General features: G+C 42.3%; 5 protein-coding genes and 2 pseudogenes across 10 annotated transcripts; 5 read left to right on the plus strand and 2 right to left on the minus strand.

Annotated features, from left to right (window-relative positions):
- The first annotated feature begins 511 nt into the window (after positions 1–511).
- On the plus strand, positions 512–64,245 carry Ints4 (integrator complex subunit 4). Its single transcript, NM_001191629.1, is given in 23 exon segments — positions 512–632; positions 4,674–4,868; positions 6,999–7,116; positions 11,537–11,643; positions 16,145–16,330; positions 17,738–17,788; positions 19,004–19,092; positions 19,754–19,874; positions 26,074–26,145; positions 27,855–28,029; positions 29,557–29,762; positions 33,677–33,819; positions 38,610–38,725; positions 39,985–40,118; positions 41,414–41,571; positions 49,337–49,430; positions 51,819–51,899; positions 52,996–53,126; positions 53,445–53,504; positions 55,656–55,815; positions 56,040–56,183; positions 60,385–60,505; positions 63,875–64,245. Coding segments are annotated over 23 exon segments (2,895 nt in total). The 5' UTR covers positions 512–578; the 3' UTR covers positions 64,054–64,245.
- Positions 64,246–72,279: 8,034 nt separating this feature from the next.
- Positions 72,280–102,508, minus strand: Aamdc (adipogenesis associated, Mth938 domain containing). 4 transcript variants are annotated; one of them, NM_001438162.1, is given in 5 exon segments: positions 72,280–72,677; positions 80,281–80,376; positions 86,643–86,792; positions 101,030–101,078; positions 102,432–102,508. In NM_001438162.1, coding segments are annotated over 3 exon segments (375 nt in total). In that variant the 5' UTR covers positions 86,781–86,792; positions 101,030–101,078; positions 102,432–102,508; the 3' UTR covers positions 72,280–72,536.
- A 466-nt stretch (positions 102,509–102,974) lies between these two features.
- Rsf1 (remodeling and spacing factor 1) lies at positions 102,975–218,243 on the plus strand. 2 transcript variants are annotated; one of them, NM_001427468.1, is given in 16 exon segments: positions 102,976–103,181; positions 143,525–143,616; positions 164,771–164,863; positions 167,815–168,020; positions 181,938–182,092; positions 192,227–193,998; positions 195,908–196,114; positions 200,868–200,972; positions 202,145–202,224; positions 206,170–206,224; positions 207,283–207,392; positions 208,402–208,469; positions 211,007–211,214; positions 212,690–212,913; positions 213,972–214,160; positions 217,051–218,243. In NM_001427468.1, coding segments are annotated over 16 exon segments (4,332 nt in total). In that variant the 5' UTR covers positions 102,976–102,982; the 3' UTR covers positions 217,620–218,243.
- Positions 218,244–228,621: 10,378 nt separating this feature from the next.
- On the plus strand, positions 228,622–248,890 carry Clns1a (chloride nucleotide-sensitive channel 1A). Of its 2 annotated transcripts, none has more exon segments than NM_001444211.1 (7): positions 228,622–228,820; positions 236,401–236,537; positions 241,129–241,227; positions 242,009–242,116; positions 243,421–243,594; positions 245,393–245,485; positions 248,264–248,890. In NM_001444211.1, coding segments are annotated over 6 exon segments (726 nt in total). In that variant the 5' UTR covers positions 228,622–228,680; the 3' UTR covers positions 245,461–245,485; positions 248,264–248,890.
- On the plus strand, positions 239,546–240,454 carry LOC147996889 (large ribosomal subunit protein uL29 pseudogene; annotated as a pseudogene).
- A 6,861-nt stretch (positions 248,891–255,751) lies between the features above and the next one.
- On the minus strand, positions 255,752–265,895 carry Aqp11 (aquaporin 11). Its single transcript, NM_173105.1, is given in 3 exon segments — positions 255,752–256,076; positions 258,248–258,364; positions 265,048–265,895. Coding segments are annotated over 3 exon segments (816 nt in total). The 5' UTR covers positions 265,667–265,895; the 3' UTR covers positions 255,752–255,996.
- Positions 265,896–266,943: 1,048 nt separating this feature from the next.
- Positions 266,944–267,363, plus strand: LOC148007758 (small nuclear ribonucleoprotein E pseudogene; annotated as a pseudogene).
- Positions 267,364–288,358: the final 20,995 nt, after the last annotated feature.

A 288,358-nucleotide genomic window follows, 5' to 3' on the forward strand; every position in this document is an offset into this window, starting at 1 on the left:
GGCATGAGTGTCTACACCAGAGATGCACGGAGCACACTGACAGTTCTGACAGAGACCTGGCTTCCGGGTGGACCACAAGCATTCTTAAATCTTCAGACTTGCAGAGTAGTACCATTCAGAAAAATGATCTTAAACCTTTCATTGATTCAACACGAAGATTTTTGGCTTTCTTTTTCTTTCTTTCTTTTCTTTTTTTTTTTCTGCTTCTTTTTTATCGATGGGTAACTTTTAAATTACTAGAAAGAAGAAAAACGAACTTCGGGGAGGAGCTGGAACTAAGGCAACACTCACCCTAAGATTCTAGCAGGGAACCTCCAAGGTAGCCCCTAGGACAAAGCTCCGGGTTTTGCCTCCAGCTACTAACAGCTTTTACTCCACCCATCTCTCAGGACGCGATCTAATTCCGTCTCCCAGCAGAAGCGGCAGCCAATCGACTCACTGGGCAGTCGAGCTTCAGGAAGCGGCCTCTCTATCCAGCTACCCTAGTGCATTGTGGGATTGCGGCGGAGTCGGTGCTGTAGAAAGGTTTACCTCCGCACTCTTGGCAAGTACAGTAGCCGAGAAGGTCCGGCGCGGCCATGGCGGCCCACCTGAAAAAGCGGGTGTATGAAGAGTTCACTAAAGTGGTTCAGGTAAGCTCTGGAAGAAAAAGTCATAGACCGGTCAGCGCGGGAAGGTTGTCCGCACCCCTGCCTGTTCCACAGATAGGCGCCTAAACTTGTGTGTAGCCGATTTAGGGTTAGGTTCTCAGGCTGCTTGTCAGGCAGGGGGCGTGTTAGGTCGAGGCCGCTGTTCTCAGGTGTACTCTGACTTTGGTTTTTGTTGTTTGTTGTTTGTTTTGTTTTGTTTTGAAAGTTCTGGGGATAGAATTCAGGGTCTTAGGCATGCTAAGTTATTATTCTACCCTAAGTCACACTCCCAGCCCACTTGAAATCAAAACGAAACAAAATCATTAGGACAAACAAAGTGATGTACAGTTTTAAAAACTGTCAGGTGTCTCAAACTCGGTTGTGCCACATCGGGTTACACATGCGCCCTCCTGTCCTCAGTTAGGGGCATAACTCCTCACTCTGGTACTCCTAACTTTCAGAGACAAGTTGGGCAGTATGCAAAGCCCCAAGGCTGACTAAAGGTCTGTAGAATTCAAGGCCCAGAAAAAGCAGGCAAGAGTCGCAGGACCTCAATTCCATCAACCTCTCTCAGAGTCTTTTAAAGGTGGACCAAGCCCCTGTCAGAACTGACAGTGTGCTCCATGGTATCTCTGTAGAAGAGTCATATTCTGCTTCTTAAATTTTCTTATCTTGAGAAATATTTATTTATTTATTTATTTATTTATTTATTTATTTATTGTAGTAAGGGAGATTGAACCTAGGGCCTCGTGCATGTTGAGACATGTGCTCTACCACTGACCTGCTACAGACCCAGGTCACATTTTGTTAAATGCAGATTAAATTCAAAAGGTTGGTGAGGTGAGGCAAGATCTGCATTTTGACCAGGCCCCAGTTTATGCCAGTGAGTCGCCAGCATTCTTAGATATTTAGGTAGAGTGGTACCATTTAGGGAAAAAAATTCTTTTTTGAGATGGGATCTCGCTATGTAGAACAGGCTGTTCTTGAACATGAAGAAATCAGCCTGCCTTTTCTTCCCAAGTGCAGGGATTAAAGGTGTACATCACCATTCCTGGTGGAAAATGATTCTTAAACTTTTCATTTGCTCATTAAGTCAACAGGAAAGTTTTAAATTTTTTAAAATACTTTCAAACACTTGAGTGATTTCTCTGTACCATTTGTGTGGTAGGAAGTCTTTGGCTATCAGAACTCTGCCTTTTGGGAGCACATAGTCTAACTGGAGAGCCAGAGCAGTGTATCTGTGATTGTCATAGAGAGAACTACATTGGCAAGACAGTATTCTTTCATTCTCTTTAGCATTTTCTCCTTTTCCTAAAACCAAGCTCTAACTTTCAGTGATCTAGTATTTTTTTTTCCCCCAGTCTATCCTTTCTGCTATCTTGGCACATTTGTTTATTAACTTTCTCTTTATTCTAACTTTTTCTTTAAAAAACTTAAAATTGTTGTACTTTATGTTATGTGTATGGCTGTTCTGTCTGCATGTATGCCAGTGTACCACATGTGCAGTGCCCACAGAGGACAGGACAGAAGGGGGCATCAGATACCCTGGAATTGGTTGTGAGTTACCATGTGGGTGCTGGTTATTGACCTGGGTCTTCTGCAAGAGCAAGAATTGCTCTTAATCCATGAGTTATCTCAGCAGGTCCAACTTTTTAAAACACAAACAAACAAGATCTCAGCTGGGGTGCCTGGGGTAGAGGGATGGTGAGGTAGGGGTGAGGTGGCACACACTTTTAATCCCATCACTCATGAGGCAGAGGCAGGTGAATCTTTGTGAGTTTGAGGCAAGCCTGGTCTCAGAGCAAGCTCCAGGACAGCCAGGGACTACACAGAGCAACACTGTCTGGGTGGGTGGGTGGGGCACAAAACAAAACAAATAAGACAAGGTCTCATATGGTCCGGGTACTGAAAACTTGCCATGTAGCTGAGGTTGAATTTTAAACCTCTTGCCGTCACTTCCCAGTTTATGCAGGGGATTGAACCTGGGACCTGAGCATGTTAGGCAAATTCTCTACAAACTGAGCTATGCTCCCAGCAGCTCTCAGGTAATAACTTTGACTGAACATTGGCTTTAATATTTTATTCTTACTTTTTTCCCATATAGTCAGTTCTGAACCTTTTGAATGAGTCAAGGGTCTGAAAGCTTTTCTAGCTTTTCAGAACTCCTGCCTCTGTGGTTTCCTTTCTGGGATTTTCTGGCTCTGCCTTCCTTTCCTTCCTCCCTCTTCCCTTCCTTCCCTTCATTAAAGATAGATTTTTATCTCTGTATATGTCTGTGTGAATGTTTTTCATGTGTTGACCAGAAGAAGGTCACTGGAGCTGGAGTTAAACACGTTTGCGAGCATCTGACCTGAGTCCTGGGGACTGAGTGTGGGGCTCTGAGTGAGCAGCAAGTGCTGCACCATGGAGCCATCTCCCCTCCCCTTTCTCTCTTGGCGGTAGAGTAAGCTTGCCGGCTTTCCACGATTGCTTTGCTTTGCTTTTTAAGTTAGAGGCGTTCAGAACATTCATGTTTTTATATAATGCTGCTTCTTTCTCTCCTACATCCCTTTTCTAGCACGCCATGTTTCATAGTCTCTGAACTTTCATAGTTGTCTGTTTTATACAAAACTCGTGTGCTTTAAGACCTGACTGAAAGTTCAGCAGGCGGTTAGCTTCTCGTGCTGCTTCCATCCACTGTGTGTGCTCAACTACTTGATCCCATCGCCCAGTGCTGCAGTCCCTGCCAGTGTCCGTATGTCTCTACCAGTGTGTGTTCTTCAGCGGCAGAAATATTAGGGCCTGGCTCCATAAAATGTTACTGACAGTGGCCGAGATTATTTCCTTCTTTACATATTCCCTCCAGGGAAAAATCATTCTTCACTCTTGAGCTAGCTGCAGTCCAAGTAAATTTGTGTGTTAGAGCTTCCTGCTTCTACCTCCCGAGTGCTGGGGTTACAGGTGTGTACCCCCAGTCATTGGAAAAACTGATTTTTAAATTTTTTATTTTAAATTTTATATCCATACTTATCATAGGGTGATAAAATGAAATCTCTGTACTCCTGGTATTTTTTCTTTGTTATAAAGATGAGGAGGGGGCAGGGACTGGCATGTGTTTAGGGCCTATCACGTGTACAGTAAAGACAGGGTACTTTATGTTCCTCACATATCCCCTGGGAACGGTATTGGAATGCCCTTTCATAGATGAGAAGGCCTCGCCTAGCTAGCAGTGTGCAATTCTTCTGACTTCAAAGCCACTTTTTTCATGTTATATAATGTTCCTGACTATAATTATCCTGATAGAGAAATTAGATGGAAATGATTGTTACCTACACTAAAATATTATAGTAGAGGGTAAAGAAAGTGATTCAGTGTGACATTTATCTTAGTTACAGTTTTTTTTCTGTCTGCCCGTTGTGTCAGGACTTAAGGAACCTATAGGGATAGGTTCCCTTCTATACAAATTTAAACATTTTTAAAACATTTATTTTGTGCAAGTGTGTATGTGTGTGTTTGTGTGTGTTTAAGAGTTGGTTCTTGGGGCTCGAGAGATGGCTCAGTGGTTAAGAACACTGACTGCTCTTCCAGAGGTCCTGAGTTCAATTCCTAGCAACCACATGGTGGCTCACAACCATCTGTAATGGGATCTGATGCCCTCTTCTGGTGTGTCTGAAGACAGCAACAGTGTACTCATACATAAAATAAATCTTTGAAAGAAAAGAGTTGGTTCTTTTTCTATTATGTGGGTCCTGGACCTGGAACTCAGGTCAGTCATCACTTTACCTACTGAGCCACCTCACTGACCTCAGGATACTGTTTTTTTGTTTTTTTTTTTTGTTTTTTTTTTTTGATTCTTTTTTTTTCGGAGCTGGGGACCGAACCCAGGGCCTTGCGCTTCCTAGGTAAGCGCTCTACCACTGAGCTAAATCCCCAGCCCCGGATACTGTATTTCTTAAGTTCTGTTAGCTAAACATATGTGTTAGAAGGGAAAATTATTCCCATCCTATGAATGCAGGTTAAATTTACAGACTGTTCTCACCTCTTACCGTCTTTACTGTCTTGCAGCAACAGCAGGAGGAAATCACTACTAAGAAGCTCCGATTAACAAAACCGAGTAAATCTGCTGCTCTCCACATAGATCTATGTAAAGCCACCTCCCCAGCAGATGCTTTGCAGTACCTACTCCAGTTTGCCAGGAAGCCAGTAGAGGCAGAAAGTGTGGAGGGGGTAGTCAGGATCCTCTTGGAACATTATTACAAGGTGAGAAGGCTGTGAGGACCGGGTGGGGTTGATTGTCAGAGCTGTGCTGTGTCTGCAGACTGAGTTAACGTTGCAGAGGAGCAGGAAGGTGTTGACTCATACGCCAGGTCCTGTGGGTACCCAGATGAAAATGAGGTATGTGCTGTCCTTGGGAGTTTGCTGGGTAGTCAGAGGAGACAGGCATGTAAAGGACTTGCTTAAGGTACTGGGAGCTCTGCGTGTAGAGTGAAGTGAGAACACAGAAGAAGACTTAGGGTCAGCCATGTCATTGCTTTGTTCAACACTGGAGTGTACTTTGCTCATCATCCTGCTGTTCCAGGTTTAATGTGAGGTCCTCGTGCCTCCTGTGATAGCCCTCTTAGTTTTTAAAGCAAAGTGGCATTTTTCTCCTTTATAGAGTGCCTCGCTGTGTAGCCCAGGATGGCATCATATCCTCTAGAGCTGGAGTTACAAATGGTTGTAGCTGCAGTCTAGGTATTGGTAATCAAGCCCAGGTCTTCTGAAAGAGCAACAACTATTCTGAACTGCCTAGCCATCTCTCTAGCTATTGATATTCATTTTCGTAATGAGTTTGTCTTTATACTAGCTCAGGTTTCCACCACTTCCTCTTTCTCTGTACTTATACATTAAGATTAATTTTTGCAGAAAACAATGTTCCCAAAGTAATGTATAGGCTAAATGACCTGGTCGCATCTGGTGCTTCTTTAGAAATTAAATGAGCTGGTAGTAGTGCATGCCTGTCCTCCCAGAGCTGGGAAAGCTGAGTCAGGGGATTGAGAGATTGTAGCTAGCCTGAGCTGCACAGGAAGCTTCAGGCCATCTGGACTGTAGAAGCAGACCTGTCTCAGGAGACAGTCCCAGGCCAGTCTGGTAAAGGTGCTTGCTGTGTAAAGCTTGACAACCTGAATTTAATTCCCAGAACCCACATAAAGAAGCAGATGCTGGCCAGGCTGTGGTGGTGCATGCTTTTAATCCCAGCATTTAAGAGGCAGAGGCAGGCAGATCACTGAGTTTGAGAGTTTGAGACCAGTCCAGGATAGCTATGCAGAGAAACCCTGTCTTGGAAAACAGAGACAGACAGAGACAGAGACAGAGACAGAGAGAGAGAGAGAGAGAGGGAGAGGAGATACTGTGGCATATTGGTAATTCCTAGCATTCCTATGGAGAGAAAGGAGGCAGAAGCAGAAGAATCTCCTGGAATTTTGTGTGGCATGTGTATACACACACACAGATACACAAATAATAAATGGAAAATAAAAAAATAAAACCACAACCAAAAATACATAGGTGAGGTGTGTGTGCAGAGAGGGTGGTCACATTTGCATGGCAGTTGATTTTTTCCAACCCAAATTTAAATACTTTTGTCATTGGTATGGAAAGGTTACTTAATGTCAACACTGACAAGACCCTCCTCACCCCATTCAATTTCATTTATATTCATTAAACGTCTTTTCAGTCTTAGGTATTGTGCCAAGTACTTAACTATACAGTATGATAAAGAAAGAGACTTACTTTTTGTCTTGGGGGGACATTGCTTATCACAGCAATCTTAGAGATTAACCTCCTACTCTACACTGAAATGGCCGACATTTCATTTCCCTTTCTCTCTGAAGCTAGAGCCCAGGCACATGATCGCCCTCAGCCACTTGCACTTGCTTGTCCCAGCCTTTTTCTCAGGACCTGATGGTCCACAGGAGTCAGTGATGAAGGGTTTTTTTCTAGTGGTAAGAGTGGCCGCCCTAGTTCCCACTCTCCATCCATTCCAAGAGCAGTGGTCCCAGCAGTGGTGCTGGGTGTCCAGTACCAGCCATGTTGGTGGTGAAAATGGCTATGACCTCCAACGTTTACTGAGTAGTGGAGGTAAGATACTTTTAGTGTTAAGTGCACATTTTTCAGTTTTAGAAGTTAACTACATCAAGAAGACTTAAACATTTCCATTTGCAGTATTGAGTATGTCATTAATGGGGCAAGGCTGCCTTTTAAGATACATGAAGTGAATTTCTCAGAAACAAAGCTCCGGACTAGTTGGCTCTTTGAATATACTTGGGATGTCAATCCTGTACTGTGTGTGGTTGATGGCTGAGAGTAAGTTTTGAATGACAGATGTGTGTTGTTTCTTGTTTTTTCTAGGAAAATGATCCATCTGTGAGACTGAAAATCGCATCGCTGTTGGGATTATTATCAAAGACTGCAGGATTCTCTCCAGATTGCATAATGGATGATGCCATTAACATACTACAGAATGAAAGTAAGTTGCAGCTGACAGCTATGGGGTCAGAGTGCAAATCTTCAGTTCTACGTACAGAATTTACAACGGTGTTTGGTGTTGATAGTCATTAAAAAGATTTTTTTTTTTTTTAACAAGGTAGGGTCTTACTCTAGCCTAGGCTGTCCTGCAACTTATTAGGTACCCAGGATGACCTAAAATCTGAAACAGTCATCTGTCTGAGTCTCCTGAGAGACTCCGTAAGTCACACACCTTCTCCTTAAGAAGGAGTTTGAAGATGGTTTAATGGAGGCGTGTACATGTATCCATATTAGGGCTGAAGTATAGTTTTATGGTCCAGGGATGTAGCTCAGTTGGTAGAATACCTATCTGGCCTAGCATTCACGAAGCTGTGAGCTTAGACTCCATCACTGCATAAACAGGGCAGGTCATAGCTCAGTTGAAGAGGGCTTACCTAGAATGAAGTCCTAGGTTCCATACCTCCCCTTACCCAGCACCACATAAAATGCACATGGTGGTTCACAATGTAATCCTAGCACTTGGAGGTAGACTCAAAAGTTTAGGGTTATCCTTGCCTGCACAGGGAGTTAAAGACTTTAAGGTTTTGCCTCTGTCTATAGCTTCATTTAACAACTATCATTGTGACCTTACAAAGTGCTGTATATTTATTACTGCTTATTTAATATAGAGGTTGGATATTAATTTCCCTTTAAAAAATAATTCCAAGTACTTTTTTCTTTTGGGTTGACTTTTTGGTATTTTTGAGACATAGTCTGGTTGGCCTTGAACTCACATTATAGGTCATGTGGGCCTCACAACTCACAGAGATCTGCCTGCTTCTGTCTTGAAGTATTGAGATTAAAGGTATACATTTCCAAGTATATTTTAAAAATGTTATTTTATAGCTGGGCAGTGGTGGTACACAGTTTTCATCCTAGCATTTGGGAGGCAGAGGCAGGCTGCTCTCTGTGAGTTCAAAGCCAGCCTGGGTAGCCAGGACTACACAGAGAAATGGTGCCTTGAAAAATGAAAAAAATTGGGGTTGGGATTTAGCTCAGTGGTAGAGTGCTTGCCTAGCAAGCGCAAGGCCCTGGGTTCGGTCCTCAGCTCCGAAAGAAAAAAAAAAAAGAAAAAAAGAAAAATGAAAAAAATTACAAAAAGTTTTTTTTCTGTGTATGCATGAATGTGTATGTGTGTGCGGGCGTGTGCACGTGTATATGTGTGTGCGTGTGTGCGCGTGCACATGTGTATACCCGTGGAGGCCGGAAGATAAAGTCAGATTCCCTGAAGCTGAAGATACAGATGGTTGTGAGCCCTGATGGGATGCTGGGAACTGAAGGCAGGATCTCCAAGGTGAGTAAGCACTCTTAACTACTGCACAATCTCTACAGCTCCTGATGTCCCAATTTTATAACTAAGTAAAGAAAGACTCAGTGAAGTTATTTGTTCAAGCCACATGCCATGTGGCAAAGTTCACTGTACCTGTCGTACATCCAGTAGTGTGAAGGAGAGGGAACGTGTCAGTAAAAGACAGAGAGCTGGAAACCAGGAGGTATTTAAGGAACTTGAGTGGGTTTTGTTTTTGACATAGCACCAGGGAGTGGTGATATGCTTTGAAGATAAATGTTAAGTCTTGAGTGCTAAGGAACATGGATCCCACGTTGGGCACCATCTGTCATTGTAACATTAATTTTGGGGCTGTCTTTTACGTCCTCATAGGTCCAGCACCGTAGTGCCCCACATATCTGGTAGATATCTTGCCAGAAGCACACATCCCAATTCTGTGGTGGCTCAGTTTCTCCAGCCGCCACACACTTTCTTATACTTAAATCGCTACATGAAAGAACACACAACCCAATAACCTCTGATCCAATGATAAGATATAATGGTCCACCTAAACATACAAAGCCCAGTACACATCCATCCCTTAAGAACATTCATAACAACCTGTAAAGGTACAGTGTGGAATCTTAATGTCAGCTTTCATGTTGTTTCTGCCGCTTCTCTCCATCCCTCCTCTCTTCCCCTTTCCGTTCCAGTCACCTCCCCTTCCCTCAGACTTTTCTCCCGCCCATCCTTCCTTCTCAGCTCTTTCTATCCTGTACCAGCCCTTACCTGTATGACATTATCCTACAGTGCAGGACTGTGAAGTTTTATGATTGAGGACATACAATGATCAAGTCAAATTTTAGAAAGACTATGGTACCTCTGGGGAATTTTGTTTGATATTGGGGCATCATTTACTGTCTATGTAGAAATATCCAGTCTGATTGCTCAGAAACTCAGGAGAGAAACTAGGATCAGGATTTAAAGTGTGTGTGTGTGTGGGGGGGGGGGGGGTTGGGGATTTAGCTCAGCGGTAGAGCGCTTGCCTAGCGAGCACAAGGCCCTGGGTTCGGTCCCCAGCTCCGAAAAAAAAAAGAAAAAAAAATAATAAAGTGTGTGTGTGTGTGTGTGTGTGTGTGTGTGTGAGAGACAGCCTTGTGTGTAGGTTTCCTTGAAGGCTAGAAAAGGGTGTTGAATCCATTGGAGCTGGAATTCCAGGCAGTTGTAAGCTGCTTGGCCTGGGTGTGGGAAATAAAATTCAGTCCTGAATTAGGAGCAAGCTCTCTTAAAAACTGAGCCAGCTCTAGCCCAGGATTCCAGATTTAGATTGGATTTTTGATTTATCAGATGTAAGCTTTGTAAGTTTTAGTTAGCTTTTTGTGGATGTTTCCTTTTTAAGGAAATAAATCAATATGGTAGCATTGAGGGTGTCTTTGCCTCTTAGGTTTCCTGTGATTACCTTTTCATATTTGTGGCTTATTTTATATGTGAGTCCCTTCTGCAGTTTGATCTGAAAGCCTTACACATGGTGGGCAAATGTTACCAGAGAAGTAAACTTCTTACTATGGCCAAGATCACTTGAATTACCTAAAATCCTCTTGTGTTCCACCAACATTATAAGGACTGTATTTTGAAAGACAGAAGCGTGTGTGTGTGTGTGTGTGTGTGTGTGTGTGTGTGTGTGTGTGTGTGTGTGTGTGTGGTTTGCTGAAGTTTATTTTTGCTTTTTGTGTTTTCTTATGAGATAATTCCTCTGGTCATGCTAGCCAGTAATTTCGGCTGGTCGCAGATTTGTTTAATAGTCACTTGTCAAGCACCTATTTGATCATTGTGATGGGAAAATACATCCAAAGCATGCATACAATCAGAAGTTCCAGAAGAGCCTTTATATATATAAGGATGATCTAGTTGAGAAGATTGATGTAAGCCTTTTGTTTTGTTTTTTGATTTGATTCTTTGCCATTTATTAGGTATTGATTGAGCACATAATACGTTATTCTAGATTTTGAGACAATGGAGGTGAAGAAAGTATGGTCTTTGTCTTCAAGCATCTTTCTGTTTCTGGTTTAGTGTGATGGGCAAGTAAGTAAAGTTTCACGCCTGTGTGGAACCAAGAGGAGATGGACGATTAATTCTCTTGGGGATTAGGATAAACTCCAAGGATTATTAGGTGAACTCGAAGGCCGAGAGGACAGTTTCTAGGTAGTCAGATTAGAAGTGAAGGAGGTTGGGAAAAGTTCTAGAAAAGAGTTAAGAGTAACCAGGTGTGTGGCGCCCCTATAGCCCAGCACTGGGAGATGGAGGCAGCAGGTTCAGAGTCCTGCATCAGCTTTGGCTACACTGAGAGTTCAGGGCTACATGAGACCTGTCTCAAAACAAACACGGGAAAAATCGAACACTTGAAGATATGAGTTACAAAGGGCAGGTTAGAGGCCGAGGGGGACGGTATGTGTGTGGGAAGTGGTACGTGTGCATGTTTGGACTTTGCTTGGAAGGCTTCATCTTCATGTACCATTTTCTCATTTTCTTTTTGTTTTTTTTTAAGGTTTATTTATTTATATAAGTACACTGTAGCTGCCCTCAGACACACCAAAAGAAGGCATCAGATCCCATTACAGATGGTTGTGAGCCACCATGTGGTTGCTGGGATTTGAACTCAGGACCTCTGGAAGAGCAGTCAGTGTTCTAAACCACTGAGCCATCTCTCCAGCCCCTGTTTTTGTTTTTCAAGAAAGGGTTCTCAGTAGAACTGCCTCTGCCTCCCCAGTCCTGGGATAAAGGTGTAACCAGCACACTCAGCTCAGTGTACTGTTTGTTTGTTTGACACAGACAATGCTTTCCTGCTTTAGTGGACTTCTGATTCACTAGTGCTGATACTAAATGTTTCCGAAGGACCTGCTTGGTGCATAGGACTATGCCTAATCCTGTGAAAGTCTCATATTTCCAAGACTAAGTTCCTTTGGAAATTTAGTTTTTAGTTGAGGGGATAAAGGATTAGACAAATAATTAAGAAGGAAATAAATAAGTAAATAAGAATCTACATTCCTTCCCAAAGTAAATTAGTATTGACACTGGTCTGTTGAAATGTTGTAATTCAACCTTTCCTCTTTTCTAGAGTCTCATCAAGTTCTAGCTCAGCTATTAGACACTTTGCTTGCAATTGGCAGTAAACTCCCAGAAAATCAAGCTACCCAAGTGCGATTAGTGGATGTGGCCTGCAAGGTAAGAGGATAAGTAGTTTTCATTCTGGGACAGAGAAGCTGTTGGATCTTTGTGAATTCTCTGCCCTGTTGTTTTTAAACAAAATCTCAAACGTTCAATTTTACTAATAAAGGCTGGGGAGCCAGATGCAGGGTGAAAGCCAGTTAGCTCAGCGAGGCAGAGAAAGAACCCCGCAGATCTTCTGCCTTAGCTGACACCCAAGAAGGAAAAGGAAGCTCTCCTCCATACCTGCTCAAACAACACTCGGTGTCCTCCCTTCTACCTCCTGTGTCTCTATCCCTCCTCCTGACTTCCTTTTACTCTCTCTTCCTGTTAACTGGTTGCTTGCTCTGCCTCTTGACCTGTTGTTGACTGTATGTAATTCTGTTTGCAAAAACAGAAAGTTCTTGGATTAAAGGTGTTTGCTAGGTCTGAGCCACACTACAACAAGACACGGTTTTTCCAGTAAACAACACAATCTTGGGTTGTTCTTTTACAGTGTGATCAAACACTCTCCAGCACTGCCCAGTGTAGTCCTCAGAGTGAGAACTCTAAGAACTCTTGGTGACTGTAAAAGCTGCTCTTTTTAGTCCTTGGTGTTTGGAAATTAAGCTAAGTGCTGTAGTAATTCTTTAAAACAAATACATTTATTTGTTGGGTGTAGGGGATAGCGAGTCCTAGCACATATTGGAAGTCAGAGGACACCTTGCAGGAGTTGTCTTTCTCCTTCCACCATGTGTTTTTGAGATTGGTATTGAACCTGGCTGCAGAGCCTTTACCCACCGAGCTGACCTGCCAACCCCTCGGTGATGATTCTTGGGAGGAAGAGTAGCTTGGATTAAAGTAGTGGACAGATGGGAGATGTGAGATGCTAGATTTTGATAATTGCTTAGGGGGTAGTATGACATTGACTTTACTTATTTGTTTGTTTTCATTTTTTCTGGTCCAGGCTTGCCTCACACTTGCTATGTAGACCAGGCTGGCCTCGCACTTGCTATGTAGACTAGGCTTGCCTCAAACTCACTGAGTTCCACTTGCCTCTGCCTCCTAAGGCATGTACCACCATACCAAACCTGTTTTTATTTTTCAACAGACTACTATGGTTACTCACTCTATTAGTGTAAAAATGGTGGCACTTTGTGGCACAACAGATGGTTGGCAGCTAGCTCTCTTTTAGAAAATTTGTATGTGGTTTGTAGGCAGTGGGGAGGGTATGTTTGCCTTTGTTTGCATGTGTGTGCGAGTATGTGTGTACGTATACACGTGTGTACCTGTGTGCATCTGCATGTATGCACGCATAAGCCAGAGGTCAATGTCAGGCATCCTTCTTTACTCCTCTCTATTTTTGAGACAAGGTCTTTTACTGACTTGGAATTCTCTCTTCTGCCCTGTGAGTCCCTAGGACTCACTGTTCTCCACCCTACTACCTTGGGAATACAGGTGTACTGGGCCACCATGACGGGATGGAGGTGGTGTGGAGGTGCTAAAGCGAGCTGGAATCAGGTTTCCATGCCTGAGTGACAGTCACTACTCACTGAGCCATGGCCCCAGCCCCACTTGGCAGTTCTTAATGATGATAGCTATAATGTGACCTGTGGGGGAAGGACATCATAAAATTACATTTGTTGCCTGGAGGGTATGACTCAGTGTGCTAAGATGAGTAGTATGTAGGTTATGCGTCATTGTTGCCTGGTTACCTTCATAGAGGCTAGAAGGTTTTAGTTCAGTTGAAAATCAAATAAAGCACATATAACAAATGTGACATGTCTTCCAGGGGTTGTTTCAGGCAGTAGTTTGGTTATGAAAAAGGATGTTTCCATACTAAATATAAGTCACTTTAAAAGCTAGTAACTGATGGTCGTTGTCTGCCTCATAACTGGGTTTTACTTTTCTGTTCAGTGCCATATTTTTGTGAATATTTTGAGTACTTATTTATGAGGCTTTGTGGAGACAGAAGAGTAGGCTTTAACATTTTAAAAAATATTATTACCCTATGCGAGCATGCGTGTGTGTATGTGTGTTAGGGCACGATTAGAGGTCAAGATGACAAATTCGTGGAGTTGATTCTCTCTTTCCACTTTTATATGGGTTCCAAGGATTGAACTCAAGTTTCCTAGTCTTTCAAGGCAAGGACCCTTAACCTGCTAAGCCATCTCGTCAGCCTTCACAGTTTTCTTTTCTTAGATATGTGCAGGCAAAGAATTAACTGAGGTAAAATGCTTGATGGTACATTTTTGGAATTTTTTTTCTGTGTTGAGATTAGAATTTAAGGCTTTAGGCATGGTAGGCAAAACCTCTACTAGTGAGTCACACACTTAGCCCCTGAGTGGGCCATTTTTATAATGGGGATTCCCATGCCGAGAGCCCAGCTTCTTGAAAAGGAGCTTTCTCCTGTACTTTCTTGTGTCTCATGCCCATGTAAACCTGTGGTATTGAGACAAAAGTTAAGAGCCTGTACAAAGCTAGGCAGGTGGTTCTGCCACTGAGCTGCAGCCCCAGCTGACCCGATTATTCTTTCCTTATGAATTGGGGATTGCTGAATTAGAGCAGGAGAGGATTGCATGATTTCCAAGATGCTAGAAAAGATTGTGCTCCCACATCAGAGACATCAGAGACAGAGTGACAAACTGACAGAGACATGGGACAGGGCAGGGGACAAGAAGGAGGGCAAAGGGAAGCTAATACTGCATATTTAAATCAGTGATTTTATGCATAGAAAAAAAGCTAGGTATTTGGACTGAAAGGAAATAGGTAACTTGTTTTGGCAGTTGTGTCTGTGGCTGTTAGGTCCTGAAACTGTGTGTGTAACTTTTTACTGTCCTTACTGTTTTAAATGATGGTAGCAATAGTTGATATTAATATTATGGCTTATAGTAAAAAGTTATTTTAAATATATTTTTATTTCTAAGCTTAGCTTTTTTGATAGCTCATAAGGAAGACAGATGAGGAGTGTGCAGTTCTGAGAGTCAGAACCTGACCAGACTACATGGCCAATTGTCACAGCTGCAGTCTGACATGAGCTTAATTCTTTCATGTAGCTTACTATGCATGCATGCATGCATGCTTTCTTTCTTTCTTTCTTTCTTTCTTTTTTTCTTTCTTTCTTTCTTTCAAGACAGTTTTGCCATGTGTCCCTGGCAACCCTGGTACGCACGTTGTCTAGGCTGACCTCATTTATGCAATCCTCCTGTCTCAGCCTCTGAGTGCCAGGAGTACAAGCATGTGCCAACACCCCCAGTTTTTTTTGCAGTCTTGACTATATTCCATAATTTTGTAATTTTTTTCACCTCTTCAGTTTTTGTCGTGCTGTAGTATTTTAACATGAATCTCTTGGCATCATGTTGTCCTTCACAAGGACTTCAGAATATCTCTAAATGATGGATGTGTTAAAGAGTATTGAGGGCACAGCTCTTAGCAGGAACTCCTTAATAACATACGTGCTTGTGTTGATTGCATTAATTGCACTGAATATACCCTTGGCTTTGTTTTTGTTTTAGATTAGGATCTAAAAGACCCACATACTCGTGTGGATAGTCTCAAGTTTCTTTCAATCTCTTAAGACTATTTTTACCTTTTGTGTTTTGTCTTTAAATGCCATTGGCTCATTACCTTGTGAAGTAGTCCATGTCTGTCCGTTTTGATTGCTTCCGTTAGTGTCATGTAAATATTAACAGTATCTTTAGATCAGAAAGGTGGCTCACTGGGTAAAAGTGTTTGTCTTGCAAGCCTGGTGGCCTGAGTTCACTCCTCAGAACCCCTACTGGGGAGAAAAAAGTGACTCCTGAAAGTTGTCCTTTGACTTCGACATCCATACTTTGACATACATGTAACCAAACTCACACATGCACATCATACACAAACATATAATAGTAATAAAATTAAAGAAAGGCTGTATTGTCTTTACTTTCTGACACACAATATCCCAAATTCTTCCACAGAGTCTTACTTTGTAGCCCTGCTGACCTAAAAGTCTATATGTAGATCAGGCTGGCCTCAAATTTGCAGAGATCTGCCGGACTCTGCCTCCTGAGTGCTAGATTTGAAGGTGTGTGCTACCATGCCATTTCTTTATCTGGTTCTTAGTTTATGTATGTATTTAGTTTGTGAGAATTCACTGAATTGGAAACTCGTTTTTTCATGTTTCTGTATGGCTATTAAAAGTTTCTAAAATTGTCTTTGAAGAAATGACTCAGCAATTAAGAGTGCACACTACTCTTGCAGAGAGCAGGAGTCTGATCAGCCCTAACACCCATGTCGGGTACTTTATACCACCTGCCCTCCACCCCCAGAGGATCTGACACTTCCTTTTGGACTCTTTGTGGGCACCATCACTCATATGTGCCCAGGTGTGCATATATAATAAGTGAGTTAATTACTTAAAATTAATTTAATTAAAAAAAGCAATGTTTGGGGAGGCAGATGAGTCCTTTGGCAATGTTATGCTACACATTTTCCCCAGGTTTTTGTTAGTGTTTTAAGCTGTCTTAATTGTGTTCTTTGGCTTTCTCTTTTCTTTTTATAGCACCTGACAGATACGTCCCATGGTGTCAGAAATAAATGTCTGCAATTACTTGGCAATCTTGGCTCTTTGGAGAAAAGTGTCACAAAAGATACTGAAGGCTTAACTGCCAGAGATGTCCAGAAGATTATCGGGGATTACTTCAGTGACCAAGACCCACGTGTCAGAACAGCAGCGATAAAAGCCATGGTGAACATATAAAAAGTGAAAGGGGATACTTAAATTCTTTTTGTTTTCTTCTCTTTCTTTCCCTTCTCTTCCAAGATAGGGTCTGACCGTGTGTAGACCTTCCCTTCTCTTCCGAGATAGGATCTGACCGTGTGTAGACCTTCCCTTCTCTTCCGATATAGGGTCTGACTGTGTGTAGACCTTCCCTTCTCTTCCAATATAGGGTCTGACTGTGTGTAGACCTTCCCTTCTCTTCCAAGATAGGGTCTGACTGTGTGGACTTGAATTTGGGGCAGTCCTTCTGCTTCGGCCCACACTTGGCTCATCTCTAAGATTATGGGGTGTGCTACTCTTGATGTGTTCTGAAACCCCCCCAGTACACATCTTATTGGTGGTGGCCTTATAAAACTGAAGATACAGATTTCTGTATGACAGGTGTTGGGGTCCAGGAACTGCCCCACAAACCACATGACACAGATCTCAAACAGAGATAGTTTACTGGACACACACCTCGGACTGATAAATCAGTGGTGCAGGTCAGACTTGGAAGCTGAGATGGTGATCCCAAGCCAGAATGCAACAGAGCTTTTAAACCTTAAATCCATAAACATCTGTACCAAGTTGCCCTACCAGTCAGGATTTAGGGATAAGGGACTTTCTTAGGACCACGTCTTTGTGGTGCATTTGTTTTGTTCCCATTGGTTGTGTTATTCAAGTGGTGGGGCAACCTGTCTTATGTCAAGCAGGATGCCAGTTACCCAGGGGGGTCTTGGGAACTTAAACTTTATTAAACCACTTATTAAAAGTTGGAGTTTTATTAAAAATGGCTGTGGTAATGCCAGAAAGGCAGTTGTTATCTAGGCCTTAATGTGCTTTTCTTTGGGCTCTGTTGGGAGCCTTTATCTCTGTCTCTGAAGCAAGGATGATATACTCTGTACTTGTTACAATGCCGAATTTGAGCTCTGCTTTAGGTATCTGGTTCTACGGAGAAAGAGTGTGACTTGGTATTATGTTAACAATAGGCATGTAGTAGGTGGTCCCTTTAGAAATGTAGGTGAGAGGAGAAGTGTTTTTAAGGGGAAGTCTTGGTAATCAATTGTTCTTTGAGATTTTTTTCTTCTGGTGCTCAGAACTGAACCCAGAGCTTTGTTAATGACAGGCAAATATTTTACCATTGAGCTGTATATCCAGCCGCCTTCTTTTTCTTTCTTACTATTATTTCATATTTTTTTAAAACTTTGAAATAGTGCTTGGGTTAGAGTTACTGAATACCCTAAATGTTTATAGAGAATAGTCTTTGACCATGTGTTGTATTGAGACTGATGGTACCTGTCTTAGTCTGATGTGATGTGATAAACGTGGGATGATGTGGAGATGTTAGAAACACTGACCTTCCTCACAGAGGCTTACACTGTATTTTTTATCTAGTTGCAGCTCCATGAAAGAGGACTGAAGTTACACCAAACGATTTATAATCAGGTACCTTAAAATGTGGAAGGGGAGGAGCTTCGTGAAGCTGGGAGGGTATCCCACTCCTCAGAGTTTGAAATCATGAAGGCTTTAGCTGACTACTAGTGGCCATATTTGTTGGGCCATATCTGAAGCATATTTTTGAGAATGATGTGGGATGTGTATGTAATTCAGTGGTACTAATGCATGTAAAATTATTTGTAGTGAGATTTGTGCAACTCAGAATGTGTGAATGCTAACTACACAAAGAAAGTATGATTAGAAGTAAGGAAAGTGGGCTGGGGATGTGACTGGGTGGCAGAAAGCTTGCCTAGTATGCACAAGGTCCTTGTTCAATTCCTAGTACTGAAAAGCAGTAATAATTAGGACAGATCAGAGTCTTGCTATTTACTCTTTGATTGGGCCGTACTTGAAGTCAGTTCTGGCACCACACATGGTGAACTAGAATGTTTCTGGAGTGTGGCTAAGACTATGGATCATATGAGGAGACGGCGTATGAATTTAGTATTTTAAAAAAAGGCATAATGGAGCTGTGGAAAGGCTGTTTGACAGCTGAATCAAATGCCTTTCAAGGTGGCATTTCAATATTTGTTTGGTTGTTTGGTTATTTGAGACAGGATTTCTTTGTGTAGCCCTGGAAGTCCTGGAACTAGTTCTGTAGACCAGTCTGGCCTCAAACTCACAGAGATCCCCCAGCATCTGCCTCCCCAGTTCTGGACTAAAGGTGTGCGCCATCATGTTTGGTAGTCTACATCTACCCTCACCTCAGATTTTGATATCTTACCATGAATGGTTTTACCTCTTGGTGGGAATTAAGATCGGCCACATCTCTGGGACTAAGGTGTAAATACCTTTTTGGTACTCTAGGCTTTGAGTGCTCTGAGGAGCTTTGTTAGGTTTGATGCTATTGTAAATAGCTGTTCCACTGTGTGTTCCACTGTGTGTGTGTGTCACTGTGTGTGTGTCACTGTGTGTGTGTTCCACTGTGTGTGTGTTCCACTATGTGTTACAGCTTCTACTTTCCACATGGGCTATCATGTTGCATAGTTAGAATACAGCCTGAAAAGCTTACACACGCTAATGTTTCTTTGTTGGGCAACAGTCAAAAGCATTTCGAAGTGTTTTGACTGACATCCTTATCCAGCCATCCTATCTTCATTTTGAAAGTATTTGAAAATCATTTGTGAGAACCCAGACTGACAGACGTGTGATCCTTCTTTGCAGGCCTGTAAACTGCTCTCTGACGACTATGAGCAGGTGCGCAGTGCTGCGGTCCAGCTAATCTGGGTCGTCAGCCAGCTCTATCCTGAGAGGTCAGTAGGTGCAAGTCAGCCGTACTGCTGAGCCATTCCTCTCTCCTTCCACCATACAGAAAGCCACCTAGCGGAAAGAACATTGTTTGGATATTTGGAAGGCAGTGTGAAGTAGAGGGGGAGGATATAAGCTCTGTGATAATCAGACTGAAAATGAGCTCCACTTATAGTTACTTAACACACACAGACACACACACACACAGACACACACACACAGACACACACACACACACAGATACACACACACAGACACACACACACACACACACACACACACACACACACACACACACACACACGTCTGTCTAGAGCTTACTTTTGTCAGATTCAGACTTCCAGGTCTATTTTGCATAGGTTCTAGGGACTTGATTGGGGGCTAGCACTCACTCTACCACTGAACTATGTATACATCCATCCCCCAGTTCTTGGTTTCTTCATAAATCCTTGAACCTCTGGTGGGTTGCACACTCTTATTCAAGACATTGAAAGTTTGCGGTGCCGCTAACTGCACCCTTTGCTCTGGGCGGTAGGCCTGCTGAAGAGTGTCTTTCAGCCTTAGATTTCCTACACACAGTTTTCGTTACTTGTCCTCAGAGTGCTGAACTTGCAGCTCAGGCACTCGTTTTATCATATGTGCTTACTCCCTTTTCTTTTTATTTAGTATCGTTCCAATACCTTCTTCTAATGAAGAAATCCGTCTAGTTGATGATGCATTTGGAAAAATTTGCCACATGGTCAGTGATGGCTCCTGGGTAGTTCGTGTTCAAGCTGCAAAGCTATTGGTAAGTTACATGTTTTTAATGAACAGAGTGCTTTTAAGTTGTTACAAACATTTTTGAGAGACCATAGACATGGTCAGATATGTCTCATTTTTAGAAACCCCATAATTTCTTCAATGGCTTGACCTCTGCACCCTCCCCCTTTTACGTTATATGCTTCATTATTGTGTTTGTCTACAAAAGGAGTGCCGTGAATATGTCATTAGCAAAGACAAGCAGCAGTCCCTGAGCTGTGACATCATATAGATGTCCCTGCACAGAGGCTGGGGGTGGAGTGTCAGGGAGAAGCACACAAGTGAATAGAAAAGGGTTAAACCCTCACCACTCAAGTTCAAGAACACTCGGTCTTCATCCATGTGGGAGCCAGGGACTAAACTCAGGGCTCCAGGCTTGTAGCAATGCCCTTATTCGGTGAGCTATCTCATTTGCCCATAGTTTGTAGTTTTCTTGTCTATAAAATGAAGACTGTAATATAAAACAGAGAGTTTAAAAGATTAAAGATTGCCTACAAAAAGTGCACATGAATAAGTATATGTAAGTATTCATATAAGTATATTTCTATATAAGAAATTTGGCATAAACTATATGTAAATATGTGCATATATATGACTAAAAAGCCTAGATGGTTAGAAATGTTATAAGTAGTAACAACTATAATTACTAATGTTATTAGCAAGATTGGATTATTAATCACTCTTGAATACAGACATAATTACATAATTTGGAGCTGTGTAGATTTGAAGTGGCTAAAGCAGGGCTGTAGAGATGGCTCACTGAGGAGGCGGGCCTTGCTGAGGCTGAGGAACCGGTTAAGTTGGCTCGTTGCAGTAGTAGGGAAGTAGTACAGTGTTGTTCAGGCTAACAGGCAGACATGAAAGCTCCCAGTAGTGGGTAAGGGATGTGTAACAGACCAAGCTCAAGGGGAGAGGAGAAACCGAGGAAGGTGCTTAGGTGAAATGATAAGGTGTTAGATGTCTGTGCTGCACAAAAAGTGAGAATTTCCACTCTTTGTTATAGCAGGACAAAAAACTCCACATGTGGGTTTATTGGAAAACTTAAGACCATTCAAAAGAAACTGGATTAATAATATTAATAACAATAGCAACACTTCTCAAGAGGTTAAAAAGAGGTACCCCGAACTGTGACTTCTAAGTAAGCGGATCCATGCTGCCATTAAGAATACAGTCACTACTTTGAATTTAGGTCTATCTGGGATGTGGATTTTCATTGTGGGAGCGTCTTCAGAGTATATTGAATTCCTCTTATCCTTTAAGGATTAAACTACATTTAAGTCTTTGTTCTTAGAAATTGCAGCTTTTTAAGACTCTTTGTGGTAGTGCTTCCAAGTATGTCAGGCACTGGTGTTCCCTGGGGCAAATGCTGACGCATTGAGTTAGTTAGTGGGGACTTTACATCGGATACACTGTCCATTTCTGTTGGTGTTTTGCTGTCTTTCAATCTCCTAATAGATGGAAGCTAGAAGCCTTAGGCTAGAAAAAAAAGACTTAAGAACATGGGCCAGAGATGGCTCAGCTGGTAAAAATGCTTGCCACACAAGCCTTGTGACCTAAGTTTAATTCCTGGAAGCCATGTGTAGATGGAAAGGGAAAAGACTTCCAAGAGTCTGACTGACCCCTGGGCGTATATGCACACACATAGTATGTATATGCACACAGTAATAATACAATTTTTGAAAGCGGTTTTTGCTCTGGAAGCATGGTTGACACTGTTAACAATCTTGTTTCAGAGATTGTTTGTTTTATGTATGAGTACACTGTAGCTGTCCTCAGACACACCAGAAGAGGACATTACAGATGGTTGTGAGCTACTATGTGGTTGCTGGGAATTGAACTCAGGACCTCTGGAAGAGCAGTCAGTGCTCTTAACTGCTCAGCCATCTCTCCAGCCCATCAGAAACAGTTTATGGAGCTCCGGAGGTTACAGTTTAAGTTGATGGTGGTAGTATGCAGTTGGGGAGGTTTACTGGGACTAGCTCTGCTCTGTAGGTCACGCTAGCCTCCAGCTTACAGAGCTCTGCCTGCCTCTGACTCCAAAGATGTGTGCCACCACCGCCCAGCCTTAACATATCTTATCCATCGATTCATCATCTTGTATCAGTTCTGTCCCTGTGATATTACCTAAATCCACCCTTTCTCTTCTCCCTTTCTGCTGGGCCCATACTAATGTAAGCATCATCATTTCTTGGTTGCATTACTGTGCTCTTGACATTTGTGAATTTAAAATGGAAAGTTTAGCTATTATTAGATGACACTGGAAATGTATCACAAGTGACATTAAGTGAGGCTCGACATGAATAATACCTCTTCTGCGCTGGTGTAAGAGAGCGCAGCTGAGAGCACTGAAGGAGGAGGAGGGTGGACAAACAAACTTACTAAGAAGTCAGTAGAAGGTTCCTTTGTCAGGGAAAATGTTCTTCAAATCCAAGTAATGCTGGTGATAAACTTGAGAGAAAGTCAGAGATCTCACCAGTGTGTGGTGCATGCTCGTAATCCCAGCTCTGGGGAGGCAGGCAGGAGGACCCCTGCAGTTAGAAGCCAGTCTACTTTTATGTAGTAAGTTCCAGGCCAGGCAGAGAAGAAAGATCCAAGCCTGTGTGAGCATTTCCATGTGTTAACATAGGAATCACAGAAGTACTTAGATACAAGCTGTATGGATGTCGCAGGCCTACTTTTGTAGACTCCTATGCTGGCATTTTTGCTTTCATTTGACTGTGTCTGGTCTGTTCACCACATTGCTTCAGGGTGACCTCTATGAGATATAAACCTACTTTCTCCTTTATTTGAAACAGGTAAACTAGCTAATTTCACCTTCAGTTTCTCACATTAAAAATAGATATTACTGGTGCTTGAGAAATGGCTCAGTGGTTAACAACACTTACTGCTGTTTCAGAGAATCCAAGTTTGATTCCCGGTATCTACATAGCACACATCCGTCTGCAGCTCTAATCCAGAGGACACCCTCTTCTGACCTCCAGAGGCAAAAATCTATGCACATAAAAGAAATTAAGATTTAAAAATAAGAAGACATGGTTAAGTCACGGTTTAGTCAGGTGTAACGATTCAGGCCTGCGATCTAGCACTTGAGAGGATGAAGAGGGATTGCCAGGCTGAGTTAGTTCAAGGCCAGCCTGGCCCACATTAGTGAGTTCCAGGTTAGCTTTAGCTAAATGAAAACAAATAAAAACAAGAAATAAAGTTACATCGGCGGCGGTGGCACATACCTTAGTCTCAGCACTGGGGAGGCAGAGACAGGCAGATCGCTGAGTTCAAGACCAGGCTGGTCTTTGGAGCGAGTTCTAGGATAGTCAGGGCTACACAGAGAAACCCTATCTTGAAAAACCATAAAAGAAAAAGAAAAAAACCAAAAAGGCAAGAAAAAAAAAGCAAGAAAGACATTTACATTCTTCATGGAATTAGTAGGAGAGTTAACTTAACAGGAAGTAAACATTTTGTACACTGTTGATCTTATTTAATGGTGGGTCTTATTGTTTTTGTAGTTTTGTTGTGTTTCCTTATTTAATTGTTTATTGATTTCATTTATTATTTATTTATTTTGAGACATAATATGTAACTCCGATTTGTCTGGAACTTGCTATGTAGACCGGGCTGGCCTTGAACTCACAGAGATCTGCTTACTTTTACCTCCTTAGTGCTGTAACTAATGGTGTACACCACCATACCCAACTGTTTTAAGTGTTTATTTTTTATTTTTTATGTTTTGTTTTTGTTTGTTTTGAGACAGGGTTTCTCTATGTAGCCTTGGCTCTCCTACAACTCGTTCAATAGACCTTGCCTTGGAACTCATAGAGAGCTGCCTGTGTCTGCCTCCTGAGTGCTGGGATTAAAGGTGTGCATCACCAACCCCTGACTGTATTTTAGATTTAAACAGACAAAAAACAAAAAAAGTAAGCAAAAAACAAGACAGTTTTATGTGTGCAAGTATTTTGCCTACACATATGTATGTGCCCATGTATGTGAGGTCAGGAGAGGACTCTAGTTTGTTGACTCTAGTTATGTAATTATATAAATAATTACATAATGAGATTATGTCTCAAAGTAAATAATAAACAAATGAGTCCATCAACAAATAAACAAGTAAATTTCATAAACGACAAACTAGATCTCCTGAATCTAGTTACCAGTGGCTGTGAGATACCATATTGGTGCTGGGGACCAGACCCTGGTCCTCTATAAGGGTAGCTGGTGCTCTTAGCTGCTAAGCCATCTCTCCAGCCTCTCCTGTGCCCCTTGCCTTAAATTAAATGCTGTAGCGATTATCTAATACGTTTTTATCAGGCAGACTCCTTACTCCTGATGACAGGATTTTTTATTTAGAGTCCGATCCCGGTCTTTCATACCTCACTTTTGGTCCCCTTGGCCTATGTTCTGTTCATAAAGCCACTTATTAGTCCTTTCCACATGGCATTTCCTCTTACTTCACGTGTTTGTGCTGTGAGTTCCCATTCCCCAGCCAGAGGTGTCTTAACCTGTACTCATGCTGCTGATTCTCTTCATTTCTGTAGCAACCTTTATACTTTACAGATGCATATTTAACCTTTCGTACGATAACGAAGTTGTCTTGGTCTTTTTATTTTGTTTTCTGCTCCTGATAATTGTAAGCATATAATTTAATCACTATTATGTAAATACTTATTTTAATATATGAGAATATATATAAATAAATGGTTGGAAAGAGTAGAATAAGAAGGAATGGCCTGATGGGAGGTGGAAACATAAATATTAGGAGTTCAAGACCAGATTCGGGGGATAGTGAGGTCTATCCTGGGCTACATGAGACCTTGACAGCCACCCCCCCAAGATCTCTCAGACACTGGACCACCAACCAGGCAGCATACACCAGTTGATATGAGGCCCCCAACACATATACAGCAGAGGACTGCTGGGTCTGGGTTCAGTCAGAGAGGATGCACCTAATCCCAAGAGAATGGAGGCCCAGGGAATGGAGGCTCTGTTGGTGTGGGTGGTGGTGGGGTGTAGACATCCTCTTGGAGACGGGTTTGGGAAGAGGTATAGGATGTGGAACAGTCAGAAGGGTGGACCAGGAGGGGATAAATCTGGAGTATAAAAAATAAATAAATAAAATTTTAAAAAAGGAAGAAAGGAATGGGAAAAGATGATGAGAGGTGGCTAAAAGGAAGTTTCTGGAGTCTCAGTTTTTGTTTCAACTCTGGATTTTGTGACTGTGTTACTTAATATTTTTATATTCCCCCTTGCATAAAATAGGACTAATGATGGTATTAACTTCATAGTGTTCTACTGAGAGTTAAGTGGGTTGAAATATATATACAGAATAGTATATATATGGAACAGAGTAAGTTCTGTGAGAGGTATTTCTTCTATGCTATCGTTGGTATTTTAGTTCACTAATATATCCCTGATGATTTAGAATTTACAGATATCTTAGCTATCAAGAATATTGAAGAGAGTCCTTAAAAGTTGTGATAAAAATTATGAAGCTGATGGTGTGGGGTGGGACTTCTTAAGTGGGGTGGGGAAAGACTCAGTCACCTTTAAGGGGCTCAGCATTGGGAGTTTGACTATGCTCCAATGACTTTATAGGCAATACAAATTGGACTTGGTGTGTTGGGGTGTTTTTTTTTTTTTTTTTTTTTTGGTGGGGGAGTGGGGGGGGTAGAGGGGCACAAGGGTGGGAAGGTGGACCTATGAAGACTGGGAAGCAAGTGTGATCAAAGTGTATTGTATGAGATTCCTAAATAATTAATAAAAATATTATGTTGGAGGGGAAGAGAGAGGACATAATATGCCTCAAAACAGCTTCAGGAACGTCCTGAAACTGACAGGATTTAGTCTGCTTAACTTCCATGAAGAAATTCAAGTCACTCATGCTGCTTAAAAGAGGTTTCACAAATTGAGCCACTGAGATCAGATGGTTTTTCATCTATAGATGTATCTACATGTGTGTAGTGTGTGGTTTTCATAAGCTATTTCTCATGCTGGTTTGGAGTTAAATAATGGCAACTGTCTTTGAATACCTTTGGCTCCAGTAAGCATATTTCTCTAACCCAATAAAGTTTATTACTTTAACAGCAACAACTAAAAGAAAAATGTTACCTTTGCATTTACTTTTAAACTTTGAGTGTTACTGTGATGTTTGAATCACAGGAGTTGTTCAATATGCTCTGGATTCTCTCTTTTTACAGGGCTCTATGGAGCAAGTCAGTTCTCATTTCTTGGAACAGACTCTTGATAAGAAGCTGATGTCAGATCTGAGGGTAACTTGACTTCTTTGTTTAAACTGGGTTTCTATAATCAACATCAGTATAGCTATGCGTTGGGCCGTGTTGATTTAATTTAACAGTCCACATTTGTTACATTAGTGTAGGTTATTAGATTACATTTTAATTCAAAATTATAGTAACTTGAACCAAATTACAAGCTACATCATGAATTTCATTTTGTAATAAAATACTTTGCAAAGGTTGTGTCAAACGAGGTAGGATTTACTTTCTGTTCCTTATAAACTATGGCATTCTGGTATTTCGTTGGACATGTGACATGGTGGAAGCCCTTTTTAGTACAGCTCCCATGGACGAGTGAGTAGAAAAGTGACCCCCCCTTGTCTGGACAGTATCCAGCTGCTTCTGGGGAGCGCCTTAGACATTGACTGTGATGCTCTCGAATGTGTTTGGTACTCATTGTCGGTAACTTATTTTTGAAATATAAGTTTATAACAGTTGCTGAATTTTTTATAAATATATGAGAAAATAGCTTACTTATAGTCCCAGTAGCTTTAGCAATTTTGATATCTTCTGTAGCTTTTTAAATGTGTGTTTTAAACACCGAGCCATAAGCATATTCTTCATGTCTTTAGTGACTGTGTACATTGTTAGGTACGTGTGCTCTCACCCTCTAGCCTTTCACTGTGCTAGGCTTGTAGATTCTCTTGACTTTTCACCACTGTAAATCATGGAAAGGATGCTATTGTGGTGTCCTTTGTGACCTTTATTTTATTTTGTTTTTTTGAGTTATTCCATAACTCAATGGAATGGTTCTGGAGTTGATATTGGCTCCGGTTGGTATTTAGGTATGTTTTTGGTAGGCTAGGGGAGAGTAAGGAAGGACATGTGCTGAATGAGAGGAGATGAGAAATTTTGGTTTCCAAAACACATTGCAAGGTACAGGCTGTGATGTGGGACATTACCCACATCCTTATAGACTCTGACACTTTGATCCATTGATGCTTCTGAAGTGACCGTCCATGAATCATCAGCCATTTCTAAGATGTTTAAGAATTACTGTGTGAAGCAGGGTGGCAGTTACTTATTTGGGATGTCACCACCCCTGGCAAAGCAGTGTTCCTAACGAGACTGAAAGGCTATTGTTCTTACAGTGGCTATAGTTTCTGTTGAGGCCGTCTTCGAAGAGGCACTGCTCGCTTGCCTCTCAGGCTCTCCTTTCCCCGTGTTTAATGACGGCATAGCCACCTGACCAATCACCACTGTCTAGGTCACTTGGACGTTATTACAGACTTGTGAGACTTGTCTCATTTTAAGTTGGATTTGCATGCCTCTGCTCTGAACTGGCAAGTTGTCTTCAAGAGTAGTTTTGCCGGGCTGGAGAGATGGCTCAGCGGTTAAGAGCACCAACTGCTCTTCCAGAGGTCCTGAGTTCAAATCCCAGCAACCACACAGTGACTCACAACCCTCGATGCCCTCCTCTGGTGTGTCTGAAGACAGAGACAGTGTACTCATATACATTAAATAAATAAATTTAAAAAATTTTTTAAAAAAAGAGTAGTTTTGGGGTTGGGGATTTAGCTCAGTGGTAGAGCGCTTGCCTAGCAAGCGCAAGGCCCTGGGTTTGGTCCCCAGCTCCGAAAAAAAGAAAAAAAAAAAAAAGAGTAGTTTTGTTGCTTACTTGCTCTGTTTAAAGTACACCTTAGGGTTCTCTTGCAAGTAGTAATTGTTGTCATCTTCAACAGAGGAAACGCACCGCACATGAGCGTGCCAAGGAACTTTACAGTTCAGGGGAGTTTTCCAGTGGCAGGAAATGGGGAGATGATGCTCCCAAGGAAGAAATAGATACAGGGGCCGTGAACTTGATAGAGTCAGGAGCCTGTGGAGCCTTCGTTCATGGGCTGGAAGATGAGATGTATGGTGAGTATGGCTTGTGACGTCAGAGCACCTAGTACTTTGCTTTGTGTGCATCACCTGCCCCTGCCAGGCTCAGCAGGCAAAGGCACTTCCTGCACAGGTCTGGAGACCTGAGCTCTGAGAACCCACAGAAAGGGTAGGCGGAGAGTGCTGACTCTGCACACTCCTTTACCTCTGCACATGTGCCATGGCCCTCGTACCTCTCTGACACTCATATCACACATGCAGATAACATTTACAAAGTGCATCTTTTTGTTTAGCCTTGCGATGACTGTGTAAAGTACCTATTATGAAGGAGAGGCATAGGTCCACAAAGTATAATGCAGTGGTTAAATTCACATTTCAGCATTTCTGTAAAGTGGGGGTGATAATAATAAGCTTTTTTCTGACCTATAAAAATTAAATGAGATTCTGTACACATAAAGTACTTGGCGTGAGATACGCAATCTATTTATAGTAAGTACTTCGTAGTAAAAAGTCATACTAATAATACTATTTTAGTTACTCAGATAGCAAGATTTAAAGTCAAGTGTTTGTGATCAGAAAGTCTTTCTTTTATCTTCCTTTGGCCTTTGTGTAAAATGTTGTGTCATATTATCTATCTGTCTGTCTGTCTACCTTCCTACCTACCTGTCTCTGTCTGTCTGTCTGCCTGCCTGCCTGCCTAATGGAGTCTTACTGTATATCCCTGGCTGACCTAGAACTTGCTATATAGACTAGGTCAGTCTTGAACTCCGAGATCTCCCTTCCTCTGCCTCCTCAGTGCTGGGATTGAAGGTGTGCATTGGCAAACCTGTCCTGTTATTCCTTGAAAGCTTTTCTGGTTGCTTTACGCTTTATGATCCTGGAGGTTTCTACGGTGTCCCTCTGCATCCCCCCCATTGCATTTCGCTGTGAGAAGTATCTCCCCATTTGGCTTTTTCTTCCTCCTTTCCCCTTTCCTTTCCCTTCTCTTTGTGTTGTTTTCAACCTAGAAAAGTTCAGTAGAGAGCTGAGGTTGTAGCTCAGCTGGCTTGTTACTTCCTAGCAGGCATGAATTGGTGAAGAGGTCGCTGTAGTCTGCTCTCTTCATAGGAGCAGCATGTCCCTTAAACACACTTAGCATGACACTAGCCTGGGATTACAGGTGTGGGGGCTAGCGTTTTCCCTTACTGACTTTGAGGCAAGTGAACAAACCTTTATTCAATCTTGAAAGTGGTAAGTCACTTAACATCTGACATTTAAATATATTTTCATGTAGTTGGATACTGAAATAAGGCAACACCATTTTCAAGGAATTCAGGAAATTTAGGAAGCTGTGTTACTTTATTACACTCATGTGGATAAAATGAGGGCCTTCACCCTTGGAACAAAAGGCCCACGTTAGGAATCAGTGTAATGGGAACAGGAAGGATGTGCTCCAGGGAGTATCTGTAGACTGAGAGAAGAGTAGAGAATAAAAATGGTCTGAGTGAGAAGGAATCCACGTTTTTATGGCTCTTAAGTAGTGTTTAGTTTAATTTGTGTTTTTATTTGTTTTTCGTATTTCAGAAGTTCGCATTGCTGCTGTGGAGGCTCTGTGTATGCTAGCCCAGTCTTCGCCCTCTTTTGCTGAAAAGTGCCTTGACTTCCTCGTTGACATGTTCAATGATGAAATCGAGGAAGTGCGTCTGCAGTCCATACATACCATGAGAAAAATCTCTAACAATATCACCCTCCGAGAAGATCAGCTCGATACTGTCCTGGCTGTGTTAGAGGTGAGAGTTTCTAGCTGGTCATTCATTTCTTCATCAGAAAGCTTTAGGCTGGCCCCCTTTGAAACCACGTATTGTTTTGAGCACTGGTCAGTACATCAGACAGCACAATTCTGCCATCTCACTATAGTCCTCCCCAGAGTGGAGCTGGATATTATGGGAAATATGAATTAGCTTGCTATGGTACGACCAGGGAAGGGAATAAAAAGAATGTCTAACGTGAGCTGGCTGAGTCAAGGAGATAGAAAACATGCTGTGAGGACACTTTGGGGAACAAGGAGACATAATGAGGCATTTGTCTTTAGGAAGGAAGTGGTACCATTGACTAGGTAGATGGGAAACAGTTTGCATGGTTTCTGAAGAACCACAGGTTAGCAAGCACAAGACACCCTGGAGTTCACAGGTGCTCATTGCGGTGGTAGCCTACGGTTGAAGATCTGAGAGAGGGTGGGAAGTACCTGTCGATGAAGTAGCAGATACACAGTGAAGAGTTCTTTTCCATTTTCCTTTTTATTCCATTTAGGTGCTGTAGCAGGAGAGGGTCTTAAATTTCAGTTCTTTCCACCATATGGTTTTATAGAGAAATAATTTGTCTGCGGTCACGGTCAGTTAACTGGTTGCTTTGTGTCACACACAGTCTCACTTCCTAGACTGTAGAACTCGTGTTCTTGGGTTATTTTTCTGAAGTGTCTGGATCCACTAGCTGACATTGGCTTCTCACTGTTCATACATGGGATCTGGCCCCTTGCCTACACCCATCAAAGGAAGAACAAATTCGATACCTCACTATTGCATAATTATTTCAGATTTCTGCTGCATTCTTTTTTCTTAAGATGAACAGGTTTTTTTAAATTACTTATCTTTTATGTGCATCGGTGTTTAGCCCGTATGTAGGTTTGTGTGAGGATATTGGGTCCCAGGTACTGAAGTCACAGTTGTAAGCTACCATGTGGTGCTGGCAATTGAAGGGTCCTCTGAAAGAGCAGCCGGAGCCACCTCTGCAGCCCCTCCCGTTGCATTCTCTATAAAACACAGTGTTTCTAAAAGGTCCCTATCACTTTTCCTGAGCACGGAGGTCCATAGCATTTATTTATGCTGTGTGTCTTGTTTGTCATAGGTAGTCTCTCTCCTTTTTAGTTTCTTTTTTCTTTTGTTTTCTAGACAGTGCCTCACACTGGTTAGAACACACTGTATCCTAGGCTGGCCTTGAACCCAAGATCGTCCTCCTCCTTCAGCCTCAGTGATGGGATTACAGACCTGAGCCATCTGCCTGTCATTTTAGTTTTCTGTATCATGGTTCCTGACTCTGAGTTTCATCCTATAATCACTTCTGTGTCTGCATGCCTTGACCTACGACTTTGCCTTCTGTGTAGTTTTCCCCTCTGCTTAGGAAACTGCCACTGTTCACTCAGTGGATTCTGTTTCTCTCCACAGTGTATACATTCTTCCACTCAGATATTCCAAGAATTCAGACATATAAACTATTTTCCATTCTGCTGGTCACAGCTCCCTTACATTTCCTGTGTTACTGCCTTTGCTTTGAACCTTAGCTAGCCAAATCTTTCAGCTGGAATTTCTGTTTTGGACTATGCTGGGATACTGTCCTACCTAGAGAATTTGTTTACTCGTCAAGTACTGTCAGTGGATTGGAAATACTGTGTCAAAAACAGATACCCATTCTCGTTGAGCATAATTATAGTCTCAAGAAAGGTAACAGTTTCAGATGGTGACAGATCTTGTACATAAGCTAAACTGTCTAGACATGTGGGAGACGTTATGATATGTCATCCAGTTAGTCCTGCTGCTTAAAGGACAGAGCAGCCATGCCTGTGAAGACAGGTAAAGAACCGTTCCTGGAAAGGCTAAGGGTCAACACAGTTAAGAATTTCAGTTCAAGTACAGCTTAGTGAGTAAATGGAGGTCTCAGAAGTAGTGAGAGGACAAGTGACTTGTAGGACACCGAATCTTCTTTTAAGCTTTATGGAACATTGTTGAATGATTTTTTGGAGAGAAGTTGATACGGATTTACCTGTCTTTCAGCATTTCTCATTCTTGAAACCTTTTTTAAGTTTACATCAGATTGTTCTATTCTGTCAATCATTTGATGCATGTTAAATACCAGTCTTATGTGTCTCCCCTTTATTTTTCTTTTATCATGTCTATCGGGTTTGTTTTATCCCCCAATGAGATCATTAACTCTGTAAGTAGTCACTGTGTGATGACTTTCATTATGTTCTTTTCAATCGAGTGGCTTAGTTATAGTGAATGTGTAGCCAATATTTCCTAAAACAAATCTGCACAAGTTAACTATATAACTGGCAACTGCATAGTACTTAAGAAACACAAATTTAAATTGTTTCTTGCTAGTTTGAACTTTATTGTTTTCAGGACATCACTGTACCTTCCACGGTCAGCAATGGAGATTTATGGTTAAGTTGGCAGGGTTTGGAGTCAGACAGATCTGAGTTGTCCTTTCTTTGGTTCTTTCCTTTTACCTGTTGTCTTTAGTATATCTGATGCCTTGTGCCAGGCACTGCTGTGGGAGAGGTAATAGTGACTGAAAGCCAGGATCCTGCTGTCTAATGGGAGTCAGAAGTAGTTATTAGAAAGGCAGAGTAGTGAGATAAGCACACAGTATGAGTGAGACACTGTAAGATCCGTCAGGGGAACTCAGTTCTTTAGGGTTAGGAAGTACAGTAGTCAGGGTCTAGAGGATCTAAAGTTGAACTCAAACAAGAAGGAACTAGGGACTAGTGTGGCAGGAATTGTTGACACTAGAGCAGAGATGTAGATCTGTTGTGAGTGGGAATGTGGCACATTTGTAATTTGTGTTCTAAGACTAAAGAGGGCTGTGCATCAGGAAGACAAATGACTGAAGTGTGCTGTGACATTGTGCGGGAGGGGGTGGGGAGCTCATGCAGTGCACATCTCATTTGTCGGTTTGTCTGGCCACACAGACTTCCATGCTGGGTGTTTTTGTTTTTGTTTTTGTTTTGTTTTGTTTTGTTTTTGTTTTTTTCTTCTTTTTCTTTTTTCTTTATTTTGGAGCTGGGGACCGAACCCAGGGCCTTGTGCTTGCTAGGCAAGCGCTCTACCACTGAGCTAAATCCCCAACCCCTTCCATGCTGTTTTTAAGCATTCTACTCTAAGGCCTTTATGGTTTTTGATCCTTTTGATTATAAAATACTCAACTCACCCTAGTGGTCTTTTATTTTTTTTTTAAGCTACCTGCCTTGTGTATGTGTGGGGCTTGTTATGTATTTAGACTGCCCTCAAGTTGTCATCCTTCTGCTTCTGCTTCCCAAGTGCTGGGGCTGCACGTGTGAGAGCACAGCAGCACAGCCTGCTCTTTCCATGGTTGTAGGAGCCTCTGATAATGTAGACATTGAGGGAAAAGTTTCAGACACTGGGAAAAGAAAGAGTAAAGAGCAAAAGGGGCTGGGCATGATGGGACAGAGCAGTAATCCCAGTGCTTGGGAAGTGGAGGCAGGAGGATCGGGAGTTCAGGGCCATCCTCATGTCCTCAGCTATATAGTTCAAGTTGAACTTGGACTGCTTGAGACCCAGACTCAAAAGAAGCCAGGTGAGGTGGTGATTTCCTTTAATTCAGAGCTAGCTTGGTCTACATAACAAACTCTAGACCAACTAAGGCTACATAGTGAATGAAACCTTGACTCAAAAAATAAATAAACAAAATAAATAAAAACAGGAAGAGGGAGAGAAAGAATAGAAGGAGGTAAGGCCCCTTCTTAGGTCACTGAAATGAGGTCTTTCCCAGGAATTTTAGCTAGCAGATTTCTAAATATTTTTTCATATGCATACGCTAAATTGAAAAGCAGTCATGGAGAAGGGGGTGGTGTACGGAACACAAGCCACTATTGCTAATTATAACCTTTCTTTTTTCTCTTCTGAAAAAGGATTCATCCAGGGATATTAGAGAGGCTCTTCATGAACTCTTGTGCTGCACTAATGTCTCAACAAAAGAAGGGATTCATCTTGCACTGGTGGAGCTACTGAAAAACCTAACCAAGTACCCTACTGACAGGGACTCCATATGGAAGTAAGGGCACTTACCTCATTACTAAGTCTCGTCTAAAGAAACGTGCAATGCAATTACTTGGTGGATCATCTTAGACCTAGGTATAGCCCTTAGTTTCACCTTTACTTTAGAACCTGGGTCACCTTTTCCAAACTCAGATTCCAAGAATCAGATTCCTAAAATGAATATCGATTATTAGATTAGATGTTCCCACCTATCTATCTCATAAATACCATGTACCTGTCGTGTATGGACTGTCAAGTCTTAGGGTTTTAGAGAGGAGTCCTAGGTTTCCCTTTTCTCATACAGTGCCTTGCTCTTTCCCACATTGTACAGCATTGTAACCATCATCATTGAGTTTAAAGGTAGAGCTAGCATTTGGTTTACACATAGGAAATCTCATTCAGTTATCCATCCAGTTACCATCAGCCTTACTGACTTCAGCCAAACTTTTTTTTTCTTCCATTTTTATTAAATTGGATATTTCTTATTTACATTTCAGATGTTATTCCCTCTCTCGGTTTCCAGACCATCATCCCCCTAGCTCCTCCCTATCCCCTTCTATATGGGTGTTCCCCTCCCTACCGACCCCCCATTACTGCCCCCCCATTACTGCCCCCCCCAACAATCCCGTACACTGGGGGTCCAGCCTTGGCAGGACCAAGGGCTTCCCCTTCCACTGGTGCCCCTACTAGGCTATTCATTGCTACCTATGAATTTGGAGCCCAGGGTCAGTCCATGTATAGTCTGTGGGTAGTGGCTTAGTCCCTAGAAGCTCTGGTTGGTTTCAGACAAACCTTTTTTTTTTTTATTCTTTTCTTTTTTTCAGAGCTGGGGGCTGAACCCAGGGCCTTGTGCTTGCTAGGCAAGCGCTCTAGCGCTCTACCACTGAGCTAAATCCCCAACCCTTCAGACAAACTTGTAATACTGTTTATGAGCCTCTATTTGAAGAACTACCTGTATACATGTAATATAAAATATATGTTTTAATATCTTATATATTTCAATGACTTTATCTGCTGAAGTCATTCCAAAAGTTAAAAAAATTATGTTAAAAGAAAAACTGTTAAGCTGGGGGTGGTAGCACACACCCTTAATCCCAGCATAGACAGCCAATGTATCTGTGAGCTCAAGGCTGCCCTGGTTTACAGAGCAAGTTTCAGCACTACACTGAGAAACCATGTCTTCAAAAGAACAAAAAAGAAAAGCTATTAGTAAAATACCTGTGGGTTAAATCAGGTGCTGGGAGATGTACACACACGTACACACACACACACACACACACACACACACACACACACATGTCAGTGCTGAGATAAATGATATGGATCTTTTGCTTTGCCATGTGGTGGGCAGTCTACCACACAGCCATATTCCCAGCTTCCTGGCAGATACAAACTAAGAAATGCCTGTGGAGTCTTGTTCTAGATCACATTTTTAAAATTATGTTTATTTGTTTGTGTGTGGAGGCCAAAGGACAGCTTGTAGGAGTCAGTTTTCTTGTTCTACACTGTAGGTCCTGGGGTTTGAACTTGGGTTTTTACTCTTGGCAGTGAGTTCCTTAACTCACTGAGCTATTTTACTGGTCATAGGTCACATTTTTTTAAAAAAGATTTATTTACTATATATAAGTACACTGTAGCTGTCTTCAGACACACCAGAAAAGGGCATCGGATTCCCATTACAGATGGTTGTGAGCCACCATGTGTTTGCTGGGATTTGAACTCAGGACCTCTGGAAGGGTAGTCAGTGCTCTTAACTGCTGAGCCACCTCTCTAGCCCATAGATCACACTTTTGATAACCTATTTTTGCTATTTCTCCATGTTGTAAATCTATTTCAGCTCAATTCAACATATATTTGTTGATTGTCTTTAAGGAACATTGTTGGTCATTTGGGGGGTAGATACATAATGGTGGCTCACAGCTCTATCAGTAAGTGTAGAGACACGAAGGACTAATTCTTTCATCAAAGGTGAGATTGTGAAAATTTGTAGGTGCTGGAGATCTAGCTCAGCAATTAAGAGCACTTGCTGTTCTTCCATGGGGCCTGGCTTCTATTCCCAGTACTCACATGGTGGCTCTCCAGTCCTAGAGTATCTGAGGTCCTCTTGTGGCCTCCAAGGTCCCTGCCTACATGTGACGCACAGCCTTACATGTAGACAAAACACCCATACACATGAAAACAATTAAATTTTGAAAGTAAAATATAAAAATGAAAAATATTAATGGTTGTTTGATCTTCTGTGGTTTGTGTGTACACATACATGCATACATAACACATACAGTTGTGTGTGCACACATACATGCATACATAACACATACACTTGTGTGTGTACACATACATGCATACATAACACATACACACAGTTGTGTGTGCACACATACATGCATACATAACACATACACACAGTTGTCTTGGTTGGGCATAAAAGGAAATAGGAGAAAAATCTTATCTCAGAGTGCTTCACAATCTTGTGAAGTTACTTATTTTAATAGTCACTTAAGCCTTTTCATTCTCTAGAAATGTTAAAGGAGACAAAAGGAATAAAGGGACAGTCAGAGGTGTGTTCTTAAATTGTTAAAAATAAGTGCAGAGATGTAGAAGTGGTTGTTTGTTTTTGTTTTTTTGAGACAGGGTTTCTCTATGTAGCCTTGGCTGGCATGGAATTTGCTGTGTAGACTAGGCTGTCCTCAAACTCATATCGTTACATCTGCTTCTGCCTTCCAAGTGGTGGGATTAGAGGGTGTTCTGTTTCTGTGTCTAGTTCATTCCTGAATGTTTACTGAACACTTGTATAACACTTGTTATAATGCCATCCCTGTGTTAGGTCCTGTGTTGGAAGGTTTAGAAATGGCTTAGCTTGGGCTGGAGAGATGGCTCAGCGGTTAAGAGCACTGGTTGATCTAAGAGGTCCTTAGTTCAGTTCTTAGCAACCACATGGTGGCTCACAACCATCTGTAATGGGATCTGATGCCCTCTTCTGGTGTGTCTAAAGACAGCTACAGTGTACTCATATAAAAAAAATAAATAAATCTTGAAAGAAAGAAAGAGAGAAAGAAAGATGAGAGAGAGAGAGAGAGAGAGAGAGAGAGAGAGAGAGAGAGAGAGAGAGAGAGTGTCAGTCCATGTTGGGTAGCTTCCTTCATGTTGCTTTCCACTTTATTTAATTTTTAAAAATTGTTTTATGTAGGGGTTGGGGATTTAGCTCAGTGGTAGAGCGCTTGCCTAGCAAGCGCAAGGCCCTGGGTTCGGTCCCCAGCTCCGAAAAAAAAAATTATGTGTATGGGTGTTTTGCCTGAATGTGTATCTGTGTACCACATGCATGGCTGATGCCCTGGGAGACCAGAAGAGAGCCTTAAAACCCTTGGAACTGAAATCACAGATGATTGTAAGGCCCCATGTGGGTACTGGAATTAACATCATCTGGGAGAGCAGCCAATGTTCTTAACTAGTGAACCATTTATTCAGGCCATTTATGTTTTGAGACCAGGTATCTTAAGAATCCAGAGTTTGTTGCCTGGACTATCTGGCCAACAGGTTCCTCAGAATCAGCCCATTTCAGTCTGCTAAGTGCTGGCATTGCAGGCACAAGCTGTCTAGTTTTGTGTTTTGATGATTGCATGCGTGCTTGGGGTTTCTGTCCACAGGCTTCAAGCTTTTTACCACCCTTCAGCCCCTCTTTGTAATTCAGTGGAGCCAAGCTATTTACATTTCTAAACCAGAACTTAAGAAACAAAATTGCCTCTCCTGTGTAGTTTTGTAAAGCTTGGTAAAGCCCTTCACTTTCACTGTAATAGCTCGTTATTACTGGGCCCTAACTAATAACACTCTTAAGTACTTTGCCTTTTTTTTTTTCTCATTTAAACCCTATTTTATAAACAACCTGCTCAAGTTAGGTAGTTTCAGGACGTCCCCTAGGATATCAGTTGTGTTATTTTGACTACAAGTTAAAAAAAAAAATCTGGCTCAAATCATCTTAAATAATAAATCTAATGTTTACATAACAATCCATGATAAATTTGTTTCAGGATTGACCAGCTTGTCAGAGTGAGAGTCCTGGTTGATGACTTCACTCGGCTTTCACTTCATAGCTACAAGATGGTTCCTTCATAAGACAGCATCTAAAGACCAAAGGAAGGGATGTTCCCCTTCATGCGTTTCTTTCTATGTGCTTAGAAAGTCATTACTGAGCAGCTCCCCAGCATACTTCTCTTGCTCCATTTACCACAATTGAGTTACTTGACTCTCGAAAACCAGCCGCATGAAATGATGTGAATGCTGGGGTGGGTTGAACCGATGCAGTGCAGCCCTTGGGCTGACTATCCTTTCTGAGCGCTTTACTGCCTTCCTGGTACCCGAGGAATCAGTTTTCTTGGCAAGGAAGATGGAGGAACTGGTTGTTAAGCAACCAGTAATCTGGGGCCTGGAGAGATGGCTTAGCAGTTAAGAGCACTGACTGCCCTTCCAGAGGTCCTGAGTTCAATTCCCAGCAACCACATGGTGGCCCACAACCATCTGTAATGGGATCTGATACCCTCTTCTGGTGTGTCTGAGGACAGCGACAGTGAACTTAGGTAAAACAAACAAAAAACCAACCAGTAATCTGCATTTGAGCTCTTTTAACTTCATGATGGCCCTTTCTACAAGAACTAACTGAGTCCCTGAGTAATTGGATGACTTACCTGAAGTTGTAGTGTTGTGGAAAGTGGATAATTACAGTTTCCATAGCAAATAGGCTTTCTGATATAGTCCCTGCACTTGTTGAAGCACTTGCTAATTACTAACATGGTTCCTGTTTGTTTGTTTCAGGTGCTTGAAGTTTCTGGGAAGCCGGCATCCGACCCTGGTGCTTCCGTTGGTGCCAGAGCTCTTGAGCACTCACCCATTTTTTGACACTGCGGAACCAGACATGGATGATCCAGCTTGTATCCTCTCTGCTTAGCTCACATGGGCCCTGCTGTCTTAGCAGAGAGCAGCGGATTCTTCTGACTTTTACTTAAAATGTTTTCATTTGGCGCTGTAGTATGTCAGAGGGACTCTGGTGGCTATCCCCGGCTTACATGGTTTTTATAGTAATTTCATCTTTGCTGTTTAATAGTAACAGATATTACTACCTTTTATTTACCACTTCAGACATTGTACATATTCATCATATATTTTGTATAGTTTATTATGACTTACCACACAACCTTGGAAGCGGAAGGAGGGGGAAGGGGATTTTTATCTTTTTTTTTTTTTTTTAAGACATAATTAGGTTTTAAGTAACTCAAAAAAATCAGATTTGCAGCCAGATGTTATGCCGTACACCTGTGGGATGCTGTTGTGTCAAACCTGGCATACATCTAAGATATATTGTGAAACTGGTTTTTTTGTTTGTTTGTTTATTTAGTTTTTAAGATTGGGGTAGGATGCAAATGTAGCTTAGTGGTAGAGAGAATGGATGGGCTTGAATAATATAGGCAAGGCGCTCTTCCTCTTCCTACACCACAAGAAAGAAAGAAACAATAGATCTGCCTCTAAAGCTTGAATGTCTGATTTAAAGCTTACATACTTTTCTGTGTCTTGAACCCTGCTCACCCTGACCTGTAGCCTGAGAGAATCTATCATGCTCACTGCTTCTAGTTAAACTTCAGTGGCTTTGGTTTTCTCGTGGAGCTTGACAAGGGACTGGATTGTTTTCCAGCAGTGGGACTATGCTCACACCAGTGCATCCTCACACTCCCTAGGTTCCTTTGCTCCACATGCAGATCCAGATGCAGCCTGAGTTTTAGGATCATTATTCAAACATAATCATCCAAACATGTGAAAAAAGGAGACCGTTGCACTCTCCCTTAGTCCTGTTTACCCTCACAGTGTGCTGGGTTTGTTTATCAGTTTAGACAGGGTATTATGCCCTCTTTGGCCTTGAGCCTGATTTCCTGGATGAGTGCTATTACCTGAAGTTACAGGCCTGCCCCAGTGTGTGATGTGGGATGCCCCAATTCTGAGGATTGCACCCAGGGCTGCTGACATGTCAGACAGGCGCTCAACAACTGGGCTGCAGCCCTGATTTTGCAGTGTTGTGATTATTGGCAAATTGTGCTTCTTTAATGGGAACTTTGGAAACGGGAAGTGAGATGACAGGTTATATAGGCAAACCTTAATCTTTCATATTCCAAGTTCACTTAACCCACTTACGTACCAGACATTGCAGTTTTAGTTCTTATCTTCAACGCTGCTAAAACCTGTCCTACAATGCCAGCACTGTTCTCAGATCACACCCTCCGGCACTATGCCTACCTCCGAGACAGCCTTTCTCACCTTGTTCCTGCCTTGAGGGTATGTTGAAAGCAGGTTGGTTGGCTATCTGTAGTGCCCTGTGGTTTATCAAATAGCACTCTAAGCAGACTGTATAGTCTGTGGAAATCCATCTATCCACTCATTCTTTTTTATCTTGAGCTTTGTTATTCTATACTTCTAAGATTTTTATTTTGAGACAAGATCTTACCGTGTAGTCTAGGCTGACCTTGAACTTGCAGTTCTTTTGCCTCAGTCTCTGCAGTACTCGTTGTGCTGTTGTGCTTGACTTCCTGTGCTCCAGCTTCTGTGGTCATGTCCCCCCCAACCATGCTCCTCCTTCCCACCCTCTCTCCCACCCCCCCTCCCTCTCTCCCTTCTTCTCTTCTTTACCTCTCTCTCTTGTCTTTAGACTGAATATATAACCAAGGACACCTGCCTATCAATTTGTATGAGTGTGTCTGATTCTTAATTATATAATGTTAGATAAGAAAAAAATCTTTAGCACTAGATTACTAAGGGTAAACTTGTGATATTATCTTTACAGTTATTAGTTTGTGTATGTGTGTAGAGGAGCACGCATGTGCTGTGACATACATACAGATGGAGGTCAGCTAATGGGAGTCAGTCCTCTACTATGTGATTGTGTCTGAGTATGTGGGATTGTGATGCCAAGCTATGTACATATCACAGGTCAGAAGACATGTTTTGGGAGTTGCCTCTCTCCCACCATTTAGGTCTCAGGGACAAATTCAAGTCCTCAGGCTTGGTGAGTTTCTTTACTCGCTGAGTCATCTCACTGACCCTCCATCTCTTTCTTAAATAGTAACTTCTTCCAACTATTAAAATAGAAATTACATTACCCTCATATAAAACATTTTATAGCATGCTTCCTAAAATTATTTGGGAATAAATTTATCAATCTCTCATTAAATAAAACAGAAGTCTTAAAAATAAAATATAACACTCAGATTAACTCTTGGTTCTATTTCTATGCTTAGCAACTGAGATACAATATATTCTCTTTTTTTCCTACCATATTTTTGGGTGGGTCATGTTAGCATTCTCATTTATATTTGTGCCTGCCTTCCTAGCCTTTTTCCCCTCCCCCGACCATCCATGTCTCTGCTCTCTTGCTCTCTCTCTCTCGCTCTCTCTCTCTCTCTCTCTGTGTGTGTGTGTGTGTGTGTGTGTGTGTGTGTGTGTGTGTGTGTGTGTGTCTATGTGAGAGAGGAGAGAGAGACGGACAGAGAGAGAGAGAGAGAGAGAGAGAGAGAGAGAGAGCCCATAAATTGAGCCACAGAATTTGCTGATACCGATGTTCACTCTTTTCTTAGTTACCAGGGAGAAAATTGGTGTCCTCCGCTGTCCCCTCTAACATCACCCCCCATGAAGATCCTTCCCAGCAGTTCCTGCAGCAGAGCCTTGAACGGGTGTACAGTGTTCAGCACCTGGACCCTCAGGGAGCCCAGGAGCTGCTGGAATTCACCATCAGGTAAGCAGTGTGGCTACTTCCTCTGAGAGCTAGCACTCTCATGCTCAGCCTGATTGCTTTGAATTCCTCTAGTTTCTGATTGTTAGCCTTTACTCTTGGGATTGTAGTGGGTTATTGTTTTCTAATGCTGTTTGCATTCATGAGTCAAAGAGTAGTGCAAATAGCAATAGTTACAACAGCACAGGCCTTTAGTCCCAGCACTTGGGAGGCAGAGGCAGGTGGATCTCTGAGTTCAAGGCCAGCCTGGTTTACAGAGCAAGTTCAAGGATACACAGAGAACCCTGGGGGTGGGAACAGAAAGAAAGAATTACAAAGACACTTTAATTCCCTTTCTTATGTATTAGTTAGCTGAGTGACAGAAGTGCAGAGGAAGGACGGTTTAGGAAGACAGCCTAGGAAGACAGCAGGTTCACCTCCCTAGTCTCACAGGGCTGAGCCAGCATGGGCCCATGCTCATTTTCCCTGCGTCTGTCTTCCGCTGCCTGTGCTCTCTCTGCCCTGCAGTCCCATGATCCCTATTTCTGGTCTACTTTTCCCTGTGTGGAGAAGAAAAGGCCCTCATTCTGCATCTCATACTTTGAAAGACAGGTTTCAAAAGGTGTATCTTCCAGGTTTTTATAATATTGACAGGATAGCCACATGATTCTCTGTCTAACCAGGGAGCCAGGGTCGGTGATCTGTATTGTGGGTGACTAGTGTCTGGGCAATTATGGCTCTATGAGGAAGATGCTCTGCTGAACAGCATGGAATGGACCATGCTGTCCAGCCAACCTTTTACAGCTAGTGGACTGCCACTTTTGTATGCTATGGGCCAGCCATGGCTCTGGGAGCCAGGGCTCCACTGCTCTTGGTAGCTATGTGAAGTGGGCTTCTGCTCTGTTTCTCTTTTCTTCTTCTCTGTGATAGTGTGTAGTTTTGGAGGCCACTAAAAGCCTTCTGGCCCCAAGCCCAGGAAAATAAGCTTTGATTCCTGATTCATTCCCATCTAATTAAGCATTTAGGGCTTGTCCTTGACAGTTTATTCTGTTGGCACTAAAGCAAATGCAGAATGCATAAAACAGGCCAGCTTGTTTAGCTTCTTTAGCTGTGGTACTGTTGGTAGGTCTCGGTAAACACCTGCTGGGTTGTGTTGGTCCTCATGAGCTAGTGTTTTATCTTTTTCTTTTACATTTTATTTAGTATGTTTCTCTGTGCACACACATGCATGCTACCTACATCCCCCCTGTAGAAATAAAAGCACAATATGCAGGAATTGGTTCTTTCTTTCCACTCTGTGGGTCCTGGGGATTGAACTCAAGTCATCTGGCAATTGTCCTTTTAGGCTTTGAGCTGGCAAGACCTTTGTTCTAGTGCCCTGGGCATTATGTTTCTGGCTTGAGTGCATTTGAAGGCGCATAATCAAAACAGTGGGGATACATGGGAAAGGAAGCAGTGGAGCAGCAGCTACTGAGCGAGGCTCACTCTGCTTTATAGACATTGCTGGATGTGTCAGGACCAGACTGTGAATGGAGCTCTGTCTGACTTCCAAGTTCCTGTTGTGGGATATGCAGTGGTGTCATGTAGAGATTAGAGCAGATGATCCTGTGGTTTGGCCTGATGGAGATGTCACGGTTGGCAAGGGGCTTGCAATAGGACCTGAACTCAAAGCCCAGAACCACATAGCAATGCTGGGTGTTGCCTGTAAGCCCAGTGTTGATGAGGTGAACGGATCAGATCCCTAGGTCTTGTTGGTCAGCCAGTTGAACCTTACTGGTGAGCTCCAGACCAAAGACAGGCTGTCAACAGAGCTGGATGGTGCCGAGGATAACTGACTCCCAAGGTGGTCCTCTGGCCAGTGTGCATGTGCATATACACAAACGTGTGTGTGTATACATGAAAAAATGATGATCCCTAAAATTCCTCAAAAATTACTTTTTTTGAGACAGAGTGTCTCTACATTGTCCTGACTGTCCTACAACTTACTTTGTAGATCAGGTTGGCCTTGAACTCACAGAGATCTACCAGTCTGCATCCCAAGTTCTAGAATTAAAGGCGTACGCCACCACACTCAGCTTCAAAAATGACCATTTTTATAGTTGTTAAAAAGTGTTGGTTGGAGCTTTATGTACAGAATATTCTCTGAATACACCCACGGCCACACATTCATTGCTAACTCCCCATTGTCATATCGTACCAGCAACATTTAGACTTTACCAGGCTCTCATCTGTGGGAATTCTGACAGTTCAGTAAGAGCTCAGGGAAGTTTTATTTTTGTTTTATTTTTATTTTATTTTATATGAGCTTTACATAGATACTTTGCCTTCATCGCTGTGTCCCTTATAGGGATTCAGAAATGCTTGTTACAAAGAATAATTGTGACAACTTAAGCAAGAATGATGGTCTGACTAAGTGGTTCTCAGGCTGTAGGTCATGACCCCTTTAGGGTCAAATGACCCTTTCACAGGGGTTACCTAAGACTGTGGAAACCACAGGAATTTACATTGTGGTTCATAACAGTAGCAAAACTACAGATATGAAGTAGCAATAGCAGTGAAAATTATTTTATGGTTGGGGCCACCAGAGCTGTATTGAAGGGCAGCTTTAGGGGGGTCAAGAACCACTGCTCTAAGTGGTGAAGGAAGAATGAGGAGTTAGCTAAGTGAAGGAGGAAAGGAGCTTATCACAGACTAGGGATAGCAGAGAAGGACTACAGCTTGGTCCCTCTCGCCTCCTGTTGAACTAACATTTGTCCAAAGTTAAAGCTTCTAGCATAATTAGATGTGAAGGACTGGCTCACATTCAACCTACGATCCATACCTAGAACCTACAAGGGAAGAGAGCATAGACTCCAAAACGTGCTCTCATCTCTACACGTGTGTTCTGTTTCGACATATGTGTTGACCCATGCCAACAGAGACAAAAAATAATAAAAATAATAAATAAATGTAAACCAATTAAAAATTAACAAATTTGGGCTATTTTGTTAAAGATTTCTTTTTTGTTTTTTCTTTTTTTTTTTTTTTTTTCCCGGAGCTGAGGGCCTTGTGCTAGCTAGGCAAGCACTCTACCACTGAGCTAAATCCCCAACCCCTTGGGCTATTTTGTAAATCATGCTTTTTACCTTTTTAAAATTACAATATATTTGTACTTTCTTTTGTTTGTTTGTTTCATTTTTCAGTTTGAGACAAGGTTTCATGTGGCTGAGAATGGTCTCACACTTTCTGTGGGAGGAGGCTGCACCCAAATTCCAATCTTCCTGCCTCTGTCTTCCAAGTGTACACCCCACACTAGCTTGCTTGCTTTATTTGTTTGTTTGTTTGTTTGAGACAGGGTTTCTCTGTGTAATCCTGGCTCTTCTGAAAATAGCTTTGTAGACCAGGCTAACCTCAAACTCAGAGATCCACCTGCCTCTAACTCCTGAGTTCTGTGATTAAAGGCATGTGCCACCCTGCCTGGCTTAGCTTTAATATTTCAAAAATGCTGTTTGTTGGCTTTATGGACCAAGGATCATTGATATGTGTTTCTGAGGGGGGCATTTTTGTCCTGCCAAATCACATTGTAGAAGTAGAGTTCAATATATCTGGTTTTTGGTTTGGTTTGTTTCATTAATATTTTATATATTTCTCAAATAAAAAAAGCAAATAAACAAATTGGGAATTATATGATAATGGTTAAAGAAAAGGGTTTTAGAATCAGACAGGCCTGGCTTTGTGTCCTGGTTTTGCCATTTTTAATTCTGTGACCTTGTGCAAACCAGGTAATGTTGGTCTTTGGTTTCATGCTTTCTGAGACAGATTAACTGCAATTCATGTTGTGAGGATTAATGGACTCAAGTAAGGAAATACCTAGCAACAGTACAGCTGCACACAGGAGGTGCTCTTTGTACCTTTCACTGTAAAGAGCTCACAGTCTGACAGTAGTGTCTAGACTAAGGCTCCCTGACAAAAAGAGGACAGGAGGACACACACTGGAACATAGACGACTTCACCATGGCTAGCAGTTTCCATTTGTGCCTGTCAGTAGTTGAGGTCTCTCACAGCTAATTGGGCAGGGCTGTGACTTGTTCTGAGAAACTGAGAACCATTGCTACACTCCAGGGGTAGTGGACTAACATGAGACCTGCAAGCACACAGTGCATGGTCAGCTTGGCAGTGTTCTTTTAATAGTAACAGAGGGCAGAATCTTGCCGACAGTAATTGCTTAGCAGTAGACGGAGTCTGCCCTTCTCTTGAAAGAGATGTATTGGAGAAGTGAACTGCAGAGACTCGCTGGCCAGCAGAATTGTAGTTCATAGACGTGGATAAGCCAGGGTCTCTCCTTTTGTGTGGTTGGGCTCCTCAGGACAGAGCAGGCCACTCAAACACATGACATGATATTATCCATAGATGTCCATGTCTTCAGTCACTGGCTGTCTTTGTTCTGGGCTTGCATGTGGGCACCTCCTTCCTACGTTAATCATCGTGCTGCGCATGCTGAGCATGAGATTAAAGTGAGGCACTCCTTCAATGGACAACTTTGTCCGGGCTACAAGTAATCTGGTATGCCTGAAATGACTTCTCAAGTGATCCAAGCTTTCTGCTTTTCTATGAAATTTTATGTATAGACTTTTTATGTTGCCATTGAAAAATAATGAGGCAGGGGCTCAGTAGGTGAACTGCTTTCTGAGCAGGACCAGAGTTCGGGTCATCAGTGCCCACATTTAAGAAAAGATGGGAGTGCAGGGCATGTGCCTGTAGTCCTGCTCTTGTCAGTAGGTGAGCTCCAGGCACTGTGAGGGCCACGACAGAGGAAGACATCTTGGCCTCTGGCCTCCTTAGGATGACATGTACTAGTTAACTTAATTGGATCCAACTCATTACCTAGAGATGGGTTTGAGTGTGTGTTCTCTGAAACAGAGTCAGAGCTCAGCTAGTAATAAAGTGGAAAATGGCTAAGGTTTTGTGTGTGTGTGTGTGTGTGTGTGTGTGTGTGTGTGTGTGTGTCTGTCTGTCTGTCTGTCTGTGTGTGTTTGTGTATGTGTGTGTGTGTCTGTCTGTCTGTGTCTGTCTATGTGTGTGTATGTGTGTGTATCATATTTTATCTTACATATGTGTGTTTGCCTGCGTGTGTATCTTGTGTTTGGTGCCTTGTGGAGGTGACAAGATGTTGGGTTCTGGGTCTGCAGTTAAGGATAGTTGTGAGCTGCCGCCATGTGGGTGCTGAGGATCAAACTGGATCCTCTGCAAGAGCAGCAAATGCTTTTCCCCACGGAACCAGCTCTCCAATATTTTTTACTCATAGAACTTTGAAAATACTTATACGCTTTTAAGAGGTTCTCTCTCTATAGCCTTGGCTGTTCTAGATTTCACTACGTAGACCAGGCAGAGATCCACCTGCCTCTTTCTCCCAAGTGCTGGGATTAAAGGTGTGCACCACTACAAGTAGCATTATCAATTTTCTTTTACAATCTTTATTGACTTTTTTTTCCTCCAGAAGTCATGTTTGGTTGAATCCTAGGTCTCTGGGCTGTCCTGCTTCTGGCTCCTGGCAGTCTAGGCAGTGTCATTTGTGGGTTCCCTCTCGTGGCCTGGGCCTCAAGTTGGGCCAGAAAATGATTGTGCACTCCCACAGGTTCTGTGCCACCATTGCTCAGCACATCTTGAAGACAGGAGAGGTTGTAGGTTGAAGGTTTTATGGCTGGGTTACGTCCTACTCCAGTGCTGGGAGCCTTGGCTGGTTGAAGAAGACAGTCAGTCCAGGCTCCATACCCTCCAGTCCTAGGAGCCTTCGCTCAGGTCACTCTTACAGAGTCCAGGGAGCTTCCAGTGCACGGTGTTTCTATGTTGCCCCTAAATACCCCCAATTCCAGTCTTCCCTCCCAGTACTCTCTTCCTCTGTCCTTCTCACCCCACACCCTCCCTCACCTGATCCTCCTGTTCCCATCCCCACCAGCCCTCAGTCTTCCCATAAAATCTATTCTATTTCTTCTTACCAGAGAGACCCATATGTTCCCCCGGGATCCCTCCTAGTTACTTAGCCTCTCTGGGTCTGTGGATTGTAGCATTGTTATCCTTACTTAACAGCTAATGTCTCCTTACAAGTGAGTACGTCTGGGATATCTCACTCAGGATGGTCTTTAGTAGTTGAATCCAGTTGCCTCTAAATTTCATGATGTCATTGTTTTTAACAGCTGAGTAATGCTTCATTGTGTAAATGTACCACATTTTCTTTATTCATTCTTTGGTTGAGGAACATCTGGGTTCTTTATACATTCTGGCTACTATGAATAAAGCCACAATAAGCATGGCTAGGCAAGTGTCCTTGTGGTAGGATGAAGCGTACTTTGGGCATATCCCAAAGAGTAATATAGCTGAGTCTTGAGGTAAATTGATTCCTAATTTTCTTTTTTTCTTTTTCTTTTTTTCTATTCTTTTCTTTTTTTCGGAGCTGGGGACCAAACCCAGGGCCTTGCACTTGCTATGCAAGTGCTCTACCACTGAGCTAAATCCCCAACCCGATTCCTAATTTTCTAAGGAACCGCCATATTGATTTCCATAATAGCTCTACAAGTTTGCACTCCCACCAACACTGGAGGTGTTTTCCTTGCTCTGCATCTGCCAGCATGAGCTGTCACTGTGGTTTTGGTCTTAGCCATTCTGATGGGTCTAAGATGGGATCTCAGGGTCATTCTGACTTGCATTTCCCTGGTGGATAAGGATGTTAAACATTTCTTTAAGTGTTCTCAGCCATTTGAGATTCCATTTTGTTTTTTAATAGATATAAAGTATTTTATTGGCTGCACCATAATTCACTTAGCAATATTTATCTTATGGATCTTTAGTTAGTCACTGTGTTTTTACATAATAGTCTTCATAGCAATGAATGTTATAGGGCATAAATCATTTCTGTTGATTGTTTCCTGAAGGATTGTTTCCCAGCATAAAACTTTTGATGAAAAAAAATATGACTTTATAACAATAGTTGTAGGCACACATTTTTTGCAACCTACTTTTAATAAGTGTTTAACCTCTCTAGCCCACCACCTAGCAGAGTGAAAGAAAAGTTATTACGATAATGGGGAAGTAGACTCATCCAGCAATAGCTCTTTGGGGGCAAGCTCTGTCCTCTTTGGCAGCAGCTGCAGAGCAGTACTCTAAGCAGGCAGATACCACACACAAACCAGCAGTCGTAAGTCAATCCTGAAAAACCACAAGGCAACCTGCCTAAGGTGAGGCCTTGGAGCAGCGAGCTGCACCACAGGAACCTCACAGGCAGTTCTTGGGCGAGTTTCTGTCTGGCATCTCCTCTAGTGGACATCAGTGGTGCTAAGAGGAACCAATGCGTGAGTGTTGTTAGGGTAGAATATCAAGGCGGAGCAATCCAAACCAATGCTCAGAGCTTCTCTCCAACTGCCTGGGGCTATGTTTATGCTCCTTCCTCACGGGTCCTTTCAATGGACCCGTTATATCAAAACCCGTTATATCAAAGCATCATTTGACATAACTGACTTTCCAAAGAAACCACAAGTTCCACTTCAAGTAGTTGTGTTTTACAAGTGAGTGTGTAAGAGTAAACTGCTTTTTAAAAATTTACAGGAGGGTCTGGGAGAGATATGTGGCCTAGTTTCAGTATAGCCACTCCAGTATTGGTATTATCACCTGTTACTTGGGCCCGTTACAGCTATAAAATGGTTAAACAGTTGTGACTTGACCTTTACATAATTTGTGACTTTATCTTCCTGCTTTCTCTCACCTGAGTTGGTTTGCTTTTGTGTGTGTTTGTTTTCTGGTTTTGTTTTTATTGTAGAGATCTGCAAAGACTTGGAGAACTTCAGTCTGAATTGGCGGGGGTAGCTGACTTCTCCGCCACCTATCTTCAGTGTCAACTGCTCCTCATTAAGGTTTGTTTGGATCAGTGTGTGTATGATTTTTGATGCTAAGAATGAACTTAAATTGATCCAGCAGTGTTTGAGACCCTAAGTAGAAAAACTTATTCTGTGAAACCATCAACAATGGGAAAATCACACATCTACAGGACGTTGTATTCTATTTAAATAAATGTTAACTCATATAGTATGTTAGGCTTTCTCTTGCTGTGATGAAACACCCAACCAAAACCAACTTGAGGAGGAAAGGGTTTGTTTAGCTTACTCTTCCATATCTCTACTCATCACTGCAGGAAGTCAGGGCAGGAACTTTGAGACAGGAGCAGATACCGAGGCATGGAGGTATTTTCTCAAGGTTCCTTCCTCTCAGATGACTTTAGCTTGTGTCAAGTTAACATAAAACTATCCAGCATATATATGAATTTTTTATTTTAGAATTCTTTCATCATTATCAAATTAGAATGTGGTAGTACACACCTTTAATCCCAGCACTTGGGAGGCAGAGGCAAATGGATCTCTGAATTCAAGACCCATCTGGTTTACAGAGTGAGTTTCAGGACAGCCAGAGCTACACAGAGAAGCCCTGTCTTGAGAAATCAAAGCCAAACAAAAAACCAAATTAGAGTAGGTTTTAATTTTAGAATCCTAAGGTTGAAGCAAGGGATCTTTACTTCATTGGTAGAATGCCTGCTTAGTCTTCCGAGGCCACTGTGGAACGGAAACAGCAGGGCTATACGTTTATGGCCAGGCTAGACACCTTAGTGAGACTGCCTTCAGACTGAAGACAACTGCTGATGCAGCTGAGTGGGAGACCATTTGCCTAGCTTGTGTGAGGGCAGGGTTGCTGGCATGAGACCCTGGCTCACTGAAAAAGAAAAACGAAGTCTGCACAATATGAGAGGGGAATAAGAAGACATTGCTCAACTATGCTGATTCCTTACTCAGTCTGGAAGCTGGGCTATGAGTGTGTTTATAATAGGGAGGAACTGAATAAATTGTGGCATCTACTCAACCCTTAGGCCTATGGTGGTAATGGTCTGTGTGGAGAATCACACCACCATGTAACAAAACCAGTGTACTATTATGTACTCCAAAAAAGATACAAAAGCATTCTACTCCAACAACAATCTGTGTGAAGGCTTTATGTTGGAAGTGATAGGAAGTATGCATTCACCTGTCGTGACGTAGAGTAAGGTGGAAAGGCCCGGTTAGTAGGTATGGGTTTAACTTACTTAAAGCACTGCTTGTACTGCCTGTTTGCCAAGCATGACTTCACTTGCAACCTGGAACAGAATGACCTGGAGAAATATCTAAAACAACTGGTTGTTGCCCTTAACAACCTGGTGATTGCCACTTATGCCTTCTGTAAAATCTTGCTTACCTGCCCAGCTTGGAGTTTTTAGAAAATAAAATGAAAATACCCAGTGGGCTTGGCATCGAGGCCTCTCAGGACCTATCTGGCTTCAGCCCACTGATAACATCTCCCTCCTGCTCTCACGGGTGACGGGGTGCTTATTCACGAGATTCCTGCAAGAGTCACACTAGTAATTTAAAACATACTGGCCCAGCACTTGTTCTTCCAGAGAAGCCAAGTTCAATTCCCAGCACCCACAGGTGGCTCTCACCCATCTGTAGCTCCAGTTCCAGGAGCTCGATTGCTCTCTTCTGCCCTCTGAGGCATTCATGTGGTTCACAGTCAAGCAAAACTCATCACATTTGTCAAACTGCACTATGCTGGAGTCAATCGAGTAGGATAGGACAGGATAGATCATCAGGCATGATTATGCTTACTTGTAATCCTGGCTCTAGAGGGGCTGGGACACGAGAATCCTAAGTTTGAGGCCAGTTTGGGCTACATACTACATAAGGCTACCCTTTCTGAAGAAGAAAGCAAGGAAACAAAAGAGGAAAAAGAAGCTTCCCAAGAATAATCTTCCCCAGCAGAAGTGAATGAAGCTGGGTCACAGACAGAGGGGTCGGTAATAAAATCTGTAGCTGTTGGTGATAGTTTTGACTGTTGAGAAATTGAGAAAAAGGAGACCGTAGGAGAGCTGCCTGACCTGTAGTTGGGTAAGTGAGAGGGTGCATCACAGGACACTGCGCACAGGTGCAAAGAGAATGGGTCTCTGCTGCAAATGTGACAGGTCAGGGTTGCTTGGGTTGGTGCAGTGGCCCTGTGAACAGCCCCAGGGCTGACCTGCCTGCTGATTTTGGTGAGAGTTTTTAAGCACCAGCTGCCATTCTATGTCTGCTTAGGTAGCTTTATTATAACAGTAATCGTTATGGAGAGGAAACCCTAAGCGTAGTCCATTTTCACACACAGCAGGAGCACAAATCTCAGTGTGAATCGTTTTCCCAGTTTCTGACCGCTGCATCTGTCTCTTCTTTCATTTGGCTGAGTAGGCCTTGCAGGAGAAGCTGTGGAATGTGGCTGCCCCCTTGTATCTAAAGCAGAGTGATTTGGCCTCAGCAGCAGCAAAACAGGTGAGAGACTCCTCAGACAGGTCTCTGTCAGAGAATTACCCAGTCCAGAGGCTCCTATGGCCTGTCTCCAGGCTTCTGAGTTTTCAGGCTCTCGGAGAGCTAGTCAGAACTAGGCCTTGTGACTGTGCAAACACTGGGCTTTGGAGTCAGGGGACTTGGGTTCTAGTCTCAGGTCTTCTCCACCTCACGAGGTGATAAATTGAGTAAGCTATTTGAGTCTCCTGGAGTTTCTTCCTCTATAAAATGTGGCAGTTGAATTGCATGATTTCTGAGATGACTTTATTTATGTTCTAACATATTACCAGTTTGTGGGCCAGTGTGGTGGCTGGTCACAGTGCTTATTGTGTAGGACTGATAATCTGAATTCAGTTCCTGAAACTTAAAGCACCCACACTCTCACATATCACATACATAAACACACGTTTTTATTATACCATTTATATTAGTCTTTGTTTCAGATAGATTAAAACCCAATAAAGTTGTGAATCTTTCATCTAAAAATACATGTAAATTGATTTTGAGGTTGTTTAATATTTTTATTCTTTGATAATTTCATACAATGGAAGTTTTTGGTCTTTTTCTTTTTTTCTTTTTTTTTTTTTTTTTTTAATGAGACAGGGCTTTTCTATGTAGCTGTGCATGGCTGTCCTGGAACTCCCTCTGTAGACCAGGTTAGCCCCAAACTCCAAACTCACATCCATCTGCCTGCCTTAGCCTTCTGAGTGCTGGGGGTTAAAGGCATGTGCCACCACGGACAACTCATACAATGTATTTTTATATTCACTTTTCCTAAATCTACCCGTACCTCCCAATTTTGTGTGTATGTATGTGTTTTGTTTTGTTTTCGTTTTTCTTTTTTTCGGAGCTGGGGTATGTATGTGTTTTAAAAATGATCTGTTGAGTCTCGTTCGTGCTGCCTACATGGCTGTAAGCCCACCCACTGGAGTGTGGTTAGCCCACTAGGAGTCAGTCATACTCTTAAAGAAAACTGATCTTTGCTCAGAAGCCATCAGCTGTCCATAGCTCCTTAGTTAAGGATAGAAAGCCCTTTCCTGGCAGGATATTTTACTGATTGTTAATTGTCTTTTCCTTATAGATCATGGAAGAAACCTACAAAATGGAGTTTATGTATAGTGGTGTGGAAAATAAGCAGGTTGTGATCATACACCACATGAGGCTTCAGGCCAGAGCTCTGCAGCTTCTGGTAACTGCACGGACTACCCGAGGGTAAGACGTCCTGAGCTGGGCGGGTATGTGCCAGCTGTGTCCTGAGGATACGGACAGACACGCTCACAGCTCTCTAAGGCTATCGAGGAGCAAGATTTAGGGAGGTCACCTAAGAGATGCATCTGCTTGTCCGTGCTTGGGGCAGGGTAGAGCCTCAGAGACAGCACTGCCTTTGCTTCCGGCTGTTGTCTAAGAGCTCAGTTTTACGGTGTACCACGGTCACTCTCCTTGCACAGAAGCTCAGGTCTCTGCGACTTTTTGTCCTCACTCCGTAGTTCAGAGTCATAAGTTTTTTACACTTTGCTTTTTTTCCTACAGAGTTGACCCCTTATTTGGAATGTGTGAAAAATTTTTACAGGAAGTAGATTTCTTTCAGAGGTGAGTATTTTGTATCTCTTGGGATTTTTTTTTTTAATCTTGTTTATGCAAAAAATAACTGGCACCAAGCAAGGTCACATAGCTTGTGCTGCTGAGCTATTTTCCACCTGTTATCAGTGTGTCCTAATGTGGTATTCTCTTTACGATACATAAACTGTTCTGAGTCTATAAGCGTACACCTCAATAATAAAAACATCAGGAACCATTTGGATTCTGCACTTAGCTGCGCTACAGAAAAAAAAAGTTTTCAGTATTCTTGAGAAAAGATCTTGCTGTGTTGCCCAGACTGGACTTGAATTATTGATCCTCCTGCCTCAGCCTTCTGAATGGTAGGATTACAGGTATCCTAGGATGCCTGGCTTTGTTCTTTGCCCTTTTGAGGCAGGGTCTCAAGTAGTCTAGGCAAGCCTTGAACTTTCTGTATTGCTAAAGCCAGCCATGAACTACAGACCCTCCTGCCTGTACTTCCTGGGTGCTAAGACTCTTGGTGTGTATTACCATACCCAGATACTCTGTAATTTTGTAGGTGAAGAATAACAAGCCAGGGTTGGTGAAACATATTTTTAATATCAGCACTTTGGAGACAGAGGCAGGGGATCTCTGTCAACTACCAGGCTAGCCATTGCTACATAGTGGAACTCTGAGAGAGAGAGAGAGAGAGAGAGAGAGAGAGAGAGAGAGAGAGAGAGAGAGAGAGAGAGAAATGGAGAGTAGAAAGACGATTGAGCAGTTAAGAGCAGTTGCTTTTCTTTTAGTAAAACTGAGCGGTTCCCAGCACCCATATTGGGTGTTTCAGTCACCTGTAATTCCAGTTCAGGGGACTTGTTGCCCTCCTCTGGATGCTGCCAGCACTTGGACTAATGTGCATATATGTACACACAGAAACATGTGCACACATAATCAAAATATTCATAACTCTTTTTAAGTAACAATAAATACATAAATAAACGTGTCTCAAGCCAGGCACCAAAGAGCGCGCCTGTAATCCCAGCTGGATCTGGTGCTGAGGCAGAAGGTTCACTTGAGCCTATGACTTTAAGACCAGCTTGAGCAAAGCAGTGAAACTGTGTGTGTGTGTGTGTGTGTGTGTGTGTGTGTGTGTGTGTGTGTGTGTGTGTGTGTGTGTGTGTGGTGCGCGCGCGCATACAGAAGCCAGAGATGGATGGCAGATGACTTCCTCAATCACTGTCCATGTTTTTCCTGAGACAGTACCACACTGAACCTGGAAGTGATTGACTTGTCTAGGCCGTCTTGTCAGTAAGCTCCAGGGATCCTCCTGTCTTAACTCACCCAGTGTATAGATGTGAGCTGCTGCTCCCAACTTTTTAGGGTAGAACTCAGGTTCTTGTACAGTTGAAATGTTTCCTCAGCTCTGCGTGTGGTAGCCCACATCTTTAATCCCAGCATTCGGGAGGCAGAGGCTCTCAGAATTCAAGGCCATCCTGATCTACAGAGCAAGTTCCAGGGAGCCAAGGACACAGAGAAACTCTGTCTCTAACACCCTCCCCCTCAAAAAGAAAATAAAAAAGTTTCCTTAGAGTATTGATGAAATAAATTGTTTAAAATGGATACAATAGAAGAGCAGAGGGGTTGGGGAAGTAGTGGGGGTGAAGGTAGTGAGACCAAACTTGTTTTGTGCTGACGATTCTTTTTTATGGCAAGGAGCATAGTGGCAGGCAGGCAGGCAGGCAGGCAGGCAGGCAGGCAGGCAGGCAGGCAGGCAGGCAGGCAGGCAGGCAGGCAGACATCATTCGTTGGTACTGAAGCAGTACCTGAGGTCTTCACATCTTGAGACAGCCCCACAGAAAGAGCCCTGCCCCAGGGTAATGCCTCCTCCAAACAAGGCCACACCTAATTCTGGGACCAAGTATTCAGACACAGCCTAGGGGAGCATTCTTGTTTAGACTACCACAGCCGTATGACTTTAACCATCATGTTCATAGCTGCCATCATTGCCCCTGCCTTCACGAAGTTGACAAACCAGACTTTAAAAGATTCATTTACTTTATGTGATGTGTCTCTGTGTGGGTGTGTGTACCATCTGGGTCCCCAAGGAGGCCAGAAGAGGGTGGTGGAGGCCCTGGAACAGGAGACACTGGTGTTGGCAGAGTGTGGGCTCAGCCCATGGTAAGGGAGTTGCTGTGTTTGCAGGTGCTTCATTGCGGATTTGCCCCATCTTCAAGATAGCTTTGTGGACAAACTGCTTGATCTCATGCCCCGACTCATGGCTTCTAAGCCAGGAGAAGTGATCAAGATTCTGCAGACAATGCTGCGGCAAAGCACCTTCCTTCATCTTCCGCTTCCAGAGCAGGTCAGAGTCCTGCGGCCCCTCTGCAAAAGGGGAGCAGATGAGCTAGGGTCTTTCCTCTGAGTGTTTATAATTGCATGTATTAATGGGGGGGGGGGGGGTACCGCACATGTGAGGTTCCCTGGTCCCTAGGGATCAAACTGGTTATCAGCCTTGGTAGCAGGGAGCCTTTCCCACTGAGCTCTCTCACTGGCCTAAGAATCAGCATGTTTTCTTGTTGCTTGCAGATCCACAAAGCCTCGGCCACCATTATTGAGCCAGCAGGAGAGTCAGACAACCCTTTGCGGTTTACATCTGGGTTGGTGGTAGCCTTGGATGTGGATGCAACCCTGGAACATGTGCAAGACCCCCAGAACAGTGTCAAGGTCCAGGTGTGTGGGGTTTTACACTGACATTGTATATAATTTATATAATTCCCTAAGTACCAGTAAGTCTTTACTAGTGACAGGTCCCTCTGTGTTTGTATAGTATAGACTTTAGATCTAATCCTTTTACACACACACACACACACACATTGAATTCATCAAAGTGTTATAAGTTCCATTGCTTCATCAGGTGGTAGACAAACTCATAGATGGAGAGAATGGTTATTAGGATGCCTTTTTTCCAAAGTTAGATAAATAAGCTATAATCACAGGAGAAATTTGGTGAGCCCCGCACTTCCAGCCACCCCTCTTTCCTTCCCTCCCTTCATGCATGTGTGCTTTCTTCAGTGTGCATGCTAAGGGCTGGAGCTGTGGGGCAGCTGTGAGTGAAGGTCATTGCTTCGGCACACAGTCGGCACGCAGTGCAAGGTCCAAGAGAGGCAGGCTCTGTAGAGGTGCCGGCATGTGGTGCAGCCTGAAAGGATATATCAGAGCAAAACGGAATAGGAGGAGGAGGTAGGGATGAGAAACTGTGAGCACTGGCAGGACAAGTAATCAGATGGGAGATGATGGCCTGCAGTGGGCACGGCACAGCAGGCTTCCGAGACAAGGGGATGTAAGAGCGACTTTATTCACCTGATGTAATTGTCTGGGAGCTTCTAGCCTCCAAACAGTCTTAGCTAGACCTAGAATGTTTTTACCCTCTGAGACTTACTGCTGAATAAACTCACCTTTCCTTGTTCTTTCTGAACTCTGGCTGGCTGGTTCAGCTCAGCTGTAATGGCTCAAAACTCTCCACACTCCATTTCTCTCTTGGCCTCTGACTGAACTGTTCCGCTTGGCCTCAGACTCTAGCAGTCCATTCAAATCTTATGGCTGCTCCTCATTCTCTTGCTTGGTCTGTCTTCACCCGTGTCTAGCTTGTTCTCTCTCCAACCTACCCTGTAAAACTCTTCTGGTAAATCTGCTTCCTTCCTGTCTCTCTCTGCACTGCTCTCTCTTATGTTGCCTCTGTTTTCTTTCTGTTCTCATGAGAGTTGGGCAGATCCTAGTCTGTCAAATCTTTCTCTGATTCATCACTTTGTCTGCCACTAAATTATATATCAGTTTCAAACATGGGTGCTTCCTTGTACAAACTAACTTTACTTTCATTGTTTGGGATTCAATGTGTGTACTAAGGGCATGTCTCTATTCCAGCCAGAGGGATTAAAGGTGTGTGCTAAAGGCTGAGCTATACCACAGCTAGAAACAAGTAATTTTAATAATCACACAATCTCAGGGTTCACAGTGTGATCAAACATCTTGTAACAGATCATACCTATGAGAACTTCTGAGGAGTAGAAAGCTGTAACTGCTGGACTTTTTTATGTTTTAAGGTTATCCACCCTGGCTGTACTTGTTGGTTGCTTAAAAACTGATAAACAGTCCTCATTGATCCTATACCAGTTAAATCAGAATCCTGAGACTAAGCTCAGAGTTCTTTCTAAGAGCTCACAGGTAAACTTAGTGCACTGTGTAGTCTAATGCAGACTTGTTTTGTTGTGTCTCTGAAAAGTTCTCTGGGCGATTAGGCATAGACAGTTGCGGGTGGATTCTTGACAGGTCATCTGCTAAGTATCCCGAAAAGAACCCACTCTCAAGGCATCTGTGCTGCCTTCCAGGCATATACACGTCTGCATGGGATCTAGCGGGGATGCTTTCTGCCCTGTCATGAGACACATCTGTAGCAGTTTCAAAGTCCAGCTACCGTACTCAGAATACCAGAACAGAGGTGCTCAACATGCAGCTGTCACTGTGCCTCAGAGACTTCATGGAGTCTATATTCTCTGTTAAAATTATGGTGTCTTGGGGTTTTTTGTTTTGTTTCTGTTTTTGGGTTTTGTTGTTATTGTTGCTGTTTTTTTTGCATTTTTTAGTTTGTTTTGGTTTTTTGGTGGTTTAAGACAGAGGCTTTCTCTATAACCCTGATTGCCCTATGTAGACCAGCTTGGCCCAACTTCAAACTCACCTGCCTGCTCCTGCCTCCCCAGTGATGGAATTAAAGACATTTGCCACCATGCCCAACCATGTTGTCTACTTTTAAAGCAGCTTCACTGAGAAAGCTTAAGGGTTCTGCTGCTTTGTCCCTTTCTTCCTTTTTACCCTTCCTCTCCTTATATACCCTCACCCTACCTTTTAAAACAGGGTCTCATAGATCAGGCTGGCCTCCACCTTTCTCTTTGAACTTCTGATCTTACCACTTCACTCCCAGGTGCTAGCATTTCAAGCAGGGACTGCTCGGTGGGTCTAGAACCTGTGTCTCACACAGGCGAGGCAAGCACTCCACCAGCTCAGCTCTATCTGCCCTGGATATATCTCCCTATTCAGCTCCTCCTGGACACCCACACCATGATCACCGCCCAACTTCTCCTCCACCTCTTTAAAATAAGCTCTTAAAGATGACAAAGTTCTAGAAGCTACAGCTTCAGATGGGGCCAAAGCACCTAGGAGCAAAGTAAGAGAGAAGCAGCAGTAACTACTGTTTTTGCTGTTGTAACCAAATGCGCGAGGAGAACAACTTGAGAAGGAAAGGCTTGATTGAGCTCGTAGTTTCTAAGGTCTCAGCCTGCAGTTGGCTGATTTCATTGCTGTACTCCTCGGGTGAGCTGTAAGGGTGTGGCGAGGAGTGCATGGTAAGACGGAGCTGCACACCTCAGGACGTATAGCAAACTGGGAAGGAGGAAGGACTGGAGACACGGCAGGCCCTTGTTGACCTGCTTTCTCTGCCTCCCCACAAAGTACATGAAATTATGAATTTACTTTGTCTCTTGATTAATCAAAGCCCTAATGATCCAGTTACTTTCCTTAAGCCCTTACTTCTAAACATTACTTTAGGGACTAAGCTTTCAACATACAAGTGTCCATCTAGCAAGGCTGGACTTAGTGAGCAAGATTAGAATTTCTAGAACATAGAAATCTAGGTATGGCCACACATTCCTGTAACAGTCTGGGTGAGAAGGAGTGTAGGTGGGGTATTCCTGGGAAGCCACTGCCTAGTCAGGTCAGTCCTCAGGTCCAGTACCTCCTCCTGGGGTCTACTTCCTCCCCTCATACACACCCTCCCCCAGAAAGAGAGACAGAGACAGAGACAGACTGAGAGATTGAGATTTGTCAGCCCTTGGGAAGGCCTAAGGTATGTGGAGAGACCTGAATTTCAGAGGCGAAAGGACAATCTGATTTCTAGGTTTACACAGAGCTTGTCCAGTCTGGTCCTTCTGTTAGCTTTGTTTCTCTTTTGCTTGTTCCCTGTGCCCCATAGTAGACTCCACAGAGGTGACGGCTGGGAGGCCCTCACGTTGTTGTCCCATTGGTGAGAGGTGAAGACCTGGCTATTGATTTGAACAGAGTCTTCTTTGAGTACTCTGTAGAAATAGGCAGATAAATTCTTTCCTATCTGATTGAAATCCGGTTGGAGACTAGTTACAGAACATGCTTTCTCACCAGATCCTAGATGAGTACTGAGTGCTGGGCCCTGAGATGCTGCAGGGCAAAGGAGGGGAAGGGGTTTTCCAGTTAGACTCATTGTCTGCTGTCTGTTAATAGATGCACTGTTCCCATCATTTACTTACCAGACACTGCTTCTGCTAGTGTCGTGCCACCCCCACCCCGCTTTATGTTCAGATTTTTGAGAAGGTTTTTCTGTGTAGCTCTGGCTGTCCTGGAACTCTCTCTGTAAGTCATGCTGACCTTGAACTCAGAGATCTCCTGCCTCTGCCTCTCAGATACTGCCCTTTAAGAAGCAGTTTTTAGGGGTTGGGGATTTAGCTCAGTGGTAGAGCGCTTGCCTAGCAAGCGCAAGGCCCTGGGTTCGGTCCCCAGCTCCGAAAAAAAGAAAAGAAAAGAAAAAAAAAAAAAAAGAAGCAGTTTTTAGGGCTGGAGAGATGGCTCAGTGGTTAAGAGCACTGACCACTCTTTCAGAGGTCCTGAGTTCAAATCCCAGGAACCACATGGTGGCTCAAAACCATCTGTAATGGGATCTGATGCCCTCTTCTGGTGTGTCTGAAGACAGTGTACTTATATACAATAAATAAATAAATTTTTAAAAAAGAAGCAGTTTTTATATAATGGCTCCGGTCATCTTCCTGTTACTCATGTCTGGGTCACAGTAGGTGTTATCAGTTTTCTGAGCCTACCTATCTTCTGTCACCCCGTTCCTGTCATGTTGTAGGTCTTGTATCCAGATGGCCAGGCTCAGATGATCCACCCCAAGCCAGCAGACTTCCGGAATCCTGGCCCAGGGCGGCACCGTCTCCTCACGCAGGTGTATCTCTCCCACACTGCCTGGACAGGTAAGAGCCTGTGGGGCTGGGCAGGCAGGGAATATGTCCCCTCTGATCTCGGTACCTTCCCATTATGATTTGTTCTTTTGTTTGTTTGGTTGAGATAATGTGTCACTCACTATTTAGCCTCAGCTGGCCCAGGACTCTGTATGTAGACTAGGCTGACCCCTAACTCTGCCTGCCTCTGCCTCCCCAGTGCTGAGATTAAAGGCATGTGTCACCATACCCAGATTGACTTGATCTCATAAGTGAGGAATTCATAAGCTTAAACATTAGTATATTTGGACTGACTAATTTGCTGTTTGCATAAGGAGGGACCAAGCTGAGGGAAGACACTCAGGAGACTGTAATAGTGTGGAGACTCAAGGAAAGAGGTTTACCGCACACCAGGAGACTAACTGCCTATGATACAGCCTTGTTCTCGGAAATCCCTCGAATCTTCCTCTTCATATCCAAAATGAAGATAATAATTCTCAACCCATAAATTACTGAGGATTATTCTGGAAATTAAAGTTTCGTGTTTCTTAAGAAGCATTATAAATCATTTTCTCTTTGTATATGGACAGTCCAGCTTACTTCCCTGAAACAAATAAGTAACTGTCCTCATCTATGAACTGTATGGGGCTAATACGGGTGTTTATTTTTACAGACTTAGAACCAAACCTGGATAGTTAACGTCTGTGTATACACAGACAGACAGACAGACAGACAGACAGACACACACACACACACACACACACACACACATTATATATCATGTATAAGATACAATGGAGGATACAAATGCATAAGACTTTTATATTGCAAGATACAGGCCACGTTTGGTTACAGTGGTGTTCTCGAAGTCACTGGGCTAACTCAGGAAAATGACTTTTACTAGGAAAGGTAACAATGCCACCAATTTGATTTAATAAGTAGGGGAATACCTTCTAGAATTTTATACTTTCTTTTTATTTTGTGTTTTAATTTTTTTTTTCCTTCAAAACAAGGTTTCTCTGGCTGTCCTAGAATTCACTTTGTAGCTCATGCTGGCCTTGAAATCAGAGACCCACCTGCCTTTGTCTCCCGAGTGGTGGGATTTACGGCATGTGTCACCACATCCAGCTTAAGGGTATTTTGTTTGTTTATTTTAATTCTGAAAAAAAAAAACAAAAACAAAAAGGTAAAAAGCAATTGAAGGAGACACTGCTCTTGACCTCTGGCCTCTGACTCCCACCTGTGGCTATACATGCTATACATACACACGGAGTAAAGAACGCACACGGCAAACTTCAGTGTCATCAAGGTCTCCTTCTGTCAGACATGCTGGGTGCATGATGATGAAGTTTTTATGAAGAGGCGGTTAGGGAGCCCCTTCTTACTGTGATCTAGGACCTGGCTTCAGGGTACCCAGGATCTGCTTCCGAGTGTCCTTTGTTCTGTATCCTTGTAGTATCTGTTTGTACTATTTGTGTGTCTAACTTTTGCTGTCTCTCCTCTCCCTTCTTCCTGAGGCATTGGCTTCCATTGCCATCTGTTATCAGATGCTGGTATGGGGGGTGGGGCAGAGACTTTATAGGTCAGCACTATATGGAAACTTTGTAGGTCAGTACTATATGGCCTCCTCTCACTTGCCCAGGGTTTGGCTCCTTGAAAGTACTGTGACTGCCACAGGCACTTGTGATGTGCTGTCTGGGGTGGACTAGGAGTGTAAGGAAAAAGCTAATGCTGGTCTTGTCCAGGGTCCAGCCTGAGTGGGAGACCGTTCTGGTATTAGAGCAGCACTTGTGTCATTACTACATGCATGGCTGCATCAGGCCTGGTTGTGGGTGTGTATGCTACATGGTTAACGATATGAGGCTCGCTTGGTCCTCATGCTGGACTCAGTTGGCCCAGGTACTCTGGCCTTAGCTTCTTGGAGGATAGCAATCTAATCTTTGCTCTGACCCTGAGAGACCAGAAATAGAATAGGAGTCCTGGAGCCTTTGTCCTGTTTCATGTGAACCATTCAGCTCATTCTTGTTCTTTGCGGTTTTTAGCCAGACACTTTTCTTTTAGCTCTTACACCAAAGTAGGGAGCATACCCAAGCTCGTTTTGTTCTCTGCCTTGCACTTGCTGTTGGTCCTTCTGAAATCTTCCCCTCTCCTTTCTGTGGAAGCCACATGATTACCAGAAAAGACTGTGAACAGAACTCAGTTTCTTAAGGGTGGATTTGGGCAGCCACTTAGAACTGTCTGAGCTCCTGGACTTTTGTCAAGATCGTGACAGTCTTTTTTCATGGTGTGGCAGGAAAAGAATTCCTAGGGTTTTGTGCTCGGCACAGAGTGGGTATTCTATCCAGAGCCTTCCTGCACTCTCTCCTCAGTACGTTTAGACTCACTTAGAGCATGTCCACTGCAACTCAGCTGCAGCATCCAAGAACTCATAAGGGTGTTTGTTTATTCTCATTAAGCCTGCCACAGACAAACACAAAATCTGTAGTGCAACCTAATGAACGAAGCAAAAGGATTCTGATAGTTGAGGTCTATGAAGCATGTTCCTTTCCAGTGTGACTAAATTTTGCCAGTTTTTTTTTTTTTTCCGGAGCTGGGGACCGAACCCAGGGCCTTGCGCTTGCTAGGCAAGTGCTCTACCGCTGAGCTAAATCCCCAACCCCCAGAATGTTCTTTTAAAGATAGACTTGTCTGTCTGTCTGTTTGTTTGTTTATTATGAGTACACTGTAGCTGTCGTGAGACATGCAAGAAGAGGGTATCAGATCCCATTTACAGATGGTTGTGAGCCACCATGTGGTTGCTGGGATTTGAACTCAGGACCTCTGGGAGAGGAATCGGTGCTCTTAACCACTGAGCCATCTCTCCAACCCCAGAACTGTTTTCTAACTTGAAGCTTTCCTCTCCACTAAATAAGTCAGTTCCAAGATGCACACAGCCTAGAGTCTTAACATTGAACTCCCTATCTTCTAGGCTTACAGCCCCTCAAGTTCCTCTCAGGTGGTCTCACTAGCTATAGCTCGGAGCTGCAGGAAACACATAGTCAGGAGGCAGTGCAGAGAAGCATCTGCAGATGCAGGTCAGCCTCACAGGGTTCAGGCTATAAAAGTGTTTTGTGTTTGAGGGCCAAGGAAGGATGCAGACATAGGAAAAGTCCATCTTTTATATTTTGAGACAGCATCTCACTATGCAGCTCTGGCTGTCCTAGAGCTCACTGTGTAGACCAGGCTGGCCTCGAACTTACAGAGATTGTCTGCCTCTGCCTCCCTAGTGCTAGGATTAAAACTGTGTGTAACATTACCTGGCTATGTAGCCCATCCTTGATGGGACTTTATTTGCAGGTTCATTGGAATCCCTAAAAGTTACCTAGTGATAGACTATTTCTTGGTTTGTTTTTGTTTCTCCAGAACCATGCCAAGTGGAAGTGAGGCTGTTGCTGGCCTACAACTCTGGTGCACGAATTCCAAAATCTCCATGGCTGGAGGGTAGTGAGATGTCACCACAGGTGGAAACCAGCATCGAGGGCACCATCCCCTTCAGTAAGCCTGTGAAAGTCTACATAATGCCCAAGCCTGCAAGACGTTGACCCACAAGCAGCCATGGACTAGAAACCCTTTTTAGGCACCAGGGAGTCTCACCTGGAAGTGTTGTGTATGTTTAGGCTTGAAGAACATGTAACCCTTGCATACCATACACAGGACCAATCATTTCTGCATTAAAACCAGAAATCTGCTGGTTTATTTCCTCTATCCCCATAATAAAGTTGAGAAAACACCTAGCTCTTCTAGTTTCTTGTCCTTAAAAATAACCTGTAGCAGTAATAACACATGCTTAATCCTGAGATGTAAAACATATGGTCTGATTTTCCAGGCATTTCCAAAGTCCTGGTTATTCAAGCCATAGTCTTGTTTCTTGAAGTAACAAGTTTGTTTACCAGAGTCAACTCCAAAAACACTTTAGCAGCTGCATATTTATTACCAAGAGATTCTGAAGGACCTGGCCACCTGTTGCCTTCCTGAGAGACCTAATCTCAGACAATGGATGGCCCGAGAAGTGATGAGATAGCAGGACAATGAGTCATTTCATTGTGAAATAAATGCTTGCTCTTTGCCTGCCATTATTCTCAGAATCTCGTTGCCTTTAATAAAGGCATAAGAACCATATTTTGGAAAAGAAGTGTTATGGAAGATGGTTCCCAGTAGAACAAAGGAAGTCCTGTCTGGCAGCGTCTCCGCTGTACTGGAGCTGTGTAAGAGGTCCAGGTGAGACGGAAGGCTGTGCTACAGAGAGGTTAGCAGGATAGCGGGACCTGTAATGTGTACCCTACCTTGTCATTTCATGTGAACAGCATCCACATACAGCTTAGAAATTATGCCACAGCTTGGAGGCTGTAGTTAATACTCAAGCCTGTAGTGGTTTCAAAGGCTCAGGCTGTTCCACTAGAGGGGAAGTATGTGGGTTCTGGCTTGAGTGTCTCCCACATGCACATCGAAACATTGATGGAAGGTAGGCCTCACAAGGCTTGGTACAATTGTGAGAGCCTGCGTTAATTTCATTATGATAGGAATGGGTTACTTAGCAAGAACAACATTTCGGGGCTAGCCATGGTGATGCACACCTCTAATCTTAGCACTTAGGAGGCAGAGGCTGGTGGATCTCTGCGGGTCTACATAGTGAGTTCTAGGACAGCCAGAGCTATCTATTGAGACTCTAAACAACAACAACAACAACAAAACAACAACAGCAACAAAAAATCCCCCAAACCCAGCAAGGTGGTTTTGTGTGTGTGGCGGTAGCAGGGTGGCTAGGAAGAGCTGTGCATGAGGACCTGAGTTTGAATTCCTAGCACCCACATAAAGCTGGACTTGGTGTCAAATGTAACTGTAGAATGGCATTGGAGGAAGCAGGAAGATCCTGAAGCTCACTGGCCAGCCACCATAGTCGAACTGATGCCTCTAGATTCAATGAGAAGACTGTCTCAGGAGCAAGGTGGGTGGGGGTGGGGTGGTAAACCTTTAATCCCAACACTTGGTTGGGACAGCCTGGTGTACATACTGAGTTCTAGGACAATGAGGGCTACACAGTAAGAGGAAGAACCCACTGCAGTGCAGGACAGGAGGATTCGGTATATTTAAGTGCCCAAGAGCCTGCCCGCTCAGTTTGAAGGGCAGTCCTGGATTAGGTGGTCCATGTGCTCCGAGTCCCAGCCTTCCTCCTTCAAGATAGGAGGAAGGGACAGGTTCTCTTTTCTTTGTGAAGGGCAGGGCGCCCTGCAATGGGTTCGCCCAGAGAGAGGGAAGCAGGGACAGACTCACCCAGAAGCTCACGGGCAAGCTACCGTGCAACATGCAGCACAGGAGAAACGAGACCTTGCCTCAAAACAGTGAGAGAGAGAGCCAACTCCAGAAGGGTTTTGTCTGCTCTGTACACACATTGGCAAACATGTAGGCATATTCAAACCATACACTCTTATATACAATGATAAATAAATACACTTAAAATACATTTAATTTGTATGGTTGTTCTACTTGCGTGCCTGGTGCCCTCTGATCCCATGGGACTGGAGTGACAATGTGAGTCTCCATGGGGGTTAAGGTAGAGAGCAGTTGAGGACACCTGAAGTCACCGCTGGCCTCCACATACGTGCACACACTTGCACCTCCATCCACACACAAAACAGTGTGAAAATCCGTAATAGACACCAGGCAGGACTCATGAACCAAACAAATTTCATAAATCGCCTCTTCAGGTATTCTGCCACCTGACTTAAGTATTTGAAATGTAAACAAAAAAAATCCAATAAAATAAAAAAAAAATAATGACTTAAGACCTTCAAATGTCTGGCTCTCAGATGTCTTGTAAAGTAGGAATAAGTATACATTGTGCTGGCTAGTTTTATGTTAACTTGGCACAAATCTGAGAGGAGGGCACCTCAGTTGAGAAGATGGGGCTGTAAGAAAAACTAGGGTATTTTCTTAATTAGTGATTGAGGGAGGGGTTGGTGATCCTGGGATCTATAAGAGAACAGCTCAGCAAGCCATGAGGAGCAAACCAGTAAGCGGCATTCCTCTATGGCCTCTGCAGTGGCTCCTGCTTCCGGGTTCCCACTCAATTTGAGTTCCTGCCCTTAACTCCCTCAATGGACTGTGACTTGGGATATATATAATCCAAATAAACCGTACCCCTTACCCGCACCGGGCTTTTGATACTGTGTTTCATTTCAGCAATAGTAACCCAAACAAACACATGTCAAGGATTACGGATGAAATGAATCAGGTGGTATTTTATAGTATCTGCATCTATAGTCGATCTTGATTGTACTTGTAAGTTAGAGAACTTAGAAAAATAATAGTAAGAGACCGTCTTTGATGGTGCATGCTTTTAGTCCCGCCACTTGGGAAGTGGATATTTGTAAGTTCAAGGCCAGCCTGGTCAACAGAGCTAGTTCCTGTACAGCTAGGGCTACACACAGAGAAACCCTGTCTCGAAAAGCAAAACAATTAAAATTTAGAAAAACTGAGCCAGTAATGTGACTCAGAGAGCAAAAACACTTTCTACCGAGTCCGATCTTGAGTTCCATCTTTGGGACTCAAATGGCCAAGGAGAGAACCACCTCCTAGAAGTCTGACGTCCATGTTCCACGTCATGTGTGCTCCTGCTCCTCCACCCACTTAAATAAATGTAATCTAATTCTTTAAAACCCTTTACAAATTTAGAGAACTCACATAACCTGCCCTTATATAACTGGCATACACTAGCAACTGGCATACCTAGGACTTTTAAGCCTTGCCTGCCTGGTATTCTGGCTTAAATAGGCTGTAAGTGGGGCTGGAGAGATGGCTCAGCACTTAAGAGCACTGACTGCTCTTCCAGAGGTCCTGAGTTCAATTCCCAGCAACCACATGGTGGCTCACAACCATCTGTAATGGGATCTGATACCCTCTTCTGATATGTCTGAAGACAGCTACAGTGTATTCATATAAATAAAATAATACTACTACTAATAATAATAATAAAAAGGCTGTTGAGCTGGCAGCAGAAGAGTGGAGGGAGTGGATTTTCAAGGGTTTTTCTTTTTCATAGCTCAAAGATGTCAAAACAGTACAAGACACAGAAAAGATGCCTACCATGGAAAATGAAGGTTAAAGGCACCTGGCCCTGAGCTGCCAAAAAACTGACTGATAGACAAAAACATTAAGATCCATGGCTGATAACTGAACTAAAAGTTACATTAATGAGTAGCTTTTGAGAACCTAATGGAAGAATGTGCTGGACACTCTTCAGATATCCCCTCTTTAAAAATCCCTGGAGAGGGCTCAGTGGCTACGTGGCGACTACAGATACACATCAGATCTACACCTCCAGCTTCGGATTGAGGACTCGAACCTCTCCCGTCCTTCACAGGCATGGACAGATACTTACAACAGCAGGTGCACACACGTAAGACTTAAAATGTCTTAAATGTCCCTTCAGCCTCTCTCCGTTGCAAGTGGGCCAGGCTTCGAGGGAATGTCTGTTTCCTCAGAGCCCAGGCTTGCACCGTTCTCAAAGCTCCAGATGTCCTTTTCCTGTACAAGGTGGATGCACATTATGGGGCAGATTTTGGCTTAGGTAGCAGGAAACCTTTTTCAAAGTTGTGTGAGAATTGGACAGGCTAGGGGATGTGGAATGTACCATGCTGGTGGGGTGGAGTTGGACAGAGCTTCAACAAATCCTGACAGACCTCTTACTGAGGAATTTGATTATCTGAGGAGGTAGGCTCAAACTTTTAAATTTCTTGTGCTCAGAAATGTCTGGTTCTATAAAATATGAGTTTTTCCTTTTCTACATCTGGCTCCATGTTGTTTCCACCGATGAGAAATGCTGGTGGCGGTGTGTCTGCAGCCTAGCTCCTGGCATGTACCAGGCAAGGCCAGAGCCATGACACACTCATCAAAGCAGGCCCGAGTCCAAGCTGCTGAAAAGGCATCTGGAGTTTACAGGACCGAACTGAGGCACTGCTATGTAGCACACGGCTGATTCTTGTCCTAGGAACCACTCGGGCTGGAATAAGCGGAGGCTGTGCTTCCTGAATCAAAGGCCTTAAAGGATTAGTACACAGAGGTAAGTATAACTGCGCAGGCGAACAGCTTCTCTCCAGGTTCCCTGCATATCGCTGGCCACATAAACCAGATTGGAAGCGAGTACTTTTTATTAGCAGCTTTTGTATGAATGTTACGGCGATCCTTCTCAGCGAGGTTTTACTGCTTCCCCCTTCGTTTCTTTTTAGTTCTGTAGGGACAATGCAGCTTGTAATGCAATAACAACCACGCCTGACTCAGTACCCACTGGAGCCACCTTAATTTAGAGTTGGGGGGTGGGGGCAGGGGACAGGAATCACACTACCAAAGATCCTCATAGCTACACAGGATTGGCTTACCTGAGTCTGCTAACTTCTGCACACCCGCTGCCTCCCAGTCACCCCGCCTCCAGCTCCCCTCCTCCTCACGCTGCTGCTGTGCTCCTGCTAGGCCCCTGCAGAGGAGCAGGGATGGCCAGTCCTCCCAGAGTGGGCATGGCCTTGGGTTAGGTGACTGGTACCAGAGCCAGCAGCAGCCTCCTGCCTCTCTTCCTTCCAACCACCTGTCCATCTCTATCTTCTGTTCTGAATTTAACTCGCTGCTTCTCTGGCAATGACCAATGGGAGGCAAGGGGCAGGGCCCAGGCGTCTTGAAGCCAGAGCACAGTTACCTGGGCATGTGTAGATACTGAAGGTGTTGACTACTCGCCTTAACAGCCCCTAGGAAGTGCTGATATAGGCCCCCATTTTGATTCACTTGTAACTTAATGATTTTAAGTATTAAAATGTTTGTTTGTAAAATAAAAAAATAAATAAAAATATGCCTTACTGGGCCACCCATGTAGCTCAGAGGAAAAAAAAAAAAAATCAGCCTTTAAGGCTGTTGCTGTAACATCAGCCCAGGCAGAGTGATTTTTACTTAGTTATTATCTTAGTTAGGGTTTTACTGCTGTGAACCGAGATCATGACCAAGTCAAGTCTCATAAAGGACACATTTAATTGGGGCTGGCTTACAGGCTCAGAGGTTCAGTCCTTCATCATCACGGTGGGAGCATGGCAGCCTCCAGACAGGCATGGTACAGGAGAAGCTGAGAGTTCTACATCTTCATCTGAAGGCTGCTAGTGGAAGACTGACTTCCAGGCAGCTAGGGTGAGGGTTTTATAGCCCACCCCCACAGTGACACACCTCCAACAAGGCCACACCTCCTAGTAGTGCCACTCCCTGGACTGAGCACACACAAACCATAGATGTGATAAACACAACAGCTAGGAAATGTCTAGTTCAGGCAGCTGCCAAGTAAATCTGGTGAGCCAATGGACATTTAAGTCTTTTTTTCCATTTATTTACTATGTGTATGAGTGTTTTGCACATGTATGCGTGTGTCACAGGGGCCAGAAGAGGGTGTCAGATTCCCTGGGACTGGATTTATAGACTGCTGTGAGGCAGGTGCTGGAACTCAACTCTGGGCCCTCTGGAAGAGGCCAGTGCTCTTACCTGCTGAGCCATCTCCAGAGACTCAGCTGAAGTGTCATCTCCTTGGTGGGGTCCCTCCTAGTTTTCTTCCCATCCTGATGGCGCTCAGTCCATCTTTTCTTTGCACAGGCACCAGATCTTGGAACTAGGATCTTACTATATAACCCTTGGTGACCTGTAACCTGCTGTGTAGACCAGGCTGGCTGGGAATTAGTAGTGATTCCCCTGCCTCACCTCCTCGGTGCTGGACTACAATTGTGATTGTCCTGCCTGCCTTTCCTCATGCCATTAAGGTTAAGAACAGTAAGCTGCACCTCTGCAGACCCCTAAGACCCAGCCACAGCTGGTCCTAGAAATGGAGTAGCTTTGTCTTCAGGAAGTGAGCGTGGGGGATGATTGCTGAGTAGGTGGGACTGCATCTGGGTTCCCACATGCAGTACATCCGTGAACTATAGAGGAGGTGTGATGGCCATAAAACAAAACCTGTTGGTTTACAGTCGCTCTACAAATGGAACGATGATGGCAGGATGTTTTCGGTTTATTGAGTCCTCACCACATGCCAGGCAATGAGCAGGGAGTTACCGCAAGTTGTCTCGTGTCATACCTACAGTGGCGCAGGTACTGCCAGTCGAGAACAATGGAGCTCGGGAGATTAAATAAATAAAGGCCCTCCCCATGACCAGCAGAGAATGGTTCTCAAAACCAAGGCTGTTTGACAACAAAGCCTGCATTCACAACCCTCTCCTGCACCCCCGCCCCCAGACTCCTCATGCTGTCATTTTCAAACTGACTCTTTCTCTGTAGCCCAGATGGCCTGGAAGTCACCAAGTAGCCCAACTTGGCCTCAAGCTCCAACCTTTTGCCTCTGCCTCTGCCTCCGCCTCCGCCTCCGCCTCCGCCTCCGCCTCCACCTCTGCCTCCACCTCTGCCTCTGGAATGCTGGGGTTACAGCTACGTGCCACGAAAGGGAAAAATAAGGGGAACAAAGATGGCTTGGAGGTTAAGGGCACTAACTACTCTTCCAGACCTGAGTTCAATTCCAGCACTTAGACGGTGACTCACAGCATCTGTAAGTCCAGTTCCACAGGGTCCTACATCTTCATCTGGCCTCTCACACATATGCTACACAAGCATACATGCAGACAAACATCCATACATATAGAATTTTTAAAAATAAAAATAATAAAAACAAGGATGATGATAGTTTAAAGTTCTCTCAAAACAGGCTGAAGTTTCACAGAGGCTACCCTGTTATACTAAATAATAGGGGGAAACTATCTGAGCCTGTAGGAACTTTTAAAAGGCATTTTGAAGCAGTGTTTCTCTGTGTAGCCCAGGCTGGCCTCAAACTCATGAAGATCTGCCTACCTCTGCCTCCCAAGTTCTGGGATTAAAGGCATACACCCACCATGCCCAGAAGGAAGAAGTTACTTTAATGGAGAAAATCTCTCCATAGTATTGACCCATTAGCAAGTCTATAGGCCATTTTCTTGACTGATGATTGGTGTAGCAGGGCTGTGGCTGGGGCCATCCCTGGGCACTGGTCCTGGATGCCGTAAAAGCAGGCTGAGCAAGCCATGGTGAGTAAACTAGTAAGCAGCTCTCCTCCATAGCCTCTGCATCAGCTCCTGCCTTGGACTCCTGCCCTGACCTCCCTGGATGATGGGCCCTAAGCTGTAACCTGAAACAAACTCTTTCCCCAAGTAGCTTTGATTATGGTATCTCATCAAAGCAATAGAAACCCTAAAACAGACTTCTAGTCCAGCCTCAACATTTTATATTTAGGGGTCTGAGACCTGTTGGGCTACGGCCCACAGGCAGTTATGAGGACAGTCAGCCTAGCTGCTGTAAGTGCTCCTGGACTTCACTCAATGCTTGTCCATGCCAACTGCACAAGATCCTCCTTGACCACATATCTGAAGCCTCCTTCACTCATCTTACCATTCTTTTTCATATCTGAGTTCAGTACAGCCTATATTTCTTTACTAGCATCATGAAAACAAGTCATTTTGCTATTTCTCTGGAGCTCATATCAGTGTCTAGTGTATAAAGTGCTTTAAAAAATAGCTGGGTTGGGCAAGGTGGTGCACACCTTTGACCCCAGCTCTCAGGTGGCGGAGGCAGGCAGATCTCTGAGTTTGAGACTAGCCTGTTCTACATAGCAAGTTCCAGGGAGATGTGGTCTTAAACCCTCCTATCTCCTGCCACCAAAAATAGTTTGGATTAATGTTCCAAAGCATCAACTATGGTGAGATCTTTAATGCTCTCAACCTTTCTCGTTGGCTTCTAAGCTTCAACCTTTATTTTTGTATGAACTTTCTCATACTTTGAACCGAACACATAGTACAATACTAAAATCAGCAAATCTCTCTTCTGATTTAAGCAACCTGGAGGGCAAGAACTTTGCCTTAGCCTCCCATCAATCTGTTCCAAGAACATGAACATGTGTCCAAAGTACACAGAGGAGGCTGATGTGGAGATGGTAAGGCAGTCAAGGCATTGCTGCCCAGAGGTTTATTCTCCTCTGTAGGCTCCATCAGCAGGTGGAATGGAAGACACCTCCTACCCTTATCCCCCGGGCAGCCAAGGCATTGTACTCCTTCACTGCCTGCTCTGTCTGGAGGACTCGCACATCAATGCCTTGTTTCTCGAGGTACTCCACAGTCGATGGAGGCACCTGGAAAGAAGGAAGAGAGATGAATGAGAAGGGGAAAGGAGCCCAGAATTCTTTTCCCAGTACAAGGCAAATGCACTTTACAGAATTAGACAGAACACCTGTCACTTCTCAGTCATCTGATGTGTCACCATTCCAAAATTAGGCAGGAGCCCCAGTGAGTTTCAGAGGAGTCTCTGAGGAGCTGGGGTTGCACTACAGTGGCTCAGAGTGTATGAGCATGCACGAGGCCCTGTGTTCACTCCCAGTACCACCAGGGGAAGAGCAGTATTTGTGGGTCTGCCCTGGTTAAAGCCTTTCTAGCACTGTAGTTCTGAGTAAGGAGCCAAACTTAGGACTTGTTCCTGTGATTATAAATCAGATCTAATCATAACAGGTCCACAAGGCATTATGAGAACTGAGTTAAGGTATAGAAAATGTCTAACTTGGTGCATATCCCATGCTGTGCAAATTTTTAATCAGTAGTAGTTTAAGTCTAAAGTCAAAGTTTCCCATGTGCTAAACCAAAAGACCTTCCATCAGCTTTTTTTTTTTAAAGATTTATTTTATTTATATGAATACACTGTAGCTGTCTTCAGACACACGGGAAGAAGGATGGTTGTGAGCCACCATGTGGTTGCTGGGAATTGAACTCAGGACCTATGGAAGAGCAGTCAGTGCTCTTAACCTCTGAGCCACCTCTCCAGCCCTCCATCAGCTTTTAAAAGTGTCCAACCCTCCAGTTTGCAATATTTGTATCACAGAATTTGAATGTGGATGTCACTGATACGCATTTACTCTGCAACTCAAATATCTTCTCAGGGCAGCCTTTCGAGACCAATCATACGCAACCTCTCCCAAGGCATCATTTTGTTTAGAATATTTGTTATCTGAACTTATCTAGTTTGCTTTCTTTTCATTTTTAAATAATTTTTAAAGATTTTATTGTTTTCTGTGTATGGTGCTTTGCTGGGGGCATGGAATGTAACTGGTACACAGACATACATGCAGGCCAGATGTTCTCTGCTTATGAGGTCAGCAGTAAACACAATGAATGAGTTCCAGAAGAGCTGAGGCTACAAAGTGTGACCGTGTCTCAAAACAAGCAACCAACAACATATCTGTAGCTAAATTTATGACTATTTTAAATATTTTCTATAACTTAGCCATTGTTTTTGATCTTAGCCATTTTGATTGGTACAAGGTAAAGTAGCAGGGTTGATTTGCATTTCCCTGATGACTAAGGATGTTGAACATTTCTTTAGGTGCTGCTCAGCCATTAGAGATTCCTCACTGAGAATTCATTGTTTAGCTCTGTACCCCCCTTTTTTAATTAGGTTATTTGTTTTTGGAGGTTAGTTTCTTGAGTTCTTTATATATTTTGTCTATTGGAGGTTGGGTTGGTTAAGATTTTTTCCCCAATCTGTTGGTTGCCAGTTTGTCCTATTGACAGTGTCTTTTGCCTCACAGAAGCTTTTCAGTTTCATGAGATCTCATTTATCAATTGTTGATCTTAGAGCCTGAGCCATAGGGGTTCTGTTTAGGAAATTTCTCCCTGTGGTAGGATTAACATAGTAAAAATGGCCATTCAACCAAAAGCAATCTACAGGTTCAATGCAATCTTCATCAAGATTTCAACACAGTTCTTCATAGACATGGAAAGAAAACTCTCAATTTCATATTGAAAAAAAAAAAACCCAGGATAGTGAAAACAGTTCTTAACAATAAAAGAACTTCTTGGGGAATCACCATCCCTGACTACAGAGCAATAGTGATAAAAACTGCATGGTATCAGTACAGAGACAGACAGGTTTCTCAATAGAAGAGACTCGAAGACTTACATACTTATACAAGTATAAGCCCACATACTTATAGACACTTGCTCTTCAACAAAGAAGCCAAAAACATACAATAGAAAAAAGAAAGCATCTTCAATAAATGGTGCTAGTCTGACTGGCAGTCTGTATGTGGAAAAATGAAAATAGATCCATATTTATCAGTTTGTATAAAGCTCAAGTCCAAGTGGATCAAGGACCTCAACATAAAACCAGATACTCTGAATCAAATAGAAGAGAAAGTGGGAAAGAGCCTTGAACTCACAGGCACTGGTCTTTCCATAATTACTGCTAATTTCTTAGTTCCAGCTAACTAACCAGCATCAATTGTCAAAGGAATCACTTCTTTTCTTGACTCTAAAGCCAGTGCCACATGGCTGAAGCTGCTGAGTTCTGTTGCTTGGTAGGGCTGGAACATGCTCTTCTCTATATTCTATTGCCAGCTTTCTGTTTTCCAATTCTTTCACTGTCTAAGCTTGACCGACCTAGAACTTGTTCTGTAGATTAATCTTGAACTCAGAGATCTGCTTGACTTTGTCTCCTGGGATGAAAGGTGTGCACCACCTTGCCTGGGTCTAAGCTTTCTATGGCCACTGTTCCTCAAGATCTGGATCAAAAGCCCATGTCTTTCAACCGCAAGATCTGGATCACAAGGTGTGCCCTCCATTTCTGCCTTGTAGTTCATTCCAGATTAAAAGTCCAAACAATTCCTTGTTTAACTGCAACCATGTAGGATGATGTCATTATGCAGCAAGGCGGGTCCAGGATAAGGCGTAGCCTATCATTGGATGAGAGGGAAAGGTAGGCAGGGAAAAGTCTAGGAAGGAGGGAGGAAGAAGAGGAGCTGGAAAATCAAGATGAAGACAACAGAGCAGGATGATCCAGATCCAGGTGGATTGGATCGATGCTGTCTTGTCTAGGTGGGCAGTTTAAAAGTTTATTTATTGTGTGGATGAATTATAGATTGAAAATTTAACATGTAAATCTAATTGCTAAATTACAAGTTTCTGGAACTTTGATTTTACTGGGCTAAAGAAGACAGTGTGTGAAAGAAATGGCTGAGAGGCAGTTAGAGCACTCGGATCTGGTTCTGTTGCCTGCGTGGAGTGAGAATGTGCAAGGGCCGGCAGAACAAGATGTGTGTGTGTGTGTGTGTGTGTGTGTGTGTGTGTGTGTGTGTGTGTGTGTGTGTTTGTGTGTGTTTGTGTGTGTGTGTGTGTGTGTGTGTGTGTGTGTGTGTGTGTGTGTGTGTGCCAGGAGCGGTATCTACCGCCTAGGGGACCTCACAGAGAGGGCTGCCTGGGGACCTTGTGGTAGAGTAGCAGCTGGAGTGAGCGGATCAGGCTCTCGGAAACCGAGAGCAACAATCTCTTTAAATTTTTACTGCAACAGGTGGCAAACCAACATGTTGGGCAAGAACTCACTAGAAAGTTAAGAGTATCAGCCTAAGACTTAGAGAGAAAGTTTTCTTTTCTTTTTAAAGATTTATTTATTTCATGTATATGAGTACACTGTCACTGTCTTCAGACACACCAGAAAAGAGCATTACAGATGGTTGTGGAATTGAACTCAGGACCTCTGGAAGAGCAATCAGTGCTCTTAACCACTGAGCCATCTCTCCAGCCCCCAAGAGTTTTATTTTCTAAGTAAGAGGGGACCAGCGCCATGTTGAATCATGTGATGTCTCAAGCATGGGAACCTTAAACCTAGGCTTACAGGCTGTAGGCCTTCTGCTGTGATAAGAAGTGGCAGCTCAGAGAGTTAGAGATTAGAAGCTGTTTGCTTCTTTAACAAAAGTTGTTTGGAAAATAATTTAATTTAGGTTTGGTTTAATTGCTTTAAAGATAGTAGAAAGAACTAATGCTCTACTAAATCTTACGGGATTCTCATATTCTTTCTTACGTGGTCTCCATGGGAATTTTGGGTTAAAATCCTGGTTTGACAAGTTGCCTGCTTCTTACTGACAGGTATTAATGGAAATGTGATTAAATTTGTTTTTATAGTTAGAAGGAGAGAGTACAGAGTTTATCAGAATCACATGGGTATCTTCACCCACAGTTTGGAACTAAGATAGGGAAAATTAGTCATTGACTCCAAGTAGAGAGTGGTGATATCTACAAGTTAATAAAGTTATTAAAAATAGAAGTCTGTACGCCAGGCAGAGAAATATAGACATATGTTATGGAAGTTATTAATAAATAAAAATCTGAGGCTCCGGGTTTGACAGGTTGATGTATTTTGGGCTAAGGTTCTGGTTTGATAAGTTGCTTAGTTCTTATTGGTATTGGAATTGATAGAAGGTGTTTAATTTGTTTTATGAATTACCCTGCTAAAGGCCACATGGCTCAATGATGCTAGCTAGTGAGGGTTGTGGTTATTTTGATATTTACCACAACAGGAAGCTCAGGTTCTCTTAACGTGGGTTCCATGGGAATTTTGGGTTAATTTCCTGATATGACAGATTAGAAAAGCCTAAACAGGATCATACACTATTGTTTAGCATTCTTCTTTTTTTAGAAAATTGTTTCAAATTTCATAATGGGTGTGATTTTGAGTCTTGTTATATTGTTCCTCTGGGAGAGTGCAAGATACAAGCTTTTCTGGTTACAGACTAAATAAAGAACATGGTATTTGGGAGAAAGGTTTTGTCTTTGTGTTTTTAAAAAGGGTGATTAGGCTGGACACCTTCCAGAGTTATGTGGATCAGATTTGATAGAGGGAGACCACCTGAAAAACTAAATTAAAGAGAATCAAACAAAAAGTTATCTTGATGATGCTAAAACCTTTGTCTTGAGAATTATGTATTGCAGAATGTACCTGCTTGGATTCCTGATCTCAAGGTCTTTCAGCTGGGTCCAGCCAAGACAGACACATCAGGCTACAACATTCTTCCATTTTCTCTACCCTCTGCCCTCAAGGATATCTCAATGCCCACACACAGCTTGAAGAAGTTATTGAAGAGTTGTCGCCCTGATTCCCTGGACTTTGGGGGGCTGAAGGTGGTTATTCTAAGGTTGTTTTTAAAAGGAATTTAGAGATGGTCATAATTTAACAGGGAGGAATTAACTAGATTGATTTGTACAGCCATATTCTCATTTGGTAACCAAGCTAAAGTCATATCTTTACTTTGGTATAGAACTGATAGAAAACGTCCTTTCTAATTTTTTTTTTGAAATTATATGACAACTTTTTTATTGAATTTTTTAAATTTACATTTCAAATGTTATTCCCTTTCCCAGTTTCCTAGACATAAGCCCCCTATTCCATTCCCCCTCCCCTTCTTCCATAAAGGTGTTTCCCTCCCCACTGGTCCCCCACCCCCCTCATTCTCCTACACTGGGGGTCCAACCTTGGCAGGACCAAGGGTTTCTCCTTCCTTTCTAATTTTTACTTCAACACAACCACACACAGTAAGCTTAGCTGGGTGGGATCTTGCCCTGAGACCTCAACTCCTTTAATCTCTTTACCTCCTTGAACACAGGATTCAGCTCCATTTAATTTCCTGGTGCCCCTTTATTATTACTCGAACCATATATTTTTATAGTTTTTCTTGCTACACTTGTTCAAAACTATCTTCATGAGACTTAATCAGAGAACAATGCAATTAATATAAATTTCTTTACCTTGGCCTCAGGTAGACTCTTCAGACAAGGGCAAAAAGCAGCCACATTCTTCCCCAAAATACCACAAAAAACAGTCTATAGGCCACATACTGAAATTCTCCACTGAAGCCACTTGGACTAGGTCTGCATAGTTCAAATCACTTTTAGTGACAAAGTCTTCCATACTCCTTCTAGGACAGCCTATTACACCTCACTTAAAGCATTTCATTGCCTTCCAAATCCAAACTCCAAAATCCACATTCTTCAAAACAAGAACATAGTCAGGCCTATCACAGCAATACCTCAGTTCCTGGTACCAACTTCTGTCATAAGAGTTGAATTGCTATGAACAGACACGACACCATGTCCATGACCAAGGTAACTCGTCTAAGGACAACATTTAATTGGGGCTGGCTTACAGGTTCAGAGATTCAGCCCATTATCATCACGGTGGCAGCACCCAGGCAGGCACGGTGCAAAAGGAACTGAGAGGTCTACATCTTCATCTGAAGGCTGCTAAGATTGGTTCCCAAGTGGTCAGGAGGAGGGTCTAAAAGTCCACCCCTACAGTGGGACACTTCCTCCAACAAGACCACGCCTTCTCCAACAAGGCCACACCTCCTAATAGTGCCACTCCCTGGGTCAACCATATTTAAACCACCACAACATGACAGGGCTGAGTCTGCACAAGTGCATCCGTGTCAGTATAAACATATCTGCAGATGCATACAAAGAACCGGAGCAGTATGAATTCTATGTACAGGCTGCAGGGACGCGCTCTTTCATCTCTACTTCTAGTTAGTCACTGACTCTTGGATGCTTTACCATAAGTATATCCTATTTTACAAATCAAATGAAATATACATTTATTTTCTGAACATGGCAAAAAAGCATAACTTGAAAGAAAACAAAATTGAATACTATAAAATATCCTATCAAAGGGGGCTGGGGATTTAGCTCAGTGGTAGAGCGCTTACCTAGGAAGCGCAAGGCCCTGGGTTCGGTCCCCAGCTCCGAAAAAAAAAAGAACCAAAAGAAAAAAAAAAAAAAAAAGATGTGTCTTCCACTAAATGGAGTTTCTCATGCAAAAACTAGAAAATGGTGGGGGAAAGGTTATATTTCCTTAATCCCTAAGTAAGCTGCATCCCTATTCTAACATTCTTTCCTGTGTGTAACAAAACAACCTTACAGCACTTATTGTTACATGATAGTAACATAAGGACCACCACAACAATATGAATACATGTTTCAAACTGTGTTCCCATCAGAAGACACTTTAAAACATTGTATGCCTTCTCAAAGTCTCCTGTCTTTAGAGCAAAGTAATATCTCCTTTTAGCATGATCCAGCCCAGCTGTTTGTTTTATAAAGAATCTTGTCTGCATCATCTAATATGAGGTTCATGTACTCATCAACACCAAAAAAAAAGAACCAAAAAAAAAATCCTATCAAAACATAAAGTAGTGAGCTGAACACAGCAGCTAATGCTTCTACCTCCAGCACATGGAAGGAAAGGCAGGAGGACTACACCAGTCTCCAGGCTAGTTGGGGATACAAGGAAGACCCTGTTGAAACTAAACTAAACCGATGGACCGGAGGGAGAGCTCAGTTGGTCGAGTACTTCTGAGCATGTGTGAAACCCTGAGTTAATCCCCAGAATGGCATGAACTGTGTGTGACAGTGTATACTTGTAACCTTAGCAGTCAGGACGTAGAAGCAAAAGGCCCAAAAGTTCAAAGACCAACTATAGTTATGTACTCCTTAATGGCTTTTTCATCCAAAATTGGACCCCATGTTTAAGTATGGTTCTGTAAGAGTACAAAGCCAACTGGCACCACTGTTCTCTCTGTGTGTGCGCATATGTGATGTTCACATAGTGATAATTTACATAACAATGCACTGCCCAGAGTGATCCCTTTTGTTGACCCACATGACTGACTGACCTGATAACCACAGAAGGTGAGCAATTCCCTAAGAGAGGTATTGGTGAGGAATAGTTGAACAATCAGGGATGGGCACAGAGACTTGGAAAGGCCAGGACTGACAGTGGAGTGGACACACTGTTATACATCCTAGGCCTCGTATTGCTCAGCAAATGAGAGGCCGTGATATTTAGAGCTGAACTCTAATGAAGGAAGGTCTGAGAGATAAGTGCCCATCCTCAGGAACGTTATAGATATTAGAACCTACCTTCAAGGCCTCGCTCATTCCTCTGCCAATCACAAGAGTCTGTACACCCTTCTCAGCAACTTCCTTTACGTCTGCTGGCTGCACTCCAGGAGAATGCTGGATATGGAGGAGAGAGCAGAAAGGTACCAATCTTTCTTCACAACCCAATTCTTTAAAAAAAATTATGTTAAGTGTATGCCTAAAATACATAAAAATTCCTTAAGTGTTTTGCCTTCATGTATGTGTGTGCAGCACGTGTATGCCTGGTGGCCACCAAGGCCAGCAGAGGGCATCCGATCCATTGGAGCAGGAACTGGAGAGGACAGTTGTGAGCTGTCATGTGGTGGATGGAAACTGAACCAGATCTTCTGTAAGAGCAGCAAATGCTTACCTACCGAGCCCTCCCAACAGCCCCCACAATAGACATCTTTATGGGGTTCATTCTAGAACTGTTTACTGAGGCTTACTTTCTGCCAAGCAGAGTCCCATCCTCTAGGCTCTGCAAAAAGATACAGAGCTGCATTCAAGGAGTTCCAGTGCAGTGAGGAATACACGGGATGGCTTTCTCCTCTCTATTGGGCAGAGCTCATGTAGCCCAGACTGGCATTGAGCTCAGTCTCAGGCCTGTCTTTGAACTCCTGGTTCTCCCGTCTCTAGTGGTGGTGTGCTGGGGTTTAGGGATATGTTACCATGTCCAGCAGGCAGCTTCAGTGGGATGAGGGGCAGTACTAGTGAGGTGTCTCAGGGGTTACGAGTGTGTCCTTGTGGACAGGACCTGCTTCAGCTGCGACTTCTACACTGGACAGCTCACGACTGCCTTTAACTCCAGCTCTGGGCGATTTGATACCTTCTTATGACCTCTGCACTCACGTGGACACACTTACACACAGATACACACATAATTAAAAGTATTCAGTATGACTCAGGAAGAATGACAGGTGTGGTCAGAGATTTCTAAGATTTCTACTTAGAAAACAATTAAGAATCCTGCACATGGGGATGTAGGGAAACATAAAGAAACCCTGTCTCAAAAACAAAACAAAAAACAATAAAGACAATATAAGAAAAGAAAAGGGGAAAGGTAAGCACAAAAGCCTCCACTGTCATACCATAGGTAAGGAAGCTGACGCGCGGGAAAATACACAACTGGGTTAAGATGACATGGCTGTTAAGTGGTAGAGCTGGAATTTGAACTCAGACACTCATTATTATTATTATTATTATTATTATTATTATTATTATTATCTGCTATAATGAGCTCTTTATTTCTGCTATAATGAGCTCTATAAAGAGTGGAGCACTTTGCTGGGCTCTGATACCAAGGAACAGCCTCCTTGAAGCTTAAAAGAGAAAACATAAAACTGGGTGGTTTAATCCCAGCACTTGGGAGGCAGAGGCAGGTGGATCTCTGAGTTTCAGGCCAGCTTGGTCTACGGAGTGAGCTACAGGACAGTCAAAGCTACACAGAGAAACCCTGTCCCAAAAACCCAACCAACAAACCATAATGACTAGCATAGTTGTGCTAAGCCCAGTAAGTGGCCTGAATAGTCCCACTTTCACAGGAGAATCTCTCTCCATGCCTCTCTTCCCCTCCACTGGACGATAAAGGGCTGAGAGAGAGAGAGAGAGAGAGAGAGAGAGAGAGAGAGAGAGAGAGAGAGAGAGAGAAGGCAGAATAAAACTTCATTAAAATTGAAGAAAATCAGCCTGGGAGCTGTAGAGACAAGCCAGTGGTTAAAAGTACAATCACAACTCCTAGGTGTTCATCTTAGAATCTTGAAACTCATGTTTACACAAAAACCTTCTTTTTCTTTTCAAGACAGGGTCTCACTGTGTAGCTCTGGGTGTCCTAGATCTCACTCTGTAGACCAGGCTGGCTTGGGACTCACTGAGCTCCTCCTTCCTCTGCCTCCCAAGGGCTGGGAATAAAGGTGTGTGTTACCATGCCTAGCATCACATAATACTTCCAGATGAGAGTTCTGGGTACTTGTATTCATAGTGCCTATGGTTGAAAACAATGTAACTGATGATCGCCAACCCTGAGTAAACAGATTTGTTACAAGTGTCTGGTGGACTCTTACTCATCAATAAAAAGGAACAATTTAATGATATATATGTCAACACTCTTGGACAGCTAAACTTAAAATGAGCCTGTATGTTAGATAACGGTATTTGCTGCGTTCCTGACTTTAACCATTGCCTTGTAACTACAGACAAGAACATCAGGCACAAAAGTACATCTTCATCCTGGGACGGAACACAGAGCTGAGAGACTCTGCAGGGTATCTCCAGTTTCTCTGTTCTCTACCAGGAGCAGAAGATACTGAGAGAACCAGACTGTTTTCTTAAAACATATTTACGTTTATGGTCTAGAGAGATAGCGCAGTTGTTCAGAGCACTGTCGCACCTGTAGCGCACACATATTTAATCCCAGAACCCAGCAGAGGCAATCGGATCTCTCTAGTTTGACACCAGACTGGTCTACAGAGTGAGTTCCAGGATAGCCAGGGCTACACAGTGAGACCTTGTCTCAAAACAGACAAACAAGAGTACTTGTTTCTCTTTTGGAGGACCTGGTTTGGGTCCCAGTATCCACATGGTGGCTACAACTGTCTGCAACTCTGAGTCTCAGGAGATCCTAGGCTCTCTTCAGATCTCTGTGAATACTGAATGCAAGTGGTACACAGACATACATGCAGGCAAAACACCTTTGCACACAAACAAAATAAAAATGAAATTTAAAGGGGCTTGGGATTTAGCTCAGTGGTAGAGCGCTTACCTAGGAAGCGCAAGGCCCTGGGTTCGGTCCCCAGCTCCGAAAAAAAAAGAACCAAAAAAAAAAAAAATGAAATTTAAAAGTATTTGTGGCTGAAAATGTTTTTGAATTCTTGTGTGTAGGTGCTTTGTCTACATGAATATTTGTGCACCATGTGTGTTTCTAGTGTCTGTAGAGGCTAGAAAGAGGTGTTAGATCCCTTAGAAATAGAGTTAGACAGTCCTCTGGAAGAGAAACAACTGCTCTGAACCTCTGAGACATCTGTCCAGTCCCAGCCTGTAATGTCTTAAAATTACTTAAAAAATTTAAAAGGAAAAATCAAACAGGGACATATCTATATGATTGTTTTATAAATTTTAAATGACTATTTTTATTTTATGTGTATTAGTGTTTTGTCTGCATGTATGTCTGTGTGAGGGAGTCAGATCCCCTGGCATGGAGTTACAGACAGTTGTGAGCTGCCATGTGGGTGCTGGGAATCGAACCTGGGACCTGGAAAAGAGAAGTCAGTGCTCTTAATCACTGAGCCAATTCCCAGTTCCATGATTACAACTATTTATTAAAGACTATACAAGACTTGGACCAGATGTTCTTTTTAGTCCCATAATCTGTGATCAACCCTAGATCCACCCTGAACTTAATAAATATGATTTAAATAACATTTTTTTCTGAAGCTATGACCACAGTGAACGTTTAAGAGAATTACAGATCATGGTTAGAGAGCTTTACCTTCCTTAAATGCATTTCAAATAAATGTTTTGAATAGAACCTTGATTCCCAAAGTCTTAGGGTTCACGTTGTTTCACTGTTGTAACTGTCAGGAAACAAGACCATTCTGACTGCTAGAAATGCTATGCAAGGGCTCTAAGGAGCGCAAGACTGTAATCTGGAGATTCAGACTAGAGTGAGCGATAGCTGACCACAGCCGCTCAGAGCTGCTAGAACACATGTGATGAATTCAGCTGCTGCGGCTGCTGTCCTGCAGGCCCGTGGTACCCCATACTGAGCAATACAACCTAACAGGAGGAGCCTGTGGATCAGGCTCTGGCAGTAATTACTCTCAGCTTTGTGTGGAAACCTGGAGTTGGAACATCAGTTAGCACGCATCTCCACACTGCCCTCAGCTCCTCTGTGCTTCCAATTCCTCAAGACAACTACCAGGACTCTCGTGGAGGCTTTTATGACACAGCTCAGGGTTGTAAAGCTCACTGTCTTTCTTGGGGGAAAGCTATTAATTGTAGAACACTGACTTGTCTACTACCCATTGTAGCAGCCAAAAAGAGGATTTCATCCTTTGTGACTCAGAGATTTTACAATCAAATTGAAAATGAAATATGCCTACATTAAGTTTTCAAAAAATCATTCCTGTCTGCCAAAATCGACGGCTTGTAAATGGGCAGGAGTAGCATTAGCTGGCCACATTGTGTTAAAAGTAGACTCTGAGTGAAGGGCAAAGGATTGCTGGGCTCTATGCCCTGTAGACACTGAGTTATGTTCTCATTGTTCTCACCTGAATGAACAGCCTCTTGACTGATCTCTTACTCTACCAAGGCACTGGCTGCTTTCTGCCACAGTCTTGTGAAACTTCGGGTAACAGTTTTCCAGTGATTTCAGCCTCCCACATTGCAGCCATGGGCCACAGAGCCCTGAGTTTCACGTTGAACAATCTTGCAGTGGTTCTACTAATAAGGGGAGGTTGAAAATGGCCTGCTGCTGCATGCTTGCCCACGACCAGCACTCTCAGGAATGGGAGGTCCTCTGGGGTAGCGCATAAGAATCAGAACCAAATCACACCAGCTCTAAATCCTGCATCTGTGAGCCAGGGTTGATAAGGCCCACACACCAGGAACTTGAAATGTCCACCCCTTACCTCAAGGTGCATGGCTGATCTGGGCTAGAATTCTGTTCCTTAGGAACTAAATTCCCAACAACAAAACATGAGGTAAGCTCAGGGAGTCATGCGGAGGAGGGAGGAACTAGAGGGGTCAGGGACATATCATGAGAACAAGGCCCACAGAATCAGCTGACCAGGAGCCTGTAAGGGTCTGACCTTGGTCCTCTGCATATGTTAAGGCTGAGTAGCTTGGTATTCTCATGAGAATCCAAAGAGTGGGGTCAGGGGCTGTCTTGACTCTCTCACTCACTTGTGGGACCCTTTCCTTCTAAAGAGCTGCCTTGTCCAGCCTTGATGTGGTGGTCTGTGCCTGATCTTACTGTAGTCTGTTATGTAGTGTTTGGTTCATGTCCCTGGGAGGTGTGCTCTAATCTGAGGGGAGGCTGACAGGGGTGGATCTGGAGAAGGGGGGAGGTAGCATGGAGAGAGGCTAGGGGTAGGGGAGGGAGGCAAAACTGCACTCAGGATATAATATATAAGAGAAGAAAAATAAGAAAAAAGACAAAACCCCAAAACTTGCTAAATTCTGTGATTTTCCCCCCAAAACATGACATTTATTTAAAACTGAGGAAATCTGGTGTTGGTGATGTATGCCTTTAATCCCAGTACTTGGGAGGCAGAGGCAGGTAAACTCTGTTGCGTTAGAGACCAGCCTGGTCTATAGAGTGAGTTCCAGGACAGATGGGGCTATGCAGAGAAACCCTGTCTTGAGAAAACAAAAACCAAAAAACAAACAAACAAAAAAAGAGAAAAGAAATAATAAAACTATGGGAATTAATAAAGCATCAGTTTTGCCAGGAGCTGGAGGTATGAGACGGAGGAAATGGCACTGGACACTCATGGTCGTGGGGGTGCTTTTTGGGGGGGTGATAAATATATCTTGGGATTAATATACTAGTAACTGTATAAACCTATAAATGTGAATTGAATTTAGGCGTCCATCATATACATATATATATATTGTTTTTTAAAGATTTATTTATTTTTTTATGAGTACACTGTTGTTGTCTTCAGACACACCAGAAGAGGGCATCAGATCCCATTATAGATGGTTGTGAGCCACCATGTGGTTGCTGGGAACAGAACTCAGGACCTCTGGAAGAGCAGTCGGTACACTGAGCCAGCCCCATCATATATATTTTTAAATGACTTATTTTTGTTTTATGTACATTGATGTTCTGCCTGCTTGTATGTGTGTGAGAGGGTGTCAGAGCCCTCAGAACTAGAGTAACAGACAGTCGTGAACTGCCATGTAGGTGCTGGGAATTGAACCTGGGTATTTTTGGAAGAACAGCCAGTGCTCTTCACTGCTGAGTCAACTTTCCAGCCCCACGGTTCCATTATATTACATGTGCAGTTTATGTTGTGTGTAGAGGTGCCTTGCCTACATGTGTGTCTGTTGCACCATGTACATGCCTGATGCTGGAGGAGGCCAGAAGAGTATCTGACACTCTGAAAGTGAAGTCACAGATGATAGTGAGCTGCCGTGTGGGTGCTGGGGACCAAATCCGGGTCCTCCTGGAGAGCAGCCAGTGCTCTCACCTGTTGAGCCATCTCTTCAGCATTACAGCGTGCACTTCAAAGGGGCAAGTTTAATGGTGATATGCACACTTGGCAAGGAAGAGACGAGATAGTGACTTGGTAGTTCAGGAGGTGGGAAGTTACTTGGTCAGCTGCCTGCAGTGTCACCCAATCTAGTCACTAGAATCTTACCTCAGTTCCTGTTTCTCTCCAATCCCAAGCCCGACTGCCTCCTGGCCATACTTTGCAATCCTTATAGGTTAAGGTAGAGCCTTGAACTTTCATTTGTCCCCAAGAGAGGGAAGCAATTTTAGGGGAAGCCATAAGCATGTGAACTGAAATCTGAAATTAAAAGAAAAAGGTGCCAAGTCAGCCACCAAGGCAAGTTGAAATTGCTCCAAAATCAAGGATAGGAAGTCCCAACTCTCCATAACATGAGAGGTCCCCTTCTCAACAGGAGTATTACCCTACTCGGTATACAGGCCTTTACTGATGACTTCCCTAAAACATACTGTTCTTGGGAGGTGAGTCATGTAATCACAGAAAGCAGATAAAACAATTATTTCCAAGACTCCAGAGGCAATCCTCAGGATATTTTATTAGAGATAAAGTTTGGAAGTGAAGCTTCACTTCAGTATGATGGAATGAAGAGGTGGCGTGGCCTACCTCGATATAAACACAGCGAACAAATCCTATCAAGATGATTATTTGGCCAGCAAGAGGCTACCTGGCACCAAGCACAACCACTCTAATTCAATCCCTGAAGCCTCATGGTAGGAGAAGAGAACTGACAATCTCTCTCTCTCTCTCTCTCTCTCTCTCTCTCCACACACACACACACACACACACACACACACACACACACACACACACACACACACAGGCTGGAGATACAGGACACAGGAATACTTGCTGCTCTTTTATGTGACTTAATCTGGTTCGTAGTACCCATGTTGAGTAGCTCATAATTGCTGATAACTCCAGTTCTGGGGATCCAGTGTCCTCATCAGCCTCCAGAGGCACCCACACACAGGTGACATACACTCATTCATATGAGAAAATTTACACACTCATATGAGTAAATTTAAAAAACAAACAAAAGAAAAGCATAACACTTTGCTTTTAAAACAATTATTTGACATTCTAGAAATAAAAGGATAGACCTACCATAAACTGCTTATTTATGCAAAGCAATGAATCTCATATTAGTTCAGCTCCTGGGAATTCTCTATGCAGATTCTATAGGCACCTAAGTTCTGCTACATAGGAGTATGAAAGCAAATAGTCTTCCTGCTACTACAGAGTAGGCAACTGACTGGTGAACTAGGACTGAAATACTCCAAGTGGGAGACATGGTTGGATGGCTGAGTTAGTAAAGTGCTTGATGAGTTGGTGATTCAAATAGGTTTGCCCCCATAGACCATGCAGTTTGAATGCTTGACCCATGGGAATTGGCACTATTAGGAAGGGTGACCTTGTTGGAATAGGTGTGGCCTTGTTGGAGGAAGCGTGTCACTGTGAAGGTGTGCTTTGAGGTTTCTTACTGCGTGAGCTCCACCCAGTGTGGAAAGAGACCTTCCTCCTGGCTGCCTACAGAAGAGTCTCCTTCTGTCTACCTTGGGATCGAGGTGTAGAACTCTTGGCTCCTCCAACACCATGTCTGCCTGCCCAGATGCTGCCATGCTTCTGTCATGATCCTGGACTGAACCTCTGAAATTGTAAAGCAGCCCCAATTACATGCTGTCTTTTCTAAGAGTTGCTTTGGTCATGGTGTCTCTTCACAGCAATGAAACCCTAAGACAATGTACAAACTTGAGGTCCAGAGTTAGATCATTAGCACGCATGTAAAAAACAAAAAACAAAAACTGGCCATGGCTGCACACTTGTAATCCCCATGCTGTGAAAGCAGACAGGATCCCAGGAACTTGCTGGCCAGCTAATCTAGCTGAATCCTCAAGTTCTAGATTCAGTGAAAGACCCTTTCTCAAAAAATAAGGTAGAGGGCAATTGGTGAGGTCAACATTCACATGTCTACATGTATGCACACACACACACACACTCCCTGATATGTACTAATATGTATACCACACACAAAAGATAAAAAAGAGTTCTCAAGAGTGACACAGTTGCAGAGGCCTTTACAAACTCTCTATGTATCCCAATTAGACCAGAAGCCATGAGTTCATGCTGCAAAGACCTGGGTAGGTTAATTCACTTGAACATTACATGCTGCTAACCCCTAATCACAGGAACAAAGAGAAGAGGCAGAAGAGGGCTCAGCAGATACAAAAACCAGTACAGACAAGTGGGATTTTCAGTTCACTCTTCAGTGCACACATGGATCCATTAGTAGAACACAGAATTCTTGCTGGCTCAAAGTGTATGGCTATTGACTTAATTTGTGGCTGGATACTAATCTGCATAGACATAGAGGAAAACACTCAGAAAAACAGGCTGCAGAACAAAACCAAGATGAAACAAAGCAAAGGGCTGAACAGGTATTTCAGTGGCCACATACCATGTGGGAACCAGAAAGAATAGCATTAGTATTGTCGTTTGAATGCCCTCCCAATTGTGTGGCTATTTAATTGTACAGTTTTTTTTTTCTTTTTTTCGGAGCTGGGGACCAAACCCAGGGCCTTGCGCTTGCTAGGCAAGCGCTCTACCACTGAGCTAAACCCCCACCCTTTATTGTACAGTTTTAAGACAGTTTTTATGTTTTTTCTTTTTGAGACAGGGTTTCTCTATTATGTAGCTCTGGCTGTCTTGGAACTCTTATGTGGGCCAGGCTGGCCATGAACTCACAGAAATCCACTTGCCTTTGTCTCCCAAGTGGTGGGATTCACAGCACACACTACACCAGGCTGGTTTGAGCTAGGGTCTAATGACTCTCAAGCTGGGTTTGAAATCATTATGTATGATGATCATCATTTTTGGTCCTCCTGCCTCACCTTTGTCAATTTCCTACCCCTCTCTCCCTAAAGTACATCACCTTCCGTAAAGACAATTACAAATCATACTTTTACCCAATACTATTAACTAATAATGCAACTTTACCACGTCAACTTCTAAATGATCATTGCAGAGTTCAGAACAGAGAAAATAAGCATACTGTTTAGAGCACGGTGAGAGGAAGATTTGCATGATTTCTGTTTTTAAGGCAATGACACTATACTATAGGAGAGAAAACACATACAGTTTTCCGGGCATCATGGTGCACTCTTTTAATCCCATCATTGGAAGGCAAAGGTAGCATTACTCTGTGTGTGTGTGTGTGTGGTGTGTGTGGTGTGTGTGTGTGGTGTGTGTGTGTGTGGTGTGTGTGTGGTGTGTGTGTGTGTGGTGTGTGTGTGTGGTGTGTGTGTGTGTGGTGTGTGTGTGTGGTGTGTGTGTGGTGTGTGTGGTGTGTGTGGTGTGTGTGTTGTGTGTGTGTGTGTTGTGTGTGTGTGTGTGGTGTGTGTATGATGTGTGTGTGTGGTGTGTGTGGTGTGTGTGTTGTGTGTGTTGTGTGTGTGTGTGTTGTGTGTGTGTGTGTGGTGTGTGTGTGATGTGTGTGTGTGGTGTGTGTGTGTGTGTGTGTGTGGTGTGTGTGTGTGTGTGTGTAAGTGCACAGACCATGCCTATGTAGAGGATAGAACATCACTTAGGAACTGCTTCTCTCCTGCCACCTTGTGGGATCCTAGGGTGGAACTGAATTCAGGTAGTCTCCCTTACCTGCTGAGCCTCTACCTGTCACAGGAAAACTTTAGAGACGCAATATAATGACTTCTAGGAAATAGGAAGCTGGAATGAGCAGAGGATGTCTGGATCTGTATCTTGAGGAATGTGTTATAGTTTATAAAACAAAATACCACAGATGGCTTAAAGGACAGATTCCTTTTCTCAGTTTGGAAAAATAGAATACAAGATTATGATGCCAGCAAGGTTGGTCCCCAGTGAGGCCTCTTTAAAGTTTGCAAACAGATACCTTGCTGCATTTTCACGCAACTCTTTCTATATTTGTGGTGCTGCTTCCTGTTCTTTCCAAAACAGATTCATGTTTACATATATGTGTATGTGCAAATGCCTGCAGGAGCAGAAGTGTAGTGCATGCATGCAGAGAGACCAGCAGAGGGCACTGGACCTTTCGGAACTAAAGCATAGGTTCACTGTGACCTGTGGGTCACAACCCTTTTGGGAGTTGGTCACATATCAGATATCCTACATATCAGATACTTACATTACAATTCACAACAGTAGAAAAGTTACAATTCTAAAGTAGCAATAAGATAATTCTATGGTTGGTGTCACTAGAACACGAGGAACTGTAATAAATGGTCACAGTATTAGGAAGGTTGAGAACCACTGGACTAGAGTTTTCAGATGGTTTTGAGACACCTTGTAGGTGCTGGGAACCAGACTTGGGTCTCCTTGCAAGAGCTGTGAGCATTTGTATCTGATGCGCCATCTCCATAGCTCCTCTCTGTAGGGAGTGGAAGATTCCGAGTGAGTGAGTGCACAGCCACTCTAAGGACCAAGGCCTCAGACTCATAGAAGTTAGCAGCCTTCTTCCTTGTCCAAGTGTAAGTATTTGCAGATGATTAATCAGTGTGCACAGAACCTAGAAACCTAGTTGTCTTCTCCCTTCTTCCTGTTTTCCTACAGAGAGTAGCTGTCCCTCGTTCCCCAGCCCATGCACACTGAGGTGTCAAGGCAGTTGGTGCAGAGTCATCAGAGTGAGCACGGACCTGAGCCCACTCTTCCCTGTTTTTGTGTAATTACTTCTTTAGTAATTTACTGCTCTTTTTTCATTCCTTGGCTATCCCAGTCAGGTGTCTAGACTCAAGGCACATGCTACTCGGTGCTCGCGCTCTCTCTCTCTCTCTCTCTCTCTCTCTCTCTCTCTCTCTCTCTCTCTCTCTCTCTCCTGGGTTTTACCATATAGTCATGGCTGGAAAAGAACTCACAGAGACCTACCTGTATCAACCTCCCCCTTTCTGGGATTAAAGATCTGTACCGCCACACCCATTACTATTCGTTTTTAACTTTTATGTGTATGGGTGTTTTGCCTGCACACATTTCTGTGCATCATACAAATGCCTGGTGCCTATAGAGGGCAAATAAAGGGTCAGAACTCCTGGACATGGAATTATAGGCAATTGTGAGTTACCACGTGAGTGCTGGACATCAAAACCAGATCCTCTGAAAAAGCAGCCCTTGCTCTTAGCTGCTGAGTCATATCTTCAGCCCCCACTTTACATTGACATCACACCAAACATTACAAAGGTATTTGAAATTAATATTGAAAATCTATCTTTAAAGCAGGAGGTGATGGCACATGCCTTTAATCCCAGCGCTTGGGAGTCAGAGCAGGCTGATCTGTGAGTTCTTAGTTCAAGGCCGGCCTGGTCTACAGAACAAGTTCCAGGACAACTAAGACTATACAGAGAAACCCTTTCTCAACCTTCCCCCCAAAATCTATCCTCATAGCTTAAAAGCCAATGTGTAAATTCTCCTAATAGTAACAATACCAATATCAACAATGAACAAAATTTAGAATAATATTGCAAAGGACACACACACACTACAATTTCCATGTCTGGATATGGAAGGTAACACTGTAAGGTTAAATAGCTTTAAGAGAGTTGTAATTAAAACCTACGTCCGTCAGACTCCCATCTTGCCACACTGTATGGATACTAGAAACGTTCTTCTGCAAGGAGATAAACTGCCCCTAAGATCCATCTCCTCTGTACCACAGAAGGGCCGGTAGTTTCCTCGTTCCATTCAGTTTGACTTCTGGGCTTTTCCTTGCCTGTTACTCTTGTAGGAATTCCACATCCTTTATTTCTTCAAACATTCCAGCTACGTAGTTTCTTGTCAGGAATGAAACTATTGCTTCCTGAATTTCTTATTCAGTAATTTTTCTTGGAGCATATGTACTGCAAGCATGATCACATGCTGCAGTTGTGAATTTGATGTTTCAAAAATTACTTATATATCTACTGTTTATCTTCGTGCATTTATTCATCCAGTTCCTGCCTCTTGGTGAAGAGCTGTGACGGCTCAGTGAGTTGCTGCACAAACCTAATGGTTTGAGTTCAATTCCCAGAACCCATGTGAAGATGGAAAGAGATAACTGACTCCCTCTGCAAAGTTGTCCTCTGGAGGACTGCAAGTGATAGATGATAGAGGTGCTTGCCACTAGGCCAGGCCGGCACCCAAGTTCAACTGCCAGAATCCATATGGTAGAGAAAACAAACTCTAACAAGTTGTCATCTCATCTCTACAAGCGCTCGCACACACACACACATCCATGCACACACACGTACATGTACACACACACACACACACACACACACACACACACACACAAATGTAAAAGAAATTTTAAAAAATTATCCTCAGATCTCCAGACATATTCATGTGCATACACCCACCCTGAATTAAAAAAATACAATCAATCAGTGGGTTCTACACACATTACTTAGACGTAGACTTTTCCTTTTGCCAGGCAGTGGTGGCACATGTTTTAACCCCAGCATGCAGGAAGCAGAGCAGGCTCCCAGTTCAACCTGGTCACAGAGCGAGTTGTGGGACAGCCAGAGAGATACGCAAAGAGAACCTGTCTCAAAAACCAAGCCAAACCAAACCAAAGGTTCCCCTTCTACTCCATTGATAAGGTGGCCGTTTATTGGTCAGCTTGGGCTACTATAACAAAGTGTTAATTGCATCAACAGAAAATCATTTCTCACAGTTCTGGAGCCAGGGAATTCTCTCTAGTCCTCTTATAAAGCTACCTATCCTATCGTATTATGGCCCACCCTCATGACCTCACCTAACCTTAGTTACCTTCTGAAGGTACACTCTTCAAATATCCTTAGTTTGAAAGCTGGGGTTTTAACTTGGAAGTTTGGGGAATGCAGCTATCCCACAGGAAGTATCCTCTGGTGGTCCTCTGCAGTCTTGGTCACAGTAGCCTGAAGTTCGATTTCTTCAACTTTTCCTTATTATTTAAAATTATGTAATATTCTAGGGGTTTTACATTTCCATATTAATGTTGTGATCAACAACAATTTCTGCAGACTCCCGTTAGAACTTTGACGGACAGTATGCTGAAGGGAACCTGTAATTCGATTCAATACAGAGTTCTGTCATTTTATCAGCATTGAATCCTCTGTGGGTGTAAGTCAGGGGCAGAGTAAGTTTACCCTCCATGCAGACTCTGGGTTTGATCCTAGAATCAGAGAAAAGTCTTCCATCTATGAATATGGGTTGTGTTTCCATATCAAAGTAAATTTCTTTCCAGTGTTTATTTTCTGTAGTCTTGTTTTTATTTGTTTGTGTCTTTGGTTTTTGCTGTTGTTTTTGTTACCTTTGCTGGCTCCGGACTCTTCATTTTCCTGGTTAGCTTTGTAAGTGATTAGAGGTAGAGCCATCATTCGTGCCTCTTCAGATTTTTAGTTTTAGATTATTTTATTGTTTTAGATGCTATTGTAAAGACTTTCCCTTTGGGGATGGTTCCTGGCTGTGTTGCCTATGTCTCCTGAGTTGCTACCTCCCCTGATAGAATTCCTTCTTAATTTCACATTTGGATTTTTTTCTTATATGCTGAACTATACTTGATTTCTGAGATTTTATTTAGAATCTTACAAACTTACTTGTTGGTTAAAATTTTATTTAAAATTCTGTTTAGTAAGACTTCTTTTTTTTTTTTCTTTTTTTTCCGGAGCTGGGGACCAAACCCAGGGCCTTGAGGTTGCTAGGCAAGCGCTCTACCACTGAGCTAAATCCCCAACCCCTCGTAAGACTTCTTATGTATAAGACCATGTCACTTAAGATAGAGCATAAATCCATACATGCCTCTCCCCATCCTAATTTGGATACATTCTCTTTCCTTTCTGGTTGCCCTGGCTAGAACCTCACTCTGGTGTTAAATACATGCCTTGCTCCTGATTTTGGGTGAAAGCATCAGTCTTCATCATTAATATGTTAAATGTTGGGCTTCCGTAGATATTGCTAAATCAATAAGGTTGAAAATGGTCCCCAGAAGTTCCTAGTTTACTGAACATTTTTACCACAAAAAAAAAAAATTGAATCTTCTCAAAGATTTTTTTCCCTGCATTTTTTGGGTTGCATCTTTTTGCCCTGCACCTGACTGGGCTTGTTTCTTTATTCTGTTAACATGATGTAATACTGAGTTTGATTTTGTATGTTAAAACAAACTGTATACTTGTGATAACTCCACTTAGTTACTGTACATATAATTATTGTGAAATTGTTAATCTCAAACACGGGAGGAGAAACACTACCAACCCTAATCATCTCCAAATTAATTAAAGCAAGCTTTTTAAATCTGTGTACGCAGACTGCCTCCCCCTAAAGCAGGGTTGAGAGGTCAACAAGAGGAAGACATGGTTTTTATAGACCAGGGGTAAGGGGTCTCCAAATGTGGAGTGTTACCTCCCTGGAGTAGAACATAAGCACAACATGTTAATCATAACGACCCCCTGAGACAAGGACATGATGGTAAGGTGGTCCTAACAAGGGCGTCATAACAAGTGTCACATAACCTCATAAGACAAAGGTAAGATTGTAAGATGGCTACAAGCATCTTTTTGAAACAAAGAGAGTTGCCCTTTTCTGGAACCATCTGTAGTGAGGTTAGAGGTGGGACACAGCCCAGTGCTTGAGGAACAGGTTTAATCATACACAGGAATGAGCCTACTTAGTTTTTACTATCAAATGACTTTCAAGCCTAAGAAGGAGGCAGGCTATTCATCAAAATAATTCTTATCCTTGGTATTTGTGGGATCTTGCTGAAGAATTAGGAGTTAGACAGACTCCCGGGTAAGAAGACAGACAGGGAGAGGGCCATGGCTAGGTAAGAAAGGTAGTGAATCTCCAAGATGGCCAGCTTCTTCCTCCTCTTCTCTGGACTTGAGACAAAAGCCTAGCAGCTTAAAACAAAGAGCCTGTCAGTGGCTCAGCTCAGGACACTTCACACACAGCCTTGGGCCAATCAACTACACTAACTTCCTTCAAACTGACTAACTGTAAAAGCAGGGGAGGAAGACTCTTCAGAGGCTTTAGCCTCCCCCCACCCACTCCACACCCACTCCACACCCACACACAAAGACTGCATTTTTCAGCTTCCTCAGTTCCTTCACTGCTATACAGGGGGCCTTTTCTCTCTGTTCCTTTGCCCTGTGTATTTCCTCAACCTCAATAAACACCTTTCTTTTTTCAATTGTTGACTCTGTTTTGTGTATAGATTACTCTGCTGCTTGTTACCTGTTGAATTTAAGCTTTTTCTTGCCTTTTAATCTTTTTCTTTTTTAAAGATTTATTTATTTTATACATGTGAACACACTATCACTGTCTTCAGACGTACCCATCAGATCCCACTACAGAGTGTCCTTAGCTGCCATGTAGTTGCTGGGAATTGAACTCAGGACCTCTAGAAGAGCCATCAGTGCTCTTAACTTCTGAGCCATTTCTCCAGTCCTGCCTTTCAATTCTTTAATTGGCAAAAAAATAAATTAGACCAATGTCCCTAGACTGACTGTGATGTTTTCCATTTTTTTGTCCTCTTTCATTTTTTAGTATAATTTTTTATCCTGATGCACTAAATTGATTGTAAAAATACACCAATGAATCATGAGTCACAGTTTGAAACTGCTACTATCAGCTGGGGGTATATTAAAAGTATTTAAGAATGAGGCAGTGCAAACATCGACCACATTAAAAATGGAAATGCTGTGTTGGGATAAGGTCCTTTTGTGTCTGTATTAAATATCCTGTTGCTAGAACTTGTTGGAGAGGCACTTGCTCAACAGTATGGCAGAGGTATGCTTGGGAGGCTCCAGGCAAGGGCTCCATGCAACTAAAATGTAAGCAGTGTGTGTATAATTCTGTGGTCCACACCCCCAGTGAGTATCAGGTTTTGCTATGTAGCGTACCAAACTGCATAACAAGATCTGTGTGCTTAAGTATCTAATAGAAATGTTAAAAATTAAGATATAAAAGGTTTGGGATATGGCTGTGGGTAGAGTGATTCCCAGGCCTCGTAGAAAGTGCTAAGCATGGTGGCATATGCCTTTTTTTTTTTTTTTTTTTTTTTTTTGGTTTTTTTTTTTCGGAGCTGGGGACCGAACCCAGGGCCTTGCGCTTCCTAGGTAAGCGCTCTACCACTGAGCTAAATCCCCAGCCCCGGCATATGCCTTTAAACACCCCCACCTCCCCACCCCCCAGCGCTCTGGAGGATGGAGCAGGCAGAGCTCTCTACATTCCAGGCAAGCCATAATTAGATAATGGTGTCAAAAAGGCAAGGGAGGGGGTGGGGGTAGGGATGAGGATTGGGAGGGGGAGTGGGGGCTGGGAGGGGAGGGTGGGGTAGGGGCGGGGGTGGGTTGATGACTCAGTTGCTTTTAACTGGGTGGCTTTTAACTGTTAACTTTAGTTCCATCGGAGATCTGTTCCCTCGTGGCTCTGTAGGCACTGCCACATGTGTTCACACCCATGCAGACATACATGTACACATAAAAATCAAGATAAATCTTTAAAAGGGCACAAGGCCCGATGGCAAACACCTATGATCTCAGCACTTCCGAGGTGAGAAGGTCACCCTCAGCTACACAGTGAATTGGAGGCTAGTCTGGGCTGCAAGATTCAGAGGCAGTGGATTTTTGTCTCTGTCTTCTTTCATTCAATGTATTTTTGAGGTTCATCCATATTATAGTGTTGTTGGCAGTATATTTCAGTATTTGAGTATTGATAATTTACTTCAGAAATATATCACAATTTACAAATTCTTTTGGATAGTTTGCTGTTTTTAATAAACAATAATACAAACATTAAGCAAAACTCAACCGAGTACAAGTAAGTGTGTAGCAATAAATTTACTGCAGGTTTAATAAACAGCTGCCAGTTTTCTTTTCCAACATTTATTTATATAATGTATATGAGTGCTCTACATACACTTGCACGCCAGAAAAGGGCATCGGATCCCATTACAGATGGTTGTGAGCCACCATGCAGTTGCTGGGAATTGAACTCAGGACCTCTGGAAGAACAGTCAGTGCTCTTAACCACTGAGCCATCTCTCCAGTCCCAAATAGCTGCAATTTTTTTTTTAAAGATTTATTTTATTTATTATATATAAGTACACTGTAGCTGTCTTCAGATACACCAGAAGAGGGCATCAGATCTCTTTACAGATGGTTGTGAGCCACCATGTGGTTGCTGGGAATTGAACTCATGACCTCTGGAAGAGCAGTCGGGTGGTCTTAACTGCTGAGCCATCTCTCCAGCCCCAAATAGCTGCAATTTATCTTACATTCCAATCTGGGACGTGTGTGTGTGTGTGTGTGTGTGTGTGTGTGTGTGTGTGTGTGTGTATCTCAGGTATTTAAATTCACAAAATGGGATTAAACTTGCTTGTACATGTATGTTTTCATGGTTTTGAAATAGGACAGGGGCGTATCATGTTGCTCAGGATGGTCTGGAACTCAAGGTATACTTAGCGTGGTCTCAAACTCAAGATCCTTCTGCCTCCATCTCTCTAGCACTGGGCTGACTACGTGCCAATAACCTGCAACTGGCATTAAAGTCTTTTAACCCGCACTTTGTGTTAGCCTAGAAAAGCCAGAGATGGTAACAGTAGTGTGGGGGTATGTTCCTCCCCAACAACGGACTTTGTGAAGGCATGACCTTAACCTTGCTTTGTGGTAAAACGCCTCTCATCTTTTGGGTGGATGTAACTTTCAGATGCCTAAGGACTTTGCTCTCACTCCAGTCTGGAATGCTGAATCCAATCTAGAAGGGCAGAAACTCTAGCATTAGTTATCAGTCCCCTCTGGAAGAGGTTGCGAATTGAAGTCCAATAAAAGAAAACTACAGCATGAAAGCCTTTTCTTTCTTAGGATGTTATCTCACAACCTCATGGGAAAGTGGGAGGCAAGGTGCAGGAAAGCTTAGTAGCAGGTAGGGTGGGTAACTCCTTTAATCCCAGCACATGGGAGGTAGCAACTAGAGGGTCACTGCAAGTTTGAGTCAGGCCTGTCTAGTGAGATCCTCTCTAAAAAACTGACAGGAAAAAACAAACAAACAAACAAACAAACAAACAAACAAAGCACAAAACAGAAAACAAGAGAGGGGCATGGTGGAGCAGGCCTGCAATCCCAGCCCGTGTAAGGTGGGGAGGAGTTCAAGGAACCTCACATACACAGGCAGTTAGAGATAAAGCAGGGCTCATGGTATCCTGCCTGAAAAGAAACAAAACAGCTGAAAATCAAGATGGAAACCTGATAGGCTTTATATAACATGTAATAAAACCTTCCACTCCCTTCAGTGTTTCTTTTCATAGAAATTCTTTCGCAAAGGTATAATTCAAAATATTGTGTGCCTGGCTTGTTGTTACAAAACGGTTGATAGAGATGCATTCTGGGTCAGATTTTCTTTCTTTCTTTAAACATTTTTTTTTCCGTTTAAATTTTCCATGCGCGTGTGTGGATGCCTGCACGCCTGCATGCTTGTGGAGGTAGGAGAAAAACTGGCAAGAGTCAGTTTTCCTCTACCACCTCAGGTCATGGAAGCTTTAATCACTGCACCATCTCACCAGCTTCTGGGTCAGATTTCCTTCAGTCGGGTCTCTAGGTTCTTGTTTTTAACTCCCCCAACCCCACATTTTACATTTTGAGACTTCTATCAGAATTCTTAGTTGGATATTCCCAATTTCAATGGTTGTCTAAAATACATAGTTTCACACTTATTAAAACTTTGCGATAATAATTCAGTCATATTTCCCCTTAATAACCAATGTATTAATTTATGAGTGTGTGTGTGTCTGAGCATATGTATACATCACTTCCTGTGAGCAGATGACCTCAAAAACCATAAGAGGGCACCAGATGCTTAAAAATTGGAATTGCAGGACACGGGGTGGGAACCAAACCTGGGTCCTGGAATCTAACCTAGGTCCTCTGGAAAGAGTTTTCTTAACTGTAAGCCATCTTCTACTGTACCATCTTTCTCCCTTTTGAGACAGTCTCACTGTGCAGTCCCAGCCAACCTGAAACCCTGAGACTGCCTGCTTCTGCTTTTAGGTCCTAGAATGAAAAGCCTATGTCATCATATCCTGCTACAACCATATTTTCTTAGAAACCTAAACAAACAACCCCCCCAAAACCTTATTGTAGTAAAATATATATAACATAAAGAGAACCATTTAAATCATTTTCAGTAGTATTAAGCATCTTGGGGTTTATAATTTCTTATCTCTCCTCTCTCTTGAAGAGAGAAAGTCTCTCTACATAGCCTTGGCTGTCCTAGGACTCACAATGCATACCTGGCTGGCCTTGCACTCAAAGAGATCTACCAACCTCTGCCTCCCAAGTGCTGGGATTAATGGTGGTTTTGATTTGAGGACTTGTTTATCAGATGGAGAATCATTATTCCGGTGGCTGACTAATAGATGGCTAAGTGGATAGGCAGGCTTGGTCTCCCTCCAGAGAACCCATGGTTCCTAGCACCCAAATCCAGCAGATACAGCCACCTGTGGCTCCTGCTTCAGGAGATCTGATGCTCTCTCTTCTAGATTACACATGAGTGTGCACATGGACACAAGATCATTTAAAATACAAACAGACAAACTAGTTATGGTAACACACATCAATAATTTGAATACTCGTGAGGTTTAGCCAGGAGGACCAGAAGTTCAAGGCCATCCTTGGCTACATGGGAAGTTGGGAGGCCAGAATGGAATGCATGGGACCCTGTGTGAAAATAATAAAATGAAAAGATTATTCTAGGACCTAGAGAGATGGCTCAGTAGTCACTGCTCATTGCTTCGTAGATGACCCAGGATTCAGTTCCAAGTACCCACATTTGTAACTCCAATTCTATGGGATCGATGCCTTTTTGCCTCCAAGGGCACCTGTATACATCAGTGCACAAAGTAAACACAGGCAGGCACACAGGCATATACATTAAGAAAAACAATCTGAACATAAGGTTCATTTTAAAGACCAGTAAGACAGTCAGTGAGTAAAGGTGCCTACGGAAGAAGCCTGGACACTTGAGTCCACTCCCTGGAGCCCACATAAAAAGTAAAAGAAGAGAAGTGATTCAACAAAGTTGTCTTCTGACATGCAGGCAAACAGCACAAATGTCTGCACACACAAATAATATCTCAAAAGAATCATAATTCTAGGTAATAACTTTCTGAGAATTCCTTTTCTCTTGAGAAATGAGTTTCTTTGATAATGACAATGATATAGAACATTATGGTTTTTCCCTCTTTTTACCTGGAAACACATAACATACTCTAATGTTTATCTGTGTAGCCAATGTTTCCATGTTCCTGTCATAATTATTTGCCCATTAAAAAAATTCTTTAGTTACACATTTTCCTATTTTATCAGATTTAGAGTATGTGTTGCCTTCGATTAGTTTAAGGAAGTACATATTATGTAAGTTTTAAATATATTCTTAATATTTTGGCATAACATAATAAATCGTAGGCTGAACATAGCTGGATTTGATCTAAATGATATATTTTTTGATAACAAGAAACATTTGATTCTTTGAAACAGTCTTACTTTATAGCCCTAGCTGGCCTGAACTCGGTGTTCTTCCTGCCTTTGCCACCTGCAAGGACAAAAAGGAATATTTCAAAGTATATACAATGTGGCAGAAAATTTATACTAACCACTTTACTGTGAACTCTCCATGCTGCACATTTATCTCACTGTACTAAAGGTCAAAGTAATCGAGAAACTTCAGAAGGTTATAAAGTAATTAGGGATAGGACTCAAGTCTGGCTCAACTCAAACTTCTGGCTCCTAAACCTACAGTATACTGTTTCCTAGGTGTGTTCTATTTTACATTGTTGATGACTTCCCCCTTTCTGAGATTCTTTCTGAGAGAAGGCCACATCCAACTCTTGAATGGAGTCGAACTCTGCTTCTTAACAAGTTTACTGCTGTGCAGTCATCTCCCAGCTCTCTAAGTAGACTCCTGCCTCACCCTCTAGACCCTGGCCACCTCAGAGCCTGAGCTAAGTCCAGTCTTCGAATCTTAGTTTCCCAGTAGAGAGTGGTTTCTCAGATTCTGTCACCCAGCAGGGGCAATTCCTCACTAGTGATCTACAGAGTACCTCAGGCCCTAGTCCACTGGCAGAGCTCTGGGACCTGAGACTCTTGTCTCAGGACAAGTGTAACAGTGTCCATCTGTCAAGGAAGCTCTTAAAACAGGGCAGCAAAACAACTCAAAACAGCTCCAGGAAGTCCCTGAAACTAACCAGATTCATTAGGTCCTTCTCTGTCAGAGTAAACAATAAAAGGTGAGAGTCTCTCTCAGACTAAAGGAAGCTGAGCTGCCAATAAAGCACCTCAGACAAGCTGTACTGCAAAGACGACTCTGCCATCAGACTAACTAACTGCCTGGAAGAAGCAGAAGCCAGCTGAGCAAGAGTTTCAGACCAGAGTTACTTGGAAAGGACACGCCAACCCATTGAGCTGCCTGCAGGTTGTGCAGGGTGCTGGAGGTTCCCAGTTTTTATAATCTGTCACCCATGCTGGTGTGGGCCCTGGGGATGTAGCTGTCCTTGAGTCATTCTTGCTTCTCTAAGTAACCCCTCATCCATATTGCTGTAAAAATAAAACGTATTGGTTCGCCAAACTGGACTTTGGTGTTATCTGTACTTTGGTCTGTTGGTGGGAGCCCTATCTGAGGTGAAATGTGTTTACCGTCTCCCCAGGAAAAGTTTTGTCACACAACACTCAGTAGAGGGCAACACCCCTCAGCAAACTTTCTGAGAGACTTCTCTTCACGGTCCTGCGCCAAGCCACAGCTGCACCTTTCCTTTTCCTAACCTCTCCCCACAGTGGTGTTCCCCTCTTTCCCTTTGCCATTCTCCTTTTTTCTGCGTCTTAGTGTCTCTCTTCAACTTCCCCTCTCTCTCCTGGTCGTCTCCGTTCCCGGATCCCGCAGAAAACTCACGCAGCGCTTCTGTTCTTCGGTTGCTCCTCCAGTCGGCTCCGCGCTCTACTTCTCCCTGCAGCTAGCTGAGAGATTCTGAGCCACGGCCGTTCAGCTACCAGGCCTGGAACTAGCCTTCTGCCAGCTGACACCCGAAGCTCCGCCCCCTCCCCCCATTGGCTATCGTTCTCAGAAAGTCCCGCCCCCAGACTCGCAGCCCGCCTCTCCGCCCGGCTTCCCTTGTTTTCATTCCCCCTGTCACACGAGGCAGTAGCAACCCTGAAGTGGGAGGGGAGGAGTCGGAGCCGAGTAGTCGTAGAGGGAAGGGGACGGGAAGAGGGCGGAAAGTGAAGGGCCCAGAGTGCCTCTCTGTCCCCGATCTAACTCAGTTCTCGACTGCTCCGAGCCGGCGTGGTATTGTGGGATCGCGGCGCCTGGCCGGAGACGCTCGCATCCGCAGGGGCGTCCACTCGAGAGCGCCTCCTGTCGTCCATAAGGCTACCCTGCCACTCCTCGGCCCCCCCAACTCCTCCCGCTCCCCCATCCCCTCCTCCTCCATCCTCCAGTTCAAAATGGCGACGGTGGCGGCGGCGGCAGCGGCGGCGGTAGCGGCGATGGCTCCTCCGGGCTGCCCGGGTTCGTGCCCCAACTTCGCCGTAGTCTGCTCCTTCTTGGAACGCTACGGGCCGCTGCTGGACCTGCCCGAGTTGCCGTTCCCAGAGCTGGAGCGGGTGCTGCAGGCGCCGCCGCCAGACATCGGCCACGGAGAAGGTAAGCGATCGGCCCGTACGCCCGGCGGGAAGCGGCCCTGGCGCGCTTTAGCTCTCCACAGATACCTTGGGGCTCTGCGGCCGGCCCTCTCCAGGGATTGGGCTCCGCGGAGTCCCTACTCCGCGTAGCCCGGGGGGTTCCTGGGTGCTGGGGAGGCGGGGCGGAGGCCCCCTAGGGCCACCGTGCCCCGCGGGGACGGAGGTGGGGGCGTCGCGGGCCCGGTGTGGGCTAGGGCCCAGGAGGGGGTATTGTGCGGGGCTGACGCTTGGGGCTGGGTCCCCCGCGCCGGTGTTGCTTCCAGTTCTTATCCCTTTAGGTGGCGGGGGAAGGGGAGCACAGGTTCCGGCCAGCTTTGCGCTTTTCTCTTCCCCTCCTCCCACCAATCCTTTCCACCGTCTCCCGGGAGGCTGGGCCCATCTTCTCCCGGCGCCCCCTCCGCTCACTCCACCTGAGTGGGCGGGGGCCCGCGGACACTCCACTCTCCCGGTGGTGGGAACTCCCCCGAGGGAGTCGGTTCCTGTCTCTTCCCGTCCCCCTGGAGGCTGGCCTAATCCCCCCAAACTCCTTCCTTGGGAGATCTGCTCCGCTGACCAGGGAGGGGGCTTCCCCCCGTTCTCGCGTAGGAAGGAGAAATGAAGTCGGCCCAGCTTCTCCACTCTGGGGAGGAGAGGGTTAATATCTCCTCCTCCATAGTTTTTCTCCTCGCCACCTCCCCCAAAATAATAGAAAAGCATCTCTCCACTTTTCTCTATCCCTTCCCCCTATCTCGGCTATAGGGCTTAAGGGAAGAAGAAGTCACTCTTCCATTTGCTGGCTGGTGTGGGGTGGTTAGTCTGTAGGCTGGAGGAGGGGCTCAGACGGCTGGGGAAACAGTTGAAGAAGGTGCTTGTTGCTCATGTTTCTCTCTGGTGCCGCTGGTCTATTATTGGTGTTCGCAAGTGGTGCTCCTTCCACATAAGGCCACCGCGCGGGTGCAGGGCGCATGCTCTGCCCGGCCCCATTGAAACTTCCTGCTGCTGCTGCTGCTGGTGGTGGTGGTTCTTTTGCTAGAGCATCTCAACGCGGTGTTTGCTGCTTGCAGCCCTCACACGTTGAGTGCTAACCCTCTTCCCTATTAATCTCGATCCATGCCGCTCCTTTTCTGGTACTTTATTCCCTTAGAGAAGGCTTATTTGTGTACTCCGAACATTGCCTTTGTCTAGCTACAGCCCTTGGCAGAAGAAGAAACGTTTTCCAAATAGGTCTTCTTTTCTTCTTTTTCTTTTGATCTGTGCGTAGATGACCAGGGTGGACTGGGTATTGTACAGGCATGATAGCTGTGACCTTTATAAGAAAGCTGAGTTGCTTTTTTGTTCTCTATAGAAATTATGTTTCCGATATGATATGTATTTACATAGCTAAGGAAAGACCCGAGTGTGAACTCATTCAAGGTATTACCCTGTAGAGAAAAATGTGTGATATACAATGTTATTAAGTATTAATCCTACAGCAGTTATTAGTACAGCGGTCGTATACTTTCTTTCCCCTTTCTCTTTTGAAACTGTCCTGGAACTCTGTAGACCATGCTGTCTTGGAACTCTTAGAAATCCTCCTGCCTCTGCCTACTGCGTGCTAGGATTAAAGGCATTTGTCACTACACCAGGCTCTACACCTCTTTGCTAGTTCACATTTTTTAGACTCTCTGGCTACAAAAGGCTAGTTTTTTTAAACTATGAAATCGGAATTAAATTACTTTATGTTAAGACTTTTACAGAATTTCTTTAAACATTAAGCTTCTAGTGTATTTCATTATCAAATTATATTTATATTCTTTTTGAAGCAAGTAGTCACTGTGAAGTATAATTTTAATTTACTCACTTAATTTTAGGATGCTTTAAAAATATTAGTAATTTATTTGTCAGAAAATGTGAGAACTTGAGGGGAAATGTTTTTAGAATTTATTTGGGCCAAGTTAAGAGGCAGGCATGAATTTTTGGGGGTGCCATTGCATTTTGAATAGCAGATAAGCTTGCATTTCCTTAATTTTTAATCATTGTGCTTTCTTGGTATTAGTATTGAAAGAGAAGTTATTAGAATAGGTTTGGTATTTCTAGCATTGAACTTTGGGCTATTAACTAAGCAGAAATGGGAAAGAAGCTGGGCTAAGAGGAATCCTTTAGCTCAGCCACACACAGCATTGCCATCAATATAGTTACTAAGAGGACTGATAATAATATATCTGTCGTGGGGAAATCTAAGAATAATTGTTAATTAATGTCACATGGTTCAAGACATGTGGCAAATGAAAAGTCTGAAGGTGAAAGTTTTTACTGCACAGGAAAAAGATTTTCAAACTTGGATTATGGCATAATTTAACAGTCGTTCAGCTAATAAGATTTGACTCAGTCTTTTGGGGAAAGATTTGGAGATACTAGAAAGGGTTAAAAGACTAGGGTTTGTGTTGAGCAATGTAATATATAGGTTATAGAACAAGTTGATTGATTTATATGGACCTCACTTTCTTCAGTAGACAAAGATAGTGGCTAAGAGTCAAATGAAATGTTACAATTTTTTTTATAAACAAACTACTTATAAATACTTTTGTACTAATTAAAGATTTTTCAGATAAAAGATACTGTGTCTTTTATATGTTTTTTAAAATATATATTTTTTATGAGTACACTATAGCTGTCAGACACACCAGAAGAGGACATCAAATCCCAGCTGGCTGTGAGCCACCATGTGGTTGCTGGGAATTGAACTCAGGACATCTGGAAGAGCAGTCAGTGCTCTTAACCACTGAGCCATCTCTCCAGCCCTATCTTTTATATGTATTATTTGTAACTAGGAATGTATGGGGGTGTCTGTCATAATCAAGTGAGTTCTACTTTGTATAAGTTTTATTAAGAAACAGCTCTGTGCCATTTAAAAAGTTTTAATTAATCTGAGCAAGGTGGCACTTGCCTTTAATTCTAGTAGATCTTTGAGGCCAAGGCAAGCCTGGGCTACAGAATGAGTTCCAGGACAGCCAGGGCTACACAGAGAAACCCTATCTCAAAAAACAAACAAGCAAAAAAAAAAAAAAAACAAACAAAAAAAAAAACAAAGTGTTAATTTTGCTGGCAGGATAGCTCAGTGGGTAAAGATGCGTGTTGCCATGCCTAGTTCTTGTTGCCAAGCCAAGATCTGAGTTTAATTCCCTGAACCTACAGAGTGGAAGGAAAGAAAGAACCACTTGCAAGCGGCCCTCTAACCACTACTGGAGCTTTTTGGCATGTGTGTAGAAAGAGTGCGCATGTGCACGCAGACACACACACACACACACACACACACACACACACACACACAGAGAGAGAGAGAGAGAGAGACAGAGACAGAGACAGAGACAGAGAGAGAGAGAGAGAGAGAGAGTGTTTAAAAATACTTTATGGGACTGGCCCTTAGAATACGCTTTTATTTGTCCTTTTCAGTTCTCTGCTCTACCAACTGGGGGTATGGGAAGGGGTTAAATACTTGAATACAGCATTTATTGAGGTAGACTTAGCAATAGCATAGCATTCTTAGGTAGAAACTAGTTTACTAATTTGTCCTTGTTTAAATACTTTGTGATCTTTTTCTTAGTTGTCTGTAAGCTTTAATTTGATATTGTAGCTTCAGTTTAGAGTGCCTTGTTCCTTAGTTAAGAAAGGCCTCATGGAACAGAAAATAGAACCAGTGTCTGTTCTAATTCCAAAACTTGATAAGTTGTTATGTACTCCATAGTAATTCTCAATAGGTAATTCTGGTTGTTTAAAGATAAAATAAAACCGTTGAAAATTCAATTTATTTTTTTTTTAAAAGAATGATTAATTGTATGAGTGTTTTGCCTGTTTGTTTTCACATGTATTCATGTGTGCCTGGGGCCCTTGGAGTCAGGAGAAGGCATCAGATCCCCTGGAACTTGAGCCACCATGTGGGTGCTGGGAATCAAACCTATGTCCTCTGCAAGAGCAAGGTTCTGAACCACTGAGCCATTTCTCCAGGCCCTAGATTTAATTTTCAATGGTTTCCAAGTACCTAATAAGTGGAACTGATCTTATTTTTTGGCATAGAGCTGCTCTAAGAAAATTACTGAGACACTGAGACTATCATGAATCTGTGATGCTTGGGAATTGCCGCTTTAGAGACCATTACTAAGTTTTGGGACTGGAAAGAAAGAACAACTGTTTCATTTAAATTACAAGGGAGAGAAATTAAGACAAAGAGATAGATTTCAAGCACATACACCTGGCCATTGGTGTTATTTATACTGTGGTTTGAAAAGTTGGCCTAAACTATCCCCCATGAACAGATTCATAATTGATGCTGGGATAGGAAAAGGGCATTCTAAGTGAAGGCATTACGCATTCTGCTTCACTGCCCGGCTCTGTATTCAGTCTGGAACTGAAGTGCTTCCTGCTAACAGGAAGTAGGTGACTGTGGGATACAGGTAAAATAAGGGTTGATATTTTTTTGTCAGATTGTAAAGTGTCATGTGTGTGTGTGTATGTGTGTGTGTGTGTGTGTGTGTGTGTGTGTGTGTGTGTGTGTGTACAATGTAGGTGCACATGCATATGAGTTACATGGTATGGAAATTGGAGGACAACTTTCAAGAGCTAATTCTTGCTTTTTAAATTCCATCCACTTTGTCAAAACAGGTTCTCTCATGTTTATGACACTGTGTAGCCTACTGAAGCTTTAGGCCAATTCTCATCTATTGTACTTAGTAACTCTGTAGTCTAGATGTCAAGCATAAAAGGATATGTCTTTCATATTTCAGTGAACTATGATTCTAACTTCACATTCTCTCTTCCAATAAATTCTCTGATAGTACTTTTTATGTTTTGAATGAATTTGATGAAGTAAAAAGATGAGCATTGAAACCAGTAACACAGTCTTTTAATTTAAGCATATCTCAGAAGTGTACACACACATGGGTTTATAATGGCAGGTCATTGGTCAATGTCCTTACTGAGGCAAGAGCCTAGCCTGGTTGAAAACTTCCAGTTTTGGCACTTCTGACTTTGAAGAAGTAAGATTCTTTATTTGTCTTTGAGTTCCACGCTGTTGAGCCAGGGTCTCACTTGTGTCTGACACTATGCAGTGTGTTTTTGGTACATCACAGGATCGAGGAAGCCTGCAGTTATAAAGGTGGAAAGGAAGGCTGTTTGCATTGTCCTAGGACAGGAGCTAATTAATTGGAACAGAAAAGGTTGGGTTAATGTGAAACTCTTAATGCAAAGAGGCCTGCTTTTTTAGTCTTCTGGTTATTTAGGGACTGTCTTTAGGGGCTGACCAGGGGCTGAGTCAGCAATTAAGAACCCTGGCTGCTCTTCCAGAGGACCCAGGTTCAGTCTTGGCACCCACATTATCTGTAACTACAGTTCCAGGGGATCTGATACCTTTTAGTCTTTGTAGGCACCAGACATACATGTAGGCAAAAAAAAAAAAAAACTCATACACATTAACAAAATAAAGTAAAAAAGGGTCTTAGAGGTTGGCTCATTGCATGAGGATCTTAGTTTATATCCTGAGCACCCACATAAAAGCCAGGAATGGTGGTTCATGTCTGTAGCTCTTATGCTGTCAGGGAGGTAAAGGGGTAAGGAATGAAGTTAGCTGTGCCCCTGGGATTTGTTGGACAGCCAACCCAGTGAGTTCATGGTTCAGTGAGAGACCTTGTCACAAAGTATAGTGGAGGGCTGTAGAGGAAGACACCTGAAGTTGATCTCTGGCCAACTCATTTAGGTCTGCATGTGAGCACATATCACATAGGCACACATACCACCAGGAACAAATACCACACTGCTTGCTTACTTCATTAATATAACATGTATACTGACTATCTGCTGCATGGTAATTCTAGCAATTATTTTAAGGGTTTAAAAGAAAACAAAAATGTTAGAAATGGGTCTACTTTTAAAGATTTTCTAGTTTAGTAAGAAACTAAAGTGAGTTTGTATGTTACCCTTCAAGGACATATTGACCCTGGGATTTTATTAAATGGAGTAGTAGTATATGCATTCTAGACTATAGGTTATAAGCTAAAATTATCTCTACAGGCTTTTGGTGAGGTGGATGACCACATGTGTTGTGGAAGAATAAGAGTAACTAAGCTTAAAGAACATTTAACCTGCACTGTGCCTTAAAGGAGGGTACTTAATATATATGCTAGATTTAAAAATGGACTTTTACTCTGGGCTTGATGACTATGGTCTCAATATATTATGTTTTTCATCTTTGATTTTACTATAATACAGATGCCATAACAGAAGTCACCAGGATGCTTCCTGTTTTCCATTCATGTTAGAACTTGTATAATATCAAATATTGCTTGAGAAAATAACTTCATTTAAGAAGTCATTTCTTGTTAGGCCAGCAGTCAGGAGGCAGAGCAGGCAGTTCGCTCTGAGTTTGAGGCCAGCCTGGACTACATTGTGTATTTTAGGCCAGACAGAACTATGTAGAGAAACACTGTCTCACAACAAAACAAGTTATTTCTTTCAGTAAGTGGTACTTGCTTTGCCTGCCTGTTATGTGCTAGATGTACATAAACCATTGGAATGTATTGCAGTTATTTTTTTAAAAGATTTATTTATTTAACTATGTAAGTGTTCTGTCTGCTTGTACACCTGCATGGCAGAAATTGGCACCAGATCCCACTACAGATAATTGTGAGTCATCATATGGTTGCTAGGAATTGGACTCAGGACCCCTGGAAGAGCACTTGGTGCTCTTAGCTGCTGAGCCATCTCTCCAGCCAAATCCAGTGAATAGAGCCACTTGTGGCTCTTGCATCAGGAGATCTGATGCTCCCTCTTCTGGATTACACACGTGTGTGCACATGGGCACAAGATCATTTAAAATACAAACAAACAAACTGGTATGGTAGCACACATCAGTAATACAAATACTTGGAAGGTTTAGGCAGGAGGATCAGAAGTTCAAGGCCACGGGACCCTGTGTGAAAATAATCAAGTGAAAAGATCATTATTCTAGGATCTGGAGAGGTGGCTCAGCAGTCGCTGCTTCAGGAGATCTGATGCTCCTGGAGATGACCCAGGGTTCAGTTCAGTCTGTGTGCTTGCAAGTACTACCACACTCATGGAGGTCAGAGGACAATATGAAGGAGCTAGTGCTCTCCTGTCTTGTCAGGCCTGGGAATTGAACTCAGGTTGTCAGGCTTGCTAGCAGGTGCCCTTACTTGCTGAGCTATCTTACTGACTTTCCAACTTTGAAACGAAAACTTACTTTTGGACTAGTGGGCAGGACCAAGTTCTATGCTTCATCATTGAGATACATCCAGTACCTGTTTGTTTAATAAAAGGCATACTTTTCTGAAGAGGCAGAGGGAAGGAGACAGACATGGAGAGAAAAGCATGTTAGCTTCTTTTCATGACTTTGACAAAAACACCTGAATAAACAACTTGAAAGGTAGAAAGATGATGTTGGCTCCTGGTTTGTAAGGTCTTGGTGATAAGGTCAGAGGACAGTATCGAAGAGTTATAGGAGAGGGTATAGTAGCTGCTCATTTCCTGGCAGCTAGAAACGGATGGGGAATGAGACAGAAAGAAAGAAAAGAGGGAGGGAGAGGGACAGGGAGAGGGAGAGATACCTGTAGCACAAATCCAATAAGAAACACCCTTCAAAGGCATACCCCAAGTGACCTACTTCTTTCAGCTATGCCCCAATTCCTATTTGTCCATTCAGCTGTGAATTCATTGATGAGTTAATCCATTAGTGAAGTTAGTGCCTTCATGATCCACTCATCTCTCAATAGTATCACAGCTGAGGAGCAACCCTTTAACATATAGCTGTTTTTGAGGGTGGTACTTCATATCCAGACTTTGCACTAGGCAAATTAACAAAAAGTAAAAACTGTGGGTAGGACTGCATTTGTCCTAAGTCAGGGGACCTTTCCTATGTAGGAACACAGAGTGTGAGGATGTGCCAATAGAATCAGCACTAAACTAATGGTGAGAAAGAGAAGGATGGGGACGCACTTGGCACATGCCTCCAGTATGCAGGCTAGGTTTCAACCTTGTATACTGCACAAAGTTTGCTTGAGTTATAAAATTCAAGTACGTGAGTCATATACTGTGTTTAAGAAAACAGTCAGAAGCTAAGGTGTGATGGCATACACTGGGGCAGAGGCAGGGGTTTGGGGCCAGCCTTGGTGCATAGCAAGTTTGAGTTCAGCCTGGGCTATGTAAGAACTTGCCTGGAAAAACTAGAAATAGAAAACAGACATTCAGAGTGAGGTTGAGTCTGTACTCATTCTAGATCCCAAGCCTTTCACTTGCTATTTTTCCAAAGTAGAATTATAATTCTTCCACCTGCTTTTTCTTATATTTTTTTGCAGTTTATTTTTATAATGATCGTTTATTTCTTTTCGTATACTTTGTATACTTAGGAACAGTAGTTTCCTGAAGAGGCGTTCCAAAAGGGAACTTGAGTTGTACTTTTGCTTTTATCAAAACAAATTTCCTGTTGCAGTAAATGATACTTTACCATCTATTCAAGCTACCAAGACCAGAAACCAAGGACCAACCCCAGATACTGACAGATTGGTGTGCTTTGTTTGCTATCAGTGCTTGACCAGCCCATTTCCCTTATCCTCCTTTATACTCAGCCCTGTTCTGGTTATCTGTTAGCACTGTCACTTCACTCATGCTGAACTGCTCATAAGTCCCCGAAGGTATGAAAAGCTCTTCTATGGCTTATGCTGTCCTCCACCCCCCACCTCCTCTAGAGTGACACAGAAGTCCCTCTTCTGTGGGGTAGTGCATCATGTCAGGAAACTTGGTAAGGTTGAGTTGGTTAGAGTAACGGGAACCCAAAGAAGATAGTAGAAGCTTTATGATGAGGCCCCTGTCATGTGACCACACTGTCTACATACATCGGAATGTGACCTGTGGTCATGTAGACCAGAATAGAATTTTCTATGTTAATGAAGTATCTAGAGAACCTGTGAGTTTAGCCAATACATTTTCCTTTTTGGACATTGTTTTTTGTGAAAGGTATATATTTAATCTCTGGTCCTCCCTAGGGAGGTGGGATGTACCCATATTTATGATGAACAATCAAACAGTTTGGAACCAAGGACTGTCTCTTTGATCAAGAACCACTAAAGGGAGCTTGGAGAAAGCCTGTCTACAGAGCCGCTTCCCCACAGAAGGCCTTTCTGCTCTCAGATAATCTCAGCTAAGCTCAGGACAATCTCCAATGAGCTAAGCCAGAGTTCTTCATCCTTCTAGCCGGACCCAACTCGGTCCAGATGTCTAGGAGTTTGGGAGCCTCTAGCCCTGGGCTCCTCATAGAAGGCCTGTGGATGCCCAACCCTCCATTCCCAACTTTTCTGTGTTGTTTCTAGCAGCAACTGGACACCCTGGAGACAGGGAGCCCCAGTTTAGCCTCTCACATCTTAGGTTGTATTTTCCCACCCCCTGAGCAGTGTATCGGCACTTCCTGAGAGCTCATCACCAGGCAGTAGGCATAGGGTAAATGTAATTAATTTTTTGTGTTTTGTCTGCCCAGAGAAGTTCCAATACCCCAGCAGAGAGGCATGCAAAACCACATCTGGCGCCCAACATGGGACATACCCAGCTGACAAATACCTCAACTGGGGACCCACATAGACCCACATCAAAACTTCAAATTAAGCAAAGACTGCGAGTAACCCCTAACATTAAAAAGACCTAGGCCGGGGTTGGGGATTAGAGCGCTTGCCTAGCAAGCGCAAGGCCCTCAGTTCGGTCCTCAGCTCAGGGCAGGGGACAGGGGATGGGGGGCGGGGGGAGGAGAAGAGACCTAGGCCTTCCCACTCTGAAGACAGGCACTGTCTTCTTCCCACTTTTGTTTTCAAGAAGAGCTACTACATTGACCCCTGTCCAAACAGTCCAATGGACCATTAACAAAAACTCTGCTCCCTGCTCCACAACACCCTCCAGCCCTGCCGGTACAGTGCCACCAAGTCCCTATGCTTCTTCTTTTTTCTCTCTACTTTTAGGGTGTACAAAAAACGACCTACCCCCAACCTTCTACCAATACTAGCCAAGGAAAAACACACAGGGAGGATGGAGAGATGGCTCAGCAGTTAAGAGCACTGACTGCTCTTCCAGAGGACCTGAGTTCAATTCCCAGCAACCACATGGTGGCTCACAATCATCTGTAATGAGATCTGATGCCCTCTTCTGGTGTGTCTGAGGACAGCTACAGTGTATTCATAAGTAAAATAAATCTTAAACACACACACACACACACACACACACACACACACACACACACACACACACACACACGGAGAAAAGGGACCTGCTAGAGTAGACAACCACAGCTGTGACGTGGTAGAGCAGGCCCCTTCCCCTACACCTAGGCAAAAAAAAAAAAGCTGGCCAAGCATAGACAATAGATCAGATCTTGCTGATGAGAATTCACAGAAACACACCTAAAATCCTTAACCCAAAAATTTCATGCTCCTTTGTTTAAATGCTTGTTCTTTTCCTAGCAGGAACACCTAAAACAATGTTTGAGTCTTTTAACCAAAATTTTCGTACTTCTTTATTTAAATGTTTATTTTTCTCCTTAACAGGAACACCTGAAACAATGTTTGTGCCTTCTACCCTAAAATTGCCCTAAAATTTCTTTTAAACTTTAAAAATCATATTTAATCTACTCCCACAGGTCAAACTGACTATGTTAATAACCATTATTTAATCCTTAGTTAACAACTAGTTCCCTTTACAGATAAGCAGTTACTGCCTATGCCAGATACATAATTAACACGGTATTTTCTTCCTCAGCCATCTAAGCAGATGCGTTGTCAACTCTTTCCTCTGCTTTTCTTAATACAACACAGATAACTCCCCACTTAAAGGATGCCTTCCAGGACTAAATTCCTCAAACACCCTGCCTTTTTTCTAGGACCAGAACGACATCTCCCAAGCAAACTGGCTTAACATATACATTACCTGCCCTGTGCAGACATCCCCCTGCTGGGGTTCTGCCCTCCCCTGTTGTGATCACTCTACGGGCTTATCTATTCAAAAGGGCCAGATGAAGACTAACCCTCCATCTCCTTGGACCTGCCTGGGGCAATAAAGCTGCCTTTGTCCAGACACACCTTCTGACTACCCACTTCCAAGACAAGCTGATGCTGACAGCCTCAGGACCTTCCAGAGACAGATAAACTCTGCTTGGGGAAGCTTACATGATGTCTAGGTAGATAAAATCAAATGTTATTTAAAACCAGTATTAATACCCTCACAAACTCTGTACAAACTCACTCTCAATTTCAATCCACTAAACAATTGATTAGTGTATTAACCTCTGGCTTATATTGTGTTAGCCCTCTGGCTTATGTTGTGTTTTATCTTGATGCTTGCACCATACCCCACTCAAAATTTTCACAAATAACGTAAGAGACAGTCAGTCCAATGACACCTCTTTTTTTTTTTTTTTTTTTTTTTTAAAAGGTGTGGAACAGTGGACTGTGCCAGGAGACTTGGTAAGGTTGACCAGGTTGGAAGCCCTGGAACTCAGAGAGGATGGTAGGAGCTTCACCTGCTTCCAATTAGGCCACTGTCATGTGACCCCACACTACACTCTACATAGCAAAGTGACCATCACCTAGATCAGAACAAAGTTCTCCATGCTAATGAGGTATCTAGAGGCTCCAAGGGTTTAGCCAATGAGTTTTTCTTCACAAACTTTACTTTCTGCAAAAAGTATTTAATCTCTGGTCCACACTGATGAGTTGGTACATACCCATTTTCTACAATGAACAATCGATAAACAGTTTGCAACCAAGGACTCTCTCTTTCATCATGTACCACTGAGGGGAGCATGGAAAAAGCCTTTCTCTACAGAGCTGTGCCATCTAAGTCTCCTGCAGAAGGCCCCTGGGCAAAACAATTTCCTTAATGCTGGTATAATTTTCTACTCAGTTATTGTCATCCCTGTTTTGAAGGGTCTAAAGCTTTTCTGTTAGGGGGGTAAGATCTTTTGCTCAGGGGTAGCTTTGGGTTCTTCTGCATAGGTTGTCATAAAGCAGTGCCAGATGGGAGCCAAGTGGCCTGGTAGTTGGCAGTAAGCGGGAGCTGTGTAGCCTTGCCATTAAAATGGCCTCTAGGTCTCATCTAAGATTGGAGAGCTGGTGGGCAGCATGGTTTCCATGTCTTGGTGAGGTTTATGTTGGTTTATGTTGGTTTATGTTGGTTTCAGATGGGACATAGAGAGTAAAACTTAAAACTGCTGTGTTGAAAAAGAAAAAGAGTTAGGTAGAATGCGCTTTGTTTGATATTTTGATCTTGTCAATATGAGGATACCATTTAGAACTTGTTGGTGATTTTGTCCTGATGCCACACTGAAGTTTGCTTCTCAGGTGTGCATAATGGTGCAGTCCTGAAATCTCAGCACTTGGGAGGCAGCGATGGGAGAATTGCTACAAATTCTAGCCTGGTCTACAGGCCACCCAGACACCATCTTGAAAAACATGAAAACAGAGTTCATTTAATGGTTCTTACAAAAGAGAGAGAGAGAGAGAGAGAGAGAGAGAGAGAGAGAGAGAGAGAGAGAGACCTAGAGACCTAGAGACCTAGAGACCTAGAGACCTAGAGACCTAGAGACCTAGAGACCTAAACAGCTTTTTGTTTTTGTTTGCTTCATTTTTAAAGGCAGTCTTACTGTGTAGACTTGCCTGGCCTAGAACTCAGTGTATAGACTAACTGGCCTCAAACTTACAGACATCCAATCCGCTGCCTTCCAAGTGCTGGGATTAAAGGGCCTCCGCTTTCAAACATTTGAACAATACTAATTTATACTTATGTGCTGAGGAATGACCGTAGGAAAAATTTAAGACGTGTGGTGCTTTGAATGGGTATGACTCCTATAGATTTATGTGTTTGAATGCTTGGCCCATGGTGAATGGCACTATTAGGAGGTGTGGCCTTGTTAGAATAAGTGTGTCATTGTGGAGGCAGAGCTTTGAGGTTTTTTTTTTTTAAAGATTTATTCATTTATTATATATAAGTACACTGTAGCTGTCTTCAGATACACCAGAAGAGGGCATCGGATCTCTTTACAGATGGTTGTGAGCCACCATGTGGTTGCTGGGAATTGAACTCAGGACCTCTGGAAGAGTAGTCAGGTGCTCTTAACCGCTGACCCATCTCTCCAGCCCTGAGCTTTGAGGTCTTAAGTGCTCAAGCTACATTCAATGAGATGCACACCCAGTCTCCTGATGCCATTGGATCAAGATGTAGCAGTCTTGGCTCTTCTAGCACCATGTCTGCCTGCGCGCTGCATGTTTCTGTAAGGCTTAAAGTGAGTCTTAACTACCGGGCGACCCCCCAAGTGAGACACGAGAGTGGAGTTTGATGCAAGCACAAGAGGTTTATTTTCCAGCGCATTGCGGTCGACCATCAATCAGCCTCTTGTGAGTATCTGGAAGGTGACCCCGAATGGCTATAACAAGCAGTTTTTATACTTTGTAGGGGTACAGGTTGCATCAGCAAGGTTACAGTTTAAACTTATTGGCTAAGCATATTGACCTTTGAATCTATTGGCTAGCAAGCATATGACATGCATTCGAACTCTATCTGGGACCAGAGTGACTATGTTAGTATATAGTATATATATAGTGTGTATATATATATATATATATATATATATATATATATATATATAGTCAGGTGACTATGTTAGTATATTCTTAGGATTTTCTAGAGTGTTCCTGCTCCTCCTGAGAACTGTGGGTGGAGAGTGGAACTTGGCCTAGCATTGACCCAAGGCGGGAAGCTGATACTTGGCCTAATCTTGATCTGAGGTGGTGGATTTAAACTGGTGAAAGCCCCCAGGGTCCCCATAACCTACCTACTTTCTATCAGGCCAAGCCTCTTAATAGCTCTTACACTTTAGTAAGAACTAGGGTCCTTCATTTTCCTCCACAATGATAATGGACTAAATCTCTGTAACTGTAAGTCAGCCCCAAGTTAAATGTTTTCTTTTGTAAGAGTTGCCATGGTCAGGGTGTGTCTTCACAGCAATGGAATCCCTGAGACAAGAGGCTTTATTTTCTATAATCTATTTCTATTTCTATTTTCTAAAAACTGACTAGTTAACTAATAGAGGCTGCTTGTTCATTGTGGAGCTCAAGATGAACTCGGGGCTTTGTAATGTGAGTTGAGGACATCACCAGTGAGCCACATTCCCACCCTTGGAGCTTCCTTTTTATTCCCATTACAGACTTGCTGAGCCTCAAGGATCTCTCTAATGTATGTATTGCTGCTCCCACTTGGTCTGGAGTCTGGACTCATTCTATAATTCCTAGTTTTAAGAAAAAAATTATCAGGGTCAGATATCTTTTTTGTCTGGTTTTTGTTTTAGTTTATCTGGTTCGGTTTGCCATAACTGTGTCTTACCCCTTTCCTGTTTTTTCATATTTTGGACCTCTTCTTTCATCCTTAATTATCTTCTCCATTCTTATTTGTTATGCTGGAGATGCCCAGGGCATCATGTATGCAGATGACTATGCCACCACTTGGAAGACCCCCTGGAGTGGGGAGACCCTCACTCAAGTCTCAGGATGACGTGACCCCCCCCCAAGAACTCACACAAGACCACCCTTGTTGTAATCACATGAAGTTTATTGATAGCAACCAGTGCACTGGGGTCGAGACTCGTATCCCACGCAGGGGCAGTGGAGTTCGACCCCAAGAGGCTGGGAGAAGAGGTATTTAAAGGGAGAAACCACAACCCAAGGGGGCAGGAATGGTGTCATGTTTCCTAGGAGAAACTCTGTTTTTCAAGATTGTTTCCTAGGAGAAGCCGTCTCCTGCCTCTCAAGATTGTTTAACTTCATGGTCCGCTAGTTCCTAGGAGAAGCTGCTTCCTGCTTCTCAAGATTGTTTCGATAGGAACCAGCAGATATAGCCCTAGGAGAGGCTTCCTGGAACATACAATTCTGAGGCCTAAGCTGTTTCTTCTGCTCTAAACTTTGTGTCTAGGCGGGCAACTTTAAAACTTTTACCTTTCACACTGAGCTGCACCTCTGCTTTTCATTTTGATGTAGTGTACTTTTCTATTCCTGTGGGTGTATAGCGGTCAGAGGACAAAACGCCTGGGACTTGATTCTTGCTTGCCCGTTTTTGGGATTAGGGATCAAACTGAGGTTATCAGGCCGGTGTGCAACCACCCTTTCTCTTTTGTATATCTGCACCATATGCATGCACGCAGTGCCCATGGAGACAGGAAAAGGATTTTGGATCCCTGGGACTGAATGGCATGAGCTGCCATGTGGATGCTGGGGTATTGAGCCCAATTCTCTGAAAGAATGGCCATGCTTTTAACCAATGAGCCATTTTCCCAGCCCCTATTCTTTTTAAAATGTGTGTGTGTAGGGGTAGGGGGTGTTGGTGTGTTGGTATGGTGCACCCTGAGGTCTGAGGAGGGCGTTGAGTGTCTTCCTCTTTCATTTCCATTTTTCTTCACTTCATTTTTGAGGCAGCCTTACACTGAACCTGAACCTTGCCATTTCCATTAGGTTGGCTTGCCAGGATTCCTGGGATCCATTTGTCTCTGCACACTCAATATGGGGGTTACAGGCACATGTACTGTAGGTGCTGAAGATCTGAACTCAGATCCTCTTGCTTTGATAGCCAGTGTTCTTATTCAATGAGCCATCTCCCTCGCCCTTATTCTGTCTAGGTAGATGAACACATAGATCAAATACTCAGTGTATTTGAGTCCATTATACAGATGAGGGTACCTAAGTGCTGGCCTCAGAGTTTATGGAAGCCTTGATATCATGAAAGACTGTTGAGCAGTACCATTTGAGTTGAGGTCGTGTTTTTGGAAAGAACATTTTTCTACCTGTTACATACAATATTAGGCAACACATGCTAACTCTACTATTATTTGTGCTAAAATATAATCTTATCAGTTAATTACTAAAGAATAGTTCTCTTATCTTGAGAAAAAAATGTTACTGTCTAAGGAATTAAAAACATTTCTTCAGCTGTAACTATCAATAATGTAAACAATTATGTATCTATTAGGAAATTAATGTGGGGGTTTTCTGTTTTTCTCTAGGGTTGATAATAGTGCATAGTATGTTTTACTAAGGATATATTAAATGAGTGTAATAACTCTATTTGTGTATGTAGTGTGTGTGTGTGTGGGGGGGAGTAGAGTGTGCTTTTGCTGGTATAGGTCAGTGGTAGATGTTGGTTGCTTTTCCTCACCATACCTGGAGCTCACTGATTTACTAGACTGGCGACCAGCAAGTCCCTGGGATGCTCTTGTCTGCTGGGATTACAGATGTGTACCACCATGCCCAGGTTTTGTTTTGTTTTGTTTTTTTTCTTTTTTCTTTTTTTCGGAGCTGGGGACCGAACCCAGGGCCTTGCGCTTGCTAGGCAAGCGCTCTACCACTGAGCTAAATCCCCAATCCCTGTTTTGTTTGTTTTAAAGAATTATCATTCTTTAAAAAAAAAAAAGATTCATGTGTCTGAGTGTCCTTAGTGTGTGTATGGGTGCCTATTGGGACAGAAGAGGGTGTGTCAGACCCTCTGGAGCTAGAGTTACAGGTGTTTATGAACCACTCAGGATGGGTGCTGATACAGGCATTCTGCAAGTGCCGGTGAACTAACCTTTCAGCTGCCTGTAATCAGTTGTTTATGTGGGTGCTGATGGTTAAACTCAGTACTCATAATTACATAGCAAGCACTAAGTTGTCTACTTAACCTCCAATGTGTGACACTTGACAGATTCTACTCCAGACCTTACCTCAGTTCATCATTTGGCCTGTTATACAGTTATTTTAGTCCCATAGTGTTTTTTTAAATTTAATATTTCTCAACAATATTTAAGTTCCATGTTGTAATATCACTGTTCTGATGATTTCCATAATTCCCCTCCTTAGATTTGTTCCTTCTTGTGATACATCTTTTCCAAACAAGATAGTTAAGCAGTAAACTTTCAGTTCTGGCATGGTTGCCTTCTATTCTGACTACTGCTTAAACTGAAAATAGCGGTCCAGTATTTCCTCCTAAAAGTTTTCTACTATGCCTTTAAAAAAAACTTCTAGCATCTACTGTTGCTGGTGAAGAACCTATCAGTCTGAGTCTTATTCCTTTGTAAGTGCCTTTTTTTTCTTCCAGAAATATTTTATTTTTTATTACTTTCTATCTTACATATATATGAGTGTTTTGTCTGCATATATATCTGTTCATTGCTCTGGTTGGTAACATGGAGAATGGAGCCAATACATGAGGTGACTAAAGTCTTACCCAGAGGCCAACTTCATTCAGAGGATCAGACAGTTTATACTCTGAGGGTTAAGAAGAGTCATATAGTAAAGTGTACAATCACAGGACAAGCCACACAGCAAAAATGTGTTTTCCATAGTGGCGTATAAGCAAATAATAGCCAGCTGTAATTAATCATTTAAGCTGAACTCACTCCTATCTGCTGCATCTGGGAGGGGCATGGAAGCACATTCCAAGGGCAGTTCTGTGTTTTTGAAGAAACTGAGTTCACAAGACTCTTGGTCTTGTTTTCTTGGAGTTTTCTCACAAGTACTCAGAATCATTCTTGGATTGTGTTTTGACAACTTCCCCTCTTATTTACTTATTTTCAATTAGTTATTTTTTTTTGACACAAGGTTTCTCTTTGTAGCCCTGGCTGTCCTGGAACTTGCTCTGTAGACCATGCTGGCCTTGAACTCAGAGATCCACCTGCTCCTGCCTTCTAAGTGCTGGGATTAAAGGCCTGCACTCCCACCACCTGGCTGACTCTCTTGTTTATTTTTTAATAGCAGGCTATTCAGAGTGGTTTTGATTTGAGATGTCGAAGATAAATCTAATTGTCATTTGGTGGTGCAAGAGTATCCCATAAGCAATTAAATTATAAACATAATGAAGAACATTAGGCTGATTAAAGCATTGTGTCTTATATTCTGGCATTAAGAATAGGGATCAACTATGTCCAGTACTATTAGCTACATTATTACATTGATCAGAAATATCTAGAGAAGAGGTTGAAAAGAGATCTACACGATTGGTTGTTCTGGTATATTGTGGAATGTAAGCCTATATTTGACTTGAAAGGAATACAAATGTTATGTCCTATACAGATCGGAAATGATTTAAATCCTGAGGAAAAAGTAAACGCAGTTCCTTCAGCTGAATGAATGAGTCTGTTACTGTCCCACAGTCCAGTCATAAACAGGATCCTTAGAAAAAGGGACGTATCCCTTGGTACATAGGGCCTTATCTTGCCCCAGGTGGGCAGACCTGACTTCTGATGATATGCTTGGTATCTCCTTTGTCTATTAGCTGGAGGTTTGCTATCTTTCTGGTGACTTCCGATGTCTCTTTGCCCATCTCTATTGTCCTTGATGGTCTGGGGCTGGAGGAGCTGAGGGAACCATAATGCTTCAGTGGATCAGTCCGCCCCTTCAAATTTTTTTTCTGGAGAAGTAAAAATAGGGCAGGTTAATGCACCAGCTTGCTTATTTCCTTCTGCAATAAAACCAGGGATGTTAGAGCGCGCACAAGTGTGAGTCTATTGCTGGAAATAATCCTACAACATAAGCAGAATTTGAACTGATATTTGTGAGGTTTGAATATGCTTGGCTCAGGCAGTGGCACTATTAGGAGGTGTGGCTTTGTTGGAGGAGGTGTAGCTTTGTTGGAGGAAGTGTGTCACTGTGGGGGTGGGCTTTGAGAGAGCTTCCTCTTAGCTACCTGGAAGCCAGTCTTCTCCTGTTTGCCTTTGTAACAAGATGTAGAGCTCTCAGCTCCTAGAGCACTATGTCTGCTTGGACACGGCCATGCTTCCTCCCCTTGATGGTAATGGACTGAATCTATGAACCTGTAAACTAGTCCCCATTAAGTGTTGTCCTTTATAAGAGCTCTTGGTCATGGTGTCTCTTCACAGCACTGGAAACCCTAACTAAGACAATATTTAAGGGTTTATGGACTAACTGTAATAAATGAATCAAAACAGCCGGTTTGTCTGTTGAGCTGAAGAAAAGGTAATAATAGACTGATGAATATCTGGACAGTGACTTCCTTCTGTATCATTTAAATGAGCCATCAATAAAATAAGTATCTTCCTGTGGAATGGGAAAGGTTGGACAATTTTTGTAATTACAAATTCAGTTTGTATGAAAAAAAATCCCAGTTTGCCAGGTGGATAGTGATTTCCTATCCTTCCATAGTAACTTGCAAATGAAATTTGAAAATCCATAGAGTTCTGTAACACTGTTTTCTTTTAATTTTTAAAGATATATTTATTATATATATACATATACATACATACATAAACACACACACACACACACACACACACACACACACACACACATATATATATAAGTACATTGTAGCTGTCTTCAGTCACACCAGAAGAGAACATTGGTTGTGAGTCACCATGTGGTTGCTGGGAATTGAACTCAGGACCTCTGGAAGAGCAGTCAGTGCTCTTAACTGCTGAGCCATCTCTCCAAGCCCTTTGCAACACTGTTAAAAACAGGGTAAGATAATGCAGCAAGGATCAAACCCATTTATTGACATTGAGTCCTCTCCTGATTTACTAATTGAACAAGACGAGTAAGTTAGTATTTTATGGCCCTTATGGTATAAATAAATCCATTCCAGAAGTTTAGCCTCTTGTGCTATAACTAACTATAGAAGCCAATTTAGTGGGGAAAATAAGTAAGTTTAAATAAAGGTAGTGAAGGATCCACATGATACACAGATGCCTCTTTTAGTCTACATTCAGTTAGCTGTAGCTTTTTTCTTGCCTTTTGTGATAATATGTGAGGTCTGTCTAATGCAGTTTTTCTTTTTAGAGTTTTAAATACACTGGTTAGTGCAAAATTAGATAAATATTTTGATATTGCTGAAATTGTACTAGGATTACCTGACTCATGAATCCAAGGAGGAATTAGGAAATTAATTTTGTTTTCCTGTCCTGCTTTAGCTTGTTCTGGTTATAAAGTTAACTTTGTAGTCTCTGCTCAGTCCTCATCAAAAAGAGGAGAGAATTCAAGATTAGATTATCACATTGCTCACTCCATGCTTCAGGGTCCTTTTCAGGCAATGGAGGCATACATCAGAGCTCCAGTAAGGAGCTGAGGGAACTGTCGTCAGCTTTTACTAATTTTAATGTTTGATCAACCTCATGATTTAATATGATTAATATCCTTCTTATCGTAAGCATTTTGATAACAGTCCATAATGATGCCCAAGTGACCAAAAATTGAACGGGGATCTGAAGTAGAAACTTAAGGGTTCTTTGGAAAGTCAGTTGTGTTGGATGGTGTTTAGCTGGGGCAAACACATTTTCCTGAAGTGGGCACAGGTGAAAGGCTAAGGTAGACTTGTGAAGGAACGTCTGGCTTAAGTAGACACAGGTAAAAGGACACGTGATGAAGGATTCTTTGCTAACAACACATCAGCTCCATAGAGAGAAATGCACCAAAAATCTTCTGATGGTGTGCTATGGCTTCTTGTCACTTCTGTAGACGTGGACTGAGATAGACACACATGCTAAGAGAAGACATGTGTTAAACATGGCCTGTGAAAGACACGTGATGTTGGAAGGGAGTATAAAAAGGACTCAACCAACAGTGATGGAGGCTGAGCTTGGCTCACTGGTAGAGCTTAGCTATGCAGTGCTTGTTGGACTGCTGAGAGGCACTGGAGAACTTTTCCTGGCATTCCTGCTCGTCCCTCCTGCTGACTACGTGCTGTGCTGAGGCAGAGGCCTGACTGTGCTAGGTAGTGCCACTACTGCTAATTCCTGTTTGCTATCCCAACTCTACTGTGAAGTGTTTGTGAGTAGATTGTGCTGTTGTTGCTGACCTGTGAACTGAAGATTTCCAGACAATGCAGATGGGAGCTGCTCCTAAGAGCCATTTCTAGACGGGTCTACTTCCCCCGTATGCTAATAACTTCTTTTCTACTACCTCTGGCAAATGGTGGGCTAAAAGGGAGGTTAAAGCGTTTAAGAACTGAGCGTGTATTGTGTGTCTGCAAACAATACATGGTAAGGATTTAGGTGCCTAGAAGCTTATTTTACTTATTCTTCCACAGCTCCCTTTGTTGGCCTTGGCATTATTTTTAAAATAAACCCATTTTTTGGTACATTGTTTTAGTTACTAATTTGTACTTTATCACATGAAAATAGTCTAACTCTTTAAAATTAATAGCGATTTAGGTTTATTCTGTTACTCTAGTAGCTTTGCTAAAGGTTGGAATTGTTAGATTGAAAGGTGTGGGCCCCCTGGGTTCGGTCCTCAGCTCCGAAAAAAAGAACCAAAAAAAAAAAAAAAAAAAACAAAACCAAAGAACTTGGTGTGGGCCAAGTTTAATTTTTGGTGAACCCCGTTGCTCTTCAGAGCTTGTGAGTTTGTACACTGCCAGAGTTATATGACAGTTCTCATTTATCCGTGTAGTCAGTGCTTGAATTTTCAAACTTTCAGGCTTTGGCTAATTTGATTTTCAGGTAGTTCCATGTGGTGTCAGTGTTAGGAGGCTGAACATTTCTGGTTGTTTTTCAGTCTTGCTTTTTCATAGCACATGGTTTTGGTTCAAATTTCTAAAATTGGTATAGTATAATTGCTAACCTCTAGTTACTTAGAACTAGCTTTAGAATAATCACCAACCAATGAGATGCCACCACTTCAGACCCATCCATAAGTAGGGTACCTATATTTCTGACCAACTGATTGCAAGTCTTTTGAGTCACCATGGTTTGCCATAGATTCTCTAATTCATTAGAACTACTGTCAAGACAATTCTATACTTCCATAGTTATGGCTTTGTCATAAAGGATGACGAAGCACACAGTCCAAAGAAGCATTTCAGAAATTATAGATGTTGCAGGTAGCATGCCCAATGTTAGAATAGCTATATAAAGCTGGGCGTGGTGGCACATACCTGTAATCCCAGCACTTGGGGAGCCGGGGCAAGAGAATTGAGACATAAAGGACAGAGAGTCTGAACTACAGAGAAGAATCCTGCTACCCCTCATCCCCCAACATACATACTCCAAAACTGACAAGGCATGGTGGCAAATGCCTATAATTCCAGTGTGTTGGAGGCAGGGGCAGGTAGTGTAGTTTTCTATGAGCTTGAGGCCAGCTCTAAATAGCAAGCTCTCGACCAGCCAAGGCTACGTAGTGCATACATCACCAACAATACATTAAAACAATACAAGAGGCTGGAGTGATATAGCTCAGTGGTCAAGAGTATGCTTATTGCTCTTTCTGAGGACTAGGGTGTGTGTGTGTGTGTGTGTGTGTGTGTGTGTGTGTGTGTGTGTGTTTTCGGAGCTGAGGACTGAATCAAGGGCCTTGCGCCTGCTAGGCAAGCACTCTACCACTGACCTAAATCCCCAACCCCTGTTTTTTTCCTCATCATCCACATGGGATAACTCATAATTGCGGTGAGTCTATTACTGTGAAGAGACACCATGACTGTGGCAACTCTTTAAAGAAAAGCTTGCTTACAGTTTCAGAGGGTTAGTCCATTATTGTCATGGAGGAGAGTGTAGTGCTGGAGAAACAGCTGAGAGCTAGCTACATCCTGATAGGCAGAGACAGAGACAGATATAGACATAGATATAGACACTGGGCCTAGCATGTGCATTAGAAACCTCCAGGCCCACCCCTAGTGATACACTTCCTCCACGAAGGTTACACGTCCTAATCACTCCAATCCTTTCAAATAGTGCTACTCTCTGATGACATTCAAATATATGATCCTATGGGGGCCATTCTTATTCAAACCAGCACACTTGGGTAACATCCTAGCACCACAAAAACTTTAGGAGTCAGTTATCTCCTCCTATCATTTGGTTCCTATGGGGCTCTACTCAGGTCATCAGATGCTCTCTTTCTTTTTTTTTTGTTCTTTTTTTTCCGGAGCTGGGGACTGAACCCAGGGTCTTGCGCTTCCTAGGTAAGCGCTCTACCACTGAGCTAAATCCCCAACACCCCCCCTTTTTTTTTAATTCAACACCAGCCTGTCCCATGTGGCATTTGAATTATAATTAAAATCAAATAAATGATGGAGGTTGTCCGAGTAGATAGAAAAGCAAAGCCTAAGTACATGTAGTCAGTTTTATTGGAAAAAGTACAGACTAAGGAAGCTAGATGTGCAAGGGCCTGGACTCTGTCCTTCCACTGCAAGAAGGAATGGAAGAGAAATGGAGTGCTCAGAAAGGAATGGAAGTGGGAATACTCTCTAGTCCAGAAGTGACCTCAGCAGGGAGAAAGGATCATCTTCATTGTTCTTCACTGACAACAGAGCTTAAAAACTGTAACTGAGGGGTTGGGGATTTAGCTCAGTGGTAGAGCGCTTGCCTAGCAAGCGCAAGGCCCTGGGTTCGGTCCTCAGCTCCGAAAAAAAGAAAAAAGAAAAAAAAAGAAAAAAAAAACTGTAACTGAGTATATGCAGTCCTTGAGTATAACTTAAATTTTAATACTCTCTCTAAGGATAGGCATGGCAAGTGTTATTGACATTAACATTTATATAGTACTTCATCCAGCAGGGAAAAAACGTACAAAACAAAAAACCCACAACTTCTGAAATGACTTAACAGTAAATGGTATTGGTGAGCACTGTCCCAGGTGCTGAAGGCAGACCTAGCTTGTCTAGTAACCAGAATTTGTGGTCACTTTTGATGCCTAAGGACAAAATGGGCTCATTGTGGGATACTGGGAAGAGATGCTGTCCTAACGTGATGTGAAGGAGTTCTTTCCTACGGGGCGGTAAGTAAGCCTGTGAGTAAGATGCGGTAAGATGTGGCACCTAGGGTGAGGGAAAGTTGCAGCCACGCAGCCTGGATGGAAGTTGAGTGGGATATTTAGGAGTTCCGGGAATTTCAAGCTGAAACATTTTCTGAGTTATTAAATGAAACTAACAATTTATTACTCTGAATTTCTTGTTACATGAGGAAAAGGAACAACTTGTGAAACCATTCTGGCAATCTTTTACCTTAACAAATTCTTCATCTAGTACAGTGACCTCATTAGAGATTGGAGCAAAGGGGACAAAAAGAAAATAGTCTAGGGGACACAAGAAAGGAACTTGTAAAATAGAACTAGCTTTCAAGGAAACAGCTGAAAGTTATCCTTCAGAGGTATCTGAAGGAGTTGAAAAAGAAATAAAGATGTAAGGAGGAGAAGCCTGAACTGGTGGACAGCATAACAGGCTGCACTGTGGCCGTTTGACTGCAGGCCAGAGTGTGGTGAGTCCAAAGCCAATGGCCAAGTAAGAGAGTTAGAGAACTCCTGGAGAACAAGACTGGATGAGCATGTGAAGGATACGTAAAAATAATAGTACTAGCATGTTAGTCAATAAATGTGTATTTAACATAGTTACATATTTGATGCTCTTGTATTGTTTAAAGCAAATAGCAACCCAAAAATTTATTCAGTCATAAATGAAAGTACCTGGAAATTTTTTTTTCTTTTTTTTCAGAGCTGGGGACCGAACCCAGGGCCTTGCGCTTGCTAGGCAAGCGCTCTACCGCTGAGCTAAGTCCCCAACCCCCCCCCCCCTTTTTTTTCCCTTTTTAAAAGATTTATTTATTGTATATGAGTACACTACTGTCTTCAGACACACCAGAAGAGGGCATCAGATCCCACTATAGATGGTTGTGAGCCACCATGTGGTTGCTGGGAATTGAACTCAGGACATCTGGAAGAGCAGTTAGTGTTCTTAACTGCTGAGCCATCTCTCCAGCCCCTAGTACCTGGAAATTTTATGGTCCTTCAAGAGACCTGGTCTGAGAAACTACCTAGAAGAATATGTGTTTTCTTCTACAGAGTGTGACCTTGGACCAGTAGTGGTCACTGTCATCATGGCTGTCTTTGTGAGTGTTCATGTGTTGCTAGGAAGGGAATGATTGGCTTTAAGCATGCTAGGTAGGCACCCTGTCAATGAGCTACATCACTAGTAAGAGCTGTCTTCCTTTCACTTAGGGCAATTAAGTTTTATGTACATAAGAGTTAAGTATTTAGACTATCAATTAGAATATCATGCCACGAGGATGTTAACGTTTCCAAAATAACTACTTAAAAATTTAAAAAAGTCTGGGTTCGGTCCCCAGCTCCGAAAAAAAGAACCAAAAAAAAAAAAAAAAAAAAAAACAAGTAAAAAAGTCTTATAACATTTATTTATTGACTAAGTAATTTGTATATATAGGCACATGCCACACACACAGCATTTATGGGAAGGTCAGAGACTTGTAGAGCTTTTCTCTCCTTGCCCAGTATTGAACTCAGGTCGTCAGGCTTGGCAACAGTTGTCTTTCCTCACTGAGCTGTGCCAACAGCCCTGTTTTTTTTTTTTTTTGGTTCTTTTTTTCCGGAGCTGGGGACCGAACCCAGGGCCTTGCGCTTCCTAGGTAAGCGCTCTACCACTGAGCTAAATCCCCAGCCCCAACAGCCCTGTTTAATGATACTAAAACACAGATCTCAGGAAGAAAGGTTCTTTTTTTTCTTTTTTCTTTTTATGTGTGTGAGTATTTGGCTGTGTGTGTGTAGGTATATATGTATGTATGTGCACGTTGTTTTAGCATGGTGTCCATGGAAGTCAGAATGTGGCATCAGATCCCTTGGAACTGGAGTTATAGACAGTTGTGACTTGCCATGTGGCTGATGGGCATCAAACCTGGGTCCTCTGGAAGAGCAGTCAGTGCTCTTAACCGCTAAGCTCTTAATCAATCGCCAGTCTGGAATGGTTCTTTAAGCTGATATTTCTCTTTTGGGCCATCCATGTGTGTCAAATTATTGAGCATATTTTCAGGATAATTAAAACATTTTTTTGGTGGGAATAAATGTTATGCTGAATTCCCCAAGAAGCAGATGTTGAGGAAGCGACATAAGTACATTAGAAGTGAGACTCAGGCTTCCTGGTTGCTGCCGCCGCAGAGAGCCCTTGGGCAGCACCCCGCGAGCAAACTTGAGCCTCGGGACCACAGGTAAGACCAACTTGTCTGCTGCAAGAGAGCTGCCTGGTGAGATCGGGACACACAGAGGCAGAGTTCATCTAGGACCGGGCACGTCCTGTGTTTGCCGGAGGTCCCACGCCCGCGGATCCCGGGCCCGCAGCAGCTCTCTGCTCCCAGACCCTGTGGGAAAGAGACCTCACCGCCTGATCAGGTGGGCACTCCTGAGGCTGCAGAGCGGAAGAGACCACCAACACTGCCCACCCCTGCCCACATCCCTGGCCCAAGAGGAAACTGTATAAGGCCTCTGGGCTCCCGTGGGGGAGGGCCCAGGAGCGGCAGGACCCCTGCCTGAGACACCTCCGGAACCTGAGGGAAACAGACCGGATAAACAGTTCTCTGCACCCAAATCCCGTGGGAGGGAGAGCTGAACCTTCAGAGAGGCAGACAAGCCTGGGAAACCAGAAGAGACTGCTCTCTGTACATACATCTCGGACGCCAGCGGAAAACACCAAAGGCCATCTGGAACCCTGGTGCACTGAAGCTCCCGGAAGGGGCGGCACAGGTCTTCCTGGTTGCTGCCGCCGCAGAGAGCCCTTGGGCAGCACCCCGCGAGCAAACTTGAGCCTCGGGACCACAGGTAAGACCAACTTGTCTGCTGCAAGAAAGCTGCCTGGTGAACTCAAGACACAGGCCCACAGGAACAGCTGAAGACCTGTAGAGAGGAAAAACTACACGCCCGAAAGCAGAACACTCTGTCCCCATAACTGACTGAAAGAGAGGAAAACAGGTCTACAGCACTCCTGACACACAGGCTTATAGGACAGTCTAGCCACTGTCAGAAATAGCAGAACAAAGTAACACTAGAGATAATCTGATGGCGAGAGGCAAGCGCAGGAACCCAAGCAACAGAAACCAAGACTACATGCCATCATCGGAGCCCAATTCTCCCACCAAAACAAACATGGAATATCCAAACACACCAGAAAAGCAAGATCTAGGGGTTGGGGATTTAGCTCAGTGGTAGAGCGCTTGCCTAGGAAGCGCAAGGCCCTGGGTTCGGTCCCCAGCTCCGAAAAAAAAAAAAATTAAAAAAAAAAAAAAGAGAAGCAAGATCTAGTTTCAAAATCATATTTGATCATGATGCTGAAGGACTTCAAGAAAGACATGAACTCACTTAGGGAAACACAGGAAAACATTAATAAACAAGTAGAAGCCTACAGAGAGGAATCGCAAAAATCCCTGAAAGAATTCCAGGAAAACACAATCAAACAGTTGAAGGAATTAAAAATGGAAATAGAAGCAATCAAGAAAGAACACATGGAAACAACCCTGGATATAGAAAACCAAAAGAAGAGACAAGGAGCTGTAGATACAAGCCTCACCAACAGAATTCAAGAGATGGAAGAGAGAATCTCAGGAGCAGAAGATTCCATAGAAATCATTGACTCAACTGTCAAAGATAATGTAAAGCAGAAAAAGCTACTGGTCCAAAACATACAGGAAATCCAGGACTCAATGAGAAGACCAAACCTAAGGATAATAGGTATAGAAGAGAGTGAAGACTCCCAGCTCAAAGGACCAGTAAATATCTTCAACAAAATCATAGAAGAAAACTTCCCTAACCTAAAAAAAGAGATACCCATAGGCATACAAGATGCCTACAGAACTCCAAATAGATTGGACCAGAAAAGAAACACCTCCTGTCACATAATAGTCAAAACACCAAACGCACAAAATAAAGAATATTAAAAGCAGTAAGGGAAAAAGGTCAAGTAACATATAAAGGCAGACCTATCAGAATCACACCAGACTTCTCGCCAGAAACTATGAAGGCCAGAAGATCCTGGAATGATGTCATACAGACCCTAAGAGAACACAAATGCCAGCCCAGGTTACTGTATCCTGCAAAACTCTCAATTAAGATAGATGGAGAAACCAAGATATTCCATGACAAAACCAAATTTACACAATATCTCTCTACAAATCCAGCACTGCAAAGGATAATAAATGGTAAAGCCCAACATAAGGAGGCAAGCTATACCCTAGAAAAAGCAAGAAACTAATCGTCTTGGCAACAAAACAAAGAGAATGAAAGCACACACACATAACCTCACATCCAAATATGAATATAACGGGAAGCAATAATCACTATTCTTTAATATCTCTCAACATCAATGGTCTCAACTCCCCAATAAAAAGAAATAGATTAACAAACTGGATACGCAACGAGGACCCTGCATTCTGCTGCCTACAGGAAACACACCTCAGAGACAAAGACAGACACTACCTCAGAGTGAAAGGCTGGAAAACAACTTTCCAAGCAAATGGTCAGAAGAAGCAAGCTGGAGTAGCCATTCTAATATCAAATAAAATCAATTTCCAACTAAAAGTCATCAAAAAAGATAAGGAAGGACACTTCATATTCATCAAAGGAAAAATCCACCAAGATGAACTCTCAATCCTAAATATCTATGCCCCAAATACAAGGGCACCTACATATGTAAAAGAAACCTTACTAAAGCTCAAAACACACATTGGACCTCACACAATAATAGTGGGAGATTTCAACACCCCACTCTCATCAATGGACAGATCATGGAAACAGAAATTAAACAGAGATGTAGACAGACTAAGAGAAGTCATGAGCCAAATGGACCTAACGGATATTTATAGAACATTCTATCCTAAAGCAAAAGGATATACCTTCTTCTCAGCTCCTCATGGTACTTTCTCCAAAATTGACCATATAATTGGTCAAAAAACGGGCCTCAACAGGTACAGAAAGATAGAAATAATCCCATGCGTGCTATCGGACCACCACGGTCTAAAACTGGTCTTCAATAACAATCAAGGAAGAATGTCCACATATACTTGGAAATTGAACAATGCTCTACTCAATGATAACCTGGTCAAGGAAGAAATAAAGAAATTAAAAACTTTTTAGAATTTAATGAAAATGAAGGTACAACATACCCAAACTTATGGGACACAATGAAAGCTGTGCTAAGAGGAAAACTCATAGCGCTGAGTGCCTGCAGAAAGAAACAGGAAAGAGCATATGTCAGCAGCTTGACAGCACACCTAAAAGCTCTAGAACAAAAAGAAGCAAATACACCCAGGAGGAGTAGAAGGCAGGAAATAATCAAACTCAGAGCTGAAATCAACCAAGTAGAAACAAAAAGGACCATAGAAAGAATCAACAGAACCAAAAGTTGGTTCTTTGAGAAAATCAACAAGATAGATAAACCCTTAGCCAGACTAATGAGAGGACACAGAGAATGCGTCCAAATTAACAAAATCAGAAATGAAAAGGGAGACATAACTACAGATTCAGAGGAAATTCAAAAAATCATCAGATCTTACTATAAAAACCTATATTCAACAAAACTTGAAAATCTTCAGGAAATGGACAATTTCCTAGACAGATACCAGGTACCGAAGTTAAATCAGGAACAGATAAACCAGTTAAACAACCCCATAACTCCTAAGGAAATAGAAGCAGTCATTAAAGGTCTCCCAACCAAAAAGAGCCCAGGTCCAGACGGATTTAGTGCAGAATTCTATCAAACCTTCATAGAAGACCTCATACCAATATTATCCAAACTATTCCACAAAATAGAAACAGATGTATCACTACCGAATACCTTCTACGAAGCCACAATTACTCTTATACCTAAACCACACAAAGACACAACAAAGAAAGAGAACTTCAGACCAATTTCCCTTATGAATATCGACGCAAAAATACTCAACAAAATTCTGGCAAGCCGAATCCAAGAGCACATCAAAACAATCATCCACCATGATCAAGTAGGCTTCATCCCAGGCATGCAGGGATGGTTTAATATACGGAAAACCATCAACGTGATCCATTATATAAACAAACTGAAAGAACAAAACCACATGATCATTTCATTAGATGCTGAGAAAGCATTTGACAAAATTCAACACCCCTTCATGATAAAAGTCCTGGAAAGAATAGGAATTCAAGGCCCATACCTGAACATGGTAAAAGCCATATACAGCAAACCAGTTGCTAACATTAAACTAAATGGAGAGAAACTTGAAGCAATCCCACTAAAATCAGGGACTAGACAAGGCTGCCCACTCTCTCCCTACTTATTCAATATAGTTCTTGAAGTTCTAGCCAGAGCAATCAGACAACAAAAGGATGTCAAGGGGATACAGATCGGAAAAGAAGAAGTCAAAATATCACTATTTGTAGATGATATGATAGTATGTTTAAGTGATCCCAAAAGTTCCACCAGAGAACTACTAAAGCTGATAAACAACTTCAGCAAAGTGGCTGGGTATAAAATTAACTCAAATAAATCAGTTGCCTTCCTCTATACAAAAGAGAAACAAGCCGAGAAAGAAATTAGGGAAACGACACCCTTCATAATAGACCCAAATAATATAAAGTACCTCGGAGTGACTTTAACAAAGCAAGTAAAAGATCTGTACAATAAGAACTTCAAGACACTGAAGAAGGAAATTGAAGAAGACCTCAGAAGATGGAAAGATCTCCCATGCTCATGGATTGGCAGGATTAATATAGTAAAAATGGCCATTTTACCAAAAGCAATCTACAGATTCAATGCAATCCCCATCAAAATACCAATCCAATTCTTCAAAGAGTTAGACAGAACAATTTGCAAATTCATCTGGAATAACAAAAAACCCAGGATAGCTAAAGCTATCCTCAACAATGAAAGGACTTCAGGGGGAATCACTATCCCTGAACTCAAGCAGTATTACAGAGCAATAGTGATAAAAACTGCATGGTATTGGTACAGAGACAGACAGATAGACCAATGGAATAGAATTGAAGACCCAGAAATGAACCCACACACCTATGGTCACTTGATTTTTGACAAAGGAGCCAAAACCATCCAATGGAAAAAAGATAGCATTTTCAGCAAATGGTGCTGGTTCAACTGGAGGTCAACATGTAGAAGAATGCAGATCGATCCATGCTTATCACCCTGTACAAAGCTTAAGTCCAAGTGGATCAAGGACCTCCACATCAAAGCAGACACACTCAAACTAATAGAAGAAAAACTAGGGAAGCATCTGGAACACATGGGCACTGGAAAAAATTTCCTGAACAAAACACAAATGGCTTACGCTCTAAGATCAAGAATTGACAAATGGCATCTCATAAAACTGCAAAGCTTCTGTAAGGTAAAGGACACTGTGGTTAGGACAAAACGGCAACCAACAGATTGGGAAAAGATCTTTACCAATCCTACAACAGATAGAGGCCTTATATCCAAAATATAGAAAGAACTCAAGAAGTTAGACCACAGGGAAACAAATAACCCTATTAAAAAATGGGGCTCAGAGCTAAACAAAGAATTCACAGCTGAGGAATGCCGAATGGCGGAGAAACACCTAAAGAAATGTTCAACATCTTTAGTCATAAGGGAAATGCAAATCAAAACAACCCTGAGATTTCACCTCACACCAGTGAGAATGGCTAAGATCAAAAACTCAGGGGACAACAGATGCTGGCGAGGATGTGGAGAAAGAGGAACACTCCTCCATTGTTGGTGGGATTGCAAACTGGTACAACCATTCTGGAAATCAGTCTGGAGGATCCTCAGAAAATTGGACATTGAACTGCCTGAGGATCCAGCTATACCTCTCTTGGGCATATACCCAAAAGATGCCCCAACATATAAAAAAGACACGTGCTCCACTATGTTCAGTGCAGCCTTATTTATAATAGCCAGAAGCTGGAAAGAACCCAGATGCCTTTCAACAGAGGAATGGATACAGAAAATGTGGTACATCTACACAATGGAATATTACTCAGCTATCAAAAACAACGACTTTATGAAATTCGTAGGCAAATGGCTGGAACTGGAAAATATCATCCTGAGTGAGCTAACCCAAACACAGAAAGACATACATGGTATGCACTCACTGATAAGTGGCTATTAGCCCAAATGCTTGAATTACCCTAAATGCCTAGAACAAATGAAACTCAAGACAGATGATCAAAATGTGAATGGTTCACTCCTTCTTTAAAAGGGGAACAAGAATACCCTTGGCAGGGAAGAGAGAGGCAAAGATTAAAACAGAGACAGAAGGAACACCCATTCAGAGTCTGCCCCACATGTGGCCCATGCATATACAGCCATCCAATTAGACAAGATGGATGAAGCAAAGAAGTGCAGACCGACAGGAGCCGGATGTAGATCGCTCCTGAGAGACACAGCCAAAATACAGCAAATACAGAGGCGAATACCAGCAGCAAACCACTGAACTGAGAATAGGACCCCCGTTGAAGGAATCAGAGAAAGAACTGGAAGAGCTTGAAGGGGCTCGAGACCCCATATGTACAACAATGCCAAGCAACCAGAGCTTCCAGGGACTAAGCCACTACCTAAAGACTATACATGGACTGACCCTGGACTCTGACCTCATAGGTAGCAATGAATATCCTAGTAAGAGCACCAGTGGAAGGGGAAGCCCTGGGTCCTGCTAAGACTGAACCCCCAGTGAACTAGACTGTTGGGGGGAGGGGGACAATGCGGGGAGGGTGGGGAGGGGAACACCGATAAGAAAGGGGAGGGGGGAGGGGGATGTTTGCCCGGAAACTGGGAAAGGGAATAACACTCGAAATGTATATAAGAAATACTCAAGTTAAGAAAAAAAAAAAAAGAAGTGAGACTCAGGAAGTGCTGTAAGGGAGGGCAGTCAGACAGAGGTAATAGAGGATGTCTTACTCAGTACGCTCTTTGGTCACCTGTAGCTGAGTGTTCCCTGTGAGCTACAGGAGAGTGTTGGCGTATTTTATTTTCTCCACGATGGGTTAAGTCCCTAGGATGTTGTCAGTACCCGAGGTGAAGACTTAAAACACACTTGCACTGGAACTCTAAGTACTGAGGATGTGTAGGGAAGAGATGAAGGGGTGCGCTCCCAAGGGATTGGTTGAGCATTTAAAAAATGGTTTACTTAAGTAGAAATTTTTTGGTAATAATTAATAATAACAACTTTTAGGCAATAACAGGTATTGTGCGCTCGCCCCCTCCCCCTCCCACTCTCCCTCTCCCTCTCCCTCTCTGTGATTTTAGTTTTCCTTTGTGGTACTTCTGTTTATCTCTGTAACCCAAGCATCTTGTCTTATTTTCTGCATATAGATAGCAATAACCTTTTAGTTTTATCTGTCCCCTATGGGATCTTAACCATCTCATGGACCTTGGAAAATGTTGAACAGGACGAAGGCAGCAATGATGGGCTCAAGAGTTCAGAGCACTCAGTACTCTTGCAGAGGACCTGGGTTCAGCTTACAGCACCTTCATGATCTCCTACAACCTCCTGTATCTCCAATTCCAGGGGCTCTGATGCCCTTCTCTGGGCTCCTCAGGCTTCTGTATGCATGTGGTCCACACAACCTCACCAAAACAAACACATACACATAAAATAATAAAGCATCAGTTTGTATAGTGAGTTTTCCTTTGCCTGTTACTCAGCCGTAGTGCAATTTTGTTTCAGCTGTGACTCTGTCTTGCCTTGGTCTCTGCTTGTAGAATTTTCAAGTTGAACGTGGATGTAAATCGATCTTTTAAAAAGTTAAAGTCAAGGAATGTTTCTCCTATTCCTTCTGTGGATTCTCATTGCACTTAGAATAGAGTCTAAACTTGAGTGGTTTAGAAAAAATCCAGATACTTAAACAAGTCAAAGGCTTTATTAATTTGCATTCTGCTTACTTCTCCAGCTAGGTCTTTGTTTGTCAAGGTGCAGTCGTTAGTCCAGGGCTTCTCACATGTCAGGTGGGAGGCACTGCGTGTCTCCAGCATTGCTGGACACTTGGGCATGTCTTGAGGCTTTACATGCATCTCTTTCTTGCCTTGTACACTTTTTTCATTCACTTGCTTGGCGTATCCTTTTCTTAACTATTGTTAGAGAGGCATTTCCTGGTGGCATTAACTCTGTAAAATGTGGCAAAAATTTCAGCACTTGATACATGTAGGCGAAGGATTTCAACTGGTACTGGTTTTTCCATTTTTAAGTGGTCCTCAGCTTCTGTCCATTGGTTGGGTATCTGTGTCTGTCTCATTCAGCTGTTTGTTGGACCTCTTGGAGGGCAGCCATGTCTGTAAGAACCATAGCATCAGTAATAGTGTCAGGCCTTGGAGCCTCCCCTTTGAGGCAGATCCCAAGTTGGGCCTGTCACTGAACCTCCTTTCCCTCATTTTTTTTTCCCTCATTTTTTCCCCTTGTTTTTCCTCTGTTTTTGTCCCTGCAGTTCTTTCAGACAGGAACAATTCTGGGTCAGAGTTTTTGACTGTGGGATGGCAACCCCATCCTTCCACTTGATGCCTTGTCTTTCTACTGTAGGTGGACCCTACAAGTTCCCTCTCTCCACTGTTGGGTAAGTGAGGTGCAGTCCTGCTAAGACTGAAGGAGTCTTTGGAAGGGTGGCCTCACACAGTGCTGCAGTTCTACAGCCCAGCTGTCCTTGAATCTATCTAGCATTTGTACCAACTACCTTGTTTATAGTAAATACATTCTGCACTTTGGATTTGGTGTCATCTGAGCAGTTTGGGTGTATTACTGTGTGGGAACAGAAATTCCATGCTAAATAGAGCTCTGAAAATGGAAGTAGTGCAAGGAGTTCTTTCTCCCCTGCCTCATGGCTGTTCTTGGATCAATTAGTTCAAAATAGTAATAAGCTGGTGTAGTTGTTTATAGTATACTTACCTAGAATTTTTCTGGGTCTCAGACCTTTTCAGGGGTTTTAAGGTATAGTATAGTTTACAGTCTTTAGCCATTTCACTTGCTTTTTGGAACACTAAGGTGATTGGTTAAATGAACTCTTTGAAGGTGAGGTATAGGAACACAGGACAGTCACGTCAAGGGCCAAGTGACCTGAGGGGATCAGTCTCTATTCTAAAACTGCCCCACAGCAGGCTCTAAGGACTGGGCAGCAAGTGAAGCTCTCGTCAGCTTGTTTTCCAGGCACTGTGTCTAAAACCAGTGTTCTCTCACCTATGACCAAGATAAAATAACTCTGAATCGATCTCTGCTCGTAGGTGTAGAGGAAATTTAAATAACAGACTCTTAAAGGATCAAGGAGGAGATTAGGCATTATAAGCTGCTGTAATTTATACCATTCCAAAAGCAGAATCTAAGTAACAGACCAGACGTGCAGAAGCAGCAACATTTTAAAGACTTTATAATAAAAAGACGCTTAGAGAAGTGTCAGTGTGGAATATCTTTGGGCAATTGGGCCAACCCTACAGTCTGCATTTTTCCACTTCTGCCCCATGACTGTGTCCTCTGGCAGGATCTTCATGACTGACCCCTGGCCTTTACTTCTTGTTTTGGAATCTTTCCCCTCCTGAGGCCTTAGGAGGAAAGGGTTCTTAGTTCAGTTGGGACAGAAATCTATGCTTTTCAGAAAAGAATGGTTTGAAGTTAGTAAATTGTTTCAAGGTTTATAAGTAATGCTGTGGAAGTTAGGTTATTTAGAAAATGTTGTAGTTGACAAGTGAATAAAATTAGAGCTTTGTCAATGTGTAGAAAATGATCATATGATTTAAGAATGTAGTTAATACTTTTAGTCAGGTGTAGAGGCACAACTTTTAATCCTAGCATTCAGGAGACTGGTGGATCTCTGAGTTCGAGGCCAACCTGGTCTACTGAGTGAGTTTCAGGAAAGCCAGGGCTACATAGAGAAACTCTGTCTTGATAAACAAACAAACACACAAACAAAAGACATATAAAGTTAGGGCTGGCAAAATGGCTCCGCAGGTGTAAAGAGGCTTGCTGCCAAGCCTGAGAAGCTGGGTTTGATCCCCAGGAACCACATGGTGGGGGAAGGACTGACTCTGGAACTGTCCTCTGACTGTCACACACTTTTTCATACATGTATCTATAACACATGCAATCAATCAATCAATCAATCAATCAATAAATAAAATTAAATAAGATTAAATAAAGTTTTTAAAGAATAAATAAAACCAAAAAGCTAGCTTGGCTCTGGTCCTAGAGAGATGGCTCAGCAATTAAGAGCTCTTGCTCCTGTTCTAGAGAACTGGCGTTCCGTTTTCAGTAACCATGTTGGCTGGCTCATAAACTACCTACTACTCCAACTCCAGTGACCGCTTCTGGCCTTGGTGAGCATTTCCACTCACATGTACATATTTCCACACAGACACATAAATATATACATAACTTTAAAAAAGCAATTGAAAGTAGCTTCGTTCTTTACATTCATTAGCCACATATCAGATCTCCGTAGCTTCATGTGGCTGAATGGCTGCTGTGTTGGAAATTGCAGATACAGAACACATGGTTATGCCACAGTGCTCTATTAGGTAAGCAGCTGCTTTAGCGAATGTTGAGTTTCATACTATGACAATTTTATTAATTTTCAAGCAAATTTTGGAGGTTGCTAAGGACAAAGAGCTAGAGTTTCACACAAGGTAAGCATGTGCTGTATCACCAAGCTAGCTATCTCCCAGCTCTATTTTTTTCTTTTGAAATGTTTGCCCATTTATTTTATCAGTTAACATATTCATTGCTCTTAAAGATCATCACATTTTAGTTGTCTTTGTAAGCAAAAATTAAATAAATTTTGTTACTGTCTTAGTCAGTGTTCTGTTGCTGTGAAGAGACACCATGGCCGCTGCAGTTCTTACAAAAGAGCATTTAATTGGGGCTGGCTTACAGTGTCATGTGGCTTCACTCTATAATAAGAGCTAGGACCTTAATAAATTCAGTAATACTTATGTTTTTATATACCTAAATTAACATAATCAAGATTTGTAAAAAAGAATGAGAAACATGATAACTGTGTATTGATTTTTGTTTTCTCTTAGCTTTTTTAAAAGTAGTGCCAACAGAATAAACATTTTTCATGATTTCTGTGTGAGGTGGTAGGTAGGTATAAAAAACCTGGTGTCTGAGTCACCACTTGATGCAGGCAGTATGAGCAGCAGTGACAGTCTAAGAATAAAAGACATGCATGCCTACTGTTTTTGGAACGCCTGAGACTTAAATTTCCCAGTCATTGAAAGATGAAGTTGATTCACATGGAAATGAGCTCACAGGGACTCACAGGCAACAGGCAAGGAGAGGGTTAATGGGCATCCAACAGAAGAAAGTGATTTCTATGAAGGAGTTCAGTGTAAATGTGAGAGAAATGGATTGGGAGTTAGACTGAAATAATTATCAGGACTCTGAGACAAGAAGTTTAAATTTATATAAGTATTTTGGAGCTATAAATAAATGTATTTACCAACTGCTAAGTTGGGATATTGGTTTGAGTATAGACTATGTTTAGCAGTTCTTTTTTTTTTTTTTTTTTCCTGAAGTGAGGAGGAGGTTGAAGGTTTGGGGGGTAGTAGGCTGAGGTTAGAAGGTAGCAGATTGAGATGGGGTTAGGTAAATCATGGACTTAATATGTTTGGGAAACGAAAGAGTTGAAGGTGATCTTAGTTTCCAAAATTCATAACAATCAAAGGTCTTTGAATTCTATCTAGCATTTTACTGTTTCAGAACTCCAGGAGATAACCAGTCTTTTAATACAGATTAGAAAGTCAAGGTTCAGGGTTAAAGGTCCTAACCTCTGACATAGGCTGGGAGAACTAGAAATGAGCCGGGGTGGCGTTTGTTTGCTGTGCTTTGTCTTTGGCCTCCCTCTTGGGTTAGGTGAGCCTCACTCGGGTTTTCTTCTCTGCACTAGCAGCCTGTCAACATTCTCTTGATCTTATTTCCTAAACCATGTCTTTGTAGTTCCGACTGCTCTCATCTTTGTAGATATTTTCTTGACTTTACATCAAAATTTGACCCTATACCATAAAAGCAAGCAAATGAAAGCTTTTGTTTTAAAATCTAATTTCCTCTCATTTGGTTATTGAGATATTTCAGAAATACAGAGCAGTCTCTGCCTCAACTTGTAAATAAAATCCGTCTTCTTAGCTGGCTTTGTACGCTGTCTGTATGGTAAAGTCCCTGTCTGAAGTTCCATAGTCTTTGGAAGTTCACTGTTTTGTTTGTAGCATTTACATCTCCTTTTGTTTCTATATGAAATTCTCCCTGTCCATCCTATCCTATAGGTTTTTATCAATTGATTTTATCTTTTTTTTTTTTTTTTTGGTTCTTTTTTTCGGAGCTGGGGACCGAACCCAGGGCCTTGCGCTTCCTAAGTAAGCGCTCTACCACTGAGCTAAATCCCCAGCCCCTTGATTTTATCTTAAAGATCATCACATTTTAGATGTCTTTGTAAGCAAAAGTTAAATACATTTTGTTACTTAGTGTTCTGTTGCTGTGAAGAGACACCATGGCCACTGCAGCTCTTACAGAAGAAAGCATTTAATTGGGGCTGGCTTACAGTGTCAGAGGTTTAGTTCACTGACATCATGGTATGGAGTGACTGTCTACATGTGCCTAGCCTACCTGGGGAAGACTCACGCATGTAGGCTCGCTCAGGACAAGGACTGTTTTCATTTGCTGATAGTAGACTCTTAGAAATTGTTGAATGGGCGAATGTTAAACTTCCAAGATATGTCAAGTTGGAAATGGTTTCAGAAGAAAACTCCTGGGCTGGAGAGATGGCTCAGTGGTTAAGAGCACTGACTGCTCTTCCAGAGGTCCTGAGTTCAAATCCCAGCAACCACATGGTGGCTCACAACCATCTGTAAAGGGATCCAATGCCCTCTTCTGGTCTGAAGACAGCTACAGTGTACTTGTATATATAAAATAAATAAATCTTTAAAAAAAAAAAAAAGAATGTCAGCAGAAGAAAACTCCTGAGAGAATGAGGACTGTGGAAAGTTATTTCCCCATCTTAGAGTGGTCTGCACAGTATTCATATTTAACACCATATTAGATCAAACATATTGAAGAATGCGCAGATTTATTTCTAAGATACTCATAGTGCTCCATAAGGGCAATTAACAAATACTGAGAATCTTTGCTATTAAAAAAACATTGTGGGAGCTGGAGAGGTGGCTCAGTGGTTAAGAGCACCGACTGCTGTTCCCAAGGTCCTGAGTTCAAATCCCAGCAACCACATGGTGGCTCACAACCATCTGTAAAGAGATCTGATGCCCTCTTCTGGTGTGTCTGAAGACAGCTACAGTGTACTCCTATATAATAAATAAAATATTTTAAAAAAAAAACATTGTTTTGGTCCAGCATCTTCTTAATATTTGATTATGGAAAAATGTAAGTAGGATACCTGTAATTTCTTTTAGGTTGCTAGTGGTATTTGGGAAATAAAAAATTTGGCAGGTGTATGTGTTTTATATTTCCCTTGGGTCTAACTAATATAATTTAAAAACAATAAGATCAGACATGAGGGATAGTTAGAGGAACTCTGGTTGTTTGCAGTGATAACAGAACCTGAGGGACGACAGAGCAATTTTTTGAAGTTCCTAATGAAGAGGAATTAAATTACTGTCTTTTAAACCAGAGACTAAGAGTCAAACCCAGTGAGGGAAGAGAGTTCCTCTTAAAGACACTGCCTAATGGTTAGACCTGTCTAGAGAGGGGAGCTTCGGAGGATTCCTTTTCTTTTTCTTTTCTCTCCCTACCTCTCTTTCTATTTTTCTTTTGTTTGTGAAGGCTGGCAGGCAGAAATCTGTAACGTGCTATATGCTACAGAGACGTTTAGCTCATTAGGTGGAAGTTAGATTTGAAGGAAGGGTTCTTTGTTTGTTTGTTTGTTTGATAGTTTGAACACTGTTAGACCAGTTTCTGAAATGCCCACCAACCTAATATGTATAATCTTCAATTTCTTTCTCACTGTGTGAATTTATATGTTGGTCTGGAATCCAAATGGATAGCATGAGGAACACATGAGGAATTTTAGTTGTATAGCTAAGTGCTTTTTGATGGTTATTACTTATTGTATTACTGTAGATTGAACCTGGAGCCTCAACATGCTAGGCAGTGTGCTTTATCTCCGAGCCTCATTTCCAGTCATATTAAAACTGAACCAGATCAGTTTGGAGCAGTTTTCTGTTCACAGAAAGTGAAGCAGAAAGTTCAGGGCATTGACTTTGCTCTGCTGCCCTACATGCGCCCCTCATCCCTACCCATGTGGGACCTACATTGCATGGGGCTTGTGCAACTATTGAACTACTGTGACTTTCTCTCTAATTTCCAATAGAATTATTAATTATGGTTTGAAATACAACTGTTCCCTATTAGTGCTCTCATAAAATGGTAGTCATTTTTCACTCTAGTTCTGACTTTTAGAACTCAACGGATGCAGAGAGAATCAATGTCCTATGTTTTGAGAAAATATTTAGGGCTGGAGGAAGTTGTTTGTTTGTTTGTTTGTTTGTTTTTAGAATCTTAAATATCTGTAAATATTTTATTTTGTTGGCTAACAGTAGTTTTCCCTTCATTTTAAGTACCAAAAGAATTGGTGGAGCTGCATTTGAAGTTAATGAGGAAGATTGGCAAATCCGTTACAGCAGACAGATGGGAAAAATACTTGATCAAGGTAACTGCAAATTACCTTTCCTGCCACTGAAGTGCTATCCTTGTCTAACATGAATTGGTATTTGCATTTAATAATATGCTTTTAAAACAATTTATTAGTTATATAATATGACTGCACTCCATGCTATTATTGTATGTAAGTATGTGTTGGAAGACGACACTATATGTATATTTAGTTTTGGTTGTTTTGGAGAGAACAACTCTGTGACACTATGCAGGCTTTGAATTTGACATACTTCTGCTTCACAACGCCCAACTAAGCAACAGCTCCATCACTCCTTGAACGTGCTAGACAAGAACTTTACCACGGTAGCATCTTCATTTCTAAGCTTAGGCTAAAAAGTTGGGCCTTTTTTGTGTGTCCTGAGGTTTTTGTTTTGTTTTGTTGTTTTTTTTAAAGCCGCCACCTCTGTAGCCCAAGCTGGCTTTGAACTCCCCATCCTCTTGGTGTCTGTCATCACAGCGCTGGGATTTTTGTCACATGCCATCACTTCTACTCTCTCAGAACTTTTCACATTTTCTCTCATTTTTTAAAGTCATCCTGCTCAAATCCAATACCCAGGGAAGTTATTTTTGTTTAAGATCACCCAGAAGTTGAAGACAGAACCTGACTTTATCATTGCTTTGAAAGAGAAAAATCTCTAAAATCTGTTAGGTTAGTAGGAGAGACTTCTAAATTACCCATTGAGTCAAAAAGTGAAAACCGTAAGTAACAGGACAGCTTGGGTCGTCTCAGCTATAAGATGGATACTACTAAAAGCAAAATCAGTGCTTATGTAGGGTGACTAAACCTTCAGTCTTTCTGCCTCTACCTCTGAGTAGCTGTGTGCCACCATGTGGTGCTGGGGACAGAATCTTATCTTAGGCTCTGCCTGCTAGGCAGACGTTCTGAAAACTGAGCTCCACTCCCAGTCTCCCACTCAGACTCATTGTCCAGAATCCCATCCAGACGATGAGAGCTGCATACAAGCGTACTTACAGCAGCCTAAGTCTGTGTGTCTTGAACTAAATTTACACGATGTGCAGTGGTCGTATTGTGACTTCTGTAACCAGAGCATCGGTTCTCAACCTGTGAATCGTATGTCAGATATCTACAGTACTGTTCACGTTTACAGCTCTAAAGTAGCAACAGAAATAATTTACGGTTAAAGGCCACCACGCCAGGAGGAACTGTATCAAGGCTGGGACCCACTTCATTCGAGTATTAGGTTACAGTTTTAAGCTGTTGAAAGGACTTATCTTGTCCGTTTAAAAATTTTTAACCCAACCTGTGAGATGGCTCAGTGGGTAAAGGTAGTAGCCACCAAGTCTGATGATCTGAGTTTACTCCCTGGATCTACACAGTGGGGTGGGGTCCTGAGAGTTGATCTCTGGCCTGCCTCTCATGCTGGAAACCACACAAAAATCAAACAAATAAATGTAATAAAAGTTTCAAAATATTATCATTCCTGTTTTTTTCTGTGGGGGAGGAGGATTGTAAGAGTCTAAAGTGCTGTGAAAAGAGGATTTGGACAAGAACTCTTCTTTTCATAGTAAAACCATACATTGGGTCATCTTTGTTGTATTTTATACCACATACAACAGCGATTTCAATCAGTTCAGTGTCCATCAGATGAGGAATTGGAAAGGCCCCCATCCTCTGCTGATTGAAGTAGTCAAAACATTGACGAAAGTCAACGGGGGAAGGAACGGAATCTTTCAACTCTACATTTGTAGGACTGGCTTTTGAATAAAAATCAAAATAAAATATATTCAGCTGGGGATGTAGATCGGTGGGTAGAGCCCGGCCTAGCATGGCAGAGGCCCTGGGTTTGATTGATTACTAGCATTGCAGAAGCCTGCCATCCCAGGCCTTTTAGAGCTGGAAGCAGGAGGATCACAAGGTTTCAGATTCAGTCTCTAAACGTAGCTATAGGTCCCCTGGGCTACACAAAACCCTGTCCTTAGAACAACCAAAGGAAAGGCAGATCTTCCTTCACACACACAAACACACACGTACATGCACACGCTGTAATTTTAAAAGAATAAATGCTAATAACAGGTCAGTTAAATGGCTCAGGAGGTGGTTGCTACCAAGTTGTTGACCTAAGCTTTATTCCCTAGACCCACATAGTGGAAGGAGAGAACTGACTTCTTCAAGTTGTCCTTTGACCTCCACATGTGCCTTGTGTTAGGTTTGCACCCACACATATGTCCATGCATGTGCATTTGAGCATGCACACACGCATGCATACACAATAAATTTATTAATTTTCAACATAAAGTGCAGTAAAGTTGGCTTAGCTTTTCAAAGTTTTTATGTCATGGAATTTTCTAAAAGCAAAATTAGGTAAGATTTAATTAAATTGCTGAAAACAATCTGTGAATGATAAATAATAATTTTTTAGCTATTCAAGTGCTTTTTAAAATACCAGTGAAATTGTTGGTTATTCCTTTTGCAAAATGATTAATTAATGAAGAGGGTTTGGAGCTTAAGAAGAGATGCTGGGATATCAGGACACTAGTTTAACATTATTAAAATTGTTTTTGTTTCGAGGCAGGGTCTTATTTTGCAGTTAGACTGGTCTCTAGTGTGCAGTCTCTCAGCGTGCTGAGGTGATAGTACAGTCTGCCTGGGAGAGATTTAATTTTCTGTGCTTTTTAAATTCTTGTTTGTTATTGTTCTGAGAACTGAGGTAGAAGTGTGGTCTGTTTTAATCCTGTCTCTGTTGTTAGCAGACTTTAGTGTTGTGAATGAGTTAATGTGTTTAATGATTCCCACTGTCTGAACTGCTCTCAGGCTTTGTAAGATGTGGGGCTTGCTCTGTAGACCAGGCTGGCCTATAGCTCACAGAGACTCCTGCTTTAGCTGGGAGTTAGAGGCCACTTCTAGTTCACCTGTTCCTAGTTGAGACACATTCCCTCAGGCTCTCCCACTGCCTGCTGTTTAGTGCGCTCACAGAGTTGATTATTCACATCACAATCCGATCAGAGAAGAGACTTCATACTCTTTAGCAGTAGTCACACTTCCCCTGCATTTCATAACTCGAACTTGCTTGTTCTGGATATTATATTTAAATGGGATATATATGTAAATTATGTGTAAGTCTCTATATCTAATCTATATCTATCCCTCCCTCCCTCCTTTCTTTCGGTGGTGGTGGTGGTGGTGGTGGTGGTGGTGGTGGTGGTGATGTGGTTTCTCTGGTTGTTCAGGAACTCACTTTCTAGACCAACATAGCCTCAAACCCACCAAAATTTACATACTTCTGCCTACTAAAGTGCTGGGATGAAAGCCCCACCTCCAGCTAAAGTTATTTTTCAAGATTAATTTACCTGTTCTGATCTTGGATTTCCATATGAATTTGGGATCAGTTTACCAATTTATAAAAAGTTTCACCTTGAATTGGTGAAGCGGTTGTTTAATCTAGATCATATTGTGGTGTATAACTATCCTAGCAACATAGCTTCAGATCCATAAGAATAGTCTGTCATTTCATTCTTTTTTAGGTCTTCTTCAATTTCTTTAAAAAATGTTACATACTTTCCAGAGTTAGGTCTTAAATACCCATTTGTTGTACCTCGTTCTGTATAACATTTTGCTGATGTCAAAATCTACAAATACTCAATTGCTTAAATAAAAAACCATTGTGATTGCATATAGCATCCCTATATATGCGTTCTCTTATACATGTTATTAAGTTGTTTTATGTATATGGGTGTTTGCCTTCATATCTATTCACCATGTGTATTGCATGCCTGGTGCCCTCAGAGGCTAGAAAAGTGTTTCAGATCCCCTAGAACTAGAGTTACAGAGTGTCGTGTGCTGCATGTGGGTGCTTGGAATAGAACCAGGGTCCTCTGGAGGACCAGCCAGTGCTCTATATTCTGACCCATCTCTGTAGCACCTGTTTGTTTTTGAGACAGGACATCACTATGTAGTTCTGGGTAGCCTGGTACACTCTTTGTCAGTGGTGCTCAACCTGTGGGTTGAGACCCCTTTGGGGAATAGACCAACCCTTTCACAGATATTAGATATACTGTATATCAAATATTTACCTTATGATTAATAACTGTAGCAAAATTATAGTTATGAAATAGCAACAGGAATAATTTTGTGGTTGGGGGTCACCACAACATGAGGAGCTCTATTAAACGGTTGCAGCATTAGGAAGGTTGAGAACCACTGCTTAATGTAGAACAGGCTATCCTTAATATCACAAGAGATTCACCTGCCTTTGCCTCCTGAGTATTGGGATTCAAGATGTGTACCACTGTATGTAGCTCCTGCTTTTTTATCCTGAATGCTTTCCACCTCATCACTTTGAGCCACTGTGGTAATTTTAATAATATACTCCCCATATTCTTGGACATCTGAAAAATTGGTCCCCAGTTGGTGACACTGTTTGGGTAGGTGTAGTAGTTGATATTTAATCTCAACCTAGGGTTTCCACCCCACCTTTGATCATTCCATACCCAGATAAAAGACACACAACCTTTATATTTATAGCAAGCCTTAATCAGCACTAAAGCTGGGCAGACATCTATCCTCTAAGCTATTATGTCTACTTCCCTGCCTATAACCCCACAATATGACTTGCCTTGTTCCAGCTGATCTGCTCTTAGCTCCAGTTGACTAGCCATCATGGCCATGTCTTTAACATTCTTACACCATGGCGTCTTTTCTTTCCACCTTCTCCTCTTGTACTCTCCCTTAGACCCCAAGCCGAGGAACCCAAATGCCCACCTATCATGTGCCCAGCTGTAGGCTGTCAGCATCTTTATTTAACCAAGAGTTTTCTATCAAGAAGAAAGGTCACACTGTGGGTGGGGATTCTTTCACCCCTGTGGGCGACCAGGTCTTGGGGGGCAGTATTTAGTATAACAATACACAGCAAACAACCAAACCCCAACAGGAAGGTTAGGAAGTGTTGTCTTGTTGGAGGAATAATATCACTGTGTGGCAGACTTCGAGGTTTCGAAAGCCATGTGTCATTTCTAGTGTATTCTCATTGCTTGCTTTTTGAGATGTGGTTCTTGGTTGCTACTCCAGCTTCTGTGTCTGTCACTATGTGGTCTCTGTTACTGTTGACCCTAACCATTTGAAACTGTAAGCCCAAAATACACCCCCCTCCCTGGAAGTTGCCTTGGTTGCAGTGTTTTATCATAGCAATAGAAAAGTCTTAAGACTCCTTTAAAGACTGATATTTTGAATTAAGAATCTTTGTTTTTGGGGTTGGGGATTTAGCTCAATGGTAAGGCCCTGGGTTCGGTCCCCAGCTCCGAAAAAAAAGAAAAAAAAAAAAAAGAATCTTTGTTTTTTTTCTGGTCGGCAATTTGGGAGAGGAAAGGGTTTATTTTGCTTGCACCTCTGATCATAGTTCATCATTGAAGAAGCCAAGGCAGGAGCTCACTTAAGCTGCTTATTGGCTTGTTCTTGATGGCTTGCTTGGCTTGCTTTCATCTTTCTTTTTCTTTTTTTTTTTTTTTTAATTATTCACTTTATATCCTGTCTGCTGCCCTCCCTCCCAGTCACTCCCTCAGTTCTTCCCCCACTTCCCCTCCCCTTCTCCTTTGACTGGGTTGAGGCCCACTGATTATTCCCCCACCCTGGCACATCAAGTCACTGCAGGACTAGGCACATCCTCTCCCACTGAGGCCAGACAAAGCAGCCCAGCTAGAAGAACATACCTACCGACTGGTAACAGCTTTTGGGATGGCTCCCGTTGCTGGGGACTCACATGAAGACTGAGCTGCACATCTGCTACATATGTTCAGGGCCATGGTAGGTCCAGCCTGTGTATGCTCTTTGGGTGGTGGTTCAGGCTCTGAGAGCCCCAAGGGTCTAGGTTAGTTGACTCTTGGCTTTCCTCTAGAGTTCCCATCCTTTTCAGGGCCTACAATTCCTTCCTCGACTCTTCCATAACTAGCTTATGTTTGGCTGTGGGTTTCTGCATCTGAGTCAGCTGCTGGGTGGAGCCTCTCAGAGGACAGCCATGCTACACTCCTGTCTGTAAGCATAGCAGAGCACCTTTAATAGTCAGGGATTGGTGCTCGCCCATGGGATGGGTCTTAAGCTGGGGCAGCTATTGATTGGCCTACATTTCTGATAGGATAAGGGTGCATTGGTGTCCCTATCACTCAACTGGGATTTCTGCCTGGCTACAGGAGGTGGCCTCTTCAGGTTCCATATCCCCAAGTCTGTGAGTTACAGCTAATGTCACCCCTATTGATTCTTGAATGCTTTCCTTATCCCATGTCTCTGTCACATTTTCAATGGCTTCCACTTCTCCACCCCCTGCCAGTTGCAGATTTCTATTCATTCTCATGGCCATATGACCATCTCTCTTGTCCCTCCCCACACTTGATTCTGAATCCCCCACTCCCTTCCCTATCCCGTCCCACACAGTTCCTTCCCTCCATTTGCTTCCTACAATTATTCCCCCTTTAAGTGATATTCAGGCATCCTCTGTTGGGCCTTCCTTCTTGCTTAGCTTCTTTGGGTCTTCTGTTGAGTGTAGCATGGATATCCTGTGGTTTTGGGCTCATATCCACTTATAAGTGAGTACATACGATGCATGTTATCTTGTTCTGGGTTACCTCACTCAGGATGATATTCTCAAGTTCCATCCTTCCTCACTTAACCATTATTTCTTGAATGAATGAATGAATGAATGAATGAATGATTTTAAAATAGCTTGTCAAAGACATAAAGACAAATCTGTATCTGTGATGTTTTACAGACTGAAAAACAGCAGATTTCTCTTTATGATAGTAAAAGAGAAAACTGTTGGTGTTTTAAAAAAGGAGTATTATACTTGCCCATATATTAAATGTTATTTCCTTCTCTAAATCACCAAAATGGGCATACCTTGTTGTATGAGCCCTGTATATTACTTATTTGCCAATACATTTTACTTATGTGAAGTTACTCGTCACATGTGCTGTGGTTTGAATATGGAACTCCTCTTACAGCTTATGTGTTGAGCACTAGGCCCCCAGCCAGTAGGACTATTTTGGAAGATTGTGGAACCTTTGTGATTTGAGACCTCACTGGTAGACATGAGCTTAGAGATTCTCTAGCCTGGCCAGAACCATGTTTCTGGTCTGCCAGATTGTGGGGAATTACAGCTGTATGCTCTGTCCACCATGCTGTTCCCACTGGTGGACTAGCTCCTAAACTGTGGTCCAGAATAAGTCCTTCCTCTCTCACATTGCCTCTGTAGGTGCTTGGTCACGGCAATAAGAAAGTAGCCAATAAATAACATGAAGGTCCAAGTGTCACTTTGGCTCAGGTTGTATTATTAAACTTTTCTTTTTTAGTCACCACTGTTTTTTGTGAATTATTAAACATGCTATTGCTAGTCTAAAGCAGCAGCCAGCAAACTATAGCCAAATCCTGCCGGTTTTTGTAAGTCAGGTGGAATTGGAACAGGGACAAGTCTGTTGGTAGATGGTCTGTAGTTGATGTCATGCTACAGTTACAAGCCAAGTATTTTGACCAAGTGAGTACATGATACTTACAATATTCGCTATTAGCCTTCTGCAGATACAGTTGATTGATATCTGGTCTAAAGGGCATATAGATCATTTACTGTTCTTAGTTTTGGCTATCGTAAAATTAAAATACTAGAAAACCATTGACCAACCTGATATTAAACATATGGAAAGGTTAAACTTCTCCATTTACATCAAGATGGTGACCCACTAATCTGATGTCACATTAACCAAACACAATCAAACACATCAAAAGCCAACTTTATTCTTTTTCAAACCTATTATACCTGCAGAAACTGTGATATATTCATGTTATCATCAACATTTTTAGTCTGAACCAAGAATCAGACATCGCCCCAGAGTTCTTTTCCCTGTATCCCAGTAATCAACCACCATCCACTTGCTACTGCTTATTTCATGCAGTTACCATCCCTTGCCTGATCTCTCTGTCTCTCTCTGTCTCTGTCTCTCTCTGTCTCTCTCTGTCTCTCTCTCTCTCTCTCTCTCTCTCACACACACACACACACACACACACACACACACACACACACCTCCCTTCCCTAATTCCCTACAAATGCTAAGATTACAGATATGTGTGGCCACACTTGCCTGTCACATGAGCATGGGGATCTGAACCCAGAGCCTCTCTGTATTGCACAGCAAGAGCTCTTATCTACTGAACCATCGCTCCACCCCAAAAAATAACTTATTAGACACAGGAATGAAAGTGTAATACTTACCAATTCGGAAATTTATCCTCTCACTTACAAATCTACTCTTGTCTTGAACCTGCCATCTTTCCCCCAAGAGTTCCTGCATATGCTGTATCTTCTGGAATGCTTTCCTGCCAACTCGTTGAGTTCCTGGCAAACTTACTTATCCCTTAAGCCTCAGCTTGAGTGTTACTGTCTCCTTGAGGCATTTTCCCAGGACGATGTTCCTTAGTTAAAGTCTATTGTATAAATTTTTCCTCTGTGGACTTGGTATTAACTTCATTATGGAAACTATTGTATGTTTTGTTTTGCTTTGCTTTGTGTTTTCCTCTGAGACAGGGTCTCCCTGTGTAGCCGCAAGCTTCTGACTCTATTGCCTAAGTCTCTCTGGTGCTGAGATTACAGACATGTGCCAGAAGGCCTGGTCCTATTGTGTAGTTTTTATATTGAATGTTCACTATGTACTGTTTAAAACTATACTTTTGTGTGTCTGTTATTGTACCTTTGAAATACAGATTATCTCTGTTTTGTGTATAAGGAAATTGAATTTGAGAAACTCAATAACTTGTGTAGACCACATTGCCAAAAATGACAGAGCCAGCATTTCACTGAGGCCCAGGACTTGCTGACTCCAGTGCTTTGATGGACCATTGATGAAGTGTCTCTCACAGGCCTTGTGTCTCTTGAATGCTTGTTTCTTCTCAGCTTTTAGGAAGTGACATTAGGTTTAACTGTCACTTAGACAATTCCAGGTTTTGTTTTGTTTTGTTTTAATTTATTTCTCATTCACAGTCATTAGCTAGTTTTGTGGTAATACTTTTACCTTTCTTTGCTCTCTATTGCTTTCCTGTAGTAGTGCTGTAGTATGTGTTACTGAGTAATGGGAAATCATTAAATTAAAAAGTTTGTTTAAATATAGACCACATAACTGTCCGGCATTTACTTCTTCCTTCCTCAGCATAGACTCAGCAAACCATGCTGTTGTCACCTATTTATTGTGTCTTCTTAGTGTCTCTAAAACAGCTAAAGTAAGACCTACAGAGGGAGCAGACGTGTTCAGAAATTGCTAGCACCTTAGCTTTAGTACATAATAAGGTACCAAGAGAGAACACAGCAAAAAGGCTTAGCCATCTATTATGTAGAAATACTGTGATAAGCCCAGTGAATAGTGGAGCAGCCTAAATTGGGGTTTGGATGTGGGAACTGTTTTTCCTCCCCCCACCCCCTTTCCTTTTGTGGAAGGTAGACTCAACAGATCTTGGTAACTTACAATAGGAGAGGTACCCAGCAACTCAGTGTGCCTAAGGTATTCGTTTTAGTTTCTTCTCTTAACACTGGCTAACATATATTGTCCAGTATTATCTAGAATGGAAGAGAACCCACAAATGTACTCTTGTTACTTTTTACTTTTAAGGCAGAATTATCCTTGTAAAAATAAATGTGGTGAGCTGAATTTAAGCCAGATGGTCTGCCAGGACCTTGAGTCTTTGCCTGTTGGGTAAGCCTTGGCCTCGAGTCACATTCCTTTCACTTGGCAAGACACAAAGAAATGTCTCTGTCATTGACTCCATCCATCCATCCATCCATCCATCCATCCATCCACCCACCCACCCACCCACCCACCCACCCACCCACCATCCAGGGAGCTCTTCTGTTCCCTTTGGTTGTTAATGATTGTAACTAACCTTGATGGTGGGTGACAAATGTCCCTATCTGAGTTTAGCACCTGTGCCTCTACTTTCCTGTCACCCTGCTCCTTCCACAGTTGGCGTAAGACCTTCAAAAGTGACACGGAAAGCAATTTTAAAAGAAGCTATTCAGGCTAGGTGTGGTGGCACACCTTTACTTCCAGCATTCGGGAAGCAGAGGTAGGTGAATGTCTGAGTTCGAGACCCTCCTGGTCTGCAGAGTTGAGTTCCAGAATAGTCAGGGTCACAATGAAACCCTGCCAAGGGAAAAAACTAAATAAATAAGTCAGTTAAGACAAGCAGGTGGCAATTTCTTATTTTTATTAGGTTTGGTGGTCTTTTTGTATGATTGATTGATAAGTGATTATGTTGGTTTTTTTTGTTTTTGTTTTTGTTTTTGTTTTCTTTTTGAGACAGGGTCCTGACTGTCCTGAAACTCACTCTGTAGGCCAGAGTTGCCTCTAACTCAGAGATCCCCTGACTCTGCTTCCTAAATGCTGGGATTAAAGGCATACACCACCACTGTTCAGCTAGGTAAATTTTTTTTAAAGAAAAGGGAAGTTTATCACATTGAATGTAATTGTTGATTTTTAAGACATTTGATTTCAAGAAGTGTTATGCCACAGATGTGCTTCTTAGACAATGAACAAATAAATAATAAGTAAATTATTTTACTTAAGAACTTTTATACATGAAAGATAATGAGGTTAAGTAGAAAATAACTCAATTTGGGCAGTAAGATGCTTCAGTGGGTAAAGGCGCTTGGCAGCAAGCATGGTAATCCTGACTTTGACCCGTAGGACCCTCATAGTGGAAGAGGAGAACCAGCTTCCATAAATTGTCGTCTGTCCTCTTTCTGTACTCTGGGGTATGTCAGGAATAGAGAATAACCTCCTTCTCAACACTAAGTAACCTCATTGTTTATCCCTCCAAATAAAGGAAGAAGCTACATATGGTGGTGTGTGCTTGTAATCCCAGCAGTGGGGATGCTGAGGCAGGAGGATTTTGAGTTCTAGGCCAGCCTGGGCTATTTAATGAGACTTTGTCTCAAAAAGCAACAACAAAAAGAAAGGGAAGATAAAAGACAATTTTTGGTACTCAGTCTGTAATAACATATAGAAGTCCTTTGAAAGTAAATAAATATGGTAACACATGACCAAAATAATTTCCGAACATGCCATTACTCCTTTCTTTCATCTCCCTCACTTATCGTTCCCCACTCTACGATCTCCTGTGCTGGGAACCAACAAGGTTTGTTCACTCCGCAGGTGCACAATGACTGAGTTACACCTGCAGCTCTGGCCTGTAGCTTTTATTCTCTGGAAGGGGTCAATTATGAATTCAAAAGGGATATTTTTCCTCATTTAATAATTTAATCGTATTTGATTAAAAATTGGATATTTACAGATGTATTTATCCAGTGAAATAAAATTTCTTTATTTCTTTGAGCTTCTCTCACTTTGGAGGGAATAATGTTGCTGTGAACATGAGTACAACACACAATTTCATATGAACATATATTGTTATTTATGTGTATCATACCGAGAAGGGTCATATAGTTATTTCTTTGTTTAACCTTTTGAGAACTACTGAATAGTTTCATAGTCGTTAGACCATTTTATATTCCTATTGTCAATGTAAAAACCACAGCTCCCTGACTTCTATACAGGAAATTTTAAGGAGAATAATAGATAGCTTGTTCTGGAGCCATTGTTAGTAGCCGCGGCCCAGAAATACAGATTTAGGTTATCCCAAATTTCATGTTCCAACATGGAAGCAGTTTCCTAGGGCTTTTACGGTTTTGTATAAAGAATGGCACAATTCAAAGCAACTTAAAATACATTGGTGGGTACACCTGAGTGCTGTGTACAGTAAGAAGGGTGAGCTATTTTATAGGGCCAAGGGTACTACCTGATAACATTCTTAACTCTTGATTGATAGAAGCCAGTGATCTGATAGACTAACAGCTCCTAGGAGTTTTTTATTTGTTATCATGAGGGATTAATTCAGCTACAGAGTGGAGCAAGGAATGGCTGTTCGAGAAGGCTAAGACTAGCCCAAGATGAAGTAGTTAGCCTCTGAACCTACCAATTTCCAGTCTCTCCTCAGTACTGAAGTACCGGGGTCAGTCAGTCTGTTTCTGCAGACATGGATGCTCCTTCCAGTTCTTGTTGATAGCCAGGCACAGCTTCTTTTCAGGAATTCTGCTTTCCACAGTGCAATGCTGAGAACTTCCTTTTGGTTCTATGCTATTGTGCATGTAATATCGTTTCGTTCAGCCCCACATTCCAGGTCATGTACAGGTGACATCCATGGTTCTCAGAAGGACAGGTGGAAGGCCCAAAGCAAGGAGTGAAGCCAGGTTTGTCAGTACTCAGCATGCATGCTTAGTCCCGTGAGTGCTGCACAGCTTCCTCTCATGCCTGGAACCTTGAACACTTCATTCTTTGTTCATGTGATTGCCCCCGATAACTTTTCTCATCACTGAGGTCACACCCAATAGAAGTGACCTGAAGGAAGTTTTGGCTGACACTTTGAGGGGTTTCTCGCCCATAGTTTAAGGAAGGCATGGTAGTACAAGTGGCCCAATCCTTGTTTGCAGGAGAGTAGGACAGCCAGTCTTCTAGCTGGACCAAGAAACAGAAAATGTCCCAAAAGTTTCATTATTTTATACAGTACCACCAGGTGGGAACCAAGTGTTCACATACATGGACTTTTAGGGAATATTTTAGTATTACACATATTAATACCACAGAGAGCTCTGGATTTGTAATGAGAAGCAGCTAAGTCTCTTAATTCCAAAAATGTATAAGATAATTACCCACTAAATGAAATTTAGTCATTATTAAATGAAACTGTATGAATGCCCTTAGCATACTATTATCAAATTGCTGGAGCCCAACAAAGTGTGTGTAACACTAGCTTACCAAAGGAACAGCAGCATAATTTTAGATGACTTTTTTTCTCTTCTGCAGTATTCATTTCTTCACAAATGTACTTGAATTTAACCTACATTATTTATGCTTGTGGATATAGTAATGCTAATTGTACTTTCCTTAGATCTCTGCAGAACTCCTATGTGACATTGAGATGGCTCAATGGTTCTTTTATAATAACGTATATAATATGCTCTCCCATGGCGAGTCATGTTATGGCTGGGAAATTTGCTGTAACAAGAGTGTTCCTGTAGGTGACTTCGGTATCCTGTGCCTCCCATTTGGTTATTTACAGTTTGCAGCAGCTTGTTATGACCACTTGACTATGACCTCTCAATAACACTCAAAAGTCCTGCTCCTTTATAGTCACAGAGGCACCACACACAAACTATCAGGATTTGGAAGAAGATCCTTACTTCCCTATAGAGAAAAGCCTTTAGAAGTGCATCGGAAAGTCCTAGCATGTCAGTAACATATACTCTTCTTGATTCCTGACTGAATGAGAATGACATAAGAATACAATATGTAGAGAGAATTTGTCATGCATTCACTGTAACATTTTTACATATTTTAACTGTTTTCTATAATGTTAAAATTTTTTTAAAAATGCAGTTTGCAAAATCGAACATGTATCTTACCTCATACAACATATACAGATTAACTCAGAATGATTCAGTAATGTAAGACCTAAATCTGTAAAACTCTTAGGGGAAATCTTTGTGATCTTACATTTAAACTATACAGTCCCAGATTGGACACTGAAGGTATAGGCAACACCAGGAAGAGGACTAGCTCATCTTTATCAGATTAACATCTTTTGTACATCAGAGGATGTTATAAAGAGAGTGAGAAAAGCCGTAGGATGAGGTAGTTCATGCTGCAGGTTATGTAAGTACAGCCCTGGAAAGTTCATTATCCAGAATATATTAAAAGCCTGGGCTGGAAAGATGATGGCTTAGGGTTAGGAGCACTGGCTGCTCTTGTAGGGGAGCCAGATTCAATTCCTAGCACCCACATGGCAGCTCACAGCTGTCTGTAACTCTAGTTAGAGGATCTGACAACCTCACACAGACATCTATATCATATTTTATTTGGCAAGACACCACATAAAATAAAAATGAAGAAATCCTCCCTTCCCCGCCCCCAAAGAAAAACGACTCCTAAGTACTGAGGAGATGGCTCAGTGGTTAAGCACTACCCAGCAAGTTTGAAGACCTTAATTTGGAACCCCAGAATCCACAGAAATACTAGGTGGTTGTGGCAACCTGCCTGTAATTCTGGCCTTGGTGGGTGGAGACAGAATTCCCAGATCAAGCAGGCTAATCATACTAGCCATATCAGCAGGCTCTGGATTTGATTGAGAGACTCCTCAAAAGCTTAGTGAAAAACAAGAACAGTTCAGGATGATTCCCAGCAACAACCTCAGGCAGGCTTTAACATGCACTCAGCATGTATGTATGTGCACCCATCCACTTGTGTACTCACATACATGGAAACATGCATATAAACATGCATGTGGGAAGTGGAGGAATATAAAACAAACTGGGGGACTCTCAACTGGGGGACCGGAGGGATGACTCAACGGTTAAGAGCACTTCTTGTTGCTCTTACAGAGGACCTAGATTTGATGTGAAGTATCTGGTGCCTCACAACCATTCAATTCAGTTTCTGGGAATCTGACATCTTCTTCCACAGGCCCTAGGCATACACATGATTCACATACATGTAAACAGCAGTCATTTCATAAAAGAAATCTTTAAAACATTAAGGGTTGGGATGCATTCTTAAAACAAAGAAAAGACACCATTGAGAAATAGATCTCTGCTTAACACATGCATTTCTAGGTGTTTAGGATGTAGCCTAGCCAGTGGGATGGTGCGTAGTATATGAAGCTCTGGTCTGGAACACTGAATAAACCAGATGTGGTGACACTCATGTAGTACTTGGGAAGCAGAGGCAGGGGGATCAGAAGTTCAAGTTATCCTTGGTTAAGTTACATAGTGATTTTGACGTCAGTCTTGATTTCATGAGACCCTGTGTCTATTAGATGACAAGCTTACCCCAGGTCCTATAACATGAGAGGAGAATTTAATGGTTCAAGAATTTACTTGAATTATGAAATGGCGTGTGCTTGTGGGCATGCATGTGTATATGTGCATGTGGAGGCTAAAGGTTGGTGTTGGGTGTGTTCCTCAGTCGTGCCTTCCACCTGATTTATTCTGAAGCAGGCTTTCCAGATGCCTGCCATTATGCTTTGCCAGCACTGGGGTTAGAGGCACACCTGCCTTTTACATGGGCACTGGGTATCTGAACACACAACTTAATGCTTTCAGAGCAGATACTCTCTAACTGAGCCATTTTCCTGGCCCAAGAAATGTTTTAGAAAGTGAAAAGTAGTAATGGCTACTCAAAATCCTAAATAAAATTAATAATAACTGTGAATTATGCAGTTAAAATGGTAAATTTTATTTTAAACATTTATTATACATAAAATACTTAATATCTGTATATAAGTATTCACTGTAGATAAAATTAATACAATAGGTTTCTCTAGATTTAAGCAAGAATCTTAGCTTCAGACTATTCACTGTTGGTACTGGTGAGAGACACAGAGGGTACAGGAGCTTATCATCAAGTCCAGTGACCTGCTTGAAGGAGAGAACTGACTCCTGAAAGTTGTCCTTTGACCTTAAAATGCATGCTGTGCTGCACACACATTTCATAGGTGCATGTGCACACTTGTGCACACACACAAGCACAGATAATATCACATATAAAGACATAATTACTCTCAGAGGTAAGACTGGTTGGAAAGAGCAGGATTGGCAGAATGGGAGGGGCAAGAAGGCAGAAGAGGAAGAGATGAATTGATCACCATAACCTGCCTAATCTACAGTAAAGCAGTGAGCATAAATTGAGTTTGGGGGCTGGAGAGGTAGCTGAGCCATTCATACCACTTGCTGCTCTGTTGGAGGACCAACGATTGGTACCTAGCATCACATACTTGCTCATGACTGACTGGAGCTCTAATCCAGAGGATATAACTTTGTAGATATGGCACACATATATTCTTGCAGGAAAACACTCATATGCATAAAATAAAACAGAAAAAACAAAGGTGAAAAATTATTAAAATATACATTATATAAATGTATAAAAACATAATGAAGTCTGTTGTCATATTAATATAGGCTATGAAGATTCAGAATTTACTCCCATAATAGATAATAACATTAGCAGTGGTTTAGCAAAATACATGCTTAACCCTTAGAAAATAAAAATGGGAAATTAAAATGCATCTGTCACTAACAATGGTATTTACCTCTTACACCTGTTCCATACACATGACTGAAGCTAGTGTTGGTAAACAATACTTACCTACATTTTGAAGATGACTAGCATACTATTTTTTTACTAGCTCTTTTAACTCCTTCTTGTGTTCTAATTGATTCTTCTTATGGCTTTCTAGAATTCTTTTCAGGTTTGCATATATATAATGGAGGCATGACACAGCGAGTATGTGATTGGCACATCCCTTGTCTTTTATTTGCCCCAAACCTCCATTTACAGAAGAAGAACCTGCAAGTCCAAGTCGAACAGGTGATTGACTCAACAAAATCACCCTGCTGGTAGGGAGAGGCAAGATTTGAAACTCAAGCTATGTGATTTTAAACTTTCATGTAAGTTAAACCCTCAATCAGTAGACAGAAAAAGGTGATTAAATCAGGGCAGAATTTAGTGAAATGGGGATAAAAAAAGGCTACAAAGGATCAGTTAAAAAAAAAGTCCTCTGTGTGTGTGTGTGTGTGGTGTGTGTGTGTGGTGTGTGGTGTGTGTGTGTGGTGTGTGGTGTGTGGTATTTGTGTGTATGTGGTATGTGTGTGTGCTTGCCATTATTGTATGAGTGTCCACATAGGTCACGACATCAAATGACTTGGAGTTCTCTTTGTCTTGTCTTTCTTTTTCTCAACACGTGTGACTTATGTGTATACACGTGTGTGCACACACGTACTCTCACACATAAGAAAAAGCAATTTTTATACAGTTTGGCCTATCCTTTTGATCCCAGTGCCACTGATTCATAAATGCCACTACTTGAAGAAACCCTTTGTTAGGTCTCTCTTCCTCCATTGGTTGTATTGGTATTTCTGTCCTGTAGTCTTGTATTTGTAGATTTTTCTATCAATTGATTGGTCAATCAGTTTGATTTCTTGGTGCAGAACCTTCCTTTTGGTCATGGTTGGTTGCCTTGGCTTAAGATAGGGTCTCCTGTATCCCAGGTTGTCCTCAGACTGGCCCAGTACGGTGATGTTGGACTCTCAGACCTTCAGCTGCCAGTGCTAGGATTACAAGTGTGCACCACCACCTCTGGTTTATGCAGTGCTGGAGGTTAAACCCAGGGCTTCATGTGTACTAAGTACGCACTTTGTCAGCTGAAATATGTTACAGTGCCCAGAGATCACCTCTGTTCATCTTTGCCCTCCCGTACTAAGTGAGACCTTGTCACTATTTGCACTCTGATATTTGCTTCAGTTCTCCTGAACAACTGATGTTTCTAAAACAGGCAGAGGTAGTCATAGCTCAGTTCTGGCGAAGCATACTTTAAAAATATATGCAAATATAGAACTAGATTTATAATTTTCAGTGTATTTCATATCCACATCTCTATTGGTGGCAGCTGACTTCTATTGGTAGCATTTGAAATACATTTTTTAAAAGATTTATTTATTTATTTATTTAATGTATAGGAGTACACTGTAGCCGTCTTCAGACACACCAGATCTCATTACAGATGGTTGTGAGCCACCTTGTGGTTGCTGGGAATTGAACTCAGGACCTCTGGAAGAGCAGTCGGAGCTCTTAACCCCTGAGCCATTTCTCCAGCCCCCTGAAATACATTTTTAATTATTAGAGAGATTAGAGAGAGTAATGTGAGTTATATTCCTTGTTTACCCCTCTTTGCCCATTTCCTTGCTGTGGATAGCAACACAGTCCACTCTAAGATTTGAGATGTTTCTCTACCTTTCATAAAGTTGATGCTTTCCCAGGTGCAGTGGCACACAGCTGTGCTCCAAGCACTTGAGAGGCAGAGACACAAGGATAGCCTTAGCTACAGAGTACATTTGAGGAGTGTGTGCTACATGAGCCCTATCTCAAAATAACAAAATTAATACTTTTAAAATAAACAATTCAGTGTTTTTGTCTTGTTTTGTTTGTTCTTGTACTTGTTTTTGTATAGTTGCAAGGAGTTTATAACCTATCTTAATTTCAGAACATTTTCATCAGTCGAAAGGGAAAGCCATGCCCATTAGGTCATACTTCCTGCTTCTTTACCCCATCTCCTCCTGCTGTCTCAGTTGCTTTTCTGTTGCTGTGATAAAATACTGACAAGCAGCTTAAAGGAGAAGAGGCTTGTTGTGGATCTCAGTTTGAGGTAGTTTATCATGATGGTAAAGTCCAGGCAGCAGGAGCTTGAGTCAGCTGTTTATATGGCATCCAGTGATTGCATTCTGACTCTCAGTTCTTTCTCTGTTCCTCTGGTCTAGGATCCCAGCTGGAAAGTTGGTTCATCTATAGTAGGCTGGTCTTCCCACTTCAAGTTTTATAACCAAGATAATCCACGGCAGGCGTGTCCTGATGATTGTAGATTCTGTGACACCAACAGCAGCACTATTCATCACATCTGTTATCTGTCTTCTGTCTCTGAATTTAAATTTCAGTATTTTAGACATTCTCAGATCAATAGGATCTTGTAGTATATCCCTTTGTGTGGTTTCTTGTATTAGCATGTTTTCGATTCATCCAGGCAGCCATATATTTTGTTGTTATTGCTTTGCTCGCTTGTTATTTTCCCTTTCTTTGTGGAGTGGAGACTGGTGGTAGGTCTAAGGCAGTGGTTCTCAAACTTCCTAGTACTCCAACCCTTCAATACACTTCCTCATGTTGTGGTGACCCCAACCGTAAAGTTATTTTCGTTGCTACTTCATAACTAATTTTGCTGCTGTTAATAATCATAATGTACATACTGGTTTTCTGGTGGTCTTAAGTGACCCCTGTGAACTATAATCTAAGCAGCTGAGCCCTATCACCGTCTGTGCTTCATTCCTTGTTAAGGCTATATGCAATTTCACTATGTGGATTTGTATTTTGTTTCCCTGTTTTTCTGTTGACATTTGGGTTGCTTCCTCCTTTTAGCTATTGGAAATAATATCTTTTTTTAATGTTTTATTTTCCCTATGTAAATTCTTGGAGTTGCTAAGTACTGAGGTAACTCGTTGTCATTTGGAAGCTGACTGCTGTGTAGCTGTACTACCTGACAGACTAGGACTGCTGTAGACTCCTCAGCATTAGTGTCGTTTGCTGCTGTGATTACCTGTCCAGATCCTGCCACTTTAGCTTGTAATACACAGTCATTTCATGTGTACCCTGTGTCATCTACACTCTTCATTAAATGGTACCCTTAGGTTTTTATTTGCTTTGTTACATGAATACACATACATACATATACAAAAATGTGCTGTCAATTAGAGGGAATTTGGTGGAATTCTAGGAAATGGGGAATTTATCCTTTCTGTGAGACTTTTACCATTTTCTGTATAGTTCTTGGTCATATTGCTTGCCTTATATTGACCATTTATTTATTATTTTTTACTAGTAAAAGATAGCACTAGGGACAGCTGGGAAAGTGTACCCCTTCCAGGAAGTCCATCCTACTCCTGTTCCTGGATAAAGAGGGTTGCCAAAGCTTTCTCTGTTGTCTACTTGTGTATTTCTTTCAAATCTCTGTTTTAACCAATACCCTGGCTCCAGGACAGTTTCTTATCTTGTTTGCTTCTACTGCTTTGGCCCTCATTTTGCTACTTGTTACAATAACAATAAAAACTCCATGACATTGGCAAATGCACAGCATCCAAGAGCGTCATCATCTTCATCGTCATCATTACCTGGTTATTGCTGAAAACAAACACAACCATTTGGTCAGAGAAGTCATATCTCTGGAACTTAGCACATGAATCTTTCCTAGATTCTTATGAAGAATCTAAGGAAGAGTTTTTCGGTGAAGGTCTGTTGGACAGAACTGACTCCACTCTTTGTGTAGTTATGTGACACAAGCATGTCTGAACCTCGTGGTCCCTCTCACTGCACCTCCGTGCAGGTGGATGGCAGACATGGTCCCACACCTAATTTGTACTAATTTGTGGAGCATTTCCACATTTTTTCTCTTCAGTCCATTACAGTGGCTCTGATTTGGCTAAAGTGCTTATGTAGGAAAAGAATCCTGAAACATTCAAGTAAAAGCCTGTTACTGAAGTTGTAAAAAGAAGGCACTGGAGTTCTTACTGTACTGAGAATAAAGAGAAAGCCGATTTGAAGAGACCTTCTATTGAATATGTCTGTAGAATTTGATGGTTTTGAACTTCTGTCTAGTGATAAAAGTGAATAAGCTGTCACCCATGCCTTCCTTTCGAAAGATTATCAAATAATTATTCTCACATGAAAAAAATTATATCCATAAAACATACAAAGTTGAAGCAAGAGAGATTCTTTTTCCACGTCATTGCTAATGTTTTTTAGATTTATTTATTTTACTTTTTATATATGTATGTTTATTTTATGTGTTTTTCCTGTATATATGTTTGTGCACCACACATGGACCTGATGCCCTCCAAGGTCAGAAGAGGGCACCAGATCTTTCTGGACTGGAATCATGGATGTTTGCGAGCCATCGTGTGAGTGCTGGGAACTGAACTGGGGTCCTCTCCAAGAGTAGCAAGTGTTCTTAACCATTTCTCCTCCTCAGAGATTCTTTCATAAGTTGTTATAGGCATTAGTAAATATTTCTGATGGGTCTAAGTAGTATGCAATGTAAATTGGAATTGGATTGGCCTGTCATTCTGAATTCTTTTCTCTATATATGTATTAAGAACACAACATAATCATAGAAGAACAACCAATGTTTATCGCTATTCAACTTTTTTGTGATGACAAAATGGCTAAGAAAACCATCCTAAACAGGGAACGTTTATTTTGGCTCATGGTTTCAGAGGTTTGGGTGCACAATCTCAGCTCTCTGTCTCTGGGCCTGTGGTAAGGCAAAGCTCATTTTTGGGGAGTCTGTGGTAAAGCTGTGCTCTTCTTCCCATGTGCTCCCAGAAGCAGAAGTGGGCACAATAAACCGGAACAGTAATTGACCTTCAGTGACCTACTTCTACAGCTAGCCCCACCTACTAAACTAGTAAGCTTCTAACACCTGAGCCTTTGGGTGCCATTCCAAATCCAAAGTACAGTAAACACCAGTGAAAATTGTTTTCATGTATTGAGCTATTAATTTTCTCTTACAGATATGCCAAGAGTTTAACAGTACCTGGGCATGGGAGATGGAGAAGAAAGGCTATCTTGAAATGAGTGTTGAATGCAAACTAGCACTCTTAAAGGTAATGCATGTAAAAAAAAAAAAAAAAAAGGTAATGCATGTATTTGTTATAGTAATTTTAGTTCAAAAGTTACTTTGAGGGGTTGGGGATTTAGCTCAGTGGTAGAGTGCTTGCCTAGGAAGCACAAGGCCCTGGGTTCGGTCCCCAGCTCCGAAAAAAAGAACCAAAAAAAAAAAAAAGTTACTTTGATGCCTAAATTACAATGTAAGTAAACTATGGGACAGCAAGATAGTCCAGTGGGTAGAAGTATTTGCCATCAAGTCTAACAGCCTGAGTTTGGGTTCCTGAGACCTTACTGGTAGAAAGAGAAATGAGTCTGCAGAGTTCTCCTCTGTCTTCCATATGTGAGCCATAAGTGCCCTGCTAAATAAGTAAATACAGGCGATACAAACTTTTCAAAGTAAAAGAGAATTGGGGATGGATATACATACCTGCATTCTCAGTACTTGGAGGCTGACTCAGGAAGGTCCTAAATTTGAGGCCAGCCTGGGCTGTTTCTTATATCTGAACAAAAAGCAGTGGGGGAAGGGTAGACATTTTATGATTAGGAAACAATAGGTTCTTTCATTTTTTTTTTCTTGTTTTTCAGTGATTAAAAGGGCTGAGGAGATAGCTTTGCAGATACAGTCCTTGCCTTTCAGTTATGAGGAACAGGTATCAGATCTCCAGAATCCATTTACAAAGCCAGGTGGTGTGAGCCTGCCCATGAACCCAGCCCTAGGCAGGCAAGCTGGATAGGTATGCCAGGCAAAGCCCTGTGCTCTGGGGTCAGTGAGGGACCTGTCTGAATAAGAATCAGGAATGGTCTACGAAGACACGCCTTACATTAATCACTGGCTTCCGTGCGTAGGAGCAGAACACACACACACACAAAAGTACATGTGCACGGCACGCACGTATTTTTAAGGATCTTTACAGTCTTGTCAGTTATTTCTGCTTAGAGATACAGTAACAGGATAGGGAAGCAGTTGCTTTGGCAGTTTTTTCCATTGTTTCTGCTGCCACTTTCATCAACCACTGTATCTTACAGACTGCTGATAATGGCCTTAGATACATTTGACGTCCCCATTGTTTCCCAGATAAGTAAAGGTATGCCATTGTGCTAATAAAGCCTTCACATAAGCAAACGCCTTTGGTTAAAATGGGTCATCTCAGTCTCAGCATAGGGTTACTTTCAAGTTTGAGTTTTCTTATGTTCCTTAATTGTAGTCAGTGCAACAGAAGAAGCTAATAGTGAAAAAAGGAACGAGGTCTTCATTGCCTTGAGATTTCACAGTACTTCTTTAGTGACATCCTTAGAAGACCTCAGAGGGTTTGTGGTGATTCTTTTGTTTGTTTGCTTGCTTGTTTTTTGTTTGTTGTTTTTGAGACTGGATTTTTCTAAGTAGCCCTTGCTGTCCTGGAACTTACTCTGTAGACCAGGCTGGCCTTGAACTCAGAGGTTCACCTGCTTCTGCCTAAGGAATTAAAGACATGTGCTACTACTGCTTAGCTAAGCAATTAATAATGTACAGTATATATATGATATAAGAAATGGCTAGAGTAGCAGTTACTTTATTGTTAGATATCAATTGCTCTTTTAGCTCACACGGAGAGTCTACAAGATGCATACAGCAGTCTTTCTGAGGTACCCTGTTCACTTAGCATTTATTTGTAGTGTGTCTACATTTGTCTTTCTTTTTTTCTTTGGTTGAACCTGGACTTTACTGTTTTGTAAAGATTTGTCTTAAACTCTTAGGCTCAAGTGCTCCTCCTACAGCCGCCTTCAGAAAAGGGAAAAATTAGGCTTCTTTAAAATACTGCTTAGAAACAAAATGTGTGACAGTTTGCCAGAGATGTTTAAGTGGAATGGTCAAAATGATTCAGCACTCCTACTGTTCGCTGTACATCCTCCGGAAATGAAATCAGCATTAAACCCAATAAGTAAACCAGCAAAAACAAAGTATGGCTCTCATATCCATATTTGGCCTCCCATGTGCACTACAGCAGTAATCACAGTATTGGCAGATCTTAGTGAATAAGAGATGCATTTGCAGTCTTTTTTTTTTTTTTTTTTTCTTTTTTTTCCGAGCTGGGGACCGAACTCAGGGCCTTGCGCTTGCTAGGCAAGCGCTCTACCACTGAGCTAAATCCCCAACCCCTGCATTTGCAGTCTTTAAGAAAAAGTGCTGGTGATAAGGCCAGTGGGTAAAAACAGCTACCACACTGAGTTCAATTCTGGGACTCATAAATGGTAGAAGAAGAGAACCTATTCCTACAAGTTGTCCTCTGGCCTGCACATGCAAGCTGTGACACATGTGTGCCCACAGACGCATAGAGAAAATAAGTAAAAATGTAATTTAAGACATTTCTAAATTAGGAAGACATTGTGCAAAGTAAGTCAGGCACAGAAAGAAATTACACCATGTTCTCACTTTAATGTAGAACTTTAAACAGTCAGGAATACAATGGTATTTAGCCCTGGTCAGTGTGGTGACAATCAGATTGGATAGATTTTGGGTAAACTTACAGAATTTCAAGTAGTTGGGTGATAAAATGTAAGGTCATTGTAATTACATAGTTGAAAATTGTTAGTAGATGTTCTCATCACAAAGTATGCTTGAATTAAACATTTTACATTGTTTATATATTGGATCATAAATGTATGTGATTTTTTTATTTGCCAGTTATATTAATAGTTTTAAAATATAAGTGAAAATAACAGTATTATACAATGATGTATAATTGGGGAGTGTTTAGTGCACATAAACTGTTTAGTAATATAGTTTGAATTGTGTGTAAGTGAAACTATATTAAATATATGTATTAAAACAGATTCTACATAATGAAATGACAAAATAGTACAAAATAGATTGAACTGTTCGACCTCTTGGCTCTGCAGTCATATTGGGTCATATTTATTTGAGAAATGTGTTCACAGTATTTTAAGCCACAATATAACTTTTTTTCAGTATCTCTGTGAGTGTCAGTTTGATGACAATCTTAAATTCAAGAATATAATTAATGAGGAGGATGCTGATACTATGCGTCTCCAGCCGATTGGGAGAGACAAAGATGGCCTCATGTATTGGTACCAGTTGGATCAAGACCACAATGTGAGAATGTACATAGAAGAGCAAGATGATCAAGATGGCTCTTCGTGGAAATGCATTGTCAGGTACCTCTATCGGCATCTTTCATGAACTGTTCTCTTCGATCTGTGAGGCTAGAATGCTCTTTTTCTCACTGGGAATTGCCAAGTTTTCTAAAGCTAATCTAGTATTCTGCCCAGTGTCCATAGTAGGCACTCAATAGTTGTGAAATAAATTTAGATAGCATCTTCATCCATATCGAGACTTATACTTTGTGCTTGAAATGTTGTGATCTGAATATTAATGCATAAGTTACATGTGTGGAAGAAAATATTCATATATATATATATATATATATATATATATATATATATATGTCATAGCATTGTTTGGTTTTCTTTTTTCCTAACTATTTCGATTTGACCAGTTCATCTGTACCAGTTTTTCTTGGAGTTCTGGAGAACATTGTGCTTTCGTGTTACACTCCTTAAATTTTTTCTTTTTTATTTCTCATTTGTACTGATAGTTATATACCTTAACATTATTTTGTTTTTCTGTTTAAAAGTAGATCGATGATATTGGAACTTTGCAGAAAATTTTTGTTTTTAGTCTTCTATTTGTAATTTCATTATTTATAAATATCTCACTAATAGTAAATATGTTGGAACTATTAGTGGCATGATAAAATGAGGAAACATTAGCTTTCTAAAGATTCTTACTGCAAGTATTCGTGCTTATTATGAGATGCTCGTGACATGGTATCTCAGCTAGCTTGTAACTGAACGACTCGCTGGAACTGCTACTGATAAATGTTGGCGCTGTCTTGTCCACTGGACTTTCATTCTATTAATGTAAAATATGAAAAGTGTATTTTGGCTTCCTCAAGAAGATACCACTTGGGCTACACACACAGTTTCAATCCCAGCAGATAGGCTTGATTAGCAGATTGTGAGTTTGAAGCCAGCCTGATTGAGTAGTGAGAATGCAAGGACATCCAAGCTTTGTTGACAGTCTCTATCTCAAGACAAACAAGAAATTATGTGGTCTAGGGATATACTTAGGTAGTAGAGTGCTTGCCTTACAAGTGGAGGCCATAGATTTGATACCCAGCACATTCTCCCTAAAACTGGTATTACTGGGTTGGGGGTGGGGATATAGTTTAGAGAAGGGTACTTGAATAGTATGTGTGAAGCCTGAAGTTTGACCACCACCAACAATACACACATATATCTCATGATGTGTATACTTAACATTGGTACACAAAATAATGTGAAGTATAATCTCACTTGGTCCTCATGAGGTCATACAGTGAATATAGTTAAACCCTGATCCCAAGCATGAAAAGAAAAATGTTTAGTACAATAAACTCCTTATGGGGGGGGGAGACAATAATTGAATAGGAATAGAGTTTTTATAGAATAATTTAAGGAGATGTCTATTTTTGAACATAGGAAGAATTAATTTGGGGAAGGTCTGTGATGGGATTCAGAAGGCTGAGATATACATCATGTTGCAGAGCCGAGTTCCAAAGAAACAAGGTCATTTACTTTGATATTACACAGAAGTGGTTGTTTTCTGGCTGCTGGATGCTGTCAAGGTGTTTGCTTATTAAACCTGACTTCTGTAACGTAAGTTTTAAAACTGGGATTAATCTTCCTAGAAACTCTGGTGATGAGAAAAAGCAAATAGTACAGTAGAACTTTGGCTTTTTGCTGTCTAGGCTACACGTAGGAGTTTTGTTTGCTTGCTTGTTTTTCTTCTTTTTTTTTATTAACTTGAGTATTTCTTATATACATTTCGAGTGTTATTCCCTTGTTTTTCTTCTTTCTTAACGAGAGAATGTTACTTTTACTGAGAAAATGAAGAGGCGAGTTTCCTTTACTTGAAACAGATTCTTTAAAGCAATACTTCGCTGTTGTTTTTAATGACATTCTTATTCTTAGTGATTAACCTCTGTTTGGAACATGTTTCTGCATCATCTTAAGCAGATGCATATATACCAAAATTATCTACTTTTACTAAGTACAGTAATTTTCTAATACTGAAAATCCACCATTAAGTAATAGTTTTGTGTATTTATCAGTTACTGACAACTGTATTGCCATTAGTTTTACAGTTTCTCTTGGGCTGGACATGACTGCATGGTGTCAAGTAAGGACATCATCGGAGCTTGGAGGCTTGGAATCCCCAGAGCATTCAGGCTAGCTGCAGTAGACCTGTTCAATGAGCTTTGGGTTTAATTGACTCTACCTTAATATAAACAGTGGAAACCAAGGATGATGCAAGCTGTCAACCTTTGTCTTCAAATGCATGTACCCATGCTCTATTTGTGCCCACACAAGTTGTGGTAAAAATTAAAGAGGAACACTTTCTATCAGTTCATGCGAGCCAGATCTGCTCCCTCCAGCTGCTTTTTTGCCATACTGTCTGCAAGCTGCCCTCTCTTGCTGTCTCCCTTTTAGCAGCCCTCTCTGCACGGTCCCCTAGTTGGTAGTTACCACTCCTGGCTCACATACATATCTCATTCTGTGGGCCCTGCTCATTCTCACTCTACTCGGGCAACAGAACCAGATCGCACACTCCACTGCCTCTCAGCCATTTCTTTCACACACTGTCCTCTTTAGCCCGGTAAAATCAAAGTTCCATAAACTTGTAACTTAGCAATATAGATTTACAGATGTTTGTGAGCCATCCTGTGGGTCCTCTAACGGGCCCTTAGCTGCTGAGCCATCTCTGTAGGGCTCTGGGATTCTGGGGCAACTAAACACAGGTCATTGTGCTTTCAAGCAAAGAGCTTTATCAACTGAGTTCTCTCTCTGCAATAGAGATAGCACCCAACTCACTATTAATGGGTAAAACTAACCTTGATTTATCCTGAGTATTTTTTAGCTCCATCTCTAGAGCTGAGTGAAATATGTTTAAATATGCCCTATCTTCTCTTAGTTTGAAAAATTTGTTACCAAAAACCTTATATGAGACTATTATAATGCAGGAGGAGGAACTTAAAATAAGATTTTTAGATTCATTTTCGATGTTGTGTTTTGCTTTCATGTGTGTCTGTGCATCACCTTTGTGCCCAGTGTTCTGGAGGCCAGAAGAAGATGGGTGTCGGAGCCTGTGGACCTGGAGTTAGGAACAGTTGTTAGCTGCCATGTAGGTGCTGAGAATTGACTCTGGATTCTCCAGAAGAGCAGCAAATACTCTTACTCCTGAGCCATCTCACCAGCCCCTACTTTAAAACTTTACAGTATAAACAAAGAGTGTCTTCATTAATAGGTTGTAGGACTTCAGGGCATTCATGTAAAGGATATACTTATGTAGGTCTCTGTATTTATGTGGAAAGTTGTCTATAACAATGTAAGAGGGAACATAGAACAATGTACATGATATAATCCTATTTACATGTGTCTAGAGTTTTACTGCTGTGAACAGGCACCATGACCAGCGTAACTCTTATAAAGACAACATTTAATTGGCGCTGGCTTACAGGTTAGATGTTTAGCCCATTATCATTAAGGTGGGAACAAGGCAGCAAAAAAGCAGGCATGATGCAGGAGGAGCTGAGAGTTCTACATCTTTATCTAAGGTGGTTAGGGGGAGAGTCTCTGTCTACCCCCACAGTGACACACTTCCTGCAACAGAGCCATACTTCCCAATAGTGGCACTCCATGGACCAAGCATATTCAAACCACCACATTTGATTCCCTGGTCCCCATAGGCTTGTTCTAATTCATGAGTTTATAGGGGTCATACCTAGCAATAGTGTAATAAAAATGCATTTAGTCCAACTTCCAAGTCCCCATAGTCCATTGCAGTGTCAACAGTGTTAAAAGTCCAAAGTTCAAAGTCTCTTCTGAAATTCATCCAATCATTTAACTGCAATCCCCAAAGCAGGATGGGAAACCAGGAAGGGAAACTCCAGCCTCTGCATCTCAGTATCTGATGTCAATGTGCTCTTCAGATCTCCAGCTCCTTTGTGCTTTGTTGACTACAGCACAGTTCTTTCTCTCTGGGTGGTTCGACTCTGTGATAGCAGCCTTTCTCAGCAGGTATCCCTTGGCTCTGGTATCTTGAACATCTACAGGTCTCCAAGTCAATTTCAGCATCACAGCCTCTTGTTCCAATGTCTGGGAATGACACATGGTCTTCTGGGTCCAACAAAGGACTGGCATCACTTCTCCACCTCTGCCCTCTGTAGCACTCCAGGGTCTGGTTGACTCCACTCCGTGGTTATCCCATGGTACTGGCATCTCCAACACGCTGGAGTTTTGTTTTTTACTGCAACTAGACTTCACCTAGTGAAGGCCCCCTTCATGGTGTCAAGAATCAGCTTCTTTGCATGACCCCTTCAGTCCTGGGCCTTTAGCTGCAACTGAGTCTACACCTACACCAATGGCCTTCCATGGCCTCTCACAATGCCAAACTTCAAACTGCTTTTCATGACCCCTTCATGCCTTCAAACCCAGTACCACCGGAGTGTCTTTCATAATACCAAATACAGCTGCAGCATCAGGTACAACTTTGTCTGTCTCTGGAACACAGCTTCTTTATGCTCTCAGAAAACACGTCCCAGAATATTTCACCTCAGTGATACTGGTCTCTTCTTCTTTTTTTCTTTTGTTTTTTCCTTTTTAAATATTGATTATTTATTTACATTTCAAATGTCCCCCTTCCCAGTCTCCTCTCTGCAACCTCCGCCATTCCACCCCCTCCCCTTTGCCTCTAAATGGGTGCTCTCCCACTCACCCACCCTCTCCCACCCCACCACTCCAGCATCCCCCAGCTGGGGCATCAAAGCTTCACGGGACCAAGAGCCTCCCCTCCCATTGATGTCAGGCAAGGCCATCCTCTGCACATATGTATCTGGAGCCTCCTTGGTTGGTGTCTAGTCCCTGGAAGCACTGGGTGGTCTGGATAGCCAACATTGTTCTTCATATGGGGTTGCAATCCCCCTCTGTTCCTCCAGTCCTTCTGCCAGCTCCCCCATGAGGGTCCCTGAGCCCAGTCTGAGGGTTGGCTCCAAGCATTTACATCTGCATTGGTCAGTTGCTGCCAGAACCTCCCAAAGAAGAGCCAAGCCAGATTCCTGTAAGCAAGTGCCTATTTGGCAACAGCAACCATATCTGCAAACAGGATAGATCCCCAGGTTGGGAGGTCTCCAGCTAGCCCTTCCTTCAGTCTCTGCTCCGTCGTCGTTGTTGTTGTTGTTGTTGTTGTTGTTGTTCCTGTCTTTCCTTTGGTTCTTTTTTTTTTTTTTTTTTTCCGGAGCTGGGGACCGAACCCAGGGCCTTGCGCTTCCTAGGTAAGCGCTCTACCACTGAGCTAAATCCCCAGCCCCTGTCTTTCCTTTGGACAGGAGCATTTCTGGATTAAAAACTTTGAGATGAGTGAGTGGACCCATACCCCTACATGGAACCATGCCTGTCAACTGGAGGTGGTCTCTGCAGGTTCTGTCTCCCCTTCACTGTTCTAGTCACCCCCTTGGTTCCTGGGAGCCTCTCACTTCACTGGTATCTAGGACCCTCCAGTGGCTATCCTCGGTTCCTAATCCCCTACTGCTACATATTTTTATTTGATTTCCTGACCCTCTGTACCTCTCTCCAGTCCCCTCCAGTACCTGATATTCCCCCTTATTTCCTCCCCTTTTTTTCTCCCCAGTTCCCTTCCTCCTGCCCGCCACCTCCCATGATCTTCCTGTTTCCCCCTCAATGCAGGGCTGAAGCATCCACACCTTGGTCTTCCTCCTAAGCTCCATATGGTCTGTGGATTGTATCATGAGCATTGTGAGCTTTTGGGGTAATATCCACTTATCAGTGAGTGCACACCATGTGTGTCCTTTTGTGACTGGGTTACCTCACTCAGGATGATATTTTCTAGTTCCATCCTTTTGTTTGCTAATTTCATGAAGTCATTGTTTTTAATAGCTATGTAGCATTCCACTGTGTAAATGTAGCACATTTTCTGTATCCATTCTGTTGAAGGACATCTGGGTTGTTTCCAGCTTTTGGCGATTATAAATAAGGCTGCTATAAACTTAGGAACCAAATGGATTTAACAGACATCTATAGAGCATTTCACTCTAAAAAGAATATACCTTCTCAGCACCTCATGGTACCTTCTCAGAAGTCAACCATATAATCCCACACAAAACACACCTCAACAGAGACGAGAACATTGAAATCATCCCATGTATTCTATCGGACCACGCGGACTAAGGCTAGTCTTCAGAAACATCATAAAGCCCACACACACACAGAAGCTGAACAACTATTACTCAATGATGACTTGGTCAGGGGTGAAATAAAGAAATTAAAGACTTTTTAGAATTAAATGAAAATAAAGGCACAACATATCCAAACTTATGAGACACAGTGAAAGCAGTGTTAAGAGGAAAACTCATTGCTCTGAGGACCTCCATAGAGAAGCTGGAGAGAGCATACACTAGCAGTCTAACAGCTCATCTGAAAGCTGTACAACAAAGAGAAGCAAATGTACCCAAGAGAAATAGAAGGCAGGAAATAATCAAACGCAGGGCTGAAATCAACCAAGTAGAAACAAAGAGAACTATACAAAGAATCAACAAAACCAGGAGCTGGTTATTTGAGGATCTTAATGTTAGGCCAGCTTGGACTACTTAGTGAGTTCTGGGCCAGCTTGAGTTACATAGTGAGGCCCCGTCTCGAGAACAAAAGCATCATATTTCTTCTTGGTCGGGGAGTTTATACATGTTAGTGTTTGGAAATAGGTCTGTGTCTTCCACCTGTCCCCTAGCTCATGTTTTGAGCTTGGCCCCCTGTGAGTAATACTACTTTTGGAAAGTTATGGAGTCTTTTAAGAGATGGAGAATCTAGCCTGAGGAAGTGAGTCAGTGGGAATGGTCTCTGAGGTTTGGTAGCCCGTTCCCCCAACTCCCTGCCCATTCTCTACTTCCTGACTGCCCCCTCTTACCCACCATCCCTTGCCAGCCATAATGGGCTGCACCCTTCAAACTAAAGCCAGAGTAACCCCTTTGTTCTGGTGCTTTTGTCAGATACCTGTTCACAGCCACTAGAAGACTCACTAACCGTGTCTTGTGCATAGCAATTGAACTGAGTGCTAAGTGACTTTATCTTAACCCTGCCTGCTGGGAAACCAGCAGTCCCAGCCTTTCTGAGTTTAAGGCCAGCCTGCTCTTCAAAGAAGGCATCATAGTAAATCAATAAGTAAACAAGAACATACTAACCTCACAGTGTATGAGTTGTACCTCTAAAAATATTTTTAAATTGATTGTGGTTTTGATAGTCATTTACAGAAATTTAAATTCTGAAGAGTAAATACAATGTTCACATGTTTATAGACCTCTGTCAGGACTGTTTTAAACTTTTTGATTTTATTTTTTATTATGTTATATATGTGTGTTGTGGGTTATCCATGTACGAATGCAGGTGTTCATAGAGTCCAGAAGAGGATGTTGGATTCCTTGGACTTAGAATTACAGGCAGTTGTGAGCTGCCTGATAATGGGGCTAGGACCTGAACTCAGGTTCTCTGCAAGGGCAGTGGGTGCTCCTGACCACTGAGCCATCCTAAGCCTGTCAGGACATTAGCTGTGCTGCTACAAAATAATGATTAGGAACATGAGCCCTAAGCAGGCTGGGGTGTCTGCTGTACAGTTCTAGTACTTGGGAGGCAGCATTGGAAGGATTGCTACAAATTAGGCCAAAAAAAAAAAAAAGCTACAACTATTAATATAAAATAAAATACACAAAAAATAGAACTTAAATGATGAGATGAAGGCTGGATCTAGAGTCGGATTTTCCCGAATTGAGTCCTGCTGTGACCTTAGGGAAGTGACCTTCCTCTGTAGATGTTCAGTTTGTTCAGTTTTGCTTTATTTTGAGAAAGGGTTTGCTATGTAGCCTAGGCTGCCCTTGAACCTGTGATCTACCTCCCTCAGCCCCTGAGTGCTGGGAGTTTAGATATGTACCGCTGTACGTTTGTGTTGGAGTTACATTAAAGCTTGCTGGCTTGTGCTAGCTCAATAATGTTGTCGAAGTTATTAACATGTCTCCATTTTCTTGGTTTCAGTAAAAGACTGTTGTTATTCTCAGTTTTCATTTTTTGCTCCTCAATAACATGTAGTTGATATGTAAGAGACAGAGTGATGTTGCTGAACCTTAAACCATTTTGAAAATTAATATGCTATTTGTTATATTTATATTATGCTTTATCCTATTTTAAGGAGAGTTCCCATTTTGGGAAAAAAAGATACAGGGCCATAAATGCTTTTTAAAAAATAGACGAGAGCTGTGAGTGAGAATATCCTAGGGTGCCAAGGAAGAGCTAGCTGAAAAGGTTATTCTTACAGTTTGTCAGCCTTCCAGTGCTGTTGTTCCAGAAGGTTCCCTTCCCTTAACTCGTACTCTGCTGAAGAACCATTAGACTCACAGAATACAAGTTAAGACAGTGTGTCCCATTCCTCCAAGGTCTAGATTATTTAAGATACCTATATGGACCATAAGAGTTGGAATCTGGTAAAGTTGGAAAGTTAATCTGCCCTAAAGTAAGTTTCTAATCTTTTCTACCAAAATAATGCAGTACAACCAATTTAAGATTGTCCCCGACTAGCTTACAAATGAATGAGACTCAGGCTAAGGTTACTTAATTTGGCTTTGACAGTTAACTGGGTGGGAGGAGGGTCACTCCTAATCTACTTTTCAAACTGCTGTCCTGGCTACCTCCCCAGTGGTGTACCCCAAATACTTGCTGTTTCTCCTGGCCATGTGCCCGTTGTGGTCCATCTCCCCTCATGGTGGCTTCCTCCACTCTTCTCGTCCCCCCTCCTTCTTCTTTGTCCTCTCTCTTCTCCACCCCTAGCCAGGTAACTCAAACCCCACTTACTTCTAATCTCCCCAAATAACTGACTGCAGCCACTTTTATTTATCCAGTAGGTTTAAATCTAGCAACAAGGTTTGCCAACAAATGCTTGTAAGTGTGAGAATTCACTTGGAGGCCTAGACCTTCGAGTATAGAATTTAGCATTACAATACATAGCCGTGGACCAAACCTCATCCTAGATGATAGCAACCCTGTCCTTTTGCTTGATTGGGTCCAAAGTCTTAGGCACATGTTTTACCTCATTTGTTTTTACTCTACACATATACTGTCACCAAAACCAGTCATCAGCTTCCGTAAAAAATCTAGAATTTTACCTTTCCTTCCCTTACTGCTACAGTATTCTCCAGCTTCTGTCTGTCTTTGCCTTTCTAAAAATACTTACAATTTAGGTTGCCATCTATAATTCAGGAGACTGAGACAGTAAGATCTCTAGTATAAACTAACCCCCCCGCCCCCCATTTACTATACCCACAGATATTATAGTCAACATGACAAACCAACTCCCAACAGATTTCCCTCTAACCAGTGTTTTGTTTTTTTAAGAGCTATTTACTTTTATTTTTATGTGTACAAGTGTGGTTTGTCTTATTCTTCTGTCCTCCACACATGTATACATAGGCGCACTTACAACAAACATACATCATACTCACATACATACACAAAAAAATGTAATTGATTAATATGTGAAAGATATTCTAGACTAAGAGAACAGTGTCCTAAAAGAACATGGTGTTTTGGAGGGAAATGGCTGATATTATAGCCTGAAGGAAGAGTGGTTTGAAGAAGAAAAAGAGAGGAAAGGAAAAATATCCTGATTGTTGTTAGGGTCTATAGTCTACTCTTAAAGTTCCAGTTATGAGGGGTGGAGAGATGGCTCAGTGGCTAAGGACATTCATTGCTATTGCAGAGAGGATGGGTTAAATCCCCCAAGCACCAACGTGGTGGCTCACAAACGTGTGTAATTCCAATACCAGTGAGTACGACCTTCTACTCCATGGGCAAATAAATACATACAGGCAAAACACTCCTTATTTATATCTCCTTCAAGTCATACTTGTGTATGACACACACACACACACACACACACACACACACACACACACAGAGAGAGAGAGAGAGAGAGAGAGAGAGAGAGAGAGAATTTATCTTATTTCTGACTAGTTTAAATTTAGTATATTTAACTTTTTCTAGCAGAATAAATCATCAGTTCAAACTGAACTATCTAGGTGTGATAGTTTTCTGTTTTTAATACTCTAATATGTGTGCATTAGAATTGTTTTTAAAAACAATAATCAGGTTATAGAAGCCTTTTAGGGGAGTTTTTCTCGATATTTTTTTAAGTTTCCTTGATACATAGTGTGAACAATTTAGATGAATCTTTTCAGTACTAAGAACGTTTAGTGAATAACTTGTACGATATACTTCTCAGAATCCAGCATGACTATAAAATACCACATGGCTAGAGGCATATGCTCCATGTAGAACTATGTAATAAGGAAAAGCAGTAACTAGGTGTTCACACACTTGTTAGGAGACAAACTAGTGTAATGAGAAGGAAATAAGATCTTTGTGAAAAATAAATTATTTACAAATAGTTGAATCTTATTTTTCCTGTAAAGTTGATACATTGTCATGTAAGACTCTGAAGGAGCACCTAATTTGAATGGCAGTATGTCCAGCAGGGCACACATATGATCTGTCAAAGGTCTGTGCTGGTAAATGAAGGAGAGGAGGTAATAAAAAGCAGAAAATGATACATAGAGCTCACAGTGAAGGTGTGGAAAGCGGGGTCCATCACTTCCGCTCTCCTCTTGCCTCATAGTACTGTGCCTACCTTGGATAAGGGGAGCTGGAGGAACGGTGACCATCTGAGAGGCTGATTACAGACATGGAAGGAAAGACCAGCAGTTCACTTCTGAAGATTTGAAGTGATCGAAGGTCTGATCCCGTGGTGTAGGAGTTCTGATGAGCTTGTCCTTGCCATGGTGATGAGGATTTCACAGGCCGGGTCTGTGCTGCTGGCATGTGCTGAAGCCTCCACGATGGGCCAGAGCTCATGGTCTCCTGCTATGGGCTCACTTTATACCAGTCTGCTCTTAAGCCAACAAAGTGCAAAGAGCACTAATGACATCTTTTCTCATTTTTTTTTTTTTTACAAATATTTTCTGTAACAGTAGTTCATGCTCACAGTAAACCTGGCCTGGGTGATGACTACAACATGTTATATTCATTTACGCCAATTCTATTTATTCCAGGCGAAATGCCCTACAAATCCCCTTCATTTGATGTCCTTTACTCTAATGTAACCTCACTGTTTCATCCCCAACTTAGGAAGGTACATTTCTTACCACATTGATAGCAGCTAACAGAATCATGGCTATGGAAATTTCCAAAAGGAGTTTCTTCAACTCAGGGCATGTTGGTCCATGCCAATAGTTCTAACACTTTAGAGATAGAAGCAGGAAGATCACAAGTTTAGGGTTATCCTGGGCTTCACAGAGTTTAAGTCTAACCTGGGTACACGAGAGCCCGTCTCTAAGAATTAAAGGAAGGGAAGGAGCCTAAGTATAACCAGTGACCTCTGCTGTTACCAGTGCTTGGAACAGCAATTAAAGCCACAGTTCTGTGTGCTCGATGCTACTGTATATACTGCTGGTCATGATCAGCATTGAGCATGCTGCATATTAAGGGGAAAGATGAGATCTTTTGCCTGTATGTATCTATGTCTATATACTGCATTTATGCCTGGTGCCCATAGAAGCCAAAAATGGGGTGGGGGAATTAAATTCTCTGGAGCTGGACTTGCAGACAGTTGTGAGCTACCGTGTGGGTACAAGGAATCAACGTCCTCTGGAAGAGAAGCCAGTTCTCTTAATCACTGAGCCATCTCTAGCTTCTCTCCACAAACTATTTCTTCATTACTTATGCTAAAAAATACAAGACAAGGCTCTTATAGTAAGCTGGAAGATATGAATATAAATGTTTCAAACATCAGTATTGAATGAAATTCCAGTTACTCATTCGTTGACCCTTTATGAAATAGTCAAAAGGATCGTGAATGATGGTGATCTGGACAGTAAAGGTGGAGGGAGATGTCACTCACTGCAGACATGTTGCTGTACACATTGCAGGCCTTGGGCTGTATGTATTATAACACAGTGCATGTCTGTTTATAGAATCAGGTTTCTAAGGTAGAGCTTCTTCATGGTGGAGATCATGTGTGTTTGTGTGTGTGTGTGTGTGTGTGTGTGTGTGTGCGTGTGCGTGTGCGCGCGCGCGCCTCTGTGTGGCTATCTGTCTGTTGGTGGGTGCTTAATTCATATGTATGAATATGGAGAGCTGAGGACAACAGCTTCAGGTGTTGGTCTTCAGGTGCTGTCTACATTATTATTATTATTATTATTATTATTATTATTATTTTTAAGATTGTTCTCTCTAGGCTGGAACTCACCAAGGTTGCACTCCAGGCTGTGTGGCCAGCAGTCCCCAAGGAGAGAAACTGTCTCTCCAGCTCTAAGGTTGCCAGTGTGCACCACCAGACCCAAGCTCACTACCATGGTTGGTGGGATTAAGCTTTTAGATCCTCCTCATGCTTGTAAGGCAAGCACTTGGGGAACTTTATTTAAAGATGTTAGGTCTTTTGTCATGAGACATAACAAAAGAAGGAGTTGCTTTTTAGCTCATGTTTCAGAGGCTACCTACAGCCCTTCCTAGTCAGTTGTGTTGTCTCTGGGCCCTTGATGAGAAAGCATCATGGTGATGTAAGCACGTGGCAGAGGAAGAGGATACAGGGAAGTGCCAAAGCAAGATACCCAGCCCCTCCAGTACACACTCTCAGTGACCAACTGCTGTCTCAATATCTCCCGGGAGTGCCATTGTAGTATTATTTTAAGAAGAAATTAACCCAGTAGTGAGGTCCTAACCAAATGCCCAACAACTATCAGGTAGGCCCCAGTACTTAGATCTGTAGGACTAATTATTTCAACACCTGTCCAGCAGAATATCTTGTCATTTCTAGATCCCTTAATTGCTTGAGATTTTCCTTTTCATAAAGAAAATCCAGCCATACACCACAGCACATGCTAACATATGTGAAACTAAGACAGAATGATTCAGAGATTGAGATCAACCTGAGCTGTACAATGAGACCCTAATTCAAAAATATATTTACACTGCAACAATCTGTACAATAGCCGTTTGCCTTGTTGTTGTTGTTGCTGTTGTTGCTGTTATTGTTGCTGCTGCTGTTGTTAACCTGGCCTTCAATGGCTGAGCTCTCTCTAGCCCTCCAGTAGTCTATTAATTATAGAACAGCACCACAGGTCGGGACTGAAACCTGCCATTGGTTGCTGTTAATCAGCTGGAATCAGCATTCTTGAGCTACTCCTCCACTGCCCAGTTTCCCTGAACACATCTAATCCCTGTAGTGACAATTCCAACTGCACATAAGGAGGAATAACGTTGATTCCTAACAGCTGTAGTGTGTCCATATGGTTGGTGGAGATAGTAATACTTTTTCTTCCTGACAGTACAGCATACACTATCTTTACTTAACACAATAAACTATTGAAAATGTTGTGTGACGTTATCTATAGACTGTATCTATAGGGTATACATGAGCAGAGTCTGAGCAAATAAACGGCAGTATAATAAATGCTTTCTCCCTAAGTGTGAGGAATTGAGTTCAGAGTCCAGCATCCATGCAGACATAGACGCTAGCTCAGGGACAGGTAAATCCTGGCCCTATATAAAAAAAAGTAGCATGCAAGGTGATTAAGGAAGACACCTGATATGTCACACACAGGCATTTGAATTGTTAAAAGAACCACAATACATAAAAAGGGGTCACTCTTGACCTGTTTAATGTTGGACGTACCCTTGTTTCTATCCAAACTGTTTTTGCATTGCCGTTCTGTTCTGTAAGGAAAATAAAATCTCTGTTTAAGGAACAGTACATTTTAATGTGTGTCTTTCTTAAGTACTTAGTTTGTTGTTGGGAGTACTCCCAGGCAATTGATGTTCTTTACTGCGTTGTTCCCCTCTTATTTTAATGTCTAGTAGGTGCTGTTCACAAAGATTCCTAGGCTCAGAAAGATCTTTATGCTGTCTTATTTTTCCCTTGTTTAGAAATCGAAACGAGTTGGCTGAGACCCTTGCACTCCTGAGAGCACAAATTGATCCTGTACTATTGAAAAACTCCAGCCAACAGGAAGACCCTTCCCGGGAAAGCCCCACCCTAGAGGATGAGGAGACTAAAAAAGATGAAGAAACACCTAAACAAGGTTTTTTTTGTGTGTTTTCTTTTGCTTTGTTTTGTAATCTCTTCTATTTTCTACTCCTCTACCAACTATATAATTCTGGCTTTTTATCTCAATTTGAAAAATTGAGAGCCTTCCTATAAGAGACTTTAGGAAAAAAAGAAGCAAAAAAATGTTTGTTCTTTCTGACATTTTCAAAAGTATAAATCAAATATGTTCAGATTATTAATGTAGCGCCTTACCAGTTGGAGAATTTTGTTAGGCGTGGTGCTACTCACCTTTGCTCTCAACCCTTGGGAGACAGAGGCAGGATGTGTTGAGTTCTAGGCCAGTCTGAACCAACCAAAGCCATAACTGAATGCTAAGATGTTTGTTGAACTTCTTGGTTGGAATGCAGAAAGATAGATCACAGATTTGACAATTTTAAACATTTTTAGGTTTGTTGGGTCTGTGGCATTTTGTGCATTTATTTACATTGTCCTCCCCACTAAATGTGTGGGCATGTTAAACACTAAGTGTTTTCTCCAGCTGCAGCCCTGGAATCTGCTTTCTGTCTTTAGGAATTGATTACTAAGAACATCATATCTGAAGAATCAAACAACACATTCCCCTTATTTCACTTAGCACTGTTTCAAGTATCCACATTGGTACCTGTGTGATGATTTCCTTTCTCTTTCAGAATGAATGATGGGTGGGTAGCACACGCCTTTAATCCCAGCAGTCAGGAAGCAGAGGCAGGCAAATCTATGAGTTCTGAGTTTGAGGCCAGCCTATTCTACAGAGCAAGTTCCAGGATAGCTAAAGCTACACAGAAAGCCCTGTCTCAACAATAACTAAGCAAGCAAACAGACTGAAAATAGTCCACTGTGTGGGCACCAAATTTTATCTGTCCATTTGTGTTACGTCCTCCTTAAGGCTGTTGATTAATCCTGCTGGGAACATATTAATACAGATAGTCTTTGAATTCGTACTTACACTACACCGAGGCATGAAGATGCTAAGTTTTAGGATAATACTGTTTAATTTTTGGAGGCCTTGCCATACTTGTGTTTTTGTTTTTTGTTTTAAAGATATGATCTTACTGTGTAGCTCTGGCCTAGAACTTACTCTCTAGTCCAGGCTGATCTAGAACTCCAGATCTATCTAGAGATCTATCTGGTTCCCAAGTGCTGGGATTAAGGGTGTGCGCCTGCTCTTTTTTTCTTTTGGTAAGTCCCGAAACCAGGCATTAGTGCCTAATGACTAAACAGTGTTCAACATCTTTCCAAATGCTTATTAATCTTTTGTATCTTTGAAAAGTAAAATGGTATTTATCAAAATGCCTTTATTGTTGAAGGTTTTTGGTGATGGGGGGGGGTGAGATACAGGGGATTATCGGCAGTGCTGCTTATACTGGTCTTGTGATCATAGGGTCAGGTAAGCCTCAGGTAGAGTTGCTGGGATTATGTCACCATGCTGGGCTGCTTGTTTTTTGTTTTTTTTATTTTTTATTTTTTATTTTTTTTATTTTTTGTTTGCTTGCTTGCTTGTTTATTTTTCAAGACAGTGTTTCTGTGAAGTCCTGGCTGTAGACCAAACCCAGGGCCTTGTGCTTGCTAGGCAAGAGCTCTACCACTGAGGTAAATCCCCAGCCCTGGCAACTGCCCGTTTTTAAAACCAGAGTTGATCATTCCTTTTTGTTGCGTTAATTCTTAAGGTTATGATAATTATAAGTATTAAGCCTATTTTCATTGAGTTTACTAGTTTCTACCTCAGCAGATGAAATCTGTACCTTTCTGAAGAAAAAACCAAAACTAAGCACTGCCGTGTGGAGAAGGCAGCTAGTTCAAATGCACGCTCAGGTGCCTGTGCACATCTGAGCACATGGATTCCGGGGCCGGGCGCAGATCAGCCTCAGGTTACATTCCTTAGGAGCCGTCTACCTTGTTTTCTTGAAAAAGCATGTTACACTAGGACCTGGAATTCCTTGATTAAGCTACAATAACAGGCAAACGAACCCTAGGAATTCTCCCCAACTTTTGGATTAGACACAAGCTGCCACAACTGATTGATTTGTTTGTTTGTTGTGTTTTTTTCTTTTGTTTTTTAATGGAGGTTTTGGAGAGCAGACTGGGTTTGCATGGCACACATTCTGAACTGAGCTTCTTCCCAACTAAGCTGACATCTGTAGTTAATAATTTTAATTTTTAATTATAGGAAGGGGTTTGCCTCCCCTGTCATGTTTTCTTTCACTGGAAGCTTTTATTTTTTGTTTTATATTATGTTCTTTATACACTTTGATAGTTTGAAGAAACTGTCTATAAAGTAACCCCTACATGTTGGAAGCATAGTTTAAAAAAATTAAGCCTCTTTATATTGAAATGATATTTCTGCATGTTAATCATTTCTTTCAGTTAAATCCTAGTTATTACATTCCTTTGACCACTGCTAATTTGATTTCAATTATCGGTGGTGGTTTTACTTTCAGCTACCTTTTCATATATAACCGACATTTAGGTTGCTTTGGTAAGGTACTATAATTTTAATGTATACCCATGTATTCTAGAAGGGTTTCATTTTTTCTGTTTTTCTTTTATTTGCTATGTTTCCTTTAGTAGTATTCTCTAAAGATTAGTTCTGGTATCAAACTTAATACTATGTCTTCATTCAGTTGTTCAGTCTGGTCATTCCTTCTATGTGTTTGCCTATTTTCTTCCCTAATAAGAAAGTCAAAGGGGCCAACAAGGGGGAGTGCACACTGTGATCCCAGCAAGCACCTGGGAGATAGAGGCAGGTGAGTGTTTGTGAATTGGAGGCCAGCCAGGGCTACATATTGACTCAAAAAAAAAAAAAAAGTCTAAAAAGTAAAATAAATTAAATAAAGGTGTTGGAAGAATAACTCAGTGGTTATGAGCACTGGCTTCTCGAACGAACAATATGGCTCACAACCATCTATAACTTCAGTTCCAGGGTATCAAGAACCATCTTCTTGCTTCTGAGAGCACCAGGCTGGTTACATGGTGCACAGATGTACGCCTGTACAGATTCATACACATAAACGATTAAATAAAAAGTAAAAACTATACAGAATACGAAACGGACAAAACATTTTATTCTTTTTTGGGGCTGTGTAGCTCTGTCTATTCTGGAACCCGTTCTTTAGACCAGGCTGGCCTTGAACTCAGAGCTCCACCTGCCTCAGCCTCCTGAGTGCTGGGATTAAAGGTGTTTGCCTCTGCTAGTGCCTCCACCACCACACTGCAAAATAGAAATTTAAGAGGCAGTTAAAAGGCGCTAGAAGACTTTAGATTTAATTTTTAAAAAACATTTCAAGAGCACTTGATATGGTTGTAGACCTGGGTTTGGTTCCCAACAATCACATGGCAGCTCATAATTGTCTGTAATCTAGTTGTATGGGTCTGATGCCCTCTTCTGGCCTAGGCACGAAGCATATTTGTGGTACACTTCCATACATGCTGGCAAAACACGTATACACACAAAGTAATGTTTTCTTAATTTGATTTTCTAGCATTTCCTTATGGGTGACTAGTTCTGGGTCTGGAGATGGCTCAGCGATTAAGAGCTTGTATTGCTGTTCCTGTGGGTCTTTGCAGGTTCCCAGCACCAGTGTTAGGTAGCTCACAACTGCCTGTAAGTCCAGCTTCAGGTCCAATGCCTCTGGCAGCTGCCAACACTCGTACTCACAAGCACACACTTTCTACCTTCTATCCCCACGATTAAAAAAATAAAATTTAAGTGTTACTATTCTTGGGAGAATGACATGTATGCCACATTATGAATATGGAGGTCAAAGGACAACTTTTGAGGAGTTGGTTCTCTCTGCCTTTACACAAGTTCTGGGACTTTGGAAGAATTCAGGTCATTAGGCCTGTACAGCAAATGCTTTTACTGCTAAGCCATCTTCCTGGGCCTCTTGACAAGTGATTTAGATGAATATTTCCTAGTGTAGTTTAAACGTCAAAACAAGTTATTTCTTTAGTAAAGTGTTTTGTTTTTTAATCCTGTGGGTGTGTACGTGCACAAGTGACCGTGTGTCACATGTTCATGAGTACTTTTATCCACTAAGCCATTTTGTTGACTTTTCTCAGTAAGTAAAACTTCCTAATGTATTGTTCAGAACCTCCTGTGTGGGGTCTTAGAGTGGAGGGAAGAAGTCTACAGGAGCACTTCTTGAATTGATGTTTGCCCATTGTCCCTTTGACAGTAGTTGGTGGGGATGATATTGACTGTAGCTGGCGATGCCTTGTGTGGTGCTGCTCCATTTGTCAGAGGTCTGCATGGGGAGGAGCAAGGCTTGTAGATGCTCTTTTCTTCTTACTACCAAACAAGTATGCCCAGGCCTTTCATACAGCTGTTTCCCAAACATTTTTCAACAAATGCGGGGTGCCTCCCGGTACAAAAAGGAGACAGCCTGTGATGGAGGACATCTCAGTAAGAGAAAGGGATGAGCAGCGGACACTGGGGTTCAGTGCTCTTCTCTTCCCTGCTGCCCTGAGCAGAACATGATGGAGAATTCAGTGGAGAGTGCCTGCCGAGCATACGGTGGGTCCAGCCTCTCACACTGCAAATAAGAAGGACAAAGTCAAAGGCACTCTTGTGCCTCTCTCATTCTGACAATAAAATGTTTATTTTTAAAGGTTTCTTTTTTAATCTGTTTTCTGAAATGAAGTCTCTCACCATTATCCAAGCTGGTCTTAACTCTTGGATTCAGACGATACGCAAGATGCTTATATTCATTCATTTATTAAATACTGGGCATCTTCTATATGTGAATTATAATTGCAAGCAAGGAAGTTCAACAAACAGAGCAGACCCAAAATAGTTGTTCTTATGAGTCTTATACTATAATGGATAAAACAACTAACCTGCGTGCCATTTACTTGAGCCTATTTTGTTCTAAAAATAATTTGTATGTGTTAAGTTGCCTAATCTTTATTAGATAAAATAAGTTTTCAGGAATCCAGTGGTTATCAGAAACTGCAGATAATGCTGAAACTTACAGTATGTTAAGGTTTTTCCATACAGATACATTTTAATTTATAAATTTGTATAGATATACAATGAAAAGAGAAAGAGACAATGAGGCAGAGCACTTCAACTATAAATTGTAGTGAGCTGTGTGGCTCACTCCCACTCCTGGACCAACTTTTCTCCTTTAGGATTGTACTTGAATGGGAACAGAAGCCACAGAAAGTAAAGCCATAGATAGGGGAACCCTATGTAATTGAAATGATATAATTACTTCATTTCTTCAGATCAGGGAAGTAAGACAAAGACGACTGTAAGTAGCTTTCCTTAAGTTACATAGTCTGTTATTGGGTGACTCATTCTGGCTGAGGCTGTGTGTGTGTGTGTGTGTGTGTGTGTGTGTGGTCTGACTAGGGATCAGTGTTGTATTTCTGTTTAATTTCTGAAATACAATCTCTGATTGAGCTGTGATGGCTGACTAGTACATACCAGTGACTCTTGTCAGTGACCCTTTCCAGCTCTGGTTAGAGGCAGACAGAACAGTACCCAGGTTTCCCATGACTGCTGGACATCAGGATCCAGACTGATACTTGAGTACTCGTGCTTGAGCACTTTACCAGCCAAGCCATCTCTCCCCAGCCCTTCTCTGCCCGTTGATGCTGTACTTTTTTGTGTAGCTTAAGGGGTAGCTGAGCCTTCAAAATGTTATCTCTTTACTGTCCTCTCAGATGTGGTAGCCATAATCTGTTCCATGGTCAGACTGAAGAAATGTAATTCTAGTTAGTCACTTCTTTACTCTTGGATATTAGCAAACATTGCTGGTGGATGTGTGTGAAAGATGCAGTCTTCAGCAGCGTGTGATGTGGTTACAGTCATAAGCAAAACAGGACAAAAATTTAAAACCATAGTTGGAATTTGGAAATTAGGCAAAATGAAGAGCTGGTATATAAGCACTGGCAAGAGTATTGAAGCCGTTATAACTCATTTTAACCAGTTAGACAAATGGCTGTATTTTAGACTTAACCTCAGCAAGATGATTGTTTCATTTTTATGTAGTGGGTCCTAAGGAGAAGCACATTACTGACAGAAAATGGCCTTGAAAATGTACCTGCAACTGAATACTTAGGCAATTAGGGTTGTATTTGGCAAATTGTAAATCTTTTCATGAGTGTTATCCACGAGCTCCCAATTAGCCCCGCCCCACCTTTTCAATTATTTCCTGCTGTTGCCCTGTGAGATACCAAGTAATGATTGAATTGCAAGACCTTAATGTAGGAGTAAGTCTACATAATACATAAGGGAGGGTAAGTTTAGCAGACTAGGCCAGACAAGCCAAATCTGGCCTGCCACCTGTTAATAAAATTTGTGAATTTTTGAAACTAGGCAGAGTGGTATTATACATTGATAATCCCAGCACTTGGACAGCTGAGGCAATTTGTCTTGAGTTTAAGCCTGTTCTACAGTGGGTTCCAGGCCATCCTTGACTCCATGGTGAGACTATCTAAAAACAGAAGAAAACAAACCCACTTTGTTATTGTTTGAGCTTGGGTCTCAGATAATTGCTGAGGCTGGTTCTCAACTCCTGTGTTCAAGTGGTCCTTTCCTCAGTGTCCCAAGGAGTGTAGACCACAGCACCCAACGCTTACTTGCATTTTCTTATTTATTCAATTTTTTCCATGGTTACACACACACACACACACACACACAGAGGTTAGTGGTCTTGACAGTGTTGCAAGACCTAGAAATAGGAAGGTTGGGGTTGAAGAGAAATGCAGGCTGTATAGTGTTTAATGTAAGCTCATTGAGAATCTGAATTAGATGAGATGGCCTCTATGAGCTTGCATTGTTAATTCTTCCCGAGGGTCTGCCAAGTTCCTGTTTCTGTTCTTTGTCTTTTAGTCTCATAGCTTTAATGAGTGAGATCTCATTAAAAGAAGTGAGATGGAGACACTGTTTAAAACTGAGTAAACTGTAAACTGTGGTCTGAATTTGCTTGGCTGAAAATAAGCCTCCATACCTGGAAAGCCGCGGGTTTTGTCTGGTGAAGAGAGGGAGCTGCTCCTCATGGATAAAATGAGGACATGGCAGAGAGTACAAACTTAAGCATAGGGAAGGAGGGAAAAGGAAAGTTACTAGGCAGCTCCAGAGCCTCGGGGATGGCTGGTGATTGAATACAGGATAGTAGCTGTGTGCATAGGCTTCATCCTTCTACCTTTGTGGGAGTTGCAAGGATCACACCTTTACCACTAAGCTGTCTTGTTGGGTCTAACTTTAAAATTTTTTTTGTTCCTCCATTTCCTACTATTGACCCCAGTTTTTTATTTTTATTTAAAATTTTTAAAAAAAATTTATTTTGAGTAGGAGTGTTTTGCCTGTATGTTTGTCTGTCTGTGCACCTCTTGCATAGTTGGTACCTGAAAAGGCCAGAAAAGGGCATTGGATCCCCTGAAACTAGAGTTACAGATGTTGGTTTTAACCTGCCATGTAGGTACTAGGAATCAAAGCCTGGTTTTCTGGAACAGCAGCCAGTTCTCCGCTGAGCTTCAGTTTTACCTCATCTTCACTACCCCTTCCTTTGTTGTTGTTGTTGTTATATTTAGTGTTTGTTCATGCACCACATTAGAGATGTGGAGATCAGAGGACAACTTACAGGAGTTGGTTCTGTCTGCCATGTGGGTTTGGGGTTTGAACAAGTCATAAAACTTGTCATCAAATGCCTTTGCTTCTGAGTCATCTTCTCTTCCAGTGTTGCTCCTTTTTGTCCTGATGTGTAGCTGTCTACAGTACTGAGCTCTGCGGATGTGATGGGCCTGTTTGTTGATCATTTTGAGTGTATGTTGACTAGATGGATGAACTTACCTGAATCTGGAGTGATGCTTTTGAACAAAGCCAGTTTGTATCGCTCTCTAATTTGCTTTTTTAGCCCCCAATGGTCAATCTGGAAAATGTTCCACATGTTTTACTCAGCTGATGTATAAAATGAGAGACTTCCAACTTAATGTAGTAGCATTGTAGGAATAATTGTTGTCATTTACTTACAGGTCAGTATTAATGGAATGGTGTCTTGGTATGAGTGTACACTGTTGTCTGAGTTTAGTATATTACATTTCAGGAAACCCCTTTATCTTGAACAGACCAGATGGCCACCCTAAATTGATGTTTCTTCTAACTTACCTGATTGTAAAAGATATTACATGTTTACTATAGAAAACCTGAGAAGGATAAAGCAAAAAAACCAAATAAATAAACACCAGTGACTACTTCGTGACAAAAAACCCTTCTGTTATAACCTAGTTCTTTCTGGTCTTTATGTGATAGAATTTTATTTCTTATTTTTGTACTTAACATTCTATTCTAACCACTTTTTCCAGTGTGTTCTTTCAAGAATGAAGTTCCGGGTGTAGAACAGCGTTTGTTACTGAGTGGTTTGCTTGTTTGAACTGTTAGTGCAGCTGGGTGCATTTGTACCTTTTACTACAGACACAGAACTTAATGTTGAATTTCACTTTCTTGGATAAATTGTTTAGTTTGGATAGTTCATTTTTACTTTTGAGACAGAGTCTCGTGTAGCTCCTACTATATAACTTGAGGATAACTAGTACTTCTGATCCTCCTGTATTCTCTTCCCTGTGCTGGGATTACAGGCATGCGCCATCACTCCCTGATGTATGTGGTGCTGGGGCTCAAACCCACAGTCTGTGCATGATACCAACTGAGCTAGTTATAGCGACTGGGTCAGAACCATCTAACCACTGTGAATTGTTATAATATCTATAGTCCTTTATGTTTTGATAGCTTTAGTCTTATCTGGTATTGCAAATATTGTCTTAAGTACGCTGAATACTTCCTTGGCACACTAGCATAGGACCTGTTACCCTGTCATACTTTGCATGGATCTCACTTTCTTACTCGTTCACATATATATGTTTTTGAAGACATTTCTAAGAGGCACAAGAGGGACTCGGTATTGAGAACAGGGACTGATCTTGCAGAGGACCTGAAGGTGGTCTCCAACATCCAGATCAGCAGCTCTTGCCCCCCATAACTGTAGCTGAAAGGAATGTGATGCCTCTGGCCTCCATGCGCATCTGCATACATACATAATTAAAAGCAATAAAAAATAAATATTTTATAAATCATTATTTTTTTTTGCATTTGGGCTAGAATTTACTGCCATCACTGTTTATTCAATTAGATTTTCAGGTGTTTTGAGTGTCTTGTAAGTAAATAATCTATGATTCTGTCATAGAAGAATAATTCCTAGACTAATTGGACAAATAAATTTGAATAGTTAGGATTCTGCATAGTAAGTGCTGTTAAAAACATACATATAGCAATATGTAAGAAACATAGGATATTATTCACTCTTTATAGAGAAATAGAGTTAAAATTTAATTTTAATTGGGCTTAATATATTTAAGATTTTGACAATATATGATTATATTAGCTAAAATTGAAAGCTTGCTTCTGCCACTTTCTGTAGGCCTTATGTGTAAATATATGTATAATAAATATACATACTATATACTAGTAACTTGGCAGCTAGAGCAGATATTCTGATATTTAAAACTGTGGATAAGAACAGAAACAGACACTTGCCTGGCTTGCTCAATGCCCAGGGCTCTCTCCCCAGTTGACCATCTGCTCATGCTTCACTGAAAAATTAAGACAATATGACGACAACTTTGTGGAAAATATACACAGTTAAAGATAGAGAAACCAAACTGGAATGCTTCCGAAGTGACTGCCTATGGACTAGGCTTACGGGCATTTTCTTTGTCTCTTCTCACTTTCCCACTAGAGTGCTTTTGTTGCCTTGGTGACCTGAACTACTCAGTGACTTGTATACTAGACTGTTTCTCACTTCATAAGAACTGTTTCCTGAAACCTTTCTAGTTCCTGTTGGAGACAGCCTTTGAGTTGGATGTGCCCCTTCAGCTGTATAAGTGTTTGCCTCCAGCCAGAACACTGACTCTGACTGTAGAAAGCAGACACATGAGTACTCTGTATTTAAACATGTAGAAATTGTGACTCATAATTTTTTCTATCTTTTTATTGTCAGGTTTTTTTAAATCAAAATATTCAGTTACAACAGGCTTCATATTGAAATTAAAATAAGTGTTGTGTTGTCTAAGATTTTATTTTTAACCTGGAAACTTGTGTTCATACAAACTTTTGTTCTGGTTTTAGAGGCATCAAGAGGAAATGAAAAGACGGAAGCTGATGAGCGGTCAATGGATTCCAGAAAACGTTCTGCGGCCAATGCTCTAGAAGGACCAGCTGTGAAAATTGAGAAAGCAGATGAAAAGGAGCTTGTGAAACTGCCAGTCATTGTAAAGCTAGAAAAGCCTGTGCCAGAAACTGAGGACAAAAAGATTATCAGAGAGGAAAGTGATTCCTTCAAGGAAAATGTCAAACCCATTAAAGTAGAAGCAAAGGAATGCAGAGTGGACCCAAAAGATCTCAAAGGCAGCTTGGAGCGGCTGGGTTCACAGGAGCCTGAGCGAGCAGACTTTGGTAGCAACATCAAATCTTCTCAAGACATCACAGAGAAATCTACTGAGGAAACAGAGAAGCTTAAAAATGATCAGCAAGCCAAGATACCACTGAAGAAACGTGAAATTAAGCTGAGTGATGATTTTGACAGTCCAGTCAAAGGACATTTATGTAAGTCGGCTACTCCAACAAAAGAGTGTTTGAAAGATGACGTAAAACAAGAGGAAGAGACTTGTAAACGGGTCTCTACCATCAGTGCTTTGAGTCATGAAGGGAAACAGCTTATGAATGGAGAAATGAATGATGACAAGGTAACTGCAAGTCTTAAGACAGAACAACTGGAAACACAGCTTTGTCATACAAAGGAAGACAGCTCTAGCATCCCTGCTAAGGACGGAAGTGCTGGCCTGGAGGGAAGTGGTGTGGAGTGCTTAAATTCTGTCCTAACGAGCACAAAGACAAGTGAACTTGAGAAGGAGGTATCTCTAGGGAAGGCTGTAGATGGTTCTGCATCTGACGTAGAGAGCCACAGTCAGAAAGGAAGGGGAGAGGAGCCTGGGCCTCCAAACATGGACATGCCTCTGGAGCCTTCCGAGAAAACCACAGATCTCTCTTTAAAATCCACTTTGTCTGCCACTGAATCCTGCCCTACAAAAATTGAAGAGAAGGCCCCCAAAAGTAAGGGTGAGAACCACACGGCAGGCATAGAATGCCTGGAAAAGGTGGAGAAGGCCAAGAAGACCTCTGTTGATAAGGACATACAAAGGTTGAGTCCAATACCAGAAGAAGTTGTAAGGGGTCCTCTAGAATCAGAAGAGTCAGGTCCTTGCGAAGTGGCTGAAACTCCTCTCCCTCTTGAGATGACTGGAGCCAAGGAGAAACAGACTTCAGAAAAAAAAGGTGTAGACTGTCTAAGTAGAGGTTCAAGTGAAGGCCAGTCCCTTGAAAATGCAAGCCCAGACATTCTAAGAGAGAACTCTGAGTCCTCGAGGGTGGAAATGGCTAAGCTGGACAATGCCCAGACCTCTGGCGTGGAGGATACTTCTCAAACAAAGGGCTCTGTGCAAAAAAACAAATGTAAATACAAGTTAGTTTCCGAAGGCAACAGTACTGCGTCAGAAAATACAGAGATCACCTCTGAAAGGAAGAAGGAAGGCATCAAGTTGACAATTAGAATATCAAGTCGGAAGAAGAAGCCAGATTGTCCCCCCCAAATTGTAGACTCTGAAAGCAAGGAAGAGAAGGCAGGGAAGGAAGAAGAGAAAACAAGCGTGGGTCGAACTTTAAGAAGGTCTCCAAGAATATCTAGGCCCACAGCGAAAGTCGCTGAGATCAGAGACCAGAAAGCCGACAAGAAAAGAGCTGAAGGAGAAGAGGGAGTGGAAGGGGAGACATCTTTGCAGACAGCAGACAAGAAGGAACACTTGAAGAAAGCCGAGAAGGATACAAATTCTAAAGCCAGCAAGGTAAAACTTCCACCAAATTTTAATGGAGAAATTTTTAATTACTTTATTAGTCTCTGACATGTATGTGTGGAGATCAGAGACTAGCTTGCCAATGTCTTCTCTCCTTCCCCACGTGGGTCACAGGGATCCATGCAGGTCACCAGGCTTGGCAGCAAGTGCCTTTTCCCACTGAACCATCTTGCCTGGCTATTTTGTTTTCAGTTCATTTTTGTTTTGCATGTGTATATATGTGATGTGTGTGTTGATGTGGACAGTGTGTGTGCATGAACATTGGGTGGCTTCTTTATCCCTCAGCCCTTTACTTTGTGAAACAACTTGACACTCAATGTGAGCTTCAGCACTCCACCTGTCTCCACACCACCCCCAGAGTTACCTGAGCACCATCATGCGTGCTTGCTTTTTCTGTGGGTTCTGGGTATCCAGATTCCAGTCCTCCTGCTTGTGTGGCAAACATTTTATTGATTGAGCCATCTTGCATGCCTATAAATCTTCCTCTCTTTTCAATAATTATACCCACATACTAAATTTCAAACCATAAAATGTCATCCTTTTAGATTTCTTTTCTATAGCAAGTAGTTCTAAGAACGCACTGTAGTAGCCATCCAACAAACAAGGAGCCTGTGGAAAGCTAAAATGAAGCTGCCCGTGTTCACAGTTTTGTATACATTGTTTCATGACTTTCTCCAAGCATTCATGTATATGTTAATGACCATACATTAAATTTTTAAAATAATTGGATCAAACCTCTTTATTTTACTGTGAGTTTTTTCACGTAACAGTACTGTCTCTATATTTATTCGTGGCCACATAGTATTTAATAGTGTGGATATACCTCAGTTTATTTAATTACTCCCTTATTAATTGACATTTAGGTTGTTTCCCATTTTTCACTATTACAGGCAATGCTGCATTGAAGATCCTTTTGGACATAAGTGAGTATTTCTTTAGAATAGACTCCTGGAATTGGAATTACTGGGTCAAGGGGCATGTGTATTGTAAAGTTGATAGTTATTGTCACATTGCCCTTCAGATGCCCCATTACTGTATCACCCATTACCAGTGTAAGGAGTATCCATTTTCCTCATTTTAATCATCTGTTTTATAAGCAGGAATTTTCTTTTTTATGACCATTTTAATTTTTACCAAAATCAACTCTTAAGACTTTATTCCATGGGAGGTGGCTGTTAAAAGTCCTACTTTTCATTTTAATGGCCACATTATTATTCATTGTCATTTGTCCTTTGTTCTCTGAAAAGTGGAATTTTGAATTATTTCAAAATCCTTTTTTCTTCTGTTGGAATTATTTGTTCTTTCCTAGCTGCCTGTAGTGTAGTTATGAAGTGGAATAGGAGTTAAAAGCCTGAAACTAGGAGATAAAATGTTGTTCCACATCAGCGTAATCTCTGCATCATAGTAATTTAAAGACTTGTTGGGATTTTCTATATGCATCTCTGACCTGCTTTAAATTTTTTGTTTGTAATTTAGAACTTAAATTTTTGCAAACTAAGCATGTCAGCACATCTTCCTGCTATTGCTATAGCCTGTAAGTGTTCATGGCCTTTGACCCAGAATCCTGTTCAAGGAATTTATCCTAACCACAAAAATGGATGTAAACATTAACATCTATGAGGGTACATTGTAAAAGTGAAAAAATGGGAAACAACCACCCAAATGTGTGAATAAAATCAGTACAGCTATTTGGTCATTTTTTAAGAACCCCCCCTGACCCCCCAGTACAGAAAAGATTAATGAAAACATATACCAGAACTTAGTAGTGGATAGACCTGATGACAATAACAGGTTTCATGTTTTCTTTCTGTATCAGCTAAATGTTCTCCAAGGGACATGTAATCTGGAGACATGTGAGAAAAATTCTTATGTCCAATTATCTCGTCTTTAATCATGTAAGGTAAAACCCAAAGGCAAAGTTCGATGGACTGGCTCTCGGACACGTGGCAGGTGGAAATACTCCAGCAATGATGAGAGCGAAGGGTCCGAGAGTGACAAATCCTCTGCCGCCTCGGAAGAGGAGGAAGGAAAGGAGAGTGAAGAAGCAGTCCTTCCAGATGACGATGAACCCTGCAAAAAGTGTGGCCTTCCGAATCACCCAGAACTAGTACGTACCTGCTCTAAGAGCAGTGCTCATCTCATAGCTATTTTATGGTTATTTAGATGGAACTTCTGCTCCTAAGTTTGATCATAATTTGAGTTTTGTTTGTTTGTTTGTTCGTTTTGAGACAGGGTTTCACTGTTGTCGTGGCTGGCCTTAAGTGGGCAGTTACGATTAACCCATGTCTTACATTTCTACTACTGTGATAAGCACTGTGACCAAGGCAACTTAGAAGAGTTTGGTTGGGCTATGGCTTCAGAGGGTTAGAGGTAGTGATGGCCGAGCGAGAACATGGAGACAGGTAGCTAGAGAAGCATCTTCAGACTCACGTCTTAGTCCACAAGCAGCGGCTGGAGAGCACACTGCGTGTCCAAAGTCTTTTGAAAGCTCAAAGCCCACACCCAGTGACATACTTTTCTTGAGCAAGATCACACTTGCTAATCCTCCTCAAACACCTACTACCTGGGGACCAAGTATTCCAGTGCTTGAGACTAAGGAGGAGGGGCATTTCCTTAAAGCCACCACAACTACCAGAGTGAGCCAGGCTATGAGGTGGCGCTGTCTCCTGCCCCCTAAATGAGAGAATCGGCAGTGCTTGTGTTTGTCATGCCATCTCCTTTCCTCCCATCTCCTTTCCTCCCAACAGAATGGCTTTGAAAAATAAACTTTGGGGACAAAACAAGTGCGCAGAAGTAAGTGGATGAGCAAACCTGACAGAAGGACATCCACAGGACTTTAGTGCGTCACTATAAGTCATGGGAAATCCCATTTCTGTTTACTGTGGCAAAGAGAACGATGTTAGAAACCGATGGGTTTCTTATGCCCCATACTTGATGATAATCAGAAGTTAAAATTAGAAGCAATGATAAACCACTATTGTATTAGTCAATAAAATATATAGTCCTTGTTCTTGGTGAAACGAAAAGTAATAAATTCATTAAATCTAGAACTCTTTCTGTGCTAGTTGTTTTAGTTAAAAAAAATCAATGAATCATTCATTACCTGAGACTTGGGAATTCTTATATTATTATTTAAGTGATAATTATTTAGTGGAATTTGAGATTTTGTTGCAGTGTAAGACAAGTCTTCCTTTTAGAAATAAATTGTAGTGTTTATTTTTATCTTAATTTGAAACTTATGTTACTTTTTCTGTAGAAATAATGTGATGAATGGAATTGGGTACCTGGCTTAGTCCACATATGCCAATCAATTGATTTTATAGTTGATAGATATCACTAATGATAGTTGGGATCAAGTAGTAATTCTATTATACAGAGCAAGTAGAAGGTTGTTTTCCAGCCTTAATTCTGTCCTTCGTGGAATGGGGTAGAACTTCAGAAAGAGTGTGTCTATCCGAGTTGAACAAATAAATAGAGAGCCCTTTCTTTTAGTAACCAATGGTAGACTGAATGAACTCTGTGATGCTGGAGTAGACTCAGAAGGATTCCATTTTGATCAAGGTAAAAATACAGGTGTGTGCATATGTGTGTGTATACAGTTACTGACTAATACGTTCTCTCTGAGAACTTAGTATTAGTGACAGGCTATTACAATAAGTTCTCAGACTTCCCAGTCCTTGTTTTCTAAATTCATCTGGAATAAAGGAACTGGGACCTCTTCATTTCATTAAAAATTCTCAGTCTTGGCAGGGAAAGTATAAGATATGTTTAAAGCACTGTATACCCACTAGAGGGTAACAAAATGCTTTCAAAACAAAGAATGGGATACAGATAAGCCCTAAGGACACAGAAAGAAATGGAAAGGGCTCATGTATCCATGGCTAAAACTGCTCCAACAAATTAAACAATAGATTTTAATTATACTTTAAAGAAGAAATATTCATTAGTTCATATTGATAGAAATAATTAAGTAAAGATTTCTTTGTAGAAGAACTCCAGTAACGGGTTTGAGGAAGAGAGAAAGTCACAAGCAGAGTGCTACAGTCCTCACGGTGAAACAAAGCTCATGAGAAATGCCAAATTAGTGGGCAGGTGTGAAGGAAAGGCATTTGCATAACGTGACTATATCTTGCTTTAAAATACCTATGAATTTATTAATTACTAAAATGATTTTTTTTAAAATTTATATCCCTAAATCCTATGATACTCCTAGCCCTTGAAAACTTGGGCCCTCCCCTTGAATATGGGCTGGATTTGTTTATTCCTTCATTTTGGTTTTTGCTGGTGTTCATTTATTTATATGTTACTGGTGATTTGAGTACATTCTAATTACACATCTACTATGGAATTGCTTTCCTAGCTCCTTTTTTTTTTCCAGAAGAGTTTTGAAATGTTGCACAGACTGGCCTCTATTCCTGCCTCACTTCCTTAGTAGGTGTATTGCAGGCATTAGCCACAAGGCTCAGTGGGACTTATTTTGAAGATAGAAGTACAGAAAGTAGAAACAGTGCGACTTCAAAGTAAAAAAAAAATAAGTAGATACTATTTTACATGATAAAAGTTAATATCACCACTAATGCTCTATATTGTATCATGGATCGCTTTTGTGGTGGTATTGTTAAGAATGGCTCCCATAAAACCTGATGGAGTTGCACGTACATTAATTCCAAGAGACACGTGGAGCTCTGAGTTCAAAGCCAGGCTGATTTGCATAGTGAGTTTCTGAACAGCCAGAGGTAATAGTAATACATAGTAAGACCCAGTCTCCAAAAAAGGGGGGAGGGGGGATCATGGTATGTCTGTCTATGGAGCTGAAGAGATGGCTCAGCACTTAAGAACACCTACTGGTCTTCCCAAGGAAGTTCCCAGCACCTACATGGCAGCTCAAAAGTGTCTATAATTTTAATTCTAGGGGATCTTGTGCCTTCCTTTGATCTTCACTGTTAATACAAACAAATGGTACATATATATATATATATATACATACATATATATATATATATATATACACACACACACACATACACACACAAACACAAAACAAAATTTTTTTAGATTTATTTATTATGTATACAGCATTCTGCAAGTGTGTGTGCCTGCAGGCCAGAATAGAGCACCAGGATCTCATTATAAATTGTTGTGAGCCACCATGTGGTTGTTGGTAATTGAACTAAGGACCTCTAGAAGAGCAGCCAGTGCCATGTCTACCCTCGTAGCCATGTCTCCAGCCCTAAATAAATACTTTTAAAAAAGAAGAATGGTCCCCGTACCATCATGTATTTGAATGCTTAGTCTCCAGAGTGGAACTGTTTAAATGATTGTAAGGATCGAAAGGTGTGGCTCTGTTGGAGGAAGTTTGTCAGTTGGTGGGGGCTGGGTAGGGTTTTGAGGTTTCAAAAGTCCACATCAGGCCGGGCCTCTGCCTTCCTGCTGCCTGCAGATCAGGACGTAGAGCCCTCAGCTCCTTCTCCAACACCATGTCTGCCTGCAGGCTGCTATGCTGCCTCCCATGATGATAATGGGATAAACCTCTGGAACTGTAAGCCAGCCCTAGTTAAATGCTTTCCTTTATAAGAGTTTTCTTGGTCATAAAGTCTCTTCACAGCAGCAGAACTCTGAGGCACCTTGATATGACAGAATAAGCAGAATGCTCCTCTCTCAAACACAGACTCCAGGGTAACCATTTGGAAACACAAGCCTCTGTTTAGAGTTGTTTATAAAATGTTTAACTAATGATATTCTAAAAACTGTCAAAGTCACAGAGGAAAAAAAACTGTTAGTCCCAGAAGATGAGTATAGGGAAACATAACCCAATGAGGTGCAGTATAGCCTCCTTGGATCTATAATCAGAAAAAGGACATTAGTTTTAGGGGAGGTCTTATGTGTTGATGCTAAGTTTTTAGTTTTGGCAGAGGTGGGTGAGATGTTAACCTTTTTGGGGGGGGCATGGTAGTGCATACCTTTTGAGCAGGATGGCTTTAACACTTCTAGTCCTTCCCCATATGTCAGTTTCTTTCTCATCTGAATTTACAGATTAAAAGGAACTGTGTTTCTTACATACAACTAACTGAAGTACAATTAAAATGGAAATACTTTATATATTCTGTGTGTGTTAGCATAGTTTGTGATACTTGAACTTTAGAATTCTGTTACGAAGAATTTAAGATCACCTGTAGCAAACTAGAAATTGATTTAAATTCGGGAAGCACTTATTTCACTAATTTCTGTATTAAAATATTTTCTTAGGGTGTCAGAGGGAATGGTTTTAAATTTTAAAATCTTTTGTTTGTGTTTTTTTGAGACAGGGTTTCTCTGTAGCTGTGGATGTCTTGGAACTCACTCTGTACACCACAGTGGCCTCAGACTCTTGACATCTGCCTGTCTATGCCTCCCTAGTGTTGGGATTAAAGGTTTGAGCCCCTACCTGGCTCAATTTTTTTTCTTTTTTCTCTTTTTTTTTTTTTTCAGAGCTGGGGACCAAACCCAGGGCCTTGTGCTTGCTAGGCAAGCGCTCTACCGCTGAGCTAAATCCCCAACCCCCAGCTCAATTTTTAAAATTTGCTTTATATCCTTAATTATCAGAGCTATTTCATTGGCTTTATACAGATACCATACAGTTTATGGTAGTATACTAAGAAGTACCAAAATATCATTGTCTTCACTGGAATTGGTGTCTTCTCATAGCTCTACAGACTGAGCACTCTGGAGGCTAAGGCAGGAATAGTGCTGAGAGTTTAAGGCTAGCCTGGGCTATGTAGCATGTACCAGCCTATTAATAGAGCAAGACATTGTATCAAAACAGAAACTAATGCCATTATTTTAACACAATGCTGATGTTGGATTACTGTGCTTTATTTCAGATTCTTCTGTGTGATTCTTGTGACAGTGGATACCATACAGCCTGCCTCCGCCCTCCTCTGATGATTATCCCTGATGGAGAATGGTTCTGCCCTCCTTGCCAGCATGTACGACCCCAGCCTAACTCTGTTTCCAGCCCTCAGTTTTCTCTCCATGCCTTAGTTATATTTAACAGTGCTGAGTAGCTGTCATTTTCACAGCAGTTGTCACTGTTTACCTCTGCTTGGGCCCTGCCTTCTGTGAGGGTCTTAGGTCTGACTCTTATCTCCTCTAAAACTCTGGCTTTCGTAGGACCCTCTTTTTTTTTTCTACTCCAATTTAGAATAAATATAAGCAAACTTTGGGTGGATATGTGTGTGTGTGTGTGTGTGTGTGTGTGTGTGTGTGTGTGTGTGTGTGTGTGTGTATCTGTGTGTGTATATATAAATGTTTCTGTACTTTACCGCCTTAAAAGATCCTCTTTCATGGCTATATCCCTTTTTGTTGGCAGCACTGGAAGAAACATCAGTCTGTTCTGTATTGATTCATACTCTGTTGTAAAACTAAGCAGTAGATTTCTATTCACTGCATGTTTCACAAGTCTAACCTCATGTTTTAACCTTTGGTTTTATGCCTTTTTCTCTGAACTTCCTGTCTTTGGCTCATCATAGATTAATCTATGATATCTTTTACACTGTTTTGATCCATTTACTATGTAGCATTGTTTGTATGTATTTTTATTTTTATATTTACATGTTTTATTTGATACATAGATCATATATTAAAAGATTTTGATAGCCTTTTGTTTTTAGTATAGCCTTGTTTTGAATAGTAATGAACAAAATACAATTTTGAGCTGTAAAAGTAGGGTAGGTACAGAGTATGTCTTTGGTTTGTTTGTTTTTTGTCACGCTTTGCTTGCCTGACATGCTTTCTTACCAAAGTACTCTGCTCAACATCTGTTAAGTGGATCCGGAGGCACCTTTTTAAACGGTGTGCCTGGAGGCACTCATTCACCCTGGGGCCATTTTCAGCTCGTGGCTTCATGGCTTTATGCTTCATACTAAGCATGTGAAATCAATCTGGTTGTATGCTGGTTTTAAAAATAACATATACAGTATAGTTTTTGGGTAGTGGCTTAGTCCCTGAACCCCCAGTGAACGTGATTGTTGGGGGGAGGGTGGGGAGGGTTAGGGGGATGTTGGCCCGGAAACCGGGAAGGGGAATAACAATCGAAATGTAAATAAGAAATACTCAAGTTAATAAAGATAAAAAAAATATATACATATTGCTCCTTCAGAAACTACTGTGTGAAAAATTAGAAGAACAGTTGCAAGATTTGGATGTTGCCTTAAAGAAGAAAGAGCGTGCAGAGCGGAGGTAAAATGATGTATATGTTAGTTTTTTCTTTGGGAATTTGGCAGTAAACTTGTCTTGCAGTTTTAAATGAACACATCCATCTAAATCAAAACTCTCAAGCTACAGCAAGTGCATCTGATATGCTGCTGCTCTGTGCACTGCTTATTAAGAATGGTTTCTACGTTTTTTTTCAAAACATCACTATAAAATTGTTTCATGATGTAGGGGAACTACATGGCATTTACATTTCATATCCAATAAAGTAGATAAACTTTACTAGAACAGCTTTTTGTGTACTTACTATGGCTGCTTTTACACTCAATAGAAATCTGATAACTTCCCAAGCTTGAAATACTGTGTGTCCTTTTACATACAAGTTTGCCAACCCACTGCGTAGAATATCAGAGTCTGCTATAGAAAAGCATTGTCCACCTCTTGTGGAGGAAATATACTTAACTATTGTGGAAAATCATAAGAGCCTACTTAAAATGTTTGCTCACGTCATCTCTTTGGGTGGGCTCTATCAGCCCTGGTAAATGAAGAGCATTTACTTAATTACTAAACGGTGTTATAATGACGGTAAAATACATTGTTTTCATTATGCCACTGCAGTGTAGACTAAAGTGGTTGAAGTAGCTTCTTAGAGCAAGTAAGGTTGACCTTGATCCTAATATTTACTATGGATTCAGAATACAGTAAGTTTATATTTATTTGTGCTTTCTTTGATCACTCCATTTCTAAACATTCATTCAAATCTACTGCATAGTCAAGTGAATTGAGCTGATTAATAAATAAGTCTGTTTAAATTCAGCTTACATTCTACTAGAGAGTGCAGATACAGAGGTTAGAGACTCATTGGTGTGTTTGTGTGTGTGTGTGTGTGTGTGAGAGAGAGAGAGAGAGAGAGAGAGAGAGAGAGAGAGAGAGAGAGAGAGAGAGAGAGAATACAATCCTAGAGCATCAGTCATGGAGGAGCACTTGATTGTCCTCGAAGTTGGACTGTCAAGGAAAGCCTTAGGAAATAAATTGGGTGTGTGCAGTAGACAGAGAAGAGACAGTTCCAGTTGATGTTCAGAAGTGCCATGAGCGAGGGGAGAGTGGAAAACTCTGGGTACAAAAATGGGATGGGCAAAGGCAGAGAAGTCCAGATTCAAACAGCTTTGCATACCTAGGTAAGGAACTCCAAGTGTTCTCTATAGGTAAGTGGTGGAGTCATAAACGGATATGCTCTTCATTTCAAAAAGTATGCCCTTGTAAGCCAGAAGAATGAACGAGAATTGGAATGTTGCAATAGGAAGTCTGGAAGTAGGGCAACCATTGTAGTGGTAGAGTAGAGGTGGCTTCCTCTACTCTGAAATGATCCCTCTAGCTCTCCTCCATCTTCAAAGTACAAGAGCATCTATCCCTTAATCTCATGGCTTTCTCCTTTTGTATTCAGCATTCAAGCACCACTTTTCGAATGCCTGTTTTATATCAGGCAGTGTATTTACCCTGAGAAAGCACATACTATTTCTACCATAAATGGCTGCCGTCTGTAGAAAAGGGTTCTGGCAATGAATATTTAGTAACTACCCAGCAAATGTCTACAGATCTGCAGCGTGGCTCTGGAATCTGCTGGATTAGAAAGCTCTATTTTAAAAAATAAAAAATAAAAAAAAAAGTTGGGGATTTAGCTCAGTGGTAGAGCACTTGCCTAGGAAGCGCAAGGCCCTGGGTTCGGTCCCCAGCTCCGAAAAAAAAGAACCAAAAAAAAAAAAAAAAAAAAAAAAAAAAGAAAGCTCTATTTTGTGGTTTATAAATGTTCCCTCTAGAGTATAGGTCAGAGACAGTTTTGGAATTCAGAAATCTCTGTTCTTCCCAACTTCAGTTACTAGTGCTTTGCTTAGTGGGAGTTGAATTTAATTGGGGATGTAATTGTCCAATGGGAAGGAGAAAAAGAGGCAAGGAATTGGAAAGTGTATGCAAAGGAGTATTTATAGGGACGGACTGTGGAATGTCAGTCAGGTAACAGGGCTGGTCAAATTTAGTGCTTAATCAGGGCCAGAGTAAGCTGAACTTCTACCACAGTCCAAAAACTGTAGAAATTAGGTTATAAAGTGGAGTAACTTGGAAATTGAGTTAGTGGAGGTCAGATAATAGGATATGTAAAACTGAAGTGTTTGAAAGAGTGGAGCTGTTAGCAATGGTAATGTCTGCAGTGTCACTCATCTAGGTAGTGGAATTGGGTGGACGGCATCCTGCCAAAAGATTATTAACAAGAGACCAGGATGAGGAACCGTGTCTACCTTCCAGATGCTGTACGACAATGAATCCATTTAAAGCCTTCCATAATTTCTCTGTTCAGATGAAATTATACCTTTTCATGTTTTTAGTAGAGTTCGAAATGGTCTGTAGTCAGTTGATAACTAATTGTGATGGCAAAAACTATACATTATGTTGTCTATGCTTGTTATAAATTATCCATGATGAACATGAGGAGTTGAATTGAGAACAGAAATAGTAGGCAAATGAAAGCAATTTCAAGGTTTAAAGGAGAAAATTAGTATTTCAATGAATGTGATTATTGTAAGGACGGATATATATTGCACATACTTAATATCAGAGACAGTTCAAACCACGATAATATTCTGATTGTCTTGGTCATTATTAACTACCTGATATCCTTTTCTTTTTTAAAAAAATTGGTTTATTCATTTTATATATATAGATACAGATATATAGATATATGTACACTGTAGCTGTCTTCAGTGTAGAATAGGGCATCAGATCCCGTTACAGATGGTTGTGAGCCACCGTGTGCTTGCTAGGGATTGAACTCAGGACCTCTGGAAGAGCAGTCAGTGTTCCTAACCACTGAGCCATCTCTCCAGCTGTACTATCTGATATCTTACAAAGTTTTAATTGAAGTTATTTTATCATTTTTGTAAATGTAATAGCTTCACCACCTAATTAATTTATTTTTAATGATTTATTGAATTTATGTATGAGTACACTGTAGCTGTCTTCAGACACACCAGAAGAGGGCATCAGATCCCATTACAGATGGTTGTGAGCCACCATGTGGTTGCTGGGAGTTGAACTCAGGACCTCTGGAAGAGCAGTCAGTGCTCTTAACCACTGAGCCATCTCACCTGCCCCCCTGCCTAATTATAAGATACTTGTTATCAGGGCCAGGAGTTCCTAGCACACTAGAAGCTGCATTCCAAAGGCTCGAGACAAGTAAATGCATTGATTTGCTTTCAGAAGGAACATTACAATAAGCCAGAAAGAACAATTTCTTGTTTAGTTCAGTTTACTTTGGTACTCAGAGCCCACAGGTCTTTGTTGTACTGAGTTAACATTGAGAGGACCACCAGAACCTGTTGTATAATGCTGTTTGTTATTTTTTTAATTAGAATACACAGTTTTTTTGTTTTTCTTGGTGGTAGAACCATGAAGATGTCATTAAGGATCTGCATCCTTGTTTTCTGGCTGTATAGGTATCTTAGTTTGCATTGCTGACTGCATAGCCATGCGTTTCCATTGCAGTTCTTCATCTCCAGAGCAAGAACCAAGTGGCTGCAATGTTATTCACTGGAGCCTTGATGGTTTTGTTATGTATTGTGTGTTGGTCAGTAAGCTGCAGTGTAACCGTAACCTTACTGTGTACTGCACTCAGAACATCACCCAAGACATCTAATATGCAAACCTTCAGTTTGTTTAGTCAGAGGTAGCTTTTTATCTAACCACATTGTCAATTCACAGTTTGAAGTTTGTCTATTTCAGTTCAAAAATACAGCCTTCATATACATAGGAAAGTTTGTGTACCATCCATACTAATTCTCTATTAATAAGGTTTCACTTTAATATTGGTAGCAGCCTCTTAAGTACCATGAAATTGTAACTTTATTACTATCTGAAATGATACTTTCATATGAACTTCATTTTTAGCAAATCTTATTTTATACTTTTGGTCTTGATTTTAAGGAAAGAGCGCTTGGTGTATGTCGGTATCAGTATTGAAAACATCATTCCTCCACAAGTAAGTTTCTAGTTGACAGGATATTTTCCATTTTAATTTAAAATCGTATGTGTATGTGTATTTTGTCTGTATGTCTTTCTGTACCTCATGTATTCCAAGTGCCTACAGAGGTCAGAAGAGGGTGCTGGGTTCCCTGGAACTGGAGTTCCGGATGGTTGTAAAGCACTCTGAGTGCTGGGAGTTACACCTGATTCCTCTGCAGAGCAGACATCCCTAACCACTGAACATTCCAGTCTAGCTTTACATAGTGTTTGTAGAGGAGACGCTGTGTGTTTTCTCAAGTTTAATGGAATTGTCTGCCTTATTTTAATATTTAACATTCCTATTCTAGTAAGACTAGACATTTTAAGCATTTGGAGAAATAACCATGGGAATTATGATGTATAAATAGATAACCCAAAAATGTGATTATTCTGTTTAAACTAAATGTATAACTCACTGCTTTGGGGTAATGTACTGTTTTTACTGTAAGTGGGGCAATTCGTCGTAAGCTTTATATTGTACTATTGCATGAAATAACTGAAGAATAGCTTGGGAACATACTACTTTAAACTGACACTTTCTGACACTTTGATTGCTATTATGATTTAATTTCTTTGAAGAGCTATCATTTAACATGTATTAGTATATAACTAAGGGCACCTCATCACTGAATGTTCAATAATTTCCAACTTGATTTTGTTGTGAGTTTTGTTCCTGTTGATGATTTGACAGGGTAACCCTGGCTGGCCTGGAATTCAGAGACCCGCCTGGTTTTACAGACTCTTGAGTGCTGGCTTTTTTAGGCTGGGATTCGAAGTGTGAGCCCATTCTCATTAAACTTCATTCCCATTATTTTAATACAGACTATTATAAACTCACAGAAGTATAAGAAAATCAACACATAAATAGTTCCTCTATTGATTACCAATATTTTTAATTCTCGTGTAAGTAGTTTTGCTGTGTATGTTCATTGTGGTAGATACTCTTGGAAATCTTCAAACCTTCATGTATGCTGCATAGGTGGACTATTCGAAGGACTGTTTCCCTGTTATACTTGTATACTTTTATCTTTAAAGGAGCCTGAGTTTTCTGAAGATCAAGAAGAAAAGAAAAAAGATGCAAAAAAATCCAAAGCAAATGTACTTGAAAGGAGATCAACGAGAACAAGGAAGTGTATAAGCTACAGGTATGAAGGAAGAGAAAGCTGTTAGAGTAAAATAGTCTGTTTTTTTTCCAGTTAGACAAGACAGAAATGGATGGTTTTCCCAACTTAGTGAGTTTTAAGTATTATGTTTATGTCACTTGGCATCCTTGGGTATGACTGAAAGGCCACACTGTAGCTCAGAACCTTTCCTAGCATGAGCAGGGTCAAATGCTCATTCTAGACAGCAGGCACACCCGGCATGCACGTGTATGCACAAGAGTTCAGACAGAAACTATTTGTATATTTAGTGTGCCTGAGTTCATCTTCGGTCATCTGAGCCCCAAACTAAGATCAATCTTCATATAAAGCAATCAGAGATCATTTTTTCTTGTTCCTTATCTTTAAGTCCAAAAGTAGTTTTTTGTGCAAAAGCACATTTATTTAGTTATAAAATTTGAATACCTGTATCTCAATTTCAGCACTTATTTTCAATAGTAATTATATAATAATCTAAATCATATATAAACTAAAGAGTCTAAAACTTTATTGGTTCTTCGAAGGTTTTACTTGTTTGATTGTCTAGAGAGAGAGAGAGAGAGAGAGAGAGAGAGAGAGAGAGTGTGTGTGTGTGTGTGTGTGTATTAGAGTACTTATTTCACATATAGTGATGCTCTGCTTTCCTGTGTAGAAATACTATTAACTGGATACCTTTCAAAAAGTATGCATTGATTTCTCACAGTTCCAGAGGATTTGTAAAGTACACGATCAAAGTACCAACAGACTTGGGAGACAGATTACAGAGCCTGTTTCTGGTTTATCAGTGGTACTTCCCTGTTTTATGCTCACATGATAGAAGTTCTTGTAGATCCAGTGTCTGGTGTTAGCCCGCATAGTGAGGACATTAGTCATATTCTTGAGTGATCCATGCCCTAAGATCATCACATGTGAGTTGGAAAGGGGACAAAACCAGACTATTGTAGCCACTTTGTGTAGGTGGTCTATAGAAATCAAACATATATAGCTTAGTGTCTGATCCTCGTGCTTATTTCAGATTTGATGAATTTGATGAAGCCATTGATGAAGCCATCGAAGATGATATTAAAGAGGCTGATGGAGGAGGTATGTGTTTATCTCACTCTTTTTCACATAGTTCCACCAGATTCTTCTCTCCAATGCTAACACTGAACAAACTCTCAGATTGAAAGTAAACTGTTTCACATAGTGTTAGTGTATTAAATCTGAATTTAGTAATTATTAATTTTTTGTATGATATAATACAAAAGGTCAGTTTCCTTTACTGATCAACCAATTTCTGTTTGGTTCTAATTAAAATACTCAGGAAACATTCCTGTTGTATAATTCAAATTTTAATGACTGGTGTAAATTTGTTAAAAATCAATTTACTTAATTACCTTCTCTTTCTTCCTACCTACCTCCCTTCCCTCCCTTCTTTCCCTCTTTCTTCCTTTCTTTCTTTCTTTCTCTCTTTCTTTCTTTTTTCTTTCTCTTTCTCTCTTTCTCTTTCTCTTTCTCTCTCCTTCCTTCCTTCCTTCCTTTCTTCCTTTCTTTCTTTCTTTCTTTCTTTCTTTCTTTCTTTCTTTCTTTCTTTCTTTCTTTCTTTCTTTCCACTTCATTTTGTTTCATTTTAGATGGGGTCTCTCTCTATAGTCCTGGTTGTCCTAACTTGCTGTGTATACCAGTCTGGCCTTTAATTTACAGATTCTCCTGCCCCTCCCTCCTGAGTGTTGGATTAAAGGTATATACCACCACCATGGCTGGCCTTAATTGCCTTTCAAAGCAGCATTATAGAAGAATGGGAAGGTTGTTTGTTAAAGCATTATATAGCCAGTTACTAATGCTCTAATGTATAACTTTCTACTTTCTACTTGTTACTGTGAAATATTAAGAATGGGTTGGTAAGCCTTTTTTTTTTTTTAAAGGAAACTAACATTATAGCTTTTCAGAATTCTGTCTCTTATTTATATCTTTATCAAATTCTTGAGCAACAGCTAATGGGTGTGAGGTTTCTTCTCAGAGTGAGGAGAGTGGTCTCAGGTCGGCTAGTAGTAACAGCTGGACAACTTGTGGCCAAATCAGAATTCCTAAGTTACTTTCTTTCAAAGATGGATCTGAAGAGTCGATGGCTCAGCAGTTAAGTCAGCTGCTGCTCTTCTAAAGGACTGGAGTTTGGTTCCTAACACCGATGTTTGTCCGTACGGCAAATGGGTGCCCGATACCCAAGGTCAGAAGACCTTGAACTCCATGGAACTGGAGTTAGTGTGGTTGTGAGCTAGGAAGCAGACACTGGGAACTGAACACAGGTCATCTGAAGGGCAACAAATGCTCTACTGTAGAACTTTACAGTAACTCACAACTGCACAGAACTGCTTCTTAGAAATCTGATTCCCTTTTCTGGACTCTGATGGTACTCAGACACATGTGGCATTCACTTAAAAAGCATACACACATAATACATGAACTCTTTAAAATCTTAAAGCCATGTGAACGAGTGCTGGCAAGGTCACTCAGTGGGTCAAGGCATTTGCACACAGTTCTGACAACCTGAGTTAGATCTTGGCCTTGCCAAATGACAGAAGAGAACTTATTCTTGAGAGTGTGTCCAACTGTGCCTCGGAATATATGAACACACATACACACGCACACACACTGTGTCTGTCTGTCTGTCTGTCTGTCTGTCTGTCTACGAAGAAAAGAAGTATATTGAGAGGCTAAGAGGCTAAGCAGGTAACTCAAAGGTTAAAAGCATTTGTTGCTCTTACAGATGACCTGAGTTCAGTTCCCAGTGTCCACTTCCTAGCTCACAGCTGTCAACGACTAGTGCATTGGGGGCCCTGGGTCCAGTCGCACACCATCAGGACACAGGGGGTGCAGAACAAAGGCAGAAGCAACTATTAATCCTTATATAGATATGAATACATATTACTTCGATTTCCATTTTGGCAAGATACCATAAGATCATTATTCTCACGACACCAGGAACAACTGAGGCAAGACTAAACAAAGAAATACGACTAAACAAAGATTTCTTCTCAGAATATTCACATAACAAATCACCCCTTTCTTATTATCAGAATATACTCACCATTACCAAGAGAGTGTGAGAACCGCTTCCAGAGAAACAGGACACAGCAGAACATAGTTTAAGGCCAAGTGAGAAAAACATTTTCTTCTCGAGGGCGGCATTCCAGCCCCCACTTGCACCTGTCACCAGTCCTTACTTGACCCTGCCCCGGAGCTGCATCTCTGTGTCTCAACACAGAGCCATACTAACTCCAGCTCCATGGAGTTGGAGTCCAGCCTTTGAAATTGGGTATCGGGCACGCATATGCTGTACATACAGCATTCATTCACACAGAGTATTGAGCCAGGTATGGCCACACAAATCTCTAATTCAGGAGGCAGAGGCACGAGCACCGAGAGGCTTTTAAAAAGCCTTCCATCAAATAAAAGGCAGTGAGAGAAAAGGGAGTGTGGTGGGCATCAGCTGGTGTAATGGCAGGTTAGTGTAAACTAGGAGTCTCTGCCCTGTGAACTTTAAAATAGGCACACTGATCCTTTCTTTAGAGCATTATCAGATGATGTTGTAAGGAGCCTGCATAGTACTAAGAGAAACACGCAGTTATTCTTCCTTTCAGGAGTTGGCCGAGGAAAAGATATCTCCACCATCACAGGTCACCGTGGGAAAGATATTTCTACTATTTTGGATGAGGAACGAAAGGAAAATAAACGGCCCCAGAGGGCAGCTGCTGCTCGAAGGAAGAAACGCCGGCGACTTAATGATCTGGATAGTGATAGCAACTTAGATGAAGAAGAGAGTGAGGATGAATTCAAGATCAGTGATGGGTATGTGTCTAGGGGCTGGCATACAAAGAGCTGTGTCCTTGGAGAGCCAGGGCTGTACTATGCTGTGACTTTTATTCTTCGTCTACAGGTATTTGCAGGATATTTAAACATTTAAAATTACTGATTTTGATTCATTTTTAGATTAAAATTAAAGCTATGTTTATAGTAGTTTAACATTTAAATTTGATTAGCTGTAATTGAAGTTTGATTTATTGCAAGCTTTCTCTGTATAACTTAACAAGCTCATCAGTGGGAGATTATCAAGAAGTAAGTAGTTGCCGTCTTCTCTGTGCTCCCTAGAGCTCGGGTGAGGTGTAAGTGGTCCAGTACTAGTTTTACCTCCATTTTACAGAACAAGTGTAAACTACTGTTGAGTTTCTCCTTTTGTAAATGGATGTAGTATAGTAGATAAATATACAAAACCACAGAAAAGTCACTCCCCCTTGCCTGCCTCTGTAACAGATAAAATAAAATTAGGACACAGCATTAACATGTGTAGAATGGATATTTTGGGCAGCCTTGTGAGTTTAGAATTAGAGGCAGGGTAAGATAAGAAAGCAGCCAAAACAGAGAAGCCACACATCCAAATGTCAAGGCATATTTAGGAAAGCAAGAATGTGGGGATGAAATAGAGACTGCTCTGGTAGCCTTACACCCAGAACATAACAAAGAACAAAATCACTGAGTGTGGTTTTCCTTTTTTCTCTTCTTTTGTCATGCATATAAATTTGAACTTTGTCCTGAAAATGGCTTTTAAAAATATCCAGGGGCTGGGGATTTAGCTCAGTGGTAGAGCGCTTACCTAGGAAGCGCAAGGCCCTGGGTTCGGTCCCCAGCTCCGGGGAAAAAAAAAAGAACCAAAAAAAAAAAAAATATCCAAAGATTGAGGCATGAGGTGAAAGGGAAGAACTCGACTTAAGTATAAGACTCTGGCTTAAGGGACCAGCTGGATGAGTGAGTCAGGCTAGAGCTGAGCTGCTAGACAGACTGTTAGCTACCCATGCCTGGCAGCCTTCTCTTCAGAACCATGTAAGGGCGGAAGGATAGAGCCAGCTCTGCACGTAGTCCTCTGAGTGTGCAAGCACGGGCACTCTGCTCTCCCCACAGTAAGTCAGAAAGTTTGTATTAAAAACATCAGACTGGCCAACAGAAGAAGAGTAGTCAGTTGAGAAATAACGAGCCTTTTCAGATCTGTTGGATTTAAGACGTACCCAAAAAGGTCAGTGCAATTCATATGTGAATTACAGCATTTATTTTCACATCTTTTACAATGAAAGGAATAGGTGGTAGAACATTAACTTTATAGATAAAAGTTGACATAATTGTCCAAATATATCTTCAAATTTACTTAATGTTTTACTGGATTCTTTACAAATTGTGTTTGGAACTTTGAAAAACTGGTTATCACTTCTAAGTACCATAACAAGACAGACTCTAAGTGCACCATCATGATGTGTCTGGCTTCTCCTGGACAGATCTCAGGATGAGTTTGTTGTGTCTGATGAAAATCCAGATGAAAGTGAAGAAGAGCCACCATCCAATGAGGACAGTGACACTGACTTCTGTAGCCGAAGACTGAGGCGGCATCCTTCTCGGCCAATGAGGCAAAGCAGGCGTTTGCGGAGAAAGACCCAAAAGAAGAAGTACTCCGATGACGATGAAGAAGAAGAAGAATCTGAAGAGAATAGTAGAGACTCTGGTAAAAATGCCTTCTGTCTGTATCAGAGCAACTCGGTTACTTCTGTGACTTCTGGAGTCACAAGGTGTTGAAGTCATTCAGCTGTGACATAAGCGTCCTGATGAGACTCTGAAATCCTTTTCTTATGACTTGCTAGTAGTGTATTACATACAGAGCTTTCTGAAAAATTTCACACAAATTAATTAATGTTTCCTTCAAGCCAAACTCGTTTAGAATGATAAATTGTGATAAATCCTTCTGGTGCCACTTATTTCTGAGAATATTTTCAGATGTTAGAAAGTGAATAACCAGTTAACCCAGTACACAGCAGGACTTCTTAGCTTTTCTACTCACAACATTTATTCCAGAGAAGGTTTTACACGACTTCTAGTACATACTCAAACATTGACTGATAATAAAATCCTAAAAATATTTTCTTTTTTTAATGTTATTTTTTTCCATGCATTGGTTTTGTGTCTGTGGGGGTATCAGATCCCCTGCAACTTGAGTTACAGACAATTTTGAGCTCCCACGTGGGTGCTGGGAATTGAACCCAGATCCTCTGGAAGAACAGCCAGTGCTCTTAACTGCTGAGCCATCTCTTCATCTCCAAATAAGTTTGTTTTTAAAGCAGTTCTTTAGGTCTAGACATGGTGGCCCATGCCTCTAATACCAGAAATTGGGCAGTAGGTAGGAAGGGAAGGAGAGAGGGAGGGAAGGAGAGAGAGAGAAAGAGGGAGGGAGGGAGGGAGGGAGGGAGGGAGGGAGGGAGAGGAGAAGGAAGGGAGGAAGGAAGGAAGGGAGGAAGGAAGGAAGGAAGGAAGGAAGGAAGGAAGGAAGGAAGGAAGAGAGATCTACCTGTCTCCGCCTCACAAATGCTGGGATGAAAAGTGTGGACAATCATTGCCTGGTTCTGAATATTATTTTAAAAGAAAATCAGATTTATATATCTTAATCAACTAAATTTTTACAACTAAACTCTAGTAACCTTGTATTTTTATAGCATAAGCTAAAGTATACTTCTACCAATGGATTTAAATTTTGTAATTTTTTTTTAATTCCCTTTTTTTTTTAAACAGAAAGTGACTTTAGCGATGATTTTAGTGACGAGTTTGTAGAAACCCGGCGAAGGCGATCAAGAAGGAACCAGAAAAGACAAATTAACTACAAAGAAGATTCGGAAAGTGATGGTTCCCAGAAAAGTCTCCGACGTGGTAAAGAGATCCGGCGAGTTCACAAGCGCAGACTTTCCAGCTCAGAGAGCGAAGGTAAGTGGTATCCTGTGTGGGGAGCAGGGCATAGCAGAAATGGACGCTGCCTAGAAAGAAATGTGCTCAAGCTTTACTTTACTTTAAAATGCATACAGTCGCTGATGTCATTAGGATGAAACAAGTTTCATTCTCCTGTTATTAATTATAATTGAAATAAATGACTCAATAGGATACTAATTTTTAAAGGTTCCATTGTATGAAGTTTTCATACAATGTGATTTACTCTGCTCCTTTTTGTCTTGTTCCAGTTTGAAATAACTTCCTATGTACTGAGTAGTAGCTAAGCTCTTTCAAACCAAATTACCTATTGTCCTTCTGTACTTTCAGTATTTTATCTGGGATCGCTTTTATGTAATAACTTGAGTTGTGCTATATCAGAAGTGTTTAAAATTGTTTAAAGCATTCATAGCTGGGCAGTGGTGGTGCACGCCTTTAATCCCAGCACTTGTAAGGCAGAGACTAGTGGATCTCTGAGTTCAAGGCCAGCCTAGTCTATAGTGTGAGTTCTAGGACAGCCAGGAATACACACAAAAGAACACTGGTCTCGAATACCTCCCTCCTCAAATTCATTTGTTGTAGAGGTTGCTTGGTGCTTAAGAGAATCTCTTGCTCTCCCAGAGGGCAAAGTCTAGTTCCTAACAACCACAGCAGGCAGCTCAGAACCACACATAACTCCCAACTTCAAGGACTCTGATGCCTTCTGATGTTTACAGGACACTGGCACACACAGACACACATGCGAAGACATAAAAATAAGTAGATCTTTAGAAATGTTCAATAAGAACTTATGACACCCACTTCATTGTTAATTTAGACCCCTAAGTTCATTTTGAAAGATGCTGACTCTTTTTAAGCATTTAATCTTTCATTGTCTATTTATGATGTGCTTTGAATATTGCTTTTACAAATTAAATGTGAAGTAAATGTTTGAAAGTATGAGAACAGGAAAAATGTGGATGTAGGAGACTAGTTCTCTTGTCCTCTGAAGGAGGAGTGGCCCTCATAGGTGGAATGCCTACCTCAGAGTCTGAGATGACTGCCCAGCACAGTCAGGGTTACAGAAGGAAGGTCAGTCAGGGTTGTTAATACTGAGTGTGTCATAAAGATGTCAGCTACAGTGTACTTGGTGACATAAGTAAGCAGTGTTGCAGATCGGGTTTTATTAGAAGATGGTCATGTCTGCATATTTACATATTGTCTATGCCTTCTTTCCTAAAAAATGAGTAGTTGAGATAGAACACGAGGTCTCACCTACATAAATAAATACACTCTCAGATCATCTCAGAGCTGTCTTGCTTATTTTCTACAATAATTAGACTATTCTGTGTTAATGCTGATTAATTCAGTAATACTATCCTCATGTGGCTGTGGAACACTTGAAATTTAGCTGGCTTGAGCATGGAACTAAGTGCTATTTAATTTTAATTAATTTAAATTCATCACACGACTAGTGTCTATTAAGCAAATGGGCCATTGTATGGATTATGAGTTTGCTTTGTGTGATATAGGAAGTGCAGTGGAGTAGTTTGATCTCATGTGGGTTCTAGTTTGCTAGAGTACCTATACTATGAGTAGATTAAAGAGGGGGGAAAAGACAGTAGCTTGGAGAGCAGGAGTCCCAGTCTGAGATGATGGGTGTGCAGCTAGGTTCATACTTGTAAGAGGGAATCGTTATGGATGTTTGTATTTTAAAATTTAACTTTTGTGTGTGTGTGTGTGTGTGTGTGTGTGTGCACGTGCGCACACACGCAGTACATGGGTACTTTGTATCTATGAATGCCAATAGAGGGCAACAGATCCCCTGGAACTGGAATTACAAGTGCTCATTGTTCCTTTGCAAATGGGTATCAGGAGTAGCTTGTGCTCTTAACTGCCAAGCCATTGCTCCAGCTTTCCAAGGATCATTTTGTTTTAGACCAAAAGCATTTACTCTTTGTTGAATGAGAAATCAAGGTGAACTAAGCTTTAAGAACCAAACTGCTGCAAGGCCTTTAGGAGCTTTTTTGTTCACATTAGATTTAAGACGACTCTTTAAATACCCAAACATACATGCTAAAGGCTAATCTAGGGCTGGAGAGATGGCTCCATGGTTAAGTGCACTGACTGCTCTTCCAGAGGTCCTGAGTTCAATTCCCAACAACCACATGGTGGCTCACACCCATCTGATGCCCTCTTCTGGTGTGTCTGAAGACAGCTACAGTGTACTTGTATATAATAAATACATTTTTTTAAAAAAAAGCTAATCTAGAATTTAGTTTGCCTAAACCAGGAGCCTCATCAGTTTGTAAATGTGTGTGTAGCCCAAAGACTTGGTGAGATGACTCACAAACCAAATACAGATCACAGGAGGACATTCACAGTTCACAGTTTACCAGAGGATGTTGCATCCCCTAAGAGTGCACAGAGTGATTTTGCCTAGTGATTTCTTTTTGGTTTTTGGTGTTTTGAGAAGGATTTAATATAACCCAAGGTATCCTTGAACTTTTGATCTTCTTATACTTCCCAAGAATGGGGATTATAGGTATGTGCCACCTTCCTTCAGTTTAATCTTTCCTTATTAATTTGTGTGACTCCTCAATTTTAGGACTAAGGGAAGGAGTTTCCCAGATGGTGGCCAATGATCTTCCCTTAATTCAAGAACCATCACATGCCCCTCTTCTTTGACTCCCCCAAGAAATCTACTCTCCCCTAAAATCAGAAGTAAAATACACAATGGATATCACTAAACATTGTTACAGATGGATGTGGGAGTTCGATTCTATCATATCAGTCAATTTAACAGAGCAGTAGTTTCATAAGAGCTGAGGATGGGGTTGGTATGGGAAAGAAAGTACTTGAATGTGTTTATGTTAACTGTGCCAACAGCTTAAATGTTTATTTATTCTAGAGAGCTACATGTCCAAGAACTCTGAAGATGATGAACTAACAAAAGAATCTAAGCGATCCATTCGGAAACGGGGCCGAAGCACAGGTGAATATTCAGAAGCAGATGAGGATGAGGAGGAGGAAGGCAAACCATCCCGCAAGCGGCTACACCGGATAGAGACAGACGAGGAGAGCTGTGACAGTGCTCATGGGGATGCAGACCAGCCTGCCCGTGAGAGCCAGGCCAGTGTCCTACCCTCAGAGCAAGAGAGCAGCAAGAAGCCGTATCGGATAGAGAGTGATGAAGAAGAGGACTTTGAAAACGTGGGCAAAGTAGGGAGCCCGTTGGACTACAGCCTAGTAGACTTGCCTTCCACCAATGGACAGAGCCCTGGCAAGGCCATTGAGAACTTGATGGGCAAAGCAACTGAAAAGTCCCAGACCCCCAAGGACAATGGCACAGCCAGTGCAAATCTAGCCCCTAATGGGACAAGTGGTGGACAGGAGGTGGGGGCACCAGAAGAGGATGAAGATGAGCTTTTGCGAGTGACTGACCTTGTTGATTATGTCTGTAACAGTGAACAGTTATAAGACTCCTTTCCATTTCTGTGCTAATTTATTCCACGGTAGCTCTCACACCAGCGGGCCAGTTAGTAAAGCTGTTTAATTTTTCCTAGAAAACTCCACTACAGAACGACTTTTTAGAAGAAAAATTTCAACAAATCTTGAAGTCTTTCTGGGAAGTGACCAGTTTTGAACTTTGAAGATTAATAATTGCTGTAAATTCCTTTTGATTTTTCTTTTTCCAAGTTCATGGTCCTTGGTAATTTCATTCATGGGAAAAAATCTTATTATAATAACAACAAAGATTTGTATATTTTTGACTTTATATTTCCTGAGCTCTCCTGACTTTGTGAAAAGGGTGGATATGAATGCATTCCAAATCTGTGAGGGCCCAAAACAGAATTTAGGGTGGGAGAAAGCACTTGTGCTTTAGCTTTTCATATTAAATATATATTATATTTAAACATTCATGGCATAGATGATGATTAACGAACTGTTTAAAAGTTCCTGTCTGTACTGTTGCAGTTTGAGTATTGTAGATAACATCACACATACATCACTTAGTAATAGCTTTTGTGACATCAATTGGTTTACTATTGGAGTTACCACACTTTAAATAAAAAAGAGACCCTGGAAGAACCATCATAAAAACACTTTAACCTAAGTTTCTATTATAGCAGAGTTTCTTGTTATTAAAAAAGAAGTCATCTGGAAAGCATTTGGATAGTAAAATGTATAGTGAAGCTTTGACAACCAGATTGTGCTAACAGAATCTTTTCAATAGGTTTTCAGCTGTTGTAATAAATTAGATGGCCTCTACTATATTGGGCCAGGTGGGCAAATAGTGAGACAAGTGGTCTTTCCCTACAATTCAGGCACAATACAAACTTGCCAGTAGTGTTAACTCTTCAGGCCACATGGTGTTCACCATCTGAGATGTTATTTTTTAATATGATACATCTAAAGCTAGCAGGGAGATGCTAAGCTGTGTATTTTAGCACATTTGAAGACTGAGAATGGATTTTCAGGTGAATTTTAACTGGTTTATTCTTGCCCTTACTATCTGCTTCAAATTGAAGTCTACAAACAAAGCAGTTCCTTTGGGAGGTTTTTAGTTTTGAGTTTAAGCATGTGTATAGTGTGTGATTTGTATGGTGTGTGTGTGTGTTTGTGTGTGTGTGTGTGTGTGTGTGTGTGTGTGTGTGTGTGTGTGTGTTGGAATTTTCTATCTGCCTGGATATATTAGCAGGGTTTGAATGTAGTTTTGGCCTTTGGCCATTATATACTTCTATTAAAATCCATTAATAGTCACACAAGCAACAGAATTGAATGAGAACCGCTGATATACTTAATAAGTATAATTTCCATTTTAAACATCTCAACACTTTAAGGATAAGCCCTTTGCTTCAAGAATAGGCGGTTTTTAAATTAATGTAACATAGCTGACACTAAAATATGAACTTATGTCTTAGTTTCTGGTACAGTTGTGAGGTTTCAGGCCCAGCCCTAACTGTACAGCTGTAGTGTTTGTGATTCGCCTTGCTTGGCGCACCCTGAAGCCTTCGTTTCAGCATTGCTTCAGTGTGTGCTAGTGCCCTGATATTGGGGTTTTCTGTTCCAGTGTTGTCTGTTGCCGGCAATAGACATGCTGTATCTGCTGCTGGCTCAAGGAATTTCACCTTTCTTTCAGATTAAGCATTATATGTAGTCAATATGCAGGAAACCTCTTCTTTTTTTTTTATTATTGAAAGCTGGCATTCGACTTGTGTCACAAAGACCTGACACTTTATGCTCCTACTTTCTGTTCCTTGATAGATAAACTCTTAAATCTTCTCTCCTGGCCTTTAAAATTTAGTGCTGATTTTTTTTCAGGTACTTGATTTTGGTTTCACTTTACTTCCATAGAACTTGAGCGTTAACGTTTGCTTTGATTGTAGCAGTGAACTTATATTTGTGTAACAATAAAACAATGAAAGCAGTCTAATAAAAGAAGGATGCAACGGCCACTGCAGAGCCCGCTGTGGCTTCATCTTGAAACAGTGTTGTGCTGGAAGGACAGGGCAGGCTTACATTCACAGTGAAGGACTAAAAAGGAACCACAGTTATTTGCATAACTTCCTTCCTAGCTGTTGCGTTACTTGAAAATCAGCTAAGAGTAAAGTTTTTACCTGTCTAGCACAGACAGGCAGAAGGATTCCTACTACTGTGCGGTAAGTGGTTTCTGCTCCCAGTCTCAGGAGGTTTCAGTCCTGCAGTCAGGCAATGCCACTGTGCTGTAGAAAATCTCCCATGTGCCTGTCTCTGCACACGCCAGCTCTTGCATCCACCTATCAATTCTATTAATCGTTTACCCAGATGATAAGAAATAGTTAATGGTTAGATAACTCAACAGCATGCAGAATGTGAAGTAACTTCTTACTCTTCTGCTATGGGAAACCTACATAATTTTACTGTAATTTTACTGTAAAGACTGAGTATTCCACTTAGCAGATGTCCCATTGACTTGAGTTTCAAAACCACTTGTGCTACCTGATCCTTACTCAACTTGAGTGTCAACTTCCTAATGAGTGTCTCCCTTCTAACTTTACATTCTCATTAGACCAACTGGCGATAAAGAGTAATCCAGGCAGCTAATATTACCAATTTTTAGTATCCAGCTACTTCTGCTTGGGTTTTTGTTATTTCTATTCATGTTGGAGATGGAATTCAGGGCTTCATGCATACTGGGTAAGTGTTCTAACGCTGGGCTAGAACTCTTGTCCTGCTTAGTGTTCTGATTCAGTCCCTATAAGTCTGTTTTCTTTCAGATATACTCAAATGGAAGATGTTCTCCCATGAGGTTTCTGTTGCTGCTGTCAAAATAAATGTTCTGTATCAAAAATCCTGATGAAACCATTGACGACTGGGGGATGGAAAGGCAGTCATGTAGACTTATCTTTAATCCTTAATAGATTCAGATCTGTAATAGATTTTTACAATTTCTCCTTTGAATAACTTCAGTGACCCCCCTCCCTTTTGAAATACAGATGTTGAACTTGTATCAAAGGCTCCCAGTGTCAGACTCCTAGTCTACAGCACATGCGTTAAGGGGAGATACAGAGTAGTATTCAAAGTGTTTAGCTTGCCATTTCCGTGAAGTTTGAGAGGTAGCCAGATTTTTACAGTTCCAGAGCTTAGAATTGAAATAGTGTATGAAAATGACTCAGACTGGTTTTATATGTGTGATGATATCGTGTTTATTGTAGAATGTTACTGCAAAGTCATGTGTTTTCAACAATACACATGACACACTGAGGTTGTTTCCTTGACATCTTTTTCCAATTGGTCAAGGTTGCAGATATAGAGGATAAAACGTTGCATTGAGAATGAATTCATGTTTACTGGTAACTCATGTTTTAAAAAGTGATCTGCCAAAGAACCAAGAACTTCAGATACTAATAAAATTGTTGTGGGGGAAGAGATTTTTAAAAGGATGTTATTACCTTTATCTTTCTAGTTGATAGAACTTATCCTATATAATAAACATTGAAGCAAAGTGAATATAATAAGAAAAATGTGGACACTTGTTTGTTTAAATAGAGAGTTAAAATAATGGAGAATGTGTCAGTAGTTTTTAAGTGGGGTGAGTGGCATTCCCTTTGTGACAAGAATACCTGTTTAGCCTCGTTGATAAGCATGAAGTGTTAGCCCTCACTGGTTCTACCAGAAAACAGGAAGCACCGAACAGATCTTTAACTCTCCACTGCCAGCCGCTGCAGCAGAGCAGGCCTTCAGTTCAGGGTGGTGTCTTAGCTTTAGAACAAATGCTCAGTGATTTTTCTTACGAGATGTGTACATATACACATTCTGGATAACTATTAGGATGCAGAATTCATCATGAACTGAGTTACTAAAAGTATAAGGGAAATAATTGTGACAATTATGAATATGATTCAACTATAGAAGGTTTCAAGAAAAAATAGTTTTTCTTGATGATTTGACATTGTCAAAGCATCTCTGGTTCTCTTAAGAAGCAGAGAATGCCAAGACCACATGTATGCTGTAATCTACATAGTCCTTGTCTGTTAATATGATCCATTACTGAACTCAGAATGAGATTCATTCCTATTTTATCCACCATTTCCAGAGAAATCCTGGAAGTGTCACACAAGCTAGCTGCTTTATTTTCTCAGTTTTCATCCTGATCCTGAGAGAAATCCAGTTTTAAACTGGATTATTATGTTATGCTTCCACTTAATTTCAAAATATTTTGCTCTAACTTAAAAGAGGTAACCTTTTTTTGAGTGCCAAGGTTTACTAAATAACCGGCTGTATAACACTGAGGACATCCATTCCCATGTAAACAGTCATAGCCAAATTAAGGTGGTCGTGATGGAGCCATGTCAGATTGTACATCAACCCTTGTTACTCACACAGACCCTCGCAGGTCCCTGAAGTCTCCCACTGCTGGTCATGTGCACAGCTCCCTGCCCCACTTCACATTTATACCACTTTGCCCTAGAAGACTGTTCTGCCACACTCACCTTAGGGGTTTCAGTTCATGTATGTGTTGCTCTTAATAATGTTTTAGATACATCTATCCCGTATATGAGGTATGTGATAGAATGTAACAGATTACCAGATGAGTGGGGAATTATTAAGCTCTAGATATTTTGAATGAGGAAAAAAATTAAAGAACTGTATTTTTGGAGTTTGGGGTGTTTTTTTGGTTTTTGGTTTTTGCCAAACTAGCACAAGCTAGGTAATGTGCAAAGGACTGAGTATCCGCCCTGTTGTTTTTGTCACTGGATGAAATAAGAATGAGCTTATTTATCTATAATTTTCTTGACTTTTATCAGTTTTGGAAGGAGTCTAACTTAAGCATTTGGGGTTTGTTTGATCTGTATTTATTGCATCCTGGTCATAAGCCAGGAGCCTGCATGTTATGTTTATGGCAGCCAGAACAAAGCCACGTGGAACTTAATGGCTCAAGATCTTCTAAATGATTTAACTTATTTTGTACGTTGCAAAAAAAAAAGAGTTTATTTTGCTCTAGAGTCACATTTTTTTATAACTGTACAGCTTCTAAGGGATGAGAGGTGGGGAAATACCCTAAAATAGGATGTAGATTTTTACAGTTGTGTTTATGCTAGAACATCTATGGGAGCATTATGTAATTAAACCTCAAATTGTTTAAAACCTTGTGCCATGGTCTTTTTCGTTACATTGCCCTTTAGCAGAGTTGGTACATGTCAATACTGCACTGCTGTGTGGACAAGCCTTGAGATTAGATTAATTCCTCTTTCCAAAGCTTTCATACCATTGCATGAGTTACCTCCCTACACACCACACTGCGCGCGCACGCAAACACACACACACACACACACACACACACACACACACACACACACAGAGTTCCTGTTAGTGTAAATGGATCTTCAGGATCAGTATAACTTAACATGCAAACCCTGGCTATCAGCAACTTTATTCTTTCGGTGCATGACTTTGTGGTGCTGTCTAGGGTGTTACTAATGTTGGTGTGTTTTGTTCTCTTATCAAAGTAGCTTCTTGGTCATAGTGTCTGAATAGTACCTTGCCCAAAACCCCCATTGAGTTTTATGTGCACTTTAAGAAGGGATGTCCTGTGTTGAGATGGAGATGGGAACAGGGCAGGGACAATTTCTTATGTGTAAGAGAAGGGAAAGCTAGAATTGTTGACTATTCTGTAGACTTACCTAACTCCATGCAAATAACTTGCTGAAACTTGGCAAGAAAGGAAATCATATTAAGCTTTCTGTCCCTCCGTATTTGGTAAGTAATTTTATAATCTATTAGAACTACTGCTGCTGGCAGTCTTCCCTGGCACATTTTCCTATGCTATAGCCACACCTTGTTAAATGTCAGTACTTTTTTCCCCCCAGCTATCTGGTAATTTTACCATTATGATTTACTACTGGATAGCACAAATGTAATTCCTCTAAATGTGTCAATTTCCAAGTAACCATCTGTTGGCAACAAGTTTGGGACATAATTTTCTTTGCTATTTTTATCCATTTGGAAACTTAGGGACCATGAGTTTCAATGTGAAGAGTATTAATTCCAGCTAAGAGTTTGTAAATTGCCTTATTTTACCATCTCACTTTGATTTTAAAGTAGTAACTAAGTTCCAGGAAGCACCTAATCAGAACATGTCTTGGGTTTAAGATGTGTTTATTTGGAATACTTTATTTTCCCTATGCATAAAAGAAAAATATTGCTGGAATAGTTCTCCAACTATTGTTTTTAGATAAGAGCTGAAGCAGAAGCGCCAAGACTGGCAGTCGACTAACCCTTGAGGTAATTAGGATCATGCTGTTAGTCACATAATAATGTACTGCACATGTGAATGAGGTGCAGAGATCTGCAATGGTGACTCTGCTGACACAAGGAAAGGTTGTGTATGGAGAGTATGGCAGGTCCTGAGCTTCATGCTTCAGGAGTGTTAGAACTATAGTATATAGTTGTCTAAATACAATATTTCTTGTGACAACCAAAATATGTTGTGGCTGGTGCCAATATTTTTGTTAATGAAATGTTGAATGTCGCATTACAGTCTGATCAGAATTCTCAGTGTAATAAGCCAGGCCTAAGCCATTTTATAGCTATTGGCCTAACTGTGTAACTTTTTTTTCAAAATGTTTTATTATAATACTTGTCATTTCTTTTACTTAATATATGTTGTCATAATAAAAAGTTTAAATAAGTTGATGTAGCATTGTGTTTGAAAACATAGTTTATGTAAAAATTGTGTGGCATTATAGAAAGCTTAGAATTTTCAATAACTGTTTGTAAAAGGTGAAGATGTTTTGTATCACCCAGGAATGGACTGCTATTTCATGATCTAGAAAGCAAATCTGTAAGTAGATCAACCTCCTAAAAATAGTTTTTAAGGCTACCTGTCAACTAGATATAAACATACACGAGAGCACTATTGGTTTTTGTTACTTACCTCTGGAGAGCTGGAGGCCTTCCTTCCAAACAGCCCTCTGCGGACACAAGTATACTACAAGTCAACAGCACGCTCGTGTGCGCGCACGTGCATGTGTACGTGTGTGTGTGTGTGTGTGTGTGTGTGTGTGTGTGTTTTAGCCAGCAAGCTACCAGAGTGTGTCATTACTTGAAATCCTAACCTGAAGCTACCAATTAACATTTAGATTAAGAATGTGAATCAAGACTTCACTTTATGGAATTAATGCTGGTTTCTGGTCTGTTACAATGCTTATGAGCAATTTGACATTTTTAAAACAATCAGCTAAGAAATGACAGCTATGATAGGCTTAACTTTTTTTTCATCTTTTTAAAAATATTTTTGTATATCGTTACTTTATCTGTAGGTACGCCTGTTTAACAATATACATGCACGGTGTCCTTGGAGATCAGGTCAGTGGATCCCCTAAACTGAACAGTTGTGAGCCACCATGTGAGTGCTGGGTATTAATTACACCCTGGTCCTCAGAAAGATTGGCTTGTTTGTACTCTAAACTGCCAAGCCATCTTTTTAAACCACAGCCCTAACAATTTAAGAGTCTTAGTTGAGCATGGGGCTAGAACATAGCTGTTAACTTTTGTCTTAGATTAAGAGACCTGAGGATTTGATGCACTAAACAGTGATCATTTAGTAGCTATAGAATTACAATAAAACTATTTTAATGAAATTAAATGTTAGATATTAGGTCCCTTCTGGGTGAGATAAATCCTTATGTAATTTTGACTGAATAAGTTTAAGGTTACCCAAAGCCTAAATGTCAGAGAATACTAAAAGAATGTGACCTAGTGTATACAGTAGTGCTTACAGTCATCTCCTACAGGAAAAGGTAGCTAGAACCTAAATTCAAGTTTGTGGTATAGACCACCTTCCCTGTCCAGTAACTCTTGCCCATCTCAGAACCACTTGACCCAGTTTCCATCTTTCTAGCTGGCCCTGAGAAGACTGCAGCAGCACCTCTGTGTCTGTGACTTGGCAGCCTTCCTGCTGCCTTTGGGCTTTTCTCCTTTCAATTCTCTTTGTCTCTGACCTCCCTTCTTCTGAGTATTCCTCTTTATATGAAGTTCTAATTTGCAGCAAAAAAAAAAAAAGATGGTTATGTTCTCATTTAATCTGTCTTCTATTTCTTGCTTAATTTTCAGTGTTTAAAATGAACAGATCCTAGAATTTTTAAACTGTATTTAAAAGTTTCTACAAAAATGTCATTAGTTTCTAGGAGGAATTCCAAGAAGCCAATAGGCTCTGTGTCAATCGTGAATTCCACCATCAGAAACTGTTACAAAATGCTGACATAAGAGGAAAGAGGGCCCTCCCCCCCATGCTTTGGTTCTCTGATTTTCTATTGAAAGCTTGTTTTGTCTGCTCGATAACATTCTACATTCTAATGGGGCACCTGTAGCTGTATTATGATCTCTCCAAACAAAACATTTTATTTTACTGTAGGGCCAAAAATAAATACTGATAAACCTCATTAGAACATGGGCCTCAGCTCTAATAATAGTAACTCTGGTCAAATAAGAATGGGTTTGTAAGCTTAACTCTTACTGTTAGTAAAAGGTAGGCGCCTTTATACCCTCTCATCTTTATAGGGCTCTGTCGATTGTTTCTAGGTGATGGTTTACATTAAATTGCTGGAGTCTCAATGCAAGGATAGGAAGAGCTCCCAGGGCATGGTGGTACTCTGTAATAACAACACTCAGAACATAGAGGCAGGAGAATCACAAGTTGGAGGCCAGCCTGGGTTATACAATTAGTGCTACAAGTCTTAAGCAAATCCTGTTTCCTGATCTTTATTTTTACATATAACAGCTACCCTGCATACCCTCACAAAATTATTCTAAGGAGTAAAGGAGAGAAGGGGTGACTAAATCATTCTTTTTAAGAGTTAAAGACTACAAAAGGTGTACTTTCTAAGTGCCTACTACTTAAACTATTCACAGGGAATTGATGCAAAAGCACAAAATGCAAAGCTTCCTATTTCAGTACTTGATGCTGGGCTGTTATTTGACTCACTGGCTTAGCTGCCCCCTTTGAGCCTGGCACTGAGCACTTGAAGGGACCCTCAGAGCTAAGATCCCTTTCTTCACTTACCACCTTGTATAAAATGTTTTGCCATTGGACTGTAAATGACTCTGAAGACTGAGAGAAATTGATAAGAAATTATTATACTGGTTTTAGCCAGTTCTCTTCTGTCATCCATGGGGACTCCATTTCTGAGCAAAGCACTGCTGTTTGTTTCACCAAATAGATGTCTTAGGGAACGTCTCATATTAATTACTTCTCCAACTGGATTCATATGCTACTCGTTTTAAGTACTGGGCATTCAACCCAGGCCTTCGCACATGCTAATTCAATGCTCTGCCTGCACTTTGACACCCTTATAACCTACCTTGAAAACCTCTCTCTGAAATCTCCAACTTAGAAAGCACGCCTACTCACCTACTCAGCTTTTTAAACTGGAAATTTAGAAATGACATTTAACCTCTCTTCTTTGTCTGTCCTTGTCTTCATTTTCACAAATTCTTCCTCTCAAACTATGTCCAAATGATGAGTGAAGATTTTAACTTCAGAGAGTTCGAGAATCTTTCCTCATCCATACTCCACTCCCACCTTCTCATTCCTGTCAGTGGACCAATTTTCTAGTCTCACTAATGACAAACTGGCTAAATTTAAAAGCGTTAACACTTGGAACTGGAGACATTGGACCAGCCTCTGAGAATGCCTAATGCAGATGGTTTCACTGCACCCAGGCAGGGTAGCTCACACCTGCCTGTAACGAGTTCCAGCAGATCCAGTGCCCACTTCTGGAGTCATTGGGCAACTGCACTCAATATGTACACAGAGGTTTTTTTGTTGTTGTTTTGTTTTTTTAAATCGTAAGGAAAAAAAATCTAAAGATACTTCTGTTGAGACGATTCCAAAAAGAAAAAAAAGGAGGGGTGGGGGAAGGAGGATGAAGAGAAAGAGAAGGAAGAGGAGGAAAGACAAAACTCCCATCACATTCTACATGTTATCCAACCTAAACAGCCCTGACCCCATAGACATTACAATTCTACAGCCAAAAAAGGTGGAGTCTAGAGATCAGCTGACTGAATTCCATCCACCAAGTCATTACCAAACTTTAGCTTGTGAATTTAATGGTCTCATCTGTAAAACTGGGTCAGTAATAAAAATGTGTTCATATTGTTTATCATCAGAATAAAACTGAATTGAGCAGGTGTAGTGATGGATGCCCGTAATAGTTCTAGTACCCTAGAGTAGGGTGCATATCGATTATGTATTGGAGGCCAGCATGGGCTACAGAAGGAAGCCCTGTATCTAAAACCACGAACGAATCCATGAAGAAATAAGAGGTAAGGTCCTTATGCTGTGTGTTCTATAAGCCTCGGTTATAGGTTTCTATTTACTAAATCTGTATGTTTTCACTGCACGTATTTTTTTGGGGCCTAGCAAGCTGGGAAGGCAAGGGTTCCAGACCTTCTCCCTGGGCACTGTCTTTTGACTGTCTGGCCGCGCTGCTGATCAATTAATGTAATCTTTTTGTCTTCCTGGCGTGACACGTGGGGATGGGGCACTCGACCTCTCCGGCGACATGGGAACTAAAAGGCCTGGTAAATGGCTGTGTGAACCCAAGAAGAACAGGCCCGACGAGGAGGAAGCAGGGTGCACCCAACCCGGAGATTTTTGACCTCCAGATGAGTGTGGATTTTATTTCTGTGCGTCCTGCTCAGGCAAGGGACTCCAGGGGCCTAGGCCCATTCCCACTTTTTATTGGGAAAGTCTTCGTATTCCTCATACAGCCTCTCTCAGGGTTTTCTGCGACGACCTTGAAGTAGAACCACAGAGAAAACACTCGGTTATTCTAAGCACCCTTACGGGAGCCTGAGAAGGGAACCAGTGTCACGTGACAGAAAGCCGGCTCGCTACAGATCTCTGAGTTGCCTAGAACATCCCGTCTCTATGGTCAACTGCACGCGAAATTCCTCGATGAGAAAGTTGTTCTTCCGGAGTACGGCTACTGCTTCCGGGGCAGCTCCCTGCGAACCGGGATTGCGGTGCTCTGCTTTCTTGGTTCCTGTGGAGCTATGCTTTCGCCCGCAATGAGCTTCCTCAAAAGCTTCCCGCCCCCTGGGTCCGCAGATGGACTCCGGCTGCAGCAGCCAGACACCGAAGCTGTGCTGAACGGGAAGGGGCTCGGCACCGGCACGCTTTACATTGCGGAGAGGTAGGTTCCAGGACTCCGGCGCCGGCCTCCTTCGGGGGCGCCTTCCTCCCAGAGGCGCGACCACGGGGTACTACAGGGGGGCGTCGGCCGACGCTGCTGTTATGCGGGCCCGGTGGGATTACCCCCCTCCGGAGCTCAGCTGGCTCTGTTCTCATTAACGACTTGTGCCTGTCTCCTGCAAGCCTGGCGCGTGGTCGCGTTTAGTTTTGAGTCTGCAGAGCCTCGGCTAGTTTTTCGATGGGCCTGGCTTTCTGAATGATCGTGTGAACTAGATGTTTTCCCTGCGTGGAATATGTAGCTCAGAGGAGATTGTGACGGGTTTAGGACGTTTGATTAATGAGCTTGGATTTTCCGCTCCAGATGTGGGTGGGGGAAAAGAGCATCTTCAGGCCCTCGCAGGGCGGAGTCATAACCAGTCGAACCCGACTCCTGGATGTGCAGGTCTTGGAAGGAATTCTTGTATTTGACTACTTGCAGGACTTTGTACTTCCACAATAAGATAGACGAGTCACTAAAATACACACTATACACACGCTCATACCTTCGTGCCCACCCCCATATTTTCCTGTTCTTATTCTCTCTGTCTCCCTCTCTCTGTCTCCCCCCAACCCCACACTCACACCCCCACTCCCGCCTTACTATCTTTCTCATACTTTCTGTCCTTCAGATTCTCTGGTTTACCATCTGCTGTATTTCATTTGTTGGCCCCAGAGGCTACTTTTCTTTTAAGAGCTCAGTGTTATAAATAACATTGGGCCTGCCTAGAAAAATCCAAGCTAGCCTCCTTTATATCACAGTCAGTTGATTAGTAACCTTAAATACATTCAGAATCCCCTCTGTCATGGCACTGGGAAACAAATCTCTTAGGGACCAAGATTATGCCTACTCCAGAGTCCAGGGTATAAAAGTGTAAGAAGTTAATTGTTTAAAGAACTGTTTGGATGGTGGGGCAAAGTCTGGGTGTTTAGACACCGACTGGAAATACATATGTGGGTGGGCACTCAGTTTGTTTGTGTATACACACACACACACACACACACACACACACACACACACATATATATATATATATATATATATATATATATATATATATATATATAAAAGGTTTGGAGCAGTCAGGAGGGAGAAAGAAAGGGGGTGGGTAGGAAGAAGTGGTGGAGATTCATTCATTCATTCTGTAAGTTCTGTTACTCTAGAGAACCCTGACTAATACACATGGGTGGAGAGATGGTTTAGCACTTAAGAGCACTAACTACTCTTCCAGAGGTACAGAGTTCAATTTCCAGCAACCACATGGTGTCTCACAGCCATCTGTAATGGGATCTGATGCCCTCTTCTAGTGTGTCTGAAGACAGTTATAGTGTACACACATTAAATAAATAATTAAATAATATTAAAAGACATCAAAAATACACATGGATAAATAAAATGGATCTTGTTTTTCAGAGTTAGGATTATTTCTGTGTTTCACACTCCACATGCAGAAGAAATTGTTGAGATCACCCAAGATCTTACTGTGTGTACCTTCCCTCTCCTAAGTCTTTTTCTCTTTACGCATGCATTTCTCTAAGGTCCTTTGCCTGGCCCTCTCTTCTGGACTATATAGCCTACTCCAGTGAGTATGTTAATACCTACTCTTTTGAATTTCAAATCTGTCTTTTGGACATTTGATCACACTGTGAACCCCAAGAGTGTATACTAGAAAAGTCCTTTTTTTCTAGTCGTGGTGTGGCTCAGCCTTTAGCACACCTCTTTATAGCCTCTGACTGGAAGACAGACACATCCTTAGTATACACCTTGAATCCTAAACAGTGAAGGTCAAGTTAGTTTGTAGAAGGAAGCACCATGATTGAAAGTGATGTCTAAATGAGTGGCAGACAGAGTGATGAATCAGAGAAAGACTTGACCAAATAGGATATGCCCAACTCTCAGGAGAAATGAGAGGAAAGGGAAGCTATTTAAGAGCTGTGCAGAAAAAGGAAGGAGACAGTTTTACTGGAATAGTTGTACAGAGACAGGTTAGAGAAAAAAAAGGGGGGGGGGCAGAGAATGAGTAGTCAGATCAGCTAGAGTTAGTTTGATGCCAAGCAGAACAATTCAGGAGAAACTGAGAGAAACCAGATTGAATCAGCCATCTTGGAGAGGAGTTTGCCCCAAAAGAGCCAAGTTAAACCAGTCAGAAAGAATGGGAAAGGGCGAGTTTTTTCAGCAGTAAGTCTAGCCTAGATTAGATTGTACGGAGGCTAGAGTCTTCCAAGACTAGGCCTAGGTTAGCAGCGGAGGAATTAAACTTCAGAGATGACACTTACTGTAGGAGAATAAAAGTTATTTTTATGCTGTTTGATACCAGTCTCCTAAGATACAGACACAGAAGCCCAACTACTCCATACATACACCAACCAAACTCACCCCTCAACATACCAAACTTGCTTCCCTTCACATTCATGTGTTTCTTGCATAAACACCTGGCTTTGTCCACCATCAGAGTTGCTCTATAGATGAAGAGGGTTTTGTTTTTTTAAGCACTTTTATACCCTGAACTCTGCAGTAGGCATATCTTTTGAGAATATGGATTTGTTAGGATGACTTACAGGTGAGGTCTAGTTAATCCAACAATGGCTGTCTGTGAATGGAAAGCCCAAGACTCCAGAAGCTGCTCAGTCCAAGGGTCTGATCTGATTCTCAGTAGATGCTGGAAGCCTGCCTAGGCCTGGAATAAAAGCATGAGTCTTCTTGACCCAAGATTGAGATTAGGAGTGGATCTTCCTACTTCAAATTAAGCAGGAAACTCCACACTGGTGTGCCCCCATGTTTGGATTTTAGTTAATTTCAGATGTAGTCAAGTTGACAACCAAGAATAGCCGTCACACTATGTAAAATGGGTTTTGTTTCTTTGTTTTTGCTTAAGACAAGGTCTCTGTGTAGTCCTGGCTCCCTGGAACTTCAGAGGTCTTCCTGCCTCTGGAGCGCAGGGACTAAAGGTGTGTCCTGCCACCATGCCCAGTGAGTCTAGAATTCTTTGTGGGAGGGTAGGCTTCTTGTATATGCTTTTGCATTTTGGAAAGTTTACAACTTAAAGGATATAAGTGTTGTTAATGCCTATATACTCTTATTCATTAGTTGAGGGCTGGAGAGGTGGCTCCAAGTTTAAGAGCTCTTGCAGCGGGCTCTGGTTTGGTTCTCACCTGCTGGCTCTTAGTAATAATCCCTGACTTCCAGGAGATCTGCCACCCTCTGACCTGTGTGGGCACCAGGTGCACAGATAGTGCACACACATGCAGCCAAGACTTTGTTTGTTTGTTTGTTTTAAATAATCAGGAATAGTTAATTTAACATTTTGCCTTGTTTCTTAAGCTGTTTGAGAGTTACAGACATCTCTTAAACTTACATGTAAATATCTTAGCATGTTCCTCAGAAGACACAGTTACCATATTCAGAAAGTATATCTCATTCTATGATCTTATTTTAAGTGTTTATTGGCAGATTCTTAATGCTTCTTTAAGAAAACATTTTTGGAAATGTCTCAAGTTATAGGTTACATATGTATGAATTTAAAATTAATTAAATCAAGATTATATAACAGAAGTCTTGTACATCTCTACTACCCTCTTTCCTCATTTCCTTGGTCTGATCACTCTTTGTATTTTTTTTTTTCCTCACCTGGCATGTCCAAGTCATGGGATTCAATAACCAGCAGTTTCCCCAAAATGATGGCGACTGATGACTAGCAAGCATCCAGGTCAATGGCATCGTGTGTGTTGGCGGGTGTTCTAATTGAAAGAAGTAGGGTGCTTAGGTAAAATGGTAAAAGGCAGTGTTCTTTGTGCCAGGACATGCATGTATTTTGCACATGCATTCAGGGCATTATATAAATGCTATTTAGTAGTTCTTCCTCTGAGTAGGTGAAGAACATGGACAGACCCAAAGCTGGAGCAGGTAAGAGCATGTCCACAGCTTGGCAGTATTATATTGCAGCCACTAGGCAAGCCTTTAGGATGTAAGCCAGAAGAGAATGGTATAGAATTTGTCTCTAAGGAAATAGCTTGTGTGTGTGTGTGGTAGAGGTGAACAACTCCTGGGCTCAGTTTCAGAGCTGTTTTGTTTTCAGGTTTATTCTATTCCATGTGTATGGATGTTCTGCCTGCATGTATGTACGTGTATCACATGTATGCCTTGCATTCCATGTGGTCAGAAGAAAGCATTGGATGTTCTGGACTTAAAGTTGTGAGCTATCATGTAGGTACTGAGGATTGAACTGTGGTTGTGTGCAAAGAGCAGCAAGCACTTGTGAGCACTGAGCTCTCTCCAGATCCCAGAGCCTAGTGCTTATAAGAAGCTGAGTTCTCGGGCTGGAGAGATGGCTCAGTGTTAGGAGCACTGACTGCTTTCCAGAGAACCTGAGTTCAAATCCCAGCAACCACATGGTGGCTCACAACCATCTGTAATGAGATCTGATACTCTCTTCTGATATGACTAAAAACAGCTACAGTATACTTACATATAATAAAATAAATAAATCTTAAAAAAAAAAAAGAAGTTGGGTTCTCATCCAAGTAAGGAAGATAAAAGGGCATGAGTAGTTCAAAATAAGTTATTTAAGACTGGTAAACTTTGTACTTAAACTAAAAATAGGTACTTTGAGCTTAGAGACAATGCTTTTTTACATATCATTCCCAAACCAATGTTACATCAATTAAGCCAACACAGATTCAATTTCTCTTTTACCTGCCTGTGCTGTTTTCAACACTTTCCCAGAAATGAAAGACACCAATTGCACTTATTCCTGAGTCTCAGGCTTGACAAAACATGAGTTAGTGTGTGTTTACTGCTCCCTAGTTCTTGTCCTTGCACTTATGACTCACGTCGGTCTGGCTTTGGTTTCTATGGCTGGTCATAGATAGTTATATATTGTGGTTTTGAAGTGCTTTATGTGAGAAGAGATTTAAAAATAATTAGGACTTAAAGTCAAATAAGTATTGGTCCAAGTGCCACACTGGCTTGGCTTAGCTCCTGAGAGCCCATAGGAAGGCTATACTGAGACAGCATGCTGGCAGCCTTAGGGCCTACAGCACAATTTCAGCCTTTCAAACCAGAGGCACTGTTTCCATTTAGATGCCAACTTTTTTTGACTGCCCAGGTTTTGTGGCTTTGAATATTTGAAATTATTTTAGACTTGAAAATTTAGGATGTTCCATTCTAAATCGTGGTCATATCAAGAGATTTTGGAGAAAGGAAACAGTTTGATTGGTCTATTCTCAGCACCCATGAGCATTGTTTCACCCCCACATTGAGAGTAACAGTAGGTGGGAAAGGTGTGTGTGATGCATACTTAAATAAGAAATCTTACTTTAGAAGCAGTGGGGATGAAGTAATTCCTTAGACTTCTAAGTATACCATTAAATAACCATAGTGTAGACAAACGAAGGTGACACCCACCTTTAATCCCACCACTTGGGAGGCAGAGGCAGATGGATCTCTGAGTTTGAGGCCAACCTGGGCTACACAGAGAAGCCCTGTCTCAAAATCATTGTCGTTGTCATAGAATGTTATAGAGTTGAACATTTACCACCACAGTCATAACACAGACCTTTTGGTAATGCTTTTGCTGAGGATTGGGTTACACAATTGTCTTATACCATTAGACAGTGTTTCCTTGATGGTGGTGAGTTCCTGAGGCATAGATAGAATTTAGTGTCCTCTTAAGCCAACCAGGAATAATTTTACATTGCTACTCTATTACTGTTGCTGCCTAAAGAAGCACTTGGCTCTCCAGTTGTATAGTTGTGTTGTGTTGTGTTGTGTTTGTTGTTATTATTTTAGACAGGGTCTTGTGATGTAGCCTTGACTGACTTGGAACTGCTATGTAGACCAGGCTGGGCTTGAACTCACAGAGATCTGACTGCCTCTGCCTTCCAAATGATAGAATTAAAAGTATATGTCACCTCCTGGGTTTTTGTTGTTGTTGTTGCTGCTGTTGTTGTTGTTGTTGCTGTTGTTGTTGTTGTTGTTGTTGTTGTTGTTGTTGTTGTTGTTGTTGTTGTTTGAGACCTGGACTCCCTATAGACCAGACTGGCCTGGAGTTAATTATGTGAATTCCATATCAGACTTGAATTTGCAGCAGTTGTCCTAAGTCAGCCTCTGGGGAGCTCATATTATAGTTGCGAGCCACAGTCAGCTTGCCAAAGCTGACTTTCTACTCTCTAGAAAGTAGGATGAGGCTGGGCATGGGGTCACAGGCTTGTAATGCCAGCACTTGCACTTAGGATGTAGAGGCAGGAAAGGCAAGAGGAGTACCAGAGTCAGTCTGGCTGTGGCCAGGTGTGGTAAAGCACAACTTTAATCCCAGCACTGGGGGCAGAGGCAGAGGCAGGCTGAGTTCAAGGACAGCCAGGGCTATGTAGAGAGACATTGGCTCAAAGAAAAAATTCATGGGCAACCTGGGCAGCTGAGGCCAACATGGGCTAAATATTAAAACTATCTTAAAATAAGGGGGAATGGGGATGTGGGGGTTGGGGGAGCAGGGGAGGAGAAAGTGGAAAGGATATAGAATATAAGTGTGTTCTGTAGAACCACATCCCCATTCCCTTCTATTATTTCTTGTATGGGAGTACACTGTAACTGTCTTCAGACACACCAGAAGAGGGCATCAGATCCTATTACAGGGAGCTGTGAACCACCATGTGGTTGCTGGGAATTGAACTCAGGACTCGATGCTCTTAACCGCTGAGCCATGTCTCCAGCCCCTGTGGCTTCCCTGTGGCTTTCTCTCAAAGCTGGTAATAAATGGGAACGTTACTTTGTCTCCTAAGGCAATAACAATTTTTTGAACTGTGATTGAAATCACAGCTGCTTTGTGTGTACATCATTTAATGTATGATGAATGGAAACGTTGATTACCAAGTGTCTGTTGCATGCTTACCTACTGAGAACTGTGCTAACATTTTTGAGGAATGTTAAATGAAGGGATGGAAGTAGGAGACTGACAAACAGGATCTGTTAACATACATGTGTGCATGTGTGTTACTGAGCTACAGTGTGAAACAGAAGAGGTTCCTGTGGAAAAGAGGGCTCATGGAGTTATTTGGAACTTGTCTAGATGAAAAGATCTCACAGCAAAGAAGGTAACGGAATAAGCATGAAAGACAGACAGGCAGGTAAGGGCCGAAAGCTGTTAAGAGCACACGCTGCTCTTTGGGAAGACCAGAGCTAAATTGTCAGTGACCACATTGGAGTTCACAGCCTCCAGCTCCAGTAACTCCAGCTCCAGAGGATCTGATGCTCTCCTCTGACCTCACCAGTACCCACATATATGTGCGCATGGAGGAAAAATAAACACAGGTGACTTGAAAAAAACCTGCCTCTCAAATTGTTTGAACTTATAGCTAGAGGAAAAGAAATCATAGAAGAGAAAATTCAATCCTTGTTGCTAAATTTTCTTATTTTAAGAATATTTCTAATATTGTCAATAAACTTAAATTTCTATGCATAAAACTGTCTGAGTTGAACCTTTATAAACTTTGGGGTATTAAGTTAGGATTTAATTTCTAAAAATAATCTGCGTAAAACATGTTTTTCAGCCGCCTGTCTTGGCTAGATGGTTCTGGATTAGGATTCTCACTGGAGTACCCCACCATTAGTTTACATGCGGTATCCAGGGACCCAAATGCTTATCCTCAAGAACATCTGTATGTCATGGTGAATGCCAGATTTGGAGGTATGTATGCTATAACTCAATCCAGTGCTTCCTCTGATAGTAAAGTGCATTTTAGAGGGCAGTGTTTGTTTGTTTGTGATGAGGTCTTCAGGTTGCTCAGGTTGGCATTGCACTCCTGGGCTTGAGTAGAATAACAGTCCTCATTCTCCTAGATGCTGACACTTTAGTTGTGTGCTTGGTGCTATCTGAAAAACAGTCTTTGACAATACTCAATGTAAAAATTAAGCCATTGGCCCACATTGGATAATAACATATTAAGCCAAGTTAATTACCTAAAACACAAGCGCAAGGCCCTGGGTTCGGTTCCCAGCTCCAAAAAAAAAAAAAAAAAATCTAAAACAATTTGACTACTTGAATTTCTTCTAACAGGCATATATTTACACTTAGAAGTCTTCTCTTAATATGGTTATATTCCAGGGTTGGGGATTTAGCTCAGTGGTAGAGCGCTTGCCTAGAAAGCACAAGGCCCTGGGTTTGGTCCTCAGCTCCGAAAAAAAGAAAGAAAAAAAAATATGGTTATATTCCTATTTTTTAACTGCTTATTCCTTCTCCTTCTAAAGGCATTTCAGAGATGTGAACCAGTATATTCTATCTTTCAAAAATTTAAGATAGATCGTATATATCTATTTTATCTATTTTATTTATTTTGAAGATGTGCATTAGGGAGAGGGTTGAGGGTTGTTGCCCGAATTTATGTCTGTGTGCTACTGTGTGGGACTGAGGCCAGAAGGGGGTGAATATTCCCCTAGAACTGGAGTTACAGCCTATGTGCATGTGTCTGTGTGTGAACATATGCTACGTGTGTGGATGCCTGTAGAGGACAGAAGAGGATTGGATCCCTTGGAGCTTGAGTTACTTCAAGAACCGAGCTTCTAGTAGCTACTTTTCCACTGCTGTGCCAGAGCACCAGCAGCTGAGGAAAAGGCTGTTCTGGGGGTTAGAGTCAGTGGTGGTGGAGCAAAGGCATGAAGCAGAACCAGTCCCACCCCCAGTAAGCAAGCTGAGCCTTACTTGCCAGGCAAGTTATTTTCTCATGAGTCTCAGTTTTCTTAAAAACTCAATCTCTAGAGGATTATGTTAGTCTCACTTTCCACGTGGCCTCGTCTCCTAAAGATTCTGTTAACCCCAGTCGTACCTCTGGCCGGTGACTAAACCTTTAACGGTAAAGTCGGTTGGAAGCCTGGATGCTGCTGTTCTTTGTTTGTGCTGATGCTCAAACCCAGGGCCTCCTTCCTGTACTGGGTAAGGGTTGCACCTGGCGTACCAACCATTTCCTAAATTTCTTACCATCCACAGCCTTAAGGGAGATTCCTGAGACAATAAGCAATTGTTAACAGTGGTTATTTCCAGGGTATAGATTCAGTTCAGTATAACCATGGAGATCTGGGGTTGGGTTCTCAGCATCCACATTAAAACTGCACCTTTGCCCCAGCAGTGCAGGAACACAGATGGATAGGCAGATCCCAGGGGTCTGCTGTCCAGCCAATCTCACCAAAACAGTAAGTCCCAGGTTCAGGAAGAGACCCTGTTTCCAAAAAAAAATGTCGATCAAAGGCCTGGGCTCAACTTAGGGCTTTTTTATACATGTATATAAGCGAGCATACCAGTCACACCTGCATCTCTATCTCCCTCCCTCCTTCCCTCTTTTCCTCCTACCGCCCATGCCCCACCCCCACCCCCAACACACCGGTGGCTATTTCTGGGAAGAGGATCTAGATGCTAGGCTCTGTCCTCTGCACTTTGAAATATTGTTACTCTAGACTGTGTTATTCTTACACAGTTACTACTGTACTGTAGTTACAATTACTGTTGTATGTGTAGTATGGTGACACATTGCTTTTTAAAATGCATCAACAAAGTTTGGAGCTTGTGGCTAATTCAGTGATTTAGAATTTTTCAGTATGTGTATTATTCTGCTGAATAATTAAAGGTACGTTTTTAAACAACATGTCATTGGAAACAGCACAGAAAAGGTATTATCAGTGGCCAGAGTTTTTTCTTTTGCTTGTCTATTTTTGTGCTTTTGTACACTGAACTTGTACAAATCAGTACTACACTGGTGGATGCCTCTTGTTTACTGTGTCAACCCTACTGGATGGAGAGACCCCACACATAGTAAAGTGTACTTCTGTATATCTGAGGGTTTCCAGAGGCAGTTAACTCAGGGAGTTGAACGGAGGAAGCAATCTTTAGCTGGTGCCTAGAGAGAACAAAAGGAGGAGGAGGCGGCCTGCTAGTGTGGGCATTCCTGCTTTCGTTCCCCTTCCTTTCTTCTCCCTCTCTTCCTTTCCTACACCCTGCTTCCTGGATGCCATGAAGGAGGCAGCTCTCCTTCCTCTCACCATGGGCAGCTTGAGACCAGGAGCCAAATCAATTCTTTGCATAGATTGCTCAGCAGGTGTAGAGTGACAGCTGGCACACCCTGCAAGTAGATTTATGGCATTAACAAGTGTCACTCCAGTCTTTCCTCATCTGCATGATAGTCAAAAGTTGTTTTTTAATACCAATTTCAAATGTAAAAATGTGCTTTTCTCTTTGCCATAGCTAAAGGCTGACTGCAGAGCTTTGAGCATGCTTGGCCAGCACGCTACCCCTGAGTTGCTTCCCCAGCCCGTCCGTTCATATATGTCTTACCTAGCCCACTGTGTGCGTGTATGTGTGGATTTGGTTCTTTCCCCCTTTAAGTAGGCTCTGTGGATCAAACCTAGTGTTGTTGGGCTTATGCAGCAAGTGCCTTACCCACTGAGCCTCCTCACCAGCCCCTAATATATATTTAAGATTGCTAATTTCAGCAAACATGTTCGTTGTGGGGTCAGTTTATTGATTTTTTTAAATTAAGAAGTGGTTCAAATATAGAAAAAGTTTAAAGTAATTTTTTTCTATTTTGTATTCAGTGTAACTTCTATTGCTTTTCCCAGATACTATAAGTTTTTAAGGGAAATTAACTGAATACTGTTGAAAGTTGCCCCTTTTTGGGGGTTGGGTCTCTATATTTCCTGGCACTTTCCTGGCACTCACTGTATAGATCACATTGGTCTTGAACTCATAAAGATCTACGTGCTTCAGCCTCCCTTGGCTGGAATTAAAGATATGTACCACTATGCCCAATTTGAAAGTGTTTTGTGGGAACCGGGGGCCTCATCCATGAACAGCTCAGCAATGGCCAAGATTAAGGCTCGTGCCTGCGCGGCAAGAAGGAGGAGGAGCTGTTGAAACAACTGGATGATCTGAAGGTGGAACCGTCCCAGCTTCTCGTGGCCAAAGTGACAGGCAGCGCCTCGTCCACGCTCTCCAAGATACGAGTTGTACTCAAATCCATCGCCTGTGTCTTCACTGTCATTAATCAGACTCAAAAGGAAAACCTCAGGAAATTCTACAAGGAAAAGAAGTACAAGCCCATAGACCTGCGACCCCAGAAGACGAGAGCCATGCGCCGCCGGCTCACCAAGCATGAAGAGAAGCTAAAGACCAAGGAGCAGCAGCGGAAGGAGCGGCTGTACCCACTGCGCAAGTGCGCAGTCAAGGCCTGAGACGACAACAATAACAATAAAGTCCAAAACTGGAGAGAAAAAAGAAAGTGTTTTGTGTGGGTCCCCATTTTATCCTCTTCTCTCTGACTCAAATTAAGCAATATTGTAAAGGTAGTGTCTGCCTTCCTGTATATGCTTTACTATTATGTATGTATGTATTTGCCATATCACATGTATGCCTGGTGCCTGCCAAGGTCAGAAAGAAGGGGTTAGATCCTGGCTCCGAGTTACAATTATGAGTCACTGTATGCGTGTCAGGAATTGAACCTAGGTTCTCTGTGAGAGTAACAAGTGCTCTAACCACGGAGTCAATTCTGTAGCCCTTCTATATATATGCTTTTAACCCTTACTGAATATGTATATGTCTCCAACCGATGTAATGGTTTTATGTTTAAATTTTTAATGTAAGTGATACCATATAGTTTGCAACTAGCTTTTTCATCTAGTTCCTTTTTTAAGTGTCTCTGTGTTGATACATTTATATATTCAGTCTTCCAGTGTAAAAATGTGAACCCGGGACTTCCTGTACAGAGTGACTGCCTCTAAGCTATTACTCCCACCCCTAGTCTCCTTGAGCATTCTTTATCTACAAACTATTACACATTTATCTGAAATCGTCTCACTGCTCTGCATAACCATCAGTAAACACTGAATTGCAATATTTAGATATACTAGTCAATTTCCTAGCTTGTTCATTAAATTTTTTGTGTATATATTTGCTTCTCCTTTTCAAGTACAAGTATTTCAGGCACATACTACCAGGATCTAGCTTCAGTGTCTTTAAAATGTGAAATAAATATTTTAAGTTTTTATTCCTTGAGACTGGAGAGACAAACCAGCAGTTATGAGCTCCTGCTGCTCTTTCAGAAGACAGAGTTAGGTTTCCAGGACCCATGTCAGGTGACTCACAGTGCCTCTAACTCTAGCTCCAGGGGACTCAATGTCCTCTTCTGGCTCCTGTATGCATTCTGTACATAAAGCTTATACTGGCACACATAAGTAAAGTCTTAAGAAAAACTAACTCTTAATGTCTAAAAAGGTTACTTTTATTTCTTTTATAGAAGAATCAAAAGAACCTTTCTCTGATGAAGATGAGGACGACAATGATGATGTTGAACCCATTTCTGAGTTTAGATTTGTGCCCAGTGATAAGTCAGCATGTGAGTGTTGTGATACTGATCTTTTCTCCATATGTCCCCTCTCCCATTGGTAAGCACACACCTCTCCCCTTCATTACCGTTACCTCCGTTCTGTTGCTTTATCCTGTTTAGTCTCCTTAAAGTCATTGAGCAGGTACTTATTACTGTCCCAGGTTGTGGATACAGTAAGAATACTGTGACTAGCATGGTATCTGGTGCACTTTGTGCAAGGAGGACTCTGGTCAGTCTGATTGACTCTGTTGACTCAATGTCAACGGCTGGAAACACTTCCAAAGTTGAAAATGTGGAGATTTTTGGAAAGTATGTCATGTGACAGAGGCTTTTTCCTAATTAGCAGTGTGACCAACATCTCTGACCTTTTTTCTTTACTCTTTCTTTTCCCTTTCTCTTTCCTCTTTTCAACAGGGTCTCTCTATATAGTCCCAGCTGTCCTGGAACTATGTAGACCAGGCCTTAAACTCAAAGAAGTCTGTTTGCTTCTACCTTATGAGTTCTGAGATCAGAGGCCTGACCCACAACACCTGGGTTGGCCTTTTTTTCTTAAATCCAGCCACCAATGAAGAGATATTATAATGTCTTGAATCCTTACTTTGTGACTTATTCATTGTCTTCAAGCATTTTCCATGGTCAATTTTCATTTGAATTTTATAGATTTTATAAATATAGTTAGCCTAGTAAACCTTTTGTCTGCTTTTAAATTGGTTTGTAGCAGTGGTTATATTTATTCTAAAACTCTGTGGTGCACTGGAAAAAGTATTAGTTACAGTTTCCTGTCCTTCAGTGGAGGCGATGTTCACAGCAATGTGTGAGTGCCAGGCCCTGCATCCAGACCCTGAGGATGAAGACTCGGATGACTATGATGGAGAAGAGTATGATGTGGAAGCACATGGTCAGTGACTTGGGTCTCAGGTTGGCGTTACTGTTTCATTTTAAGCATGTGCTAAGGGCATACAATTTTTAGTTTTGTTTTTTTTTTTCTATAAAGGAACCCATGTAAAATGGCTGTAAATAAAGGTCCATTAGCATACTTGGTGTCTCGGCCCTTTCAGCAGACAATTGGGGAAATGAATGGCTTTCCCAAGCTCAAACAACAATAAGATATTAGGGGTGGGGAATGGATAATAGAAACAAATGGGAAAGACAAGGACAGCTAGAAAGTCGGTGGTCAAGAGCATACCTCAGTCTGAGCTGGCTGTCCCTACCCTCCCCACTGAGAAATCTGTTCATGTATATCTCTTTAAAGTTGTATTTAATTTGCTTATCTTACATGTATGAGTGTTTTGCCTGGATTCCTATATGTGCCCTCTGAGGCCAGAAAAGGGTTTTGGAACCCCCTGAGTTTGAATTATATGGTTGTGAACTGCTAGCTGGGTGCTGGGAACCAAACTGCAGGCCCTGCAAGAACAGCAAATGCTCTGACACCACCGAGTTGTCTCTCTAGAGTTCTCTTGATATCGCACTTTAATTTCCTTTTCCCTAAACCCATACTTCATTTATCCACAACTATTTTCCACTGCCTCCAGACCAGAATGTGCTCCCTTGCTCTGGTAGGTTGCAACCTAAGGCACAAACGGTCTCTTTGGCACCAGTCTGGGCATCTACAGTTCTTTCCTACACAGGAATCCAGTTCCCAGCCTAAGACTACCCATTTCTGGAATTATTCTTCACATACACAAATATGTTCTCATTTCTTAGAGATTTTTTTAAGTGATTTTCTGTTTTTGTCCCTTTTATATTCTTTTAGATTTTCTGGTTTTTTAAAAAAGGAAAAATATGTTAATTCAAAATTCTTTCAGTCAAATTTTGTATTTATTCACTTATAAAATTCCCACCTTGGAATATTCCCACCTTAGAATAATAAAGGATTCACCAATTTTAAAAACACCCTCGGGGCTGGGGATTTAGCTCAGTGGTAGAGCGCTTACCTAGGAAGCGCAAGACCCTGGGTTCGGTCCCCAGCTCCGAAAAAAAGAACCAAAAAAAAAAAAAAAAAAAAAAAAAAAAACCACCCTCTTTTCCTTCTGGTTTTCTAATTCTAATGGGTAGGGACATATTTTTCTTTTCTTTTTGGAACTCTTAATAATGACCCTATCAATAAATACCGGAAGCCTGTACATCTCCAGCAAATGCATTATTTATTGTCCACTGTCTTTTTTTCCCACTGCTGTATAAAATCGTGTTCTGTTTGTTTAGAGCAAGGACAGGGGGACATCCCTACATTTTACACCTATGAAGAAGGACTATCCCATTTAACAGCAGAAGGGCAAGCCACGCTGGAGAGATTAGAAGGAATGCTTTCTCAGTCTGTGAGCAGCCAGTATAATATGGCAGGCGTCCGAACAGAAGATTCAGTAAGAACTTACGAAGGTGAGTGCCCTTTCTCTTCACCTCATGTGGTGGTCATGTGGCGGTCCTGTGGCAGTCCTGTGCTTTCTGATCTCGAACTGCTTATGTGCCACACCCAGACTTAAAGCACATCTCTATATACTTCTCTTTTTTGGGGAGGGGGGGTCTATTTTGTTTTGTTTTTGAGACAGGGTTTTTCTGAGTAGCTTTTGGCTGTCCTGAAACTCTTGAAGTAGACCAGTCTGGCCTTCAACTCTGAGATCCACCTGCCTCTGCCTTCCTACTACTGGGATTAAAGGTGTATGTCACCCCCCCTTATATGTGTACATTTAATTCTTTTTAGAATAAAGTTTATGAAAAGTTTAAGGATAAGTTTATGATCCACATTTTATCCATTAGACAGCTAAAGCTCAGAAGGGTTGCATTGCTTGAGGTCAAACAGCTGATAAGAGGATTATTTCAGTGAACCATTATATAAAAGTAATATGCCTGCCATTGTCATCAGCACCTCTTACATTTTATGTGTTTAGTATATATTAGTATTTTATGCTCTAGGAACATTGTAACACTGTTGTTTTCAATGACTACAGGACATTGTTGAAGTGGCTTTAGTGTGTCTTCTCTGGTCCCCTTTCACTTCTCCCATGGTGCTGTGATCAGTATCACATGCATACAGCATATTGACCTGAGTTTTGGAGTTCTGGGATAGTGGCAAGGATGGGGAGATGGGGTAGGAATTGTATCTTACTGTATTGCCCATGCTAGACACAGACTAGTAAACTCAAGTAATTATCGTATCCCAGCATGCCTTACTCACATGTGGCAGGTGAAGAGTTGGGAGAGAGTCAAGAGTGAGAAAGTAAACAACTACAGATGGTTTTTTCCAGAGCACTTTTTTTTTTTCTGCCCTCCTCACATTTTTTTTTAAAAACTGTATTCTATGTGTATATGTGTTTGCCTGCCTGGATATCTGTGCTCCTTTGCATGGTTGTGGAAGCCAGATGCCCTAGAACTGAAATTGTAGACAGTTGAAATCTGCCATGTGGGTGCTACAAATCGAGCCTGGGTCCTATGAAAAGTCGACAGTGCTCTTATTCTTAAGTGCTGGACTATGCCTTTAGCCCTCATCCCATGCCATGTTAGTGAGATAATGGAAATGGGGAGATAAAGTTTGCTGCTGTTGTTTTTCTGCTCTGATTAATGCATTTGAAAATCCCTGCCAGCCAGACCTGGTGGCATGAACTTGTGATCCTAGCGCCTGATGTGAGCCCACAGGACGCAGTGACTTTGAGCTTGTCTAGGCTACATAGCTAAACATTCCAAATTTTTTTGGAAGAAAAGGCATAAATTGACTCCTGCCTAGGATTTGTGGGTTTGTATGTGTATGTGTGTTGATATTGTGGATTTACAAAGTTAGCTGTTTAGATTGATTTTTAATTTGACTTAAATCCACAGGTGGCTCAGATAACTTTGTTTTCAAAATAGAAAGAGTGGAATTGGAGGTGTTAGATAGCCTGAAGTGGTGGTCCACCTGCAGTCCTAGCCATGGGCCTGAGGTCAGGAGCGGAGGATAGCCTGAACTGCATGAGACCCTATTTCAAAAACAACAAAATGCCCAAATTTTTAAAATGCAGTTATTGTTTTTATTGTATTTTTTAGATTGGGTCTCACGTGTAGCTTAGAAGTACTACACAGACTAGACTGGCCTTAAACTCACAGAGTTCTATCTGACTGCCTCCCAAGGGCTGGGACTGCAACAGGGGACCACCATGCCAGGCCTTGCTGAGTCAAGTGTCTGAGAGAGTGTCTTTATGTACAGATGGCATGGAGGTAGAGACCACACCAACTGTTGCCGGACAGTTCGAGGATGCAGACGTTGACCACTGAGGATGACTCGTGTGACTTACAGTGAGTGAGTAGCTGATTCTCTCTCGTTACTGCATGAGGATCCCTGAAACGACGATGGGCTTAAAGAGTTCTAGGAAGGTAGCAGTTTTAAAAAATGTTATCCATCTCTGGTTACTGGAAATTACTTGGGTTTTGCCCTACAAACATCTTTTAAGTTCAGTTCCAGAAAGATATGACGCCCTCTTCTGGCCTCCACAGGCACTACATGCACATGGTACACATACATGCTGGCAAAATACACACACATAAGATAAATATATATATTTTAAGTTCAGTGTTTCTAAATTACTGCAGTTATAGAACTAACGATGCATGGTAACGATGCATGTTTTCTTCTAATGCGGCTATCAAAAAAATAGCCTTAGAGAAATTCTGTGGCTGTGTGGTTTATATCTCTTCCCATAAATGTTTTCCTTCCCTGCATTATTGCTGCTTTTGTGTAGTCTGTAGGCAGCAGACTCTCTGCTCACATCACTGCGAGCTTTCCTGGTGCCGGTTAGTTTTCCGCTCTCACAGTCCCAGACATTGATAACCCACCACCGACTCCAGGCCTGACCTCCCTTACTCATCATCACGTTAGTGACAGCTAACTGCCTTTGAAGGGAAGGGGCAGTGGCTAGCATTATAAGTTGTTAGTAGCCTGGATGGGAAGTTTTTCTTCTTTTTTCTCTTAGTGGATTTTTTTAAATTTACATTTAAATGTTATCCCCTTTCCCTGTTTTCCCTCCAGAAACCCAATATCTCATCCTCCCCTCCCCCTGCTTCTATGAGGGTAACTCTCTTATCCACCCACCCATTCCCTCCCACGCCCTGACATTCCCCTATGCTGGGGCATTGACCTTTGACAGGACCAAAGGCTTCTTCCATTAATGACAAGGCTATCCTTTGCTACATATGTGGATGGAGCCATAGGTTCATCCCTGTGTACTCTTGGGATGATGGTTTAGTCTCTGGGAGCTCTGAGGGGTCTGGTTGGTTGAAATTGTTGGTGCAAACCCCTTCAGCTCCTTCAGTCCTTTCTCTCATTCCTCCATTGGGGACCCCATTCTCAGTCCAATGATTGGCTGCAAGCACTCACCTCTGTATTTGTTAGGCTCTAGCAGAGCCTCTCAGGAGGCAGCTATATCAGGCTCCTGTCAGCATGCACTTCTTGGCATCTGCAATATTGTCTGGGTTTGGTGTCTGTATATGGAATGGATCCCCTCGGTGGGGCAGTCTCTGAATGACCTTTCCTTCAGTCTCTGCTCTACACTTTGTCTCCATATTTTCTCCTGTGAGTATTTTTGTTCCCCTTTTTAAGAAGGTCTGAAGCATCCACATTTTGGTTGTCCTTCTTCTTAAGCTTCATGTGGACTGTGGATTGTATCATGGGTATTCCAAGCTTTTGGGCTAATATCTACTTATCAGTGAGTACATACTATGTGTGTGCTTTTGTTTACTGGGTTACCTCACTCAGGATGATATTTTGTAGTTCTATCCATTTGCCTAAAATTTCATAAAGCCATTGTTTTTAATAGCTGAGTAGTACTCCATTGTGTAGATGTACCACATTTTCTGTATCCATTCCTTTGCTGAAGAACATGTGGATTCTTTCCAGCTTTTGGCTACTATAAATAAGATTTCTATGAACATAGTAGAGCATGTTGTGTCCTTGTTATATGTTGGAGCATCTTTTGGGTATATGCCCAGGAGTGGTATAGCTGGTCCTCAGGTAGTGCAATGTCTAATTTTCTGAGGAACTGTCAGACTGCCTATTATTTTTGTTGTTAGACATGGAATTGTGTTTGTGTGGCTCTCTTTTGGGTTAGTTGAAAGATTACTTTGTTTTTTCTAGGGAGTTCCCCTCCTTGTGTTGGAGTTTCCCATCCATTATCCTTTGTAGGGCTTGATTTGTGGAAAAATTGTATAAATTTGGCTTTGTCATGGAATATCTTGTTTTCTCCATCTATGTTAATTGAGAGTTTTGCTGGATATGGTAACTTGGGCTGGCATTTGTGTTGTCTTAGGTCTGTATGACATCTGCCCAGGATCTTCTGCTTTCATAGTCTCTGGTGAGAAGTCTGGTGTGATTCTGATAGGTCTGCCTTTATATGTCTCTTGACCTTTTTCCCTTACTGCTTTTAATATTATTCTTTCTTTGTTTAGTGGTTTTGACTATTTTGTGATGGGAAGAATTGCTTTTCTGGTCCAATCTATTTTGTGTTCATTTGTTAGTTGATCTGATTTCCAAACAGTGTAATTTTTGATCATTTAAGATTGTATGTGGGCTGGAGAGATGGTACAGTGATTGAGAGCACCGACCGCTCTTCCAAAGGTCCTGAGTTCAATTCCTAGCAACCACATGGTTGCTCACATCTATCTGTAATGAGATCTGATGCCCTCTTCTGGTGTGTCTGAACACAGCTACAGTGTACTCATATACATAGAATAAATAAAATCTTAAAAAAAAATTGTATGTACTTTGAAAGCCTAAAGAAGAAGTAGAGTGTTCGTGTAACCATTACTAATTCCAAACCTCGGGATGGAGCGTGAAATAGGGTACAGAAAGGTGCACACGTATCATAGCCTCACAGCTCCACCACGTATGTGCTCACATGCTGTCTCTGCTCCTCTGCAGGTGGCCTGCATAACAGGTTCTCAGTTTCCTCATCTCTACAATGGAAGCATAGTTACTAATCAGGGATATTACAAGGCCTGAGATACAACAATAGTTTGGAATCCTACAAGGCTTCACTAAATAATGGCTATTAGTAATAATAACTGTGAGCCCTTTGTCTTTCAGATTCTGCTCATAACTATAGGCAAGAACTTGATGCCTCTTCACTCCAGAATGGAGCTGGTGAAAGGCTTTTTTCTTCTCCAAAACTCATTTCTCAAGACAAACTATAATGAGACAGCAAGCTGTCACCAGCAGAAAAGACTCTGACCTCTATTAACAAAGGTGAATTAACTGAACGGGTTTTTGTAGTTTCTCATTTACCCCTAAGCTTCCTGTGTCTAGTTATCTTCTGAGAGGGCCTCTAATTCCTGCCTTTGCTGTGTGCAATCTGTCAGCTACGAGGCCTGTGTGTCGTGTGCACAGTGGGGCAAAAGTGAGGTGGGGAGCTTAGATGTCTCTGGGACTTAGGAGGACTCTCTGATCCCTGAGATAAAAAGCAAAGGCCTCTGAGGGCACAGCCTTTAGCATTCTCCACGGACGCATGGGCCCTCTACTGGGGCTCAACCACATCTCGTCATGACAAATGCTTGTGTGCTACTTCTGTTCCTCCTCATTTACCATCAGCTCTGTTACATTCTCCTAGCTTAGGTCCTTGACTGTCACAGAGTAAATCATCTGAAATGAAGTCTGCAAAGTACTCTCAATGATATTTTGTCTTTGTAATAGTTAAATAAATCTGGGTTTTCTATATCACTGTGGTTTTGCTCTTGACTAAAATCATTGAGAAAAGATGATTTGTAAATATTATGTGTATGTGTGTTTTGCCTGTGTGTCTATGTCATGTGTGTGTGTTTTGCCTGTGTACATCGTGAGTGTTCCTGGTGCCCATGGAGGTGAAGAGGGTGTTGGAACCATTGGAACTGAGTTCCCGATGTTTATGACCTGCCACAAGGGTGCTGGGAACTGACCTTAGGTCCTCTGCAAGAACAGCCAGTATTCCTAACTGCTGAGCCAGCTCTCCAGCCCAGCACTTACTTCTCTTATAGAGGACCTCAGTTCAGTTCCTTTGCTTCTGTATTGGGTGCTCACAGCACTATACTGCTGGCTCCCGGCAATCTGACAAACTATTCTGGTTTCCCTGAGCACTCAGCTACACATGCAAATACTATACCCCTGTAGAGAAAAATAGTAAAGCTCTAAAGTAATGCTGGACTACGGGTAGACAGCTGGTAATGCTGGGGTAGGGGTAGACAGCTGGTTTACCTTTGTGAAGCTGGTCTAGCTGTGTGAAGCCCTGGTTCAATCCCTACCACTTTATAAGCATGGCCGGGTTGGCGTGCCTATAAATCCCAGTGCTTCCGTGGTGGAGGCAAGAGGTCAGAAAGGTCATCCTCAGCTAGTATGTCACATGAACACATAAACAAAATGCTAGTCCTAGAGAGAGGAGCTTTGGCAGAGGATCAGGTTTGTCTCCCAACCCACATAAACAGCTTGTAATCATTCTGGAACTAGCCCCACAGGATCCAGCAGCTCTGGCCTCCATAGGCATCTGGATTTGTGTGTGTGCATGGGGACCAGAGCTTGACATTGACTTGCTCTCTACTTTTTTTGGAAACAGCCTCAGTGTGTAGCCCAGGCTGCCCTGGGGTTAACAGAGATCTGCCTGCCTTTGCTCTCCTACTGCTGGAATTGAAGGCATGTGCTGCCATGCTCAGTTTTGCTTTTACTTGTGTATATGCATGGGGTCTGTACACATTTGTGTAGGTGCCTACAGACAGGATGTCAGATCCCCTGGACCTGGGCTATTTGATGTTTCGGAGAACTGAACTTGGGTCCTCTTCAATGCCCTTATCTGTTAAACACAGAGCCCCATCTACCTTATTTCTTGAGATGAGGTTAACTCACTGAACCTGGAGTAGACTGGCTGGCCAGGAAGCTCCAGGGATCCTGTCTTCCCCACTTTTGCATGAGTGGTAGGATCCAAACTTACGTCCTTAGGTTTGCAAGGAAGGCAGTCTATACACTGAGCCATCTCCCTAGCCCAGTTTTAGTTCCAGTTGTTGGGAGCATGACATTAATAAGATGTGTAAGCTTCTAGCAAGTCTTAAAACAAAGACCTTGCTGTGCTGCCTGCATCGGAAGTAGTTTCTAAGTTGGCCAGCCCTCACTATATAGTTTCCATAGGCACCTGGATATTAACAGGCGGGGTTTTGTAGTTCTAGCCTTAGGCCCTTTCTTGGTATTGTTGTTGAGACACTATATATTTCTTCTCTGACTGGTCTGGAACTCACAGAGGTCCACCTGCCCAGGCCTCCCAAGCCTCGGGACTTTGTGTGGCCTTTGAAAGACAGTCTGATTAGCAGCTGGGTCCTGCTGACAGCCTCAAGCCGGTGTTCAAGTTTCTCATCCTGCAGAGTAAGCCAAGAAAAGTAAAGTTCCCCCTTTTGTATCTTTTAAACAGGGTTTTTAGAAGTTCTGAATTTGTTAGTAAGCCCCGTGAGAGAAAACTAAAATTTTCTGAGGCCTCTTCCGTAGCAGCCACTGCCCTGGGTTCTTCCATATGTGGTGTGTGTCAGGAACTGTTCCCGGAGGTGCCAATGCCACTTTATAGAGGAGGTACCACTTGGGTTACATGGGTATTGAACTTTGGTTTTTAAGCCTGTTTTCCAAAACGATGCAGCCTGGGTGAGTGCCCACCACAGCTGGTACTGAGTCCATGCCCCCTTCTACACATTTCTCTGCTGTCAGTAAACGCCACCCACAATTTTGTCCTAGGGATATATATACTCATTAAGTGGGGCTAGCACCTCATGGGTGGAAAGATGTGTAAAGTTCATTCAGTATCTTTCTGAAGGAACAAGTTTCAGGATCCTGTGGACTTCTGTGGGATTTGCTAAGGTTGGTCTGCTGCCGTAGGTGATCCAGGCATCAAACTATCATTCTGCAATGCTAGACAATTACATCCATGGCTGTGAGGGGAGAAGGTAAAGTCAGACTACTTAAAAATCAAACTCAGCCTGCCGTAGGAGGCAGAGGCAGAGGCAAACTATTGAGTTTGAGGCCAGCCAGGGATACTTAGACCCTGTTTCTAATTAATTAATTAATTAATTAAATTATCAACAAGCCAACATTTACTGATTGTATTTTAGCTTTATTTTTTCATTTTTGAGCTTAAATTTAGCATTACTGGAATTGTGCTGCTTGCCTGGTCTTATGGACTTTCTTCCCTCCCAAGTTTGGCTCGTTGAAATATCCCAAAAAAGTAGGCTTAGTAGTTTTGTTTTTAATTGTATCATTAAAATACAGAAACATACTGAGGTTAGAAAAGATGCCTTAGCATTTAATAGCACTGGCTGCCCTTCCAGGGGATCTGATAACCCTCTTGCCTCTGGGGGTACTGCATATACTTGGTGCACAAACACATATAGGCAAAACCTATGTACATAATCCGGTGTCACACTATGTACATGGTGTAATACCAGCACTTAGAAGGTAGAGAGGCAGGAGAATCAGGAGTCTGAAGCTAGCCTGGGCTAAACAAAAGTCTATACAGGGTAATAGGATTGTTTAGAGGTTATTACTCAGTAGAATGCATGAACTGCTTGTGACAACAGTACCTAGAGAATGGCTCAGTGCTGTTCGTTACTGGCAAACCGGCAAGGTTAGCGCTGACTTCATTTAGCTATTTATTTCCAGTCTTATGTAGTTGTAGGGACCAAACACAGGGCCCTTCGTGTTGTAGGCGGGTACTGCCTCCTAGCCCAAGTGCCATCCTCCTGAAGAGAAGCTATAACTAACCCACCCCTGCGATTAGAATACATCTGAGAGACTTGAAATAAAAACTCCACGAAGCAGTTAAACGTCTGGAGTCTGGGCTTGCAGGGCCTGCAGGCCTTCAGCTTAGGTTGTTGCTTGCCCTTTCTAAACAGGTCTAGGGCACTGGAGGGTCTGCTTTCCAGTAGACCAGACAGATGGGGGAGGGAGGTGGTCCCGTCAGTCCTAGCAGCAGGAACAATGAATGGATGACAGCACTATGAGGAAAAGCAAGTCTTCCCAAATAAACAGTTGCCAAGTACACTGTGTCTTATACATAGTTACACTGCTCGATGTGAAGGCAGTACACAGTTCTCATAAAACTAAGATTCTAGTGGAGAGTCACTCACAAGCCGCTGGAGAGAAGAGGATGGAGCTTAGTGCTGGGGCACTTACCCAGCACACAGAGCCTGGGTTCGTCCTCAGCGACACTCAGAAAAGTCAGCGGGGAGAAGATTGGACAAGAACGTGAAAATAAAACAGATCCGTGAAGAAAGTTAGGGGCCAGGAGTAGATACATGGTATGGATGCTTTGCTGTTGTTAGACAAGTTTCTTGACTGTTGCCCTGTCGGAGTTCATCACATTCCAGACCATGTTAGCTGGCCGTGTGTGTGTGTGTGTGTGTGTGTGTAAGTTGCAGAGAGCAGAAATCTAGCCCTTTTTACCTTTGTAATGGAAGCATATTGGCCCTGTCTGGTTCACACAGGAGGGATTCATAGATGCTGGTTTATGAGAAAGAAACGTATATTATCTACTGTGGCCGTGAAGCTAAAATGTGTATGTGTACGAATGGATAGGCGTCAACAAATACATGGACATTGTTCTGTTGCAAATAAACACAGTTGTGTTTGGAGTTACTGTGCATGTTAGTATGTAGAGGGGGAATGGCGTTGAGAGGGTAGCAGGCCTGTTTGTGACTGATTGCACAAGTGACTTAAGCCCCATAGGTAGAAGAGAGGATCATTGGGGACTCATCTAGTCTAGTGACTGTGACTAATAAGGGAGCTGCAAGTTAGAAATGGAGGTTAGATTAGTAATGGAAAACTTGTAGTTAAAGGGGAACTTGGGCAGAACAAAAGACACAGCTATCAGAAGAGACAGCCAAGGAACTCAAAGGCCAAGACACTGGAGGGATCCTTTGTGGGTTTCAGTTACCAAGACACAACTTGAGGTTTGCTCCACAAAGAGGCAGGGACTGCTCTTTCAGAGGACCAAGTGCTGAACTGCCTGGAGCTCTAGCTCCAAGGGACTCACCGGGCCTCTTCTGGCCCATAGGCGCCTACACACGACGTATATTCACATACACATTACGTTTCTCTCTTTACTGGAGGAAAGAGTTGTTTATTTTGGCTTAACGGTTCCAGAAGGATGAGAGTCCATTATGACAAGTAGCAGACATGGTGTCCAGGACAAAAACCGACCTAGTTACATCTTTTTTTTTTTTTTTTTTTCGGAGCTGGGGACCAAACCCAGGGCCTTGCGCTTGCTAGGCAAGTGCTCTACCGCTGAGCTAAATCCCCAACCCCCCTAGTTACATCTTTAACCACAAATGCACACCAGAGCAAAACAGAAACAGGGCTAAGTTATGTACTCAAAGCCTGCCCCAGTGACATACTTCTCCACATGGCTGCACCTCCTAACCCTTTCCCAAAATAAAATCTTTAAAAAAAAACCCAAAAACTTAGAACTCAAGCAACAAGCATCAGTGAGGACAGATGAGAAGAGAGAAAACTGCCACCTTGAGAGGAGCGCAGGGCAAACAGCAGGATCCAGGGTCACTGTGGGAGTCCAGAGAGTCAGCATTTTCATAGAAGCGACCCCTCCCCTCTGTCAAGCCGTGAAAGTGTGCATGTTAGTGAGGAGTGTGTAGTTGTGTTCTGTGAGAAGCAGTGAAACTAGAGAAAATTCGGCTTCGTTTTGGAAGGCAAGGGCTTGTTCAGAGGAACAATCGTTATTTGGTAGTATTGCCAGGGTAGAATTGAGGCCTCAGATTTGGAGAAGCTAGAACTATGACTTTTTGTGTAAAAAAAAAAAAAAAAAAAAAAAAAAAAAAAGTGGCTTTTATCTTAAATAACAGGCAGGCTTGATGTCTATTAAAAACAGCTATCAGCAGTTATCTATGTTGCCAGCCCTTTCAGTCAGAATTTACTTGGAGGCAGGTTTAGGAGTTCACACTTCTGGAGGAAGCACATCCCTGGGGAGGGCTTTGAAAGCGCATACATTTAGTCATCGGGTCACAATTCTGAGGCCTCACACTGTTATGTACTGTTATAGTATACGCCAGAGCTTCCGGTCACCTGACTGACCTCCAGGTCCGTAAGCCCCTCCCCACACAGGGTGTGTCACTGGCAGCTTAGCTGCTGAGTGTTCTTTTTACTCACCTGGCATTCCCCCACCCCATCCCTTTTTAAAAACCAGTATTGTGGCCTGGATGTTTGTAATTAGACTTAAAGACAGCAAGATGGCCCAACGGAATAAAGGCACTGTGACGCAAGCCTGGCAAACAAGTCCCATCACCAGAACCCAAATAAAGCCAGACCTGGCTCTGTGGAGGTGTCCTCGGAACTCCATGTGTATGCAATAGCATACACTCGCCCACACATTTTACACACAAAATAATGAAATAAAATTAAAATAAACATTGGATTTCAGTGAGGCTTGCAGTAGAGAGAGGGCTTTTTAAGCTTCAAGTAAGGACTGGAGAGGTAGGGTAGCTCAGTGGTTAGGAGGACTTGCAGCTCTTCCCGCAGACCTAAGTTTGGTTCCCAGCACCCATATGGCAGCTTACAGTCAACTGTAACTCCAGCTGCCAGGGACCCGGTGCCCTCCTTGGGTATCTGTATATATACATGCACTCACAAAGAACAAGAAGAGAAAATAGTCTTTAAATTTAATTTAGAGAGTTGACTATTTTCTTCAGAACCTCTTCCCCAGTCACAGATGTTGGAGAAGAACTTTTGCTGCTGACGCAGAAGCAGAAAACCCTGCGCTTGCCCCTGGTGTCGGGGAGAGTCACAGCACACCTGGGCCCAGCATCCCATCTTGTAAAATGGAGGTTAGAATTATTTCCTCATTACGCCATTAGCTGTTCCTGCATTTCGGTGTATCGTTATAGAAGTAAAGCAATGCAGAAAGAGCACCTACCTGCTTCTCCAGGTGACTGTGGCGTGCAGTTGGGAACACAAAAAGACCAGATCTTGGCTGTGTGTGCATTAAGACAGTTTGACTGAAATTGTCGGCTTAATGGTTTAGGTATTAGGATATATTTAAAATCTAGGAAGCCTGAGGCAGTTGGGGTAGTACATACTTAAAATCCCAGCACTTGGAAGATGGTGAGTTCGCGGCCAACCTGGGCTACATTGTAAGAATCTTTACCCCAAAATAAAAACAAAGCGAAAACCCTGGTGGTGGCAACACATCCCTGCCTGTAATCCCAGCACTTGGGAGGAAGAGGTAAAGGATCACCGCCCGACTGAGGCCACACAGGAAGCTTCAGGCCAGCCGGGCTGCAAGGGAGACCCTGTGCCAAACCAGTGGGAAACCTGTTGAGGATTAGTGGGTATAAAAGTATTTCCCCAAGGAAGTTTCCAGTTAAAAGATGCCACCACTGACAGTGTCACCAAGAAGCTGTGACTGAAAAGCACCTATGGAGTCTGTGAGTGAGCTGCGCTCGAGCTCTGAAGCCCACCTCCTTCAGAGGCAAGCTTGATACACAACTTCTTAGTCCTGCCCGACCACTGCCCCTCCCCCGCCTGACTTTATTTTCTCTTGTTCTTTTCATCACAGTTAATACTGACTTGGGATTTACAGAGGTTTAATGAATGAGCCTTTTCCAGCAGCATTTAATACATCACTCAAAAGAACAAGTCTTAACTGAGAAATACAGGCTGCCTCATTTTCACAGTGAAGTCCAGGTAGTGAAAACAGTAAGACACCTTCCACAAAGGAAGGAGAAGCAGGATGAGTCCAGAGTTTGAAAGGTGCCCAAACCGTCACATCCAGCCTGATCGTCCACTGACTTCGTTTGAGTCTTTGGGAGTGGTCATTCCTTCTTGTTACTCAGTTGGTTGTTGTGCAGCCACGGAAGGAAGAAGCTGAACATGAGGATCATCAGCAGTACGCCTGAAAGACAAATGCAGGACGCTAAGCCCAAAGCCTGCGGGGAAGGGACACCGCTGCGAACCTGCTGCGCTCAGGCGCTTAAACACAGGAAGAACCGGGGCAGGCACCTTGGATTCGCACGGCACTGACGCACCTGGTGAGAGCCCCTGGGCTTTCGTCATTTGTTCTTCTGTACAGTGACAGGGCTTCTCCATACCTCAAAGGTGGCCCGGGAGGCAGGAGCTCACAGCAGTTTGGATTTTGGTAGTTGTTTTAGAGTAGAGCAGACAGAGACTAAGGAAAGGGAAACTCTGGAGAGCAGGACGGGCTCCAACGGAGGAGCCCTCGACAGCTCTCTTGGAACGCTCACCCAGAGTGTGTCAGGTTCTGCCTTTCCTCATGAGTCCCACCGTAGTGGATTCTACAGACGTATCGCATGAAGTGCCCCAAACCAGTGCTTAAGTTTTTAAATATGGAATAGTAAAAAACAACGTGTACGTTAATAGTCCTTCGTTTATGTGTTTGTTAATGAGTCAATGCTGTGACTCAAGTTCAGGCTCTGTGTATACTAGATAAGCTGTCACCACTGAGTAACGTCTCCAAGCTTAAATCTTCACTCCTTTCTCCGTTTTTATAAGTTATTTTTTTTTCCGGGGCTCAGGACTGAACCCAGAACCTTGAGCTTGCTAGGCAAGCGCTCTACCACTGAGCTAAATCCCCAACCCCTATACAATAAATTATTTTTATTATATAGATATTTGCCCATTTTTATTTAGCTGATGACTAGAAAGCAGGAAACGCTGGTAACATAAATGCTGATAATTATATGAGAGTGCATGCCATTGTTATAGCTATCCGATCTCTCTTTAAAAGAGAATTTTTGTTGTCCTGATACTGGGGATGTGACCTCCAGCAACATGCATACTAATCGAGCACCTAGTGGGCCACATCCCCATCATGACTCGCGATTGCATTGACGTGAATGGGACTTGGGAGCCATTTAGAGGCTATATTGACTAAGGGTTATCGCACAGGATGCTCTTCCACAACTAAGGAAAGCAACCTAAATGATTCAATAGCATCTGGTTTGGGACTCACACGTTCATAAGGGAAAGCCTGGTGCACCACAGGCTGGTCTAAACTCACTATGTAGAAATTATTTTGGTACTAGAAATAGAACCCAAGCATTGGTAAATGCTAGGCAAATTTTCTACCACTGAACTGTATCCCCACCCCACCCCCTTTTAACTTTATATAAGTTTGGACTCACACTCTGGACTCAGTAATTGACCAGACTGGACTTAAAATTGCTTTGTAGCCTAAGCAGGCCTTATACTTGTAATCCTCCTGCCTCAGCCTCCTGAGTAACTCTAATTTCAGGCTGCACACCAGGCCCAGCTAAAAGATTATTTGTGAGTGGAGATAATTACCCTTCAGTGCCCTCACCGATCAGGCAGCCCTGACTCAAACAGCGTCAGGAGCTGGGGATCTGGCTCGTTGGATGAGTGCATGAAGACCTGGATGTGGATCCCTAAGGCACCCATGTAAGGCACCCATGGCGGCATATGCCTTGTAACCCCCAGCACTTGGAAATAGGGCAGAGATGGATAGATACTGGAGCTCGAAGGTCAGCCAGTCTGACTAAAACAGGAGAGCACCAGGTTCAAAGAAAGACCCTGTCTTCAAAATCGAAAGTGACAGATGAAAAAAAGTCACCCTCTAGCCTGCACATGTGCACACACAGCTTCAAAGGACACTGCACAAAATTAAAGTGTTTCGTAAGCATGTTAGCCAAGTCTTTTTTCTTTTTCTTTCTTCCTTCCTTCCTTCCTTCTTCTTCTTCTTCTTCTTCTTCTTCTTCTTCTTCTTCTTTTTTTTTTTTGTATCTTCTCTAGCTTTAGAAATCGACATAGTGAAATTTTTGTGTGTCATATTTTAAAATATTTTATAATCTAATTTGGGGGCTGGAGAGATGACTGGTCAGTTAAGAGCACTGGTTGCTCTTCAGAGAAATTGGTTCCTATTCCCAGCACCCACACAGCAGCTCACACTCATCTGCAACTACAGTTCTAGGGTGTCCAAGGGCACTAGGCCCACATACAGAATACACTCATGCATGCACAACACTCCACTCATACATTAGTTTTTTAAATGTCCTAACCTTTCAGACATAGTAAATAAAATATGCTTACCTAGAGAAGGAGCAACCCAATATACTACGAAAAACTTATAGAACGATTCGTCAAAGCACGGGAAGTGCAGCGAAAGTGCCAGTGCTGGGTTAAACAGCGCTCCTGTGAGGCTCCCTCCTGTGAGCAAAGACAGAGATGGTTAAAAAGGCAGCAAGACTAAAACGAACCCAGCTAACAGGAGCACAGTGCCCAGGACCCTAACATGAGTACACATATGTCTTTGAATTAAAAATGGAAAGTGAAATGGACAAAAACGCATTACCATTGGGTTCCTGTTACTCATCAGCAGAGTCCCTAAGAAGCAGCCGAATGGCAGAACTCAAAAGAGCAGTTAGACAAGATATGAGGGCTGGGGAGATAGCCTGGAGGGCCAGCGTGCTGCTGCTTCTGGAGTATGAACCTGAGTTCAGATCCCCAGATGGGTATGGCTGCGTGAGCTCATAACTGCCCAAGTTGGGGTTGGGGAGCAGGTGGGCCCTGGACGCTCGATGGCTGTTTTCTCTACACCCCAGCCTGATAGCACAGTTACTGCCCACGGCAGGGCAGCGGTAGACGGTGCCGTCTGAGAACATGCACTCAGTCTAGTTAAACCTGATGAGACTTGGCTACCCTTAGCTTTCAAGAAAGTTGGCTGGCAGTCCCAGCTGAAACAAACCAGCTAGCTATACACGTGATCTCAAAAGGTTTGCCCATCTCACCCAAAAATGAAGGAATACGTTCAACATCCTCTAGGTTCCTCACACATGTACCCCACAACACAAACACACATGCGCGCGCGCGCGCACACACACACACACACACACACACACACACACACACACACATCATTAAGCAGCTGGGTAGAAAGCACAAAGAATCATGGGAAATAGTAGTTATCTCCACTTTTAGAGTTTGGATATGGATTGTTGCACATCAACAACTATAACTAAGACAACAAGCCACCTTGGGTGTGGCTTCTGTGTTAAAACCCCACACTGGACACTTTGCTGTTTTACTGTAACCCTTTGTTGTTAGAGTTTCCTGTGTGCAGAGAGCAGATGTGGTGCTTTTATGTTTACACGAACACAGTAATTAGATTCAGTTTCGTAAGTTATTTCCTACATGTTGGATAAATAACTGAAAGACAGAATGAAGCAACGTCAATGGGTTTCTTCTGCTTTTCGACAGTCCTATAGGAAAAGGGCAGGGCGAGCACAATCGTAGGACAGATGTGGGCTTCCCGGGAGACAGTCCCGCTTGGGTACTCGCATTCAAAGCTCCGTTTCACAAATGGTGTCATTTTCCAGAAGGTCTAAGGCTTAAGCAAAGCTTAAAAATTCAAGGGTTTAAAAATAAAGCCAGAGGTGCTGCATGCCTTCGAAGCCAGCATAGTCCAGCTCTCCCTGAGAAGGCAGGGACTCTGGGCTGCCAGAGGTGGGGATTCTGCCAGGAGGGGGATTCCTCCTCAGAGTGCTGCTGGCTGTGTTAGGCTGTCTTCAGGCTCCACTGCTGACTACAGGAGATAGGATGTGATTAGCAACCTTGCAAAAATGATGGAGTTATACAGGAGATCTGTGGGAAATTGCAGGGCAGAGGAATAAGGACAAAAGCAACATTTCCCCGATTGCTTTGCACCAGGAAGAAACCGCAGGTTTGAAACACGGTTCCTCATTCGTACCCATTGAGAAGGTACTGTCCTTTTTTTTTTTTTTTTCTTTCTTTCTTTTATTTTTGCCCCTCACCTGCCTGGCGGGTGGTACTGTCCATTTTAAAGATATGGAAATGAGGGCTGGAGAGATGGCTCAGTGGTTAAGAGCACTGACTGCTCTTCCAGAGGTCCTGAGTTCAATTCCCAGCAACCACATGGTGGCTCACAGCCATCTGTAATGGGATCCGATGCCCTCTTCTGGTCTGACAGTGACAGTGTGCTCATATACATGGAATAAATAAATAAATCTTTAAAAAAAAGATATGGAAATGAGGACTTGATTAAATATCTAAGGGCACAGCCCGACTCAACCTGGCCTCAAATTAAGCAAAACGTTTGGGACCTTTGCTTAAGTTAGTTGTTGGTTGTTTATTTGGTGAGGGGGATGTGGTGGTCATAGGACACCTTTTAGGACTCCTTCCACCAGGTGGGTCCCAGGGATCGGGTCATAAGGCTTGGTGACCATCGACTGACTGAGCCACCTCACCAGTCCTGAAACATTTTTATTTGTAAATTAGTGATTTATCCATTTCCTGCTTTATTTTTTTAATTTATGAGCGAGTGCCTTATCTGCATGTACACCTGTGAGCCAGAACAGATCATACTACAGATGGTTGTGAGCCACCATGTGGTTGCTGGGATTTGAACTTAGGACCTCTGGAAGAGCAGCCAGTGCTCTAACCACTGAGCCATCTCTCCAGCGCCCATTTCCTGTTTAAATGAGACCATGTGCAACGTTCCTAGTTCATTTTTCTTTGGACAAATAATCTCACCTACAGTTGTGGCTGGGAAGAGACTAAAAACCCAAAAGGAGTAACGGGGTGAAGTAAAAAAAGAAAACTGCAGTTTCTCTAGACCATTTACTGGGAGAGAGTGGGTTGGGAGACCTGTCTGACAGTCTTCTTACTTGGTGTGGCTATCACTATGCTGAATCCTAGTTTATGGATTCTGGAGAGCATGTCTGATCTCTACTCATAGCTTGTCCTTTGCAGGTGGACACAGACACTGTGTCATAGACAGGCATAATTTAAAATTCTGCACGTGAAAAACATTACAACAATAAAGACAACTTACATGTTTCAAAAGACATTTTGAAATATCTAATTTATGCATAGAAAATGAACGCAGAGCTCAATCACCTTGACTGTCGAAGCAAATCCTCCCAAGAGCCACATTAAGCAAGATTTGCTTATAGTCTTCATTAATAACTCACAGCTTAACAATCTGAGGCTAGTGTTGCATGCCTGGGACCCCCCGGCTGTTCAGGAAACAGAGGTGGGGCCAGCAAGATGGCTCCAAAGCTTAAGACGCTTGATATGGTGAGTTCAATCCGAAGCACCCACATGGTGGGAGGGGATATTTGACTCTCTAAAGTTGTCCTCAGACCCCTACACATGAGCTATAGCATGCACTCACCCCTGTCCCACCCACCTCACATACAAATTAAATAAATTTAACTTTCTTAGAAAATGGAAGCTTGGAAGGATTGATTGGGTTTGAAAACAGCCTAGGTAGTGACGGAGCAAGAAAAGACTCCATCTTTAAAAAAGAAAAAGTTCATAACTCTGCTTAGCTACAGAGCTTTTTTTCTTTTGTTAGGAAAGCCAATATGTATATAACTGGCATCATATCAGTAGCCTCTGCTTACATAGGAATATTCGGTGCTGGGCCAAACATGTTTAGCATGTATTCAACCATGGGCTTAGTTTCCAGCCATAAAGATGGGGTGCTGAGAATGAAGACACAATCCTATGAGCCTGCAGCTCTGATGCCCAAATCCTTATCAGACATTCTAGTGGTCAAGGCAGCCCATTCTCTTTGGAGCAGTCATGACTTATCATCTGCAAAGTGATAGGAGTGATACATCCACGGGTGGCTGTTTCCAAGGTGGGTTTTCTTAGGCTACAGACTCTAGACAAAAAGGGCCACAAGCCTGTTCCACACTCCTCCTCTTGGGGTTTCACACTACATGAGGAGCAAAGTGATGTCTCCATAGGATCTGACAATTAGAACCTGTTCAATCCAGGGTTTGAGGGTTTATTGGCAACAGGACCATGTAATGATTCAAAGCTCTAAGTTTTCGTGCACACTCCAGGCACAGTTTGCTGCTCTGTGTATTCACGGTGCTGCGTGGCCGTCAGCATCTTTACCCAACAGTGGTCCAGCCCTAGCAGCTTCCCCAGTGTCCTCTTTTTCATCCTATTTATGTTAGGATCTCATGTAGCCTAGGCTGACCTCAAACTCACTACGTAGCCCAGGCTTACCTGAATTTCTGATCCTCTCGCCTTTGCTTCCCGAGGACTAAGCCACCATGCCTGACCCAAAGTTTTCACATAGTTTTTTTTCACTGCTGCAAACACAAATCCTATACTCAATCAATAATGCATCCTCATCCTGTCTGTCCTCACCCACTGTTCTCTTGGTGACTTCTCTGTGCTTTCTCCCTTTTTGAATTTGCCTGTTCAAGGTATTTCTCAGAAGCAGAGTCGCACAATATTCGTTTGTTTTTTTTTTTTTTTCTTTTTTAAAGCCGGGCTTTTTTTGCTTAACATTATGTCCATCCATGTGCCGTATGTCAAGAACTTTATTCCCTTTTATAGCCAAGAGCCTGTAATTGTGTGTGCGTTAAGGGACACACTACGGAAATGCTGATAATTACAGGTGTTAAACTGATACTCAGCAGTGGCAGCCATGACTCCAGCCTAGCGGATCTGCAGCCTGAGGCAGGTCACTTCGTTCCCGAGTACCACTTGCTTTATTTAAAATGGGAAGAATAATAATGTGCTCATCCTCAGGTAACTGCGAGAATTAGATAACGCATGTATTTCTTAGCAAAGTGATTTGGAATGTAACATGGACCTAGGGGTACTCTCCTCTCCTTTATACTGGCAGGAGAGCAGTGAACATGCATATGTAACAGATCGTGAATCCATGAGGCCTTGTAACCAGTGTGTGTTGGTTTTCATCCCTGGAGTCTCCAGCCCTGTCCAGCATTGGAGCCACCAGCTCCAGTACTGTGTGGTGAGTGAGGAGGAATGCGCCCACTGCCCGAAGTGCTGAAGTTTAACCTAAATCTAAATGGACGCCGGGAGCCAGTGGCTGTGAGCTGGACAAGGCAGGACGCTAGAGCAGTGTTTAAAACTGGTCCCGTAGTGGGATTGCCTGGGGAGAACTTTAAACTCTGCCACTTCCTCGGCTCCTTTGCACAGCGGTTAGATGCTGGTATCTGCACCAGGATGGGTATATTTTTAAAATGGGTCCAGGGATCTGAAAACAGACTGTTGAGAGCCTCTGCATCTGAGACTGGCTTACCTCTGAGCACTCACACGTCAAGGAAGCAGCCGAGCCTCAGACCCCTTAAACTGACATTCCGGAGTCCTTCTCCACTGGCTCTTATCAATAACTCCAATGTCAATTCGCTTCTCTTTTGAATGGCATTTTTACCCCTCACGAGAGCTAAGGGCCGTGTGCATAAAGGCAGGCGTTCTCTCTTTGAACTACATCCCCAGCCCAGGGATAGTTAATAGCCTATACACCATTTATGGAATCATAATCTCACAACCATCAACAGAGGCAGGAGGAGCAATTCGGGGGTGAGAAAGATCTAGGTGTCCTTAAATTTCTTTTTAATATAAAACAATCTCAGATTTTTATTTTTTTGTGTGTTTGTTTTTAGAGACAAAGTCTCATGTAGCCCAGGCTGGCCCAAACCCAGTCAATAGCAGAGGACAATCTTAATCCTCCTGCCTCTCCCTCTCCAGTGCTAATATTACAGGCTTGAGTCACCTGCACAACTCTTTGCTGCTTTAATTGGCAAATACAGAACTGCACTGTGGCGTAACTGTTCATGCACAGTGGAGTTTCTGCTTTAGCTGAAACTCTCACCGGCCTCTCAAATACCCACGTGCACTCTTCTCTTACCCCACACAGTGTATCTTCCTGTGTGTCTACTAAAAATCCAATACTAGATTCAAAGAAGGGAAATTTGTAAAGTCTTTTATGCTACCATAGAAAGCCAAGCATGCACTTGAAGTATACCTCTGCTGTGTTCCAAGGAGTTTTGTTTGTTGTATCTAAGACTGAACCCAGAACGTAGTGAGTGCTAGGCAGGTCCTTTACCACTCACCTACATTACTCAGTTTCTCTTTTAATTGGTTCAAGAAGTAATAAGACTGTTACTGTTTCTTTTATTATATTCATGCCCCTAAAATATTTTTATAATTCCACTATTATCCCAGTAAAAGATTTCACTATTTTAAATGACACACTCTTTTAAAAGTCACATTTTATCATTAAACAATTTTTGAATTTCTACTACAGCTGAGCTTCGGGAAGATAAATAGGTAAATAAGACTTCTGGAGTTTTTTCCCCTGGTTTTTTGTTTTGTTTTCCTTAGATGGGGTGTCAGTATTTAGTACTGCCTGACCTCAAATTTAATATTATCCTCCTTCTCTGCTTCCTGAGTGATGGGATGACAAGCGTGTGACACTAAACCTGGCTGAGAATTGTTAGCTTTCAAAGAGCACCTTTAAGCACATTTTAAACTTGAAATATACCTTTCGTGAGAGTACACTTAAACGTACACGTGCAACTCAACATAAGGAAATATGACAAGTAATTTGTAGGAAAGAAAGTAGGACGTGAATGCAGCTATTGAATTGCTACTCCCCACGGTCAACTACTAACCAATCATGCACTTTAAGCTCGAAGGAACTTTCAGAAGGGATCGTTTCTCAGTAAGAGTGTCAGAAGCAATCTATACCACCTTGGCATGAGAGCCGTAACTGATAAGCTGCCTTTCTAACATTAAAACAATCCCTTTGTGGGCTATTTAAACCCTTGGCAGTAATCTACCACGATCTTAGTTTCGGCACAGGAGTGTCTGCTTTCTTTCTCTGGGTGTTCAAAACAGCACTGAATGAAGATCTGTATGTTGGCTCCAACTGCTAGGCACTGGCAGCAAGATGGTAAGAATAATAAATGGCCCGGGTTAGGGTGCAAGCATTTGCATCACACTAGAGTCTAGGGGGTGCTCAAATGTATCAGCTAAGAACTTAGAACCTCGGGTCATAGAGGCTCTGGACTGCCAAGTGTTTGGTAGGAATAACAAACCTGCATAGGCCAAAAAGGTGATGAGTGCAGCCAGCACGTGGATGCGAAGCTTGGTTCGGACCTCCTGGAAGTGCAGTAGAGCGCTGTGGAAAATAAAGGAGCAGATGGCTTCTATGATGATCGCTTTGGATATGTCGGTGTTGATGGGATTCCTGCAAGCTAAAATCCTCTCGTCGAAATGGTACTTGGTCAGGCTCAGGCTCCACAGGGCACTTATGCAGTACCTGCTGCATAGGGCACTAACCAGCTGAGCCATCAACCTCACCGCACCCATCTCGGGGGACATGCCCCCCAGAATCATCTGCATCATCACGCCGCACGGGTTGCTAGCTGTGCCCACCAGGGTCAGGCCATGCACCAAGGAAAAGAAGTAGATCAGTGTCAGCGTCCAGGTGGGGTGCCCCGAGTCCTGCTCGCTCAGCAGTTGGAGCTCATGGGTGCAGTAGCAGAGCTGGAAGGTAGCTAGAAACTCCAGGACGAAGGCGTGGACCATGGGCCTGTGCAGCTGTTGCCGGGCGATCACGCGGGCCAGCCCCATGAACAGCACGACCAACAGCATTAGTCCCAGCGAGATGCAGGTGTCCTGCACCTCGGGCGGGAGCCCCAGTAGCGCGGACATGGTTCCCTCACCGCTAGGGATGGCTGAGAGCGTCAGGGAAAGAGGAGCGTCGGGTGGCTGGAGTCCGAAGTCCGCGGCCCCGCCCTCCCACGCCCCTCAGGGCGGGCCGAGTGGAAAGCCCGGTTCCGCGCTGGAGGGCTCCTCCCCTCCCCGGCTGCGCTGTGCAGATGTGACCTGAGCCGGGGAGGGGGGGGGGGAGGAGGCGAGGCGACGAGGGAGCTGTCCCTGGGCACTGGCGGAGGGGACAACGGTCAGCAGAGCCCCACGCGCACCCGCCCTCGTCCGCCTCCCTCAGCCCGGGGCCAGGGCCCGAGACCACTGCGCAGGCGCGCGGCGCCCGAGCTCCGGGTTCCCAGCGGCTGGACCCGGAGTCTAAGACCGCGCCACGCTGATGACAGCGCCTGTGGCGCCCGGAGCGCGGCTTGGGAACTCCACCTTGATCTTTGCACACTCCGGAAACTACTCCACGAACCCCAAAGGTCACCTTTGCAACCGCCCCGTTTTTACTAACGGAGAGACTGAAGTTGAGGAGCAAGTAGGTGACCCTCAAGGAAGGAGCGGTGATCACCTAGGTGTGGGCGTGAGACCGGAGGTTTGACCGGTTTGACAGGGTGTTAGAGCCTTGGTTTTCTTTCACCCACACCCGAACTTTTTTCGTAAGTGTGGGGAAAAATATATATCCATTTTACGTGTAGAATTGACGTTAATTATATTCACACTATTATCCAGCTATCACTACCATTTCCAAACTTTGTTGGTTCTTGGTTTTTTGGGTTTTTTTATCGAATGCATTTATTTGCTTAATTACCTAACTGTCTTATTTATTTTTATATTTTATATATAAATATATTTATGGGGGTCACTGTGCCGCATCTCGTGTGTGGCCGAGGAATCACCTGCGGGAGTTTTCCCCTTCAACATGAGACAGGGTCCAGGGATCAAACTCAGGTCCTCAGCTAAGCACCTTTACCTGCTGAAGCGTCTTGCCTGCAGGTGGTCGCTTAGGCACAGAAGTCCTCAAAGTTTATAATGTGTATGTTATCTTCATCATGAGATACTGAAATACTAAGAAATCATTGTGCTTGTTCGCATTGGTGTCCAATGTGGGAAGGAAACCCTTGAATAGGTTGGTTTCCCAGAGTCCTGGGTCAACCTGAGGCAGGATGGAAAGAAGGGAGCTTGAGGGGCCATGGGAAGGAAGCTAGCCTGGAGTTGAAGTCTCCCACCAGCTGAGAATCAAGTATTCCAGCATAGTTAACATCTGTTGTGGTTTCCCTTATAGATATCCCAAATAAGAATATTGAAATCATTCTGAAAGTCGTTTTCTAGGTCAACCTTCCTCCTCCCATGGTGTTTGTGACCGTGGCATACCACAGCCAAAGCCAACGCCAGAAGTTACGGAGGGTGATGGTGCAGCCCACCAACCTCAAGCTCAGATGTTAGCCAGGCAGACCTCGGATTCGGGTGTGGCTGTGTGAGCAAGTGAATATTTAGATAGAGTGCTGCATTACTGGTGTTGATGAGTACATGAACCTCATATTAGATGATGCAGACAAGATTCTTTATAAAACAAACAGCTGGGCTGGATCATGCTAAAAGGAGATATTACTTTGCTCTAAAGACAGGAGACTTTGAGAAGGCATACAATGTTTTAAAGTGTCTTCTGATGGGAACACAGTTTGAAACATGTATTCATATTGTTGTGGTGGTCCTTATGTTACTATCATGTAACAATAAGTGCTGTAAGGTTGTTTTGTTACACACACGAAAGAATGTTAGAATAGGGATGCAGCTTACTTAGGGATTAAGGAAATATAACCTTTCCCCCACCATTTTCTAGTTTTTGCATGAGAAACTCCATTTAGTGGAAGACACATCTTTTTTTTTTTTTCTTTTGGTTCTTTTTTTTTCGGAGCTGGGGACCGAACCCAGGGCCTTGCGCTTCCTAGGTAAGCGCTCTACCACTGAGCTAAATCCCCAGCCCCGTGGAAGACACATCTTATCTCCCTTGAATAACCTTTGTGACCCAGTATTAACCCTCATCAGATAGTAATCATATCCAAGACATTTCTTATGACTCACTCTATAATCATATTTACCACAAGGATGTGTGTGTGTGTGAGTGAGCGCTTGTGTGTGCACACATGTGCAAGCGCTTATTCGTGTGTAAGTAAGGAGCCCTTAGAAAAACTTCCATCAGGCTGGAAAGATGGCTCAGCAGTTAAGAGCACTGACTGCTCTTCCAGGGATCCTGAGTTCAAATCCCAGCAACCACATAGTGGCTCACAACCATCTGTAATGAGATCTGATGCCATCCTCTGCTGTGTCTGAAGACAGCTACAGTGTACTTATATATAATAAAAAAAATCTTAAAAAAGAAAAAGAAAAGGAAAAACTTCCATCAATGGAATTCTAAAAGCTTCTAAAATCAACTTGCAGTTGGGGCCAAGTCACTTTACCAGCTCCCGAGAAGCCCACACCCACCCTTGTCATCTGTTGTCCTGTTCATGAGGGCCTTTAATTGATGAACTTAAGGCTGTGTGTAAACAAAATCTCTACTTTATAAACTCCAGCTTGCTTCACATCAACTCATCCTGACATTCTTTTCTGCACTGAAGTTAAGAATCCCTGATTTGAACCTGTGTGGTAGCACACATCTTAATCTCTGCAAAGGTAGGCAGATCTCTGTGAGTTCAAGGCCAGCCTGGTCTACATAAAGTAACCGTTCACGGCTCTGGAAAGAACCCCTCAGGTTTCTGTAGTCAGCAGCATGGAGTTGTGTCTCCTCTCACACCACACTGCTGACAACATGACCCACCTGTTTGGTTTCAGAAATCATGGAAACTCCTTTGCACTGAGCGAGAAGTATTTAGTGAGTAGCTTGAAATCGAAACCCTGTGTTTTAACAGCTTGGGTCCAAGAGTTCATGCCAACACCACATTCCTAAGAAACTCGGCCACGTGGGTAGCCCACAGTGAGCCAAGAATGAGAGACAGCTCCTGAGGCTCCTCTGACCTTGAGCCTAGCAATGTTCTGAGTTAATGAATGCCGTGTTGCAACGCTTACCTTAGTTCAGAGGTTCTAAATGACTGAGCACCATCCTGCCTCAGTCTTGTCCCACATGGCTGTCACCCACAGGTCCATATTTCCTAGAGCTGAGAGGGGAGGACGGCACAGGCAGGAGGGTGAGCTTCTCTATAGTCCAGGTTTGTCTCCCAGCCTCAACTTGCCCCTTTATAACCTAATGAAGGTTCCCAGACTGTAGCTCACATCTGTTACCCTACCATGCTGCTGGCTGAGGTAGGAGGACTGCTTCAAATTTGAAAGAAATTTTCTTTTTAATGCTAAGATTTCTGTGCTGCCAATAGTCAAAAAAGTTGTTTTATAAAGTTATTTATAAATATAAAGTATGGCTCTTGCTCCTGCTCTTCCCCTCTTCCCCCTTTGTCCCTTCTCTCCCCATTCCCCTCCCCTCTTCTCTCCACGTGCTCATGGCCGGCCTCTACTCTTCTATCTCTCTACTTCTTTCTCTGCCCTACCATCCTTTTAACTCCCCTCCCCATGCCCTCAATAAACTCTATTCTATACCAATATATATTATAATATATATAAACTCTATTCTATACTAATATATATTTTTTTCTTTGTCAGTGTCAATCAAAAGAATCTAAGGTAAGTTAATGCCATTTCTTAGCCATTGCCATTTGGAGAGATTGCTTTAAAACCAATCCTGTGAGTGTAACCCTTTCTCCAATCCTAGTTAATCAGAACTCCATTGAGGATTAGTTAATATAAGTGTATCCATTTCCTGCTATGCTAATAAGTCGATTTTGCTAATAAGAACCATATAGAAAGTCTGCCTTTTGAACTTTGGTAAGGATGTAAAAGTCATCACAATATACACTGTCACTGAGTAGACTTTGGACATTGTTTCAATCAGGAAGAGCTAAGCAAACTGCAGATTGGGCTGAGCCCTGTCCCAGGCTATTCCCTGCTGTGTAAAGCAGTGGCTTTCAGGCTGTGCTTTGGTCCTTCCTGGGTGACTGCATTTTGCAATCTTGTTTGGCTCCTTTTTGAGGGCAAATAAGAAAAGTAAATGGCTCTGTACCTCATCTCCACAGACCTGTCCAGCAACAACCATGGGGGGCTCAGATGGATCATTCTTTCTTTTAAATATTTGTTTTATGTTACATCTATGAACGCCTGCCTGCCTGTAGTACACCACGTGCATGTGGAGGCCTCCCCGGAGTTGGAGGTATGGATGGCTGTAAGCCTCCATGTAGGTCCTGGGAGTTAAACCCACATCCCAGTAAGAACAGGAAGTACACTTAACCACTGAGCCATTGCTCTGGCCCCTAACAGTTATTCTTTTTTCAAAAAAAATTTTTTTTTGAGACAGGGTCTCTCTTTGTAGCTCTGGCTGTCCTGAAACTGTTATGTAGACCAGGCTGGCCTCAAACTTAGGGAGATCCACCTGTCTCTGCCTCCTGAGTGCTGGGATTAAAGGCATGTGCTACCACACCCAGTCTAATAACTTCTTAAAAGATGTCAACTATAAACAAAGTGGGAACATATTAGCACATGGGCATATTAAAGCCATATAAGAGAGCTGGAGAGATGGTTCAGTGGTGTGAGAGTTCACACTGCCTATAACTCCAGGTCTAGGAAATCACACGACCTCTTCTGCCCTCCATGGGCACTTGCTTACAAAGGGCATATATTCACACAGGCGTGCGCGTGCGCGTGCACGCGCGCGCGCGCACACACACACACACACACACACACACACACACACACCACATAAATAAAAAGAAATCTTCAAAACCATATAAACTAGAACTTATCGGAGGGCAGCGAGCACAGACAACGGTGGCAACAGCCCTGTCAACCCTATTGTCTGACTGCTTGGTGTGTGTGTCCAGGGACTGACAGGCAGCGAACTCCTTACTGCCTCAAACTTCCCCTCAGTTTGGTACCCACTTCGGGATGCAGCCTACTAGTGTCACTGTCTGTCCACCTCTCTGCCTGTTCATCTGTCTGCGCCTGTCCTCCATGCTTCTGACTCTGGGCAGCTCAGCTTTGTGGCTTTGTGTGGTACCAAGAAAGCTCTCCAGCTGGGTTTGTAGTGTCCTGTCTAACCACCTCCAGGGCCTGCCTGTATCAGCTCTCTACCTCTGTTTCTGGTAAGGCCTCTTTGAACCCTTGGATGTCCTTTAAACCCCTTTCCAGCCCATTTTATAGCCTATGGATATACGCAGATACAAATACAATTACTGCGATGTTTAATGTCTGATTTAAGAGTTCGCAGGAGTAATTAATTTGGAGAATAACGGGCATTGTGGTATATAGCCGTATACCACAACTGTAACCCCAGCACTTGAAGCAGGAGGGTCACAAGTTGAAGGTCATCGTTAGCTACACAAGACTCTGTTTTAAAAATAACTAAATAAATGAAACAAAAAAACTCGTGTTTGCCAACAGCCAGCTAGTAAGGGAAATCCAGACTACTTGGCAAATTGTAGCCAATAAAACCAACAAAAATCTTGTGCATTTATTATTGAAATAAATCCTGACGCTGTGGGAAATTTGGATGTATTTGTATCACGGAGAAACCTTTAGAAGAGTGGCTCTCAACCTTCCTAATGCCGTGACCGTCGGTATTGTTGTGGTGACCCACAACCATAAAAATACTTTTGTTGCTACCTGGTAACTGTAATTTTGCTACTCTAATGAATTGTAATGTAAATATCTGTAGCTTTCCATGGTCTTAGGCCAACCCTGTGAAAGGGTCATTCTACTCTCAGAAGGGGTCTCAAACCACAGGTTGCCTTAGTTAATTAACAGAGATTGAACAGTTTACATCAAGTAAATCAACCTTCCTCTTTTCACAGTCAGGAAATCACTAACACTCCCTCCAGAGTGGCATCAACAGCTAAGACAGCCTAGCTTTAGTGAGACAACATCAAAGACCTCCTTCATTCTTTTATACTATAGAAGAGAGATGAGAAAATTAAAAGAGAGTACAAAAGAGGGCAAGCTTGCTGGCCCACATCCACAGTCATAGCGCTCGCTCCAGAGGCAGAAGCAGAGCAGATCCCGCAAGTTCAAGGCCAGCCAAGGTGCCGTACTGAGACCCTGTCTCAAACAGCAGCAGCAGCAGCAGCAAAAACAGCAACAACAGCAACAACAACAACAGAAATGTAAAACTACAGACATAACAATAGAAAAAAGGGCTCCTGGGGGACAGGGGAGGGGATACCACTAAGATTTCAGGGCAGGGGGAGGGACTCTTATGAGTGACTGGGGTTTGTGTTGGTGCTGTTGTACACTCATGTGGAAACCAAGAACGCTATGAGGATAAGGAAATGCTGACACAGATGTTTGTAGACATGGGGAGCAGATTGTGGACGTGAGGGGGGTAGCAAAAGGGAGGAGGGTGGTGAGTGGAGAAGGGCAAGGAAACATGGGGGACACTGAGGCAGAGAGCCATTCGGTGGTTACCAGGAAACACATGAAAGGGTCAGGATTGGGAGGTGCTCTAGGCACTGGGACAGCACAGCAAAACCCAGCTGGAGGTGTTCACACAGTACTGTGACAGTACCAGTGTCAAGGGAGAGAGCGTGGTCACATTAATCACATGCTAACACCTTTCCAGAATTTACATATGTCTTTTACCTTTATAACAACCCTATGAGGGCTGGGGTACAGCTCAGTGGTAAAACGCTTGCTCAACATATATATGGCCCTGGGTGTGACTCACAGTATTTCAAAAAGAAAAACAAAACTACCACACAGTACCGTGAGGTAAGTATTGTCCTCAGAAGCTACAAGATGGCGCAGTGGGTAAAGAACTGGTGAGCTGGTGACCCGAGTTGATACCTGTAATCCGTGTAACTGAGAGGAGGGAACCTCCACACATGTGCTGCGGACGGAGTGCACTTGACACACACACGCGCACACACATACACACACACACACACACACACAAACTTTTTGTAAACAGATGTTTTTTGGAAGTTTTGAGAGGATAAATGAGTTGGAACATGTAATGTAAGTCTGACCTTTTTTAAAAAATATTATTTATTATATATAAGTACTCTGTAGCTGTCTTCAGACACACCAGAAGAGGGCCTCAGATCTCATTACAGATGGTTGTGAGCCACCCACCATGTGGTTGCTGGGAATTGAACTCGGGACCTCTGGAAGACCAGCCGGTGCTCTTAACCCCTGAGCCATCTCTCCAGCCCCCCACACACAGCTTTTTAAAAATAAAATGTCAGCCTTGGAAAGCACCATGACAACAGTACTTTGTCATCAATGAGCCATCAGTAAACACACGGGAAGGAGACAAAGCATTATAGTTGTGTCTTGACATCTTGTCTTTCTCAAGCTACTGACATCGATTCCTTTTGCTCAACAAAACGATGCTAGGGATACAAAAGCCACAGAAACATGGGGCAGTGTTAGGACCCAGGGCTGAACTGCAGGCTAGCCTTCCTAAGAAGGACTGTGTGTGGTACATTCTACCACAAGGTGGCAGCACCTCATACTCCTTCCTTCAGTGGCCACACAGTTTTTTGGTTTGGTTTGTTTGGTTTTTGTTTTTGTTTGTTTGTTTGTTTGTTTGTTTGTTTGTTTTTTCAGTATAAACGCATTAAATAAACTGGATGTGGTGATACAACGTTGTAACCCCAGCATTCAGGAGGCAGAGGCCAAAGGAATGCCATCAGGTCATCCTGGTCTGCATAATGAATTCCAGGCTAGCCAGGAGGGACAAAGACCTTGCCAAAGCGAGGCAGAGAGCTGCTGCTGACTCACTTGCAGAGACTGGAGTCTGGCTCCTTGCACCCACACTGGGCATCTCACAATCGCCTGTAACGCCAGCTACTGGGAATCCAACACTCCCTTCTGGTATCTGACTGCCCCGGCACTTATCTGCGACAGATGGGCAAGCATGCTAACACACACCACAGGTAAATGTTTTTAAAGAGCCAAAACAAAAAATAATACTAAAAATTTATCAGTTATAGCCCATCCTTGGAAACTGAATTTTAACCACAAATACTTGGCCTGAAACAGGCTTACAGTTCATCTAAGTTCACAGAAATATTTCACACTTTTGTAAGATTTAGGATCTTGACATTTGACACCGAGCAAGCAGGAGGAAACAAAATGCAAATGTCTTTCAGTGTCATGAGAGATTGACACAAAATAAGCCATGACCACTGACTCTCTGCTCAGGACATCATGGAGGCCTGAACACCCAGAGCTCCCACACTCAGAGACAGAGTACCTGGCAAAGAAAAAAAAAATCTATGTTTTCCATAAAAATTTCTACCCCTTGGGACGGGGGTTCGGTGTGGGAAGCCACTTGCCTCGAAGGCTGGCCACCTGAATCTGATCTCCTGAGTGCTCGCTCTCCGATCTCCACGTGCACACTGCAGTGTGCACATGTGTGTGTGCACACACACATACACCCACACACAGAGCTCTCGGTGAAGTGCCCAACTTATCACCCAACAAACAATGGCTACCTCTTTAATAATTACCTGTGTGATTTTTGTTTATTGTTTTTCTACCATTTGAGAACCTCAGAGTTTCCATCTATCGTTTCTTCACCTTGGATGTACTTTGGAGTCAAATGGGAAGCTTAAAAAATTTTTGACTTATCTGGCCCTAGCCCCAGAGCCTCTGATTTAGCCCGTATGGGGTGAGAGAGAGAGAACAGTTAGCTTTTGGTGTGGTTTTTCGTGCTGGGACGGAAGCTATGGGCTTATGTATATGAGGCTCTTGCTCTCCCTCTGAGCTGTGTTTCCTGTCTTCATTGGAGTTTTTAAAACTCCCAGAACCGTGATTTTTTTTTTTTTTTGGTTCTTTTTTTCGGAGCTGGGGACCGAACCCAGGGCCTTGCGCTTCCTAGGTAAGCGCTCTACCACTGAGCTAAATCCCCAGCCCCCCAGAACCGTGATTCTTAACCTTCCAGAGGCTGCGACCCTTTAATACAATTCCTCATATTGTGGTGACCCCTCCCCACCACAATATTATTTCTGTTGCTACCTCTTACGTGTAATTTTGCTACTGTCGTGAATCATTGTAATGTAAATATGTGATATGTAGACTGTATGGTATGGAACTGCAGAGGGGTCTCGACCCACAGATTGAGAACCACTGCCCTAGAAGTCTCTACTGTGAATGCAGGGTAAATGACTATTTCCCTGGAGTCTAGACAGACACACCGAGGAGGCTGGGTGCCTTTGGCTGTCTTAGCACACACAGCAGCCCCTGGCTCACTGCTGGGCTTCCAGGCCAGGTCCATCCTTTGTCTAACCCATGGCAGTCAAGCTCCCACTCCAGCGTTTCTTATGTGCCAAACATTGAGTGAGCCGTGTCTCACGCCACTTCCATACGACAGCGTTCATGGGAGGTGTGAGGGCCCCGTGGAAAGCAGAGGAAGGTCAAAGATGAAGCAAGAGGCAGAAGCAAAGGTTCAGAGAATTCAGGAGGCTAGCCGAGCTCCAGCCAGAGACGCCAGCACTGTGATGGATGACGGCCGACTCTGAAAACCCAGGCCTCTTGTCTGTGTTCACTGCCATCCGACTTCCCCATCTTACAGGCAGTCAAGAGCCAGTCGTAACTCAGGGTTAAGGAGGGGCCTACGTTCACAGGAGAGAGCCCCGAAGTTAAGAGCACTGGCTGTTCTTACAGAGGATCTGGGTTTGATTCCCACAACTCACGGGGCAGCTCACGATCATCTGTAACTCCAATTTCAAGAGATCAGGTGCCCTCTTCTGGCCTCCATGGGCATCGGGCACACATCTGGAACACAAGGCATACATGCAGGCTTTAATGGCTATTCCTGGTTGTCAACTTGACAGCATCTGGAATGAACTACAATCCAGAACTGGAGGGCACACCTGTGATCCAGATCTTGAGGCATAGTGGCTATGGATCCCAGGAGACTAAGGCAAGGAGATCTCTGAGTTCAAGGTCATCTGGGACAAAGCAAGTCCCAGATCCAGGTGTGGTGGTGCTCCCTCTTCCTCGCCTGCCTGTCTTGTGGGACTGAGCAACTACTAGATCATTGGGCTTCCATTCACAGCTGCTGCTGACCGTGGTTGGGGAGTTGGACTACAGACTGTAAGTCATCATAATAAATTCCCTTACTCTACAGAGACTACCCATAAGTTCTGTGACTCTAGAGAACCAGATAAAACACCCATACACATAAAAACAAAGAAATAATGGTTTTAAAAGTTAAGACAAAACAAAATAAAAACAACCTCCCCCGACACACACACACACACACACACACACACACACACACACACACGCACTCAGGCCTTCCAGATCTCTTTACTGACTCCAATCCCATTGGCCTCTTTCACTCACCTTAGTCAGGGCGTTCTTTTGTCCTGTATGGGACTTGATATCCTTTCCATGGCTGAAAGGGAGCTTCCTCTCCCTGCATTCCTTTCAAGTAGTTGGAACTGTGGAAGAGTGACGGAACTGTACTAATAAGACACTAGTACTTAGTGTTTTGTAAGTCCCAGCCTTGGGAGTGTTCTGAGAAGGGGGAACCTGGAAGGGCAGGAGGTGTTCAAACTGCGAACTGAAATTTCTGAGCTTGCTTTCGTGGGAATATTCTCTCTTCCTCGAGCGAGCCGCTAGGTGGCAGTCGATACCCTAGTTCAGAGGGAGCCGCGTCCAATCGCAGTAGGAATTTTCCTCCTCTGTACAACACAAAGCCAGGCTTTTCTCTGCTGCATGGCCACAGAACATTCTGTCCAGCCAGAGGTCGGTGGTCAGGATCCTCCCGCGTTCGGGGAACCGCTTCTGTGTACAAGGCTTTACCGAGAACAGTGCTTGTGATTTTGTGACACTGCCACCTTTAATGCACCCGGGGCCTAGGGAGGGCTGTCACCAACTTTGAGGAGCTGTGTGTTAGGCCTATGGGTGCAGGGGGGAGGTTCTTGTTTTTGTTTTTGTTTGTATTTGTTGTTGATTGGAGGAGGGTTCCAACAGACCCCCAAAACCTGGAGACTAGGTATGTGTACATCGTTGGGAGACTTTCCCTTTTTCAGGGCTATAAGGGGGACACTTTGTTAAGCAGCATCTGCTTTCTCTAGTTAAATAAGTAAAAGTAAAAGGAGTCCAGTGTGGTGGCGCAAGCCTTTAATCCCAGCACTCAGGAAGAAGAGACAGGAAGAGCTCTGTGAATTCCAGGCCGGCCAGAGTTACATAGTGAGATCCTGTTTTTAACTAACTAGCTAGCCCTCGGCTGGAGAGATGGCTCCCAGGAGAACCTGGATTCCCAGCACCCAGTGGTTGCTGGCAACAACCCGTAACCCCAGTTCCAGAGGGCCAGATGCTCCTTTTCTGACCTCCTTGGCACACATGCAGACAGAACACTCATACACATAAAATAAGTGACATAAATCTTAAAGGAGATTTTAAAGGAGTGGGGAGAGCGATTGTGTTGTTTTCAGGGGCATGGACACGGATAAGTTGCTCACGGTCCAAGCAACTTACCCAGTGTGGCTCACGACCCAAAGTAAAACAAACAAAAAGACTCAAAAGTACCAGAGGGACTCGGGAAGATGAACATGATCAATGGGCAGAGGGGACAGTTTCGAAGAGTATTTTATGTCAATGGATGACTGTCAAAGAATAAAAGGATGAGTTTGAAAGAGATTTTAAAACTTAACTATAAGTAAATAAAGACAGGATCACAGATACACCTCCTGCTCCTAATTTTATTCTTTTTATGTGCAGAAGAATCCCAAGTCTCTTCCTCTAGGGATCTGGAGATGGAGATCCACCACCCACATACATTATTGGAGTCTACAGTGTGTGGTCCTTGGGTCTTCACCCGGCACTCAGAAAGTCAACGGGGTGGTTAAAAACCTGTTGGTGAATTTAGTCTAGGTCTGTTCGCTTTCAAACATGAAGGAGCCTAGCATTTGCTGAACATAATCTATCTCGTAGACAGGGGGCATCTGCCTGCTTAAAATGCCCGATACAATTTCTATCTTATGAACACCCGCGACATAGCCCATGCGCATCTCCATTTTACCAATGAGGAAGTTAGAGTTGCCTTCGGTAACTTGAGCAAGGCCTCGCTACTCGTGAGTGCTTAAAGCTGGAGCCTGCACACAGAGCTCCCTAACCACAAAACCACCACAGCTCTGGGCCTCTCACCTGAGCCCCAAAGGCAACTGAAGTCATGGTCCCCTCCTTCCAGCTGTGAGTCATCTCTCCACCCTTCATTTTTATTTTTTCACTCCATCTTGTTTAAGAGCGTGTGTGCAGCACGTGTGTTGAGCCATCTATCTGTAATGGTATGTAGGTTGCTGTAGACCTCAGTTCTTATAGACCGTGCCACAGCGAACACAGCACTTCTAATGTCTCGTCAAGACCCTGACTTCAGGCTTTTTGGATTAATATGCGGAAGTGGGGTCACTGAACAATACTACAGTTCCTTCTTTAAACTTTTGAGGAACCTGCCTATTGTTTTCCATAACAGGGGAAACATTCATATTTCTGCCAACAGGATTCAAAGGTTTCTCTTTTGCCCACATTCTTGGCACCACTTCTTATTGTTTTTCTTCCTCCTCTTCTCCCTCCTCCTCTTCTAATTCTCGCTCTTCCTCCTCCTCTTCCTCCTCCTCATCTTCCTCTTCTTCCTTTTCCCCTTCCCCCTCCTTTCCTTCCTCCTCCTCTTTCTCCCCCTGCTCCTCTTTTTCCTCTTCCTCTTCTCCCTTGTCTTCTTCCTTTTCCCCTCCTCTTCCTTCCCCCTCGTCCTCTTCTTCTTCCCTCCCCTCTTCTTCCTCCTCTTCTTCTTCCTCTTCCTCCTCCTTCTCCTCCCTTTCTTCCTTTCCTTTGATGATACCATCCTGAAAGGCTCAGGCAATATCTCTGTGGTTTTGATTTGCACTTTACAAAAATTCAGTGATGTTAACCATTTTTTTTCTCACATGCTTGCTAGACACTTTGTATAATTTCTTTGGAGAAATGTTTGTTCACGTCCTTTGTTCATTTTTAAAAACAGGCTACTAGTTTTTGAATGTATTGACTTATTGGAATTTTTTATGTATTTGGAAGGTTAACACCTTATCATCTATAAGACATGAAAATGCCTTCTCCTCCTCCTCCTCCTCGGTTTCTCTATTGGTCGTTTCCTTTGCTGCCTGTTATTTGCCCTAAGTTACAGTGTTTCTGTTATTGGTGTTTGAGGTCCTGCCCATGAGACCACAGCCAGACTACTGCTGGGAAGTGCTCCCCCTTTTCTCTAGGAGTTCCAAACCGGCAGGCAGGCTTTGCAGCTGAGTCTATAATTCTTTGGTCGAGGGCTTTGATGCCAGCTGTTACTTTTGTTTTTTGGATGTTGAGGTTGGAGCCTGGGGCCCTGGATGTGATAAACACACACTCTCCTGTGAGTCTGAGCTCTTTGGAAAGCTTTGGTTCCTGTCAGGTGTGGAGTGGGCTGAGACTGTCGCTTAGCCCGGCTGGTGATTGTTTCCTTTGCTTTCCAGAAAGCTTTCAGATTTCATGTAATTCCGCATTTCCTACGGCGCTGGAGTCCTTTTCAGAGACCTCTGGCCCATGCTTATATCCTGAAATACTCTCCCTGAGTTGTCAGTTAACTGTGTCCTAGTTTCAACTTGTACACTAAGGGCTTTGATCCATGTTGGAACTGGTTTTGTGTAGGACAGGAGATACAGATCTAATTACATCCCCGTGTGAAAACCCAGTTCTCCTGGCACCATCTGGTGACAGGGCCATATTTTCCCAACATACATTTTTGATGCCTTTGCCAAAATTGAGGTAGATGGGTGGATTTGCTGAGTCCTCCGTCGTGGCCCGGTGATCTGTGCATGTGTTTGGTGCCGTGGGGTGTTTGTTACTATGGCTCTGGCGGAGTCTTTGGGTTCTTTGTGTTCATTTGGCTTGGTTTTAGGGGCAGAGTTGCAGCTGGCCTGTGTAGCTCAGGATAGCCCCAGCTCCTGATCTTCCTGCTTCTGCTCCCTAAGTGCCGGAGTCACAGCCGTGCCCCTCCACACCCAGCAAGAGTCCTTTAGTTCTAAGATCACGTCGTCTGCAGAGAAGCTTTTATATGACATCTTCCTGTCCTTTTGTAATTTCTTTTATTTTTATCTCTTTTCTCATTCTGCCCATATCGTGTGCCAGCCAGGAAGACTTAAAGAGACCCTTTCTTAAAATAAAAAGTTAAAGAAAAAGCCTGAGCATGGTGGGACCTAGCACTCAGGAGGCAGAGGCAGGCAGATCTCTGTGAGTTCGAGACCAGCCTGGTCTACACAGTGAGTTCTAGGCCATCTGGGGATGTGTAGTGATAGCTTGTCTTTAAAAACACAATAAAAAAGAGAGCTGGAGAAATAGCTCCATGGCAGAGTGCTTGACTGACATGCACAAGGCCCTGGATTCAAGCCCCAGTGTTGGGAAGGAAAATGAAGAAGAAAACAAGAAAAAGAAAACCTACTCTGAAGGTTTCAAATGTGGCCTGAAAAGAAACCTTCTGACTGTCCCCCTGCTTCTCCTGAGGCAGACCATAGAAAGTAGAATTTCTCTTCACCAATGTGGCTCACAGAACTGTTTGTCTTTCCTTACTAATCCCAGCACTCAAGAGGCTGAGGCAGAAGGAGCCAAAGTCCAAGGCTAACCCAAAGTACAAAACTAGACCCTGTCTCACAAAACCAAGGGCTGGGCACAGAGCTCAACAGTCAAGCACCTGCCTCGTATGTGCAAAGCATTTGTATCCCCAGCACTGCAGAGAGAAACAAAACACACACAGAACCCCACCACTCTTCTTTTCTCTAATGCCAAGCACAGAAGTCAAGAATATTGCTCTAAATTCCCCTCAGCTTTCTGTGTGAGGGTTGCCATAAAGAAATTCTTTGACATACCTTGTTTGATTACAGGTCAAAAGACTCCTATTCCAGATGGGATCCTGCCCAATGCCCAGAAGGGAAGGATGCTATGAAGACGCTAGAAGAATCTAGACAGGCTCTGTAGGGACTCCCGTAGCTTACCACTAGATCATTTCCATTAATCCAGTCACATTTGTCAGCTGCCTGTGCTTCATCTAACTTAATAGACGCATCAGCCTGCGTCCTTGGTCTTCATTCTGAAGGCTCCTGAGCCAGGTAAAACTATGATCAGAGAAACGTGTGTGCTTGTTTCTCGTTAAGCTGCATTTTAGGGGGAAGGAGCTAGCTGTGACCCTTTCTGATGGGCAGGAAACCGATCATCTGTTTCACTGCCCCTGCAGTGTGGTTGGTGAAGAGAAGACATTAGTCTGACCACCCGGCATGATACTGCAGAATAATTTCTAATCTCTGCCAGGCAGTGCAGAGCACAAGAGTGTTGAGCAGCCTGCATAAAAGGGAACAGGACTGGAAACGAATGCTGTAGCCCTCACAGATTGAGAGGATTGGATCTGGAAATTGTAAAGCAAAGGTAGAAAGTTGGGTGGGCGGGGCTAGAGAAAGTTGGGGATGACTGGGAGGATTTTCCTGTGGGGACAATGACCTCACTCCTTTTGTTGTTTTGAGACAGGGTCTCCCTGTGTGGCCCTGGCTGCCCTGGAACTCACTCTATGGACCAGGCTGGACTCAAACTCAGAGATCCACCTGTCTTTGGCTCTTGAGTGCAGGGATTAAAAATGTTAGCAGCCACCACCACCAGGCAATGACCTTGGGTTTAGGATGTATCCAACAATATAATTCAGTAAATCAGTGGCCTAAAGAAAAGTCAGCAGGGGATCTGAGGAGATTTAAAGAGTTGAGAGCTCCAAATAAGAGATCTATTTTGACAGTATATGGGTTGGTTATGAAGTAATTTTAACGTTTTATAGCTGTGGGGTTTTTTAATTTTTTTCTACCTTTCAGAGATTGAAGTATTTATGATGACATATCTTGAATTTACTTTATAAAGTATTTCCTATAAAAGTGTGGGAGGGGCTGGAGAGGTGGCACAGCCATGGAGAGTGCTTGCTCTGAAGTCACGAAGCCAGAGTTTGGCTCCAGCACTTGTGTGGAGCCGGGTGTGCCTGCAAACCCCGAGTCCTGGTTAGTTTTTGTCAAACTAGTATTGTTTGAGAAGAGAGAGACCCAGTTGGGAAATTACCCCCACCAGACGGGCAGGTGGTTCTGGATTCTATAAAAGTTCAGGCTGAGCCATCCATGGAGAGCAAGCCAGTAAGCAGCTCCTCTCCATGGCCTCTGCACCATCTCCTACCTCCAGGCTTTTGCCTTGAGTTCCTGCCCTGACTTCTTCAGTGATGAACAGTGATGTGGAAATGTAAGTCTAATAAGCCCTTTTCTCCTTAAGATGCTTTTGGTCTTGGTGTGTTTATCCCAGCAATAGAACTCTAAAGACAACCATAACCTGGGCTCTGAGGGAATCAGAGGCAGACAGATCACTGGGGCTTGCTGGTTGCCGCAGAGCTGAGCTATTCCAGGGTCAGGAAGAGATCCTACCACGGAGCGGCAGGTAGAAAGTGAAGCAGGAGGAAACCCAGTGTTCCACCCACATTCATAAGCATATGTACTTGTTCCCACAAAATACTCAAAGTAAAAAATTTAATGTATGCAGGAGAATAAAGCAAGAATAGAACGGTAAAATAATTAGTGATTTGCTATATCGTTTCCTGACTCTTCTGTGCATGCTTGAAAATTTCCACACTGGAAGTTTTAAAAATAAACCTACCTACAAGGCAGAGTGTGTTAACCAGCTCAGAGTGAGGTAGGAACCTGAGGCAGGGGCTGTCCTCAGGCCAGTGAGAGGATCTCCAGCTTTGCACACAGAAAGGTCTGGGTTGAGTTCCAGCTCTGTTCCTCACCCACCACATTGCTTTGGGCAAGTCGCTGGCTGCCTATCTCCTTTGAAACAGGGTCTCCTGTTGGCCTGGGGCTCACTGAATCCGCTAGCAGAGGAACCCCAGGGATCCCCTTGTCTCTGCCTTCCCAGTGCTGAGATCACAGGCTCATGCCACTGTGTTTGGCATTTTTACAAGGGTTTTGGGAATCAAACTCAAGTCCTCACACTTGCAAGACAAGGGCTTAGCTGGTTTTACCAACAGAGACCTGTCCTGCCTGTAGCGTGTCTCTTTTTATGTCCGTTCACTCAGCTCTGTAGACATGGTTTCATAAATTTCACTCCTATGCATTTGCTTCCAGCTGTAGTATTCATGAGCTAGAATCCAACAGCAGAATTCTTGGGTCAAAGGATACAAGTATGGTCTGGCAATACTGCAAATGGCTCTAATGTCCCTCTACAATACACTGAGGGATTTTTAACTTTTGGTTTGTTTGTTTGTTTTATTGTTGTTTTGTTTTATACTAAGACCTCAGTAGTTTTTACCTTTTCTACATTTCTAAGTTGCATGCTGAGAGGGAATGTCTTTTCTGTGTCTCACTGATTTCTCAACAAGCACTGAGGTGTGGTTTGAAAAAAAATCAGCCTCAGTGGAGAAAGAGTCCGGCTGCATTCTGCTGTCTGCCTCAGCCGGCGGACAGTAACACAGCACGCTGTTGTCAAGGCTGAATGCAGCAGAGGGTTGATTAGATAAATGGCAGTCCCAGATTTCTTTGTGAAAACCCAGCCAAGGTCCTGTGAGGCAGGATCCTGAGAGAATAAAGCAGTAAAACCCCCTCCCAAAAGAAATCCCAGTGGATGTGAGGATGAAAGGGAGGGTGAGGAAAGAAGGGAGTTGGAGAAGCTCACTTTCCCCTCCTGTTGTCCTGGTGACTTTTTGAGAGGACGATTCAGGAGAAAGACGGTTTCAAAAAGGGGAGGGGGCGGAGTCTGCCCCTGCCTTATGTAAGAGCACCTGACATGCGCTGTACAATCCGTCCCAGGCAGACTCCTTAGAAAGATCGCTTTGTAAACCACTCTTTGCTCAGGGGAGGCTAACAATTGCCAACAATTGGCCTTTGTCCTTGCGGCTCTCCCATCATCCCACTATAAAGCTTCTGGTTCAAACCACTGGGAGGTTTGGGCAAGAAGAAATTCTTCCATTGTCTGTTAGGAATGAGATCAATAAGGTGACGTCACTCATGATGTAAGGCTTGCCTCGGGTTCTGGCTGGTCCAGGTGCAGGGAACCACAAGAGGCCTCCTTTCTGCACGCATTTCTTTAGGCCTTTAGGGAATCTGGATACATAGTGTGAAATCTTCAGTACCTTCCCCTTTTCCCGTTTCCACCCTATAACTATCCTCGCCTACGACCCCACAACAGGCTCTCTAGTTTCTTGGACTGGAGATCTCCCTGCTGCCGGTCTCTTCCCAAACACAGCCTATACTGCTGCAGAGTCATGCATTCTCTTGTCTGTCAGTCTGTCCTTCTTGCCAGCTATAGGAGATACATTCTCAACCCCCGAGGCTCAAGGTTAAGTGACAGCCCAAAGACACAAATGGATAAATTCGGAGTATGAGATGGATTAAACAACTGACTAGTTTAATCATCAAGTCAACATCGTAAGAAGAAACGAATACAAAGACGATGTAGTGGAATGGGGTGTGTGTGTCTTAGATTTTAAAATTCAAAAGGCAGGGCTGGGGAGATGGCTCATCAGGTTTCCGGGCGACCTGAGTTCCATTCCCTGAACCCACAGAAAGGTGGAAGGAAAGATCTCATTCCACAGAGTTGTTCTGTGACCTCCACATTCACATGTGGCTCATGTGCCTCCCCTCCCCCAACACATACATGACAAATCAATGAAAATAAAGTTCAAGCGACATAATTAGCAACTTGTGCAAATGCATAATTGAGAAAGAACCCTTGTTTGGATCCGGATTTTAATAAAACATCACAAAAAAAGCATTTCTTTAGGATTCAGAAAGCAAAAGCTAAGAAGTAGATGGATGGACTGGAGGAATTGTTACTTTTTTTTTTTTCTTTTCTTTTTTTTGGAGCTGGGGACCGAACCCAGGGCCTTGCGCTTGCTAGGCAAGCACTCTACCACTGAGCTAAATCCCCAACCCCAAATTATTACTTTTTAAGCGTCTTATTGGCTGTGATATGTAGGAATATCTGCATGTGAAGTGTTGAGGGAGGAGATTACGGGAGGCCTGCGATTCACTTTAAAATGTCTACTGGGATGAAGCAGACATGCGTGTGTGGTAGGCAGTCCTGGTAAGTGCTGAAAATGGGTGATAAGTATGTTATACACTCATTTCTCATGTTGTTTGATTAAAAGCTTCATAATAAAATGGCAGTGTGGGGCCAGTTCGGTGGCTAACAGGTAAAGGCGCTTCGCCATGCAATCCTGAGTTTGATCCTTGGAACTCGTGTAAAGGCAGAAGGAGAGAGCAGACTCCAAGCTCTGCTCTGACCTGCACACCTGCTGTGCTGTGTGAACCCTCCCCTCTCCATGCACGTATACGATAATAAAGCACATTACAATTCTTAAATGAAAAATAGAAGCCAAGCTTGGTGGCACTTAACCAGAACCCAGGAGGATCTCTCTGAGTTCAAGGCCAGTCTCCAAACTGAGCTCCAGGACAGCCAAGACTACACAAAGAAAGAAACACTCACTGTCTCAAAACAACAACAAACCAAAACCAAACCAACCAACCAAGAAAGAGAGAAAGAGAGAGAGAGAGAGAGAGAGAGAGAGAGAGAGAGAGAGAGGAGGAAAGAAAAGGGAAAAAAGGAAAAAGAAAGAAAAGGTTAAAAAAGAAAGGGATGACAGTGCAGGAGAGACAGAACCCAGGTGCAGCCCAGCCTGACTCCTGCTATCCACAGGACAAACAGAAGGGACAAGTCACTGCGGCTCTGTCCACCTCCTGCTCTCCAGCTTCATCACCCACCCGTCGAAGCACCTCTGGCTGCAGTGATCACACCTGAGGCAGGGATGAGCTCATGGAAGGAAGGGATGCTGGGAGGTGTGAGGGCCTCTTGTGCTTCTCATTACTGCCCACACCTGAGGCAGCACCTCCGCTCGGCGAGCAGAGTGCCGAGCAGCTGCTGGTTTCCTCATGAGGCTGAGGAATGAGAGCCACACTGCTGACTCACTGGAGGGATAGTTTCTGATTCTGTGAGTAGCTGGAACACTCCTTCCTCCTCCCTCTCCACTTCTCCACCATTATTACATTCAGGGAAAGGAAACGTGACCAAGTGTGTAACCTCTCTACTGGGGCAGGCAAGCACCCACTGTAGTTTTCTTTCTACTCCAAACACTGCCATATTGATGAAATCTACTTGATGTTCTTACTAAAAACAAAAAAGAAAAAAGAAAGTAAAACCTTAAAGTTGATTTACAGAATGAGGAATTAACCCTGTTTTTTCATTTCTGCAGTGGAACAAAAAGAAAAATACCTTGAATAGGAACTCAAAGGGGCAGATCGTGCTGTACATGAGCAAAGGAGGCCACAGTTCACTCCCCAGACCCTAAGGGCACTGTGTGGGATTTAAGGAGGATCTGGGAATCATTGAAAGGTAAAATAATTGCTAGGGAAGGTTGAAGTTTATGATGATGATGCCACCACCAACACGATAGTGTGTGAGTGTGTGTGTATGTGTGTGTGTGTGTGTGTGTGTGTGTGTGTGTGTATGTATGAGAGAGAGAGAGAGAGACAAAGACAGAGAGTCAGAGAGAGAGAGAGTCAGAGAGAGAGAAAGACAGAGAGTCAGAGAGAGAGACAGAGAGTCAGAGAGAGAGACAGAGAGAGAAAGACAGAGAGTCAGAGAGAGAGAGACAGAGAGAGAAAGACAGAGAGTCAGAGAGAGAGAGACAGAGAGTCAGAGAGAGAGAAACAGAGAAAGACAGAGAGTCAGAGAGAGAGACAGAGAGAGAGAGAGAAAGATAGAGAGTCAGAGAGACAGAGAGAGAAAGACAGAGTCGGAGAGAGAGACAGAGAGAGAAAGAAAGACAGAGAGTCAGAGAGAGAGAGAAAGAGAGTCAGAGAGAGAAAGATAGTCAGAGAGAGAGAGAGACAGAGAGAGAAAGACAGAGAGTCAGAGAGAGAGAGAGAGAGAAAGATAGAGTCAGAGAGAGAGAGACAGAGAGAGAGAAAGACAGAGAGTCAGAGAGAGAGAGAGAAAGATAGAGTCAGAGAGAGAGAGACAGAGAGAGAGAGAAAGACAGAGTCAGAGAGAGAAAGATAGAGAGTCAGAGAGAGAGAGAAAGATAGAGAGTCAGAGAGAGAGAGTGTGTGTGTACATACGTACCACAGTGCAATTGTAAAAACCAGAGAACAATGTCAGGGGCTGACTCTCTCCTTTCTCCTCAGGTTCTGGAAACTGAACTCAGGTTGTCTGTGCAAACACATTTACCGCCACGCCTTCTGGCCTGTGCTAAGGTATTTCTTTAAGGATGGATTGTAACTGGGCATGTTCTTATTTTCTGGAGTGATCGGGACTAAGGGCTTGATGATCAGCTTTGGCTGTCAGGACATTTGTCACATTTGCCTACTCAGTTTTCCTTTCTCCTTTTTTGTCAAAGCATTTTCTTTCCTTTGGAGAAGTCAATGGCTACATAAGCCCCGCCTTCTTTTCTCCACAGGCAGGCAGACCTAGCCAATCAGATCACTTCATTTTCCGGTCCTTAGAATTTAAGGATGCAACATAAATATTGGACATGAGCTCTGCCTTCTGAGGAAAGGTTCCATTTTCCATTGAATTTGCTAATTCAACCTTCTAAGGCAATGGTTCTCAACCTGTGGGTCGCAACTCCATGGCATTTGACCAACCCCTTTCACAGGGGTTACATGTCAGATATCCTGCATATCAGATATTTACATTGTGTTCATAACAGTAGCAAAGCTACAGTTAGGAAGTAGCAACGAAAATAATTTTATGGTGGGAGGGTTCACCACACGATGAGGAACTGTATTAAAGGGTCAGCATTAGGAAGGTTGGGAACCACTGGTTTAAGGCTTGGGTGGTAGAGTGACCTATTTGTGGAGAGAATCAACAAAATGGAGATACTGGAGATTCAGGGAAGAAAGTCTCCCTTAAACTATATGAGCTTTTGGTTATGCTGAAGTAAGATTTACCACCTGGGTTTTAAAACATGAGCGATTGTTTGTCTAGCTTGTTTGAATTCAGTTGGTGTCATTTCTAGATGGGGTCTTTGGTAGTGCAGACTGTGGCTGCTTCGTTCAGCAAACATTGGCTCACTACCCCAGTCACTTTGTAGCCTGTAGGACAGAAAGGCAGTCCTGTCTTGCAGGTCAGAGTTAGAGTCAGGGACCTACAGTAATGTTGCAGTGTTGAATGTGTCCCAGCTGCCAGTCCAACCATGTTGTATACAACTATCATAATTCTTACAGGTACCTTAGGAGATGAATTGTTTCCATTTTAGGGATGAAAAGGAAGCATGGAGAAGTTAAAGATTGTATCCATGGTTACCCAGTTCAGACATGGATTTGGGTTTTAAAGCCAGGTGCTCTGTTTTCCACACATGTGTTCTTGAATGCACACCCCCAACTTGTGGCACTGTTTAGAAGGCAGCGGAGCCTTGAGGAAGCAGGTCTGGCTGACTGGAGTAGGTTGCTGGGAATAGACCTTTGAAGGTCATGAGCCTCTTTGCAGTCTACAGTCACCGCTCCCTGCACCTAGGACTCAGCCACTGCTACAGGACTGACTCGGAGGGAGCCGTTTCCACTCTGAATCTCTGAGAACTGTGAGCCTGTGAAATATAGGTGAGGTGGCTGTTCTTGGTTGTCAACT

Source organism: Rattus norvegicus, chromosome 1 (genome assembly GCF_021556685.1).
Source record: "Rattus norvegicus strain SHRSP/BbbUtx chromosome 1, alternate assembly SHRSP_T2T, whole genome shotgun sequence".
Taxonomy (NCBI): Eukaryota; Metazoa; Chordata; class Mammalia; order Rodentia; family Muridae; genus Rattus; species Rattus norvegicus.